Below are 243,793 nucleotides of genomic sequence, written 5' to 3' on the forward strand. Positions count from 1 at the left end.
ATATTACATAAACATCTCCTACAAATCAATAGGGAAAATGTAGTTAGGAAGTGGGTAAGGATCAAACAGGTAATTCATAGAAGAAAAAGGAAAAGAGGAATTCAACCAAGAGAATGAATTTAAAACAAGACATTAGTTCTCACATATTTGTTTCATTGTGGCCTCACGCTACCTGTGGTTTACAGCCTGTTTTTTTTTCTTTGACCTAACATAAGTATACATTAATAAATACAGGTCAATAGCATGTTAATACCTTATTTCTCTGGATGTATAAGTTACTTTCTCCTTCCCTCTGTGACTTAAATTTTCTATTTCACTCTTTTTAGTTCTGATGCTATGAGCTTCCATACATCACATCCTCACACTAGACTCCCAGGGGGGAGATGGCTAAGCCAAGGAAAAACACATTTTGATGCAGAAGGACAAACCTGGCCCCAAAGGCCTGCATGATTGGAACCCTCACCCCCAACTCACCCACCTTCATTCTAGAACTCAAGAAGGTATGTTTGCCACTTCTTGGCCCAGCAGAGTCTTCTTCTTCATTTAAAACTATTTCTAGTTATCTGACAATATCATAATATGCAAATATCAAATAATTATGTGGTACACCTGAAGCTAATGTAATTTCTAATCTGTATGTACTGTTCCCATTTATCTAGTAGGGTGCAGCTCTTTGGGTTTTTTGTTTGTTTGTTTGTTTTTTGCTTATGTTTTACTGACTTTCAAAATTTCTTTTTATAGTTTATCATTTGCCATTTTATGCTGTTGAATCTATCAAACTTCTCCTGCTTAATGTTGCCTGTTGCCAGGCTTAGGAAATGCTTCTTCATTCGACCTGGAATGTTTTGGAAACACCCACCTAAACTGTATCTTTGTGTCTCGAAAGCCACAGTACTTTCCACTTTGGAGAAGGAATCACTAAATTCGTTCAAAACAGCCCTTCCTGCCCACCTCCCCAGGTAGGTCCTGGAAGGGGCACTGGAGCTGCTGGAAGGGCTCTATGTCTCTTTCATGTAACACTTAAATTTAAAGATAGTTTTACATTTTAATGTAGCCATTTGAGGGAACTGCTTCAACATTATTATATAAAATTGGCCTTGTCTAAACACCCTGTTCACACAATTCTCCATCCTGTACTAGTACAATTTTTTTTTTTTAACCAAGAAGAGAACTTTCCTTCTATCCTTCTCCAATTTCATCTTGTCAGAAGCCATTGACTTCAGAGAGGATGAGAGAGTGCTGTGTTTGTAACATTCTTTCCACAACCCAAAAACTCTTGTCCACAGCTAAGTTTCAAGGGTTCTAGGTAACCAGAGAGAGGTATTTCTTCTGGGCCCTGGCCAAGCTTTCCCACAGGAAAGGAGCAATATCTTCAGGCACTTCAGTGGCTCTTCTATTAGGAACACAAAGTGATTTTGCAAGATTGCTTACTGTTGACAAAATAAATGTGTGTTGAAACAAGACCAGGCCATAGTTTCTTAAAATGAGGGCAAAAAATATGAAACATGCAAAAGATTTGTGTAAATCATCCTTGGAAGCTGCAAACATTGAACTGACACTGCCAAAGAGAGTGTCAGTTAAAAGGAAGAGATGTTTGAGAAACATCCAGAACAAAGTAGACAGAGACATTAAAGGTGAGGGGGAAGGAGAGGCGCCCACACAGAATGAACAACCAAGGCTAGAACAGAAGGAACTTTTCCAGCATCAAACCGACCTGAAATAGGAATTTAAGATAAGAAGTATTATTTTAGATCGTCAAATATTGTCAAGACACAGGCTGGTAACAAGTGAACTGCACATGCAGGATCCTGCATGTTACTCAACTATAGTAGAAATAATACCTACAGGAGGGAAGGAAGCCTGCGCCAGAGACTGTCTCTGCAAGCTGTATCTCTTGACTCCAGATGCTCCATGGAGCCCTATGTCCATCTCCTGTCTCATGGGTTGCAGCTGTTTCCCAGGGCAATGTTTGCACCTAGAACTTCTGGGATGCAGTCCCCTAGTCTGGCAGAACATCAGCTGCTCTCTGCAGGAGAGTTAGGAATGAACAGGGGCCTAGAGCTCTGACTCTTGGCAGTACCAAGAAATGAAATTTCAAAGCCTGAAGCCAGTTGGCCAGCTGAGTGTCTGAAGTTGCCCCCTCCTTACTCCTTCTGAGGCTTGATGTTTTTTTCGGTCTGTGAGTCTCCCACTAGGCACTCAGCAAACCCCCTTCCCTCAGCTTTCTGGGGGAGAAAACTAAGTCTTCCCTAATTGACTCCCTCCACACTGTGGAAATGACCAGGAAAGTATAAACTAGGAGAAGCATCCAGTCCTGTCCCTGGGAAGGCCCCTGCCCTCTGCCCACTGGCTCTTTTGCACCAGCTGTTTAGTCAGCTCCCCCTTCCTTAGATTTCCTAGGACCATGGCCAAGCCAGGTCCAAAGTTAATTAATGGTTCACCATGCCCAGCTCCTGGGAATGCTGGGCTGGGGTCTCTGCTCCCACACTGAGCCATTCCTTAGTAGGTGGGAAGAGTTCTGCAGCTGCTGAGGGGTTATGGGCTCCTAAGTCACCCCATGTAAGGTGCATGAGGTTCTCCCCTGTAGATCAAAGACAAGGTCAGTGCATTCCTACTAAATATCACTCCAGAAAACCTCTGGGGATTGCCTGCCCTGACAGACTCCTGCTCCTCTCCACAGAAGGGCTATAATTAAGGAAAAGAAGCAGCTAATTGCCTAGTTAATTTAGTAGGTGTGTATTGAGCACCTGTTGTGTGTAAAGCCCATTCTAGACTCAGGAGATGAGCACATGGAGCCCAAGTTCTGGAAAAGCAAGCTCAGTAAACATAGGGAGCAAGAGTAGACAGTGGTGCCTTTGACCTGGCAATGGGGGAGGGCACATCTGACAGATGCTACTGCAGTTCATCCCTAAGTGATGAAGAGACAAACCAGGGAGACAAAGCAGGTACAGCTAGTGCAGAGGGCCCAGGGCTCAGCCGAGGGGTATGAAGATACCCAGGGACAGGTTTGCAGATGGTGGGGAGGAGTACAGGGGTTGAGTTTGGCAGGACCCTGTGGACCCTGGGGAGGAGGAGTGGGACACACAGATGCTGGAGGGCTGTAAGTGAGGAATAGGCTAATCTGCTGCATAGGGTAATAGGTTCAATCCAGTGCTGGGTGGAGAGTGGGCAGCGTGGGGGGACAGATGTAGAAAAGTGGGGAGAGGTTGAAAAGTGATGCACTGAGGATAGATGCTGGAGGCAGAGCCAACAGGGGAAAGTAAAGCAAACAGGGATCCAAAACCAGCTTTTCAGCTGGGGCCACTTTCTGAAATGGGAAGAGCAGGAGAGGAACAGGCATGGGGGTAGGGGAGAGAATCAGAGATCTGTTTTGGACTGTGATGAACTGACCCCCCAAAGTTCACATGTTGAAACCTTAAGACCCAGTGAGAGGGTATTTAGGGACGGGGTCTTTGGGAGGTAACCAGGGTTAGACGAGGTCATGAGTGTGGGGCCTCATGATGGGATTGTTGTCTTTATAAGAAGGGACTAGGGTGCTCTCCGTCCTCCCTATGAGGACACATTGAGAAGATGGCCATCTGCAAGCATGATAAGCGGCCTCACCAGGAGCCACATCTCTTAGCACCTGCATGTCAGACTTTCAGCCTCCAGCACTGTGAGGAATCAATGTCTGCTGAGACCCCCAGCAGACTAAGCAGCCCGGGCAGACTAGGGCAGCTGCTCACACTCCAGATGCCTCCTCAGCCTAGGTGTGTCGGTATGGGTAAGGCATTACCATTCCTTGTGTGAGCCCCACACCTGGCCACTACAGAGCCTGGACATCCCGGGAGAGGCCAGATATTAAATCAGCACCATTGGCTGTCAGACTTTAAATGTCACCCTTGATTCAGAGCTGTGGTGACCTACGGGGCCCATGAAGACCCTTCCATGCCCCCCAGAAGATCACACAGAGAGTGTACCTCATGACCACATGGTGCACTGACCTCCATGCTGATCTCTGCAACACAAAGGCCCGGCACAGTCTGTATGGGCCCCAGAGGGGGACCCAAGCAAAGACCACTGAGCACATTTGGTAACTCACACCCACATCCACTGGCTGTTGCACTTTGAAATAATGCTAGATTTATAGAAGAGTCTCAAAACCAGTGTGGATAGTTCCCATATACCCTTCACCCAGCCTCCCCTCATATGACCATGTCCCACAGTCACAACATGTTTACCTAAGTCCTAGGGAGTGGGCTGTGGACTTTATCTGGATTTGACCACCACCCCCATGGGGTCCCTCTCCTGTTCCGGGATCCTGTCTGGATCCCAGGTTGCATTTGGTTGTCACAACTCCTTAGTCTCCTGCAGTCTGTATCAGTTCCTCAACCTTCCTTGCCTTTCCTGATGCATTTGAAGAAGGCTGGTCCTTGACTCTGGAATGTCCCTGTGTGTGAGTCTGTCCCACTCTGCCATGATGGGACTGACGTAATGTATTTTCAGCAATTCGGTGTCAAGAGCACAGAAGCGAGATGTCCTTCAGGTGTATCCTCTTGGAGAGTGTTTCATGTCACTGTGTCTTCCAACTGTGATGTTAACCTTGCTCGTGTGACTATTGGTGCTGGTCCAGATTCTCCACTGTAAGCTTACTACTGTCCTCTTCATACTCACTAAATATTTTAGGGGCAAAACCCTGAGTCTGTGTCAGCTTTCACCCACTAATTTTAATATCCACCAACAGGTCCTGCCTGCAGCAAGTATTGCTGAGGTATTCTAGTGGTATCTTCATTTCCTCTTGGTTCATCTACATTTATTAATGGGATTTTTTCTGTAAGGAAGAAGTTAATGCACTGTAGACATCAATAATTAAGCCAGACTTCTGGCAACAGAGCCAGAAACTGGAGGAAGAGCAGAGCTTGCAAGGACAAAGGGTAGCCCGAGTCACTTTTTAACTGAGCGCTTCTCTCTGCTCATGGTCTGACCTTTCGCTGCTTTCTCCCACCCTCATCCCCCTTCCTGGCTGTGCCAGGTCTCTGTTGCTGAGTTATCAGCAGCCCCTGCATCGACCTTGCCTGTGCTTCAGCGGGGCCTCTCCACGGGGCAGGACCTGCTTCCTTCTTTCATCCTCTCAGAGCCTTTTTCTCTTACAGCCAAGAATTTTGTCAGCGACCTATGCACACACACACACACACACAACACACATGGGTATACATATGCACACACATGGATATGCACACACATGCAGTACAATGTGCATGTGATACACACGCACACATGCATGATGTATGCACACACGTGCGCACGCACGTGTACACATGCATGCATATCCACACATAAACATGCCCACACATGCAATGCACACACATACATACCTGTATGTTTTGATTACACATCTCAGATCATTGTTTTTTAAAAATCAAGCAATAAAACATAATAATAATAGGTTAGGCGTTTGGATACCCCAGTTAGCCCTTACTTGCATCCGACTTGAAGGGCCACTACTCTTAGTATTCACCCCTTTAAAGGTTGTAGGGCTGCAATACCCAGGGTCAGGCACCCATTGAGTGACCACAGTAGGTGCCCAGTCAGGGCCCATGGACTCAAAGCCTGTCTACTCAACCCATCCCTGTGTGCTGATTAACCTTGGACTTGTCCACCTCTGTGTCTCCAGTGCCCACACCAAGTCAGTGCCTGCCTCCTTCCCCCCGACCCTCTCCCTCCATCCAGAAAGGGGGTCCACTTCATGCCTTGACCCATGATAACTGAGGATGCCAGTTTGCACAGCATCCCCAAGTGGCATTCATGTCTCATGTTTGTCGGCTTGATGGGACTTTAAAAATTGCAGTGTTGTTTTAATGTGTGTTAAACTTGTATAAATTTGCACTTGATTTTCATTGAATATCAAAGTCTTATATTTCTCAGCAATTGAGGCAGCTGCCCTTTTTTAAAGATTTATTTATTCATTTTAGATAGAGTATGCATGCAAGCAGGGAGAGGGGTAGAGGGAAAGCAGACTGCCCACTAAGCATGGAGCCCAATGCAGGGCTCCATCCCAGGACCCTGAGATCATGGCTTGAGCAGAAATCAACAGTCAGACACTCAACCAACTGAGCCCCTCAGGTGCCCCAAGAGAGACAGTCACTCTTGCCTTTGCATGAAGGCCTTGCCGACAGATGGCTGATACCCTGGTTCCACCAGTCCTCAGGGTGACCTAGGGGGGCTGGCTCCACACCCCATTCCTTATCTCCACATATAGAAAACACAGTACCTACATCAAAAGCTCACTCTGTAGGCACAAACTAATCCATTGGGGAGGCTAGCATCTTCAAATAGTGAAAGCTGGCTACTATTACTGCCCTTTATGTTCATCTTTTACTGCTTGTAAAAACTCTTCACATTCTTAAGGCATTTATCTTTGTGATACAAACATTTAATTCTGGTGTTTGTTTTTATTTGCTTTCTTTGTGGTGTTTAATCCTGAACTTCATTTCTAAAATTTGATTAGTCAAATGTAGTGATGTTTTCTTTTATAGTTTCTGACTATAGTGTTATGCTTACAAAGGCCTGCCCTGTTTTATCTTTGTTAAACATTGCCTAACCTTTTCTCCTAGTACAGTATTTTAATAGCCTTATTTCTTTTTACATTTAAATAATGAACCTGGAATTCACTTTGATGTAAGGTATCCAACTTTAATTCTCTTGCAAACAATAAGTCTGATGACCTAACAGCACTTTCTAATTAATTTATTCTCACCTCACCATTTTAAAAGATTACTTTCCATCACATGATAAATTTCCCAGACATTATAATCCTTTCAAGGGTTTGCAATCCATTTGCTCATCTACTAAAGATGTAGGGTGGCTTTATATTATGATTTCTGGCTGGGCAAGTCTTGCCTCATTACTGTGGGACCATCCATGGGTTGGTGAGGTGGCAGGTGTGCACTCGCACCCAGAGTCCGGTCAAGGAGCAGTGCTGGGAGAGCTACCTCTGTGCAGCCGATACCTGTGATCTCTGCGGACCCAGCAAACATTCCACACCATTTCCTGATATGCAAGGTGGGTGAGAACTCCCACTTTCATTTCCTGGGACATTGTTGAGAGGATCAAGCGGGATGAGCCAATACCAGTCAGTGCCCAAAAGGGTTGTAGGGACTGCGTTTGGAGTGGATTACAGACTGAATTGTATCCCTCAGAAGTCACATGTTGAAGCACTAACCCCCACCACCTCAGAATGTGACTGTGTTTGGAGATATGGTCTCTCTAGGGATGATTACGTTAAAATAGGGCCACAGGGATGCCCTGTATGGTGTCCTTAGAAGAAGAGGACACAGACACACACAAAGCGACAACCATTGAGGGCACAAGGAGAAGATGGCCATCCGCAAGCCAAGGACAGGGACCCCAGAAGGAACCAGCCCTGCCAACACCTTGGTCATGGGCTTCCAGCCTCTAGAACTGTGAGACAATAAATCTGGGTTGCCTAAACAGCCCAGTGTGTAGAACTTTGTTGTGATACTTGATCAGACAAATAGAGGGGGCATGATTTGGGGGGCCCCTGGTTCTGATGACCCACTGGTGTAGCACGGGGTCTCAGAAGCCAGCTGTCCTGCCGGGAGGCACCAAGGGCCTGATGAAGAGCTAGACATCTTGACGTGTATCAGACAGAAGACCTCTGGGGACCCAAGGACCTAGCCACAGTGAGGTGGGATGCTCTCTCCTCCAACTAGGGAGAGATTAGAGCAGGATGGCCCCACTTTCAGGAGCAATAAGCTGTGGTAGACAGAAAAAAATGAGTCCATTTGGCACCCAGGCCCGTCCCTTTCCTGGACTCTGCCCTTCGCTTGCTTGCAGTTCTCTAATAGCTGGACCTGACCACAGCAAAGCTCTGGCCAGTCCCTCAGCAGGACTGGCCTCTGCCCTCACACTTCACCATCTCACAGTAGGGATGGGCCTGTCCCCTTGGCTGGTGACCTCCTAGGTGCCCCAGGGCATTCCCAGAGCTTTCAATATTTCCCACCAGTCACACGGCAGGCTTGGATAGTTGTCCTCAACATTGCTCCACTGCACAAAACTCATTAGTAAGAAACCAAACATCTCTAAAAAAAAAAATGAACAAATATTTGAACAGACATTTCACCAAAGAAGATAAAAGATGGCAAATGAATACATGAAAATGCTTGAAATGAGGTGGCTATGGTTCTCAGAGTTGCTGTTGTTGTTTTTTTTTTTTCCTCAGAGTTGTTTTGAGGAAAATGTTCTTCTGCATTTCTCCATGAACGTTAGGACCACGATGTCAAGTTCTACAAAAAACCCACTGGGAATTTGATTGAGGTTGCATCAGATCTAGAAATCAGTTTGGGGACAATTGATATCACGGCAATGTTTCATCTTCCAATCAATCAACAAAGAACATCTCTCTATTTATTTAGGTCCCCTTTGATTTTTTCCAGAAATGTTCTGTGGTGTTCAGCCTACAGGTTTCATAGATCTATCCCTAGGTTGTGGATTTTTGTTCTACTATAAATGATGTTGATTTTTTAAATTTCAATTATGACTGTTTCTAGGATAGAGAAATTGATTTCTGCATAAGATCTTATATCCTGCAATTTTGCTAAACTCATTTATTTACTAGTAGATTCCATCAGATTTTCCACATAGGCAATCATGTCATCTGCGAGTAAACATGGTTCACTTATTTTCCAGTATCAATACATTTTGTTTCTTATTCTCCCTTCATTGAGCTAGAAAGAATCTGTAGTATAATGTGGAATGGATGTAATGAGAGTGGGCATGCTGGCGCATTGCTGTTCTTAAGGAGAAAGCATTCAGTCTTTTACCATTACGTGAATGTTAGCTCTAGGCTTTTTCACATACATACTTTGTCAGGTTGAGGAACTTCCCTCTTTCCTGGTTTTCTAAGACTTTTTTTCAATGGATGTTGGGAAAAAAAAAAAAAGAATGGATGTTGGAGTTTTTTTCCAAATGGTTTTTCTGTTTCTATTAAGACGGTAGTTTTTTTTTTTAATTTATTAATGTAGTGCATTGCACTGATTGATGTTTCTCAAGTGTTAAACTAACCTCACATTCCTGAGATAAAAACCACTTGCTTGGCTTTCGATATGCCAACTTGGCTAGGCTAAACTATATTCCCTAGAATTCCTTTCCTAGTATGTTTTCAGTTCGGGTAGGCTGTAAGAGATATTCTCTGGCAAGGACAGATACAGTGGTCATTTTATAGCATACACATACCTCTTGACTATCCAGCCAAACACCCATCTCAGTGAGGGTGTAAATGATTTTTCAGAAATGAGGTTATATTTATATATATATATATAAATAAATATGTATTTATTTATATTATGTTCTGTTAGGTTCACTGATGTCTTTGTATCCTATAAATATTCTTGAACTTTGTTCTGGTACTTAGTCAAGTTACTGGAAACAGTGTGATCATATCAGGTATTGCCTTTCAGATTTGTTAAGTGGAACCAGAACAGCATTCAACCTAGTGAAGCAAGACCATTCTGAGCATGGCATCTAACACTCCATGAACTAGTAGGTTTTCTGGTCTGGCTAGTGAGAGCAGCTACGAATCCCAGACCTTTATGAATACCCAGGCACTGTTCCTCTAATTTTTTCTAATTGATGAAGGATAATTGAAAAGCAGGCAGGCAGGGACAAGGGACTCCCGCCCTAAGAGGAAAACCACTCTTAAAAGGATTTTACACCCCCTTGGAAGCAGCCCTCAACTGTTTCTCATATGACAAAAACCTGATTGGATGACAGGTGTGGTTAAAAGATTAAAATAGCTGGCTAACAAGCCCATACAAACCCCTAGACTTAGAAACTCAGGTGGCAACCCTCCCAGGTCCCCTCCCTCCTTGGGAGCCTTGTACTATCCCTTTGCTATGGTTCAGTAAACCCTGCTTTGCTGCCCACCACTCTGTGGGATCCACCTCTCCATTCTTCAGAGCGGCGTGACCAAGAACAGTGGGCACCAATGGAGAAAAAAATCGTGTAACATAATGGTCTTCCCTCAGCCTTAGTTGTTTCCTCAGATGCACGCACTGACCAGTCTACTGCTGAGTACCCTGGAGACCTCTTCTGTGCGCAAATCCTCTTCCATTTGAGTTCCCCTCCTAGCACCTGTGCAGGAGAACGTTCTCAAGGCAGTAAGCTGAGCTTGAAAACGTTTGTTTTCTCATCTTTCAGAGATCATTGTCCTTCACAACTTAACTATCATTGTTTCTTATCTCTAGTCTAGGTTTGCAATTGTTTCATGCAGGAGGATAAATTAGGTCCCTGTTATTCCATCTTGGTTGGAAATGGAAGTCTGAGAAATGCTTCTGGAGTTGCTGCCTTTCCACTCATTGAGCGTGAGCTTGGAATACTGTTGACTGCAAGTAACTGAAAACATGATTCTGCCTAAACTGTTTACCCATGTAGTAACCTCTGCTAGTCTTTCCCCAATATCCTGTTCTCCCCCTCTCCTCCATATAGAATTCTCAAATGTTAGTCGGGCACATGGTCCCCTCACGTAGAATTTACATTTCTCAGTCCCCCGGGCCCTGGGCGTGGTCATGTGGTAAAGTTCTTACAAATTTACTGTAAATGAAAGTAGCACTTGCAGCTTCCAGAAGTGTTGTTGCAGAGAGACTTGCTCATCTCCTCTCCTTTTCTCTGCTGCCTGGAGCCAGGTGTGATGGCTGGAGGTGGAACGGCCAGCTTAGGCCACCAGATGGAAGCCACAGGTTGAACCTGGTCCCTGAAATTTGTGGAGCAATGTATTCTTACTTTGATAAATACATATTTTTTTTATTTTAATAAAAATAAAATTGAATTATATTTAACATGATTGATTTCAGCTTCCTGTCATTCACCTCTGAACCTAATTCTAAAAAATAGCAAAGCCAAGAGTTTATAGAGACAGATGAATCTCAGAGTTAGTCGATGATACAGAGGTGCTATCAAGAACCCAGCACTTCCCATAATTACACTCTGCCTTCTTTAGCATATTGGCTTTTTCTTCTCATACTTGGAGCCTCAAGGTTGCAAGATGGCTGCCAGAGATCCAGCATCATATTTGTGTATAAGCAAAAAGAAAGGGAAAGAACAGCTCCCACCATTCACCATTCTCATCTAGCATCTGTCTCTTTTATCAAGAAAGAAAAAAAGCCTCCCCAAAAGTTCCTTCCACACTTCATTACTCAAGACTTGACTACGTGGCCACTCCTATTGCTTGGGAGACAGGAAAGTTACTGTCTGCTTTTATTTTCTTTCTTTTTTTTAAGATTTTATTTATTTATTCATGACAGAGAGAGACAGACAGAGGAAGAAGCAGACTCCCCATGGAGCAGGAAGCCCAGTGCAGGACACAATCCCAGGACCCAAGGTCATGACCTGAGCCAAAGGCAGACATTTAACCAACTGAGCCACCCAGGTTCCCTACTGTCTGCTTTTCTAGCCTCTGTTTTGGGGGGCAAGCAGGGGGAAAAGTGTTTGGGCGTAGCTATTGGGTTGAGTAACCCAACATTGTCTGCCCCACATAATAGAGATTACAGATATTCTAAAAGCAAAAAGTTTTGAAAGCCCAGACATCTGAACATAGACATATTTTTGTGAGGAGGAGAGAAGAGAGGAGAAAATAAGGAGAATGTCTTTCATAAACTATCTTTGGGATTCTCAAACTTTAGTGTACATGGGATTTATTGACCAGAAGTATGTGGCAAAATCAAGGCATATTTTATGTATTTTATTTCATGAGTGGCTAAAGAGATTTTAACAGAAAATCTAACTCTATATACTTTAATTTTTACAATCACCAACTTGGATGCTAACCACCACGTAAGATGCAGCTCTATTTGTCCTTCTTCATTAAACTGTCAAGCCCGGGATCCCTGGGTGGCGCAGCGGTTTGGCGCCTGCCTTTGGCCCAGGGCACGATCCTGGAGACCCGGGATTGAATCTCACATCGGGCTTCCGGTGCATGGAGCCTGCTTCTGCCTCTGCCTGTGTCTCTGCCTCTCTCTCTCTCTCTCTGTGTGACTATCGTAGATTTAAAAAAAAAAACAACAAAAAAAAAAACCTGTCAAGCCCATGGCATCTGAGGGATTCATCTCTAGAAGCTTTCTTCTCAGGTTTGTATTTTGGAAGTCAAGAGGCCTGGAATGCTGATTATTTTGGGCATCAAAGCCTCAGAGGTGTTCTCTCTGCCTTCCCTACTCAGGGATAGCCACAGTTCTGGAATCCTTACCTTCTTGGAAGCCTCTTGGATTTACAGGTAGAAGTCCTGGAGAATGTTACTTTGAAGTCACATTAAGGGAAAAAAAAACACATCATGGCAGCTCTCTGCCCGCCCCCAAAATATTTACTCTATGAAAGTAAGTGTGTAACCCAGATGTTGACTGGTTGAACCTTACTTACTCCACACCCTGTTGGAGTCCAAAGACCTGTGTGAGCTCCTCTGGATCTGTGGTCTCTTGGCAACCTTGGGCTCTGACTTTGGAGTGGAGAAGATGCTTAGATGTGTGGGGGCAGAAATCAGAGAAGCCAAGGTAACAGGGTAGATATTGCCATTGACTCACCTAACAGACTATGCATGAGTAAATAGTGACACCAGAAATTCATGAAGTAAGCAATAACTTGTAAAAAAGAATATGTATGAAAGACCCTCCCTAAAGGGCCTAGGGGAAATGGTGCTGGCTCAAGTAAGTCTGGAAATGAGTAGAGTCTCTAAGAACAGTGTCAAGAGAGCCCATAAGCACCCAGTCCACCTGGCAAAGTTGTTTCCTATGGGTTAGTGATTCTAAAGCCTCCCTACATGTATCCTGGAATTGTACAATTGATGAAGGAACTGGACGGCAGATGGCAGAGCCAGGTTTCTCACTGTTGGAGTGGGACATTACAGGCAAACCAGGGCAAAAGGCTGGGATGATCCATGCCTAATGAACTGGAGTTGGAGACATGAATATGAGCCCAGCTGGAGTTGGAGACATGAATATGAACTGAATTAGCTTAATTCAGTTACTGATGGCCACATGTGGAAATATTTATGGACATGGATATGTGCACACACAGATAATCTCTTTGCTCTGCTGGATGGGCCTAGAAGAAATGGTACTCCCCAAGGACAACCCATACCGAGATGTTGGTATCTGATATCACTCTCCAGAAGAAGGAACAGGGCTCCCTGGGGTGATGGCTGATTCCAGGTTTGGGGCAGGGAATACACAGGTTGACCCTGGATCATCTTGCAGTGAGGAAAGGAAGGATGTGCTCAAAAAACAAAACCACAACACTGAGGGCTTCAAGGGCCCACTGAAGGAGCACCCACTGGCCAAAGCTAGAACAACTGGAGCAGAAGAACATGTAATGTATTATATTATAACCCAAAATATAAAATATGCACACATGAGTCCTGGGGACTCGTGTTCCAGATAACTCTGTTGCCCCATGCCTGACCTGCAGGCTGTACCCTGTTCACACTGGCTCCTGAACAAGTGTAACACAACATAGGCTAGCTTGGGAGGCCCCGTGCATGCAGTGCCAGTACTACAGCCCTTCCTGAGAGCTCCTGCTGAGCTCCAGGCGTCCTCAAGGGAGGTGTAGTAGCTCAGGTGCCCTACAAAGTCCCATAGATGGGGTGGCTTAGACCACAGGTAGTTACTCTCTCACAGTTCTCGAGGCTGGAATTCAAAGATAAAGGTGTTGGTGGGGTTGGTTTCTCCTGGGGCCCCTGTCCTTGGCATGTAGATGGCCATCTATTCCCGTGCCCTCACATAGTCACCCCTCTGTGAATGTCTATGCTCTAATTTACTCTTCTGTAAGAACACTAGTTATATTGGATCACCCCTCACCCAATGACTTCATTTTAAATCAATTACCAAAAATAAATAAATAAATAAATAAATAAATAAATAAATAAATAACCTCTCTAAAGACCTTGTCTCTAAATACAGTTACATCTGAGGTGTGGGGTATTAGGACTGCCACATAGGAATTGAGGAAAAGGCAGAGGCTGGGGGCTTCCACACACCCAGCAGCCCCTCGGGGGGTGAGGGCTGCTCTGATGCACCTCCTCGGGATCTCCCTGCCCACTGCCACCTTTGCCCACTGCAGGAGGCCTGTTTTTGCCAGTGCATCCACATCAGGGCACCAGGGGAGTGCTGGGTCTGAGGCTGAGGCAGAGGATGGTCTCCCCCAGTCTCCATGCCACCCCATGTCACAGGGTCCCCCTGCAGCTTGCCGCCCACATCTGCAATCCTTCTGCTATGCATGTCCATCCCTTCTAATCGTCACAGCTACTCCAGAGTCTCACCCTCCCAACCAGAAGTGGGCCTTTCCCTCAGACTCCAGAAGTTTGAGCTCAGTCCAAAGAACCTTTGGGGGAAGAGAATTCCTGGTGTGTTTCTTCCTCTTCCACTCTCTTCCCAAGTCAAGCTCCCAGTCTTCCCCTAGTAGATAGGTAAGCAGATTCACATTAGACCCTAGGAAGGGGCTGATGATGTTTACATCAGGGTCCTGGGCTCAGCCAGTCCAATGTTCCCACGTGTGTCCTCCACCTTGTAGAATCTGGACATCCCTCCTGAGGCCTCTATCCTGTCTCCTTAGCACAATTCAGAGGTCAGGAAAGAGCCTTGGCCTTGAGCTGGCACAGGGAAGCCCTCTCCTGCCCTAAGTCATGCATCTGGACAATGCGCGCTTCTCAGCCTTCCTCTGGAACCACAACTCGTTCATCGGCTCCCCTGTAGAGCGAAAGAACCCTCTATACCCTGGTGCCTCTCTCCCTCAGGGCTCCAACCTTTATTTTCTCGACCTTCATGAACCTCTGGAAAGGTCAGCCAGGTCCAAGGGCAGTGGGCTCAGGCTCAGAAATCACAAGTCAGTCCCATGGCAGCCGTATTCAGGGAGTGGGGAAAGGATTCCATGATGGGAGACTCTGCAGTCACTCACCAAGGCCACATACCAAGGGTGAAAGGAACCGCCACTATCATTAATCACAAAAATCACACAGATGTCTTCCCCTGAACACCCCAGCTCAGTTACGTCCAGCCCAGGGTCCTTCACAGAGCTTTCCTGCCTGGGTGGAGGGAGTGGAATATCATACAGCATGACCTTCATTTCAGCCAGTGTGGCATTCTTAGAGCTCAACGCCTCCAGACTTGTCCCTTACTTCCTCTCATTCAATAGGTGCTCCTGCCTCCCTGCACCTCTGAGCCCCAGGCTCCTGCTACTAGCCACCTGAGAGCTGAAGTGTACATTTCCCAAAGTGACACTAACAGGGCCCAAAGCCATTTATTTCACCTATGGGTCCAACACAACTCAGCTTGAGCATCCTCCCATGTCCTCTATGCCCCCCACACCCACGATACCCCTCACTCTACAGAAGAGAGAGAGAGATTTTGAAATTCTAGAACAGGGATTGGCAAACTGTCCTTGAGGGCCAAATCTGGCTGATACCTGTGTTTGTGCAGGCTAAAAATGATTTTTGTATTTTTAAAGTATTAAACAATCCTTTTAGATTGTTAGATTAAACAATTCTTTTTAAAGAAAAAGAATTTCAGCAAAGACCATGTGTGGCTGTGGCTCACAAAGTCTAAAATATTTGTTATCTTCCTCTTTACAGGAAAAATCAGATTCCAGCACAGTATACTCTTGTCCTCAAATTAGGCCTTGAGAGGGGAACAGGAGGTCTTGTGTGACCCGGAGGCCACCTGCAGACCGGCCCCGGCCTGCCAGCGGCTCCCTGCACCTCCCGGCCCGGGGGCGGTCAGAGGCCACGCAGCACACGTTGTCAGGCGGGCAGGACCAGCAGAGGTGCCACTGGTTGAACGCCTCCTCAGTGACTCCCACCATCAAAGGAGGGGAGCTAGAGTTAACCCACCCTACACTTCCCACCCCTACCAATGTTCTCCAGATCTATTACTGACTAAATGACTTCTACCCAGATCCTTGTCTTCTGGCCAGCTTTGGAGGAAACCCGGGCTAAAGAATACGTGTAAGGCATTCTGAATAGATAAAACAGAATAAAATCACGAATGTGGGAATGGCCATGTGCATGTGGGCATGAGGAAAGAGGAGCGAGCCAGCCGGGCTGGACCAGATCACAGGCTGTTGAGTGGCAAGGGTGTCATTGGGAAGGGCCCTATCATACAATGCCCAAGAGCTGAGGCTTTATTCTGAGGTAGAAAGGGGAATCAGGTCACAGCAGGTGAAGGACACAGTTCCCTACTGCCACTGCTTGTGAACAATAGCCTGTGCCCTCCTTCTTGCTCTGTTCTCTGGGACTAAGGCAGGTCCCACTGTTGGCAAATAAATCCTCCTGGTGTCCTTCACCCTCCTTCATGGAAATATTGGCACGTAGATTAGTTTCTTTCTCCTACATCTCTATCTCCTCCCTTTGGATTTCTTCCCAGCCAGTGAAATTACCTGTTGTCACCCAAATGTGTAGGAGGTTTCTCTGGGCTCAGAGCTGAAGGGGGATTCAGGTCAGGGAGACCAGATGGAGGGGTGAAAGGTATTGGGAGCTTCAGAGAGCCAAGGCTGTCTAAAAATAGGTCCGTGGGCAGAGGGGGGATAGAAGAGGGGGCATGTAGAAATGCTCCTGGGGGTGGTGGTGGAGGCGAACAGTCAAAACTGAACAGTCCCCTTCATGGCTAGCTGGCCCACCCCCATACAGACCAAGCCTCTCACATGCTGGCTCTCACTGCCGAGGAAGGAGTAGGACCTGGGGGGAGCCCAGAGGGACCAACAAGCTACCTGAAGGACACACTGGCAAATAGACTACATTGCTCAGGATTCCTTTTTGGAAACGATAAACTGACTTTAACTTAAATAAGTAGAAAAGGGACTTGATAGAAAACCCCAGAGTAGCTCACCACATCTATCAGAGAATGAAGGTCAGATCAATGGGCAAGAACCATGGGCAGAACTGCCTTCAAGATCATACCACAGGGAGGCACTCGTTGGTCTTGGCTGGCACTGCTGCGCGCTGGACACCAACCTGGCACTGCTGTGAGCTCTGCCCCAGGCATCACATGCCAAGTCATTAAAGCCACCATGGTGAATCATGAGATGCCCTCTCTTCTTTTTGTCACTGGCTCCAAATCCAAGACTCAAGGCAGAAGCATCTGCCTGGCCAAGCATTAGTCATAGGCCTGTAACCTGCCCAGGATCAAGGTAAGCAAGTATCATACAGAATCTGAGTCCTCCACCTGTGTAAGGAAGGACAATGCTGGGCAGCCAAGACAGGTTGCCCAGCACAGTCCACCCCTTTGACTGACCAACACACTTGATTGGTGACCTCAGTTCCAAACCCAAACTCCTGAGTGATGACCATGTCTCCTCTGCTCGTTATGGTCCCATCTCAACATACAGAACTTATAATGAAATTGTAAAGCTTACGAGTTAGCATCTCAAAAGCTCATGAATCATCCCAATCACATCAATTGGAGAAAGTAAGAGGAAAGAAAAGTTAGGGCCCCTGAGTGGCTCAGTGGTTGAGTGTCTGCCTTTGGCTCAGATCGTGATCCCAGGGTCCTGGGATCGAGCCTGCTTCTCCCCCGGTCTGTGTCTCTGCCTCTGTGTGTGTGTCTCTCATGAGTAAATAAACAAAATCTTTTTTAAAAGACAAAAGTAAAGAAGAATAAATCTATATAAATATTTATGTGACCTAACCAAGGAAAGACATGCAAATACAACCTTATCCTCATTCCAGCAACTGACCATGAAGCCATAGCTGCTGCCTGTGATTCCCACCTTCCCTTCCCTGCCGCAGTCCCTGCACTCTCAGCCAGCTTGGAGGAAGGTTCTTGACCTCACCCCTGGGTAACCCAAGTCCCTAGGGTCTTCCACTAAATTTCACCATAGGATGTGGAAGTACTAGGAGGTCCTCTAGGTTCCATCCATTCTCCTGACCACCTTCACTGTGTGGTCACCATTGAGTCAAACACCAAAATCAATACGTACCATAAGCCATGAATATCACGGTGAGTAGACCAGATGTCATCTGGGGCTGCCCTGTGCTCTGAGATCTAATTAACATTGGCTCCACATCCCTGATTCTATGTCTTGTAGGCATTCAAATCCCTCCCAAAGATGTCTGCAAATGCCCCAGGGAAAAACATCTTTATGATCATCCTGTTCTCTGAGCCCCTGATTCAGGGCTAGCTGGCTAGCTTTGTTCTACACAGCACCAACTTGGATGTGTGAAAAAAACAGCTCATTTCGCCAAATCTGCCACTCTTCTTTCTTTCTGCCTTCGCCCTCCTCTCTCTATCCTTCCATCTGGTCCTTCCCCAGCCCCAAATTCCTCTATTTTATCATGCCAAGTGACTTGACTACAACCTCATTCTGAGGACTCACCTCACACATGCATTTAACTTATAGGAACTTAGCTACAGCAGTTACCGAAAGTGAGGGGGAGAAAATACACATTAATTTAGACCATGCTGTGGGGGATGCTTGGGTGGCTCAGTGGTTGAGCATCTATCTGCCTTTGGCTCAGGTCATGATCCTGGGGTCCTGGGATGGAGCCCCTGGGATGGAGCCTGAATTCAGGCTTCCCAATGGAGCCTGCTTCTCCCTCTCCTGCCACTCCCACTGCTCATGCTCTCTCTCTCTCACCTTCTCTGCCAAATAAATAAATAAAATCTTAAAATTTTTTCGATCATGTGGGATAATCCATGTCCATGTACTAGAAGGTACTGGTACTGGTATCCAATCCTGACTTCATTTATCATAGTGTGAGTTTCAGCCATTTATGGTGATCCTAGAATTGAAAGACATGTATTTATTATACAAAATAATTGCCTCTAAATGCAGGCCAATCACTGATTCCTCCCAACCAGAGGGCAAGTACATCTGTGATGGGTGTACAGAGAGACGGATGTCAGCATCCAAGGAGGCCAGGATACATAACATACTGTGCCCTATGGATGATTTAAGAAAACTTCCAAAAGTAATTTTGGCTAATTAGGACTTCACATTCTGAGCTGGTTTTATATTGGAGTTCAATTTGCCAACATATAGCATAACACCTAGTGCTCATCCCAAGTGCCCCCCTCAGTGCCCATTACCCAGTCACCCCCAACCCTCCACCCACCTCCCCTTCCACTATCCCTTGTTCATTTCCCAGAGTTAGGTGTCTCTCATGACAAACCTTATTTTTTATACCAATTTTAGGTTCATAGCAAACTCTTTAGTGTGAAGTACAGATTTCTCCTATATCCCCCATCCTCCCACACGAGCTCAGCCTCCCCTATTATCAGCAGTCTGCACCAGAGTGGTGCGTTTGCTACAGTCGATGAACCTTCACTGACAAACCATTATCACCCAAGTTCCATAGTCTATACAAGGGGTCTCTCTTGGCACTGTACATTCTGTGGGGTGGCACAAATGAATAATGACACGTACCCATCATATAATATCACACAGAGTATTTTCACTGCCCTAAAAATCCTCTGTGCTCTAATCATCCCTCCCCCCAGACCCCAGCAACCATGAGTCTTTTTGCCATCTCCATAGTTTTGCTTTTCCCAGAATGTCAGATGGTTGGGATCATACAATTTGAAGCCTTTCAGACTGGCTTCTTTCACTTACTAATATGCACTTGAGGTTCCTCTGCCTTCTCATGGGTTGATAGTTCATTTCTTTTTAGTGCTGAATAACATACCATTGTATGACTGTACTACAGTGTATTCACTCACCTGCTGAAAAATATCTCAGTTGCTTCCAAGTTTTGGCAATGATGAATTGAGCTACCATAGACATCCACGTTCAGGTTTCTGTGTGGACCTAAGTTCTCAATTCATAAGGGAGGAGGGGCAAGATGGCGGAAGAGTAGGGTCCCCAAGTCACCTGTCCCCACCAAATTACCTAGATAACCTTCACATCATCCTGAAAATCTACGAATTCGGCCTGAGATTTAAAGAGAGAACAGCTGGAATGCTACAGTGAGAAGAGTTCGCGCTTCTATCAGGTAGGAAGACGGGGAAAAAGAAATAAAGAAACAAAAGGCCTCCAAGGGGGAGGGGCCCCGCGAGGAGCTGGGCTGAGGCCGGGGCGAGTGTCCCCAGGACAGGAGAGCCCCGTCCCGGAGAAGCAGGAGCTGCACCAACCTTCCCGGGCAGAAAGGGGCTGCAGGGAGGTGGAGCAGGACCCAGGAGGGCGGATGCCCTCGGGCTCCGGGGACACTAACAGACACCTGCGCCCCGGGGGAGCGCCCCGAGCTCCCTAAGGGCTGCAGCGCGCACGGGGGGACCCGGAGCAGCTCGGGGGGCTCGGGGGCGGCTCCGCGGAGGGGGCTGCGGGGCGGGAGCAGCTGGTGGGGCTCGGGGGCGGCTCCGCAGAGGGGGCTGCGGGGCGGGAGCAGCTGGGGGGGCTCGGGGGCGGCTCCGCAGAGGGGGCTGCGGGGCGGGAGCCCGAATCCACCAGCGCAGGCCCCGGAGCACAGGGCTGGTTCCTGCGGGAGCTGACTCCAGGGCTCCAGAGCTGGCCCTGCCACTGAGGTTGTTCCTCCTGGGGCCTCACAGGGTAAGCAACCCCCCCTGAGCCCTGCACCAGGCAGGGGCCGAGCAGCTCCCCCAAGTGCTAACACCTGAAAATCAGCACAACAGGCCCCTCCCCCAGAAGACCAGCTAGAGGGACAAGTTCCAGGGGAAGTCAAGAGACTTAAAGTAGACAGAATCAGGTCTACTCCCCGTGGTTTTTTGTTGTTGTTGTTTTGTTGCTGTTGTTTTGCTTTTTGATTTCTGTTTGCTTCCCCCACCCTTTTTTTTTTCCTTTAATTCTTTTTCTTTCTCTTTTTCTTCTCTTTTTTTTTCTTTTTTTTCTTCCTTTTTTCTTTTTTCTCCTCTCTTTTCTTTCCTTCTTTCTCTCCTCTCTTTTTCTCCTTTTCCCAATACAACTTGTTTTGGGCCACTCTGCACTGAGCAAAATGACTAGAAGGAAAACCTCACCTCAAAAGAAAGAATCAGAAACAGTCCTCTCTCCCACAGAGTTACAAAATTCGGATTACAATTCAATGTCAGAAAGCCAATTCAGAAGCACAATTACAAAGCTACTGGTGGCTCTAGGAAAAAAGCATAAAGGACTCAAGAGACTTCATGACTGCAGAATTTAGATCTAATCAGGCAGAAATTAAAAATCAATTGAATGAGATGCAATCCAAACTAGAAGTCCTAACGACAAGGGTTAACGAAGTGGAAGAACGAGTGAGTGACATAGAAGACAAGTTGCTGGCAAAGAGGGAAACTGAGGAAAAAAGAGACAAACAATTAAAAGACCATGAAGACAGATTAAGGGAAATAAACGACAGCCTGAGGAAGAAAAACCTACGTGTAATTGGGGTTCCCAGGGTGCCGAAAGGGACAGAGGGCCAGAAAATGTATTTGAACAAATCATAACTGAAAACTTTCCTAATGTGGGAAGGGAAACAGGCATTCAGATCCAGGAAATAGAGAGACCCCCCCCCCAAAAAAAATCAATAAAAACCTTTCAACACCTTGACATTTGATAGTGAAGCTTGCAAATTCCAAAGATAAAGAGAAGATCCTTAACGTAGCAAGAGACAAGAAATCCTTGACTTTTATGGGGAGGAGAATTAGGGTAACAGCAGACATCTCCACAGAGACCTGGCAGGTCAGAAAGGGCTGGCAGGATATATTCAGGGTCCTAAATGAGAAGAACATGCAACCAAGAACACTTTATCCAGTAAGGCTCTCATTCAAAATGGAAGGAGAGATAAAGAGCTTCCAAGACAGGCAGGAACTGAAAGAATATGTGACCTCCAAACCAGCTCTGCAAGAAATTTTAAGGGGGACTCTTAAAATTCCCCTTTAAGAAGAAGTTCAGTGGAACAATCCATAAAAACAAGGACTGAATAGATATCATGATGATATTAAACTCATATCTGTCAATAGTAACTCTGAACGTGAACGGGCTTAATGACCCCATCAAAAGGTGCAGGGTTTCAGACTGGATAAAAAAGCAGGACCCATCTATTTGCTGTCTACAAGAGACTCATTTTAGACAGAAGGACACCTACAACCTGAAAATAAAAGGTTGGAGAACAATTTACCATTCAAATGGTCCTCAAAAGAAAGCAGGGGTAGCCATCCTTATATCAGATAAACTAAAATTTACCCCGAAGACTGTACTGAGAGACGAAGAGGGACACTATATCATACTTAAAGGATCTAGCCAACAGGAGGACTTAACAATCATCAATATATATGCCCCAAATGTGGGAGCTGCCAAATATATAAATCAATTAATAACCAAAGTGAAGAAATACTTAGATAATAATACACTTATACTTGGTGACTTCAATCTAGCGCTTTCTATACTCGATAGGTCTTCTAAGCACAACATCTCCAAAGAAACGAGAGCTTTAAATGATACACTGGACCAGATGGATTTCACAGATATCTACAGAACCTTACATCCAAACTCAACTGAATACACATTCTTCTCAAGTGCACATGGAACTTTCTCCAGAATAGACCACATACTGGGTCATAAATCGGGTCTGAACCAATACCAAAAGATTGGGATCGTCCCCTGCATATTCGCAGACCATAATGCCTTGAAATTAGAACTAAATCACAACAAGAAGTTTGGAAGGACCTCAAACACGTGGAGGTTAAGGACCATCCTGCTAAAAGAGTAATGAGTCAACCAGGAAATTAATGAAGAATTAAAAAGATTCATGGAAACTAGTGAGAATGAAGATACAACTGTTCAAAATCTTTGGGATGCAGCAAAAGCAGTCCTAAGGGGGAAATACATCGCAATACAAACATCCATTCAAAAACTGGAAAGAACTCAAATATAAAAGCTAACCTTACACATAAAGGAGCTAGAGAAAAAACAGCAAATAGATCCTACACCCAGCAGAAGAAGAGAGTTAATAAAGATTCGAGCAGAACTCAACGAAATCAAGACCAGAAGAACTGTGGAACAGACCAACAGAACCAGGAGTTGGTTCTTTGAAAGAATTAAGAAGATAGATAAACCATTAGCCAGCCTTATTAAAAAGAAGAGAGAGAAGACTCAAATTAATAAAATCATGAATGAGAAAGGAGAGATCACTACCAACACCAAGGAAATACAATGATTTTAAAAACATATTATGAACAGCTATACGCCAATAAATTAAGCAATCTAGAAGAAATGGACGCATTCCTGGAAAGCCACAAACTACCAAAACCGGAACAGGAAGAAATAGAAAACCTGAACAGGCCAATAACCAGGGAGGAAATTGAAGCAGTCATCCAAAACCTCCCAAGACACAAGAGTCCAGGGCCAGATGGCTTCCCAGGGGAATTCTATCAAACGTTTAAAGAAGAAACCATACCTATTCTCCTAAAGCTGTTTAGAAAGATAGAAAGAGATGGAGTACTTCCAAATTCATTCTATGAGGCCAGCATCACCTTAATTCCAAAACCAGACAAAGACCCCACCAAAAAGGAGAATTACAGACCAATATCCTTGATGAACATGGATGCAAAAATTCTCAACAAGATACTAGCCAATAAGACCCAACAATACATTAAGAAAATTACTCACCATGACCAAGTAGGATTGATCCCCGGGACACAAGGCTGGCTCAACACTCGTAAAACAATCAATGTGATTCATCATATCAACAAGAGAAAAACCAAGAACCATATGATCCTCTCATTAGATGCAGAGAAAGCATTTGACAAAATACAGCATCCATTCATGATCAAAACTCTTCAGAGTGTCGGGATAGAGGGAACATTCCACAACATCTTAAAAGCCATCTACAAAAAGCCCACAGCAAATATCATTCTCAATGGGGAAGCACTGGGAGCCTTTCCCCTAAGATCAGGAACAAGACAGGGATGTCCACTCTCACCACTGCTATTCAACGTAGTACTGGAAGTCCTAGCCTCAGCAATCAGACAACAAAAAGACATTAAAGGCATTCAAATTGGCAAAGAAGAAGTCAAACTCTCCCTCTTCGCCGATGACATGATACTCTACATAGAAAACCCAAAAGCCTCCACCCCAAGATTGCTAGAACTCATACAACAATTTGGTAGCGTGGCAGGATACAAATCAATGCCCAGAAGTCAGTGGCATTTCTATACACTAACAATGAGACTGAAGAAAGAGAAATTAAGGAGTCAATCCTATTTACAATTGCACCCAAAAGCATAAGATACCTAGGAATAAACCTAACCAAAGAGGTGAAGGATCTATACCCTGAAAACTACAGAACACTTCTGAAAGAAATTGAGAAAGACACAAAGAGATGGAAAAATATTCCATGCTCATGGATTGGCAGAATTAATATTGTGAAAATGTCAATGTTACCCAGGGCAATGTACACGTTTAATGCAATCCCTATCAAAATACCATGGACTTTCTTCAGAGAGTGAGAACAAATTTTTTTAAGATTTGTGTGGAATCAGAAAAGACCCCGAATAGCCAGGGGAATTTTTAAAAAGAAAACCATATCTGGGGGCATCACAATGCCAGATTTCAGGTTGTACTACAAAGCTGTGGTCATCAAGACAGTGTGGTACTGGCACAAAAACAGACACATAGATCAATGGAACAGAATAGAGAACCCAGAAGTGGACCCTGAACTTTATGGTCAACTAATATTCAACAAAGGAGGACAGACTATCCATTGGAAGAAAGACAGTCTCTTCAATAAATGGTGCTGGGAAAATTGGACATCCACACGCAGAAGAATGAAACTAGACCACTCTCTTTCACCATACACAAAGATAAACTCAAAATGGATGAAAGATCTAAATGTGAGACAAGATTCCATCAAAATCCTAGAGGAGAACACAGGCAACACCCTTTTTGAACTCGGCCACAGTAACTTCTTGCAAGATTCATCCACGAAGGCAAAAGAAACAAAAGCAAAAATGAACTGTTGGGACTTCATCAAGTTAAGAAACTTTTGCACAGCAAAGGATACAGTCAACAAAACTAAAAGACAACCTACAGAATGGGAGAGGATATTTGCAAATGACGTATCAGATAAAGGGCTAGTTTCCAAGATCTATGAAGAACTTATTAAACTCAACACCAAAGAAACAAACAATCCAATCATGAAATGGGCACAGACATGAACAGAAATCTCACAGAGGAAGACATAGACATGGCCAACACGCACATGAGAAAATGCTCTGCATCACTTGCCATCAGGGAAATACAAGTCAAAACCACAATGAGATACCACCTCACACCAGTGAGAATGGGGAACATTAGCAAGGCAGGAAACCACAAATGTTGGAGAGGATGCGGAGAAAAGGGAACCCTCTTGCACTGTTGGTGGGAATGTGATCCGGTGCAGCCACTCTGGAAACTGTGTGGAGGTTCCTCAAAGAGTTAAAAATAGACCTGCCCTATGACCCAGCAATTGCACTGTTGGGGATTTACCCCAAAGATGCAGATGCAATGAAACGCCGGGACACCTGCACCCCGATGTTTCTAGCAGCAATGTCCACAATAGCCAAACTGTGGAAGGAGCCTCGGTGTCCATCGAAAGATGAATGGATAAAGAAGATGTGGTCTATGTATACAATGGAATATTCCTCAGACATTAGAAATGACAAATACCCACCATTTGCTTCAACGTGGATGGAACTGGAGGGTATTATGCTGAGTGAAATAAGTCAATCGGAGAAGGACAAACATTATATGTTCTCATTCATTTGGGGAATATAAATAATAGTGAAAGGGAATAGAAAGGAAGGAAGAAGAAATGTGTGGGAAATATCAGAAAGGGAGAGAGAACATAAAGACTCCTAACTCTGGGAAACGAGCTAGTGGTGGTGGAAGGGGAGGAGGGCAGGGGTGGGGATTAATGAGTGACGGGCACTGAGGGGGGCACTTGACGGGATGAGCACTGGGTGTTATTCTGTATGTTGGTAAATTGAACACCAATAAAAATTAAATTTAAAAAAAAGTTCTTGGGATCCCTGGGTGGCGTAGCGGTTTAGCGCCTGCCTTTGGCCCAGGGCGCGATCCTGGAGACCCAGGATCGAATCCCACATCGGGCTTCCAGTGCATGGATCCTGCTTCTCCCTCTGCCTGTGTCTCTGCCTCTCTCTGTGTGTGACTATCATGAATAAATAAAAACATTTTTAAAAAGTTCTCAGTTCATTTGGGTAATTACCAAGAACCGTGATTGCTGGATCTCATGGTAACAATATGTTTAACTTTATAAGAAACTGCCAAAGTGTCTTCTGAAGTAGCTGCATGGTACTGCAATCCCACCAGCTATGCATGATAGTTCCTTTTGCTCCACATCCTCTCTAGCACTTGGTTTGTGTGTTCTGGATTTTGGCCATTTTAATAGGTGCATAGTGGTGTCTCACTGTGGTTTTAGGTTGCATGTCCCTGATAACAGATGATGGAGAACATCTTCTCATATGCCTACCTGTCATGTGTGTATCTTCTTCCATGAGACGTCTCTTCAGGTTTTTGACCCATGTTTTTCAACAAGGCTGTTCATTTTTAGTTGAGTTTAGTTCTTTTTTTTTTTTTTTAATGATTTGGCTCCTAATCGTGATTATACCTCTCCTTTTATACCATGGGCTTATCAACAGTTTTCCCAAACAAAGATATTTCTCTCCCTTGGAGGGTTTCTAGTCCCGGCTCATAAGATGACCTTTTCCTGTACACCTGCCAGCAGCACAATCAGCAGTGAAGCACAGCAAGTCAGGGAGAAGAGAAGGGGTGACTGATGGCCAGGGGAGATCTGAGACTTCTCAGAGGAGGGGAACATCTGAAGTGCAGCTGAAGAAAGAGTAAAACTAGTTGGGACACAGGGTGAGGAGGACATAGCAGACTAGGAAGACAGCATCAGGAGAAGCATGGGGAGGGACAGAATGACCGCATGGACATAGTGGCTGAAAGTGAATGAGGGCAGGAATGGGGATGCTGCTCAGGCTGAAACTTGCTATTCAATTGTTGGGACTTTATCAAAGAATCTCAAACTTGTATTGAAGCCAAAAAGGTAATATAGATGGGTAGGCAGGTAATGTGGGAGACAGGAGGCAGCGGTGAGGACTCTGACAAACTAGAGGTTACATGACCCCTCCAGGGGGCAGGGCAGGGCGGAGCCTATGGGCTCTAGTTGGCAGATGCCCTTCAGGAACACAGCCCAGTACAGCCTCATCAGTTTTCAAAAGAAGCTGAACATGTAGCTTTTTATGTGAAGTCTTATTTCTTAAATGCTAGCTCTGAGTTTTTGAATCATGAGAACCAAAGAAAATATAGGCATAAGCTGAAACGGGCAGCCCTGCATGCGCTCTCCACGCACAGAGACACATTGGTGACTGCACGTGCGCCCGCACGAGAGCCTAGGCACGCTCACATGTATTTGCACCTATGCACATTCAGTGCAATCCTGAGTGCACACACACAGATGAGCATGGACGCCTGTACACACCGGCCTGAACTTCCCTGGCTGCGCATGCCTGCACACACACACACACACACACCCCTATGTACACAAGTATTGCACACACTTGCACACATGTATGCACAGGTATGCAGCCTTGTACTGGAACATTCCGGCACAGGCCTAGAGAACAGAGGTGCCCTTGGACCTGTATACAGCTGATAGTCCACAGTGTATGTGGGGGGGAAGGGGTGTCATGGGCCAAGTCCCTGCCTCACTGTAGGCATAAGTGCACCTGGCCTAAGCTTTCTGCCTTCCTGGTTGGATTCCCTTCCTTCTGGCCAATGCTTCTGTGAGCTGTCAGAGGCCCATGTGCAACATCCTCTCTGTAGGCTGTCCCAGTCAGCCTGCACCTTACTGTAGCCACTGGGTTCCTATGGTCACGCTGCTGGGATCACATCATGCACTTCTCCAGAAGACCAATGCAAGAGTAGGTTTTAAAAGTGCGTTCTTATGGTGGTCAGATACACTCACAATAATCAATCCACGAGCACCAAAGAGCAAAGTGGGCAAGTAACAACCTAGCCACCTTCCCCCGATCCCCTTCCAGGGGTAGCCTCTTTTTTTACATTTATTTTTAAAATTAGTTTCAGAAGTAGAATTTAGAGATTCATCCACTGCATATAACACTCAGTGTTCATTCCATCATGTGCCCTCCTTAATGCCCATGACCCAGTTACCCCATCCCCCCACCAACCTCCCCTCCAGCAACCCTGTTTGTTTCCTAAAGTTCAGAATCTCTTATGGTTTACTTCCCTCTCAGTTTTCATCTCATTTTATTTTTCCTTCCCTTTCCCTATGTTCATCTGTTTTGTTTCTTAAATTCCACATCTGAATGAAATAATATATTTTTCTTTCTCTGACTCTTACTCTGCTTAGTATAATACCCTCTAGTTCCATCCACTAGATGTTGCCAATGGTAAGATTTCATTTTCTTTGATGGCTGAATAATATTCCATTGTATGTATGTACCACATCTTCTTTATCCCTTCATCTGTTGATGAACTTCTGGGCTCTTTCCATAGTTTGGCCACTGTGGACACAGCTGCTATGAACATTGGGGTGCAGGTACAAGGGTAGCCTCTTCTAACTGTCTGGTTTTCATCCTTCTAGAGACTGCATCCAAGTGTAGTAGAAATATGAAATAACCCACATCTGGAGTTGCTGACCCTGGACTCTGTTGGTTCCCTTAGGAAAGACGTGGTATCAGCAACCTTACCTTCCCCCTCTCTCCTTCCCATCTCCTCAACAGTTCATGTTTGAGACTCACATTTTTATTCTGCTTCTTCTACTGGTACCTGGGGTTAATTTCCTGCTGCTGCTGTAACAAATTACAATGAACTCAGTGCCTGAAAACACCACCAATTCGTTCTCACACAGTTCCAGAGGTCACAAGTCCTAGAATGAAGATGTCAGTAGGACAGCATTCCTTCTGGAGGCTTCAGGGGAGAATAGGTTTCTTTGCTTTTCCAGCTTCCAGAGGCACCCACAGTCCTTCCTCCATCTTCAAAGCCAGCAGCATCTTCCAATCTCTCCTCCTGGCCTCTGCCTCCACTGTCCCACCTCCTTCTGACCCTCTTATATGGACCCTTGTGGGCACATCAGGCACACCAGATAATCCAGGGTCACCTCTTCAGGTGGAGATCTTTATTTTTTTTTTTTTTATTTAAAATTAATAAATTTTTATTTAAGATATTTGACAAAGTTAATAAAATTTTTATTTAAGATATTTGACATGTGATTCCTTCTGCCGCCAATCACCATAGTTCCACCAAAGCCAGAGTGATTATCTTCAAAATAGCACTTTTAAAACAAACTTTTGTTCAATCCACAGCTGTCACTGTCCAGAGGTCTTCTCGGATCTCCACTTGAATATGGACATACTTCAAAAACTCCCCACTGTAATCTTTGAGGTCCAATTTCTTTAGAGCCCCATTTAGGGTCTAAATAGATAAATGATCTTCCTGGTTCTCAAACATCCTCTAAACATGAATGAGTTCAAATCGTATTCACCCCTAAACTATCACACCCTAGAACTGTACAGATTGTTGGGATACGCCAATACCTTTAAGTCCAGACACTGTTTTCAAGTGAAAAGCCTTAATATTCATATTCCTATCTCTTCCTTTTCAGACCATTCTATCCTCTGTCCCATGTTTTTGGATTTTGATGCTCTCTTTTTAGACGAAGCAGCTTCTTCAGTATATTCCTCTTGTCCTAAATACAGATTCATTTTCTTTGGTATTTCAGAACTTACTATGAATTCATTATTGTCCACCAATTTGATATCACATCCATCATCATGTTCAAGAGTTGTTGCAGCCTCTTCCACTGTTTCTGACTCTTCAATAGGAGAGAGAGATCCATCATCATCCAAGTATTTGTATCTACGACTGTCAAAATCTTCCCTTTCTAAATCTTCACCAACATTCATTTGTTTCAAGGATTCCTTGAGATAGTATTCATACTTCAATTTTTCAAGGTAGTTGAAAAATCCTCTTGCCACCGCTTGCTCAAAGCTTAAAATCTTTCTCCATGGTAATGGCTTTTTTACATTCTCAGATTCTAAAAATGGGAACCCAGATCCTTTGTCTTTAACTTGTTTCTTATTTATTTGGGAGCGTCTAGTGGTTTTTCTTCCTTCTGGTCTTCCCCTTGGTCTTTCTTTTGGCTTATATTTCCTCTTTTTACGTTTCTTTTTTTTGAATCTTTCAAAAATAGCTTTTAAAGTCAGTGGTCTTGGTTCAAAAGAGGAGTCACTAGATGAATCCCTTGCTTCAACACCTCCAGATGAACGAACAAACTTTCTAATAGGGTTTCTTTGCCCCTGTTTTGGTGAGTAAGGGACACACTGGGTCTTAAATAAGCTGCTACCAGAAGAATTATCACTTTCATTGTCAATTTCTACAGCTGAATTAGATGCCATTATAGGTTGAGAAAATTCGTTACTTATTCTCCCAAGTCCTCTCCAAATTGTATTCACCACTTGTTTGCTTCAGAGTTCTCAACAACCACGCGGAAGGACCAGGTGGAGATCTTTAAAGTAATCACACATGCAGAGTCCCTTTCGCTGTGAGGGAATGTACTCCCAGTTCTGCAGATTAGGACATGGACATCTTTGGGGAACCAAAGACGGTGCCTACCCCACCATCTTTATAACTTTAAATAATATATTTAAACCTCTGTATCTTATCTCAACAATTTTAGCAATAGCTCTTTCTACTACCCACTTTGTTTTCTCAACAAATACTTGTTCTGGAAGCTGGGTTTATAGCACAAACAAAACAGGCAAACCCCTGATTCCCAAGGAGCGTATGTTCTAGTGAGGAACAGATAAATAGGTAAATCGTGTTTCTAGTGTAATTGTTTTTTGAATGATGATTTGGCAAAAGTTAACCAAAATTTAAAATGTGCCTACCCTTTGGCCCAGCATTAAAAATCTGTGTATGGGAGCACCTGCGTGGCTCAGTAGTTGAGCATCTACCTTTGGCTCAGGTCATGATCCTGGGGTCCTGGAATTGAGTCCCACATCAGGCTCCCCAGAGGGAGGCTGCTTCTCTCTCTGCCTGTGTCTCTGCCTCTCTCTCTGTGTGTGTCTTTAATGAATAAATAAATAAAATCTTTTTTAAAAATCTGTGTATGAAACTATGTGTGCAAGATGTTCTATTTTACAGCTGTATTTTTGACGGCAAACATTTGGGAACTAACCAAACATGTATTAATGGTAGATAACTTACCATTAAATATGTAGTGCCCAAATACAGAACAAATATGATATTTGTTCCAGGATATGAGTTTATGGCAAACCCTGTAGTAATGGAGCAGTGTAGCAGGGAGTGAACACAGAAGTAAATCATGATGTGGAAGGTGGTAAGTGCTGTGGAGAAAGATCAAGAGCACAGAGGGATAAGGAGTGCTGGTGGGCGTAACTATTGTTTGGTTTTATTCTGAAATATTTTAGATTTACAAGAGTTGCAAAGATAGTTACAGAGGGTTCCTGAATGCCCTAAGTTGCCCTTTGAACACATTGCACAACCAGGTTTATGGTTTATCAAGACTAAGACATGAAGGTAGACACAAACTGGAGTCCTTTCCCAATGCAATAACATCTCAGCACAGACTTAAGGAGAGGAGGAAGAAACTGTGCGACAGCTGAGGGAAGAGCGCCTCAGGCAGAGGAACAGTCAATGCAAAGCCCACAAGGCGAGAGCTATTTTCCCAGAACAGCAGAGTAGGTGGAGTGGATGAAGAAGAGTGTAGGTGGTGAGGTCCATGTGGCGCAAGGCAGACAGCCCTTGTAGGGCTTTACGAGGTCTTCCTTTTCCTCTGAGTGAAACAGGGGAACCCCTGGAAGGTTCTGAGCAGAAGAGGGACACGATCAGATAGATTTTATCTGGATCCTTCTGGCTGCTGTGCTGTGGGTATGAGGCCACAGTAGGAAAGTCACCGGGACCTACTGCAACAGTCTGTGCAAGAGGACATGGGTGGCTTGGGCCCCAGTGGGTGGGAGGAGTGGTCATATTCCAGGTATATTTTGCTGATAGAGGAGATGCTCCTTCATGGATTGGACTCACTCCGTGGTTCTTAGGGCCTGCGTCCTCCCCCAAGTGTGTCTCTCCATATTCTTGCTGTTCCTCTGTCAGTTGCAGTCATGTCATGGGTGTTTATACCTTAATTAGGTCCTACCACCCTTACCAAGCCTTCCAGCCATTCTGCACAGGGTGATTCTAAAAATTAAAACTTTATGCATAATTTTTATACATGTAACTTATAACTAATTGTGACCATCTCGCTGCCAACCAATTAAAAGAGCTAGTTTCTGGGCACCATACTTTACCCAATTCTCCACTAGTAAGTTTTTAGATTGTTCCCCACCATCTGCAGTCCTAAATAACGTTAAAAAGAACAAACTTGTACATATATCTTTGTATGTGGATTTTTAAAATATCTTCCTTAAGTGTTCTTTTCCACTCCAGTGTTGGGATATAAGTGATACCTAGCACTGTGTAAGTTTTAGATGTACAGCACAATGGCTTGATTTATTGCGACACGCTTACCACAATGTAAGTTTAGTTCACATTTACCACCTTATATACATACAGAAAGACACAAATGTTTTATTCCTTGTGATGAGAACTCTTAGGATTTACTTTTTTCACAACTTTCAAGTATACCATATGGCAGTGTTCACTGTGATCACTATGATCATAATGCCCTCCATACGCAGATTTTTAATTGGGGTTGTGTTTGCTGGGTAAAAGGATAAGCATATTTTACATTTTGATAAATTCTTCCAAATTGTCTTCCAAAAAACCACTGTGCTGCAGTCAACAGTGAGAATTTCCCCACTCTGGATATATTGTTAGTCTTCTACATTTGTTCAATCTAGTCAGCATAAATAGGATAGATTGCTATTTTTATCTTTCCCTGTGTATTTCCAAAGTCAAACATCTTCTATATCTATTTGGCACTTGGCATTTTTTTCTATTGCACACTTTTCTGTTGGAATTCTTACTTTTACTCACTAATTTATAGGCATTTCAGATATATTTGGATCATTTAGCTCACACATTTCTCTCTACATCTAATTCTTGTCCTTCTAACCTTATCCATAGTTGTCTATTCTTTAAAAAAAACAAAACAGATTTTATCCATTTCTTCACGAGAGACACAGAGAGAGAGAGGCAGAGACGCAAGCAGAGGAAGAAGCAGGCTCCATACAGGGAGCCCAACGCGGGACTCGATCCCGGAACTCCAGGATCATGCCACGGGCGGAAGGCAGGCACCAAACCGCTGAGCCACCCAGGGATCCCCCATAATCGTCTATTCTTAAATCAAGATCTTAAATGTTGCTGTCAAAACTATCATTTCCATTTTGGCTTCTGTTTTATTATTTCTTGTACTTTAATAACTGGCTCTTTAATCTGGAATGAATTTTGCGCATATCATGTGAAGTAAAGTTTTACCTTTCCTCATGCCTTATGAATAACTAGTTCCACTACCATGTATTAAATGTATCTTACATTGAATCCTGTATATATTCATGTCTTTTTCTAGAATATTTATCCTGCTTTGTGACTTATTTGCCTTTGTCAATTCTAATGCCACCTATTAAAACTCTTACTTCTATAGGATGTTTCCATACTTCCTAAGGCAGGCTACTCACCCCAGCACCACCACCAGCACCACCATGATGCAAAATTGTATTGTACTATTGTACATTTACATTTCTAGATAAACATTAAAACCAAGTAAAGTTCCATTAAAAGCAGTCCTCTTAGGATTTGTACTGGAATTGCGTTGAAGGATGGATTAACATGACAAAAAAATGGGCATCTTTACAATTCTGAGTCTCTGATAAAGGAAAAATGGTAGGCAATTCTATTCAGTCACTTATTTAGTCTTTTTATGTTTTCCATTAAAGTTTTATTATATATTCTTAGACATTTTTGATCAGTTTACTGCCACGTTGTTTGTGATTTTTCCTGCTGTGTTAAAGTGATGAATACTACTCCTTATTATAGCTTTAGTTGGTTTTGAGCGTATGGTTGGCACCAGTGATGATCGCTCTATTTATCCATGCCCTTTGCTGTATGACTTCACACTGCTCTCACTTGGGGCAGTCAACCTTGCCACCCACTGACACTAGGCCACATGACCTACATTAGTCAATGGGATGTAATGGAGAGGACACGAGCAGAAATTTGAAATGGGCTTGTACATTGGAGCTTGCTCTCTTGCCTTCACCAGGTTTAGGGGCCACCACTATTAGCGGTTATCATGTGGGATCCCAGCTCTGCTTCCACTATGAAAACATGCCCCACCTGGCCCGCTGGACCCAGCTAAACTGCCCCAGCCTAGCTCGAGTTAGAGCAGAACTCCTCGCCGAACCATAGACACATGAGTGAGTCTAGCCTAGATCAGTGGACCCCTGGCCAGCCCACAGATACATCAGCTATAATGTTAAAACACTGCTGTTTTAGAGCACCAACTTTTGAGATTGGCCATTATGCAGCAATTGATACCTGACATAATGACATGTAAGTAATCTAATTCCACATGTTTATCTTGCATCTGGTCACTAAGTGAGCATTCACGAATCCTGGTGGATCTTCAGTTGATTGCTCTCTGACTATCTGGATAATTTCATTATGTACAGATCACCCTGTTTCTTCTATTGTCTTTCTTTGTTGTTGTTGTCATGGGCAAGGTCTTCACAAATAATATCAAGGTCATCTTTATGTTTGTGTGTGTGCCGGGAGTGTGCTGTTCTTTGTGAATACAGGTGTTATTATGGGACCCCTACATAATATATACTATATTATATATATATATATTATATTATATATATATATATACTATTAGCAGTATATATACACTGCTATACACAGCAGTATATATACACTGCTATAGACCCTATAGACCCAGTGTCTCTAGCAGCCTGAGAACTTTTCCCTAGACACAGTAAATTTGTCTAGCATCCTCTTGTAGGAAGAGCAGGAGAGGTGGAAGGCAGATGTGAACTGATATGAATGGATTTCAGGAGATAGCATGCCCCTACCCACTGGAGGCCAGTGTCAACATGGCAACAGGGGGTGGAGGGAGAGAAAAAGAGGCCCTTAAGATCCTCCCTCACCCTCAACTTCATGAACACAAACTTGAGAGTCATCAGCCTCCACCAGAGGGTGCCCAGAATATCCACCTGTCATTTTTAAGTGAGACTTAACTGCTCAGTTATCCAAGAGTATAAGCACCCCTGGGAACAGGCCACTACCCTCAAGTCTCAGGCCTCACAAGACCAGGGCATATATTAGGGGATCCTTCTCATGGTTGCAAGGCCTGCCTCTCTGTGGGGGTGGAAAGAGTGAAGGCATAAAAGAATCCGGGCCCAGGTAGTATTCCCAGGTGTCTGGCATTGAATGTATAGCTTCCTGTTAAGGAAAACGCAAATAAAACCTGTGAGATGTACATGACCTTTTAAAGCCACTACAATTTCTGATTGGGTTTATCTTGTTTGTTGCTTGATACTTAAACAGCAGTGGCTTGAACACATTGGCTTATAGTTCTTCCTAGTGTTAAGTATTCAATGGTCTGTGAATGAACTCTGAGAAGACACCGATTACAAAGAGCCCCATGATCCTTTTGCGGAGGGAATGAGCTTGTCCTCTGCTAGACCCATCTGTGCACTAGATACCAAGACGTCGGTGCTGGAGAACGTCTGATCTGACAAATGTCTGTTGGAAGAATACTGTGTTCATTTAACAGAAATGTCTTATTATGTTTCTCAGCGTGAAGCAGATGGGGACACTGAGGGAGTACTCGAGTAACAATGAGTAGTAATAAACATAACACCAGCAATAACAGCTTCTGCTCCCTGCCAGATGCTCCTCTAAGTACATCTAACGTTTTAATTCATTTTGTCTGCACAATGACCTGTGTATGAGAGGGGGACCCTTCTCATTCCACACAGGTGAAGAAATGGAGGCAAGGAGAGTTATAGGAACCCAGAGTCTGGCTCTAAATTCTTCTGTTCATTTAAAGAGGTGGGGAATTTAATGTCCTGGGAGGAAGAGAAAGGTGGCAAAGGGACAGATTCAAGAAGCAAACCCTGGGTGCCTCACAGAGAAGGTGGCAGGTAAGTACAGTTTAGTCTCTGGTTGTATTTTATACCATATAGTTCTATCATCTAAATTATAAATAACACTATATAATACAGTTGTGTTCTCTAAACTCTATCTGCATGCATATAGTTATTATGTAATTGTTACTATAGTATCATATTATAGTTATATCAGTATATGTTATATACAGCATATTGTATATGCTATATACAGTATATTATATGTTATATATTAAAATATGTTATAACTATATTGCTTATATATTATAAATTATATTATTATAATACTACTTAGTATATAATTTATTTTACACTATTTCAACAGAAGCATCAAATAGGTATTTTCCAAGGGAAACCATCGGGGCTAAGGTGCCCCACAGACCTCCAGGGAAGGTCACACAGATGGCACTGGCCAGAAGGGCTGGACTCTTAGAACCCTTGGAGGGGTCAAGTGTGACAAACTGGTGCTGTGGTAGAAAGAGTCACTGGGGGGCATCAACACTACTTGCAAAACAAGTCAGCTAGAGTGAGAGGAAGGCACAGGTGTCCCAGAATGCATCTCACTCTGTATGGAGCAACACGGGTCTGGAACATCCTCTGAGGGGGCATTCACTTGTCCTGCAGCAGCCCCAAGCCAGCAGGAGTGTCTACCTTGTTGTCCGGGGGCTTTGTGGGACCTTTGTGCCATCCACTTTGCTGTGGGACCAGAGAGGTGGCCCTCATTCTTCTTTCGAGCTGAGTTGAGCCCTCTGGGGACAATCATTCAATTAGTTACCAATTTACCCAATAGAAATTGCACCTGGCTTCACGTATTCGATGTGTGCACCAGACAAAGACTTTTCAGGGAACAGGGTGATATAAAATAGGATATCAAGAAATGTGACTGATTTGAATTGCTCTTCTAAGAGGCCAAGACTTCTTGGGGACAGAGGCATCTCATGACTGGCGTTCCTCAAGCATTCACACAGCTTCGAGTCTGTTTGTACAGCCTGGGCCTTTAGAGCCAGATTACTGACTGGTATTACATTATTACTTCTTCCTTGCAAACTGTCCTTCTTTGTCTGTTACAGTATTTGACATCTGTCTTTTGACTTTAAAACCCATTTGCAAGTATCTAGACTCGGCTCTACATAAATGTATTTTCATTCTTAGATATGTCCCGCTATGACCTCCCTGCTCTTATGCTAGCTCTTCCTTCTGCTCATCTCCCAGTTGGTTATGTCTCTGATGTCATCTTTTGATGAGAGCTATGGTGATCCCATTCCTCACCTGTGCCAGCAGCACAGAGTTGAGCCCAGTTCCCAGAACTAACGTTGGGAACAAGCGGGCAATGAACAGCCCTGGGGAGCATCCCTGGGTCTCTATCAGAGGCACATGCTGGCCTGTCCTCGTGCCTGGAAGGCTCTGAGAGTCCCCCCACAGGTGAGCTGAGACAGGGAAGAACCAATGGTAGTTGGAGAGTTTCTTGGTCTCAGGGTCCAGATCTCTTAAAATAGGCTCGTTCTTCAAGGCTCCCGGGGGGGCCCTTCCCACGCAGGACCGACAGGGCTGCAGCGTGCAGCAGGACCTTATGAGATATGGCTGCTCTGAGCTCCTGCATCCTTATCTCAGATGCTCTCCTCCACTGGGAGGCTCCTCTTCAGTTGTTGCATTTTTCTCCTTTCCACCTTATCACTCATTGTCCCCTCTTGTCCACCATGCAATGGGTCTGTTGTTTTAAACATAATTAACTCCATCTTCACAGAACCCACGGGTCAGAGTTATCACACTCACTTCACAGATAAGGATTCTGAAGTTCAGAGGGGCCCTCTGAGCTTACACGGCCTCATTCCAACTAAATGCCTCTAGGAGCCACCACTACGTTCTCCTGTCCTCCAAGAGTGAGATGATTTCCCAGTCCTCCACTTATATGTGTATATGGTCAGAATTATATACTATATTATATCAGTGTATATGTCATATATTAGTATATATGTTCATATATTACATATTACTATATATCATATATTAGTGTATTATGTGTTATATATTATTATATTATATACATTATATATCAGTGTATTGTTAGTATATTATGCATCTTACATATTAGTGTGTTATATGTTATATAATAGTATATTATATATTAGTAGAGTACATGTGCTATATATTAGTACATATGTTATTTTTCTGGAGTCTGATCCAGACTTCCTGGTATCCAGCTATTGGTGCTGTGTTTTCTGCCCTCCATACCTATGTATCTCATTTCCACCCTTCCTTCTCCACTAGTTCTGAATAGTATCTGGACTTCGCTTGTCCTGCTTGCTGTACCAAAGCAAGCTTTAACTCTGTTGCCATCTTTGTTTCATTGCGATTTCCCTCATCCTTTCTTTAAGATTTTATTTATTTATTCATGAGAGACACACAGAGAGAGAGGCAGAGACATAGGCAGAGGGAGAAACAGGCTCCCTGCTGGGGGCCCAATATGGGACTTGATCCCAGGACCCCAGGATCAGGACCTGAGCCAAAGGCAGACGGTCAACCGCTGAGCCACCCAGGTTCCCCTCTTTCTGCACCGTCCTGTTGCTCTTCCGTTCCAACCTGAGCATGCTCTGTGACCTCCCAGCAGATGGACAGTAATAGGAAACCTCCAGCGATGCCTTTCCTGCCTTGGATGGCTGAGGTACGTGCTCTCCTTGACCCTTCCAAATGCTGCCCCCTTCCACCTGTGGTCTTCTTTTCTTTTCTTTTTTTATGTATACATTTTTTATCGGAGTTTGATTTTCCAACATGTAGTATAACACCCACTGCTCATCCTGTCAAGTGCCCCCCTCAGTGCCCGTCACCCAGTCACCTGTGGTCTTTTTCCATTTAGACTTGGTGTTTGTCACACAGAAGGTAGACTTTGTCCTCACTCTTGGTCCCCTTATGTGACATTCAAAGACCTAGCCACACCAACTGCTGTCCAGGCTAACATACCCATTCCTCCCAGCATCTCCCCTGTACCCACTGCCCAGGGCCTGGGATACTCTGAACATGCGGGGCACAAGAAAAACTACGATTCCCTAGAAGCCTTTCTGCCTCTGTTCCTCAGCCCCCATGGCCCGTGTAAAGACTCCGGGCTCTATCCAGCAGTAGACAATGATGACCTGATGAGGTTTCGTTTTGTTTACTTTTATCCATGAGTCAGGACTCTGCCATTTGCAGCCTTGGCTTGTCAGCAAAAGCATCTTAGCTCCTCCTTCCCATGGTTTCCCTCTGAGACCCCTGCTGTCCCTGGAAGCCCAGCTGTTGGTCTCATGCCTGTCAGTGACACCCACTCTGAGAATGTGGAAAAAGCCACAGGTCAGCAGACCCACCGGGCCCCCCATGACTCTCGCACGCTGCACAGATGCCACTCTGCCAGGTTTCAGGAGGACAACAGGGTCCCTTGTACGCCCGGCGCTAGGGTGGCGCATGCACGCACAGTGGAAAGGCAGCTCCTATGCTCCGCTTCACTCTCCTGTAGTGGAACCCCTGCATTTTAGCTGTGCACACAATCTCTCAGATCAAGACCACATTTTCCAGCTTCCCTTGTGGTGGATGAGGCCATGTGACTAGGTTCTGGCCAAACAGACATGAGGAGACTGACTTGTGAAGGGAATGGAACACACTGCCTCTCAGCTGCTTTCTGGGGGCTCGTCTGATACCCTGGCCAGTCATCTTGCACCAAGACCAGAGTGTGGCGGGTGACAGGAGGGAAGAAGCCTGGCTATCCCATGCCAGAGCCACCTATCAGCTGAGGCTGCTTACTTCCAGATTGTTCTAACAGGGAAAAATAAATTTCTATCTTGTGGCAGCCACACTGTTTGGGGGTCTCTTTGTTATAGCACCCTAACCCATACTTTGCCTGGTACTGTGCTCAATAAATGGTACTTCCTCCACCCTCTGTGTGCCTTGGGGAAGGAGTATTGTGCAGGGCAGGGTGCCCAGGGTTGTTAAGGCTGGGGTTTCTGCTCTGCAACCAACCAGACTCCTAATACGAACAGTTAGGGGCACAATGACCGATGTCTCCATCTGCTTTCTTGGCTCGCAGGCCAAGAGAAACACTACTTTTCCCATCACAGAAATCACAAAGGGTAACAACGGTGGTGGCAGGGGGGGGTCTCTCAGAGGCAAGAAACAAGTCAGATGCCTCAGCAGAGCTCTCAAAATTCTCATGGGTCTCACCACAGTGGCACTTGTGCAGGCCCAGGCCACAGCAGAGAATGGAGGCCCTGCCTCGCCAGCCTCTTCATCTGGTTGAGAGGACACTCACACCCTAGAACGGGTCTTTGCTGTTGTTCAAAGTCACACTCTCCCACTTACTGTTCACCAACCATGCTATGATGTGAGGACTATCATGTCCATTCTGCAGGGTGAAGAAATTGAAATCAGAAAGGTTTAATAAACTTGCCCAAAGTGGAGTGAGAGGCAGTTGTCTTCATGCCCACATCTCTTTACTCATGCCACACTCCTTCTGCCTTGCTGTCCCTGCCAGCACTCTCTCAGCCAACCCTTCCGGGAAGCAGAGACCTGGACCATGCTGCCCACCCAAGGCAGAGGCCAACACACAAATTAGGTGGGGAGTCGGGAGCCCAACCTGAGGATGATGGCTTCGACCACCCTGCACATGTGGCCAGCCTCGCCTTGGCTAGGGGACTGCTCACACTGAGATGAGGGGAGTAGCATCCTGGGTCAGTGACTGCATCATAGGGACATGTGCTCACTGATGTATTCTTCCTCCAGTATGACTATCGTGACCTCCACTCTTTCTCTTATCCAGGCTGCATTGCTTGTTTGTGGATAAAGAAAGGCTACGTTAAGGCACCTGGGAATCAATGCCTCACTTTCCTGGAACGTGTTTGACTACAGAGGGTACGTCTGGTCAGGGGCAAAGGGCAAGGGTCACAAGGCCGAGTCCTTTCGCCAAGAACAGAGCTGGTCAGGATGGGGTGTCCATCCTCCAATCACCATGCTGTATGGTGGGTGCACCTGAAAGCTTCATGTCTGCCAGCATCCACCAGACAGGAAAGACGACAGTAGCGGATGGTTCCTGTCAGCAGGAACAATGGCTTCCACCTTCTGAGGTACATGATTTCACACACATGCAAGCATGCATGCACACATCTTGCTTAGACATCTCTGCTGGAAATCCATGGGTGCATCACCACCTTCCACCATCTCCAAAGGTGTCACTAAGAAACACTTGCTGCATTTGCACTGGGCTCCTGGGGAAAGAACCACTCTAGAAGGTCCTCACCTCTCTATCCATGTGGACGGGGCAACTGGGGCAGCCACTGAGCCCAGCCTGCCCTGCCCAACATCAGCCACCCATTGGAACCCCCTCCTAGCTTACAGACTCTCTTTGTTCTCTGGCTCCCACTGTCTCCACCTTCCAACCTACCCAGGGCAGGTGGATGCATTCAGATCTCAACTGTGTGAGCACATGGTGGAGATCCCAAAAATTGAGGGGAGTTCGAGAGGACTTGTCTCCCCAGAACTCAGAGTACCTCGAATGGGTGGAGGTGGCGGTCTCATTGCATATACTGGCCTCTCCAAGCCTCTTCTCTACTAGTCAACACTGAATCCATTCACAATGTCCCAGACAGGTGGAAAGAACATGCCATTTCCTAAAAGGAGTCTCCTCGGCACACCATGCATACAGTGGGTGCACAGTAGAGGCTAGGAGGACTACACAGAGAGCACTGAGTGAGCATCTCCAACAGTAAATCAGAGTAGAGGTGATCACTGAGGGCCTGGCCTAGCAGTTGACACGGGGATTGGGGCTGGATTTGGGTTTGTGGAGAGATGGAGCCCTCCAGGAAACTACTGTGAGCAGAAACCCCACAGCCAGAACAGAGGTGAGGCTATTTTGGGAAGCCTGCACTGCTGTACCAGGGGCTGAACCCCGAAGGGGTCTTCATGTTTCTCTGGGTACAAATTAAGGTCCTCTAAATGGTGCGAACAGAGACACAGAGACTCAGCCTTCAGAATCACCCCCATTTCCTGGCAAAGCAGTGGAAAACAGCCCATGAAAGCCATAAAGTTATTGAGTTCGTTTTTCTTTTTATTGGCAAAGTAAATATATTTTTATGAAGGACCAAAGAAAATATACATAATTGTAACATATGTACACCAGCTTTATAGATTTTTTAATTTCAAATTTACACAAATGTTGACATGTTATTAAAAGACATTTTATGTAGATGTACCTATGTACAGCTTATTTACATACATTCATAGGATGTGAAATAAACCTGTCAAAACAAGCTAGTTCATTTGATATTAATTTCTAGACAAAATAAGGAATGCATTTCTAAATCAGGATTCGGAGGCTCTATCTAGTTCTCCTACACACAATGCAGTCTGCTCCCCTCTTCTCCAAGGTGACCCTGGAGGCTGGTGCCTGGATTTGTCTGGAACAGGATGAGGGGATGAGCCATGCTGCGTACAGATGCTCCGGGGCTGGCCCGCATCCTCCGCCCTGCCCTTTAGCCCAAGCACATGCGTGGCCAGACGCCCTGCCTAATGCCCCATCTGCCGGGGCCCGGATCTGCACCCTGACTGCCCTGTTCGTACCCCTCTGCTGGTCAGGCTGAGGGGCAGATCCTGGAGCAAAGCACCCCCGCGCCCGGGGCGCCCTGGACTTCTGGCCTACTTCCTCCTTCCCCGCACGGCTCCCTCTGGGACCGGACACTTCAAAACCGCACATTTCTTCCTCTGAGCGAAAGGTGCCAGCCGTGGCCCAGGCAGGGAGCCGTGGGGGGAGGTCCAGGCTGCCAGCCCGCGGAAGGCACGGAGGCGGCGGCGGGAGGCGGGAGGCGGCGGGGCCGGGCGGGGCCGGGCGGGGCCGGGCGGGGCGGGGCGGGGCCGCTGCTGGGGGCGCAGCCCCGGGGGCCCAGGGCTCCAGGTCTTCCCCGAGGGGCGGCGGCCCGGGGCTCCGGGCTCCCGCCTCCCGGGGACGCCGCCCTCTTCCTGCACCTCCCGGGCTTCAGAAGGTGGGTTGGCAGCATCGTCACGTCCTTCTTAAGACGCAAATAAATTATTGCTACAAAAGAACGGGGAGGGCGCGGGGCGGCGGGCGCTCAGTTCACCGCGCGCACCGAGCGGCTGCTCCGGGGAAAGCGGTGCACCTTGATGTGCTTGGACAGGTGGTCGCTCCGCGCGAACTTCTTCTCACACACGGGGCACTGGTAGGGCTTCACGCCCGAGTGCGAGCGCCGGTGCCGCGACAGCTCGTCGGAGCGGGAGAACCTGCGGGACACGCGCGCTCCCGTGAGCCAGGCCGCCCCGCCGCCGGCGCCCCGGGCCCGCGCGGCCGGCAGGTGCAGGAGCCCGCGCTTCTCCGGAGTCCCGGGGCAAGGTCACCGCCCCCAGCCCGTCCGCCTCCAGGACGTCGGCTCCTGGACGAGTGCTGGGACCCGCTGTCAAGGCCACGGAGCCCGGGTCTAGTCCACCGCACCATTTTCCCCGCGGGGGCCGCGGGATCACCCCGCCCCGCCTGCGGCTAAGCCTCAGGCTGCCCACCGGGCAGAAATGCGGGGTTCCGCGAGGGTCTGCGGGAGGAAGCCCCCCAGAGGGGAACTGAGGCCGGGGCGCACTCAGGGAGCTCCCGGCTCCGCCCTCCGGTCTCCTCCCTCCGCTCTCCAGCCGACAGGGGTAGGGTCTCCACCCGGCAGCTCCCCCCACTCCTGGGCACCGCCTTCCTGAGGCCCCACCGCCAGAGCTGTCGCAGAACCAAACCACACCCCTGCAAGGCACTTCTGAGACTTTGGATGGTTCCCCTGGCACCTCCGTCTCTGGGCCTCAGCCTGCCTGGGAGCAAGGGCTCCCACAGCCCAGAGGCCACTGAGAATGAGCAGCTGCTGATGGGAGAGGTAAGGGTCCCAGCCAGCCACATGCTCAGACTGCTACCACTGACTTCAGGGATTTGAAGCTCTCCCCACCCCAGGAGCCTCATCCTGGCAGTGAGATCCCACTCCCCACACATACACACTGTCTTCCTCTGCTCTACCTACATTGGTCCATCCTGGGACCCCCTTGCCACAGGACATTTGCACATTCGGTTCCCTCCATCTGAAATGTTTCCCCTCCCCCTCTTCTTGCTCCCTCCCACTCATCTCTTAGAGCTCAGCTCAAATGTCAGTTCCTCAAGAAAGCCCTCCAGGACTACATCCCACCTAGGCTCCCCTGGCACAATATGCACCTCACTTTCCTGGCCCCACCTCTGTGTAATTTTAAATTAGTTTTCAACTTTGTGATGACTGTCAGCCTGTGCCATTAGACCATCAGCTCCATGAAGAAAGACGTGCATGTCTCATTCCCCATGGCCCATCCCGCAAGCAGCCTGGTGCATGGCAGGTGTCCAGTAAGTGCGTTTACATGAAAGAGTGAACACAGCAAGCACGTAGGGGAGGATGGAGGGTTGTTACAGGGAAGTCCTCTCAAGTCCCATTGTATGCACACAGACACGCTCACGTGCACACCACACAATGCACATGTACACACCAATATACACATGCCATACATGTGCATGTCACAAACACGGATGTGATGCACACACGTCCATGTAGCAATCACATGTGTGGGTGCACATGCACACACATAGAACACATGTGCACACACATGCACACATGCACGGGTACCAGGCCCAGCAGCCCCTCCCTGAACCTGTGGCCACACAGCCAGAGGTAGGTTAGCTGGAACAGCTGTCCCCAAACCAGCTGATGGGTAGCCTACCTCTGGCCTGCCCCTGTGATTGGAAGCCTTAATGCCACAGCCTGCCAAGGACTAGAAGGACCCAACAGAACATGCCCTGGGGAAGGCTTAGTTGAGAAGTAGGAAGGCCTAAGCATCAAACAGGGAGCCTGACCCAGAAGTACAGAGGACAGGCAGCTCAGACTGGCTAAGTTGCCTCTGGGGCCCAGGGCCTTGTCCCAAGAGAACTGCCAGGCTTCTGCACTGGGAGGCTGGCAATTCCACTTCCTATCCCAGAGCCCCAGTTGGGGCTGGCACAGAGCAATGCTCTCAGCATATGTTTGGAATGATGGAAGCCTGACTGGCCCATTTGCCAGATGAGGAAATTGAGGCTCAGAATGATAAGGGCCTGATCCAGCATCCCCAACGTGACAGAGCAAACAAGGCCAGGGCAAAGGTCCTGGCATAGCACCCTGCTGTGCCTGCCCATCCTGGTGACTGCAGAGTGCTGGCCTCCTCCACATTGCTTGCCTGGGTAGTGTAGGCACTGGAGCCCTGAGCCAGTGAGCAAGTGACCTTGATGTACCCTGGAGGTCAGAGCCTGGACCGTGCTCCCAGGCCAGGGCCACCTGCCCCCAGTAGGACTTGAACACACAGCTTCTGAACAGGTGTGTCTACCCAGGGCAGGAGCAAGCAGAAAGCCACAGAAACAATGCCACCAGCAATAACTGAGCCTTTTCAAACACCAGGCACCTTTCTGGTCAGGGAGGCAGCAAGATCAGTCCCAGAGAACTGGCAGTAACACAGCAAAAGCATGCAAAAAGGACAAGGGGCTTGCCAGGGTCACACAGTCAGTGGAATGGCTGGATCCTTCTAGGCCCCCACCCCACTGAGAGCCTTGTGTGGTCCTGAGTGAGCTCCAGGAGCAGCCTGGGTCTGTTTCCTCACTCATCCAGTGAAGACCTTGGGATTCTGGCCCACCTTCTGGGATTTGTCCTGGAGGCCAAGGAGTTGACACAAGGAGTGGCCTCTCATCATGGGGACACCGAGGGAGAGCCAGGCCTGAGAACCAGCTGTCCACCTATAAGCCTCTTCCCTGCTGCCTCAGGGTCCTATGACCTGGGGTCCATCCCCGGGAAGTGAGCCCTCAGAAGATCCCTACCTCACACCCTCACACACATTCTTCTGGAGAGCAGCCACTGGAGGAGCCTGGGGGCCACACAGTGGGAGGGGTGCAGGTGGCTGAGATGCAGACCCTGCAGGCAGTGAGCTCTGCCACCTACCGATCAGATGACCTGGTCAAGTCACCAAGCTCTCTGAGGCTTAGTTTCCCCACCTGGAGATGCAGAAATGACGGATCTGCCTCAGAGGACTGAGCACGTGGCAATCATTCAAGGACTGTGAGCTCTGATTACCTGCAAGGAGCTCAGCATGGTGCCTGGTCCCTGCTGATGCCCAGGAGCACATGGGTCAGTACCATGACTCGTGCTGCTGAGGTGCCAGAGAAAGAAGCAGCCAAGAACATCAGCACCACAATGGGCACACACGGCATCTTTGTGCAAAGTGCCCCTTCCATCAGCCAGAAAGCCATTACTGTAAATCGTCAGGTCTTGAGGACTACAATGGGAATGGTGCTCCCTGGAGTTGTACAGTGCACAACCTGCCCAACGACACTGGGAGCTCTACCAAATGGAGGGAAGAGGTTAGAGAATGCGTCGTTGAATAGGAGCAGGCCAGTTGTGGGCCACTGGGTCTGAATCCTGTCGCTGCCACATCCTGGCTCTGGGTCCTCAATTCTGCAAGTACCCCTTTCTGGGCCTCCCACGTCCACTGAGGATGACCATAGTACCTGCCACATAGGGCTGCTAGGAGTTATTAATATTTATATTAGCTGTGGAAGGAGGGTATTCTTTCTGGATGGGACGCTTGGCCATTCCGGAACAGGACGTTCTGCTGCTGTGAACAAAGGGGGCCTGTGTCTGAGCATAGCAAGGAAACTTCTAGGAAGGCAGGCAAACAGCCACTTCCCAGACAGTTAGATCGGGATAGGGAAAGTCTGGTTTGGGCCCCATTAAGGGTGCCAGAACCACGTCCCGGCGGGGAGGGGACAAGAAATACTGGGTTCAGGACCAAAAGCAGAAGGAAGTGGGGGCTGGTTACATGGCAAATGACGACCTGGGTTGGGGGGAGCACCATTCATTTTACAAAGGGGTACAGGACACAGTGCCAAGGCCAGAACCAGCCCAACAGGATAAAAAGCAAACTGTGTACCAGGGCCACTGGGAAGAGAGGCAGCCGTGGGTGTGGTAAGCTCCCCATAGGAGAAGACAGGCAAATATGCAGAAGTGCTCCCTAAAGATCAGCTGCAGGTGGAGATCCTCCCTCCCACCGCTTGAGCAGGCCACCTCCCACTGCAGGTCTGCCTGAGGGGGTGGGGGTGCAAGAGAGAGACCTGAGTCTGGGTGAAGGAGATCAGGCGGCAAACAGCCTGGGTTGAACTCCCGACTCTGCTACTCACTAGCTGTATGACCAAGGAGAACTGTCCTGTACTTCAAATTCCTCCTCTATAAAGGGGACAATGACTGATGCCTACCTTGTGGACTTGCTCGGAGCATTAAATGAGTTACTTTGGAATGTTCAGAGCTCGTGTTAGGAGCTACTGTTACTGCTGTTGTTGGTGATGGCTCTCTTCTCCTAGCCCAGAAGCATAACACCTGAGAGAGCTGGTGGCCTCGTGGGGGAGAAAGGACACTGAGCCAGTGTACCAGGTGTACAGGGAGAGAGGAGGAGAGAAAGGCCAGCCACGCAGCTGCAGGCATCAAGTTCCTGGTGGGAAAGGCATGTCCACCCAAAGCGGGTGGAGTGGTGGTCAAGTAGGGCTGAGGGCACCGCCAGAGCCATGCTCACTAGCTCCATCCCCATGGGCTCTCTGGAAATGCAGACTGGCGCCTCCATGTTACAGGGCTATTGTGAGGACTCAACGAGCTTATCTACGTGATACGTGACACGGGCAGAACAAAGCAGGGAGCATCGCCAAGACCAACGACCACTGCCATTACAGGAAAGTGCTAGAGACAGAGGACACACAGGGCGCAGAGAGGATGGTGGCCCGGGGTAGTGTGCATTGTGGAAGGGAGGTTGGCAAGCAGATTGTGCCAGAATGAGAAGTTTGGATAGGAATCTAAGTGACCAAAGCACACAAAAGGGCCAGAAGAGCCTCATAAGGTAATGAGTTCCTCATGGCAGGAAGTATACAAGCAAGTGTGGGCATTTGTGGAAGATATTCCCACTCTGAGCACCTTAGAGCACTGCCCAACACATAGGAAGTGGTCAGAAAACATGGCACATACTCCTGCCGTCCTGTCCAGACCAAGCTGCCCCAAAACTGGTCTGTCTTCCTACTCAGCTACTGCAAGGGCTCCCCCCATGTAGGAGGGACACGTAATCTTGTGTACATTTCCAGGGCCTCAGGATTCCTGAAGGCCAACCAGGGACTCTTGCATTCTCAGAGAAACAGCTGTCCCAAAAGGCAGGCACCCTCAGCTCCCTATGCCTCCATCACCTGTAACCCAACAAAAGCCAGACCCCATTTCAGGGGAAACTTGGGAGAAGCTGGGGAGGCCCTCTGAAGACCTAGGAGTGGCTGGAGGCAGGGAGGGCTCCGGGTCAGCTCCACAGGGACGGCACTATGCAGGCACACCCCATGCCTTCCCCTGCCCAGAGGATCCTGGACAAGAAGACTAGTGCAAAGGCCCACGCAGTGGAAAAGCTGAATCCAGCTCTTGCTTGCACACCTCCTCCCATGGGAACTCACCAGCTCCAGAAGCTACTGTGTTGGGGCTGAGACCTGCCTCCCGAAGCTGTCCTCTGGGCTGAGGACTCCACAGAAGGCAGGTCCTGTCTTCCCTTGGAATGGGAAAAGTGGGCAGCCTTCGCCAAGGACCACACTGCTTGTCCCCTGGCCCTACCCAGCCCCATTCCGACTGGAAGGGCCACCACCAAGAGTCAGGAGTGGCTGGGGACAGGGCCCAGGAAGATGAGACCAGTGCTCTGTATGGCCAGATGCCCAACCCCTCCACAGCCCACCACCCCACCACCAAGAGCAAAGTGCATCCAAGAGGAGCCCCTATGAGGCTGGCACCCTTCTCAGACCTGCCCTTGTATGATAACAGTACCACCCACAAGAAGGGGGTGCTGCTGGGCATCCCTGCGCCCCTGACCCTGGTAGGGAGCAGGCCCTCCCCTTCAAAGATGAGGAAGCGGAGGCCTGGTCTGGAGGGACCTCCCCAAGGGCACACAGCAAGCCGGAGGCCTAGGCGGAAGCTCCCAGCTTTGGCTGCCGGCTACCCCCAGGCCAACTGTCACAATGCCCCGGCCTTCTTCAGTTGAGCACCTGCCTCTACAGCCCGTGTCTCGGCTTCTCCCCCCACCCAAAGCTCTGACCACCAACACTGCATACCTCCTACTGCGTCGGGCCTTACAGGCCACCCCACAGGGGCCCTTGGCACCCCAGGGCCCACCCCAGACTGTGGCAGGAGGTTCAGAGAGGCATGCGACGGCAGCCACTGACACCCTGGAGCCAACGCCATAGAGCTGGAGCACAGGCTGTGGGGGAACCCACGTGGGCCTGTGAGATGGGCGCCTTTGGGGCAGTGGCTGGGGGGACCCTTCCCCAGGATGCTATCTGGCCAAAGTCCCTTCCCTGGCCCATTCGGCACTCTGTGGATGAAGGCCGCTTCGTCACTTCAGAGACTCGGTCCCAGATCCGGCCACAGCCTCGGCCAGCCGGGACTCCAGGGCCGGCATCTCCCAGGAGCGGCCAACCCTTCCGCGCTCCCAGAGGAGTCTGGTCAGGGAAACAGAAGCTGCCACTGCTCTGCGTAGGTCACACCCACGCAAATGCCCACGCACGGACGAGGGCCACAGACACGCAGTCACGTAACACACCACGACAGGCATGGAGAAAGCAGGACACGCAGCTGCACTCCCACGGTGAGGTCAGCACACAGCTGAGCACACCCTGTGGCCCTGTCTCACGCACGCACATACTCACAAAGCAGCAGCCGCGGCAAAGCCTGGGAACATACGGAAGCACATGCCACCCTCCCGGATAGGCTGCATTCCCCCAGGGTAGGTGTCCTAAAAACTGGGGAGAGCCCAGCTTTGGTAGCCCTGGGCATGGGAGCTCCTGGCCACCTGCTCTTCGGGGAAAGGTGCACAAGCCCACCTGAAGAGGGCGGGCCATACCCAGGAACCCATCCAGCTCCATCACCCACTGGCTGGGCAGCCCGGGCCAGACCGCCGCCCTTGGAGAGCTGGTGTCCCCTGCTGTCCCACACAGGGTAGAGTCTGGAAGGATGATTCCACCTTTCCTGCAGCACCCCCCCCACCTGATCCTCCCTCTCGGTTGTCCTTCGCAGTTTCCCAAATATAGCTTTAAGTACCTCCAGGGGAGTAAGGACCAGGCACATACCATGTGTCCAAGAACGTCTACAAGTAAAGTTGGTTGGAAAAGCGTTTTCTGGATGTGACTTCTCTGATAAGACTCTCGGGGCTGGAATCCCGTTTACTAAGTGGTGTGGCCCTGGGCAGGTTACCTGCTCAGCTGTAAGGTGGCAGTGAGGGCAGTACTTACCCTTACGGGCACTGGGAGGCCTAGAGGGAGCGATGCCCACGTGGCACGGCCCCGTGGGAGGCACAGCCCTTCCTCTTAGCTGACCCTATAGGTACCAAAAGAGCCCTTCTGCCCAGGCCTGGCTCCTCACCCTCAGCCGGAGCCCCAGCGAGCCTTACCTGGCCATTATGAAACCGGAGACCAGTTGGTTTCAGGCTTTGGTGCTCAGCAGGGACCAGGAGCCCTATGAGCAGCCGTGCCCGCTCTGGCCCCGCTCCCTGCCTGCCCCCCCCCCCCACCTCCTTCCTAATCAGCTCTATCTAATGGTGAACTGGGCCTTGACCGCACACCCAGGGGATCAGAGGCGAGCCAGTGTGCTCGCTGCCCAGCCTGTCACCTATCATACTGACCTCCAGCCGCAGCCCGGCCAGGTGCAGGCAAAGGGCTTCTCGCCTGTGTGCCGGCGCAAGTGCGCCTTGAGGTGGCTGCTCTTGGTGTACATCTTGCTGCAGCCGGGGAAAGTACATTTGTGCATTTTGATGAGTTCTGCTGCGGGGTTCTTGGGGAACTTCTGGCCCATGAGGAGGCCAGTGGAGCCGGGCCCCAGGGGTCCCGACCCAATGGGCTTGGCAGCGATGGGCACAGGGGCGATCCGCACGAACTTGGAAGGCAGGTTCACGTTGGAGGATGGCACCACCTGGGGCACAAGTGCAAAGGTCTGACCCTGGATGTTGACCAGAAGCTGGGCAACCCTGACACCTTCTGGGGCCTGCCCAGGGGAGGCCGGCTCCATGCCTGATTCCTGCTTCACCTGCACAGGCTGGATCTGTAGCAGCACGGGGATGGGGCCATCTGACGCGGGCCCCCCAGCCGGGCTCTGGCTGCCATCTGCACCAGCACCGCCCAGGAGGGGAGTGCAGCGCTCTCTGCCACCGGACCCGGGGTGGAGGTGGCTCCTGTGTGGCCCGCCTGAGAGCTGGCTGCAGGCCTCCGCGTTCTTACTGTTGCTCTCTGGGGCCTCCTTGGCCCCCAGCTCCATGTTCTCCTCCAGAAACTCTTCAATCTCCTCCAGGGTGGGCTGGAAGGGCCTTGGGACATCATCAGGGTCACCCACAGGAAATTCGGGGAAGCAGAAATGCTCCCCCTTGACAGGTGCTGGTGTCCTGCGCCAGGCCCCCCAGGCCATGGGACCACTGCCAGCCCCGATGCCACTGCCACCACCACTGCCCAGGGTGGCCTGGGACAGCAGGAAGTCCAAGATGCTGTCCTGGCCCTCAGCACCCGGGCCACTGCTGTAGCAGGAGCAGACGGCTTGTGAGTCCGGGCTGGCGCAGGAGCAGAGGCTGGAGGCGTCGCTGTCATCCTCCGAGAGGGGTGAGGGCAGCATGTGGTATGCCCGTCCACTGGCTAACCTGTCACCCAGGTAACCAACTGGGCATTTCGGTGACGAGAAGGTCTCGTCCACTGGAAGCAAGTGGTCCACCATGCTGGCCTGGCCGTGCCGTTGGCGGCTAGAGAGAGGAACAAAGGAGGCCTGGTCAGGAGGACGGCATGCTCACCTGCCACCTCGAGGGCCTGTGCCCCCCCACTCTGCTGCCTGCCCATAGTCTCTCATTACCAAATGCCTGGATCCTGTCTCCATCCCATCCCGTGGGAGAACTTTGTCTGCAAGAGTGTTTTCCAAAATTGCACCACCTGTTTGCAAAAGAGTGCTCTCCAAGCCCATTGCACAATCCGGGTTACTTTTGGTTTCAAACAGGTTTTCCAGAACAATTTGGGAAAGAACACACATGTACCTGTCTGTGAACGACTGTGAGTACATGTGAGTGACAAAGGACGCAAGGAGGCTCTCCGGACCCTCAAACCGTCAAGGTTGGGGAGCCCCGTCCAGCCAATGCATTGGAGTGGCTGCATTTCCGAGGACACCTGACCTCAGCTCCATTCTTGTTGAGTCACTGGAAGGGGGGTAGAAGAGTGGCCACTTGCCCTCTGACCCCTGTGTTGTTGAGGCTTGCATAGGGTTGCCAGGTTGAGCAAATAAAACCACAGGCCACCCAATTAAATGTTAATTTCAGGTTTGAAAAAACAAGCAACTTTTAACATAAGTATATCCCAAACGTTAAACAGGCCATGCTCATATTAAGAAATTATTTTATCTGATACTGAACCTTAACTTGGCAGTCTATATTTTGATTAGGCAAGTCTAATTTGTGGCAAAAAAAAAAAAAAAAAAAAGATTAAAGACCCATCTGTGGGTCTCCATCTTCACAGGCTCTGCTCCCCCACCTGAAGGAGGGCAGCTCATCCACCCTCTCGTTCTCACACCCCTCCAGCCTCAGCTGCCTCCTCGGTGAAATGGGAATGGCAGGCACAGAACAAAATGCCCTCAACTGCACCAGGACATTTTACTGAGGCTCTACCACTGGGTGGACAAGACCCTGCCCCATGGTGATAACTCATGATACAAAAGTGGTCCCGGTCCCAGGGCACTCCCACAGCCACTACCCCATTTGACTTCGCAGGAGATGAGATAGGATGCCCTTGGCCTGTACCCCACGGAGCACTCACCACCTCAGGAAGGCCCAGATAACTCCCGTCTCCCCCCTAGACCATGAACTGCATGAGGGCAGGCTGGGCTGCTGGGTCTCCACTGTGTTCCCAGCTTCCGGCGTGGCAGCTGGTGCCCAGGAGGGGCTCAGAGAATACCAACAGAGAAGAGAGGGGACATCTGCGTCCTCTGAAGGCCATGCTAGGTCCGGTGTCCAAGGAGAGTCAACAGCATAACCGCTGTAATGGGGCCACCTCCATGGACCTTTGTCCCCGCCCAGTGACCAGTGAGGTTCAAGGAAGAGGGAAGGGCTACATCTGAAACCAGAGATTCTCTGCTGCCTGTCACCACTCTGCACCCAGCCCTGTGCTCTGTCTCAAGGCCTACTCCTGGACCTGGCACACGGTACTACTCACCGGTCAGCAAGTCAACAAGCCTGGCCAGCAACAGACTTCTCAAGGCCAGCCAGGATCATCGTCAGCTGTGTGCTCCCCAAATTTCGGTTTCCCCACCTGTTCCAGGCCCCAGTGACCTCAGTTCCCCACTAATCCAGGAAGCTTCACAGAGCTCCAGGAAACTAAAGCAAGGTACATGCCTTCGGCAAGTCTGCACCCCAGGGCCGCTTTGCCAAGAGGATATTCAACTCTTCGATTTTAAATACTCATCTGAGGATTCAAAACTGGCAGTTTTAAAATACATGTTATTCACCAAATCAGGTGCTGAGAAGGAATGCAAGTGCCAGATGATGTGAAGGGCAACAAGCGCTCTCTGGGCCCTAAGCCCCACTACCACCCCTTTCCCTCACCCTCTGAGCAGGAAGCTTTGCTCCTGCCTCTGCAACTTGGCTGGGCAAGCTCAGGCGGGTGGCACAACCTCTCTGGGTCTGTGTGTGGGTCTGCTGGGTGGGGATGCTGCCAGTGGGACCTAGTTCCCAGGCTGCTGAAACAGTTCAGTGAGTGGACACAGGTTGAACACTTGTTACAGGGGCTGGCACACACAGGCCCCGGTCAGTACCAGCCACTAGGATTAACCTTCAAATAGGTGAACACACGATCCTTCTGCCCCTCTGCTGTGGTCCTAAGGAATCAGGAGGGCTCCAGCCTTCCTAGACCTAGAATAGGCCATAACCGGAGGTGAGGGGCGGATCAGGTCATGCTCCTGCCCACTTAAAACTCTCCCCTGAAATGTGACCATCAACTGACTATTTATTACATGACAGCAAGGAGTTACTGTGAATATTTTAGAGTGTGATGATGGTATCAGAGTTGATGACTGAGACATTCACAGATGAAATGGTATGAAAAGAAGCACCAGGGAAAAGAAATTAAGCACAGTATGGTCGGGTAGGAGAAGAGCTCCAATAACTTCCCCAGGAAATGTGACCCCGTCTTCTCCCAGCAGCCCAGCACCTGGGCCTTGCCCATCTCTCCCAGGCCTCACCTCCACCTGCTCTAATCCACGCTGGCTGTGCCCTTGCTGTGGGTCCCTGTGGGTCCCTCTTCTCCCCCGCCTCCCCGAGCACCAGGTGGGGGTGCCTTAATTGGACCCCAGCTCTGAAGTCACTGCCTGGGGGGCCTCCCCAGACCACCCTCTGTGAAATCATCCAGCAGCTGCCCCCCCCCCAAACTATCTTGGTTATGTGTTTGTGTACCGTATTTTCTGTCTACCTCCCCACCAAAATATAAGCTGTTCTGACTAACCCATCCACCACTATCCCACAATCTAAAACAAGAGCCCGCACAATTTGCTGGTTGAGTGAGTGAGAGATGCTCGGGGCTGACAGGCAAGAGGGAGGGGTGTGGAGATTCCTCCAGCAGTGGCAGGGCCAGGGTCAGGCACAAGAGTTTTCCTGCGGGGCTGAGCCGCTGCGGCCGCACACTCAGGCACTGAGAGCAGAGAAAGGGCTCTGGGGCCACCGCAGGCGCCAGCGACAGAAGAACGGGCGGCCAGGGCTGCAGGGAGCCGGCTGGGGCGCTAACACACAGCAGCACATGGCGCGGCCGCAAGCGCTGGCTGCGTGCAGGGGGAGGGGACACGCCGTTCCGGGCACCGGCCCGGGCCTACAGCCGGACTCCGCCCCCTCCCCCGGCCGGGCCAGGCCTGCTGTTTATCCTCCCGGGGACACAGCGGCTGCAGGAACAACATGTAATTGATAACAAGCCCAGCGCCGGCCAAGGGCTTGCCATTGGGTCAGCGTGCAAATCACGGGGGTGGCGGGTGGGGGCCGCCCTTCAAAATAAGAGTCTCGGCTCCCTGCGCCATCCGCAGGCCCCAAAGTCGCAGAGCCCAGGCGTCCTCCCACCTGTAGGACGGCAGGGGCTCCCAGGAGCCACCTGGTCCTTGGGAGAAAGGTGATTTGAGGGACTAAAGCTTTTTTTTTTTTTTTTTTTTTTTGTCAGCTGCCCAGGGACGGGGTGAGAGAACATCCCCTCTAAGTCACGGGAGGGGGGGTCCTTTGGGGATACCACAGTGGGGAGGAAACAGGGACCCCGGCAGAGCGACGCCGCGGGGGGGAGTGGCCCGTCCTCTGCCCCCGACCCCGCCACCCCTTGGTCTCCCTGGTGCTCATGTTCCGCGGACAGAACCAGGGGACTCCACGCAGGCGGTAGGAGTACGAGAGTGGCCGGCGCGGGTGTGCGCGCAGCGCTGGGAGTTCCTGTCGTGCGCCCGCGCGGGTGCGGGGCGTGGTGCGCGGCGGCGTGGCTGTGCCGGGGTGTCCCTGGCACACTCGCGCGTGGAGCCGCCGTGGGCGCCCGCGTGTGCGGGAAGCTGCGTGGGAAAGGAGGCGGCCCCGGAGCGCTGCCCGCGGGGCACCGTGCCCGGGCCCGCGCCCCCCCCAGGCCACGGCTCGGTGGTCGGCGTGACCCCCGCACCACGGCCCCGCCACCCCCGGCCCGGCCCGGCCGCGCCCCGGCCCCCAGCCCCGCCGGCCGCCCGCTCCTCCCGCCAGGCCCGGCCAGGGGCCCGCCATATGGGAGCGCGGCCCGCACGCGCGGGGGCAGTGCCCGCGGCCCGCAGCCACCGTCCCCGGGGCTCGTCCGGCCCCCGCCCCGCGGGCTCGCTCGGCTCCTCCGACCCTTCCCCGGGCGCTGGCGCGGAGCTGGACGGGGCGCGGGCTCCCGCCGCACGGCCAGAGGCCAGTCCGCGCCCCCGGCCCCCCGGCCCCCGGGTCCCGACCACCCCCGGCGCCCCGAGCGGCGTCCACGCGGCCGTCCGGCCTCCCCGAGCCTCTCCCACCTGGACTGGCGCACGCCGGGCAGCGGCCAGGCCCCCGCGGTCCTGGGGCTCCGGGGCGGCGGGCCGGGCGCGGGTCCGGCTCGGTGCGCTCGCCCGCTGCCCGCGGGTCCCTGCGGCGGAGCCCGACCGCCTGCCGCTCGCTCGGCCTCGCTCCCCGCGGCTCACGTGACGCCGCGGGCGCCGGGAAGGCTCGCAGGAGGCTCGGCCCCGGGCGCGCGCCCCATTGGCCCGCGCCGCGCGTCCCCGCCCCGCCCCGGAGCCCCCGCCCCCGAGCCCCCGCCCCCGAGCCCCCGCCCCCGAGCCCCCGCCCCCGAGCCCCTCCCGCCCTAGCTGGCGCCCGCCCGGTCGGCCCAGGCGCTTTGGGAGCTCGGTCCCCAGGCGAGAACCGGAGACGGGCCTCGGGCCCCGCGGACAGTGTCCCGAGGCGGGGTCCGGGCGGGCGCGGGGCGGCCCTCCACCCGCCGCCTACCCCGAGCGGGGTCCCCGCCGCTGTCCCGCCCGAGACCCGGGGCGAGCCGGAGACCTGCCTCGGGGACGTGTGGTTGGAGCGTCTCGGCGCGGCACAGCCGTGCTGCGGCCGAGCCATCCCGGCGCCCCGGCCGCTGCCCCGCGCCACCCGCGCCACCCGCGCCACCCGCGCCACCCGCGCCCGGGTCCGGGCCACCCCTGAAACACACCGCGGCGCCCCACGCTCCTCCAGGCCCGCAGCCCGCCCGGACCCCCGCCGAGGCGGGGCGAGAGGCTCCGACGGCCCAACAAGTACCCCGCTGCGCCCGGTCGCGGGAGGAGGCCGACCGCGAGGGGCCACGGGCCTCCCCGGGCCAGCCCGGAGGAGGCGGCGACGCAGAGCCTGCCCGCCTGCCCGCCCGCCCCAGGGAGGGCAGCTTCCAGGCAAGCGAGGGACACGCGGGCAGAGCTCCTTCTAGGGAGTCCGCGGCCTTTCCCTTCCCGGCCTGCGGTGCAGAGCCTTTTCCCCGCTCCCCCCAGGACACCGCCAGGGTTGGAACTCACGGCCAGACCTGCGCTGGGCTGCGCTGGGCTGGGCTGGGCTGGGCTGCCCAGGGTGCTGTGGGTCTGGGCTCCTGAGTCCCTGCCGGGGCTCCCCTGGGTCGTGGGGTCCTCCCTGTGCACCCCGTCGGGCCCAGGGATGCAGTGCCTGCCGCCACCGGGAGCCAAACCGAGGCTGGTGTTGAGGATGAAATGTGTCTGCAGCAGCTTCAGCACATAGAGGATGAGAAACTGAGGAGCACAGAACAATTAATACTGTGTGACTTCACTTCTGTGTGGCGTCTTAGAAACTAAAAACAACAGGGGCACCTGAGTGGCTCAGAGCCACCAGAGCACCTATCTTGGGCTCAGGGCGCAATCCCGGGGTCCTGGGATCGAGTCCCGCATCCCTCTCCCACAGGGAGCCTGCCTCTCCCTCTGCCTGTGTCTCTACCTCTCTGTGTCTCTCATGAATAAATAAATAAAATCTTAAACACATACACACACACACACACACACACAACTAAAAACAACAGATTCATAGAAAAAGAGATCAGACTTGTGGTCCCCAGAGGCGGAGGGTGGGGGGAGAGGGGATTGCAGAAGGTGATGGAAGGTACAAACCTCCAGGCATAAGATAAATAAGCTCGGGGCCGTCAATGCAACCTGACATGCAGCACTGCTGTGTGATATACAGGAAAGTCACTAAGAGAGTAGATCCCCAGAGTTCTCACCAGAAGGAAGTCTTTTTTTTTCTTTTTTCACTTTTCCTTTTTATTGTATCTATGGGAGATGATGGCTACTAGCTAAACTTACTCTGGTAATTATTTCACCATAAATGTGAGTCAGACCATTATGTGTACATGCTAAACTCCTCCAGTGCTGCAAGTATAGCTCAGTAAATTATATCTCAGTAAAACTGGGAAGAGGGCAGCCTGGGTGGCTCTACGGTGTGGTGCTGCCCAGGGCCTGATCCTGGAGACCTGGAATCTAGTCCCACATTGGGCTCTCTGCATGGAGCCTGCTTCTTCCTCTGCCTGTGTCTCTACCTCTCTCTCTCTTTCTGTGTGTGTGTGTGTGTCTCCCATAAATAAATAAATAAATAAATAAATAAATAAATCTTAAAAAAGACAAAAAACTGGGGAGAAAACTGAAGGACTGCCAAGATGCTCCTGTTACAACCTGAGTAAGATCATGTCTCTCCTTAACTCAGAACGTTCCAGTGCCCTACAGGATCTGGACCCTCATCCCCACTACATACCTGACCTTACTCTACTCCTTTCCCCTTGCTTCCATCACTCTAGCCACATTGGCCTCCTTGCAGTTCCTCAGACATACCAGGGACAGTTCTACCCCAGGGCCCTTGAACATGCTGTTCCCACTGCCTGTACAAGCTTCTTTCCCCACAAATTATGGGGTTCTCTTGGTCTCCTTCAGGGTTTTATTCTAATGTTATCTTCTCAGGGACCTCTGCCTAACCACCCGATCTAACACTCTCCCTAATATTTCCTATTCCCCTATCTTGTTTCCCCTTTTTATTGGCATTTATTCCTTGCTAATGTATTACACATTTTACATTTTATTTTGTGTTTGATCTCCTCTAATAGAATGCAAGCTCCACCTAAGCAGTGATTTCTGTCCATTTGTTCCCTTCATCGTATCTTTAGCATCAAGCACACAGTAAGTGCTCAATTGTTGAATTAATGAATTTCTGAAAGACTTAAAGCAAACACGGTCAACCTGAGAGGAATGAGGCAGGGCTGAGGAACCTACCCCAAATGAGTTAAGAAACTGGTCACTGGAGAAATGAGAAGAACAGTTTTCCCCAAAAGAGACCCAGAACACCCCAGGCTAGTCTCAGAGGACTGCCTTTCTACAGAGCGCCTCCTGTCTGGTTCATTCTCCTCCTCTCCCCAGCACACATGTTGGCCTGGTTAACTCCACTCATCCTTCAGATATCAGCTCAGACTTCTCTTTGTAGGGGCGCTGGGCAATGCTGTGAAATGGGAGCCTGGGCACCCCGCCCCCGGGGAAGCAGGATGGTGGTGCTGCAGGAGGTAAAGGAGCTCCAACAGGGCAGCATGGAGCTTGGTGTGGTGAATAGGGAGTGACGTTCCTGGGAGGGGCGGCATTCCAGGGCGTGCTCAGCCAGAAAATGCAAGAAAGCCTACAAACAGAACAGTAGCCGCCTTGTTGACGGAACCAGGGGTGTGGAGGCTCCAACCCCTTACAGGTGCAAGCCCAGGCTCCTTGGACTGACATCCAGGCCACTCACTCATTTGAGTGGTTCTTTTAAAAACAACACCTGCGTGTTCCGGCACCACAGAAAGGCGTAGAACAGAAAGAAGAATCCCACTTGGCCTCAGTCCCACTCAACATTTCTGTTTGGGTTTTCCTATGACCTAATTGTAAATAACACGCTTGTCTCTCTTGTGTCTATACTGGCAGCGAACGATGCCCCCTCCCTGTGCTAGACATTCTGTGCGGGCCCCTTCGGGTCGCTCTCTCTGCCCTTCTGCCCCCGCTCTGTGCCCTCAGAGGCTTTTCACAGGCCATGAACAGGGACCCCTTGGTTTCCCAGAGGGTTTGGCAGCTGGGAGACACTGGTAGCAGGCGAGGGTGTGAGACACGTGAAGCTGGGTTTGTGCCCTGCGGAATGCGGCAGGTGACTGTGTCCTTCCAACCGGTGCGGCTCCTCTCAGGGAACCTGGCAGGGCGTCTCAAAGCCCCTCCTCTCCTCACCTGTGCCCAGGACGCCTCTGCCCACCCCCCCCCCCCCGCGGCCCCCATCCTTGCCCCAAATCTCTCCTCCTCAGGCCGGTTTGGGGGCAATCCTCCTCGCTGGATGTCTCCAGTACCCATGTTGCACTTCACAGATGCTCACTTTATCTTCACAACACCTCAGAGGTCAGTATTTTGACAAAGAAATGCCGCTCAGGGATCCCTGGGTGGCGCAGCGGTTTGGCGCCTGCCTTTGGCCCAGGGCGCGATCCTGAAGATTCAGGATCGAATCCCACGTCGGGCTCCCGGTGCATGGAGCCTGCTTCTCCCTCTGCCTGTGTCTCTGCCTCTCTCTCTCACTGTGTGCCTATCATAAGTAAATAAAAAGAAAAAAAAAAAAATAAAAAAAAAAAAAAAAAAAAAAAAAGAAATGCCGCTCAGAGAGCAAGTGTGTCACCCAGGGAAGCGTATGCAGAGTCCAGGACAGGGTGGAGGTGGAGCTCACATACACTTGCCTCCTCCACTTGTCCAGCATTGTCCTGGCGGACTCCTGAGGCCTGGCTGAGGAGCCTTGGTCACAGGGCTGAGCCCACGGCAGGGCCCAGGACACCCAGCACCCAGATGGCTCAGACAAGACAACATAACATGACCCTGCAGGCCTGTCCTGAGCGCGCTTGCCGGCCTCACCAGCTCCACCAGTCTGCTCCACCAGCAGGGCCCCAGTTGGTGTGACATAAGCACATCCCTGAGGCACGGAACATCTGCAGCCCTAGCCTCCCCTCAAACCCCAGCTCCAGATCTTCCCCTCACACCTCCTCCTGAGGACCTCGCAGGCATCACAGAGCAAAAGCCTTGTGCTGCCATGGTCTCCACTCCACCCCCTTTGCTGCCCCGTGCTAGATACAGGGGGCCAGCCAGGGCAGGGTCCTGTCTGAGAGCCCGCACTGGCTCCCCATGGTGCAGTAAAAGGCCCATGCCCTAACTTATCCTGGCATTCAAGGCTCTGAGCGACATGACTCTTGCCAAGCATCTACTTGCTCCCGCTTGTCCCACCCAAGGACAACACATTCTCTTGGACAGCCCCACCTCGGTCAAAGTAAGGATTCTGGACTGATCAGTCTGGGTTCAAGCCCTGCTTCTGCCGCCCCTGTGCTCTGCAAGTTTGTGAGAGTTGTTTCCCCTTCCTTGCCACCACATCCATAATATGGGACAACAGCATGAAGGTGTCCCACTCGAGCCCTGTCATTAAAGGACAGCCTCAGGGAGCATTGCCGACCAGCAGCCCCTTGCAGCCCTACCCCTGGGCCTGGTGCAGCGTCACCCAGAAGCCAGGATGTTAGCTGCTGGAGCCAGTCCCTCCTACCCGACCCCCAGCCTCCCCATGGACAGTCTGAGCGCTGGGGCAGTCCACCCGGCGTGGTCTAGCTCTCTCTATGCTGCCCTGCCATCTGAGGCTCTCCCTCCCTGTCCTCCCTTCTGCCCCCTCTCCTTTCATGGTACCAGCCCCAGGCCCTGGCCTAGGGCTCTCCTCACTGGATCCTGCTCCTACCTCCTCTTCCTCATCCTCCACAGGCACCTCCCCACAAGCCGCTTGTACATCTCACCCCTTCTTGGCATCTGCTCTCTGAAGATGAGAGCTGGCATGGGTAGCTATCTCACAGCTATCTCATAGGTTGTTCAAGGATGAAATGAATTAATGTACACAGAAACTTTAGAAAAGTGCCCGGACACTTGATGGGATGAGCACTGGGTATTATGCTATACGTTGGCAAATTGAACTCCAATTAAAAAAATAAATAAATAAAAATAAAAATAAATAAATAAATAAATAAAAGTGCCTGGAGCAGAGTAGATATCTCTGACTCCCAGCCCATGTAGTTCCCTTATAAGGGCCATCCTCAGGGACTTCCTTCACTCTTCAAATCACCCTATAGAAAATTTCTGTGAGTTCTTTTGTAGACCAGGCCTTCTTAAGTTTCCTGAGTGTGCCATACTTCCTCTGACCACAGGGCCTTTGCACCCACTGCTGCCTTTGTTGTGAACACACTTACCCTTCTTTCCTGTAAGCTCAGATGTTGCTTCTTCAGGGAAACCTTCCTGACCTCCTTCACATATTTTCCCTACACTGTGTACCTCTCCTTCAAAGCATTTTTTGAGATTTATCCACCTACATGTGTATTCATTTATTTCACATTTGTCTCTCTGGGACAAAGATTGCCAGCCCTCAGATAGTCATCCATCCCTTCCCAGAAGTCCCAGTTTTCAGCAGAGCACAGAACTGCCCCCAAAGAAGTTTGCATTCCCCAGGCTCCCTTGCAGCCGGTCAGTGGGATGTGCGCAGAAGTGATGGCTGTGTGTTCTGAGTTCCCCTGCAAAGGGAAGGGGCGTGCCTCCCCTCCTCCCAGCTGGCTGGAATGCTGGCCGGCAGACAAAAGCGAAGCTGTCTGGAGGAGGGACACACATGGACGGACAGACAGACCCAAGCAGCTCCACAGAGCGCACTGCCCCACCAGCGTGGGCCTTTAGACCAAAAGTCGTCCAGTTTGTTTAAGCTGATGTTACTTTGGTCTCTGTGCCGGCAGATGTTCTTCTATCTACCTGCACAACGGGCAGCTGTGTAAAGGCAGGGGACGGTCCGTCTGTTATCACAACACCCTCCTGGCACCCAGAAGGCTCTCGGTGAAGGTGTGATGAGCAAGTGAAAGAGTTCTTCAGGGGACGGATCCTTTCTTAGTCTTCTCGGTGGCCCTTGCGAGCACCCAGCTTGTGGAGTGAAGGTGGATAGACTCTAGAGCAGCACTATGCACTAAAACTTTCAGTGATGGAGGAACTGCTCTGTACCACACACGGCCAGTGGCCACCACATCAGGCAGGGCACAGCCAAGCTGGAAGGAGTGCAGAGAGGATGCAGGATAATGCAGCCCCCACCCCACCCGCATCCCAAAGGAGGAGCTGGGGGTCCCCGGAAATCAGGTGGACATTTGTCCCAGCCCTAACACACGAGCCAGGCCACCAGGCAAAAGAGGCCTTTGAGACCCTGCTCCTGAGGGTCACATCAGGGAATCGGGTCACGACGGCACAGGACCAATCGCAGTGGCCAGCCTCCCTGGTCATCCAATTCCTGCTGACATCCATGACACCCTCACTACATGTGGGGGTTGGATGTGGGTGTCTGACCTGCCTCAAAGCAAGGAGTCCCAAGCATTCTGACCAGTCCCTGGCTGCTAACAAGGTGGGCAGAGACAGAGCTTGAACCAAGCAGGTGCCAGGCCCTCACCGGACACTTCCCAGCTATGCACGCTGAAACAGATGCAAGAGGGTGGGTCTGCTGCATGCCACGTGCAGTCTGTGACACAGAGCACAGCATGCCCATCTCCACTCTTCCAGTTTTACAGAAAAGAAAGTTGAGGCCAGAGAGGTGTAGCGATTCACCCAAGGTCACAAGCAAACGTGGTGGCAAAGACAAAAGTAGAACTCGGACCTGCCTCTCACCCTCTTTCTGTATCCCCAGCTGCTGAGCCTGGCTCCAGGACACGGGATGCATTTCTGCTTTATCCTGCTGCTGCTCCCTGTCAACCTGTACCCCTACCGCTCAGAGACGATCTCCCTATAAAGACTCAGGATGGAGCCTGGCACAGCTGGATGCAGCAGACCTGGAGCCCCATCCCGGACCTCACAGCAGCCTGTGGCCCCTGTGGCCAGCAGCGCTAACCAGGCCACCGAAGCTCTTGCTGCTGCACGCGCACCAGAAAGGGGAAGTAGCATCACCCAGCTGGCTGCTGGCCCACGAGGCAGCAGAAAAGGAAGGCTTCTTCTTGGGGCCACTCTGCTGCTGTGTGTGGGACACAGCTTAACGGGCCCATTCGTTGGAAAGAGCAGGAACCCCTGGGGTGAAAGTCAGGTGGACAAGGAGAGGCCAGGGACGTGTGCCCAGCACTGTGCTCATCTCTTTAAACAGATGATTCTATTTAATCCCCTAACTCCCCTCCTACTGGGTCCATTTTACAGACTGAGAAAGAGAGGCATGGAGAGGTGGCTTACTAGGGATCCCAGCAGGAGGTGATCCGCAGCCTCCAATCCAGAAGATACTGAGGTAGTGGGAATGGGGGAGGTTTCTGCTGCTTCCTGAAGAGGCTTTGAGATTCTGGGAAGGGGAGGTAGGAGAAGGGTCTGGAGAGAGGGCCCCCTCACGAGATGTGAGATGGGAGCCTGTTGGGGGCCGGTGGGGGCACAGATGCGATTCCTGAGGCAGGAAATGGCTGGAGCGCTCCCCTGGCAGTGATTGCTGGCATGGACCCTTTCAGTGTCCTCTGTCTCGCAGTCCTTCCTGCCCTCCCACCTGCACCTCTGGAAGATCCCGCTGCACGCAGGCCTAGGGGAGCAAGGAACAAATGTCATGGCTCTGGAGGTCCAAGTCATGACCAGCAGCCAAGTGGGCACAGCCCTGGGGTGGAGCCAAGCATCCCAGCCCACTGCGGGTGGGGGTAAGGGGGTCAGGACAAAGATGTGACGCTGATTCAGAGACTCAAAATGTCAGGGGTGTAAGTAAGAGAGGAAACCATCTCGTGCTCACCCACCAGTCCAAGCTGCTGAGCCAGGGTGGCACAGCAGGCACCTCAACACCAGGGTCCCAGTGCTGGTCACTCCTCTCTCCCCGTGATGGCTCATGGCCACAGCCAGGCTCCAGCTCGTGGGAAGAGGAATGAAGAAGGGGTGCCTACCCTTTAAGGCCACCACCAGAAGGAACGAGATTGTGCATGAGTTGTGAGATTGGGGCAGGGTTGTATCTCTCTGCCAGTGGGGGGAAAACAGACATCTGGAGTCCCGTCCCGTCCCGTCCCTAAGTGGCTGCACAGACCAGAGCAGGCCCCTGCACTCTGTGAGTCTGTTTTCTCCTCTGCACCAAAAGTTTGATCAAAATAGCCTATGCAGAGCAGCCCAGGTGGCTCAGCAGTTTAGCGCCACCTTCGGTCCAGAGCATGATCCTGGAAACCCGGGATCGAGTCCCACATCCGGCTCCCTGCATGGAGCCTGCTTCTCCCTCTGCCTGTCTCTCTCTCTCTCTCTCTCTCTGTGTCTCTCATGAATAAATAAATAAATTAAAATCTTTTTTAAAAAATAGCCTATGCGGGGTCCTGAGTGAAGGACTCTGAACCCATACTCTTCTGAAGCAGTTGAGGCACAGCCATGGGGAAAGGAAAGGTGAAATCAGGCTGTGGGTAGTTCCCTCAACTGTGCTGTGAAGCAGGAGGGGGGGCAAGCAAGTGCCCTGGGCCATTGACAGAGCCCTGGAGCTTCCAAGCTCTCTTGGAAATAGACCGGTGCCAATACATTAGGTAACTTTTCAAGATTTTATTTATTTATTCCTGAGAGGCACACAGAGAGAAGCAGAGACACAGGCAGAGGGAGAAGCAGGCTCCCTGTGGGGAGACCGATTTGGGACCCGATCCCAGGACCTCGGGATCACGACCTGAGCCGGAGGCAGACGCTCAACCACTGAGCCGCCCAGGCACCCCGTATTAGGTAACTTCTGTTAAGTGCCTGTGGTGTACCAAGCACGGAGCTAAAGGCTGGCATTTATGAGTGTTCTCTGTATGCCAGGCACTTATAGCTTCTTCTTCACTTAAGCCATTCCACTTCTCAGTGATGCAAGCACTGTTGTTATCACCATGAGAATAGTGAACCTGTAAAATACGAACCAACCACTGTGAAAAAGGAGCACTCAGAGAACAAGAAAGAACGTTTGAAAATGTAATACTTAATAGCGTTCACGAAAACTCAACCAAGATTGAATAGCAGAACAGACACACCTGAGAACCAAACTGAAGTGACAAATGGAAATTCTAAGAGCAAAGTCCCACAGCCAAGGCTTCAGTGGAAGGAACTGAATTCACATTCAGAAATGAAGACCAGTCAAGATCACCTTCCTAGTGAAATCCAGCCCCTCCTCCCTCCAGCAGGCAGACGTTGATGGGTAACAGGGAGTTACTGAGTCACTCCTGCCTGGGTAAAGTCCTCAAGGTTTATTGTGTTTTTCAGACCAACCTCAAGCCTGAAGTCCCCATTGCCTTTCCCCAGGGTGCCAGTCCTATGGGACCGGGGGTCACTAGCTCTCACGGTTCCGAGCAAACTGCAAGGAACCAGCAGTGGGGGCTGGGAAGTGACAGCTGCTCAGCACCCACAGGGTGGGCTTCACAGGTAGGCAGGGTGGGAGGAGGCGTCTTTGTGCAAGAGTCCTGGACTTACGTGAAGACCCCGAGAGCAATGGACTGACACTAGCCACCTGCCAGATTCAGGGAGGGACTCCCCATTGTCTCAAAACACAGTAAGGAAAACAGTGACCCAGGTGGGGACAAGACATAAACAGAGCATGCAAATGCACACATAGAGCAACTTCTAACCCCACCCCTGATAAAAAAAAAAAAAAAACACATATTAAACCAAGGTATCCTTTTCATCCAACTGACAAGGATATTTTAAGTTATTAAAACTGGTGGAAAGAGGCACATTTGCAGAAAGCACCTTGGAATATACATATCACTTTTCAGTCTGTAAGTCTACGTGTACAAGCTGATCACAACGAAATGATTAGATCTGTAGGCAGATTAATTTTTTTTTAGATTTATTTATTTATGATAGAGAGAGAGAGAGAGAGGCAGAGACAAAGGAGGAGGGAAAAGCAGGCTCCATGCCAGGAGCCTGATGCAGGACTCGATCCCGGGACTCCAGGATCGCACCCTGGGCTAAAGGCAGGCGCCAAACCGCTGAGCCACCCAGGGATCCCCCCCCGTAGGCAGATTTATAATCAAGACTGCTCTTCCCAACGTTGCTTACAACTGAGAAAAATTAGAAACCACTGAATCTCCGACCACAGGAAAGTGATAATAAACTATACCCTATCTGTGCAGTGGAATATCACTTATCAATTTAAATCAGGTTTTTGGGGCAGCCCAGGTGGCTCAGCGGTTTAGCGCCGCCTTCAGCCCAGGGTGTGATCCTGGAGACCGGGGATCAAGTCCTGCATCGGGCTCCCCACATGGAGCCTGCTTCTCTCTCTGTCTCTCTCTCTTTCATGAATAAATAAATAAAAATCTTTAAAAAAAATAAATAAATCGGGTTTTCAGAAGACTATTGATAAAAGTTAAAGTGAAGAAAAGCAGGATGCAAAATTTATATAGCAATTATTCTATATATGATCATATAAAGAAAAATATGCTTATAGAAAACACTAGAAATACATAGAGAAATATTTACTTCCATGATTTTTAAAAGTATTTGCATTGAGTAATGGGATTACAAGCGATCTCTTTTTAGGGGCTCCTGGGTGGCTCAGACGGGTAAGCTTTCCGCTCAGGTCATGACCTCAGCATCATGATCCCGGTTGTGCGATCAAGCCCCACATCAGGCTCCGGGCTCCGTGATCTTTTTTCAGCATTCTATTTTTTACTTTTCCAGATTTTCTCCAATGAATTTATATTACCTTTATAACCAGAAAAAAATATGGTCTGATTCTGCAGCTTCATATGTTATTTCTGCGTAGTTTTTGTATTAGTATAATAGTAAATGTTCTCCTTACCCACAGATCAGAAAATACAGACAGGTATACAAAAGAAAGAAAGTTGTTCATAATCCCATCATTGTTAAAATTTTCTTGCTACATTACAAAAATGAAACCACATCATACATACTATTTTACAGACTTTTGAAAAATTGTGGCTACAAACATGTAACATAAAATCTTTTCTTTTAACCTCTTAAGTGTATAGTTTGATAGCCTTAAGTAAATCCACATGCTGTGTAGCTATCTCCATTGCCTATTTCTGAAATTTTCCATCTCCCCAAACTGAAACTCCATCCCCATTAAACACAAACTCCCTGCCCCCTCCCCGAGCCCCTGGCGCCCACCACCCCAGTTTCTGTCTCTGAATCTAACCACTCTAGGGACTTCATGTAAGTGGATCGTGCAGTATTTGTCCTCTTGTGACCAGCTTCTTTCAGGAACAGTAATGTCCTCAAGGTTCATCCATGTTGTAGCTCGTGACAGACTTTCCTTCCTTTTAAACACTGAACCATATTCCATCACATTTTGCTTATCCATTCATCCATTGATGGACACTTGGGTTGATTCTGGAGACTTTTTCAAACAGAACAATATATTGTGTCTTTCTTTCTGTACCAATAAGGATGGATTAATAGCAGTTACTTTTATAAATTGCCTAGTGTTCTTTATTTACTCAGCAAATCTTTTTTTTTTTTTTACAAAGAATGTATCTTTCTTTATTGAAGTATAGCTGACATACAATATATCAGTTTCAGATGCACAACACAGCAATCCTCTTTGGATTTTTCATTATCACATACAGAGCTGCAGTACATGTCTTTGTGTACTTATCCTACTATTTTTTAAAGATAAGTTTGAAAAGTGAGATTTTTGAATGAAAGGGTATTTTTAGATTTGATGTTTTTTGACCAACTTGTCTTCCAAAATTTATATTAATCTAGATCCCAGCCATCAATGAATCCCAATCCCCATACCCCGTCTCCTGGTCAGTACTGAGTATTAGCACTTTATGCAAAGTGGCAGTTTTTGCCAGTGTGGCAGGTTTTTTAAAAAGTGCCATTGTTTGAATTTGTATCTCTTGGGTTACTGGGGAAGTTGAATTTTTTCCTGTGTTTATATTTTACTGGTGGATTGTGTGTCTTTGTAGCGCACCCAGTCTATCCTCTCCTTCATATAGTGATACTGATCTTTCTCTTATATGGAAGGATACTTGAATTCTGTGCACCATGGATGTAGCCAACCGCTATTTTGGAGTTGCAGGATTCGTTTAGATTTATGTAGCCAAATGCAGTTACGGACTCTGCCTTTGGTGTCATGTTTAACAAATTCCTGTCAGGATTCCATATGGATTAGTCACATTTTCATCCTGTTGCACAGTGACACTTCACCTTCTCCTACTGCCACGGTTCGGTGTTCTCATTAGATTCTTTGGTCCATTTGGAACTCATTCGGATGGGTGTGTGCTGAGTTTAGGGCCTCCCCTATGTCTAAAAGCCAAGGCCAGCCATTCCCCACCCCATGCCTGTCCATCCTCGCCTGCTCACCCTGCATTAGCACTTTCTCCTGTCCCGTGTTGACTTTTTACACAATCTCCACCTTCAAGAAGAGAGAAACTCTCTTCTGTGAGGCCAAGCCACATTGCTCAGCCTTCCCAGAGGCAATTGCTTGCACAGAATAAGATTCGGGAGAAGCTATCAGGCAAGGGGGCCCAGACGGTGGTGTTTCAGGAACCACCACTGACACGTCATGGGTGAGCTAGCATGGGACAGGGAGCTTCTTCTCCAACTGGCCAAACCAGCAGCACCCACTCTGCCCACGATCTGGAATGATATGTCATCGGTGTCAAACTGCATGCCATCTTCCAGCGGACTGACTGCAGAACGCATTGCCTCCCTCAGGCCTCACAGTAGGTATTACTTACCATCCTGATTTCTCAGCTGAGGGGAACGTGTCTGGTGACACAGCCTGCAAGTGGCAGAGGCAGGACAGAGGTCCTCCTGGTGCATATCCAGGAGCTCTCTGCCTCCTGAAGGACCTGTCTCCTGGAGCAGGGACTTGTAGGGTGCTCCAGTTGTCAGGCCAGGGGGGTGTGAGACCTTACAAGCCATCAGCACTGCCATGAGCAGCGCCCAGGACAGGCAAGGGGACGAAGGCTCGTGGGCCCTCAGCTCTGCTTACCTGCACCCCCTGCCCTGAGTCCCAGCGCCCACCCAGGGGTGTCAAACATGCAAGGCATCCTGGGATACACTTCCTGGACACCTCCCTGTTCTCAGCTGCAGAAACAGTTCATCCACTCATTTACTTGGCAGGCATTTACTGAGCACTTATTGTGTGCCATGCACTGGTCTGGGGATGCAACAGTTAGTAGGAGGCAGGGGCTTAACTTCTGGGAGCTTCTATTCTAGTGGGGAGAAGCAAAGAGACAAGTGAATGGACCTCATAACTACTCATGAGAATAAGTGCTAGAAACAGTTAATAATATTCACTCAATAGCTTGTTCTGTCCTCATGGAGATTCTAATGCACCAATGTCCCATGATGGCAACAGAGGGAAGCTGCTCCAGGTGGGCCAACCAGCGAGGGCCACTTGGAGAAGGTGACATTGGCATGAGATGGAATTCTCAGGAAGAGAAGAGGGGAGGGCAATCCAGGCCAAGAGAACAGCAAATGCCAAGGCCCAGGCAGGAAAGAGCCTGTGGGTTTAAGGCACTGAGAAGAAGCTGAAGCTGGGAGCAGGCGGGGGCGGGGGGGGGGGGCGGTGGTTTGTGCAGTACGGACATGGCGATGAGGTGGAAGCAGTGGAGAGGAGCTGTCTGTGGGAGGGAATGGCCGGGGATTCCAGCATTTGGCAGCACAGCCCACAGTGAGACATCACCGTCTGGCTCAACCAGTTTTGCACTTTACCAAAACTAAAGTCTCACCCAATCACCTAGCCCAGGCTCCGTCTTCTACTCCGTCTCCTCTGCTCTAATGTCATTAAAGGGAGCAAGGAAAAAGAAAGGAAAGAAATGCCACCCATGCAATTAACCTCCTGACCCGCTAAGGGACTGCAACTGGCAATTTAACGCTATTGTAGACGGTAATAAAGATTTGCGTTTCTGTTCTCGGGACAATGGGAGTCCACTCAAGTGTTCAGGGTGGGGAGAGACTGAACCAGATTTAGGTTTTAAAAAGACTGTTCCACTGTTGTATGCAAAAGGCAATGTCTGGGGCGCATGGGTCAGCCAGCTGCTGCTCCCCAAGGAGCAAACGATGCAAACGGTGAAGTGATGACAAGGTTCTTGACAGCAGTGGGGCAGGTGAGGGGCAGCTCAGCAACCAGTCACTGTGCTGAGGCCAGAGGCATTGGAGGACTGCAGTGGGAAAGTGGGGGCCAAGAGTGGGTAGGAACCTGGTCAGGGGACGCCTTACCCCTCCCAGCTGCTGCCTCCCATTACCCGCAGTGCCCCCTCCTGGCCCAACCACACCGATGGGGGTGGACGGCAGGGTGAGGTGCCAGGACAGCTCAGAGGGCAGAGAATGGGATGGAGAGTGGCTGCAGAGGAGCCAGGAGAGGGCTGGCGCTGCCTCGGACCAGGTAGTGGCAGAGGCCTTGGGAGTACGGCACTGGAACCTCAGGACTAGCCAGGGACCGGATTGAACTCTGTTTTCTCTTTGGAGGCCCTTGGAAAAACACAAGATGCACACCTGTGGTGGAGGGAGCAGGGTGGGGTGGAGTGGGGAGAGCAAGTGTGCGGCACACAGGCCTGGAGCCAAGCCCTGCTCAGCACAGGTGTGGGCGGGCAGGGAGGAGACTCAGTACCTACCCATTGGGAGGGCACAGGCCTCCACTGGCCGGAATGCCGCAGCACAGCAGGCTGAGTGAGATGCCCCCCTTACTGGGTCACAGCAGCCGGGGACAGAGGAGTGGCTGGGAGCAGGATACCTGTGGGGGTCGGGCAGGTCTGCTCACCCATGGTTGAATATTCTCCCTCTTGGTCCATCCATTGCAGGGCATCCTGCATGTGTCACCACCCAGGTGTGTCATTTGGGTTAAAGGGGATTATGCTGGAACATTCTGCAGAACCCAGTAGTGGATCATAGAGTCCCTTTAGTAAAGTAATCAGCATAGTTAAGAATAAAAACCAAAGAAAAGGATGGAATCAACAGGGAAAGAAAACACCAGAGTTCATGGAAGGGCGACAAGATAAGCAGTGTCCCCTGAAACCTTCCTTTCCAGCTTGGGCCAGAGGGTGGATTTCTTAAGGTTGGGGCAGGCTGGGTGGTCCCCACATTTGTAGGCAAGGTGCTCACATCCCTTCTCCATGTGCACAGCTCACTCCAGGTGGCCAGCTCCTCATGCTGTCCCGTCCCTGCCCGCCCCCTCCGGGGACCTGTGCAAGTTCTCCACTTGCTGGCTTTTCACCCCCCTTGGCTCAGCACATCATCCTCTTGACTGTTTTGTTGCCGTCCTTCTGATAAGGACACTGAATCCAGGGAGGGAGAATGTCCTGGCCAGGACCCCACAGCTCCCTGCACTGACCGTGCACACAGGCACTGTCCCCCGTGAGGCTGGGGGTGACCAGGAGAGGAGGGCCACACAGGGGAGGTGGACGGTGGGCAGTGAGAGGATCCCTGCCCACCCCGCACTGACTCCTGTGGGCTCTGGGGATGAGGAATGGGTGGAGGGATGAGAAGGGATGTCGTGGAGGAGACAGGTGTGTGTGCCAGCTCCCAGGAAGGGGCTGTGTGCGGGTGCTGAGGAGCAGATAGCAGACGACAGCAACATCACCCACGCTCCGGGCACTTACACAAATACCTGTCAGGAAGGGAGCTTAACCGTCATGTGGATGAAGAATATCAGCCATAGACTGAGGCTGAAAAAAAAGGGGAGCAAGAGGCATAGCTATGCTGCAACGTCTACACAGGCTTCTCCCAGGGCATTGGCATGGAAGGGCCCAGCCAGGCTGCGTCACAGGAGCACATTCCCGGCCAAGAGCATGGCACGTGCTAAGGCACTGAGGTGAGAGGGACTGACGGGGGCCAGTGCGTCCCTAGCACGGTGAGCTCAGGTAGTGGAGCAGAGGTAAGCAGGCCAGGTGGAAAGGCTTGCTTCCAGCACGTTGTGCAGTTCGCTATCCCGTCATCAGTCCCAGATCCAAGGTCCTGGGCTCAGCACGGACTGCCACATTCTCAGTCGAGATCCCCGTGACCCGTAGGCGGGCTCTCCCTCGTTCAAAACAGGACACACCAGGAGCCCATCCTGAGCTGAGGCCCGAGCAGGGACTAAGGGAATGGAAGTCTGCGTGTCGTGGCTGAGAGGTGCTGGGCGCACCTGCTGCTGGGACAGTAGCCACATATTTTTTTTTCAGTGTAGCAGACTTTCTATGTAACCCGTGAACACAGCAAATAAGCCAAAAGGTAGAAGAGGATGTCCAGTGAAGAGCCAGTGTCCCTCCTACCTCCACCCCCTCCCACAGCACCCCTTCCCAGAGCTCCCCCTACCCCCGCAGCCACTTCCATGGATATGCTAAGCAGGAAAGGATGTCCATCCTTAATACACAGAGTGGATTTTTTAAAGATTTTATTTATTTATTTGAGAGAGAAAGAGAGACAGCAAGCAGGAAGAGTGCAAGAGCAAGGGGAGGGAGAAGCAGACCTCCGCTGAGCAGGGACCCTGACTGGGGACTTGATCCCAGGACCCTGAGATCATGACCTGAGTTGAAGGCAGATGCTTAACCGACTGAGCCACCCGGGTGTCCACCCAGGCATTCTCTCTCTCTCTCTCTCTCTCTCGCGTGCGCACACACACGTGCTCCTTGACAATCTCCCTGAGGTGGTTCCATATGGACACAGGGGACATTCCCTGACATCTCAGGCAGTTCCACTGTGTACTTGACTCACCATTCACAGCCAGCCCCTCTAGTAGCATAATGGGCTGGGCAGGGTAAGAGGAGTAGGAGGGCCAGGTCAAAGGTATTCACACTTTTTAAGAGGATTTATTTATTTACTTATTTTCAAGAGAAAAACAGCTTGGGGTAGGGAGGAGCAGAAGGAGAGAATCCTCAAGCAGACTCCCTGCTGAGTGAGGAGCCCGATGCAGGGCTCAATCCCAAAACCCTGAGATCATGACCTGAGGGAGTCAGATGCTCAACCAACCGAGCCATCCAGGTACCCCAAGGGTATTTGCAATTTAAAAATTGGATTAATATCTGCAAGTATCTCACTGATTCTTCATAAGAGAGTAAAAGAGGCAGGGGCACCTATGTGGCTCAGTCAGTTAAGCCTCTCATTCTTGATCTTGGCTCAGGTCTTCATCTCAGGATCGTGAGTTCAAGCCCAATGTGGAGCCCACTTAATTTTTTTAAAAAAATAATAAAAATTGGGCAGCCCCAATTTTTTTTGAAGCACTGCCTTCAAGGGATCAAGTCCCACATCAGGCTCCCCACATGGAGCCTGCTTCTCCCTCTGCCTGTGTCTCTGCCTCTCTCTCTCTCTCTCTCTTTCTCATGAGTAAATAAATAAAATCTTAAAAAAATAAACATAAAGAGGCATAGTTGAGTTAACTGGCTACTAACCCCTTTGCCTGGGTAGTGTGAGGCTCACCAGCAGCTCTGCCCAGCTCCCATTCCTCTTGTAGGCTGGGGAGGGGGTGTCACTGGCCAGGGAAGGGGATCACTGTCTCACCCCACAGGGTCCAGCCACTATGCTTGGGGTGACTGGAGGTCTCCACCGGGGCACCCAGTTTAAGAATCTTCCTGCATCTTCTTCTCCTACCTAACCCCACCCAGCCTCAGGCCATCCTTCATCTCTACCTACCTTTGGGATCTCTCTCCTGAATTTCGATCCTTCGAATCCAGTCACCATCTGCACCTCCACATAAGTGTCTCTGATACACCACCAGCCCTCAGTATGACTCCCCCAAGCCCCGCGGGCTCCCCTGATGTTTGTGGAACCCGGGGTGACAAGGAAGTGGATGCACCATCCACCTGCTTCTCCTTCCTTCCTGGCTGCATCCAGAGTCTCGGGCACCGTGGGGCACACGCTCTGGCCACACATACTCCTGCCTCCACAAACAGCGCCTCTGCCTCTTGCAGGCCTAATGGGCACATGCTTGTGAGATAGCGTCCCTTTGCCAGGGTCAGGCCTGGTGGTGGGCTCCGGGTCATCTGGCAGGAAACTCTGGGGTCCAGATCCTGGAAAGTCACCCCCACCACCCTCTTCCTGCCCCCCACATCACTTATTTTCTGCCTCCCCCCCCAGCCCGCCCCAGTCCCTGGGGCTCTGTCCACGCCGTCTCTCTCTCATCCAGAAGGCAGAACAGCGGCCGTTCCCACATCTACTCTTGCCTGCTCCAAATCATCCCAATTTTGAAAGATGTTAATAAGATTAAGTCCCTATGATCAAGCCAAGCGGTTTCCCCTTGCACAGCACAGACTGCCCCTACAGCCACACCACACCCCTCCTCGCTCCAGAGTCCAGCCCACTGACCGTGGCAGGTAAGATGTCATCCCTGCAGGTCTTCCCATCAGACACAGAGCTGCTACTTCATCCCTTGAGTCTGGGCTGCCTTTTTTTTTTTTTTTAAGACTTTATTTATTCATGAGAGACAAAGAGAGAGAGAGAGAGAGAGGCAGAGACACAGGCAGAGGGAGAAGCAGGCTCCATGCAGGGAGCCCGACGTGGGACTCGATCCCGGGTCTCTGGGATCACGCCCTGGGCTGAAGGTGACACTAAACCGCTGAGCCACCCAGGCTGCCCCCAGTCTGGGCTGGACTGTGACTCACCCTGTTCCACAAAAGTGGCAACGGTGAGGTTGTGTCGCCCTGAGCCTGGGGCTCCTAGGCCCTACCGCTTGCACTCACACCCCCGCCTGTCACCTCCTGGGACAGGCCCAGGCTCGCTACTGGGAGCAGTGGGGAGCCCTCTCAGCCAGGGCCTCCAGGCATGTGAGTGTGCGCAGCCCAGGAAGAGGACCACGCAGCACAGTGCAGGGCAAGCTGCCCAACCACAGGATCACTAGCAAAATCGTGGCTGTTGTTTTAAGCGCTACATTTTAGGGTGGTTTGTTACAGGGCGAAAGCTGACTGCCCCTTCAGGGTAGTTCCTGGAGCTCGCCAGGGCCTCGGGGAGCTCTGGCCTCTCACACGTGCTACTGCCCTTTGGGTCCCGCTTCACCCTGACCTGCCAGCCTGGCTCCTTCTCGGCCTTTAGACCTGGGGGTAAACAGCTGCTCTGACGGGCCTGCCCTCCGTGCAAGCTCCAGGTTGCCCCTGTCCCTGCTGCTCCGCTCCTCCTCGTCTGTCATCCCTGGCACACCTCTACCCTCCTCCCTGCCTCACCCTCTCCCGCGCCTGGCCTGCCTCCTGGTGGGCGGAGGGGCCTCCCCGGGTGCTTCTCCTGGCCCACGAGCTCCTTGGCTCACTCCTGTGCCTGTCTTCATCTGATCCACATCTCCGCCCCCAAGCGGCTGTGAGCTCCAGGGACAGAGGCCACCGCAGACCTTAGCTCCTAGGGATGGGGGAACAGGGCCCACTGAGGACAAGGCATGGGCCCAGGGCGGCACACTGACAAGCCCTGGGAACAGGCAGAGAGACCTTCCTCTATGGACTCAACTGCCTCGATGTGAATACTTTGCTCAGGGCAGAAGGCAATCTCAGCCCAACCCCCAGGTGCCTGTAAGTCTACTTTAACATATAAAACCTTTAGAAATTTCCTTTATCTTGGGACACCTGCGTGGCTCGGTGGTTGAGCATCTGCCTTTGGCTCAGGTCGTGATCCCAGGGTTCCAGGATCAAGTCCCACATCGGATTCCTTGCAGGGAGCCTGCTTCTCTCTCTGCCTGTGTCTTTGCTTCTCTCTCTGTGTGTATCTCTCATGAATAAAAGAAAGAAAGGAAGGAAGAAAGAAAGATTTCCTTTATCTCTAAACCCCCAAGACATGTGTTGGGAATCATCCCCCAAGCACATGGCCCACCGATACACACCTGAAGGGTCACATGATTCAGGTTTTATTAGAGAGTAGCAAGTGGCCTTTTCCCAACAATAGCTGGCCCTCCCAAGGTCCTGGAAACCTCGCTCCCAAAATTCCTTAGAAAGCATGCTATCCCAAACCCCTCCCAACTCCCAGGTATATAGTTAGCCACCCCTCACAGGCCGGGGGCAGCAGCTTTTCCTGCGCATGGGTCTTGTCCCTGGGCTTTAAGAAAACCAAAGATGTCTCAAGATTTCTTTCTTGGTCGTTGGCTCTGGACCTCACCGATATTCCAAAACTTCATCACTAGCATGTGTCTGGCACATAGCGGGAGCTCAGTAAATGTTTGCCAAGTGAATAAATGACTGAACTAATGATTGACGTCTGAGTCCTCTTTCTCTCCAGCACCACTGACAGCAGCAGTCCGTGTTAGTCAGGGTGGGAGTGCCCTGGTGAGCTACAGTCCCTCCAGCACCCAGCAAGCCCAGGCAAGGAGCAGAGGGACAGTGAGAACTCCATCCCCCACAGCTCACTCACCATGTGCTCTGGCTCCTCCCTGGCGCCCAGGACAAAATCATCTCGGGTCCTCACTGGCTTCTCTGTCTCATGAGCAGCCCCCAGCAACATGCTTACAATGTAACCAGGACGCTACCCCTCTGTGTCTTCCCAAGGCAGCAGCCACAGGGAGCCTCCTAAAGCATGTGCCAGGTCACATCTTCCTCTGTCCGGAGCCTACCAACAGCTTTCCACGTCACTCAGAGCAGTGAAAGCCCAGGCAGTGTGACCCACAAGGCCCTGTCACCCACCCTCCCCCTCACTTGCTCTGCACCCTATGCACCCACCATCCTCCCTGCACCCCTCCCACTCCCCTTCAGGGTTCACCCACACTGGCCCCCTCCCAGACTCTGCGTCTCCTAGGAAGAGGTTGACTCAGGCCATCGCCTTTTTCAGGTCCCTGTGCCAAGGTCCCCTTTCCCAGAAAGCCCCCGCTGACCACTCTGTACAAAATAACAACTGCCCATCCCCACCCCTGCGAGACCTCTCACCAGGCCTTGGCGTTCTCGCCATCCATCACCTCTTCTCCATCTGGCCCACTGCCTGTCAGGCTCTTTATGCCTTGTCTCCCTTTCTCCATGAGAAGGTAGCTCTTTGAGGGAAGGGATTTTTGCTTCTTTTGTTCTTTGCTGCATTCCCATCGTGCCTGGCTGGTGATGAATGCTCAATGAGTCTTTCTTTTTTTTTTTTTTTTAATAATAAATTTATTTTTTATTGGTGTTCAATTTGCCAACATACAGAATAACACCCAGTGCTCATCCCGTCAAGTGACCCCTCAGTGCCCGTCACCCATTCACCCCCACTCCCCGCCCTCCTCCCCTTCCTCACCCCTAGTTCGTTTCCCAGAGTTAGGAGTCTTCATGTTCTGTCTCCCTTTCTGATATTTCCCACACATTTTCTCCCTTCCCTTCTATTCCCTTTCACTATTATTTATATTCCCCAAAAGAATGAGACCATATAATGTTTGTCCTTCTGCGATTGACTCACTTCACTCAGCATAATGCCCTCCAGTTCCATCCACTTCGAAGCAAATGGTGGGTATTTGTCGTTTCTAATGGCTGAGGAATATTCCATTGTATACATAAACCACATCTTCTTTATCCATTCATCTTTCGATGGACACCGAGGCTCCTTCCATAGTTTGGCTATTGTGGACATTGCTGCTATAAAATTGGACATCCACATGCAGAAGAATGAAACTAGACCACTCTCTTTCACCATACACAAAGATAAACTCAAAATGTATGAAAGATCTAAATGTGAGACAAGAGTCCATCAAAATCCTAGAGGAGGGGGATCCCTGGATGGCTCAGAGGTTTGGTGCCTGCCTTTGGCCCAGGGCGTGGTCCTGGAGTCCTGGGATCGGGTCCCACATCGGGCTCCCTGCATGGAGCCTGCTTCTCCCTCTGCCTGTGTCTCTGCCTCTCTCTGTGTCTCTCATGAATAAATAAATAAAATCTTTTAAAAAAAATCCTAGAGGAGAACACAGGCAACACCCTTTTTGAACTCGGCCACAGTAACTTCTTGCAAGATACATCCACGAAGGCAAAAGAAACAAAAGCAAAAATGAACTATTGGGACTTCATCAAGATAAGAAGCTTTTGCACAGCAAAGGATACAGTCAACAAAACTCAAAGACAACCTACAGAATGGGAGAGGATATTTGCAAATGACGTATCAGATAAAGGGCTAGTTTCCAAGATCTATAAAGAACTTATTAAACTCAACACCAAAGAAACAAACAATCCAATCATGAAATGGGCAAAAGACATGAAGAGAAATCCCACAGAGGAAGACATAGACATGGCCAACAAGCACATGAGAAAATGCTCTGCATCACTGGCCATCAGGGAAATACAAATCCAAACCACAATGAGATCCCACCTCACACCAGTGAGAATGGGGCAAATTAACAAGACAGGAAACCACAAATGTTGGAGAGGATGCGGAGAAAAGGGAACCCTCTTGCACTGTTGGTGGGAATGTGAACTGGTGCAGCCACTCTGGAAAACTGTGTGGAGGTTCCTCAAAGAGTTAAAAATAGACCTGCCCTACGACCCAGCAATTGCACTGCTGGGGATTTACCCCAAAGATTCAGATGCAATGAAACGCAGGGACATCAATGAGTCTTTCTTGAATGATTGAAGGAATAATCTCACACTGCTCAGCCTGGGGCCACCCCCAGGGGTCATTCTAAAGCCTCTCTCAAACCTCAGCCCAACCACCAGCACCTGCCTGGCTCTGACCCTCCTCCACCTACAACCCAGGCAGCTTATGCCTTGCCTGCTCCCCTACCGGGGGTTTCCCACACACACACCCCCAACCCCACTCTGGGCTCACTAGGGCTCCCTTCACAGCAGCCACACTCTTCTCTAAGGTGACCTCTCCCTGCTTCATCTAGGTCAGGAGTGTCTGCTGGGCACCAACTGCCCTCCGGACTGTGACTAAGCTGCACCATATGCCACACCCCAACATCTCTGCCCACCCCCCAGGTTGGAACCCTGCCTCCTGGAGTCTTAGGAGCACGACTCTCTAGCCCAGTTCAATAAACCTTTCCCAAATTCCTGCTCCAGTCCACACTTGGGAGGGAAGAGCTGTGCTGGCTCATAGTCCTCCTGGTGCCAGAGTTGGAGTGGGCAGAGGACAGGTGGGCACAAGACCACTGCACTGCCAAAGGGGCCGGTGCTGGCCAAAGCGTTGCAGCACATCACTCTCCAACTTCTTGTCACCTCCTTGTGACTAGCAAAATCTGGCCAAACTTTCCAGAGAAGCAGACCTACCACTGTGCCTTCTACTCCTGGGTAAGGCAACACACGGCTGAGTCTGAGTACAGTGCTGTAAACAGGGACAAATGTTAAGGCACGGATTTGAAATTTGAAAATTTTAAAACTGAATTGAATATCTTATGATCTCTTTAGGGACCAGGGAACAGCCTGCTTAGCCAGTTGCTGGCGTAAATAAGGAAATTCTGGTTGCACCGGCCTACATAACAAATACCCTAAAACTTAGTGACTTAAAACAATGACAACATTTATTTTGCTTACAAATCTTCAATTTGACTAGGCCTCAGTGGGGATAGGACACTTCTGCTCTGCTTGGCATCAGCTAGAGTGATTCAAAATCTGGGAGCTGAAATGATCCAAAAGATTGCTCATCATATTTCTGGGAATTGATGCAAATTCTCAGGTGGAGTCTTAGCTGGGGTTACCAGCCAGGACACCCACACCTGGCGTCTCCATGTGGCGAGGACTTCTCACCACACAGACACTGTTTCCAGGGCTAAGAGTCCTGAGAGGGCCAGGAAGAAACTCTTTCATCTTTTTTGATGGAACCTGGAAAGTCCTACAATCTTGCTTCTGCCACATTGTACTTGTCAAAGCAGTTGGAAAGATCCCTGGGGGCTCGAGGGGATAAGAAATAGTCTCTGTATCCTGATAGACAGTTGCCAGTGGGACTAGAAATATTGCTCTATTTGGGAGAAATACTGTCACAAGGGGCTACAAAATGCCTTTGACATCCCAGAAGAAAAAAATCATCCCTACCTAGAATTCTGTACCCAGCAAAACCATCAATCAGGTGAATGTCTGGAAATGCCGTTCTCAAAAGTTTACATCCTGTGACTTTCTCTCAGAGAGCTACTAGGGAAAGCTCCACCAAAACAGGAAAGTAGAGCAAAGAAGCAGAAGCTGCCGCTTGCATGGATTCAGTACAAGGAGGAGGAGAAGGGAATTCTAAGACAACAACTGTACAGAAGCCTGGTGAAAGCAAGAGAGTGGATAGTTCCAGGAGGGATGTCTCTGGGAAACCATACACGTTTATGGCACTGATGGAGTATCCTTGTGTTTGTCCGTTAGAAAATGATCTTTCGAGTGGTTGTAAGGATTTGTGATCATGACATATAGAATGGAACAGATGACAGAAAGATCAATTGAATAAAATAGAGCCTGGAAACAGGCTTGTGTGTAAACAGATACTGTTACAGCCATGCTAACTGTGCAGATCAGATCGGCAAAACTTTAAAAACCTGATAATACAGAGTGTTGGCAAGGAAACAGATCAAAGGGAACTTCAATTCCCTGTTCATGGGGTATAAATTGGTGCAATCACTTTGGAAAACAATTTGGCATTACCCAGGAAAACAGAATAAATGCACAGCTTCTGACCCAGTAATTCTACTCCCCAGTGTGTACCCAAGAAAAACTCTGATATCTGTGCATCAGGAGACATGTACAAAATTGGTTTTAGGAGCATTGTTTGTAAAAGAAAAACACTGGACACAGCCCAATGTCAACAACAATAAAATAGATTAATTGCATTATATTCTTACAATGAAATGCTCCATATGACCATGAAAATGAACGGGCCACATGCACATGAGCTGAGGTAGATCAATCTCCCAATGCTGAGCAAAAAAGAACTCCTCAAAGAAGAAGGGTAAGTGTATCATTTCTTTTCTTTTTTTTTTTTTTTAGATCTTTATTTATTTATTTATTCATGAGAGACACAGAGAGAGAGAGGCAGAGACACAGGCAGAGGAAGAAGCAGGCTCCCTGCAGGAAGCCCCACGTGGGACTCAATCCCAGGACTCCTGGATCACACGTGGGCCAAAGGCAGGCACTTAACCGCTGAGCCACCCAGGCGTCTCTGTATCCATTTCTATGTTCACCACCAGGTGAGATTAAACACGCTATTGTCTAAGGACTCACATGTGGATGACAAAACGAAACAAACCAGGTGAAGCATATTGCAGAAGTCAGGATGAGGACCCCCAGGGATTTCTAAGAGGCTGGAAAAGTTCTAGTTCTTAGCCTGGATATTTGTTCTTTTAAAAAATAAAATAAAATTATTCTTGGGACACCTGGTGGCTCAGTCTGTTAGGCATCTCTGACTCTTGGTTTCTGCTCAGGTCATGATCTTGCGGTCTTGGAATCAGCCCACATCAGGCTCTTCACTCAGCAGGAAGTCTGCTTGAGATCCCCCCCTGCCCCTCCACTGCTCCCACCCCTGCTTTCTCTCTCAAAATATATACATCTTAAAAAATAAATAAAATTATTCTTGAACTTTACATTTTATACATTCTTCTGTATGATTTCTATATTTCATAATTTAAAAAATGGATAAAACTAAGAAGGTGGAAAACAGAGTGCTTAATTTCAGAGAGAATAGCAAACATTGTACAGGGAAGGGTCAAAAGGGAGCAACACCAATGTAGTCATAATAGGACAAGGAAACATGGGTTCTCGGGCAGCCCGGGTGGCTCAGCGGTTTAGCGCCGCCTTCAGCCCAGGGCGTGATCCTGGAGACCCAGGATGGAGTCCCACATGGGGCTCCCTGCATGGAGCCTGCTTCTCCCTCTGCCTGTGTCTCTGCCTCTCTCTCTGTGTGTGTATGTCTTTCATGAATAAATAAATAAAATCTTTTTTAAAAAGCACAAACATTAAAAAAAAAATGAAACATGGTTCTCAATCCCTGAGTCAACCACACTGGGAAGCTGATGCACAGAACCCAGGGTTGCATAGGGTGTTCAATCTTCACCTCCCATTCAATCAGACTGAGGTTTAAACATTATTTACAAACATGGAGAAATATATCAGAAGAAACAGCCAGAAGAGTTGAGAAGAGGGGAGGGGTGCCATGGGGCAGAGAAGTGCTGGCTTTTATCATACGGCTTGAATAAATGTCCATTAATATTTAATAAGTAGTTGCTGGGGAAGGTTGCAGTTAAGTCCTTGAGAAACGCAAATTGAAATGATACTTGAGATTTTTCTCCCCAACAAATTGGCAAAAGGAGAAAGAGTGATAATCTTGGCACTGGTAAATGTGAAGTAGCTAGGACTTTCCTACAGCACCACGTGAGTGGAAGTGCATTGGCACCCACGGTGTACTGTGCATTTGTCTATTTTTTCAGTGTTTTGAAGCACCTATGATCCATGGTTGGTTTTGGAGGTGATTCATACTAAGTTTTATTACTATTGGTTTCAGGGGTGCTCTGATGAGTCAGAAGACAGGAGTTTGGGATTAGGAATAGGGTTTGCCCTAAAGGGCCCCAGCAGAGTTGGTGTGAAGACTCCTTGGGTTAGTGTTGGGTGGGTGGGCGGGGCTCAGTTTCAAAATGTGAGCCTGAAACTGGATCTGAAATAAATCAAGGTTCTGATGGAGCTAAGGCTCGGATGAATGGCACTGGGTTGGGGTTTGCTAGGATACAGGTTTCCCACTAGGTCTGAAATCAGGTAGCTTAGGATGTAAGTGTGCTTGCACGTGGGCAAGAGGAACTGCTAGGCTTCGAGACACCCTGCCCCACACCCCGGCCAGCTTCCGCCCCCCTGCCAGCATCCCCACCCCCAGCACACACCCCCTTTCTGCAGCAATTCCAGGCTGGAGTCTTTGGATTCCCGCTGCAGCCCAGAAGGGGTGGCTGCATCTGCAAGCAGGACTCCCAGCCCAGCCCCACTGCACCGGGGACAGCTGGACACGGGCCTCAGGCGGGCGAGCCAAGGTCGTGGTGGCACTGTTTGCGCGGTCCCGCTTGACGTGAGCCCTCAGGGCAGCGTCTCCTCAGCTTGTTTACAAGCCTGCGTCACCCGGGAACCTTTCACCACTACCTAGGACAAAAGGTTCCTCTTTTGTAAGTCCCCTTTGGGCAGGAAGGGCATTCACCAAGTCTCGGGATGCAAAGTGGTACAGGGCGCCATCCTGTGGTAGAGGCGGACAGCGTGCACCACCCATCTGCCCGTCTCTACCTGCCTACAATCTACCCACCATACCCATCATCTATCCATCCACCTATCCATCCTCCCATTTGTCCACCTCTCTACTTGTCCACCCACCCATTGCATCTCCACCCATCAATTCACCACCCACCCACCCACCCAACTACATATGTATAACATATGCTCAGGAGCCATGCACACACTCTCTCCATCCACCCACCCACCCACTCATTCATCTCCAAGAATTTTCATTCATTCATGTAAATATTTATTTTTCCATTCATATCCATTCACCATCCACTACCCATTGACATTTGACAAAATGTTCATGGAATACCTTCTGTGTGCTAAGTACTATGCAAAGTACTGGGGCCAAGGGGTCACAGGACACTGTTCTTGTCCCCGTGGACCTCCAGGACAGCAGAAGAGATACACTCACAGAGGCCCTTGTGAAAATAGCCATTGGAGTACAGGGCACTGTGAGAATGTATCAGCCCAGACTTTGGGGGCCCAAATGTCTGGGATGAACAAATGACCCCTAGGCTGAGGTTTATAGAATAGCCAGGGATAAGCCAGATGAAGAGGACTCAGAAGCCAGAGGCTAGTGCCTATGGCACAGGATTCCATGGAAGCCGAGGCCTAGAGGCCAAGTGGGCTCTGAACAGAGGGGGTGGAAGATACCTTGGCATATGTGCAACATGTGGAGATCTCCCCATGCATTCACTATGCTCCTCAGTACCAGATGGTTGGGGTATCAACACATCGTCCATTCAAATCCCCCCATCTCCTTGCTGACACAACTGATGGGGCCCAGGCATGTGCCCTCTTCCTCTTCTGCCCCAGGACTGGAGTCTCCCACAGAGTTCCCACTTTCCATGCTAGGACTGGTTTAGGGATGTGTGAAAAGTCCTTTTTGCTCAGGAGATATGACAAGTGTTTTGAGGGGCTTCTCATTGTGTGGGATGATATCGCCTTCTTATTTAAGTCATTTTCTCATGGAGCTTTCTGTTTCTTGAAGCAAAATGCAACCTAAATGATGTCAGGAACTATTATTGAGAATCTCCTTATCCTTGGCTCCTGAAGCTAAATGACGCTCTCCTGTGGGGCACAGTCCAGGAAGTAACTAACACTCTGCTGCCTCAAATCTCCTGATCCCAAAAGAAAGAATGTCCTCCCCAACCTTAGCAGCACCCCCCTCACTCCTACCCCACCTCCTCAGCACCATGGTCCCTCCATCTTGTCCTCTTTCTCCTCTCCCTCCCTCTCTCTCAATCTTGCTTCCTCTGTGACCTCAAGCCTAGTCTGGTCTCAGCTCCTCTTCCTGGGTGACCACAATCCCCAAGACTGCCTGGGACCCGCACCTCACCCCACCCCACTCCAAACCTGTGATGACCAGGCAGTGGAGCACAACCTTTGATCCAGAATGATACCGTTGCAGCTTTCCCAGCCAATGCACAGAATCTCCCTAGCTTTGGGGGAGCCTAGGTGGTTCAGGTTGTTAAGCATCTCCCTTCGGCTCAGGTCATGATCCCAGGGTCCTGGGATAGAGCCCCACACTGGGGCCCCTGCTCAGCCGGGAGTCTGCTTACCCCTCTCCGTCTACTACTCTCTCTCTCCCTCTCTGTCAAATAAATAAATAAAAATTTTTAAAAAAGAATCTCCCTAGCTTTAGCCATCTGACTCTGAGCTGTGGCACTGGGTCTGCCTCTGATGATCTAGGCTCCAGCAGAGCAGCAGGGAAGAACCTGGTCAGATCCCCTAGTTCCACTGTGGGTCAATGCCAGCCCTGCCCTCAAAAGGTAAGACAGGGCCTCAGCCAAGACCCTTGTGTCTCCTCCCTCCTTACCCATCAGATCATGCCCAGCACTTCCTGAAACTACTCTCACCCAGACCACTGAGAGTCTCCTATTTGATAAATCCAATGAGAACTTTTCAATCTCTTAGCCACTTGAGAGCATTTCTTTTTCTTCTTTTTAACATGTTTCTAGAGATATTCACATACCAAAGAATTCACCCACTTAAAATGCATTTAGTATATTGACAGAGTTGTGCAACTACCACCATAATATAATTGTAGACATTTTCATCTCCCACAAGAAAAAAACCTGTTCCCATTAGCAGTCACTGCCAGCTTCCCCCAACACCGTTCCTCCCCGAGCAACCCCCATGGACTTTCCATCTCTGTGGTTTGCCTATTCAAGACATTGCAAATGGAATAAAACAGTATGTGGCTGTTTGGGATTGTCTCTCTGCACTTAGCATAATGTTTTCAAGGCTGGATGTTATAGGATTTATCAGTACTGTGTTTCTTTGTATTGCCAAATAATATTCCATATGAGTGTACCATATTTTGTTGATCCATTCATCAGTTGATGAAAATCCAGGTTGTTTTTCTTGGCCGTTATGAAGAATACTGCTACGAATATTCACGTATGAGTTTTCGTATGGACATGTTTTCATTTTGCTTGGGTCTATCCCTAGGAGTGGAATTGCTAGGTCATGTAGTAAGTCTAATGTAATTCTTTGAGGAGTTGCCAGGCTGTGATCTAAAGCAGCTGCACCATTTATATTCTCACCAGCAATGCATGAGGGCTCCAATTTCTCCACATCCTCACCAACACTTGTCATTATCCATCTTTTTGAGTAGAGCTATCGTAGTGGGTGTGAAATAATATCTTACCTTGGGTTTGATCTGCATTTTCCTGATGACTAGGTGTGCTGAACATCTTTTCATGTGCTTATTGGGTATCTGCTATCTTCTTTGGAGAACTATCTATCGAGATCTTTTGCCCATTTTTAAATGGGATTACTTGAGATACTTATGTATCTGAGATACTTATGTATCTCATTACATATTTGTGATACAAGTCTTTTATCAGATATATGCTTTGCAAACGTTCTCTCCCATTCCTTCCATTTTCTTGATGGTACCATTTACAGCACAAAAGTTTTTAACTTCGATGAAGTCCAATCTATCTCTTTTTTTCTTCTGTCACTTGTGCTTTTGGTGTCAGAGCTAAGGAAGAGCCCCCTAACTCAAGGTCACAAAGATTTACTCCCGTGTTTTTTCCTAAGAATTTTAGTACTTACATTTAGGTCTCTGGTTCCATTTAAGTTAATTTTGGTATGGGATGAGGTGGAGCCCAACCTCACTCTTTTGCATGTGGAAATCCAATTGTTCTAGCACCACTTGTTGAAAGGCCATCCCCCGACCCCTGCCCCTGCCTCATCATCGAATTGTCCTGGGACCCACTCTTTAAACTCTCTGTTCCTTTGACTTTCTGAAGAACACTTGCCTGGTTTTCTTCCCACTTTGGGTCCCCGCTTTCCCTTTCTCCTGCAGGGGGACTCTTCTTCCCCCTGGCTGTAGTGTCTTTGCGCTGACAGAGAGCCCCTCTCCTTGGCTCTCCACACCTACTCCAGGGATGTCCTGCAGGCACCCCGCAGCCATCTGCAACTCACCCTGTTCTCCCCATTGCCCCTACTCTGCATGTCAGTGCAGATCCTCTGGGAAGGAAATGCCCAGACAGAAATAGAGGTATAAGAGATCTTGGGAGAGAGGCCTGCTTGGATAAAGGGCAAGGGGAGCAGAGTCAGTGGAGAGAGCCTCATGCCCTGAGTCATGTCTGAGTCTGGGAAGAGAGCAAAGAAAGGAAGGGAAGTGGGGTCGGCAGAGCCCAGGCTGCAGCTCTGAGAAAGTCTTGTCCAGGCTGACAGGAAGCTCTGGTGCAAAGCTCACCCATTGGAGGAATCCTGCACGAGGCCAAAATGGCCTCTAAGGCTCCCACAGTGCTCGGGCAGGCACTGGCTGGGGGACCAGGGGGTGGTGGCCTGGGGAAAGCATGGGCCTCAGTATAAGCTGTGCTTCATCCCAGATGTGGAGCAGCTGGAACCTGTCAGTCAGCTAAATTCCTAGAAACTTTTCTCTGGAAAGGAGACCTGAGCACACACCCCTCCATCCCCATTTTCATCTCAGCCAACTTGTTCAGGCTGCCTGAGTCCAGTTACCTCTCCCACCCCCACAGCCAGCCTCTGACCTTGCATCCCACATGTAGCCTGATTCAGCCACTCTCTCCAGCCTAACTGCCTCCACCTTTATATAAGTCAACATCATCTCATGCTTGGAAACAACTTCCTAGGACCTCTTCCCAAACTATCTTCTCCATGAAGCTAAAGATGGAACAAAATAGCAAACCTGATGGTGGCTTTTCTTCTTCTTGCTCCCTGAGCAGGGATGGGAGATCCCCATCACCTCTGTGACCTGGCAGACACCTGCCTACCTTTTTCTGGCACCTCTCTCTGCCCCTCCCCACTGCCTTTGTCAACACACATCTGACACCTCAGCCTCACAAGGCTGCTTGTGCTCCCTGAACTCAAACTCGGTCTCCCTTGCTCCTCAAGTTCCCTCACTCGTGGCCCTATCTGCCTGTTTAGATGCTATGCATCCTTTAATCTGGTCCCAATGATGTCACATTCCTAAGGTGCCTTCCCTGAATGCTCAAGCCAACTGGATCTTACCTTGGGCTTCAAGACCTTCCTTATCATCCCACTTAGCACTGTAGTCAAATGTGGATACCAAAAGTCACTCTTGTTTTCTCTCCAGAAGCCCATGAAATCATCTGTCCATCTGAGCTGATGGGAAAGCAGTCTGATGACCGTGACATAAAAACCATGCCAGGCCAGGGCAGTAGGGTAGAAGGGGTCCCCAAAAGGGAAGTGGCATGGTGCTTCAGACTCCCTGCCAGGACTTGGCAGCTTCCCCTGATACCCAGCAGATGGAGATACTGCGGACCACAGCCTGAACTGGGGCTACAGCCATGGGCAGTGGGCAAAGTGGAAGCAGCACCGTGGTCAGTAATGCCCGTGGGAAGCTCTGACACATTGTGAGGTAGGGAAGACATGGCTTGGTCTCCTTCCACATCTTGCAACATCAGAGGCTGAAGGAAGAAACAAAAGGAAATCCAGATGCAAGGTACCCAGGCTAGTAAGGTATCTTACCAGTAAGGTGTCTACTCAGTCCTGGTTGGGAAGTCACTGAAATCCTGCCATGTCTCCACCTGCTGCAGGTTTATTCCCTTCTGCTCCACAGGAAGCCTCCAGACATCCAAGAGGTATCAGTGGCTGTGCTGCATGCTGTCCAGAGCCGTTGGCTGTGGTGGGTGGCACCACACCTGGGAAAGAGGCTCTAAAGTCAACTTGAGGTCTTTGGTCCCAGGCATCAAGCCCCCCAAGGTAGACAAGCGCAGGTGGGGCTTGGACAGGACGCTGCCCGGCTAAGCAACCAGCAGAGTATGGCCCCAGCCCCCACCCCCATGACCTGGCCCTCCTCAGCCAGCCAAGGAGCACCGCCTCTTTCCAGACCAGTGGGAGGAGCACACGGTGACCTCTCACAGCCTGGACCAGGGAGTCAGACTGCCTGGGTTTGAGTCCAGTTCTGCACTTATGGGCTGTGTAGTCTCGGGCAAATGGCTTCACATGTCCCACCTTCAGCTTCCTCACAGAGACCACAGCCACCTGGCGGGGATGCCCTGTGTGCAGACAGGACCAGGACTGCAGATGCACCTTCTTAGCCAGACATAGCCCTCAGATCCTACTGTAATATTGGGATATAGGCCAACCAGGTGCCAGGTTCTGTGCTAACCACACAACATCCTCCCACGTCATTAGTTTCATTCCTACTTTTTGGATAGGGAAACTGAGGCCCAGAGCACTAAGTAACTTGCCCAAAGCCACTGAGCCAGTGAGCAACTGAGCCAGGATCTGGAGCCCACCAGGACTGATGTCATAGCCCATCGTCTTGGCCACCGTGCTCTCCTGCCTCTGTCTAATGGCTTCAGTCCAGAAAATGAAAGCCGTTGAAGGCTTTCAGGGAGAGGGAATTTAATGCAGGGAATTGGTTACATACACGATGGAAGCAAATAGATGCCAAAATGGGAATAGAGAGGCCACTAGAAATGAGCAAGAGCAGGCCCCAGGCTCAGGAGGGAGGTGGTGTTTTGGGACCTGGGACCTGGGACCTGGGACCCAGGGCTCCTGACCGATGCTAAAACCACAACAGGCCTGCCCAAGGCAGCCGCAGCCTGAGGAACCACAGAGAGCAGAGGGAGGGGACAAATGCCCTGGCTCCCCCACATCTTCTGCCCTCCACTCTCCTACCCACCAGACCTGCCCAGCCCCCATGGACACAAAATGTCTGGGGATGGATCTAGAGGAGGCAGGCTGTGTCCTCACAAAGAGATGCTTCCCAGGAAGACAACCCCTGACCTGATCTTGAGAAATGAGTAGGAATTTGCTGGCAGAATAAAGGACAACTCCCCAGAAAGGGAAAAGGTAGGGGGGGAAGCATAGAGTTGGTGATGCTGGGACAAGCTGAGACTTGGTGCCATGGAGAACAGACACAGCTGCTTGTCCTGCTGGTAGGCCACCTGCACCTATAAACACCTCTTGGGTTGGGAGACCCCCCTTTTAGGAGCCCCCACCTCCCACCATAGAAGCTTTCTCTCCCGGTCTCCCTTTCAGCCAGGGTGGAGGCAGGGACTCTTGGGTTCTGCCTATGAGACAGAAGGTGCTGGCAGGTGACCCAGGTTCTGACAGACACCCACAACCACACCCTGAATCAAAGCCATTGTATCTCCACCAGGACACACCTGCAGCCTGCTCTGGCCTCTGCCCCTGGCCATAGCATCTCCTGGCCTGGTTTCCTGTCCCCCCACAGGATCCAGGAGCCACCCATCCCCTGCCTTCCCTTTTCTCCTTCAACCCGTTTTTGTTTTTGTTTTTTTTTTAAGATTCTATTTATTTATTCTTGAGAGACAAAGAGAGAGAGGCAGAGACACAGGCAGAGGGAGAGGCAGGCTCCCTATGGGGAGCCCGATGTGGGACTCGATCCCAGGACCCTGGGATCATGACCTGAGCCAAAGGCAGATCTGGGACAGGGGGATCAAGACCGATGCTCAACCACTGAGCCACCCAGGCGTCCCTCCTTTAACCTGTTCTAACCGATGTCTGTTGGCTGTTACCAAGAACCCTGACTGGTACACTCCTTTGAGGAAGGGAAGTATGAAATCAGGAATACAGTTTCTCCCTTAAGAGGATCCTCAGCTTTTCCCCTAAATACTTTATTACAGAAATTTTCAAACTTGAATATACAGAAATACGGAGAGTTTTGTAATGAACACTCATGTACCCACCACCTGGATTCTTTTATTTTTAAAGATTTATTTACTTATTCATGACAGAGAGAGAGAGAGAGAGAGAGAGAGGCAGAGACACAGGCAGAGGGAGAAGCAGGCTCCATGCAGGGAGCCCGATGTGGGATTCGATCCCGGGTCTCCAGGATCATGCCCTGGGCCAAAGGCAGGCGCTAAACCGCTGCGCCACCCAGGGATCCCCCACCACCTGGATTCTATAACTAACACACATCTATCCGTCTTCATCGCCCATCCATCCATCTATGTGTGTCTCCATCAATCCATCACATTTTTTAGATCAGCTTTTAATCTACAAATTGTGTCAATAGTTAGGGTTTATTTTTAAGAATTTATTTATTTATTTATTTGTTTATTTATTTATTTATTTGAAAGAGAGAGCACAAGTTGAGGGAGAGAGAGAAGCAGACTCGCTGCCGAGCAGAGAGCCTGACGTGGGGCTCGATCCCAGGACCCAAAGATCATGGCCAGAGCCAAAGGCAGACACCCAACTGACTGAGCCACCGAGACACCCTATAGTTAGATTTTTAGGCTAAAATTATAAGTTTAAAAAGACCACATTTTCTAGACAGTTCTCTAATCTTCTAAATAACCAAGCCAAAGCAAAAACAGGAGCACACACATTAAGTAGAGAATGTGTCTTTACTGTGAAGTACACCTTTGAGCAGAGTCGCACCCCCGAAGCGTGCAGGACCTATATTATGAAGCACACCTTTGGAGTTCTTGGGCTTTTTCAAGGTGTATGCACCATTTCTTTATATAATTCTATAGAATTATAAAACAATTCCTGGTGAGAGTCAGCATGTGTCTGGTTAAGAACAAAGATAAAACTCCACTGCCTGTGAACCCTGTCTCTGGGACTCCCTAGTTCTGCTGGGCAGGTTTCCTAACCTCCGGGTGATGCGATCTCCCTGCTGACAGCAGGTGTAACAACAGGACCTACTTCACCGCGGTCTGCATTAAATGGGCACAGAGAACAGGGCCAGGCCCTCAGAAACCTTCTGCAAAGGTTCACAGATGACTCATGATAGTTCATAGCCGTTCCTGTTATCACAATGAATTGATCGTATGCTCAGTAGCTTTTCCCTCTTTGGGTCACCTATTCCCAAGAGTCCTAAGTCTCATCAGAACACCTATTTGAGATAAACCATTTGGAAACTGCTGTCCTACCTCAGTCACTAATTAATAAAGTGCCTCGGGCGCTTGCTGAGAGCTGACTCCAGCAGGGCAGGGGCTAAATCATTTAGGACTTTTTTAAAATTATTTTTTTTTATTGGAGTTTGATTTGCCAACATATAGCAATAACACCCAGTACTTTAAATGACAGTGTAAGGAGCCTCTGTCCTGGAGCGGCTAAAGGGAAACCACTTATCTGTTCAGGTACAGTAGCCGCTGTAACAAGTAGTCCCCTCCACATGCATGTGGGCGCACACACACACTCACACACAAATCACCTATATGGCTTAACCTAGTAAAATCTCCTTCCTGCTTGTGCAAAGCCCGCTGTAGATACTGTCCACCATCATTGTCCTCCAGTGGTGATTCAGGGACCCCCACCACTCCTTCCATGGAAGGGAGCCCTTCCACATTCCGCGGCCCGGGTCTCCTTGCCCACTACACCTGCCTTGGGCAGAGCTGGGGGCTGCTGGGGGCCTTATCTGCACCTTACAGGCTTGCAGGCTGCTCCAGAGCAGAGTAGGGCTAGAGAGACAGGCCCTGACTGTGCCCCCAGCTCCGAGCTGCCTTTGTCAACCTGCAAATTCCCTAGACGTGTGGGACCATGCGGAGACCACCGTGAGCACTCAAGGAGGGGCTCTCCCGTCCTGGAGGACGGGGGACCTGAGCTGAGGGGGCAGAGGGCACACCCTAGAGCCCGTGGCCACCTCAGCTGATGGGTGATCCGGCCCTTTATCGCCCCGTCGTCCTCCCCGTCTGCTGCTAGGCCCCGCCATTCCGTGTCTTACCCTAAGAGTCATTCACCCTCTGAGTAGTGATCCTCAAGCCTTGGCCAGCATCGTCTTCCCCGAGGCCGGCACCGCGCACCCCGCACCCCCCACCCCATCGGCTTTCGGCTCCAGGGGGTGCAGAACAGCGGCCCTCCTAGCGTCGGCGTTGTCGGCTGCTGCTGGCCCCAGGAGCAGCCCCTCGGGCAGGGGAGGGGTTTGTGTGTGCCCCCCCACCCCGGCAGAAAGGACAGTCGGTGCCTGCAGCACCTGCATCCCCAGGTGCACGCGGAAGAAACGAAGCGGGGAACGGAAGGAAGAGAGCAGGGAGTGCGGAGGAAGGAGGGCGGAGGAGAAGCCTCCCGCCCCAGGCCGCCCCGGGCGCGTCCCGCAGACCCTGGCGCTCTGACCGCGGGGCCCGGGCTCTCAGCGCCGGGACCGCCCGCCCGCCCCCCTCCGCTCCCCCGGGCGGCCGGGACCCCGGGGCTTTGTGACGTCAGCGCCCGGGCGGCCGGGGAGATTGGTTGCCTTGGCGACGTAAACCGAAGGCCGGGCGCCGAGAGCCGGGAGCTGCGGCGGCGCGGAGGCTTCGGAGCTGGCCCGGGCGCGCGGGGCCGGTGAGTGCGTGGGACTGGGGGCGCGGGACGGGGGCGTGCGGGGCGGGGGCGCGCGGAGGAGGGGCGGGGGGCTCGCGGAGGAGGGGCGGGGGCGCGCGGAGGAGGGGCGGGGGCGCGCGGAGGAGGAGCGAGGGACGCGCGGAGGAGGGGCGGGGCGCGCGGAGGAGGGGCGGGGGCGCGCGGAGGAGGGGCGGGGGCGCGCGGAGGAGGGGCGGGGGGCTCGCGGAGGAGGGGCGGGGCTCGCGGAGGACGGGCGGGGGCGCGCGGAGGGGCGGGGGCGCGCGGAGGACGGGCGGGGGCGCGCGGAGGAGGGGCGGGGCTCGCGGAGGAGGGGCGGGGGCTCGCGGAGGAGGGGCGGGGGCGCGCGGAGGACGGGCGGGGGCGCGCGGAGGAGGGGCGGGGGCGCGCGGAGGAGGAGCGAGGGACGCGCGGAGGAGGGGCGGGGCGCGCGGAGGAGGGGCGGGGGCGCGCGGAGGAGGGGCGGGGCTCGCGGAGGAGGGGCGGGGGCTCGCGGAGGAGGGGCGGGGGCGCGCGGAGGACGGGCGGGGGCGCGCGGAGGAGGGGCGGGGGCGCGCGGAGGAGGAGCGAGGGACGCGCGGAGGAGGGGCGGGGCGCGCGGAGGAGGGGCGGGGGCGCGCGGAGGAGGGGCGGGGGCGCGCGGAGGAGGGGCGGGGGGCTCGCGGAGGAGGGGCGGGGCTCGCGGAGGACGGGCGGGGGCGCGCGGAGGGGCGGGGGCGCGCGGAGGACGGGCGGGGGCGCGCGGAGGAGGGGCGGGGCTCGCGGAGGAGGGGCGGGGGCTCGCGGAGGAGGGGCGGGGGCGCGCGGAGGACGGGCGGGGGCGCGCGGAGGAGGGGCGGGGGCGCGCGGAGGACGGGCGGGGGCGCGCGGAGGAGGGGCGGGCCCCGGGCACCCCGCAGGGCCTCTCTGCAGGCTTCCTCCCTCGGTGCTAGACGAGCGTCAGCACAGACGTAGCTCCCAGCCGCCCGCTCCAACCTGCCCTCCGCAGACCCGGCGCCCGCCGCGCAGCCCCGCCGACGCGGCCCGATTGCGCTCGGCCGCCCGAGTGCTAGCGGAATGGTGCTGGAAGGGCTCAGGCTTTGGAGCCAAGGAATTTCGGGCTGGAATCCCGGCTATGGCCCTTGCTTGCTGTGTAACTTTGGACACCTCGCCGCACCTCCGCTTTACTTCCCCCTCTGCACAATGAAAGATTCATTCAGTGAATAGTTAAGAAGCCGCAAGGCCACGCCAGGCGCTTGGATGAGTGCGTTGGCTACCAATGAGAAAAGACCCCTGTTCTCTTGGAGCTTACATTCGAGGGGTCGTACGCAATGCACCGATTTTTTTAAGTGATGAATCAGATACTGGTAATTGCAGAGAAGAAAGTAAAGAGGTCATATGGAGGGGTGGGGAGAAGGAAACCAGTTTGGATGGAGTGGCAAGAGAGGGTGTCTCTGAAGTGGTGACATGAGCTCAGAACTGAAGGGAAAGGACCTTCCTCCACAGCGGGTGTGGGTGAACAATTTTTGGCTTAGGAGATGTTATATGCAAAGGCCCTGAGGCAGACCAAGGCTGGCATGTTCTAGAAACAGAAAGATTAGTCAGGGCAGCTAGATCTACGTCAAGGAGGGGAGAGAGGATAGGCAGGGAGCTATAGGTGTTGGTCACCTGGTGAACCCTCAGTAAAAGACAACTGTTCTCAGCCACCCAGGGGAAAGGGGAGCTTAGGGCCTGGGGATCATCTGGCTCAAGCATTGTGTCACTCCTCAGGTTGGAATCGCCTTTAGCCAAAACCAAGTTTTGCAACAAGCCTTTATTCCTCTGCCCAGATGTCCAAGATAGTACCTACCATGGTCTCCAAGGACATGATTTACAACAGTAAGTATGGGGCTGGCATGGACTCAGAGGCAAAGACGGGCTCGGGAGCCTGGGACAATGACATCCAGACTTAATTGAGAGCTAAGGTGATTCAAAACCAGGCCATGAGGCGGAAATCATAGATGTGCCAGTTCTCTGGAAACTCCATGTTCTATTTCCTAGGGCTGCTGTAACAAAGTGCCACCACTTTGTTGACTTTAACAACAGAGATTTGTGGTCTCACAGTTTTGGGAGCTGAAGTCCAAGACATGGGTGTCGTTGGCATTGACGTTGATTCCTCCTGAGGGCTAGAGGAAGTGTCTGTTCTAAGCTCTCTCCTAGGAAATTTCTGGTGGTTTGCTAGCCATCCTTGGTGCTCCTTGGATTAGAGACGTGTCCTCCCTAGCTCTGCCTTCATCATCACATGGCATTCTGCCTGTGTGCATGCCTGTTGCCCATTTCCCCTTTCTTTAAGGCCGGGAGTCATATACGATGAAGTGCCCACGCTATACTCCAACATGACTTCATCTAAGTTATGTCTGCAGTGACCCTATTTCTTAACAGGGTCACCTTGTGAGGTGCTGGAAGTTAGGCTTTCAAGTATTCAAAAACGATAATTGAGTGGGTAGGGAATGCAGTTCACCCCAAAGCAGGCTCTGTGGAAGTGGGTCGCTTTCATCCTCTCTGCAGCTGTGGTCACTGGGCCGAGCCCAGAGGTAGTACCAGCTGGCCCCAGGCCCTTATGGGAGATGCCCTGCCTCCTCTGAACTCACACATCTGCTGCCAAGTGCTCCTGCTGGGAGGCATGGAGGGAAGCTACGGGCGGGGGAGGGGGGCGGAGGGGGGGGAACCTCTGGGGGCCCCTGGGGCTGAGGTGGGCAGAATGGGCAATGCTTCCTGCTGTCACCTGGCTCTTAACTGCTTTCGTCTTTTTTTTTTTTTCTTTTTTTTTTTTTAGAATTCAGAGACCAACCTCTAAGGGCCAGTGGGTTCTCTCTATTTATTTATTTAGTTAGTTAGTTAGTTAGTTAGTTAGTTATTCATGAGACACACAGAGAGAGGCAGAGACACAGGCAGAGGGAAAAGCAGGCTCCCTGCCAGGAGCCCCATGCATTACTCGATTCCCAGGACCCCGGGGTCACGCCCTGAGCACAAGGCACGTGCTGAACCACTGAGTCCCCAGGGCTCCCCCTGTCTTCAGCTTTTAATTCAATTTAACTTTGAATTAGGTAAAGGATTCCCATGGTTCAAAATTCAAACGTCTTCAAAGCCCCTTCTTTTGTGTGTGTTTTTTTTAAAGATTTATTTATTTATTTATGATAGAGATAGACACAGAGAGAGAGAGAGAGGCAGAGACACAGGAGGAGGGAGAAGCAGGCTCCGTGCTGGGAGCCCGATGTGGGAATCGATCCAGGGACTCCAGGCTCACGCCCTGGGCCAAAGGCAAGCGCTAAACCACTGAGCCACCCAGGGATCCCCAAAGCCCCTTCTTTTGAAAGGCGCCACCTGTCCCCAGATAGCCAGCACCCCCTCCTTGGAGATGGCCAGTGGCACTTGTCTCTCATCTCCTTCTACACCTGCTCCACGCACATGCTCTGTGCACACAGGCAAATACCTACAGATTCGTTAGGTACAGTTTGTTCTTTTCTCACACAAACAGTCATAAGAAACAGGCTTCCTGTGCCTTGTTTCTTGCACTAACCCCATAACATTGTGGAGACTCTTCCTTATCAATACACCAAGAGTTCCCTTAGACTTCTGGTGTTGCGAGCAGAACAGTGATCCCATAATGTGAGTGTACCTTGATTTATTTAACCAATCCATATTAATGGGCATTTAGCTCATTTCAAAATGTGTTGTTTGTCATCGCCTTTGCAGTTGTGTGCTCAGTCACTCTGCTCCAGAGCAAATTGAAAAATGAAGGAAGGCTGAAATGGAATTACCAAAAAAAAAAAAAAAAAAAGATAGCTTTGAAATGTTTGCAGATAACAAGTTTATTTTTTTTATTTTTTATTTATTTATTTTTTTTAGATAACAAGTTTAGACACACACATATACACACACAGCAATGCAACATAATTTCACTGTCTCAAGACTGCTGAAGGCCTTCTAGACTCTATTGCTTCATCCTGCAGTACCAAGAGGGTAGTTACATGGGGTGTACCCTGTAGCCCTGGAGAATGGGTATATCACTTCCCTTGGCAGTGACATGCAAACAGAGGGTATTCCCTGCCACGCCGAAGCTAAGTGCCAGGGTGTGGGTTGAGGGTCTCTGCACTTGGGAGGAAACCAGGCCAGGCAGGCACGGCCAAGTGGACAGACCCACAGCAAGCGCAGGCCAGGCCAGCCAGGGGCACCTCGTCAGGCAGGCAGGTGAAGTCACCCTGGATGAGGGTGTATCAGCCAGGAGCTCAGACTGGGAGCTTTGTTGAGCCTGACATCCTGGGTTCAGTTGCAGAAGCTGGGTACTACGGTAGGGGCCAGAAAGACTCTGAGCCCTTTGAGAGAAAGAGGGGCTTAGGGACTCTGGGCCCTGAGCCCAGGCCAGGTACAGAGAGGGTTTCTGGACCCCATCCAAGAACACCCCCACTGAGGTTTGGAGCACTGGAGTCTGACATACTCATTGGAGCACAGCACTTCTGTGAGTCTCAGCTGCCTCATCTGTGAAATGGGAGCAATCCTCAGGCTCTGTGAGCTGTAAGGAGAGACACAGGTTGAGGGCTCAGTTCCGTGATACTGCTATCATTAGTGTCTCCACTCCCACTATTATGACACCCACCATCCCACCTCTACAGCCTCGGCTAGCCTCCCAGTATGTGAAGTCTGAGCCGGAAGGAGATGCTCAGAGTCCACATGGAGGGGTGGTTAAGGGGTCAGGATGAAAGACTTAGCTGCAATTGGACATCAGAGAAGTGAGCTCTGGGTTTGTTCTTCATTCACAAATCCTTATTAAGTGCCAGCTGGATGCAGGCATGTGTTCTAAGCACTGGGGATTCAGGGGCAAATAAAACCCTCCCCCTCGTGAGACTTACATCATGACGAGGGAGACAGACATTGCAAAGCAAACAGCCAGTCTCTACTTACAACAGCCAAGAAGCAGTAGAAAGGAAACCTACTGGAAGCTTTGGGCAGGGAGTATAGGGTATAGAAATGGGAGAGGTAGTCAGGGAAGGCCTCTCAGAGGAGGTGACATTTGAAACCTATCAGTAACAATCCCGAAGGATGGAAGAGGGGGAAGGGCATTCTAGGCAGGGGGGTGGGCCAGCAAAGGCTGAGGCTGGTATAAGCTTGCAGTGTTAGAGGAAGAGACAGAGGCCAGTCTGAACAACTTGGGTAGGGCCATACAGACCATGGGGAGGACTGTCCAGTTCTGTTAAGATGCTGAGAGGGGTTGCACAGTTTCTGGGTTTTATGACTTCGATCAGTAAGGATACCATGGTCTGTGACACAGGCAGAGGGGCTGGTTCACCATAGCCTCCCTAGGGACCCCAGGCAAGGCCTTACCCCCAGTGCATAGGGTAGAGGACACATGATAGAGACCTGGCCAGGCAGAGGAGCCAGTGAAAGCCCAGACTAGACCCAAGGCTCCCTAGTCAGGGCTTGTGGGGCAGCGTCTGCAGGACCATGCAGACAGTTGGAGAGAAAAGCAATAGACAGCTCCCTCTCCGAGCTGTCGATTCCTGCCACTCCTGCCACTCCACTGCCCATGTTCCCTGGCCCAGCCAGGTCACTACACTCCCCTCAGCGTCTTGGCCCTGCTGTCCCTCTGCCCAGAGTGCTCTCCCCCTAGGTCTCCCCATGGCTCCCTCCTCCACCTCCTTTAAGCATTTATTCACATGTCACCTTCTGCTTTATTGTTCTTGCTATCACCTTCCACCTCCCACCTGCATCCCCGTTCCTTGTTTCTCTCTCCCCAGTAGAATGTAAGGTCCACCCAGGCAGAGGTGTTTGTCCTGCGTGTTGCTGTCTCCCCAGAGCCTGGCACATAACAGGTCCCCAGTAAAATTCTGTTAGCTGAAAGCTTTCCCCTGAAGTTCAGGAATAAGCCAGGATGTCTGTTTTCACTGCTATTCAATACTGTGGGCTGGAAGTTCTAGCCAGAGCATTTATTTATTTTTAAAAGATTTTATTTTTAAGTAATCTCTGTGTCCAGCCAACATGGGGCTCAAACTTAGAACTCTTCTGACCAAGCCAGCCAGATGCCCCGTAGCCAGGGCATTTAGACAAGGAAAAGAAATAAAAGGCATCCTTAGGACGCCTGGGTGGCTCAGTGGTTGAGCGTCTCTGCCTTTGGCTCAGGTCGTGATCCCCCGGAGTCCTGGGACCGAGTCCTGGGATAGAGCCTGCTTCTCCCTCTGCCTGCGTCTCTGTCTCTCCCTCTGTGTCTCTTGTGAATAAATAAATAAAATCTTAAAAACAAAAGGTAGGAAGGAAGGAAGGAAGGAAGGAAGGAAGGAAGGAAGGAAGGAAGGAAGGAAGGAAGGAAAGGAGGAAGGAAGGAAAGGAGGAAGGAAAGGCATCCAAATGGAAAGGAGGAAGTGAAACTATCTCATTCACAGATGACAGGATCCGACATAGAAAAAAATCCCCAGGAGCCCACAAGAAAGCCTCTAGTGCTCATGAATGAGTTCTCCCAGGTTGCGGGGTGCAAGATCAAAGTGCCAATGTCAGCTGTGTTTCCACACCCCAACATGGAAATTAAGAAGCAATTCCATTTACAATGGCATCTGAAAGAACGGGAGACCCACGTATGAGGGGACGTCATGGGAGATACTCATTAGGGTAGGAGCGATCCGGGAATCAGCCTCTCCAGCAAAACAGCTGCTGAGCTGGCAGGAACTGTTGGAATCCAAAATGGGAACTCTGGAGCCTAGAACGCATGCAGTTTCCAGGCAGAACTTGGGGGGAGGCTGGGAGACTTAAGCCAGTTGTGGCATCTTGTGGAGCAGCCTCCAGCCTGGCAACAACAAGAGGGCAGCCCGCCTTCCTGGCGTGGCTTGCTGGTGCCACGGTGGATGATAAGGAGCTCTTCTGCCCAAACCCACTGTGTGTTTGGTGGCTGAGAAGCCAGGACTGAGGCTGGCCATTCTGTTCGTTCACCACCAGGAGCTCGAGTAACTTCCCTGCCAGTCTGTCCATAGGGACCTATCTCTAAAGAGACAGGACCTTCCCTCTCAGGCTTTCGGGACACAGACATTTAAAGAAATCTTTAACAAAAGATTAATATCCAGAATATATAGGGAATTCCTAAAACTCAACAACAACAGCCACAACCAAGAACCCCACTAAAAAATGGGCAAAGGAGTTGATAGACGTTTCTGTAAAGAAGATCTTCCAAAGAGCCAATGAGTCCATGACATGGTGCTCACTATCATCAGTCATTAGGAAAATGAGCTATCACCTCACACCAGTAGGAAAGCTATGAAAAAAGAAACCCAAAGTAAAGGGTTTCTTTCTTTCTGTCCCTACGTATTTCTTTCTTTCTTTCCCGACTTTCTCAGTTGGGAAACTGGAATCCCCATGCACTGCTGGGGGGAATGTAAATAGGTGCACAGCTGTGGAGAATGGTAAGGTGCTCCCTCAAAAAAGTACAGCTAGAATTACATGATCCAGCCATCCATGTCTGGGTACATTCGCAAAATTATTGGAACCCCAACACTGTCTTATTTGTGTTTGTCACAAGTCTCCAATGTAGGCTCTGCTGCAGCACAAGTAAACATTGGCCAGCAGACACCAATGTGATGATCTCCCTTGGTCCCCCCTGCCCCACCCCCACCAGCTCGCGGAAAGGCCTCAACACCAGCCCAGACACTGCTCTAAAGACTCCTCTGCCCCCCGCCCCCACACTTCCCCCGCAGAGACCCAGCTGCCATTTTGACATCACCAATCTGGTGCTGGGAGCTGGGGACGGACAGGCATGGTTCCTGAGGTTTGAAAATGTGGATTTCACTTTTTCCTAGATAATTCTCTTGAGGCAAGGGGGGAAAAAGCAAAAATAAACGGTTGGGACTACATCGAGATTAAAAGTTTCCGCACAGCCAAGGAAATAGTCAACAAAAGTAAAGGCAACCTATGGAATGGGAGAGCATATTTGCAAATGGCATATCTCATAAAGGGTTAGTATCCATAGTATATAAAGAACTGGTAAAACTTAACACCCCAAAACCAAATAATCCAATTTAAAAATGGGCAGAAGACATGAACAGATATTTCTCCAAAAAAGATATGCAGATGACCAACAGACGTGAAAAGATGCTCGGATGGCCCTTGGCCTTGGCCAGGGCTGAGCTCGCCCAGAGCAGGTGTTCCCTGAGAGGCAGGGCGAGCCCAGACGTCTTCTGTGACCTCACCTCCGAAGTAACGTGCTGTCACTTCACAGTTGGCCGCACCAACCAAGCAGGATCCAGGGCTGGGGGCAGTGCTGATGGCTGAGTTCCGGAGCCCAAGGACCCTGGGGCCATTTCCGGCAAGGGCGCCACTACCCTGTAAACACAGGTCGGGTTTGTGAATCGTGTTGGAAGATGTCCTGCCCCGGGGGCACCTGCGGGGCTCAGTCCAGTGGAGTCGACTCTTAATTTCGGCTCAGGGTTCGGGGCCACATCTCTCCTCGGCCTCCTCAGACAGGGTGTGCGCAGGGCTCCTGCTGTTAAGAGCACCAGTTGGCCTCCTTGCTTCCCCTCGGATCAGTCCTCCTGTGGACCCTCTGTGTCCTGCGGGTCCCAGGGTGGCCCCTCCTGAGCACCGTGCACCTTCGTCCCCAGGCAGCCCGTGAGGGCGGCCCGGGCCAGGCTGCGCTGCCAGCGGCTTCCTCGGGCTGCCCTGGCCACCCTCCGTCTCCATCCACAGGGCCCGTTCCATCTGCTGGCTGGGGACACATTTCCGTCCTCACTCTGCCAATTCCCAGGCCTTCATCCGCAGTGGCCTCTTCAGAGGCCCCGTTTGGCGTGTCCCACGGGCCCCTGAACCCAGGCCTCTTGCTCCATCCAAGCCCCTGCCTCCCTTCTCTGGCACCTCAGCAGACGGCACTGGTACCCAGGTGTTCGTACCTAACAGGTGGGGTTCTCCCCATGCTCCCTTCTCCCAGAGCTCACATCCCATCAGGCACCTAGCCCCTGGGCTCTCCGGAAAAGCACTGCATCCACCCTTCCTCCAGCCCCCGCTCCCACCCTTGTCTAAGCACCAGCCCTCTCCTGTGGGCAGCGGGGAGGACAGGCTTGCCAGGGTGTAGGGGAGGTGCCCGTAAGTCCCAGAGTGAAGGCTGAGATGGTGGAGACCGGGGGCCCACGGTGGGGCCCATCCCTCTCTCACGCAGGTGGAGAGCAGAGAAGTGGCTCCCCTGGCTGCTGCAGTGGGAGCAGGTCAGCAGGTGGCTTCCCTGGAGCTGCAGGAAGCAGCGGGCAGGAGGATCTTTGTGTGCCCTGAGCCTACACCTCTGCTCCCATGGCTGGGGGGATGGGGTGCTAAAATTTTACCACTTTTTATGAGGACACTGCACCCAGCTCGCCTCCCCCTGTTTCTCCCAGAGAATTTTTCTACAAGGAGGCTTACATTTTTAAGACTTTTTAATTTAAAATTTGCAAGAAAGAAACAGGAAATTTTTTTTTTTAAGAAACAGGAATTTTTAAAATGTATTTAACCTTCATACGCAGAATTCCTTTCTAAGCAAGACACAACTCCAAAGCATTTCACTAAAGCAAAGATGAGGATGTCCTGTAAGGAAAATACATGACAGACAATCCGAAGGGAGCTGTCATCTGAGCTGGAGCAAATATATCTTCGCAGCTCTGACAAAAGAGCTAGCGTCCTCTAATAAAGGTTCTCCAGATCATTTAAGAACTAGGACATGCCAGGCAGAGAAAAATGCTCCCGGGATACTGACAGATTGAAGTGAGGGGATAATTAACATCTGCAAAGCCATAATAGTTTCCGTAATGAAGACAAATTATGAAGTGCAAATTAAAACTGAGATGCATTTATCACCTATCAGACTGACAAAATTCCAGGTGTGTGGGAAACAGTGCAACTCAACGCAGTGATAGACAGTAACCATCGACCAGTTTGGAAATCGCATTGGGCTGGAAATAGCCTCAGGACCCACCAGGGGAACCTGGCTAAGGAGCAGCGACACTTGTATATAGGCATATAGGTCTTTTTTTTTTTTTTTTTTTTAAAAACTTTTAAAAAAATTGTGGTCACCTATATGTACATAACAAAATGTACTCTTTTGAGCATCTTCAAATATACAGCTCAGTGGTGTGGGAAGTACATTCACCTTGGTGTGCAACTGTCCCCACCGTCCATCTCCAGAACTTTTTCACCTCATAAAAGTGAAACTCTGTCTCCATTAAATACTCCCCATCCCCTTCCCCAGTGCCTGGTGCCCACCATCCTACGTTCTGTGGGTAGGAATTTACGGACTCCAGGGCCTCATAGAAGTTGTCCTTTTGTAAAGAAGATGTGGTTTATATATACAATGGAATATTCATTCCTCAGCCATGAGAAACGACAAATACCCACCATTTGCTTCAACGTGGATGGAACTGGAGGGTATTATGCTGAGTGAAATAAGTCAAGCGGAGAAGGACAAACATTATATGGTCTCATTCATTTGGGGAATATAAAAAATAGTGAAAGGGAATAGAAGGGAAGGGAGAAGAAATGTGCGGGAAATATCAGAAAGGGAGACAGAACATGAAGACTCCGAACTCTGGGAAACAAACTAGGGGTGGTGGAAGGGGAGGAGGGCGGGGGATGGGGGTGAATGGGTGACGGGCACTGAGGGAGCCACTTGATGGGATGAGCACTGGGTGTTGTTCTATATGTTGGCAAATGGAACACCAATAAAAACTAAATTTATAAAAATAAAAAAAAATTTTTTTAAATTTTTAAAAAGAACTTGTCCTTTTGTGACTGGCTGATTTCCCTGAGCACCATGTCCTGGATGTTTGTCCATATTGTAGCGTGAAAGCAGATGTGTTTTTCAGTGAAAAGCAAAGGGGCATCTGAGAATGTGCATGCATAATCCCTCCAGGCAGGTGAATAAAGATCCATTTGGTAGTGAAGGCTTCAGGTGAGGACTGCTCATCCTATCAACATGTCATATCAGTGTTCATCATAACACATTAAACAACATCGTTAAAAATCTCTGCTGTATATGTGCTTTGCTTTTTCAATTAAGAAAAAAGCTGGGGACGCCTGGGAGGCTCAGTGGTTGGGCGTCTGCCTTCGGCTCAGGGCGTGATCTTGGAGTCCTGGGATGGAGTCCTGCATCGGGCGCCCTGCATGGAGCCTTCTTCTCCCTCTGCCTGTGTCTCTGCCTCTCTCTCTCTCTGTGTCTCTCATGAATAAATACAATCTTTTTTTTTTTTTAAGGCTGAATTTTATTAGAATTTGGGTTTGGTTTGGGTTTGGGTCTATTTAAATATCTATGGTATCTTCTGATCTTTATGATGTGATTAGTTAAATGTTGCTACCTGGAAATTGAACCACAGAGTCACTAAAATGGAAAGTACTGACTGAGCAAGCAGCCTGTGCTCCTGAATGCTCTGCAGGTCTCCCTTCTCCCTACCACCTCCCCTCTCCTTCCATTACATATGCAGCTTGATCTGCAGGCACCTGAGTTTCCAGCCTAGGCCCTTGACCTTCCCTGCCCGCCACGGGACAGCTCCCCTCCTCACTCTCCCCACACCTGGTCACCCAGCTGCTCAGGGGCCACCCCTAAGCATCCTACCCCCCACCTTTCAAGCCCTGCCTAGCCTTCATCACCCCAGGCCTCCTCCTCCAAGCTGGTCCAAATGGACCGGCTTCTTGAACTCCCCACCAGAGCACATCCCAGGCTCTCCAGCAGCCCCCACCCTCCACAGCTGCATAGACTGTAATTTCCAAGTTACAATAATTTCTGGGTTAGGGTAGGAGGAAGTATCAGGCCAAATGCTTCCTTCTGTGTGGGTATCAGTTGAAGGACAAGGAAATGGGTGTTTCTCTGGATCTTCTGTTGCAGTCTTGAGGGAAGCCCTGGGAGGCTCACAGCAAAAGTATGGGCAGCGCCACAAGACAGAGGGCTTGGGTCTGTGACCTTCCTATAAGACAGACTTGCGTTCTTTTTTTTTTTTTTCTTAAGATTTTATTTACCTATTTGAGAGAGAGCAGAGCAAGAGAGAGCACAAGCTGGGAGGAGGGGCAGAGAGAGAGGGAGAAGCAGGCTCCCTGAGCAGGGAGCCTGATGTGGGGTCCCATCCCAGGACCCCAAGATTATGACCTGAGCTGAAGGTAGACGCTTAACCCACTGAGCCACCCAGGTGCCCTTCCTGCACTCTTCTTAAGGAGCAAATGGAAGGATGCAAAAGGGAAGGCACAAAATATGTCCCGTGTGCCAGGCACATGTACAGGTGGGCCCTTTTCTTGCACGGTTATCACAACTTGCCCAGCAAAGTCAGCATGATGGTCTTAGATTTGTAAACAAGCTCAGAGAAGCTGAGTGACTTGCCAGGGCCACTCAACAGGCAGGCAAGGATGCTGGAGCCAGGGCCTCTCCCCAGCCTCATGCTATGCTCACAGCTTCACTTTTCTCTCTCCTCAGATAACAGCCTAGAGTCCACAGAAAACAGTTCTTCTTCAATCACTGAAGAAGAAAAAAAGGAGAAACATGGGAAAAAAGGTAAACATAGCCCTCAAGCTGGGAGCTGAAGTCTAAGTTGGTGGGAGTCAAACATCTCCCCTGGTCAACATAGTCTCCAGGGCCAGTGGCAAAAGGAAATGCTTCCATTTGCATTAAGAATTGGGTTACTGAAAAAAAAAAAAAAAAAGAGTTGGGTTACTGAGACCTGAAATAATAGTACATAAACAAAGTAGGATTCATTTTTCCTCTAGTAATGGTAAATACAGGAGGCAGTCCAGAGCTCCATGAGGCTCTACGAAAAGCAGTTCTAAGAAATCAGATGACCAGGTCCCAAGTCTTTCTGCTCCGCCAATTTTAGCTTTAGGGTTCTCAACTGCAAAGTGATCATGTGATCACAAAATGGCTGCTGCGGCTCCAGCCATCACATCTGATTTCAGACAGGGAGAAGGGGTGAAGGGAAGAGCAAAACTGCCCACCCCTCAGCCAACTCAGCCATCCCTGGAAAAAGAGTCTTCCCAGAGGCCCTGCCTGACAATTTCTGCCTACATTCCATTGTCTAGAAATTTGTCGTGTGGCCATCAGTATCTGTAAGAGAGGCTGAGAAGTATAGCTTTTCAACAAGGCACAGGGCTGCCACCTGTTAAGAGGAAGAAGGGTGGGCAGCTAGCTGCTTGTATTGCTTCCTCTGTGCCCCTGCACTGCTGTTCCACCTCTTGGCTCTCCCCCCTGCCCCCAGGCTTGCAGGCCAGTCTAATCCTCCTACAGAGGGGTGCAGATGTGAGTGTGTTCCTGACCTGCATCTCCCAGGCTGAGCTCCCACCCCTCAAGCCCCCACCCCCTTTTCCTCTTTCGGTTAACGTTGACAGTCCAAACCTGCCCAGAAACAGAGACTAAGACAAAGTGAACTCAGATGCCCATCACTAGACTGGACAGTAGAGAGGATTTGCCCACATTTGTTGCATGTATCCTTTTGCTTTTTTTCTTTTCTTGTCTTGCCATAATTTTTATTTTAATTTTTAAAATTAAAATTTTTTATTCTAGTATAGTTAACATCCAGTGTTATGTAAGTCTCAGGTGTACAATACAGAGATGCAACACTTCCCACATCACCGGGTGCTCATCCTGATAGGTGTCTTCCTTAATCCCCACCACCTGTTACACTCGTCTCCCCCCCTCCACCTCCGCTCATAATCATCAGTTTGTTCTTCATAATGAAGAGCCTGTTTCTTGGTTTGCCTCTTTTTTCCCCTTTGTTCATCTGTTTAGTTTCTTAAATTCCACTTGTGAGTGAGATCATATGGCATTTATCTTTCTCTACTGACTGATTTTGTTTAGCATAATACCCGCTAGGTGTCCTTATTCTTATCCATTTATCTATCAACGCACAGTTGGGTTGCTTCCATATTTTGCCAGAATATTTTAAAGTAAAATTCAGGGGTGTCATTTCATTGTTTTATCCCTCAATATGCATTTTTAAAAAATAGGGATGTCTCCCCGCAGGGCCACAAGGAAATTTCCCAAGTATCTCAGAAACGTCTTCCTATAGAAGGTTCATTCTAATCAGAAATCAAATGAAATCAGATGGCCTTCACTATCTTTAAATCTAGCAGAGCCCCTCCCCAACATCCTTTCATTTTCTGACTTACTGAGGAATAGTGTTACCTTCTGGACATTCTGTAGAATGTCCCCTGTTCTGATGTGTCTGTTTGCTTCCTGGTTATTGTCATTTATTGAAACTGTTTCTTGGGTCCTCATATTTCCTTTAATTGGACATCACCCTACATGCTTGACATTCTATTTTGTCTGCAAGAATCCTTCCCACCATATAAAAAATAGTGAAAGGGAATAAAACGGAAAGGAGAAAAAATGAGTGGGAAATATCAGAAAGGGAGACAGAACATGAAAGACTCCTAACTCTGGGAAACGAACTAGGGGTGGTAAAAAGGGAGGTGGGCGGGGGGTGGGGGTGACTGGGTGACAGGCACTGAGGGGGGCACTTGACGGGATGAGCACTGGGTGTTATTCTATGTGTTGGCAAATTGAACACCAATAAAAAATAAATTTATAAAAAAATAAAATAATAAAATAAAATAAAATAAAATTGGAGGGTGGAGTAGGATATCTAAAGCCCTTACACTTCTAAACTCTAAAAAAAAAAAAAGAAGAATCCTTCCCACCACCTTTCACAAGCAGCCCATACATCCAGCTGCCTTGATGTGGCCATGTCATGCTCAGTGGGTTCAGATTCCCACCAGCCTTTCACCTAACAGCTTCCTCTACCCATGGATGCCTGTGTCTGAACTGACCCCTACATTAGGGGTTGAGGGATCTGGATTTTGGTTTGGTTTCTTCACTAAGGTATAATTCACATAAGGTGATTTCACACGTCTTAGGTGTACAGTTTGATAAGTCTCAATAAATTTATACAACTTTTAGCTTCCACCCCATTCACCGTCTAGAACACGTCTATCTGCCCAAAAATTCCCTTACCCCCAGAGACAGCACTGTCCTGCTATCACCAAAAAATCACTTCAAAAAATTTTTTAAAAATTTTATTTGTTTATTTGTGAGAGAATGAACGAGAGAGAGAGAGAGAGAGAGCACGAGCAGGGGGGAGGGGCAGAAGGAGAAGCAGACTCCCCTCTGGGAAGGGAGCTCACCATGGGGCTCGATCCCAGGACCCCGGGATCATGACCTGAGCTGAAGGCAGACGCTTCACCCACTGAGCCACCCAGGCGTCCCACCAAAAAATCACTTCATGATTTTTCTTTTGTTCTCAAACCTCTCATATAAATAGGGTCACATTCTGTGCTCTTGGGGTCCTGGCTGCTTTCACTCAACATCGCATCTGTAAATACCAGGCACAGGAGTCCCTTCTTTGTTGTTTGTGTGTTCTATTGTGTGCATATGTAGACAGTGTATTATTCTTTCTGGAATTGAATATTTGGGTTGTTTCTGGTTTTTCGATATTACAAATATCCTCCAATGAACATTCTTGTGCATGCCATTTAGGGAAAGGAGCACTCCTTTCTCCTGGGTATATGTGAAAGAGTGGAATTGCCGATAGTGTGTCTACCCTGAGTAGATACCGCTGAGCAGTTTTCCAGAACAGTTGTACCAGCTGACAGGCCCACCAACAGCTATGAGTGCTCCAGATGCCTTATGTCCTCCCCAGCAGTTGGCACACTGTTGATGCTTTTACTAACCTGGCCCTTTGGATATGTATTAGCATCTCATATTCCCTGTGACCAATGAGGGTGATTACCTTTCCATATATAGTTCACTGGTGACTTTGTTATAAAGTGCCTGTCCCTGCCTCTGCTCACTATTCTATTGGGTTGTCCTTTTATTTTAATGACTTCTAGAAGCTCTTTACATATTCTGGAAACAAATCATTCACCAGTTCTAAGTGTGCAAATAGCTTCCCTCACTTGGGAGATTGCTTTTTCCTTTCTTGGGGGTGCCATTTAATACACAAGAGTTCCTAATTTTAGTGGAGTTCACTTTATCAATCATTTTCTTATGGTTGGAACTTTTTATGTCCTGTTTTAAAGTTCCTTGCTGACCCAAGTCATGAAGATACTGTATCTCATACAAGTTTTGTGTTTGGGATGCCTGAGTGGCTCAGTGGTTGAGCATCTGCCTTCAGCCCAGGGTATGATTCTGGGATCCCGGGATCGAGTCCCACATCAGGCTCCCTGCATGGAGCCTGCTTCTCCCTCTGCCTGTGTCTCTGCCTCTCTCTCTCTCTCTCTCTCTCTGTCTCTCATGAATAAATAAAAGTATAAAAAAATTTGTGTTCACTTTCTAATCAGACCTACAAATCATTTGTAGTCTAATCGTAACCATAATTTGTTTGTAGATTCTTTGGATTTTCTCATCTACAGTCACATCACCTTGAAAGGACATTATTTGCCTTTCCTATACTTTTAATTTCTTTTTCTTGCCTACATACAACATTAAATAGAAGTACAAAGCCAAGTGTCCATGCCTTGTTCCTGACCTTGGGAAGAGGGGTGGGGGACCATGCAATATTTCCCCTCGAGGTTTCTCTATATAGATGCCTATATTCCTTTCCTGTGGCTGCTGTGCCACAGGCTCAGTGGCTTAAAGCAACACAAATATGCTATCCTACGATTGTGGAGGTCAGAAGTCTGACGTGAATCTTACAGCACTAGAAGCAAGGTATCCACAGCAAGGTGTCCACAAGCTGTGTTCCCTCCAGGAGCTCCAGGGGAGACTATGCTCCCTTGCCTTTCCCAGCTCATAGGCACCGCACACTCCACTCCTGGTCCCTTCCTTGTCTCCAAAGCCAGGAACACAGCATGCTCCAGTTTTCCATGCTGTCACTCCCACCTCTGCTTCTGTTGTCATGCCTACTCTTCTGCACACTTAGGCCCTCCTACCTCCATCTTAGAAGGACTCCTATCATTCCATCAGGCCCCTCTGTCTAGTCCAGGACTGTCTCCCATCTCGAGGTCCTTAACTTCATCCCATCTACCAAGTCCCCTTTACCATATAAAGGAAACTAGTCTTTTAGGGTTTGGGGTTTAGGGTGTGGACATCACTCAGCTCATCATACTTCCCCCTATCAGATTGGGGAGTCTCCTTCTTTTCCTAGGTTGCTAAGACTAGTTATTAAAATCAGGTTTGAATTGTATCAAATACTTTCACTACATCCCTTAAAAAGATCATATTATTTTCTCCCTCATCCTGGGACGCCTGAGTAGCTCAGTGGTTGAGCGTCTGCCTTTGGCTTAGGGTGTGATGCTAGGGTCCTGGGATCCAGTCCCACGTCGGGCTCCCCGCAGGGAGTCTGCTTCTCCCTCTGCCTGTGTCTCTGCCTCGCTCTCCGTGTCTCTCATGAATGACTAAGTAAAATTAAAAAAAATTTTCTCCCCATTCTGTTAATGGGGTATATTGCATCGATTGGTTTCTAAATGTTAAACCAGCTTTGCATCTCTGGAATGATCTGCTTCGATTGCTGCCACCTTCATTAACATGTTCCCATTCGGAAACATTGCCTACTCACCAGACTGCAAATGCAGTTTGCTTTCGGAAGCCAGTCTCCACATAGCTACTACAGTGTGGGCTGCTTACTTATGTCTTTCTGCCTCTCTTACTCGTCACCAGGAGTAACAGTAATTCCCACCTCGGGGTTGTTAGGAAGATTAAGTCAGGTGAAGTCCTTGGTCCAGCCACAATAGATGCTCAGTGCTTGCTAAGGATCATAATTAATCTTTTCGATGGGGACGTGGGACGGGCAGCCCATCATCTACAGGCCATGTGGGGCCATCAGGACTCTGACTCGTCCCTGCCTCTCTCACTCAAGCTCAGTGCTCATTATTCTGAATTTCAGGCAATGCCCCTGCCCAGAGTGGCCAGGCATGCACAGAGGGTGCAGGGAAGTGAGCTGAGGACGTGAGGGGGCAGCTCACTGTGGCAGTTCTGTGGGGGCCCCCACGCCCCCGTTTCTGCAACCAAAGCTGTCACTTCCTGCATACCTTCCTCCGGCAGGGCAGCCTGGCCTGGCCGGGCCACCCTCCCTCGTCCAGCACTCCCCAACAGCTCCCGCCTTGCCAGTCACCCCCTCTTGTCCAGAGCTGGGTGCAGTTTCTAAATTTATGTTACATCATTTCTGGGGGATGAGGTTGGCCTAGTTGGCAAGGCAAGCCTTGAGCCCATTGCACCATCTTCACCTGCCTCTCCAGCCTCCTGAGCAGACAGAGGCCCTTTGGCAGTATCTTCTGGAACCTCTGTGTCAGAATCAAAGTCAGTGTAAAAGAAAGTCATAATTAGGCATAGGATGAGAGTCCACGCTGCAAACCAAAGCCACACAAGCCCCATCCCATCTCTGTCCCTCCTACCCGGCAGTCCCTGATGGCCCTGGGGGCCAGCACCACCCCTGTGACCTCTCTCTGTCTCGGACACCTCCTCCCACATGCTACCCTCTCCAGAAGCCAGGCTTCCCACATGCTTCCCACATGCTTCCTCTCCAGAGAGCCGACTGGAGGCCCTGCTGGCTTCCTCCTCTCTGCTGAGCCCAGGAGTAGATAATATTTCTTTATTCTTCTCACTCAAATACTAAAAATGTCTACTTTTTAAAATTATTTTATTGTTTTAAAGATTTATTTATTAATTTGAGACACAGAAAGAGAGAGAGGGAGAGAGCACAAGTAGGGGCAGAGGGAGAGGGAGAACCAGGCTCCCAGCTGAGCAGGGGCCCCGGAATCATGACCTGAGCCAAAGACAGATGCGTAACCGATGGAGCCACCCAGGCACCCCTAGAAGTGTCTATTTTGACAGGATTTAATTCTTAGAGAGAAGCTGAAAGACTAGCACGCAGAAGTTGTAGACTTGGAGCTTTCCCAACCCCTCCACACAGCGGGGGCAGGAGAAGCATCACGGGCAGGCACTGCCAGAGAGCACTGGCAGGAGCAGGCCCAGCCCTCTGGCCTCCGCCCTGGTTCCCTCTGATGGCCTGAGCAGAACGCAGTGGGCAAGCCAGCTGCTCTACTCTTGGTCATCAATCAGGATGATCTTGTGCAGAGGTATTTTGAGACTCTCAGAGTGTAACTTCAATCCTCTTCACAGCTCCCCTTTTCACGGGGGATGGTGTCAAACGGGGCAGACCTCCAGAAATGCAGGCCGGATAGGACTCTGAAGCTTGGAAATGCTCACAGCCGCTGCCCTCTGGCCTCCCTTCAGGAAATCAATTGCCAGGAGCCAGCCGGCAATGGCACCCGGGTATCCGGGGCAGTGCTGGGGCTGCTGTGGGTGTCCCTATCCAGGCCCGATTGGGTCATGCCTTCCTACAGCCTTTGATCACTGCGTACAGGGCTTGCAAAGAATTCGTAATTTTGCAGGCATTTACTGATGATGGTCTTTCTTAAAGATGTGAAATTATTAAAAATAGGTGTTGGAAAGCACTAGCAGAAAATACCCCTAGAATGTTACCAGCAGTTGTTTCAAAGTGGAGAAGTTATTTGGTTATCATACTCTTTTACTTCCAAGAATGGTTTGTTTTGTTTTGTTTTACAATGAACTCTGTTTCTTCTAAATCGAGGATGGGGGAGAAAGCATCCATATTTTAGCCCTTAGTCTGGTGGCTTCTGGGTCCTGTCCCTGCAGAGCTGAGATAGTACATCTTACCCACAGGGGTAGGGAGAGCAGCAGAATTGGAGTCCGTGGCACCGCCCCCCCATCTTCCAGATGCCTGCCCTGCCCCCCACCTGGGCCTCAGGTGCTGTGCCATCACTTCCCACAAATTCAGCCTCCCCCTGGGAGGCTCTTAGGGAACCCTGCAGACAAGGCCTGTTCACCCCGAGTGCTCACTGCCCACTGCCCTCTGCCCTCTGCAGGCAGGTGCCCCGGCCCCGGAGTTGGCCAGCCTCCTGCCAGCTGGCTCCATCACTCCCCCCATCCTGCTTCTCTCCTCTATGCAACAGGGGTTCCTGAGACTTTAAACAAGAGGGGACAGGGGGCCAGATGCCCGAGACATAGGTGAGGCTGTGTTCACCAGGTCTCTTTCAGATGCCAGGGACAGAAGCCCAAGTCCAACTAGGTTATACCAGACAGGTGAGTTCATGGAGCTGGAAGGTTGGACTTCAGGCACAGCTGGATCCAAGAGAATGTGCACCGCTTGCTCGTGCCTTCAAGGAAGCTCCTCGTGCTGTACTGGGAGGGCACCGGGGCTCCTGAGGCACGGGCCACCACTTGGAGGAGCTGGCTCATCTCTCCAATGACGTATCTCTCTCCCCAGTGTCCATGATTGTTCCTGACCGTTCAGCGAATCCTTTCCACATATCTGGAGATGTGGATTTCTTCTTGCTCAGAGATCAGGAGCGGAATAAGTCTCGCACAGTGAGTACCTAGGACTGAAGTCTGCCCGCAACTCTCCCCTCCCTCACACACGTGGAGCCAGACTGCCCTTCTCAGAAGAGTATTTCTTCAGGGTACTCTCTCACTCTAGAATAGTCAATAACTCACTATTTTTTTGTTAAGCATTTTATTTATTTAGAGTTCAAGCGGGCTGAGGGCAGAGGGAGAGAGAGAGAAAGAATCTCAAGCAGACCCCAAGTTGAGCACAGAGCCTGATGGGGGCTCGACCGCATGACCCCAAGATCATGACCTGAGCTAAAATCAAGAGCAGAACCCTTAACCGACTAAGCCACCCAAGTGCCCAATGGCTCACCATTTTTAAAAAATCAATTCAAAAGCCTGACTAGCTTTCCAGTCTCTGGCCTGTTGCACTGTCTTACAGGGTTCCTCGGTCTTGTTAGAGTGAGCTGTTTGAAGCCGCGGTACCTAGCTCTGTCACCAGGCTTTGCTTTTGCTGTCCCTTGTATGAGATGCCATCTGCTCCAGAGACTTTCCCTGTCCTTCAAGGCCCATCTCAGACCTCAGGGACCTTCCTACCTCCCCCAAGAGACCACCCCCAACTGCTCCAGCCTTGCATGATCCCCCTTGTTGGAGTTCTTGGAGGCCAAATACATACACAAACATGCACACATGCGCACACACGCACGGAGACACGCGTGCCCTTCAGCAGTACCTGGGAGTCCCACAGCCAGCCCCAACCCCCAGCCCATGCCTTGTCTGCACTCCAGCATAGTCTCCCTTCCCTCCCCATCCAAGGTCCCATTTGCCCATTCCCACTGCCTGTAGCATGGCTGGAGCAAGCAAGCATCACCACAGCCAGGCTTGGGAGGACACACCCGTGGGCATCTTCCCTGAGAAGCAGTCAGCATGGGCCATGTTTCCGGGACACGCTCTCCGGGGCACCGGCTTGGCAGTGTTTCAGGCTCCCTCCAGGGCTGACTCTGTCTGCCCTGACCCAGGGCTCAGTTTGGTGAGGTGGCTTCCACTGACACCCCAACAATGACCAAAGACACATAAGGACATGCATGTTCTCCAGCCACACCCCAGACCTCCTCATAGAAGCTCTGGGCGGCCACCAACAATGTGCTCCCTGCCCTCCAGCCACACTGTGTGCCCACTAGGGCACTCACGCAAAGCCATCCCTGGCAGTACACACTTCTCGGAGGCCTCCAAGTGGGGAACACAGCGGGCACATGCACAACTTTCCCTGACGTTGACTTAGAAACCTTTCTCTTTCTCCGGTGCACAACTGGATTTTCTTCTCCCAGCCTGGCCCTGCTTCCAGGTCGCCTCTACCTTCATAAATCCTCCAGTCTCGACACCCCTCCCCCTGCCCCAGCTGAGCCCCCAATCTCACATGGACCCCAAGCAGCTGCCCAGTTTCTTCTAAGCGCAGAGGTCTGCCATTGGGATTCTTTTTTTTTTTCTTTTTAATTTTTTATTGGTGTTCAATTTACTAACATACAGAATAACCCCCAGTGCCCGTCACCCATTCACTCCCACCCCCCGCCCTCCTCCCCTTCTACCACCCCTAGTTCCTTTCCCAGAGTTAGGAGTCTTTACGTTCTGTCTCCCTTTCTGATATTTCCCACACATTTCTTCTCCCTTCCCTTATATTCCCTTTCACTATTATTTATATTCCCAAATGAATGAGAACATATAATGTTTGTCCTTCTCCGATTGACTTACTTCACTCAGCATAATACCCTCCAGTTCCATCCACGTCGAAGCAAATGGTGGGTATTTGTCATTTCTAATGGCTGCCATTGGGATTCTAACAGGTGACATGTCACCACTTTGTTATTCTGCATGGACAGGCAAGCTAGTGGCCTCAGGCTGAATCCCTTCACAGATGAGGTTTCCCTGAACAGCCACCTTTAGGGGCTGAATGGGCTGTTCCACCTTGCAGGGCCCGCAGGGAATAGAAATGCCCTGGGGGGCGGGGGGACAAAGGAAGAGGACTTGTGAAGGCCTGCCTGACCCTGCAGGCTAGGATGCTGAGCCAGTGAGCCCTGCAAGGACTCCCAGGGCTTGGGCAGCAGGAGGGGCCGGGCACCCTGCAGCCAAAGACCTGGGGGAAGGAGAGCCCCCCCCCCCCCCCCATCCCAGGATCCTCCAAGTGAAGGCCTGGGAAGGGAAGCAGCCCTGAGACAGGCGGGAGGCAGGCAGGGTGGACAGGAGCTGCAGAGGGGCATAGCCCCCGCGCCCCGGAGCCCCCTTACCCCGGTGCACACTCACGGCTGAGCTTGCAGATCAAACTGCGGATTTCGGGTTTTCTTTTGGAAACTCAGAGAACCTGGACCCCGGAGTGTCAGGTCTAGCAAATCACAGCGTGAGACACCAAGTGTGAATTTCAGATATGGGAGGAATCATCCTAGTGACTTTGTCACTGCACTCACTTCCAAATGGGCACCTTGTCCTTCACCTGGCGACCCCTGCCTTCACCCCGCTCCCTGGAGGCGCTTTCTGCCCACCTCTCCCTCAGCCCGGGAGCTGTGCTCTGCTGCGGGCGCTCCCCTAGACACACAGCTCGCAGCCGCCTCCGAGCTCAGTGGGTGTGCATGGCCTGGTGCCCCCGCACCCCGACCAGGTGCGCACCTCCGCCCCCCCCTTCCCCGCATGTGCGCATCCCCGCCGACCCGAGGGGCGCAGGCGGGGCGCAGGCTGGGGCGGAGGGCGCAGAAACCGACATCGGCCCACGGCCACCAGGACCGCGAGCAGAAGACTGTCCAGCGGGTGCACCAAAAGATGACCTACTCCTCCAAGGTGTCGGCCAAGCACACCAGCCTGCGTCGCGAGCTGCAGCTGGAGGACCAGATGCAGGACAAGGAGGCGCGCGCCGAGGCGGAGCGGCTGCGTGCCTTCCAGGACAACACGGCGTGGAAGCTCTCCATGACCAAAGGTGCCCCCGCCATCGGGCCTTGCCTTCCGTGCGTGGGCAGTGCTTACAAATTGCTTGGAGAGGCAGGGCTACGATGCAGTGGGGACGAGGGGTGGGGTGGTCTTTCTGTGTAGGACACTCCCCCACCCCACCCCCCGCCCCCGCCTGCACACAGCTCTATTCCAGACTGCAGATCTGAAAGCCTTTGAATCCCAATACGCGTGCATTCGGAATGTTACCGTGCACGTGAATGCAGATTGCACACGAGTAAGATAGAGCTGCTTCCCTTGGTGGTAGTGTCGGTCTGGAACTGGGCCCTGCAGTTCAGATGGCAGCTTCAGCATCGAATGACCCCGCCGTCCTGGGCCAGCTCTGCACAGCAGGTTCCTCTCCTGGCCTAGGACAGTGCCAACCTGTGGGTTGTGGGATTCAACGTCTTTAGATGCTGCACATAGTGAGAAGGAAGTTGTGTGTGTGAGCTGTTGTTAATTTTATGACCCAGGAGGACATCTTAAGTACTGAATATTCTACGAGCCCAGATGATAAAGTCCCAGAACCCAACTGGACTGCCTGTGTACTGAATGTGAATGTTAAAGAGACCCCCAGCCTCCACCCCTGACCCAATGACTTGCTTTTTTGGGTGGGGAGCCCTAAGCTCACCCCCCTAAGCTCAAACCCCTAAGCTTTGTGTGCCCAGCTCTGCAGGAGGGAGAACAGCACTGCACATTGCTGCATTCTGTCTCCTAAGACCTGGGAGAGGCAGGTAGTGTCTGGATGGGGAAGACTGGACCCAAGGGGTTCAGGCACAATACATGTCCTTGTTCCAGATTTGATTTGCAGTGAGGAGCTGGGTCTCCTTGAGGGAAGGGCCTGCCCACAGGTGGCCCAGGGAGGCTGCAGCCAAGCTGGGTCTCTGCCAGGCTTCTAGACTTAAGACTCCCATGTCACATCAGGGTCTTTGGGAAAGGAGAGGGATTGAGAGACAACACAGAGAGCCACTTTCCTCAGCCCTTTCCTCGGTTCCCTGCCTCTCCAATGTCTGGGTGCATCTAGGCCTTCTTCCCCAGAAAGATGAGGGAGAAAGGCTCCCCTGGCCTTCAGCCCCAAATGTGTTGGCTCTCTGCTGGCTCTCCAGATGCCTGCCTTAATTTCCTCCCACCTGGCTTAAACCCTGGTGTCTAGACTTAGCTACTAACTAAATTGGATCCTGGGGGCTTAGAGCACCCCAAATAGAGATCATGCTGCCCCATGTTTGTCTCAACACCCTGATGCAGGTCCTGGCCTAATTAGGTCCAGCTGGGTGAAACGTTCAGCGCAGGGGTGTCCAGAGTCTCACTCCAGATGAGAAGAGTACTACAGCAAGAGAGGCTTGAGTTAGGCATAGGAAAGGACTTCCCACCTGGCCCAGTCTCCCACCATGCAGAGTGCAACACATAAACAGAGTCCCTGGGATGACTTGGGCCTCTCAGCAGAGCACCTGCCAGGAGCGGCATCCTAGCCCAGCTGAGGTCTCCCTCGCACTACCCCCGCCGCCCCCCACCTAGAGGCATCCTTCCCCTCTTTGCAGAAAAGAAGATGGAATCTGAGAACATGAGCAACTACATCAACCAGAAGCGACAGATGTTCCTCATCCAGGTAAGCCCAGCTGCAGGGCAGGGGATGGGGCCGTCCCTGCAAGGAGTCCGTCTCCCACGCTGCTGGCCCTCAGTACGCCCTGGACATGAAGCGGAATGAGATCCAGCGGCTGGAGATGCTGGCAACCAAGGAGGAGGCGGAGCTGGAGCGGGCCGAGAAGTCCCTGGAGAAGGACGCTGCCCTGTTCGACGAATTTCTCCGGGAGAACGACCGCAGCTCCGTGCAGGCCCTGAGAGCGTGAGCCAGTGCAGAGGGGCGGCCCGCGCCCCCGGCGCCCCCTGCACCCCCGGCCCCCGGTGCCCCCTCCCCGGGGCTGTGCACCTACGCTCCACCTGCCTGCACCTCGCAGCCCGCCCCACCCTTTACCCTGCCCACTGGCCCCTAGCAGCTCCTTGGCCCCCACCCCCCAGGGCGGTGTGCACGCCCTCCTTAACAGTCTGCGATTGGCTCCCGCCCCTACCCCCACCCCACCCTCAGGGCTGAGAAGGAGACCAAAGCAAAGATGGAGAAGATCCTTGAGATCCACGACCTGACCACCCAGATCATGAACATCAAAAGGCGAGCTCAGAGGGGAGCCTGGGGAGCTGGCTCTGCCACCATTTCCCTGCACACCTCTCCTATAGGCAAAAAAGGGCCCCTGCACTGCACAAACCTCACAGCCTCACCTCTCAAACCTAAATAGCTCAGGGACTCAGCTGCCCATTTTACAAATGAGGTGACAGAGGTCAAGAAAAGATTCAGTGACTTTCCCAGGCCACACCAGCGGGAGGCAGGGCTCACTTGGCAGAGTCCCCAGGGTAGCCGCCACTCCAAGGTCACAGAGGGCTGTAACTGGACATCTGGCCCCCACTGGTCCTCGGCAGGGTGGTGTCCTCTCCCCGGCACAACAGTGCTGCTGCCAGGCTTGACCAGGCTTCAGAGGTGGTCCCCTGTGGAGGGGGTCCCAGCAGGCAGAAGCTGACCTCACCACCCCCTCCCCGGGTCTAGTGAAATCTCCAAATTTGAAGACACTTTGCAGCGTTACAAGATCTACAAGGACTTCCTCTACAAGCTGTCGCCCAAAGAGTGGTTGGAAGAAAAGGAGAAGAAGCACCTAGCTCTCAAAAAGGCCAAGGAGGCCACCGAGCCCCCCAAAGAGAACCTCTTATTCTCCTCAGTTGGAGACAAAGGTAGCGGAAAAGAGAGAGAGGGTCCCTGGGTCCATCTAGACCCTGTGACCTGCTGGCGGTGGCCTTGGAGGTGTCCAGGCCCCAGGCCGGGGCCCCTTGGGGACCTCGCAAAGCCCCACCAGAGGCAGCAGCTGCCCCTTAAGGCCTTGTGGCTCTGCCCACACATTCACTCAAGCAAGATAGGGCCTGTGCTAACTCAGACCAAGGGGCTTCCCTCCTTCCCTCCCATGCTTGCTTTCTGAAGCTCAGGGAAAGAGGGTTGGGGGCATCTTGGGGAAGCCTCTGCCCTCAGGCAGTGTTGCTGAAGGCCTGACTCCGGTGGGAGCCATCTGGAATCCTCCTCTGCTTCCTGTAGGACCAGGGATCAAGAGCAAAGCAAGCTCCAGAGGTACGTGGCTGCCCCAAGCTGGAGGTGTCCCGCCCTGGGCTGGGGTGCATGGAAACCATTCCTCTGCTTCCTCCAGATGGGCAGGGCCCAAAGAAGCCCTGGAAGTTCCTGCAGGTGGCCCGGCTGGGGCGGATCCTGTCCAGTGCCATGAGCCTCCAGCATAGCCGCCAGCCCAGCGTGAGTAGCGGGCTGGACCCTAAAGGGTGAGTGGGCCTAGTGTAGGGTAAGAAAGTGGCTGGGCCCGGGGGGGGGGGGGGGGGCGGTGCTCCCTAGGGGCTCCAGGCCAGGGGTGCCCAGGATGAGTCCAGCCTATCCGGGAAGAGTGTGACCATGAGGAGGGGCTGTTCCCAACATGCAGAGTGTCTAGTCTGACTTAAGCACCAAATCAAGATGTTTTCTGAACAGTTTTATTTCTGTCCAATTTGATAAACTTATGCCTAGGGTGACCCACTTGGATGCTAATGGGACAGTCAAGTATATACAGGTGTGAGCAGAAGGGTACAGGCTCTGCCAGCCTTCGGTGCCCAAGGAGTGCTGGCCAATGAGGCCAGAGCTCCAGAGCTTTTCAAGAGAAGCCAGAGTCTGGATTTTTAATTTTTTTTTTAAGATTTTATTTATTTATTCATGAGAGACAGAGAGAGAGGCAAAGACACAGGCAGAGGGAGAAGCAGGTTCCCTGTGGGGAGCTTGATGCGGGACTCGATCCCAGGATCACAGGGTCATGCCCTGAGCCGAAGGCAGACGCTCAATCACTGAGCCACCCAGGCATCCCCAGATCTGGATTTTTATTTATTTATTTATTTTTTTTTATTTTTTCAGATCTGGATTTTTTAAAAAAATTACCCAGATTTAGTGTGACTGACTTTCAAATCTTTTTTAAAAACATGAGAGGGACAAATAGAAACCCCAAACAGATCCGTGAGCCAATGAAAACCTGTCCCCATATAAAACTGCTCTTGCCTACAAGGCCAGAGCCAAACCCTCCACCTCCCCCTGCTGCTGGGTCACCCCCAGTTACTCCTCCTCCCTCACTGAAAATGTGTTTAGTTTTAGGGGTTTTCTAAGTAATACATTCAGAAAAATCACAGCTATATAGAAAGATACAAGCTGAGAAGGCTCACCCTGTGCCTCCGCCCCCCAGCACCCGTGCACCTCCTTCCAGCCCCCTTCCACCCAGACTGTTGGGCCAGGAAGCCACAGGTGGCACTGCAGTGGGAATTGTTATCTACTGCATATCCTTCCAGCCCTTTTTTTTTTTTAAGATTTATTTACTTGATAGAGTGAGCACACGCGAGTAGGCGCAGGGGCAGAGGGAGAGGGAGAGAGAGACTCCTAAGCAGATTCCCTGCTAAGCCTGCGATCGTGACCGGAGAGGAAGTGACAAGGCCTGGGCGCCCCTTGGCGGCCATTTTTATGTTAACGGTTCCTTGAACCGTATGACGTTGCTTGCTGTTGGGCAGCTCAATAGAACGCTGGCATTTCCGCCCATTCAACCTAAGTACGAGCAAAGGTGCTTTTCTTACCCCATCCTCCCTTTCACTAGGGAGCTGGCCCTGTGCTGCTCGTTGTCTGTGCACAGCATAGGTGGGGGCACGTGTGGAGGCCGACTGTAGCCTCCCCCGGCCATCTAGCCCCTGGTCTCCCGTACAGTTGGGGCCTTATTCATGATGTGTGACTGTGGGGTGGGGGGGCTCGCATGGCTGTGAGGCGCTTGCCTTCATAGTGCCAGGGCCACTGCCAGGGTGCTTACCTGTCGCATGCAATCTGGAGCGCCCTTGGGCCAGAGTGGCAAAACTGGAGAGCCAAGGCAGGTGGCTGGCAGACTGGAGACCCAGGGAGGAAGAGTTGCTGCAACGTGAGTCTGAAGGCAGTGAGCTGGGACAATTCCCTGTTCTTTCTGGGAGGTCAGTCTTTTTCTCTTGGGGCCTTCAACTGATTGGACAAGGCCCACCATGAAGCGTCATCTGCTTTACTCAAAGTCCACTGATTTGCTCATCTCATCTGATAAGTATCTTCACCGAAACTTGTAGGATAATGTTGGACCTAGCCAAGTGAACAAAATCTACTGTCCCAGGGGGCACTGGGGCAGGGGTGGGTCTGCTGGTCTTGCAGAGTCGTTTCAATGTCTAACAGCTGTCAGTGATCCTGGATGCTCCAGCTGAAGGCCAGCCCTCCTCCTGGACAGGTCCCAACTCCAGTGACTCTTGCCTCTTAACCCCTACAGCACCCACTATGGGAACACCAGATGCCTCTTAAACACCTCCCAGATATCTCCCTGCCAGTCCCCAACACCCCCACACACAGCCACCAGTGTTCTCCAGCTGCAGCAAGTGACCACAAGACAGACTTCCTCCTGCCTCTTCCCCAGCCAGCCACCCCAAGCCCCAGTGCCACCTGGAGGGTGGTGAGAAAACCGAGGTACCAGCACCCAGGGGGAGCTGGCACCTCAGGTCAGAGCCTCCAGAGGCTGGGAAGTGTCTGACATGGTCAGTCTTCCTTTACTTTTTCCCTCTTATATTGATGCTATTGCCAGATAACAAAACGAACAAATCTTAAGGGAATCCTTGAATTTTCACACATGTAGGCACCTGTGTAATCACACCCAGACCCGGCCATAGAACATTCCCGGTGCCCAGAACTCCCTCAGGCCCTCCTTGGTCAGACCTCACCCAGGAAGTTGGCACTGTTTGGATCTGTTGCCCTGGGGCTCTTCCCTGTGCTGACGCTCGGTGCCGTGAGAAGGGCCCCAGCATGCTCTTGGCCGGCTTCTCCCGCTGCATGTCTGCGCGGTTGTGCGCAAAAGCTGGCTGGTGCTGCTTTCACACGCCGGCTCCCAAGAGGCCCCAGTCTGGGTCCTGTCTCCACGTGGCGAGTGGGGCCTTTGGAGCTGTTCCCCAGAGCTGCGTATTTTGGTTAAAGCTGCGGCATGCCCCCTGGACTTTTATGTGTGAGCACGAGCCCTCTGTGTGTTGGAAATGAGAGTGGGATTGCTGGGTGGAGGTGAGCAGCGGTTGTGCCCAGGCCTCCAAACAGACTCGTGCTCCGGCCAGCAGGCAGGAGAGCTCCAGTGGCCCCACGTCTCGCCTGGCAAGCTCAGACCCTGGGGTTGGGCTGTTGTAGGTCCCCTCAGTCTCTATTCTGGCGGCGGCGTTTGCAAATCGAGTGTCTTGGTAGAAAATGTGACGTTCAGTGAGACCAACACATCAGGAGATGATGTCATTGAAAAGATGGCCTTCACTCAGTTCCCATGAGGAGGGGGGCATTGGGGAGGCAAGAGGCTGGGTCTGGGGGCACAGGGAGCTGGGGAACAGGGGACAGAAGCCCCCTCTTGCAGTTTCTGCAGGAAAGAATGAGTGAGGCAGAGGACGTGGATTTAGGATTGGCGGGCTTGAAGGATTTCGGGGCTCTGGGACAGACGGGTGTCCTCAGGTATCTGGCAAATAGGGCAGGGGGCTAGTGGTTCTGGCTGTGAGAGCTTGGGATCTGAGCTCTGGACTGGTGGGTCTGCACTTGGAGGGTATGTCCTTTACTTTGTCTGGAATTGGCCAGCCCTGGCAGGGACGGTCTATCCAGTCCAGGGTCAGCTCAGCCCCATGGGTGAAAATGGAATATTCATAACAGAATATGGAAAAGAGAAGACAGGATTAATACTGGGTAGAGTGGTATCTCATTATGGTCTTCATGACATTTTCATGATGACAAATATGATGGCCACTCAGATCCTCCTTTGTAAAGTGTTCAATTTTTGTACATTTAAAAATATATAGATATTTCATTCAGGGTTTCTTTTTTTAAGATTTTATTTATTTATTCATGAGATATACAGAGAGAGAGAGAGAGAGAGAGAGAGGCAGAGACACAGGCAGAGGGAGAAGCAGGCTCCATTCAGGGAGCCTGACGTGGGACTCGATCCTGGGTCTCTAGGATCATGCCCTGGGCCGAAGGCGGTGCTAGATCACTGAGCCACCCGGGCTGCCCCAATTTTTGTACATTTTTATTGGACTATTGGTCTTTTTCTTCTGGGTTTCTATTAGTTCTTTATCTATCTGGATGCCACCTCTCCATGTAAGAGTATAGTATGAATAACTTTGCCCAGCCTGTGACTTGTCTTATTACTCTCTCATTGTGATCATTTTGAATCCAATTAGCCAATCTTTGCTTTGATGGTTGGTGCATTTTGTGCCCTCTTTAAGAAATCTTTTCCAATCCCAAAGTCACTGAAATAGTCTCCTGTGCTCTCTTCTGGAAGCTTTCTAGTCTGTCGGCTTAGATAAGGGTCGCAGTACCTGGGCTGCAAGAACAGTTGGTCCAGGCGCTCAGGAGCCTCCCCGCCACCCTCCTTCGCGGGTCTGTATCTTCTGCTCACCCCTTACGTGCACCATCCCCTGTCCTTCCTTCTCTCCAACGGCCTCTCCCGTGGTCTGTCACCCACCTGCTCCTGAGCTCCACGCCTCTGTGAGTGCATCCCCCCCCCCCCTTGATGTTCTCATTCCACCGTGTCCCGAACTGATGCATCTTGGGCTGGGAGGGGACCTGAGTGCTACCAGTTTCCAGGCTCACTTTCATCCTTGTGCATCATGTGGTGCCTTTTGGAGACCAGCCACCCCTGGGGGGCCGGGCACATGCCTTCGGTTAACCTTGATCCCTGCAAGCCTGGCCAGTGGGAACTGTTTCTTCCACTTCAGTGTTGAACAGAGGCTCCAAGAGGGTAGCTATGCATGCTTCCTCTGCCTGGATTGCCCTCAGCCTGGAGCTCCCGCCATCAAAGCCCCATGTTGGGCCCATCCCTTGGAAGAGAGGTCTATGGATCACACTATCCAGGTCTCTCCATCTGTTAGCCATGCAACCAGGGCCACTGAGTACAGTCGAGCAGGTGGCGGGCTGCACAAGGCATTCAGTTGAGAGGACAAGTGGGAGCTAAAGTCCAGCCTGCCCCCCAGACTACGTTCATCCAGAGGGCAGATTCTCAGGTGCCAATTAGGCCAGCAGTACCCTGCTGGTGACCTTGGGTGGGTGGCCAGTTCTCTAAGCTGCATGCTCATTTGCCAAATGGACATCAAGTGTTCAGTATGAGGCACCGGCCTGGTGAGTGCTTTGGTTGTTACTGTGACCCTTCCTCTGGGAAATCCTCCAGGGCTCCCCCTCTGGGCTCCCACAGAGCCCTGCACTTAGCACCTCTCCTGTGTCAGGTCAGGGCTGGAGTCAGGCAGTTCTCAGCCAGGTTCCTGGGGGCAGAGCCCAAATGCCTCTGGCTATGAGCCTGCCCCACCTGCTTCTCAGCTAGCAGAAGCTGCACATCCAGGGCCAGGGCCTGGGCTGAAGGAGGCCAGGAGGGGCGATGGAAGCAGGTTTGGAAGTCAGTGGCAGCCAGGTCCCATCCAGCGGGGGCTTCCAGGACCCCATACTGAGTGCAACCCTGAGGCCAGTGCAGGATGGTCCCTGCCCATGTAGGGTGCTCAGGATCAGTCGAGGTGGTTGCGGTATCAAAGGAGAGCTCTGAGTAGTCTGTCAAGGACAAGTGCCAAGGGCAAACCTAGATAGGGGAGGTGGGCAGGAAAGAAATGGTAGAAATAGAATGACAAATGGAGCCAGCAACTCTAGCAGTGGCAGCTGTGGATGCAAAGGTCCTGTGGTAGGGTCAGCCCCCAGAGAAACCTCAAGAGAGCTGGTAGGGCAGGAGCAGAGCAACTTCGAGGGTAGCAGAGGGAGGTGAGGGCACAGTAGGGGCCCTACAGGCTCCCGGGGAGGCTGAGTTTTATTCTAACTGAAATGCTATCAACTAATCGAATTTTGAAACTGTCCCCTGACTGCTGTACGACAGCTATGGGGAGGAAAGGGGAACTGGTGCCCTTGCCTGCTCAGCTGCTGGGACGGAGAGGAGGAGGGCACAAGGGGCAGGAAGGTACCCTGGTGATGCCAGGAGGCTTCAGCACCGGGGATGGGGTAAGACAACCAGCAGACCTCTGGCTCCCCTGCCTCCCCAGGCAGGGTAGCAGTGCCCTGACCCCACATCTCTCTGCAGGTCAAACTCCATCTCCACAGTGTACGAGGATCCAGACAGTGAAGGGGAGGTCAGTGGCCCCACTCTGGGTGGGGCTGCAGAAGCTCGTCCCCCCGCATTGCCCAGCCGGCCTGCACACATGGCTCTGGTTGCAGGAGCTGGAGCTGTACTTCACAGAGCCCCAGCAGCTCCTGGACGTCTTCATGAATCTAGAGGAGCAGAACCTCTCCCTCATCCAGAACACACAGGAGATGGAGGAGGCCCTGGATGATCTGAGCTTAACCCTGAAAAACACCCAGATCCGCATGTAGGTCTCCTGACAGGGCTGGCTGGGTGCGGGGAGGAGAGGGTTCCATCACTGGCTGTCATCCTGGGACCCCCGTAGCCACTGGGAACTGAGCTATGCAGCCACCCATCCTCCCATCCAAAGTTCTGCCCCTGCTCTAGCTTCAGCTTTCTGGAAAGCTCCACTGGAAGCCTGACTCTGGGGAGAAGGCATGTCATTTTGGGCAGGAGAGCTGGGGAGGAGGTGGGAAGAGGTCAGGTAGGTGGATCCACATGGGGCTAGTCCTCTCCCCACCCCAGAGCAGCCTGCAACCTGGGAGGTATCAAGGGGCTCCCACCCAGGTGCATTCTGCTGGGCCGTGTCAGACTGGGGCAATAGGTGAGGCTCATCAGGAGCAAGGAATCATCCCTTCACACCCAAAGAGTGAACTCCTATTCTGGGGCAAGCCCAGGGCTAGGCTCTCTAAGGACAAGCAAGGCCCTGCCTCGTGCAGCTGATTTTTGTTGGAGGCAGACAGGGGTGACTTGTAGGTACTGACATGTGCCAAAAGAAGAGAGACAGTGATAGGGAAGGCCATAGCGGAGGGCCAGGGCAGGCTTCTAGGGGAAAGCATCATTTGAACCAGGCACTTCCTGAGCAATGGGAAGCCACATATATCTGGTGGAAGAGGGTTCCAGGCAGAGAGAAAGCAAGTGCAAAGATGTAAGGTGGAAGCCATCCCAGGGCTTTGAGGCTCCATAGGGAGTCATATTCTTGAGTCTTGTTGGCCTGTGTCCTGCCATGGAGAATCTCCTGCCCAGAGTCTCTTTTGGGTGATATGAAACCACTAGCTCTCAGGCAAGATTGTGTCTCCTAGAAAGCTGAGAGTAGCAGAGACAGAGAAAGGGAGATGAGCTGGGGAAATGCAGGCAGCCTCCCAGATTCCAGAAACCTGGCCAGAGGACACACACGTACACACTTGCATTAGCAGAATCCTGGAGATGCACTCCAGTCACTGGTCTTTAGCCAGCTGAGCCATCCTTGAGCACCAACACTTTATTTCCAGGAGAGTCATGGCCTGTATGCATTAACTTCCGTGAACTCAACCACCCTATCTCAGCAAGAGATACACATATACTTTTAAAAATATATGCAGCAAGTAACCTGAATAGGTCTGTATTTATTAAGGAAATTGATTCAATAATTAATAACTTTCAAAAGAGAAAGCACCCGACCCAGATGGGGTTAGTAGCAAATTCTACTAAATATTTAAGGAAGAAATTTTACCAATCTCTACAGTGTCTTCCAGAAGATAGAGAGGGAATACTTTCTAACTCATTCTGTAAGACCAACACTAACCTAATTCCAAAACCAGGGAAAGACATTACAAGAAAAGTAAACTACAGGCCAGTATTTCTCATGAACATACATGTAAAAAATCTTCAACAAAATATTAGCAAATTGAATCGAACAATGTATAAAAGAATTGTACACTGTGTTCAGGTGGGATTTTTCCCAGATATGCAAGGCTGTTTCAGTGTTTGAAAACCAATTAAAGCACATCACTATATCAATAGATACAGAAAAAAAGCATTTGATAAAATCTAACACCGATTCATAATAAAAGCTCTCCGTTAACTAGGAATAGAGAACTTCCTGAACTTGGTAAAAGCTATCTACAAAAACCCTACCACTAACATCATGCTTAAAGCTTTCCCACTAGGATCAGGAACAAAGCAAGGATGTCTTCTCTCACCTCTCCTTTTCAGCATCTTACTGGGAGTCCTCACTAAGCCAATAAGACAAGAGAAGGAAATAAACATACAGGTTTCCTCAATATCAAAGTAGAACATTCCTATAAAACCTTTTGTAAACCAAAATGGTATAAAGCAAAGGAGCAAGTAGCATAAATTGATAAGGAAAATTTTCTCAGTGTTCCCAGACTCAAAAAATAACCTCTCTTAGGCTTTTCTGAAACCTTCGGACTCATCTTGCTAACATGCATAAAGAAGAGATAGAGCATTGATGTGCAAAGACACAGTGCAGAGCTCTAGAGCCTTGGTACTGAGATGCTGGGTGTAGTTCTTGGGGCAGGAGCTTGGCGGTGCCAGTCTTGTTGCTGGAGGCAGGTAAGTGAGGCCTCCATAATGGCTTACTGCACAGCAGACACTGAACACTATTTTCACCTTTTGCCTTTTTTCATAAACGTGAAAATCCTCTTCAGTTTTCTTTCAGTTAGTGAAAACATACCAATGTAGATCTTTCATAAAAGGAAAGTGGCCTAATAGGGAATTTAGAAAAGCAGGAATACCTGTATACAGATGGGGAAGAAAGAAATAACTTTTTTGTTGGCAGATGACAAGATCATCTTACAGAAAATCTCAGAGAATCAACAAAAAACTCCTGGATTAGTAAACCATTATAGCAAGGTTACAGAATACAGGGTTACAGTACAAAACTTCATTTCCTATGTGCCAGCAATGAACAAGTGGAATTTGGAATTGAAAACACAATACTATTTTCATTAGAACTCTCAAAAAAGAAATACTTACATATAAAACTAACAATGGGCACCTGGGTGGCTCAGCTGGTTGAGCATCCAAGTCTTGATTTCAGCCGAGGTCATGATCTCAGTGTCATGAGATCAAGCCCCGAGTTGGGCTCCACATTGAGCATGGAGCCTGCTTAAGATTCTCTCTCCCTCTCCTCCTGCCCCTCCCCCCACCTCATGCACACTCTCTCTCCCTCTAAAAAATAAAAAATAAAACTAACAATATATGTACAAGATTTATATGAGGAAAAATATAAAATTCTGATGATGGACCAAAGAGTTAGAGCTAGTTCATGTATATAGGTGAGAAGATTCAATATTGTCAGGATATCAGTTCCTCCCAACTTGATCTATAGATTTAATGCAATCCCAATCAGCATCCCAGAAAGTTATCTTGTGGATACCAACGAACTGATTCTAAAGTTTATACAGAGAGGCAAAAGACCCAGAAGAGCCAACATGTTGTTAAAGAACAACAAAGTTGGAGGATTTACACTATCCAACTTCAAGACTTATGATGAAGCCACAGTAATCAAGTGATGTGTTACTGGCAAATAAATCAGTGGAACAGAATAGAGAGCTCAGGAACAGACTCACACAAATACAGTCAACTGATCTCTGACAGAGGAGCAAAGTCTATGCAATAGAGCAAAGAGAGACTTTTCAACAAATGGTGCTGGGAGAACTGGACATCCACATGCAAAAAATGAATTTAGACACAGACTTTACACCTTTCATAAAAAACTAACTCAAAAGGGATCATAGACCGAAGTACAAAATGCAAAACCATAAAACTCCTGGAAGATAACGTAGGATGCCCTTGGGTCTGGTGAATTTTAGATGCAATCCCAAAGTGACAATCCATGAAGAAAGAATTGGTAAACTAGACTCCATGAACATTAATGATTCTGCTTTATGAAAGGTAAGAGAATGACAAGACAAGTCACAGGCTGGAAGAAAATATTTGTGAAACACGTATCTGATAAAGAACCATTATCCAAAATATACAAAGAACTCTTAAATTTTAACCATAAAGGATGCCTGGGTGGCTCAGCGGTTGAGCATCTGTCTTCAGCTCAGGGTGTGACTCCAGGGTCCTGGGATCAAGTCCCACCTCGGGCTCCCTGCAGGGAGCCTGCTTCTCCTTCTGCCTGTGTCTCTGCCTCTCTTTCTGTGTGTCTGTCATGAATAAATAAATAAAATCTTCAAAAAAAAGTGAACAATCTGACTTAAAAGTGGGCCAAAGACCTGAACAGGGCCAAAGACACATCATCAAATAATATATACAGATGGCAAATAAACATATGAAAAGATGTTCAACATCAGATGTCATTAAGGAATTGCAGCTCAAAACTATACTACTATATACACCTATTAGAATGGCCCAAATCCAAAAGATTGGATTGCCAGGGTTTGGGGGGAGGCAAGGTAAGTAGGTGGAGCGCAGAGGATATTTAGGGCAGTGAAATGACTCTGCATGATACCCCTAATGATGGAAACCTGTCATACAGGTCATACATTTGTCCAAACCTATGGAAGGAACAGCACTAAGTGTGGACCCCCATGGAAACTATGGACTTTGGGTGATAATTATGTGCTGCTGTAGGTTCACTGATTGTAACAAATATATGTTGATGGTGGAGGAGGGAGGTGGGAGGAGTGGATATGGGAATTCTCTGTACCTTCTCGATTTTGCTGTGAACCTAAAACTGCTGTTAAAGATGAAATCTCTATCCAAAAACCTATACAACAGCAAATGAGAAATCTATTCCAACACTGGAAGAAAGAGTGGCTGTATTGGAGACCACACAGACATACACACACACAAAGCCCAGAATTCTTCACAGCAAAGTTATTCATAATAGGGCAAGAACTAGAAACAGCCCACATGCTGGGGGCACCTGGATGGCTCAGTTGGTTAAGTGTCTGATTCTTGATTTAGGCTCAGGTCATGTTCTCAGGGCTTTGAGGTTGAGCCCACATCAGGCTCTGTGCTCCTTGCAGAGTCTGCCTAAAATTTTCTTTCTCCCCCCCCCCCCCGCCCCTCCCTGTGCTCATCTTGTTTGCTCAGTCACTCTCTCTCTCTCTAAAACAAATAAAATCCCTAAAAAACAGCAACAAGGGGATCCCTGGGTGGCTCAGCGGTTTAGCGCCTGCCTTTGGCCCAGGGTGCGATCCTGGAGTCCCGGGATCGAGTCCCACGTCAGGCTCCCAGCATGGAGCCTGCTTCTCCCTCCTCCTGTGTAGGAGTTGAGCTCTCTCTATGTCTATCATAAATAAATAAATAAATCTTTAAAAAAAATAAACAGCAACAAAAAAAGAAAAATCCCATATGTCCACAGCAAGGGAGTGGACAAGCTGTGTGCATTAAATGTCTGTTGCTGCTATAACAAATGACTGCAGAGTGCCTTATTTTTTTTTAAAGATTATTTATTTATTTATTTATTTATTCATAGAGACACACAGAGAGAGAGAGAGAGAGAGGCAGAGACACAGGCAGAGGGAGAAGCAGGCACCATGCAGGGAGCCTGACATGGGACTCAATCCAGGGTCTCCAGGATCACACCCTAGGCTGCAGCACCACCGGGGCTGCCCTGCAGAGTGCTGTAGAACAAATTTATTCCCTTATAGGTCTGGAGCCCAGAATTCCAAAATAGGTATCACTGGGCTGAAATCAAGGCATCAGCAGGGGGTCTTTCTGGAGAGATCTTTTTGTTACCTTGTCCAGCTTCCAGAGGCCACCATGGCCCCTCTATTTTCAAACCAGCAATGCCAGCTGAGTCTTTCTCACACCCTGTCACCCTTGACTCTCTTTCTTGCCTCCCTCTTCCATTTATAAGGACCCTTGTGATGACACTGGGCCCACCAGGCAATCCAGGATCATCTCCCCATCTCCAGGTCAGCTGGTTTGCAACCTTAAGTGCAGCTACCACCTTGGTCTCCCTTGCAAAGTAATATACTGTATCCACAGAGTCTTGAGATTAGGGTGTGGACTTGTAAGGAAGCCATTAAACACCATAGAAATCTACTCAGCAATAAAAAAAAAAAAAAGGAGAAAACTATTAACACAGGCAACAATGTGGCTGAACCCCACACACATTATGCTGAGGGAAAGAAGCCAGGCACCAAAGATGACCTACTATGTCATTCATTTGCAGTGCTAGAACCAGCCATATTGGTTATCAGTTGCGTAACAAATCATCCCAAAGCTTGGTGGCTTAATATAACACGTATTTATTATTTCACCCTTTCTGCGGATCAGGGATCTGGGCCCAGCTGGGCTGGCTCCTCTGCAGTGGGACCTTTCATGGATTGCTGTCCAGGTGGCAGGTGGGCTGTGGTCATCCCAAAACTGCACTTGAGGAAGGAGCCACTTCCAAGCTCATTCATGTGGCTGATTTGATTCCTTGCTGGCTGTAAGCCAGAGGCCACCCTCAGTCTCTTGCCACATGAGCTCTGATAATAGCAGCTTGTTCCTTCAAAGCATGCAAGCCAAAAAGCCAAGAGAATGAGTCTGCTAGCAAGACGGAGGTCATGGTCTCATGTACCCTAAGCGCAGAGGTGACACCCCATCCCACATTCCACTGGCTAGAAGCAAGCTGCTGGGCTCAGCCCACATTCCAGTAACACCTTTGAGGAAGCAGGTGTCTCCAGAGGCCACCTTAGAGGTTTGCTCATAAGGGAAAATGAATGGAGACATCAGCCCATTGGGTACCTGTGGCTGTGACAGGAGAGGGAGTTGATACAAAGGGGCATGAGGAAACTTTTGGGGTGATGAAAATGTTCTGTCCTGATAATGCTGGTCCTTACACAGGTGTGTAAATCTGTCAAATCTCATCAAATGTCACACAAAATGGATGTATTTTATTATAGGTAAATTAAATCTCAATATTTCCTGGCAAGTTGAGGACTTTTGAAGGCTGACTTTGTCACTTACTTCTCTACATTGACTGGGTGCATAAGGGTTGTAGGATGAGTCATGTCCTGCCTCCTTGGATGAGAGAACAGCATCATTCATTCTTGGCCAGGGAGGACTGGGGTGAGGTGCGTGAGGTAGCCAGGGCACAACGTTTAGAGAGGTGCACGTGTGACCCCAAGGGTGAGCACTTCCTTGGATTTTGTGTGCTGCGTCCTAGCCTCATTCTCTGCCCACCTTGCTGTGATTTGAGATGCTCACTGCACAGTCCCTCCAGTGAGGGCCAAGGAAGCCCAGCCCAGGAAGATGGATCCCTGGATACAGAAGGGAGCACAAGGACCCCAGAACAGCCCAAGGGAAGCTGCAGAGCCCAAACACCAGCATTGGCTCAATACTTCCAGCAGCCAGAGGTGATGGGAGCCAGAAGAAAGAGCAGAGCTGCTCAAGTGAGATAAAGCCCAACCCAATCCCTCCCAGATTCTGACACATTGGCTAAAAGAACAGAAAAGAGAAATTAAGCCTAAGTCCGTTCCTGGAAACCATCCAAACCTTCCTCCAGGAAAACCCAGCCCAGCCAGTAAGTCGGAAAATGCACAGGAAGGAACACAGACACCCCCTCACCGCAATGAGCCAGAGGTGGAGATGAAGATCAGTCTTGCAGCAGCAGGGGCCCCCAGGGCAAAGCCCACCACATGCCAGCTGCAGAAGGCACATGCCAGTGCTGACCTCTGGCTGAGGTGAGATCTTGTGTGGGCTGAGTCTTGGCAGTCGTGTGATGCACCTGCAACTATGGCTGCCACTCAGACCTGAGTCCCCAAGGCTCAGGGGAAACCAGCCTGCACATCTGCCTCCAGCCCAGGCTCCATCTGGACACACCATCAAAATGGCACAACTCCTCTCAAATCCCTGGTATTAGACTTGCACTGACTTGAAGCACAAAGGACAAGTAAGCAGGAAAATGTCACCGGAAACATGAGAAAATACATTCATTAAGGGAGGAGTGTGAGAAATCCAAGTAAAAGTGGATCCTGAAGAATCAGGACAAACCTCTTAAATTCTCCCAGTAAGCTGCAGCCCTGCTGCCACAGAGCAGACTGGGTGCAGACCACCCATGGGCATCAAGGCCACAAGGAGGACTGGACACAGCCGGCAGTCGAGTAGGCAAGGGAGACAATGTTAAGCTGGGAACAGCTCCCAGAACTCTGAGGGAGAGGACAAGGAGATGAAGCGATAGGATCCCAGGGAGACCGTGGACAGGGGGAACATGGGAGGAATTCCAGGAGGTGGCCACACACGGAGGAGCAAAAGCCAGTGTAGTGATGGATGAACACTTCCCTGTGCTGAAACAAAGGCCAGGCCTGCGGGCAGGGAGCCCGTCCTGTGGGGCTTAAGAGTCAGCCAAAAAAGCCACGATCCCGAGGCAGATGAGGAAAACAAGCAAAAAGACAGGTACCCACAGGGCACCTGGGTGGCTCAGCCAGTTAAGCATCCAGCTCTTGATTTTGGCTCAGGTCATGGTATCAGTGTTGTGAGATCCAGCCCTGACTCTGGGCATGGAGCTTGCTTAAGATTCTCTCTCCCAATCTCTCTCCCCCTCTGCCCCTCCTCACTTAAAAAAAAAAAAAAAAAAAAAGCCAGGTACCCATAAAGGAACCAGAACTAAGCATGTGTCACCTGTTTCCTCCAGGAACCTAAATGCCAGCTGGGGTCTAGCAGAGCATCACTCTTGTATTTGAGGGTGAAAGGGGTCTCTATTTCATTTTCTTTCCTTTTTTGGTGTGATAAAAGGCACATAACATGAAATTTACCATCTTAACCACTTGTGTTGGTTCAGTGGTACTAAGTACGTTGATGTTGCTCGCCCCCATCCTCACTGTACAACGCCCCAGCTCTTCCTGTCTCGTAAAACTGAAGCTCTACCCTTGTTAACTAGGAGGTCTCCGTCCTCCTGCCCCTCGGTCCCTGCAAAGCCACTGTGCTTTCTGTCATAAAGGTTTTGACTACTCCAAATACCTCACTGAAGTGGGATCATACAATATTTGACTTTTAGTAGCTGGCTTCTTTCACTCAATGCCTTCAAGGTTCGTTCATGTGTGGTGGCATGTGTCAGAGTTTCCCTCCTTTCTACAGTTAGGTATATTCCATTTATGTCTTGACCACATCTTGTTCATCCATTCGTCCACCATGCACACTTGGGTTGCTTCCACACTGTAGCCCCTGTGAATACTGCTGCTGCAATCATGAGTACACAAATGCTTCTTCAAGACTCTGCTTTCAATTCCTCTGGGTATTATTTCCAAAAGTGTAATTGCTGGAGCACACGGTATTTCTGTTTTTAACTTTAGGATGCTATTGCAAGTGGAGTTGTTTGGATGCTATTGTAAATGGGACTGTTTTCATTTTTCCTTCCAGAGTGCTCATTATTAGTGTATAGAACGATAGCTGATTTTGCTGACTTTGTATCCTGCTACTTCGCTAAATTTATTTAATTCCAACAGCTTTGTGGTAGAGTCTTTAGGGTTTTCTACATAGAAGATTATATCATTTGCAAACAGATGATTTTACTTCTTCTTTCCCAACTTGGATTTCTTTTCTTTCTTTTCCTTACTTAATCACTCTGGTAGAACTTCCAGTACTATGTTGAATAGAAGTGGTGAATGCAAGCATCCTTACCATCCGATCTTAGAGGAAAATCTTTCTGTCTTTGGCCACTGAGTATGATGTTGCTGTGGGCTTTTCGTATATGGCTTTTATAATATGGAGGTAGTTTCCTCCCATCCCTATTTTGCTATTTTGTGTTTGTCAAATCCCTTTTCTGTATCAATTGAGATGATCACATGGTATTTCTCCTTTATTCGGTTAATGTGGTGTATTACCTTGATTGATAATACATCCTTGCATTCCAGAATAAGTCCCACTTGCTTCTAATCCTTCTAATATAAGTACAGTATAATCATTCTAATATTTGGCTGAATTCTGTGTGTTCACAGGTCTGTCACCTGTTTCCTCCAGAATCCTAAATGCCAGCCAGGATCTAGCAGAGCATGTGTTGACTTTTTTGCATGAATGTTCATCAGAGACGTTGGTCTGTAGTTTTTTTTTTTTTTTTATTGTAAGTGTCTTTTGACTGGCTTTGGTATCATGGTTATGCTCTTCTCATAGAATGAATTAGGAGGTGTTCCCTCCTCTTTAATTTTTTTGGAAAAGTTTAAAAAGGATTGGTATTAGATTTTTGATTACTGATTCAATCTCCTTACTAGGTATAGATAGGACTATTCAGATTTTCTATTTCTACTTGGTGGCTTTTGTGTTTCTAGGAATTTGTCAATTGTCCAGTTTGGAGGCACACAGTTGTTGAAAGTACTCTCTCCTAATCCTTCTCATTTCTGTAGGATCAGTAGTGATGTTCCCACTTTCATTCTTATTTTAGTAACTTCAGTCTTCCTTTCCTTAGTCTATCAAGCTAAGGGTTTGTCAATTATATCGATCTTACTGAAAAACTGATTCTCTATTCTCTACTTTGTTTTTCTCCTCCAATTTTTGTAAAAATCCCTTCCTTTCATTAGCTAGTTTCAGGTTGAATTTCTTCTTTTTCTAGAAGTTCCTTAAGTTGTAAAGTCAGGTTGTTGGTTTGAGATCTTTCTCTTTCTTTATAGTCGTAAATTCTCCCCTAGCACTGTAAGTTTTGCTATGTGCCCTGTAAGTATTGCTCTGTTGTATTCTTCATCTATGTTTTTTTTAAAGATTTTATTTATTTATTCATGAGAAACACAGAAAGAGAGGCAGAGACACAGGCAGAGGGAGAAGCAGGCTCCATGCAGGGAGCCTGATGTGGGACTTGATCCTGGGTCTCCAGGATCACACCCTAGGCCGAAGGCAGGTGCTAAACTGCTGAGCTACCCAGGGATCCCTGTTTGTTGGTTTCTTTCTAATTTCCCTTATGATTTCTTCTTTGGTCCATTGGTTGCTGAAAAATATGTTCTTTAGTTTCTACAACTTTGTGAAATCTTCCAGTTTTGCTTTTGTTAACAATTCCTAACTTTGTCCAGTTGTTGGCAGAGAAGATACTTTGTATAATGCCTATCTTTTTAAAATCTATTGAAACTTAGTTCGAGGCCCTAATGTTTGGGACATCCTAAAAATGCCCCATCCACACTTGAGAGTGTATACCTCTGTTGTCGGGTAGAGTTTTCTGTGTATGCCTGTTACATCCAGATGGTGTATTTGATGCTTCAGTCCTGTTTCCTTATCTCATCTGCTTGTTCTTCTACTATTGCAAGGGGGATATTGAGGCCTCTGTCATTGTAGAATTAATTCTCTCTTCCATCTGTCAGTTTTTGCTTCGTATATTTTGGTATTCTGTTATTAGGTACATAAATGCTTATAATTATTATACTTTCTTATTGTATTGGATATTAATATATAATGTTCTTCTTTGTCTCCTGTAAATTTTTCTGTCTAATCCTAATATTGCTACCCTTGCTCTCTCTTCTGGTTTGCTATTTGCATGAATATCTTTCCCCATCCTTTCACTCTTGACCTGTTTGTGTCTTTGGATCTCAAGTGAGTCTCTTGTAGACAGCATACAGTTGAATCATGTGTTATCCATTCTGCCAGTCTCAGTCTTTTGATTGGAGAGTTTAGCCCTTCATAAAAAAAGAGAGAGAGAGAGAGAGAGTGAGAGAGAGAGCGCACTTAGCCCATTTATAGTAAAGTAATTAATAATATGGTGGGACTTCTGTCATTGTAATTTTGTTTACTATATGCCTTATAGTTTTTGTTCCTCATGCCCTGCAATACTGTTTTCTTTGTGGTTAGTTGATTGTAGTGAAATGTTTGAATTCCTTTCTCTTTTCCTTTTGTGGATATTCTATAGCTATTTTCTTTGTGGTTACCACACTCAAATTTGAATCTATACCACCTTAACTTCAATAACATACAAAAACTCTGCTCCCTTACAGTTCCATCTTCATCCTTTTGTTGCTGATGTCACAAGCTCGTATTTCCATACATTGTGTGCTCTAAAACATTAAAAATTCTTTTAAGTGTATTAGTCTCTTAAATCATGTAGAAAACAGAGAGTACAGTTACAAAACCTACAGAGTTACACTTTTACTAGCTTTTAAAATTGCCCACATTATACCTTTATTGAGATTTTTAATGTCATATGGCTTTACTGTCTGATTTCCTTTCACTTCACTGCAGGACTCCCCTGAGTATTTCTCGGAGGGCAGGTCTAGTGGCAATGAACTCCTTTACATTTGTTCATTGGGGAGAGTCTTAGCTTCTCCCTTTTATTTTTTTTTTAAGATTTTATTTATTTACTCATGAGAGACACACAGAGAGAGGCAGGCAGAGACACAGGCAGAGGGAGAAGCAGGCTCCATGCACGGAGCCTGACGTGGGACTTGATCCGGGGTCTCCAGGATCATGCCCTGGGCTGAAGGCAGACGCCCAACCACTAAGCCACCCAGGCGTCCCAGTCCCTCACATTTAAAGGACAGTTATGCCAGATATAGAATGCTTAGTTAAGTTTTTTCTCTGAGCACTTTGACTATGTCAGTCCACTATCTTCTGACCTCCAAAGTTTCTTTTAAAAAAATTTTAAGACCTTATTTATTTATTTATTTATTTATTTATGAGAGAGACAGACAGACAGACAGAGGGAAGTAGAGACACAGGCAGAGGGAGAAGCAGGCTCCACACAGGGAGCCTGACATGGGACTCAATCCCAGGTCTCCAGGATTGCGCCCTGGGCTGAAGGCAGTGCTAAATCTCTGAGCCACCAGGGCTGCCCCTGACCTCCAAAGTTTCTAAGGAAAAATCTGCTGATGATCTTCTTGAAGATCTTCTGTATACAATGATTTGCTCCTCTCTTGCAACTTTCAAACTTCTCAGCTTTGGCTTTTCATTATCCTGTGATAGTTTGATTATAATAATGTCTCAGTGTGGGGCTCTTTGGTTTCCTCTTACTTGGGAGTTTCTTGAGCTTCTTGGATGTTTATATTCATGTCTTTCATCAAATTTTCGAATTTTCATCCATTAGTCTTCAAATCTTTCTGCCCCCTTTTCTCTTCTTCTGGGACTCCCATGATACATGTATTTGTGCTCTTGATGATGTCCCACTAATTCCTTACGGTCTGTTTGCTTCCTTTTTTCAACGTTTTTCTTCCTGTTTCTCAGCCTTGATAGTTTCCAGTGTCCTATCTTCAAGATCACTGATTCTGTCTTCTCCCTACTCAGATAAGCCTTTGAATCCTAGAGAATTTTTCATTTTCCTACTCCATGTGTATTGTTTCCCTTTGAAACCTGTGGGCTGTCTCTGTCTTGAGAACCATCCTGTGGTATACACTTAGGTCTTTCTGAGACTTTCCCTGGGCATGCATGGTCACTTTCTAATTTTTCCCATATATGCTGTTGATTTGTATGTCTTTGGTCTTTAAAGTCTGGCTCTCCAAAGGGAAAAAAGCCAAAATGAAGGGAGGAAAAAGGACACTAGCCTTTTAAATCCCCTGGAAGTCAAGTGGGGCTAGGGGTGGCTTGAAACAATGAAGGGAAATGAAACAACAGCTGCCGGCCTATTTGTCTGTACCTCTGTGGTCGAAAGCACCAATCAGGGATCAGAGCAGAGATCCCCAACATTTGGACAAGGTCCTTTTTTGCCCACCCTAGCTCCAGTAGGCTGTGTCCTAGCTGCTCCAGAAAACCTGAACAGCTTGCCTGCCACATGGCTGGGAGTAGTGGCTAGGTAAGTGTTACTATGCTTAGGGCTGAAATGGCTCTAACCACCATTACTGTCCAAGACTTCCCATGAAGTTACAAGCTTTCAATAGGCTCTAGAGTTCCAAAATGGCTATATCAGATTCTGCAAGTGCAATCATTGTCTAGTGGGGAGACAGATTCATGGTGCTCCTACTCTGCTTTCTCCATTTCAAATTTGTTTGTTTGTTTTTGGGTTTTTTTGTTTGTTTGTTTTGTTTTGCTTTTTGTTTTTGTTTTTGTTTTTGGTTTTTTTTTTTTTGCTGCTATTTCTGCACGAATGTGGTAACTCTTTTCTTTGCTTGGTCTTTATTCATATTTGGTGGTGTCTGCTTTTTTTGTTTTTCTTTTTTTAATACAAGTATACTAAGCTTTCTGACTATATATTCTTAGGTATTTATGAAGAGATCATCTTTCTTGTTAGCTTTCAAAAACTTGTTATAACTTCTGTAATTCATCCCAACAGCTCTAAGAAAATTTCATACATACAAATGTACAAAAGTAGAGAGAATAGTATCATGAATCCCCAGGATCCCATCACCAGCTTCAGTAGTGATCAACTCAAAGCCCATCTCCCTTTACCTAGACCCACCAACTTCTTCATCTCCCATAGTATTTCTTAGCAAATTCCAGGCATGTATCATTTCATCTGTAAATATTCCAGTAGATACCTCTAAAAAGATATGGACTCTATTATATAATCACAATACCATCATCACATTAAAAAAAACAGTAATCCTTAATATTAAATATCTATAATCCATAAATGGAGTTTCTAGACTTAGTCTGAATTAGAATCCAAATATATCATGCTCTGCAATTAGTTGCGTTGTTAAATTCCTTTCAATCTATAGGTTTCCTCTCTATCTTGTCCTCCTGCAGTCTGGCTGTTGAAGAAGCCAGGTCACTTCTCCAGTAATGAAGTGCTCCTTAGACTCCGTGTGCACTGGAATCCCTCCTAGAATCTGCATTTCTGACAAACATGCAGGTGATATGCATGGTAGTCTGAGGATCAATGCTGAGCAGTATGTCCCTTAGGTCTTTGCATTCCTGTAAATTGGTGAGATCTAGTTGAGGAGAAAAGATTGTGACCCAACAATTTTTATATCTAAAGAGAACTAGTAGGGAAAAGGTATCTTTTTATCCCAGTTACCCTGATAAGAAATAGAACGATGATGAAAACCCCTCCACCACCACTACCACATCCATATAGCAAAGGAGGGCAAAAGCAAAGTAGCACCGCGCCAGCTGTAGGATCACTTACCAGTTAAGGCACTGAAAGTGAAGGATTTAAAAAAAAAAAAAAAAAAAAAGGTTAAAACTGAATGCATCATGTATCCTTGGGGAGGACTACCACTCCTACAAGGGGCACTTTGGTTGGAGGAAAGTTGGTCCTGACACCCAGGACATGCTCTCTGCTGTTGTCCCAGGTGCATGAGGACCTGCATGAGCCCCCCAGCACCTGGGTGGGTGGGCTGTGTGTGTGCTGCTTGTGGGCTCTCTGGCCATCCACCTCTGGGCATGAGCCCAGGAGAGCTGGCCAGACCAGTTCACAAGTTTCTGGTCTCAGCCCTCAACCCCACAGCCAGGGGAGTGTGGCCTGGAGAGTTCCTGTGGTGGGGGTGCCCTGCACCCCTGTGCTGATGCACGTGATAGGCCATGGGACCCACAGTGGGCAAAGGAGCAGCTTAGGGTTGGGAAAATGGCAGTGGGTTCTATCAACAAATGGGGGAAGAGCCACAGAATCACCATGGGGGTGGCAGGGTCCCTCTGGGCCTCCCAGGCACTACTGGTGGACTGGCCAGATGCAGCTGCCCACACTGGGTGGTCCCACATCAGCCCTATGAGCAGAGATTCCTGCTTGGGAGACCCCAACATACATGGTCAGTGTCTGCCATGATTGTGGCAGATTTTTATTTAGTATTATTCTTTAAGTTTATTATTTCACTTAAAAATTGATTGTTGGAATTTTATTTCTAAATATATGCCCAATGGTACTGGGTGGCTCGGTTGTTTAAGCATCTGCCTTCGGTTCAGGTCATGATCCCAGGGTCCTGGGATAGAGTCCTGCATCAGGCTTTCTGCTTAGTGGGGAGTCTGCTTCTTCCTCTCCCTTTGCCCCTCTCCATACTCATGCTCTCTGTCCCTCAAATAAAGTCTTAAAAAATTATATATATATATATACACACACACACACACACACACACACGAGAACTGAAAACATGTCCTCACAGAAATCTGTCTATGAATGTTCATAGTAGAACATTCACAAGAGTCAAAAGGTAGGACCATTCAAATGTCCGTTTCGACAAAATGTGGTCCATCCACACAGGGGACTGTCACACAGTCCTAAAAAAGAATGGTTCTGACACATGTCATAGCATGGATGGACCCTGAACACATTCAGCTGAATGAAGGAGCCAGACACAAAGGCCACACTACTCATGGGGACTGGGTTCCTCTGGGTGAGGAAAATATTCTAAAATGAGATGATGGCAATGTTTGTGCAATTGTATAAATATCCTGACCACTATTGAATTGTACATTTTTAAAAAGAATTTATTTTAGAAGAGTGCATGAGCAGGGGGAGGGGAGAGGCAGAGGGAGAGAATCTACAAGCAGACCCCTTGCTGCGTGTGGAGCCCAACATGGGGCTCAATCTCACAACCCTGAGATCATGACCTGAGCTGAAATCAAGAGTCCAGTGCTTAACAGACTGAGCCTCCCAGGCCCCCCTGAATTGTACATTTTAAGAGAATTTTATAGGTATGTGAATTAGACCTTAATAAAGCTGTTACTTACTTTTTTGTAGTGTTGATTGTTAAAGATCTTAAACTTTAGCTCCGTATGTCAGCAGCATCTCTGGCCCTGGGCACGCAGACGCCTGGTGGTCACGACCCCTCAAGCCCTCAGGACAGGGGCAGGGTAGTCAGGCTCAGACAGGTGAAGTGCCCAAAGCTGCGCTGAGTGGGCAGGGCCCTGCCGTTCCCCCATCCAGGGACAGGGAGGTCAGCCAGTTGAAGCACTGGGTCACCACGCTGATGATGTCCATCAACAAGGAGGAGGAGATGGCCGCCGAGCTGGAGCTCAAAGCCCGCGTCTTCCACTTCGGCGAGTACAAGGGTGCACAGGAGGTAGGCCCCCGGTCAGCAGCCAGCAGGCAGTGGGTGTGGAGGGTGTGCGGGTGACCACAGCCCAGGGCCCCATCCATTCAGGAGCACCTCTGGGGCAGTCCCGCCTCGCCACCTTCCAGGCTCTTAGACCTGGCCTTACACACTGGCTGGAAGAGGTCCTTGGTCCCCCAACCAGAGCCACTCTTGTGTATTTATGCCCCTGGGCTGTTCAGCTGACCAGCACATCTCCCTCCATTCCTGCCTTCTTTCATTCAACACAAGTGTCCAGAAGGTGACCCTGTCAGGAAGAAGGAGGCATGTCCCCAAGCCTGAAAGAGAATGCTGAGGGTTCAGAGGGCCAGGAATGTTCCAGGGAGTGGCACTTCCCTCCTGACAATGCACCCGGGCTGGCACCATTGGCACAGTCCCAGCTTCCTAATTCACATTACTGTTGACTTTACCTACCTTGTGCCAGAACCAGGCACACAGGATGTCACAGCCAGCAGGCCGGGGCCTCCCACCTTCTGCCAGACAGACTCACTCCTGGTGGAGGGAGGCCGAGGAACAGGGGCAAGCCTCAGCGGCGGCTGGAACCCTGCTGCATCCAGCTGACAGTGGGGGACAAGGGCCGCTCTGGCCAGGAAAACTCCAAGCAACCAAGTTGTTTCTCCCACATTTCCTGAGTGTGCTGGGCAGGGCTCAGGCAACGCCGCCATGTCACGGCGAGGGCCCTGGGTGCAGCAGGCTGCAGAGTGGGGAGGACAGGGGTGCATGCAGCCCCTCTGCAGGCCCCCCTGCCTTGCAGGACAAGCTGCTGGAGAGTCTGAACCGCAAAGTGCTAGACGTGTACCACCACTGCATCGGTACCCAGCAGGAGTCCAACCTGGGCACCGTGCAGATGCTGACCATCATCGAGCAGCACCTGGATGAGCTCCTCGAAAACCTGGAGCGTGTACCGCAGATCAAGATTGAGCAGGCTGAGAAGGCCAAGGAGAAGGAGCGGCGCATGAGGTGAGAGCCCAGGCCCCGCCCCACCTGGTGTGGTCTACAGGGGTGCCTCTCATGGCAGAGAGGGCCCTGAGCAGGGAGATGCCCTCTACACCCCTGCTCCTGCTCCAGGCTGGCACTGAGGACAGAGGCCAGGTACAGACCTGTCTTCAAAGAGCTCCCAAACCAGGGGAGACAGCACCCTGGTGCTCCAGGCTGAGGCAAGGCCAGGGGGTCCTCCAGAGAGGGCACCAAACTTAGCCCCAGTTAGGGAAGCTCCTGTTCTGAAGTGGGAGATGATGGGGATCCAGGGAGCCCAGGAGCCAAAGTGAGGGTGTGGACAGCATGGCCTCACCCCAAGGCCAAGGGACAGCAATGGCCATTTTCCCTGCTGGATTGGAGAGGGACAGATTGGCATCGCCAGAGCCCAGGGGAGCAAAGCTGCAGATGCAAGCCAAAGCTGAGAAAGCCCAGTTTAGTGGCAGTGTCAGGCGGACACAGGCAGCATGGGGCCATCCTCCAAGGGAGGCCCAGGGAGTTCCTCACAGACCCACCAGCTCCTCTGACTGGGGGTGCGGGGGGGGGGGGGTGTGCCCGTGAGGGGGTGCCCTCAACCACGCTCACCCACTCCTGCAGGGCCCTAACACATCTGCAAAAGGCCACTCGTCTCTCCCACAAGCACAGGGGCTCTTCCTCGGTGTCCCTCGTCCTGTACCCTGGTGGGAGCAGGCACTGGGCAAAGGTCTGATGACCAGATGCACACACAGGCTGACCAGTGACCAGGGGAGGGGACCAGGGAACGTGGGCCTCCAGGGCATATGAGCTGATGCTCCGGAGCCAGGAACCCGAAGAAACAGGAGCAGAAGCCAACCTGGCCTGGCAGGGAAAGGGGGGAAGTGGGGGCACTTTTCTCCAGAGGCAGGGCCATGGCCTGACTGCGGGCTGCACACAAGGAGCCAGGAAGGGGTCTGGGAGCCTCCCCAGGTGCCTCCAGTCCTCAATCCGTCTCGTGCTGTCATGGACACCCAGACTCCGGGAAGAGAAGGTCATGATGCAGAAGCAGCTGCAGGAGGAGCGGCTGCAGCGGGCCCAGGCCCGGGCCCAGGCTGAGATCAAGAGGAAGGTGGGCAGGGTGGCCCCAGGGAGTCGCTGCTGGGGAAGGGCCCTGCGACCAGGCACAGTGGGGCTAGGAGGGGCCGGGGGCCTGCGGCCAAGCCTGGCTCACCCCTTCTGCAGGCGCTACTGCTGAGGTGCTGGGGGCAAGGCAGGGCCCCCAGAGTAAGGCCAGGCTAGAGTGGGGTCTCTGGCTCCCCGGCCCCCACCAGCCCCTGTCCCATAGGGCTGCCCTCCACATCTCGGGCCCTGCCTCCCCTGCACGTCCTCCAGTGGGGCTACCTGCCCTATCCTGGTCAGCCACTGTACTGGCTGGCGCCCTCACGGCCCTACCCTGGTGCAGCCCTCGGCTCAGGAGCTGGCAGGAACAGCTCAGCCCCTCAGGGGCCCACCATACCACCAACGCTTGGGCCAGACCCCGCCCCTCCAGCTCATCACCCATACCCAGGGGGTCCCCAACCTGACTGCCCTGCCAGGAACTTCCTTTTGGCCCTGGAAGCAGGAGGCGCACTCCCCAGTGCAGGCCCAAGCCTGGATACAGCCCCCGGCCCCCAGCAGACACGAGGCCGAGGGGCTGCTCTCTGCATACAGCAGCACCCCACATGCCATCACGTGGGGACAACACACACTGTGGGGTCTCCCTGCAAGTCCCCCAAAGGAAGCGGGTTCCCTCTGTTTAGCCGGATACTTCCCCGTGTGCTTCCTGGTGTGCCCCTGCAACACTCACCCATCTCGGGGCCGGCAGCCCAGGAACAGGCTCTGGGGGTACTCAGGCCTGAGTAGTTTGAGGGCAGCTCCAGCCCTGAGCCTGCGGGCAGACTGCAGACGCCGGGACATCCCAGGCCCCACCGCCTGGGCCCACCAGCCTCCAGGCACGCTCAGGACACCAGCACCTGACGCCTCAGGGCCTAGGTGGCGCCTGCTGGGGGTTGTGGGGCCTGGGGCCGTGGGGTACCTGCTCACGGAGTCGGCTTGCCCTGCAGAGAGGCAGGAGACTGGTGTGTCGCTCCCGGCCCCCTGCTCTCAAAGCAAAGGAGGAGCCCGAGCACGTGCTGATGGACCAGAACAAGGAGGAACAGCTGCTGTTCTTCACCTAGCCACCAGCTGGCCCGCAGCAGCTGTCCCCGCGTCCACATGCCCCCCACCTGGCCTCCCTCGGTACGCTTCCTCATGTGTGTGAAATAAACTCCCCATCGTGGTAGTCTGATGCCCTGTTTAAGGAGGCAGGTTGGTTCCAACACCCGCACCCAGCCCTCTGATCCCTGGAGCCCAAGCCCCAGCTTGGGAGGAGGAGCTCAGCCTGGCCCGCACGTCTGAGACACACGGGCCAAGCCCACGCTGAGGTCTGATGTGCAAAGACCAGAAAAGTAGGCAGTAAGCTGGGTGGACGAGAGGGTTACACTATCGACAGAAGACAAAACACCATGTCAACACTACACACACACTCCAGTGAAGTAAGCCAAGCGACACCACTAGTACGTGACTATACAAAAACTTTTATTCGTTTGTACTAGAAGTTGGGCCCTTGGCCACCAAGGAACCCAGAGCCCAGAAAACTGCCAGTCAGCACCAATCACTCCATAGGGGGAGATGTCCCGGGGGAAGGTCTAGTGACACACTCCGAAGCGAGTGTTCCCATGGCCTGGCCCCACTCCCACCAGGACAATGGTGGCCACCAGCCCCCAAGGCCACCCTGGCAGGCAGGCTGGCTCTCAAGCAGGGAGAGGGCTGCTGGGTGACTGGGAGGCTGAGGGGCCAAGCGGACACAAAACCTTAGTCTGTGACATGGCACAGGGCTCTGCGGGTAAAGACTGTTTATAAATGGGGCCCGAGTTCCTGTGGGTAGAAAAGCACCCAAACAGACAGCACCTCAGAGCAGGATACAGGGAGGACTCACACCTGAGTGCTGGGGTCATTGTCAAAGGCTGACAACTCCAGACACGAAGAAACACAAAACAGGCAGAGTCTGGACAATTCCACGTCCAAGAACCAAACAGCTTCTCAAAAGACATGTGCCTTGATAGGCACAAGGTGGAAAACAGCACTTCTGAGTGACCCGCGGCCAGTCCTGCTAGCAAACAAATAAATATGTGCAAGGTTATCAGATCATCTCCTTTGCAAGACAGATTGTACTCTGGAAACAACGGGGATGCAGTCTATGCACACATGCACCATGACAAGCACACAGGCCACTGTCACCATCCTACATGTCAGCAGTAATCAGGCCACGACTTTAGAAACTGGACAAATTACTAAACATGAACACCCAAAAACAGAATTTAGAAGAATTTAGTGTTAACGCTACCATCCATCCCCGAATTATAAGGTCTAAGTCTGGTCTGTGAGGAGGCCTTGCTAACAGGGCCTCAGTGCACCCCACGTCACCCCACACGCCAGCTGTCCGCGGGCTCTGCCGACATGGGGATTCCAAGGTGGCTTCATGGTGACAACATGCCCGCTTCTGCCCTAGAGGGAGACAGAATCAGCCCAACTGCAAACACCACCCAGGGGGCTGGGAAACAGCTCTCAGAAAGGGAAAACTGTTTCCAGATCTCCCTCAGGCCAAACACTAAAACACAAGAAGCTGAAAGATCCCACTGGCTTTTACTACAAATACCTGGTACTTGACTAGGGACTCTGTACTCTACCCCAATCCTGCGTAAGTCTGTTTTTCTAACGCAGCAGGTGCTCCATGGTGCAGATGGAATGGGACAGGAGATATCCCTGCATGGCCGAGTATGGGAAAGCCATGTGCTCTGCCCTGAAGGCAGTCCCTTGCCTCAGCGAAGCACTTTGCTCGTATAAGGCAATTTCAACAAATACAGCCCCCAAATGGTTCCTGATAAAACATAAGAAAAACATTTTTGAGAAATGTGCCCATAGGTTTCCAAGGAGCTCGGCTAGCCTTCTGAGCAGGAACCCTATGGGGACTGCACGACCACGTAATGGAGTCTCATGGGACATAGACCAGAGGTGTCACCCCCGGGGCAGAGGGCTGCCGTCACTGCAGGTCTCGCAGATTGATGGTGCTCCCTGCACACTGCACATCCTCGGGCCTGGCAGCCCCTCCAGCTGCAGGAAGCACCTCCTGAAAAACCAAGCAGAGTAGTGAGGGGCAGAGTAGGGGCTGGGGCGGCGCACAGCCACCTGCAGAAGGTGGCCCGGCAACCCCACACAACCAGCAGCATAACCTGCAAAGCCAGCCAGTAAGGCACCCCTTACTTTATCAAAAAGAACTTGCTTTCCCCTCATTTTAGCACATATTTCTTGAAGAAAGAAATTTTAGTGTAAACAGGCACTAAAGAAGACAAAGTGAACTTAATACTACTATGTTGCAGGTGTTCTGGGCAACGTGACTGTCCCAGGTTACTTTATGAGCCTTTATGGCACCTCTCCCAGCTCCTAGCTGCCCGTGGGCAGCAATAGCGGCTGCACCACCACCCACCTACCCACCCCCTCCTCCTGCTACAACTCTCCCACTGCATTAGATCCAAGGCAAGGGTAAATATCTTTCGGCCAATTATTAGTACACTACCAGATTTAAGAATGATCTCATGAGTGGGAATACCACACAGAATGGAGTCAACACATGTGAGGTCTTCTGAATACACATTCCCCAACTGCATTTGAAGGGACCACACTCCAGCGGTCTGGGAGCCCCACCAGCCCCCTCTGTGTACCAGCACTTCACTCAATATCTGTTTTAGACGTTAAAGAAAATGCTGAATAACTGCTGGGGATTTACCCCAAAGATACAGATGCAGTGAAACGCCAGGACACCTGCACCCCGATGTTTCTAGCAGCAATGTCCACAATAGCCAAACTGTGGAAGGAGCCTCGGTGTTCATCAAAAGATGATGGATAAAGAAGATGTGGTTTATGTATACAATGGAATATTCCTCAGCCATTAGAAATGACAAATACCATTTGCTTCAACGTGGATGGAACTGGAGGATATTATGCTGAGTAAAATAAATCAATCGGAGAAGGACAAACATTATATGGTCTCATTCATTTGGGGAATATAAAAATAGTGAAAGGGAACAAAGGGGAAAGGAGAAAAAATGAATGGGAAATATCCGAAAGGGAGACAGAACATGAGAGACTCCTAACTCTGGGAAACAAACAAGGGGTGGTAGAAAGGGAGGAGGGTGGGGGGATGGGGTGACTGGGTGATGGGCACTGAGGGGGGCACTTGATGGGCTGAGCACTGGGTGTTATGTTGGCAAATTGAACACCAATAAAAAATAAATTAAAAAAAAAAAAAGAAAAATGCTGAATAGCCCAATTTGAATACAAGAAAAAATTACCACATGTATGGATTTTAGAAATAAGTAATCTAAGGCTGAATTATTAGAAATTTGATAAGCTACTTATTTTATTTTATTTATTTTATTTTATCTTATCTATTTTATTTATTTATTTTATACTTATTTATTTTATTTTATTTATATCTTATTTATTTATTGCCAAATCTACATTACCCACTGCCGCCTACACTTGGTTCATCCACTTACTTAAGCAAACCTTCCTGGGTCTGTTTTCCCATAGGTTAAACTGTGGCTGATCTGGGAGCACCTGGCTGGCCAGTCGGTTAAGCATCCAACTCTTGGTTTGGGCTCAGGGTCGTGAGACTGAGCCCCATGTCAGGCTCCAAGCTCAGAACAGAGCCTTCTTGGGTTTCTCTGCCTTTTCCTCTGCCCCGTCCCCTCAAATAAATAAATCCCTTTTTAAAAAAAAAAAACCCCAAACTGGACAGCCTTTCTCCTAGGAGAAACTTGACTAGAATTTCTAAATATGAAATATTTAAAGAATATATTAAACTTGACCTTATTTACAAGTAGGGGCTACAATGGTGAGCAAACCTGAGCCTCAGTTTTATTGAGGCTTTATTCTCAGTCTTTCATTTCTTGGTCACTTACCTACGTCTTCTAGAAACCAGCAAGACATCCTGGCAACCAACCCAGTGAGTTTCCACTAGAGCCCTACCTCAGTGACAAGTCTCAGAAAGCCAGACGCTTCATGACAATCTTACTAACAAACCCAAAGAGTTGTTAACAAACCCAAAGAGTTGTAAGGCGTCCAAACCTGGAGGACGTAGATGGGCAAATCCACAGCATACAGGGGGTGGAAGGCAGAAGGCTGTGGGCTGAGGACCAACGGCGAGGCTGCTTCACTGGAGGGGTCATCCTAGGGAGGCAATGGCATGTCTCATTTACCAAGCACAGCACCATTCCTCACCTTGGCCTGAGGATTCCCGTTGCTCAGATACATATCCACCGGATCCCAGGAGAGGCCACAGCAGGCGCCAGCTGAGGCCTGAGGACCCAATAACTGAAATAGGGGGCTGGGGGCTGCTTGCCCCTCCTCCTGGTGCTCAGTCTCTCCCCTGTTTCCAGCCTGCAGCCCATCCCTCCTGCCATGTGGCTACTCCGCACTCCCAGGCCTTTCTCTGGAACTCCCCGATGCCCAGAACCTCCCGCCAGCCTAGGCCCTGATTTCCCTCCTGTGGGCTGTTCCTGAACACTGGCAGAGATTCCCATTGCCCTCCCTGCACGCCCCCCGGCTCACCAGCGGCTGCCCCACACTGCAAGAGAAGGCCCATCTCTGCCCCGATCCATAGTCAAGCTGGTCTCCCGAGAGGGGAGGCTCCTAGGCCCCTAATCAGGCAAGCAGGAAAAGGTACACCATCTAACATTTCAGTGTTCACGTGCAGGCCCAGCCCATGGTGGCCCACCGCCCAGCCACTCAAGCTGGTGCCACTGCCACCATCAGCATCGCCCAACCTTCTCCCAGCCTCACGAACCTCCTGTGCTGAGCATGACCACTCGTACTTCACAGACAATAAAACTGAGGCTCAGAGAACTTAGGTAACTTGCCCCAGACAATACTGGCTGGAAAGGGAAAGGTAGAGGATTAAAAGTGAGATTTCTCTGCCTCAAGGCTCACATCTTCAACTGGGTGTCTCAAACAGCGCTTCTCCCTTTCCAATGAGTGCCTTTGCTGCAATGGCACCAGCTTCCTTGAAGTCGCAGAGTCAGAGCCTCCAGTCTTGCCTTCCCCAGGTCTCACCTGCCAGCCGTGACCACGTTCAGAAGGGCTCTGCTGGTTCTCCCCCCGCCCCACAGCCCCCATCTGGGGAGAGCCCTGACCGGTCTACTGCTCTAATGCCCTGGCCCCACAGCAGGCAAGAAGAGACCTGTTTTCCTGCTCACCCTAAGCCTAAGCTTCCTAGGTCCCACTGCCACCACGTTAGCTTCTTGTTTTCTGTAAGAGCAAGGCTGTTCCCTGGCCCCGTCTCCCAAGCCCTCCCCGCCCCTCTTAGACTCTTCACAAGCGGCACAGTCCTATCTCCTCGACAAGCCTCTCCCAGAACTAGAGACCCCATGGATCTGGCCTTCTCCCCATTCGGAGCCAGCTCAGCCCTCAGAAGTCTCGGATACCTCTGTGCCTCCTCTAGCTGCCCCAGGGTGCAGAGAACACAGGCACTGCTCAGGGAAGAGGTGGCACGTGATCAGGGCAGGGCTCTTCTCTCCCCTAAACAGCCCCAATTTATTGTTCCTCTTCCAGTTCCTCCAAAATGAGACTGGAAACCAAGGTGTACCCATTGTGTCCAGTGGGTGTTCAGGGAGTGAGTGGCTGTCAGCTGCAGGTGCCCGTGGGGCCCCCGGCACAGTCCAAGAGGTGGCTGGCCTGCCTGTGAGGGGCTCATTTTGTAGGGAAGACAGGCGGGGAGCGGGGGAAAGCTGGTATCTTGAACACATAAAGGCTCCATCCTCGGCTGCACTGCGAGCCCTCCCCAGAGGGCAGCTACGAGGAGGCCTGAGGCCGGAGCAGGGCTGCACCTCCACTTCACAGCCCCAGCGGAGAGGTGTGGCACACAGACTTCACGGGCCGCAGACACGGGAGGTGTGGGGACAGTGAGGCGTCAGTTCTGGTGACCATGAGAGCTCAAACACCGCGGGACAGGATGGGAGGGAGGGAGCTGGGGTGACAGTCATCACCCAGGACTAGGGATGCTTTGAAGCAGGGTGGGGGCAGCTCCTGAGAGGGAGGAGCTCCAGAGGGGTAGAAACTCAGGAAACCGACCCGAAGACAGGCTTCCCCCAGTCCCACCCGGCCGGCAGCTTGGCAGCTTCCCGGCGACTGGCACCCCTTGGGCTCACTGGCTCTTACCTGCAGCAACTGGACCTGAACGCACTGCACACCGGCTGCTGGAGCTGGTCCTGGCACACCTCCACTGGGCACCACTAAGTTCCCGTACAACCAACCAGTTGGGCTTGTGTGGCAGTGAGCAGGACTGGCCATGCCACCTTTCATTTTCCTCTGAGCGGGACCTGAGGCTCCTACAATGAAACAAACCAACACATGCAGTGTGGGTGGCTGCTCAAGCCCTGCCCTAGCCAAGGCCACACTCTGGGGGCACAGCCTCCCCGTCATCACTGTGCACAGCCCTGCATACTCCAAACCAGCTCATAGAGAGTCATGGTGAAAAAAACCAAGATTTTGATTAGAAAACGTAGCAAACTCACACCCATGTCTTCTGGACACTCGGCAATCAGACCCGCGGTGTTCATTCCACGGGGGCAGAGGCCCCTCCTTACCCTGCAACCCCAAGAACAAGAGCTCCCCCAGACCATGGCGTGCAACTACCACACAGAGCCGCAGAGCCGCAGGTGCTCAATAAGCTGCCAAATCCTTCAGGCGTTTTCTGCCCAAGGTCCCTTTCAAGAGTCATCACTTCATTGAATGAATAAGAACATGCTTTTCAAAATAATTAAGTACAAAGAAGAAAGGAACAATCCGAGCACCCAGAAACGGTCAGCGCATGGTTTGTGAGCAGCAGGAAAGCCCAGACCAGTGGCCACTGACTCCACAGTCTGACCTGGGACAACAGCCTAAGCTCTGGCCTCCTTGTGAAATGGGAACAACACTCCTTACCTCAAAGTTCTGGGAGGATTAAGGAAATATGTGATACAAGTTCAGAACAGTGCCTGGGTCCTAGTAAGTGCCACGGAGTTTCAGGTGCGGTGACGGCTGTGTGCAGGCAGCCCAGGACAGGCGAACACGAATGACTTCATACAGTTTTACAGTGACCCTCACACAGGCTGATAATAATAAAAGCATTTAGTTTTTGTTGGATTTAATAAAATGAAAAGGAACAGGTGAAACTGAAGAATGTCCTGAACTTCCAGAAAACACATCTTCGTGAAAATTTCTCATGATTTTTCAGGACATTAACAGGGAAAAGAGGAAAAACATGAGAGGCTGTGTTCTTTGTGTAGGTCTCTGTACTCCAAGTTTCCATTTTATTATTCTTTTTTTATTTATTTATTTTTTCAAGTTTCCATTTTAAACAGGAACGGTCGACTCTGGCACACAGGATGCACCGCCTCCATTACGGCAAGTTCTCCTGTAGTCTCAGGGCCAGCACCGGCCTACAGGTCCGAGCTCTGCAGCTGCGCCATGTGCTACGGGGGCGCCCCACGCTGATGCCCGCCTGCTCCTGCCCATTGCCCCAGCAGGGTTTCCCACAAGCTCGGGACTGCTCCCACCCAGGGCTGTCTGCGGCCTCCGCACCCACGGGACAACCTGGCTGCCAGGAAACTCTGGGATCACTCTCCCTAAGCCTTGCACTTGACAGACACAGCTCTTGGCGTGGGGGCCTGTTATTTCCTTCCTGGATGCTGAGGGATTCTTCACCTTGGTGGCAAGTCTCGGTTCTCAGGGAGCATGTGTGGCGCCCCCTTCACTGCAGGGAAACGCAGACCCAGCACAGCTGAGCACCTGCTTCCCCTTCCATCCGTCAGCGCCTGGGCCTCAGGGAATCCAGTCCCCTTGTGAGCACAGCTCTGGCCTCCTCCGTGCTCCTAACTGCCCTGTGGGCGGCCCAACCGCAGACCAGCACTGGCACCTGGGTGAGCCAGCAAGGTGCGGTGCTGGGGCCCGGGATCCGCTTGCTCTTCTCTAACAGCGAGAAACTCTACATCACTTCCTATTCTCCCTGAACCACGTGTTACTCCTCTCAACTTCCGGAACGTGCCGTTAGGCTCTGAGGTCCTGCACCACCCGAGCGCGCATCACATGCACACACGCACATAGAGTTCGTTTGAAGACTTACTTATACTTTCTAAAGCTGAAATCTTCATCTGAAAAACCCAGTTACCACTGCAATTATTAGAGATGCAAACGCAACCAAAATAACAAAACCTATTAGAAACTCTGATAATGATGAAATATCAAAAGCAACATTGTACTATAAAAGCACTGAGAACTGTGACTTTTTCCAGGAGGCTCAGGCGGCTGCGTCTAAGTACTTCTCTCTAAGTACTTCTCGTTGCTAGCCTCAGACTTGGTCAGCACAACTTCTGCCAATTAAGAAACATTTTAAATAAAATACTCCTGTGCTTTAGATGTAATTTCATCACAATGACAGCACTCCGGTGCAGCTCGCGGGGATCTGTGCACATCTGTGCACGCAGCGCTGGCAGCAGCAGTCTGGACCATCAGGACACTGCTCCTGCCTCACAAAAGGTCCGATTTCACTTTTCAGTTCAAATAAACACCAAAGCATGGTTTAAGGGGTATTATGAAAACCACTGTGAAATCGCTTAAGGAAAGCATCAAGTAATGTAGCTCTTTTAAAATTTAAACTCAATTAATTAACATACAATGTATTATTGGTCAGAGGTCAGTGGTTTATCAGTCTCATACAACACCCAGTGCTCATCCCATCACCCAGTTACCCCATCCCCTACCCACTTCCCATCCAGTAGCCCTCAGTTTGTTTCCTATGATTAAGAGTCTCTTACAGTTTGTCTCCCTCTGATTTTGTCTTGATTTTTCCTATCTTTCCCTATGATCCTGTTTAGTTTCTTAAATTTCACATATGAGATCATAAGTTTCTCTGATTGACGTTATTTCGCTTAGCATAATATCCTCTAGTTCCATCCATGTTGTTGCAAATGGTAAGATTTCATTTTTTTAATGGGCTGAGTAGTATTCCAGTGTGTGTGTGTGTGTGTATGTGTGTGTGCGTGTGTGTGTGTGTGTATCCTCTATCCATTCATCTGTTCAGGGACATTCTGGCTCTTCCCATAGTTTGTCTACACTGGACATTGCTGGTATAAACACTGGGATGCAGGTATCCCATCATTACACTACATTTGTATCCTTTGCATAAATACCTAGTAGTAGTGTAATTGCTGGGTCACACAGTAGCTCTATTTTCAACTTTTTAAGGAACTTCCATACTGTCTTCCAGAGTGGCTGCACCAGTTCACATTCCCACCAACAGTGTAAGAGGGTTTCCCTTTCTCCACATCCTCTCCAACATTTGTGGTTTCCTGCCCTGTTAATTTTCCCCATTCTCACTGGTATAAGGTGGTATCTCACTGTGGTTTTGATTTGTATTTCCCTGATGCCAAGTAATGTGGAGCACTATGTGCCTGTAGGCCATTTTTACGTTCGTTAGAGAGATATCCATTCATGTCTTCTGCCCATTTCTTGATTGGATGATTTGTTCACAGGGTGTTGACTTTGAGAAGTTCTTTAGATTTTAGATACTAGCCCTTTATCTGATACGTCATTTGCAAATCTTGTCCCATTCTGTAGGTTGTCTTTTCATTGTGTCAACTGTTTCCTTTGCTGTACATAAGTTTTTTATCCTGATGGAGTCCCAATAGTTCATTTTTGCTTTCATTTCCCTTGCCTTTGGAGACGTGCCTAGTAAGAAGTTGCTGTGGCCAAGATCACAAAGGATGTTTCCTGAATTTTCCTCTAGGATTTTGGTGGATTCCTTTCTCACATTTAGGTCTTTCATCCATTTTGAGTCTATTTTTGTGCATGGTGTGAAAAAATGGTCCAGTTTTCCCAATACCATTTGTTGAGGAGACTGTCCTTTTTTTCCCCATTGGATAGTCTTCCCTGCTTCGTTGAAGATGAACTGACCATAGAGTTGAGGGCCCATTTCTGGGTTCTCTCTTCTATTCCATTGATCTATGTGTCTGTGTTTGTGCCAGTACCATATTGTCTCAAGGATCACATGTAATACAGCTTGAAGTCAGGCATTATGATGCCCCCGGCTCTGGTTTTCTTTTTCAACATTTCTTTGGCTATTCGGGGGTCTTTTCTAATTCTATACAAATTTTAGGATTATTTTTCCAGCTCTGTGAAATAAGTTGATGGTATTTTGATAGGGATTGTACTGAATATATAGATTGCTCTAGGTAGTATAGACATTTTAACAATGTTTGTTCTTCCAATCCATGAGCATGGAACATTTTTCCATTTCTTCATGTTTTCCTCAATTTCTTTCTTGAGTGTTCTATAGTTTTCTGAGTATAGATCCTCTGCCTCTTTGGTTAAGTTTACTCTTAGGTATCTTATGGTCTGGGTACAACTGTAAATGGGATTGACTCCTTAATCCTTTCTTCAGTCTCATTGTTAGTGTATAGAAATGCCACTGATTTCTGTGCACTGATTTTATATCCTGCCATGTTGCTGAATTCCTGTATGTGTTCTAGCAATTTTGGGTTGGAGTCTTGGGTTTTCCATATAGAGTATCATGTCATCTGCAAAAAGTGAGAGTTTGACTTCTTTGCCAATTTGGATGCCTTTTTCTTTCTTTTTGTTGTCTGACTGCTGAGGCTAGGACTTCCAGTACTATGTTGAACAGCAGTGGTGACAGTGGACATGCCTGCCATGTTCCTGACCTTAGGGGAAAAGTTCTTAGTTTTTCCCCACTGAGAATGTTATTTCCTGGGGGCTTTTCGAAGATTGCTTTTATGATATTGAGGAATGTTCCCTGTATCCCTACACTGGAGAGTTCTAATCAAGAAAGTATGCTGTATTTTGTCAAATGCTTCTCCTGCATCTCTTGAGAGGATCATATGGTTCTTGTCCTTTCTTTAATGTGGTGTAACCACACTGATTTGCAGATGCTGAACCACTCTTGCTTCCCAGGAATAAAACCCACTTGGTTGTGATGAATAATCCTTTTAATGACTGTTGGATCCTATTTTGGTGAGAATTTTGGCATCTATGTTCATCAGGGATATAGGTCTGTAATTCTCCTTTTTGGTGGGGTCTTTTCTGGTTTAGGGATCAAGGTAATGCTGGCCTCATAGAAAAAGTCTAGAAGTTTTACTTCCATTTCTGTTTTTGGGAACACCTTCAGAAGAATATATATTAATTCTTCTTTAAATGTTTGGTAGAATTCCTCTGGGAAGCCATTTGGTCCTAGACTCTTCTTGTTTCTTGGGAAATTTTTGATGACTGCTTCAATTTTCTTCTTGGTTATGGGTCTATTCAGGTTTTCTATTTCTTCCTGTTTCAATTTTGGCAGTTTATACATCTCTAGGAATGCCTCCATTCCTTCCAGATTGCTAATCTGCTGGCATATAGTTGCTCATATGTTCTTAAAATTGTATTTCTTCGGTGTTGGTTGTGATCACTCCTCTTTCATCATGATTATATTTATTTGGGTCCTTTCTCTTTTCTTTTTGATAAGTCTGGCCACGAGTTTTATCAATTTAATTCTTTCAAAGAACCAGCTCTTAGTTTCGTTGCTGTGTTCTACTGTTCTTTTGGTTTCTACTTCATTGATTTCTGCTCTAATGTTTATTATTTCTCTTCTCCTGCTAGGCTTAGGCTTTATTTGCTGTTCTTTCTCCAGCTCTTTCAGGTATAGGGTAGGTTGCATATTTGCGACCTTTCTTGTTTCTTGGGAAAAGCTTGTATTGTTATACACTTCCCTCCTGAGCACCTCTGCTGCATTCTGTTCCATGGTTTCGAACAGTTGTGTTTTCATTTTCATTTGTTTCCATTAATTTTATTCTTCTTTAATTTCTTGGGTTGACCCATTCATTCTTTAGTATGATGCTTTTTAGTCCCCATGTATTTGAGTTCTTTCCAAATTTCCTCTTGTGATTGAATTCCAGTTTCAAAGCAGTTTCGAAGTCTGAAAATATGCAGGGAATGAGCCAATCTTTTGGTACCAGTTGAGACCTGATTTGTGACCCTATATGTAATCTATTCTGGAGAATGTTCAATGTGCACTCGAGAAGAATATGTATTCTGCTGTTTTAGGATGGAATGTTCTGAATAGATCTGTTAAGTCCATCTGGCCCAGTGTGTCATTCAAAGCTCTTGATTCTTTGTTGATCTTCTGCTTAGATTATTGTCCATTGCAGTGAATGGGGTATTAAAGTCTTCTACTATTACTGTGTTATTATTGATGTGTTTCTTTACTTTTGTTATTAATTGGCTTATATAATTGGCTGCTCCCATGTAAGGGACATAAATATTTAAATTTTTAGATCTTCTTGTTGGATAGACCCTTTAATGATGATATAGTGACCCTCCTTATCTCTTATTACACTCTTTGGTTTAAAAATCTAATTCATCTGATGTAAAGACTGCCACCTCAGCTTTCTTTTCATGTCCATTAGTAGGATAAATGCTTTCTACCCCCTCGCTTTATTATTTTTTAAAGATTTTATTTATTTGAAAGAGAGAGCAAGCACAGAAGCAGGGGGAGCAGTAGGCAGAGGGAGAGAAAGAAGCAGGCTCCCCACTGAGCAAAGAGCCCAATGCGGGGCTCGAGCCCAGGACCCTGGGATCATGACCAGACCTGAAGACAGATGCTTAACACACTGAGCCACCCAAGTGCTCCCACCCCCTCACTTTAAATCTAGAGGTATCTTTGGGTCTAAAGTCTCTTACAAAAAAAATTAAATAAATAAAGTCACTTACAGACAGCATTTACATACTGGGTCTTTTTTTAATCCAATCTGATACCCTGTGTTTTTTTCATTGGGGCATTTAGCCCATTTATATTCAGAGTAACTATTGAAAGATATGAATTTAGTGCCATCATATTACCTATAAGGTCACTGTTTCTGTATATCGTCTCTGTTCCTTTCTGGTCTATATTATTTTTGGGCTTTCTCTTCACTTAAAGGATCCCTTTCAATATTTCTTGTAGGGCTGGTTTGGCGATCACAAATACCTTTTGTTTCTGTTTGTCCTGGAAGCTTTTTCTCTCTCCTTCTATTCTGAATGAGAGCCTTGCTGGATAAAGTATTCTTGGCTGCATGTTCTTCTCATTTAGGACCTCGAATAATACCCTGCCAGTCCTGTCTGCCCTGCCAGGTCTCTGTGGAGAGATCTGCTGCCAATCTAATGTTTCTTTCCTTGTAGGCTATGGACCTCTTGCCCAGAGCTGCTTTCAGGATTTTCTCCTTGTCTCTGAGATTTGCAAGTTTCACTATTATATGTCAGGTGTTAACCTCTTTTTATTGACTTTGAGGGGGGTTTTCTGTGCCTCCTGGACTTGGATGCCTGTTTCCTTCCCCAGATTAGGGAAGTTCTCCACTATAATTTGCTCCAATATACCTTCTGCCTCCCTCTCTCTCTTTCCTCTTCTTCTGGGATTCCAATTATTCTAATATTGTTTTGCTTTATGGTATCAATTATCTCTCAGATTCTCCTCCTGTGATTCTAGTTACCTTTTTCTCAGCTTCTTTGTTCTCTATCATTTTGTCTTCTATACCACTAATTCTCTATTCTACCTCATTTATCCTAGCAGTTAGGGCTTCCATTTTTTATTGCATCTCATTAAATAGCTTTTTTTTTTGACTTGTTATAGTTCTTTTATTTCTCCAAAAACAGATCTAGTGTCTTCTATGCCTTTTTCAAGCCCAGCTAGTATCTTTATGATTGTTACTCTGAACTCCAGTTCCAACATCTTACTTAAGTCCATATTGATTAGGTCCCTGGTAGTCAGTAACTGCCTCTTGTTCTCTTTTTTGAGGCGAGTTTTTCCATTTTGTCATTCTTGGCAGAAAGTAGTCACTTGTCTATTTGTAGAGTTGCAGCTATTCTTTTCTTAGATCTCTGGCTGAGTTCGCAGGTGTTCAGAATGATTTAACAGCCATCTAGCAGAATTCCTGGGGCCAGACAAAACTAAGGTCTCCTACTCCACCATCTTGGACTCCACTTTTTTTTTTTTTTTAAGATTTTATTTATTTATTCATAGAGACAGAGAGAGAGAGAGGCAGAGACACAGGCAGAGGGAGAAGCAGGCATCATACAGAGAGCCTGATGTGGGACTCGATCCAGGGTCTCCAGGATCATGCCCTGGGCTGCAGGCGGCGCTAAACCGCTGCGCCACCGGGGCTGCCCGGACTCCACTTTTTAAGCTACTTTTAAAAGCAAGCAATATTTAAATATGTATATCCACTATTTATTATCTAGCTTTATAAGACAAAAACAAGATCACGTTGAGCCATTTCTCATGTATCTTGTAATGATTCAATGAAAGCTGTGTAGATCATATTCTATATGTTACCTATGAAGCAAGAAGTATGATCAAAGCCTTGTGTCCCTTCACCAGACGTGTACTACCATGTATGCTATGCAAACAATGGGAAATTTAAGTAAAAATCATGTGGTCAAAATTGGAAATGGATGCCATTTAATTTTGCCAGACATCAGCATTACAAGTTTCCATAAAAATCAGTATACACTGCTGGAAAAACTAGTCAGCAATCAAAATTTGGTTGTATTTTTATTAAAACGACGCAAGAGGCATTAATTTTATAACAGAAAATAAGGTGGACTAAAACTAGAATACCTGGTGACACATTATAAGCTAAACTGGTTTTAACGGCCGTATTAGCATACACCATCACATTCTCTTTTCAATCTATTCCTTCAATCCAGTACCTGACAATCTGGTAGTCCTACCAACACCACAGTGGCACTGAGAAGAATCGCTGCCTCTAACTGGAAGTGCTCTAGCACCTTCTCTGGTTAATGACTTGTTCTAGGGATGAAATGTCAATAGTTAAAAAAACTGCTCAGGTTTATATACACGAACACTGCTGCTTTTGTGGGATTCTCCTTAAAAGCAGTTCCTGCTAGGACAAGAGCAGAAGGGTGAGAAAGTTGAGAGCTCACACACCCAGGGCCCGAGGCAGTATACTGTATACTGTATATCAGTTCAGAACATCTCAACATACCCTCCTAAAACCTGTGCATGAGGAAGGCCCAGCTGGCCACAGTGGCCCGAGGCAGTCTTGATGCCTGTATGAGTGAATCCATACAAGATGCCTCCCTGAAGCCAGCACTCTGAAGTGTCCTGGATCTGGGGCTCTGGAAGACTGTTTCTATACACACCCTGGAGTGCTTCACCATAGGGAGCTTGGTGGTGGGGTAGGACTCAAAGGCGAACAAGAGAGCCTGCAGAAGTCCTGGACCCAAACGCAGTCTCAAAGATTACTAATGGAAGATGACAATGTGAAAGCAGATCCCCTTCAAACTAGCCATGCTCCCCTCCCCTTCAAAGTCTTCTCATCCACCCCAGGTCCTAGAAGACAGGCTGAACACTTCCCATAGGCACCCTGAGAAAGCTGCAAGGGAAGAAGGCAGGACTAGGAGAGGGGAACCTGGGCTGGCACGCTGAACGCCCCACACCCAGCCTCTTGACTCCCTGCTCAGAAGAAAAAATGCCTTCACCAGCTGGATTCATGGGAGCAGGGTGCTGGGTTACATGACTCCAGACAATCTACTCTGCCATCTGGTAGTGTGCTGTCAACATGTAAATCAGCTGAAACCTACACCCTTCCTGAGTCAGGATGCTGGAGGCTTAAAGCCAACAAATAGTCTCTACATAGAACCCCACAATGGCCATGCAGCCATCCTCACAAGTAAAAGATGCCATGGCATTAAATGTAATGTGACTAACTTAACTCATAAACTGATGTCAAGAAACAAAAAATTCCTCATAGTGGAAATCTAGAAAACTTCAGGGGGCAAGTCATCTTCATAATGAACTGAATTTTGCTTCAATAATCTCAACATTTATCTGAAACACTGGATTGTGCAGATAACCTGAAAGAGCAGACAGAAGAGAAAGATAAAGCTAGTCAGCAAGTTGACATCTAGGTAGAGAGACCTAAAAGACAACCCTATTTGGGGATGAAATAGTCAAGTGATCAAGAGTACACCGATGCATAGTCCTGAGTCCCTACTGACTCATCCGTGACCCACACTGCAGCATGATCCCCTCAGAGAGTCACTATCAGAATAGGTGAGGCCTGTAGCATACAGCCTGGCTCTGGCAAAGCACTCTGCCCACACACCTCCTGACGATGCCCCTATACTGACAGCTACACAACGCAGTGCCAACTCAAGCTCGTGGCATCCTCAGCCTGGGAGGGATCTGCACTGAAGATGGTCAGCTCTCCATCCTGCATACCACTGGCTCCGATGTCTTGCTTCCCCCCACCAGGGGTGTGTGTGGAGGGATAGGACTTTGGTCTCGTGCAAGCTTTCTCTGCTGGAGATCCTCACTGAACCACAGAACACAGTGAAGTATGTGAGTACCTATTCCCCAATTCTCCTGAGGATGGGAGGCTGGACTCATTACATATCCTGGATGGTGCCGGGGCTTAATGCTCTTATAGTTTCGGATGTGTTCAGTCCTACACGGCTATTAAAGGATATACCACAAAACAGATTTATTCACAAGAAAAAATATTCATGTTCAACAGCAAAGAACAGATAAAAGTATACGTGTATCATTGAAATAAGTAACAAGCATAGTTTATACACTAAACATTTAACATCAAAAGGCTGAAGTGGTTGGTGGTGGGACTGCAGGGGAAAGTGCCTAAGAAATCCACCATTCTTCTTCCCAAAGACTGAACCAACATTACCAAACCAGTGAAGGAATGTGAATCTTAAGCTTATGCCAGCCTGCATGCCCAAGCTCCGGCCGCCCCACCTGTCTCTGTCACAGCACCGGCCGAGTCTCAGCACCAACACTCCTCCACAGGCCTGGGTCCCCAGCACAGTGGTCTCCCTGCCCCATTATTACTCTTTTTCGAATCTTGCATGGAGATTTTAACTAAGTTATTCTTCCAGATGAACTTAAAACTGGCAGGTGTTTTTTTTTTCTTTTAGAAAGTTCCTTTGGGATTTTTAAGGAACTGAATAAAAGATGTAAACTTTGAATTGAATGTTCCATCCCAAGTACATAGTAAGCTGTAAACAGGACCTTATCCAGGCTCAGGCATATGCATCACTGGGAATCCTAGATATTTTATTACTTTTATTGCCATTATGAGTGAGATTTATTATTGTTTTTCATTATTGTTTTTCTGATTATTCTAATAGAAAAGCTCTTCATGGGATATATCTTAACGTGTTTTGTGCAATTATCTTTGTTTGTAATTATTTGAGTCTATTCCCTTGGGTCTTCTAAGCCTAATAATCATCATCAATAGGTAGTCACATCTTCCTATTTGATTATCTATTTTTCTCTAAAGCTTCCATAAAAATGTCCAATGTTATTGCAGTGTTGGCTTGGTTGGTTCTTCCGATTATAATAGGAACACATCTCCTCATTGAAAACAACGTTGACTGCTATTCTAACTTGCTCTCTATTATTAGGGAAATCTTTTTAATTCCTAGTTAAGGTTTATGATTTTTAAAAATCAGCAACGATGAGTTTTTTCAACTGCCTTGTTTGGCATTAGTGAAGATAACGTGGTTTTCCTTTGGTTTTCTAATGTGGCAAGTTATACAGACAGCTGCCTAACCCTGGACAAGCCCAGATCATCCAGAACTCAGGTGCTAGTATTCTACTCAGGAGTTCCACGTCCACCTCACTCATCAAGGGTGAGCCATGCGGCTCTTGTGTGCTGTAGAGCTGGCAGGCTGACTGAAGGTTCTGGAGCCAGTCAGCCTGGGATTCCACCCCTAGGGCAGTCACCCATCACCTGTGCAGCCCCCACCAACCTCATCTCTGTGCCTCAGGCTCCTTACCCAGAAAATGGGACTGTATAGAGCTGCACGGCATAGGGCTGCTCTGAGAACTACCTCAGAACAACGCTGGGCATACAATCAGCTTGAATTAACTGTTCTACCTCTGTCCAGTGTAGTGTTGGAGTATGCTAACTGGATGGCTCTTACTTGAAAGGTGTCCAGTGATTAGCTATCAATTCGTGCCTTATCATTCTTTAAACAAATATTGACTGTATCTTTACTCCATTGGGTACTGGGCCATAGTGGTGATCCTTACCATGAAGTTTATGATGGCTGCCCGTGTTCTAAGTACAGATGTTTCTCAGGGACATACAGATGGACCTACATTCAAAATGCAGTGATGAAACAGTACAGGGCACCGTAGAAACACTGAGGGGGCCAGTAGTGCCAAGAGGCCTTGGGAAAGGTTTGGGATAACCTGGCAGCCATAATGTAGTCACAGTCCTGGGGAAACTGTTTACAGGGCATTAGGGTCCCATCAGGGCCCCAGGAACACTCTAGGTATTGCACCAGAGGGATTCCATGCCGCCAGTGAGTATACCAGTGATGGCGCACTAAGGAGCAAACACCCCAGTCAGCACAGAATCCAGAACAACGTCTGGGTCCAGGGCTGCCCATCAAGAACTGGGACCATGGGGGAAACAGCCATTGTCATAAAACTACCAAAGTGAAATGAGAACAAGGTCCTGGTTCCTCCTTCCTCCCTCCACCTAATCTCCTGCCAATACTTCCATTGGCCAACCCTGCCTGGGAGCCTAGGAAGGACAGTTCCTGAGGCTGTGAACGTCAAATCTGCATGCTGGGCAGGGTGACTTATAGTTCACATAAAAAGGCTATGCAGGGGATCCCTGGGTGGCGCAGCGGTTTAGCGCCTGCCTTTGGCCCAAGGCGCGATCCTGGAGACCCGGGATCGAATCCCACGTCAGATTCCCAGTGCATGGAGCCTGCTTCTCCCTCTGCCTGTGTCTCTGTCTCTCTCTCTCTCTCTCTCTCTCTCTCTCTCTCTGTGACTATCATAAATAAGTAAATAAATAAACAAATAAATAAAAAGAAACATTAAAAAAAAAAAGGCTATGCAGTAGCTCCCAGGGTAACAGAGAAATGGGGGCTGGCTATGGGACAGAGTGCATCCCAGCACCATCCATAGTTCACCCATGCCAGAGCACATACTTTTGGCCAAGGATGGCAGGCTTAGGCTCCCACGGCATGGTCCCACCTCTGTCAGCTGAGCTCTAAGAGCCAGGGGTCTGAAACCACGTATACACAAAGCCCTGCCACTGTTTTCCTTATTGTGCCCCAGCAAAACTACCTAGAAGGACAGGTCCTATCTCCCATAACAGAGAGGATGCTGGAGCCAGAGAGTTTAGGCACTTGCCCACAGCCACCACAAGCAGAGGAGCAGGCCTCAACAATGTTCCTGACTACTGAGCTGGTGCTCTGACCCTCAGACTCTGACACTGTCACCATGAATCACGTCATGTGGCAGCATGGATAGCACAACTCCAGAAACGTGAGGCACAGCCATCACAACTTTTATGTTCAATAAAGGCCTCCTCCTCACAAGGGTTAGACACCTGCCAGAGTCAGACTTCCATGCTCACCTGACAGCAAGGTGGGAGGACCTGCAGGGGAACAGGTGACTACCAAGGAGATAGAAAGGAAGCAAGACATGCACTCCAGCAGGAACAGCACAGGGCAGGCATAAAGCTAACAGAAACAAAGTAAGTGACAGCTGCTGGTCAATAAAGGGCAGGCCTCCATGGTCAGGACCGACAAAATCCTTATCGCCTGCTCACTGTCCAGGTGCAAGACACTTCAACTCACAGCCCATTCAGGGACAGGAGGCTTACATTTCTCCACCACCCACCACAACAGGAAATGTGTGGCCACCAAGCCCCTTTACCCTGCTTCAGATATCTGGCTATGCCAGCCCTCAACACCACAGCTCTGGTCCAGGAACCAAATGGAACCTCGGCCCCAAGGGAGCAATGAGCAGAGATGGGCCACAAGCGTACTGGCAGGAGGCTCACTCTCTGGAGAGCTGCTCAAGGCAAACATGCTGTGCTTACCCCAACCTGCAGGCCCTAACCCTGGTATGTGAAGGTCCGCAGTGCAGAGGGAACTACCATGGACAGCTAGAGCAAAATCATCCAGACCCTAAAAGCAAAGACAAGACCAGACAGCCTCCCCACAGCCTACCATCCACTTTGCTCCATCACAGGCCCCATCTGCCATCCAGAGTGCCTAAATGGAGCCTACAGGGCACGGGGGGGGAGAGGGGGCAAGGGGTGAAAAAGCCCGGAGTGCTTCTGACACACGTTTTCCCACAGCACCAGGGAGGGTTTTCTCCAGCTGCAATCCAGACTATCCCCATCCACCTCACTGGGAAGCTTCATGACACTCAAGTTCACAATCCACTCTTTCAGGCCCAGTGCCTGTGTGAATGTTCCCAGATTTCTCTTGTAAAAAAAGTTACAACTGCTGCAGCGTTCCAGTTAACAGACAGCCTGCACTGGGACCTTCCTCCTGTCCTCCCTCCCTCAGTGTGGCTCTTCTGCTCTCAGCATGGCAGCAAGAGGAAGAAATGGGAGGAGCCTAGTGATAAATGCCCAAAGATTTTTTTTTTTGCTTCAATGTGAGGAAAAAAATTTTAAAAATTTTAATATGTGTACACATACTATAAAAAATTGATCACTGACTTAATTTCGTGGCTCAATCCAACCCTGTTATTCAAACATTCCAGTGGCACCACGTACGTACATTACCTGGCCCTCCATCTGCATGCCCATCGCTAGACAAGCTGGTGATGCTAAAGGAGCCACAGGGGCTGCCCGTGCTGCCTGACCCCTGTCTGTGTTCCCTGCGGCTCTCTCATCACCCCCTTCTGGGAAGGAAACCAATTCCAGACTACATGTCTCAGTTTCCAGGTGAAGCAGCTGAAGAGCCCACCCAAGAGCCCCAGGTATGCTCCATCCTGGGAAGGGAGGGGGATGACAGCTGTTTTGGCTCCACTTCTTAAATGGGGGGTTAATATTTATTAATTACAAGGTTAATGTATTTTCAAATACAGAAAATAAAAATGATGAAAAATGATTTAAAAATTCATAATCTTAACATTCAGAAAAAAACACTAACTACACAAGGGTATGTGTTCTATCATTTTCGTTTCTATACAAATACATAACACAAATGTGTCTACCAACAACATGTCAGCTTTTCTTACAAGCAGGGACTTACCAAAAATATGCAGGAAGTGTGCAGCTTTACTGGCAGACATGAGCTATAAATATTTAGTAACACACAGTTCCACACCTGGCAGCAGCTAGCACATGTACCTTTATGTAGATGCCAGGATATTTTTTCAAGAGAAGTTACAAGTAGTCATTTCATGATTGAACATTACCCATATCTTCTAGCTCTTGAAAACAGCATCAAGTGGCCATCCAGAAATGTCACACTGTATCCCCGTGTTCCATGCACACCCTGACTCTGAGCACCAAGCACACCCCTCTGCCCACAGAGGAGATGCTTCTTTCTTGGTCAACAGCCTTCTGCACAGCGCCTACTCATGCCTCATCTCCATTTTTCCCCCCCATGGGGGGATTCACCTCTCTTAGCATTTCATGCTATGTTAACAAAAACCTTTCAGTGTCCACTGATCTCCAAGGCCTGTGCCTCTGCTCTGCTCTGGGCATCCACACCCTCTGAGCAGTGAGTGCATAAGGGAAAGTGGCTTTGGTGACCCAGCTGTAGAGCATGCTGGTAGTAAGTCTCTACCTTAGGGAGCTACTATGAAGACAAAACACGAGCTAAATCATGTAAAGCACACAGATGAGGACAAAGCAAGAGCTGGCTATCCACACAGCTTTCCATGCCTTTAAAAAAGCCCTAAACTTCTCACCTTCATTCTTTATCCTATATGGAATTTTAGTAGCTTTTCTCCCAAAAGGCCATCACTCATTTGCCAACAATGAGAAGAGCCACCTTGACGCATAAAACAGTGTAGGTCTCAGGCCTGTGTATCAATGTATGTCCCTTTGTCTTGGCTTAAGGGGCACAGGACCACCACAGGTTCAACGGTTGTCACTTGTGAGATGTCCCTGCAAATGCAGGGCAACCAGGCTAGTTTCCTGTGGGTCCTCAGGAATCCCTGCCTGTAGTTTCCTACACCAAGTACTCTGAAATCTCCTCGGAATTTCAAATGGAATTGCTTCAAATACTGTGGGAAGAGTTAGCATGTCTGCAATAATGACTTCTTTCTCTTCCGAACTCCACAGCTGTCAGCAAATCTTGTCGTCTCCATCTTTTAAGACAGATCCAGGATTTACCCACCTCTTCCTACTGGCAGCCCATGTGCCTGCAGCCACAGTCATTTCCTACTGGGGCCTGCAAAGAACCCCAATCTGCTCTCTTTGCCCCTTATGGTTTATTTTCAGAACAGCTGGAATGATCCTTTAAAAAGATCATGTCACTTTTCTAATTATGTCTCTATGTCTTCTGATCTGACTCCAAGTGAGAGCCAAAGTTCCAACAATGACCTAAGGCTCTAAACAGCCTGGGCTCTCACCAGCTCTCAGATTATTTCCGAAAAGGTCCCCCCTTCTCCCCCCTCCATGGGCCTCCTCCCTCTGACAACAAAGGCCTTTCTTTGAGAACACCCTCCAGCCTCAGGCTCACAGGGACTTTGCTTAGATCTGTCCACATGGCATCCTTCCTCACTTCCCTCCATCAAGGATCTCCTCCTCTGTTGAGGACTCTCTCTACCCTATTAAAAACTGCAAATCATCACAGACCCATTTCCTTGTTTTATTCACATTTATCATTTACTGTTTTTGTTTATCTGATGTCCTCCCCACCCCCATCCCCACTCCCCCCGCCGCAGCTCAGTTCCCTCCGCCCAGCTCCCCCCGGAGAACATGAACAATGGTGTCCCCGCATGGCACTTAGCAGGCACAGGTACCAAAAGGAAGGAGGCATGACATCTGGAACTCTCTTTTCTTAGTGAAGTTTTGTCTCCTCTTCCTCCTTTATGTCCTCCCACTTATGAAGTTTCCTCCTTATTCTGGGATTTGTGTTGCTGCTGTGAATGAGGTATTTTCTCCACTGCATTTCCTAACTAGCCATTGCTGCACACAGTACACTCCTGATGGCTATACATTTATGTTACAAGCAGTCACTTAAACGTCTCTTAAGTGCTAACCATTTTCAACTGATTCTTTAGGGCTCTCCAGTAAGTGGTCAAATCATCTCTTAAGTTACTATCTCCTCCCTACAAGTTCTTATTTTTCTTGATTTCAATGACAAGAACCTCCAGAGCGACATTAACACCAATGGTAACAAAAGCAATTCTTGCGTGCATATAGAAGAATGCCTTTGGTAACTCACCGGTCAGTGTGATGTTGGCTCTTAGTTTGGGCTACGAAATCTTTATTACATTCTTATTTCTACCAATAATGGATACCAATTTTTTCAATAAATACAAAATCCATTGGGAAAAATAATATAACCCAACTACCAGACTTCCTAACATTCATCATTCTCAAGCTGTAGGATTAAAACTCACTTGGTCAGAATATTAAAATATTTTGCCAAACTGTACAGATATTTTATTTAGAACATTCGCCATGTATTTTTCCAAGTCATTAATCAATAGCTCTCCTTTTGAGAGGTATCCTTGTCAGGCTTTGGGTTCCAGATCATAAGGAGTTTCCCCTTTTCCACAGAGCCCTGAATACCGTTTAATGTAGGTATTCCACGGAAGAGTAGAAATGATCTGTATAACTATCAGGTAAGCATGAGCCTCTGAAATACCTCAGCCAGCAGTTGTTGAACTGTTTATACTCTTATTTTTGAAAAATGGTGATTTGTTTTTCTGCAAAATTATGCATTCTCCTGCAAGTACTCCAATTTATCACCATATACTTTACATGATTATTTACTCTCCACTGAATATGTGCAATTCACTTATGCTTTATTTTTTCTCTTGATAAAACCACTCAGATGGAGGTAGAAACTAACAGGTTAGTTAACATCCACTGCAGGATGTTTTGTTCAGCCCACACAGAACAATTTTAACTACGAATAGGCTGCACACTCAGGCATCCAAATCTGGATCTGACTCTCCTTAGGCTTGTTCTTTTTCCATCTTGAAATAATAGCTATTCCACTTAGATTCCTCTGCACATGTAACAAGCAGGCAATCTGGGCATAAACCTGAATCTGGCTCTGGCCACACCTCCTGCTTGCACACACAACAGCAACAAGAAGCTGACCCTGAGTGCTTTTCAGCACCTCACCTGTATTACTTCATTTAATCCCCACAAGAATCCTAAGTAGGTGCTGTTATTACCATTTTACAAGGGAGAAAATAAGCAGAGAAGATGCTGGCTCGATTCACACTCATAAGTGGATGGCAATCCAGTTTTTCTGTAACTATTCTTAATCAGCTTTTATTTCTTCTTTTACCAGAATTTAGTAAGTTCTTGTTTTCCAAGTAATTTTTACTTTCTATTTTACCACAGTATAGTTAAAAACATGTAAAGACAAGTTGGGTTTTATACCCCCTAAAGCCTTTGTTATGGTTTTCCTAAGGGCCTAATTTGTTTGGTTTAATTTTGATTAATAATCCCATGGTTATGGAGTAGGATCTATTAAATCAACTTTATTAATCCCATTGTAAACATCTTTCCTGTGTTTTTTTGTGCTTGATCTGCAAATGACTTCAATTACCCACTTCCAATATTGGTAGGTTTTCATTTATTCAATTCTCCTAGATTTCCACCAGTTTTTACTTCATCTTGTTTGATATTATAAGTTTTCATATAAATACATGCATGGTTACAAATCTTAGTCTTGCAGTTGATTACATGTGAACAGCAACCAAAAATAGGAAAAATCTTCTCTGCCCCAACTGTTTCGACTTCCACACTGACATTAGTAGTCTAACATTAGTATTAACCCCTTGTGATTTTTGTTTTATCTGGTCTTAATTTAAAATATTTCCATTCAGGGTGTGCCTGTGTCTCTTCTAGATCACGCAGAATTGGAATTTCGCTATTTGACTCAGTCAAGAAAAAAGGCAGTCACACATTTACACTTTCACTGTCACACAGACACACAGTTTTGCTGTTTACTGCATCTTCGCCTAAGTCCTTTGTTCTTTCCTTTGCCCAGCTCTTAAGAGACCAGAAAGGTATACGTCTATTCACAGTCCTGCAGTTGATGAAAAAATTTTTAAAAGTTTCACTATCAGCTTCAAGAATGAAAGTTTCTCTTTACTTTTTATGTTGACAAAATATTCTTGGTTTATTTTGAGGAGGGGAGCCACAGTACTAAAGGTAGAGAAACTGGCACAATTTTATTTTCTATATGCAAAAGCAACCCAAAGGGAATAGCCTTGAATTTCAGACCCAATACCTTATTTTTCAAATCATTCAGATTGCACATTTTCTAAGAATCAATATGTGCACTCTGCATTTAACCATATTTAACAATGAAATCTCAACTGTGCTTAAATGACTTAATTCCACAAAGTCCTGTTTCCCTGCAACTTCTCTGTTCTTAGACTTCTAACACAACAATCCTTTAATCCCCAAATCCAAAAACCTCCCAAACCTACATTTCCCTCCCTAAATTTGGTACCAAAGATAATTACGAGGCAACATCTGACCTGAACTCGTATTAAATGAATATATTTAACTGAAAAGTGCTGATGTAGGAACTAGGCGTGTTAAGAAACATAGAATGTATGGCCTTATCACTATTCTAAAATATAAAATATTCTAAATTCAAAACAAGGCCAGCATGGGTTAATGTACATGAAGATACTGCCTGCTGGGAGGGCCTAGACACAATGACAGGTAGTGAAGAGCAACAACCACATGGAGGGCCCAGACCTTGGTTTGTTTTTGTTTTTTTAATTTAAATTCAATTTGCCAACATATAGTATAACATCCAGTCCTCATCCCGCCAAGTGCGCTCACCCAGTTACCCCGTCCCCCCGCCCACCTCCCCTTCCACTACCTCTTGTTTGTTTCCCAGAGTTAGGAGTCTCTCATGGTTTGCCTCCCTCTCTAATTTTTCCCACTCAATTCCCCTCCTTTCCCTTATAATCCCTTTCACTATTTCTTATGTTCCACATATGAGCGAAACTATATGATGATTGTCCTTCTCCGATGGACTTATTTCACTCATCATACCTTGGTTTCTAATAAATTTTTCTAATAAAAAGAACAGTACTCCTTAGGGAAATGGCTGGATCCTGTTCTGGGGTAATGAGAACACAAGATGGTGCCAGAAGGTAGGGAATGCCCCCTCAGAAAAAACCAGGGCACATTGAAAGGGGCACAAGAGTCCAACCGAAAGAGCTCCCAGTGGCCAAAGCTGGAACAGTCTAAGCAGTAAAATAAATACTGAAATACTGATTATAGTCCAATATTTCTCATAATAGCCTAAAGTAGTTGTGACAATGAAATGCAACCTGGGATCCAGACAGGATCCTGGAACAGGAGAGGGACCCCAGGGGGTGGCAAATTCAGATAAAGCCTGCAGCCCACTCCCTAGGACTCAGGTAAACACACCAGGACTATGGGACATGGTCCTATGAGGGGAGGCTGGGAGAAGGGTTCTACAGCTGGAAAACACAAGTGAATGACAATATTCACAGAGTATGGCCAACTAGGGAATCATATTTTCTGCAAGCCCGAAATTCTAGCAAAATAGAACAGGCGGGGAAACAGAGCTGGCCCCAAGATTTTGTAAAAGGGATCATTCCTCTATTTCCTGGCTGATTACAAGACTTCATGAGGGCTTTTCAAGGAAGACACATGAGGAGCAAAGGTGTAAGCCTTCACAAATACAAGAAGATTCTTGTACCATGTACATATTTGAAGGCTAGATATGTGGCAGGCTCCAGATTTCTATTTCCCCTTAACAGTCTATAAAATGTTTAAATCAATGACTGTATAAAAAATACTCCGACCACCACTGGAGGATGCAAAGAAAACAGTTCATCATTTTGAAAACTGATGAAAAAAGAGATTCAGACATTTATCCTGACATTACATTAGGACTGTACTTCAAGGTAAAGAATGGATGAGAAGGTACTCTTTACAGAAATATTCCAGCTAGTAACAAGAAAGGAATGAGAAATACCTTTTGCAAACCCTCATGAATTATTAAATCCAGTCACTGGTCATCAGTGGCTGCCAACCTGTGCCGCAGGACAAACCGACCACCAGATGTCAGGGACCTCTGGAAGAGCACCCCACCACTTGCAAAGGAGTTGTGTCAACTCCCAACAGCTGACCCACCAGATCAAAGTTCAATCAGGTGTGTAACTACTGACATATAGGGAACAGAGAAGACACAGGAACCTGTCAAACTACCGCAATCAGCCTAATCTAGACTCACCAACTTGAAAGACCAACCATCCAGTTTCTTCTACAAATACACAGGAGAGAAATGAAGGGAGAAACCTACAGATGTTAAAGAAACTTAAGAAACATATCCACCAATAGTAATATGAGACTTACTTGGCTTCTGATTTAAGCAAATAGTTATAATAAAAACCATTTACAGCATCCAAGAAAACTGAAAAGGTGAACACTTGCTAGATAGATGTTAATGAAATACTCTTATTTTTAAAGTGATAATAGCATGCAACTATGTTTTTTGTGTCCTTCTGATTAAATGCTGAAATATTTATAAAAACAATTAAAAATAAATAAAACCATCTCTGCAGATGTCATCCCAAAAGCAAAGCACTGAAATCAGTGTAACATGTACCAGATACCTGAATGCCCAGTGTTCTTTTTCCTTCAAACGGAGATCTATCAAGTTAAAGGCAACTGACTCCTTTTGCTTAGTCCATGCTGAATTCTTTCACTCTACAGACCTCTTCCCCGCACCGCCCCCCGCCACACACCTTCTTTATTATCTGTACAAGTGCCATCTGGACACTTCAGCCTTCTCAAGTCACAGCGAATACAGACATGAACAACATCCATTATAGGGCTGTATCTGCTTTTATGAAAACTGATTAACACAAATCAGGGAGTTAAAGAAGCCATGACATTAAGAACAGAATATAAACCTGTATTGCTAATACTACATACCTTTTGATATTGTTTTTAAAGATTTATTTCAGAGAGAGTATGTGCACATGCATGTGGGAGGAGGGGCAGAGGGAGAGAATCTCCAGCAGACTCCCCTCTGAGCACAGAGCCCAACACAAGGCTTGATCCCACAACCCATGAGATCAGGACCCGAGCACAAACCAAGAGCTGGATGCTTAACTGAGTCACCCAGGCGCCCCTACCCTTTAGTATTCTAAAAAACAAATTCTAGATAAAGAGACATAGAAAATCTGCAGATAATGTTATTACAAGAAATCAGTTACCTTTACAAAAGGATTTACCAGTTTAAGAACTGCATCCCACTATTCCACTTTCTGGATGGACGGACAGATGGATGGATAGATGCATGAGGTCACAGAAACTAGCAGGTCTGGTTTGGTCCAGAGTGTTTTTTAAAAATTCAAAAATATCACTGACATTTTAAAAAATGACAAGATTTCAACGTATGTCTGAACTGGGTATCCATCACACTACGTGCCACCCAAGGGCTGGCTCCATGGAACCCTTCGCTCCTGGGACAGCAGCAGCCCTGTCCCCAGGCTCTCCCCAGGGCTAACCAAGGTCAGGGGCCAATGACCAGTTAGCATCGGGTTCGCACCTCTGCTCTTCTGACACCTGGCCTGTTCTTTACCTCAGCACCCTGCTAGGCAGCAGACACTGGCATCTGCGACCACTAACTGCACAGCTTCTTTGAGATAAATTAAACATGTCCATACTGAGGCTGGAACTTCTGCTGGTAATTTTTTCTTAAAGTTCACATAAAACTAAAGAGTTGATAAAGGACATTGTGAACATAAAGGTAACACAATGAACCAGAAACACCTATTCTGTGTGTTTCTCCTGTCTTTAATGAAGGCCTTGGGTGATCCAGACCCCTCAGTCCCCCAGCACACACAGCCTCACCTGCATTGCTCCCAGTTCCTCTCTGCTTTTTTTTCTTGGCTAGTTGAATGGCTCGGGAATCAGTTCTTGCTGAGCCCCCACTTTCCTGAGACCAAAGAAAAGGGTGTCAGTCACTCATGCCACATGGTAAAGGAGGGGTAGCAAGGGAACTACGGAAATGCACTAAGTCTGCCTCCAGAACAGAGTAGAGTCCAATAATCTCTGAGGATCTCCAGCAGGTTCACGGAGAATCAAATGCTACATCCAATTATAGTAACAACTGAACAGAATGAGAGTTGGAACAATATACATAATTTTATTATCCAGAGAAGCAAAGTTTATTCCTCCAAAATCTAAACATATTAAAATACTTTACACAGAAACTGTTATAAAAGGAGTTACACACTTCTCTGCTGTCTGAAACAACCAGCCTTCCCTTGGTGGTTCAGGGCTAATTAACTGTAGCACTTCTCAACATTTTCCAGAACATGCCACACAACACTTGTACGGGAGGTACTACTTCAAATCCCACTATAGAGGCCGCTCTGGTGGCAGGTGCTGGACTCAAAAAATTTTATATACACCAAAACAATAACTACATTACTGAATTCAGGACAGTTACTGAGGGAGCCAAACAGTATTCAAATGGAACTTCACGTCTGTAAATTTGTGAATGTTTGGTAAGAAAAGCAGTTTAACCCTCATCACTACAAAAAGAAAAAGAATAGCCCTCAACAGCTTGTGGCATACCTGTAACCCATTCACCACACACCATCTGTGCTCAGAGAATCGAGGCAGCCCAACGTCACACAGCTAGCGAGAAAATGAACAAGGGGTCAGGATCAAGGTCATGGTGGCTCCTCCTGCCTCCACCCACAGTTACGGCTCTGGAGATGCAGTGGCACCAAGAACCACGGTCTCCCGAGGTACCAAGGCCCTCCACACAGGCCCTTCCTCCCCACTGACCTCGGAGCCTCGGTCATCTCCCATCCTGGCCCAGTCTCCTGGGTGGCTTAGCAACTGCTCTGGCCACCTAAGCAAAGGCTGGTGAGGACAGCTCTGCCACAAACAAGGGAGAGCCGTCAGAAAAGGTGCTTCTCTCAGACTGAAAGGCTCATGGTAGATGGGTTACCACATCCCTCACAATTGATTCTAATTCAAAGAATTTAACTTTTTTAAAAAAACTGTGGTAAGATTTAACATTTTAAACAATATAAATATCACCATCAAATTTAACCTATGCCACAAAGAAAAAACTTATTTGATCATTCCCATCTGAGACTGAGAAAATAGACTCTCCCCAAAAAATCTTTAATTAAATTACTTTAAATTAAATTATATTAAATGTATTAATTGACATAAATATAAAGTATTTAACTGTAGAGCCTCAAAATTGGAGTACTCTTATAGCCCTCCAGAAAAAAAAGCTCACAACCACTCCCTTTTTTTATTCTAATTTTTTTAAAGAACTTTTTGCATGGTTTTAAAGTTTCTATTAAACCTGATGTCATGAATCCTCTTCCTCTGGCCATTAGTAAGTCTAAGGACCTGTTATTCCGGAAAAAGCACAAAGGCAGAACATTTCAACATAATGAAATACCCCCCTTTCTTTTTCCAAGGGAAAAAAAAAAAAAAAAAAAAACCATCATCACAGAATCATAGAAGGACCTTAGAAATCATCTAGCCCAAACCCCTCATTTTAGAAATAAATGAGAATTTTAGGCTCAGACAGGGTAAGTGATTTCCTCAAGGTCGTAAAACCTAGTCAGTTCCAGACTCAAGATCAGAATTCCAGACTTGGATTTCCAGACTTGTAGTCCAGGGCTCCGTCTTTTCGCAAACCATTAAGAAATGTCTGCACATGAACGATTAATCCAGAACATCCTCAAAACTGAGTGTGAGAGAAGCGAGTTATGCGGTGGTGACTGAATAGAGCACTTCATACCAAATAGATGTTGCCGGTCCCCGCACTGAGCCCCGTGTCTTTCTGAGGACTGTGCTTTTCTGCAGGGCTGCAGAACACCGACCGGGGTGTCCCTCGGCTCCGTTCTTGCTGCCTGACAGTGTCGGGGCCAGGAGGCGAGTCCAATTCCACTTTGATTGGAGTCAGCAGTTCCGGGCTGTTGGTCTTTCCAGGCGGAGGGCTTGGAGAGGTCAGTGCGCTGGTGCTGTCTGCTAAATGACCACCTGAGGTCAAAGCCTGTGGGTCCGGACTCAGGTTCTTCACAGGCAGAGCCACCAGGCAGCCTAATGCCCCTGCACTTACAGTCTGCACGTCATCCATACTGAAGCTGCTCTGCTGAAGAACCGTAGCTGCCGTCCCCAGAACGAGAGGGCTATCCAGGCTTGGAGGAATATCACTGTGCGCCACCAACACCAGAGGGTCCATGGGCCCCAAGGAACTACTGTTAGCAGGAAGGTTCCCTCCAAGCGAGGTGCTCACAGACGTAACATCAATAGTCAAGATGCCAGAGTTCAGCGCCTCGTCGGAGGCCCCGGCCGCAACACCACCATCACCTGGTGCATCGGAGAAGAGCGCTGCCAGGTCTATGTTGTTGAGCTCACTTTGGCCTGGGCTGCCAAGATCGCTGCTGTGCTTGAGAGAGCTCGGAACTCCAAGCTGAGGGAAGAGATCTGAAAGAGAAATGAACACTAGGTGTTTTATGTCCTTCAGCAGACCTGGAAGTTTCATTTGTGCTTGAGATGTTATGCTAGCAAGCAACCCATCAAGGTAACATCTACCCCTCCCATACCTGCTGCATCCAAAATGGCCACATGCTGAAGAAAAGCACTGCCTTATAACCTATCTGGCATTTTATATACATTGTCTCAAATCCCTGAGCTGACAGGGATTTCTCCAGACAGGAAATGACCTAAGAGTCTAAATAACATTTCCTAAAGTCACATCAACTGTAACAGGAAGAGCAAGACTTGAATCCATGTCTTTCTGGCTCCAAAGCCTATGCTCTTTCTGCTACATGACAAGAACAGCCCTCGGAAGCCTGTAAAACCTGCCACAGAACACAAATCTTCAGAAGCCAGACATAAGCTAAACTCTGACTCTGGGATATTTTTGGAATCAGCTTGATCAGCTCACATCTCATCAAAAATCTGTGCTTCACTCCACAACTATCATTCCAAAACAAATTTGAGTCATCTGGGGGTGACCAGTGGCGAAAAAAAACTGTCCTGCTGTTGCGCTCTGGGATCAAGGCCCTACCTCAAGGTCCCAACCCTAGGGATTACAGAGAACTAAGACATCAGCCCCCCAGGCACTCTGGAGCTATGTCCTCTCCATGGAACTTCTTCTGAGGGGCTCCCCTTCACCCCCTACCACTGTATTTCCAACCTCTAACACTCCTTCCTCCCCCTAGGCCACAATCATCCTGAGGATAGGGAGTCTATCTGATCCATACTGTCCCTTTAGCACCAGGCACTGGCAACTGGTCTCTAAGCAGTATTTAATGATTACAGCAAAAAAATAATTCTAGTAAATACCTCTTTAGTCTTATTTGTTCATTCAGCTTCAGTTGTTGATCAATTCACTCTACAAGTATTTGTTATTCAATTAAGTAACTTAAACAGTCAGACTACCCTTAGAGAAATAATGAGCATTGGCATACTTTCGCAAAATTTAATTGAGGGGCGCCAGGCTGGCTCAGTCGGTGGAGCCTGTGACTCTTGATTTCGGTCAGGGTTGTGAGTTCAAGCCCACGTTGGGTGTAGAAACTACTTAAAAATAAAATCTAAAAACTTCCAGTGAATATTCAAATCAGGGATTTATACACCAGTACACCCAATCAATCATCCCATATCCTAGGACTCTTGAAGCACCAAGCAAAGAGGAAAATGGGAGGACAAAGTATTTGGGTAAAGGAACCAAACAGGGCCCTGAAGTTAACCCTTCCCAAGAAATTTCTACCTGAAGCTTCTAGAACATGCCAGTGCCTGGCCAGAGGGAAAAGGTTCTCTCAGTGCTCCAGCTGTATTCCTCCTACACCAACTGTTAGCTGATCCCAAACTCCTACTTGCCAGCTGTGGACACCAGCTCAGAGTGCCTATTAGAGTTCTAATGCAAACCTATGAAAGAAATACAGACCCTCCCAAAATAAATTAATAACCAAATCCCAAATATACCTTCTTAACTTGTCATACTACTTCAAAGTTTAAGAATAGTACTGATAAATGTATATTGCTTCTTTACTAAGTATCTCAGTACCAATAAAGCTTTAAAACAATGGCAGACATTCTTTAGAGAATTAAAAATGGAAAACTCTTTTTCAAAACTTTCCAAAAATTCCCATCTTCAGAATTTCATAAGGACGAAAAAATAATCATCTCAGTGTAAAGAGACACTAATTTGTTCAAAAATTTCCTATTTAGCACTGAAATCCAGATATTTACTAGACATCTGCTATCACAAGGCCCCAATATTTAGAAATTAGTAAACGTTAATTCTTACAGATCATCTAGACCAAGGTTACAATGGTCCAGACTCGCTCCAGCACTTCTCAGTCTATGTGACCCCAGACAAGTCCCTCTCCTTTCCAGCTCATCAGGGACAGAGCAGTGAAGATGCCCCTGCCCTGGGACTGCCATGAAGGGGGACTGCAGCAGCCCATCCAGCGCTTGGCAAAGCCCCTGGCAGCATCCACAACAGCGGGTGTTCCCAAGCACACGCTTCTCACCAGGCTGGCCCCGGGACACCAGCTCGTTATCTCCCCTGACCATGGCAAGGAAGAACGACACACAAGTCAGTCGATGGCACATTATGAATTCACAGCCTGGGCAACACAGGCACTACAGAGCCCCTAAGAGGTTCTCATGTGGACACAGAGCCTAAGGAAGCTCATGTGGGATAAGTCATGCTGTCGCTGACTGCACAAGTCCAGGAGCAGAGAGACCGGGTATCCCATAGTGCCAGCTCAGAGCCAGCAGCGACAACCCGACCGCTGAGGGCCTCTCAACGCCAACCTTAGGCTCTTGAGGATTCTGTGAGTGAGGTGACAGCCTCTGACAGGAGTCCTCCCAACACCTAGAGTTTAGAAGGGCAGCTTCTTTAAATCCCAAGCAGAATGGCAATTACTATTAAAGCCAAAGGAATGAAGTGACCACATCTAAACAGGATGGGAAGAAGCCAGAGGAAGGACATTTCCTTTGGAGAACTAGGCAAATTCTCTTCTGTTTTATAGACGAGGGGACTGAGGCTTGAGGGCCTGTGCCCTGGCTTGGATCACACGGCTAGGAAGTGGCTATGCCCTAAGGCTGGTGCTGCCTGTCACACAGGTGGCAGGGAGGCAGCAGGCTCAAGTAACTGTAAGGCCAGCCAGCACCTTCCCTGCCAGGAACAGCAACCCTACTGCGCCCCAGGGGGCAAGATAGTTGGAGCTCCGGGGCAGAGGCAGCGCACAGCTGCCCAGACCCCTCAGAGTCCTGCTCAAGGGGTTGTGTGTGCAGTCTCAAGAGGCAGACTGTCAGTCCCACTCAGCATGTGGCCAGATGACTAGGCCTTCAGGGGCGCCCAGAATCCCCTGACTACTGCTGTGGTTCCCTCTCTGCCCTCTCCTCCCCAGGCGCTCAAGCTCGGCCCCCTGCTCACAAGGTGCACCACCACTCTGTCTGGCCTTCCAGAATTTTTCCTCACCATGGTGGAGAGGAGACGGAAGTGTTCAGAGAGCATAGTAGGACAGGGAGAAAGGAGTGAAGAGAAACAGGAGGGGAAGGCTCAGAATTCAGGCTCAAAACTCACAGAGGGAGACAGTTTTAGAAGACATGCTAGGAAAAACAAACCAAGTAAAACACTGAAAATAAAAATACATATACATAAATATTTCCCCCATAAATAAATAGATAGATAGATAGATAGATAGATACACACCCACAAGTAGAAGACTGAATGCTCCTCAAGGGAAGCACTTCAGAAACAAGGGAGGGATTAAGGGTCAGCGGCAAGTGGCAGGAGAGACCCCAAAAGATGCCAATGCCACTAGGCTTCACAGCCATGGTCCATGGACTAGTTCAGATTTCACTGTGCTCAATTACTTTAACCTCCAACCACGCAACTTCTGGAAGGGGCGAAGGATGGAAGGACAAGCTTTGGCTCCACTGACATATGTCAAACATACACATCTTTGCAGAGCCCAAAGGGGGAAGTAAACCGAGCAGACCTGGGCGCTGGCTATGCTGTCGGACAACGTGTGCCTTCATGCTGTGCTTGGAGGTGAAGAGTCTGTTACAGCTGGAGACTGGGCAACGGCTTTTTGGAGCACCCACGTCCTGCAGGTGTTTCTTAGAGTGAATGTAGAGGCTGCTACGGGCAGAGAACCTGGCACAGCACCCTGGAACAAAAAGAACGATGAGTGGTAAAAGTGAAGATTCCTAAGGAACTGGTGTTGACATTTCCTCCCAACACAGTCCTAAGACAATGGTATGTCCAAGCTCTGGCCACTGGCCAGGGAAAGACACACAATACCCCTTGGGGCAGCATCACGAACATAAGGGCCAAGGCAGGCTGCCCCAAGCTGGGCCTCCCTGGCATGCAGATTATGCCAGCTGGGAACAATCAAGGCCCAAAAGACTCAGAAATACATTTTGACATCTCTCTGCCTACTGCCTAAAAGCATTTAGATGGAGAACTTGCTCCAGCTACCACCACAGAGAACTACATTATGACACCAACTAGGTGGACAGGGAGGACCCAACAAGGCCCATTTGATAAAGGCTTCTCTGCGTCCCACTGTTTCTGTGGGCCCAGCAAGCACTTGTTCACCAAAAATTTACTAGTTTTCATTTTCCTGTGAAATGCTTACCTTCCCTTTTAAAGTCCCAGATCCCTACCCACCCTTCTCTTTAGCTCAGGATGACATATATACTTCATTTTGCCTGTCTTTGGAATCTCATGTCTGTGTGGGTTTTCCATACACATGAAATTAAATTTTATTTTCTGTTAATCGGCTCATATTGGTTTAATTTACTCCACCTAGAACAACTTTGAATAGCAGAAGAAAATTCTTCCTCCCTGACACAAGGAATTAAATTTGAAAGCAAACTGTATTTAAAAGGAAATAGGAGTCCCCCATCAGTTGTGTAGAAGACACATAACCTTGACAAGCCAACTCTAGACCTGTTTCTTCACCCATGACGTAGGCTGCTGGGGAAAGTCAGTCAAATTACATGTCAAACAACCACTTAAACGTTCAACTGCTAAAAATTTGTATCAATCATCTGTATTTAACTACTACTGTAAAAACTGGAACCCTATTTAGAGCTGGAAACCATCTCACAACAGATCACCAAAGCCACTTCCTCTTATTTTACCACTGAAAAACTGATGCCCAAAGGGATGAAGCAAATGACCCTAAATCAGGAGCACAAGTGGAGCCTGGAGGGGGAACTGCCTTGCTGACTACTCAACAGCTTAGCCAGAGTCAGGAAGACCACAGACCGGCGCCTGTGTCAGAAGGAAAACAAGACAAATTAAAAACAACACCTTCCCCTTACCCTTACCTCCCACTGCTGGAGCTCTGTACGAGTACACACAGAGTTGGGAAGCACAGTTCTTGGTAGCTACAAGCCTGTGGCCTGGAATGGACATATAAACACCCAGCTGTCCTAACAAAAGGCAAAATAAAACCAGTGCTCGTGCCATAAAGTGTTCTAGCATCAGAAGAAACAGCATACCTCTTGAGAGAAAAAAAGGTTTGAAGAAGTAGGCAGCATTTGAGGTGACTGGATCTTGACAAATGTAAGGGGACACACAGCAGAGCAGGAGGGTGTGTGGGCCAAGGGAGCTGCTATCTGAGGTGTGGAGGCCACAAAGTAGGGTGGGTAGAGCTTGGATTCTGGAGCCCAACTCTAGCTCGGTCCCTACTGGCCATGTGGCCTTATTTACTCTTCCTGGATCTTTTTGTTTTCTGTAAAGCAGGAATGGCACTTGCCTCACAAGGGCTATAAAGACTACATGTAAACAATGCCAACCTACGGAGTGCTCGCACAGTGTCCAAGAAAATGGAACAAGCATCACAGCACTTGTAGCACCTTCCTGGGATGGCGAGGTGGAGCTGCTGGAGTCTAGGGCCTGGAAGAGGCTTATTTTAGGAAAAGAAGCTATGAAGATAGAATACAGCCAGATGACTAAAGATTTTGGCTGCCTCTGAAAGGAGTTTTGAACTTACTTCATTTTCAAAGGCAACCTCCAGCTTGTTTCCAGGTCAGGCTCATGAGAGAACATTTGGAAAACACACGAGAGAGCAGACGCCTCCAGTCTCACCCTGAGGTAGAGTCGGCAATGTGTACTTTGCTCCACACAGTCCCCAGGAATACTCTGTACAGTGTCCCTCGCCCCCCTTGTCCAGCTGGGACTCCTCAACACGGGCTTAAGGAGGCACATCACAGAGCAAGGGCACCAAAAACACTCGCTACCAATCTACTTTGCCAAGGACAGGGATCAACCACAACAAGGAGGTGTGCCTGTCGTTTCCATTTTTAAAAATATTTGCTAACTCAATAGGAAACAAAATATACTTCATTTTCACTTGTATATCCTTTGGTGGCCAGGAATGTGACCATTTCTCCCTGTGTGTTAATGGCTGTCTTTTCCTAACTGCAACATTATCTACCAAGATTTTTATCTATTCTTAATAAATCAAAGCTATTAATACCCAGTACCCCACACTTACACCAAGTTATCCCCACCCCAAGGAGGGGCAGAAATGGCCCATCAATGACAAATGCCATGGGAATCTCCTCAACTCACACCTCCCAACCTTGACTCTATACGCAGCACCACACATACTAGAGAGGCCGCTGCCACCGCCCCCACGCACGCTTGCGCCATCCTCAGTCAACCATCCTGCCTTCCCTCATCATACACACTCCCTGCTGTGTAACCCTACCCTCTGTCTCCTATGTTACTATGAAAAATGGGTGGTGGTGGTTTTTTGACTTTTTATTGTTCTTAAACTTCTATTATGAAACATTTCAAACATTTCAAAAACAGAAAGAATAGTCTAGTCATCCAGGTTCAAGAACTCTCAGCCGATCCAAGAAAGGGTTCTAGGATCCTTTCCCAGGACTCCTGTCCTCACCTTGAGGAGAGCACTCTTCAATCAAGCACCACTGGTCACCCCCTCTGCACCTGCCTCCACCTGCTCAAAGCTCTCCAGGACACAGCTACTGAAAGGCAGAAGCCACCCCTTCTTCTGTAGCCAGCTAGCACCCTTCCTCTTTCCCTCCGTCACAGACTACCTCCTGCTTTACCCTACTCCACCGCTCAGGGCACTGGAGCAGGGTTCTGTGTAAGCTTCTCCACTGAACCTTGAACCTCAACCCTCACCCTGCAAGACCCCACGGACTCTGCCAAAGGAGCCCAGGGTCCTCACCAAGCTGTCGCACCTCAGCACTCAGGACTGACTCCTCCCCTTTCCCAAACATCCTCCTCTCTTGGCTTCAATGCTGCTAATGCTACCACTCTTCCCATTTGTTCTTAGGCCCCTCCCATGGTTCCCTTCTTCTTTTCCACCTGAATTTATGGCGGTCCCCAGAGTTTTTGTCCTAGGCCTTTTTTATTGAATAGCAGTGGTAACAATGACAATAGGTGACATTTGCTGTTTTCTATATGCCTTGATTAAACCTGTGACCTAGCAGGGCCCTCTCACGACACCCTGTGTGGTTTTGTGATCACTTCAAAGATGAAGAAAAGAGGCAGAGAGCGCTAGAGCTGCTTGTCAGAGGTCACAGAACACCCTAAGTAGCAGGCCTGGTATTGGAGTCCGGGAAGCCTCAGACCCTCAATCACCACACCACACTGCCTCTCTTCAGCCTACAGCGATCCTTGAGCACTGCATCCACTTCTGTGGCTTAAATCATCACTACGTGCTGCCTGCCGCACTCCCAGCCCACCTCCTCACCAAGTTCAGCAAGCAGTGTATCCCTGCCTCCTGAGTATGTGAAGCTGAAAAGCCTGTGGGCACCTAAAATGCATGCAGCACATTGTGCTCCTCCAACCATGGGCCCTGTGTGTCCACCTCCAGTGAGATGCTGGCCCCAACTACTGCCTCACCCTCAAGTCCTCCTCCCAAATCCATTACCAGGTACTACTGGTACACTGCCTAACTCCCGTCTCTCCCGCCTGTGCCTGCTCTACCTTCCCACTGCCAAGCTCCATGGCGGGCACCGGCCATCTCCTCAGGAAACCAGATGGAGCCTGAGCTCAAACATGGTCCCATCACACCCCTGCCCCGAGCACCCAGCCTGCTGCTCTCACCACTCTGGGAGACACCCTACACTGGTCTCTCCTGCCTCCTCTATCCCTAGCTAGCTCTGCCTCCTTTTGCAGCTGACTGGGAGACCATTCCCATGCCCCCACACTAGGAACCTTTGTGGCCCCACAGCACCCTATAACTACTGGCCTACCTGGTGTGCCTCAACTGGAGCTCCGATACAAGGGAAACTGTGTCATTATTAAACTACCTGTATTATCTTCATGATATTCTAGGAACTGGTCTTAGCTTCAAATTGGTCTTTTCCAGATAAGGAAAATAGAAGCTAGCCTGGTATCATCAACTTAGGGCAGGAGGAGCCAGGAATCAGATTCACAACCATACACTGACCTGCTCTGCCCCTCTAGCACATCTGCAGCACTTACACTAGGGCCAGCACAGACAAGCCAAGCCACAGAGCTGACTTCTGGCCAATGAATCGTGCCTTCCATGTTTCAGAGAAAAAAAAAAAGAAATCCTAATGCTTTTCTTAAAAGCTAGACTAACATGACTGCCGTCCAATCACATAGCTAACACTTACTGAATCTGTGATAGGTGCCAGATGCCAAAACAGCCATTTTTCACATGTTATTTCACCTAATCCTCACAACCACCAAGTTAAACAGGTAATAAACTAGAGCCACAGATCTAGTGAGAGCACCTCAGAACCAAGAGTCAAACCAGACTGGATTCTAAAGTCTGTTCTTTTCAACACACGGTTCCCAAGAGAGAGCAATTAAATAAAAACTGGTCACTTAAATCGAATGCTGCAACTTATACTCACCTTGTCTAAAACTTACCTTTAAACAACTTAAACTTACAAAAACAAGGACATGTACTAGTTTATAGCTCAAACTAATATATTAAAATGTACCTTCCACGGGACACTCAAATGGCTTTGTACCCAGGTGGGTGATGCTATGGCCTTTCAGGTGCTCTGCTCTGGTGAAAGACTTCCCACAGCCTTCAACGGGGCAGGTAAACCTCCGGTCATCATCATGTTTCCTGCCAGAAAAGAAAAACAGGGAATGGTGATTACAACACAACGTGGAAACACCAGACCTCAGAGGTGATTCTTTGTTTAAAATTCTGCAAATTAAAAATTCTTAGCATTTAAAGAAAATGATCCATACATTTCAGAAAATCTTAATTCTATATAGCCCATGTGGGAAGCTTTGCAATTTAGCTAATCCTGTAATCAGAAATTTGACTTTAATGACAAGGCTGATGGGAAAGTCAAACACAACAATTAGTGCTGCTCCATCTAGGAGCAGCTGGGTCCCAAATGTATTGCTGAGCTACTTCTAATGTTTAGAAATTCTGATAACAAACGTGGTTTCCAAGCTACAGAGGGCAAAGAGAAGGATGCACAGAAAACAACTGCAATGTTAAAAGGACCCCCTCAAGTCCATGCATAAACACTGTCCTTTCCTAAGTAATCTTGTTGTGCTTAAACCCCTCAAATCCGCCACAGCTGTGCAAGCACAGACAACCCAATCTCTGTCCCAAAGCAAACCAGGGAGAATAAGAACATCGAAGGTAGAGTTTTTGTGAAGGTTAAAGGAAACACATCTGTAAAGTGCTGAACATCACCTGCAAGCAGGGAAAGCCCCCCAAGAGCATCGTTACCAGCACAGAAAGTTTGTAATGACATCAGAAAAGTTTCTTCCACAATGTTAACTTGTTTTAAACATCGAATGAGATATAAAGCACACAAACTACATTTAAAAAGCAGCATATGTAGAAAAACTGACATTTAGGTGATCAGATTCTGAGCGGTTCTCTTTTCATAGCTTTCTGAACTTTCTAAACTATCTACAATGGGCTCCATTTCTTATAACTTAAAAGAAAAAAAAAAAGACAGACATTTAATCCATAGGCTTCTACTACTAACAACTTATTTGTTGTTACTACTGGTACTTAAACCAAAACATAAAGATTACCTTTTGTGCCGCAGGAGTTTAGACATGCTGGTGAAGGTCCAGCCACAACTGTCAGAATCACAAATAAAAGGTCTTTCACCTTAGAAAAGAAAAAGTTACACCACATAAGCATAAATGCAAGCTACCACAAAGACAAATCTTAGGTGCAAATAATGTATTCTCTAGCTCATTACCTGTATGACTTCTCAGGTGAATTTTCAGGCGACAGGCTTTGTCATATTGTTTGCTGCACCCAGGAAAAGAACAAGAAAAGAGTTCTTGTTCCCTGAAGTGGGCTCGGTTATGGGAAAACAGAGCACTCACTGTGATGAATGTCTTCTCACAGCCTAAACGAAGAAAACACAAACCCTGCTCACTGGTGTGACAAAAATCACATAACACAGCTAAACCAGTTACCGCTCCAGGACACAATTCACACTGAAGCAGATGAGAGAAAACGAGTCAGAAGCACTTCCAGAAAGTTACAATCACTGTTACAACCACTGACATCTGGCTTTGTAATAGTGACTAAGGGTAGCCAATAAGCACACGCAGGCCACCTGTTGTGATGTGACTTGGATATGAAGCAAGCGATCAAAGTAAAGTCCTCCAATCACAGCCACGTGCTCCCATTTCCATAGCATGGATCTTTCTCACATTTTGTGAACTCAAATGTCAACGCTGTCTGTGTGAGGCCAAAGAAAAGCCAAGGAGAGAAATTAGATACTAAGGAACAAGGAAACTATCTGGGAGGGTTAAACCATTGTTCTGAGACTCGTCTGCCTCCACAGGTGAGCCTGTGTCCTCTACAATTACAAATGTGCTCCCTGACATCCTGTGTACACGACAGCAGCTCCTGCTGTCACCTGGCTTCTCCTTTTGCCTATTTCACCAGGATTCCCTGACATCAAAGGAGGCTACCAGGGTCTTCTTCATTCATAATGACCTTTTCTTTCACTCCCTTCTGCAACCCCAGCTGAGCCACCAGAAAGGAGCCTACCTCAGCAATCCCCAGACTTCCCCCATCAATTGGCTCTCCTTTGACAAAAAGGTTCAGTGCTTAAATAGAGTAGAAAATACCAAGTTGCAAGATGCTGACCAGGTAGCTTTGTGGCAGCTCTTTCCAGAGCCTTTAACATGCTACCACTGTGCCAAGCAGATATATGCTGCACATCACTGCCTCAAAGCACTAGTCCCAGGAACCCTACTTTCCCTGCCAACATTTCACTGGGAAATGCTTAACTTCCTAAATGCCCTAAAATCCTCCTCTTCCTCAGCATAAATCTGCCCTCCCTCCCTACTCTATTTGGGCTTTGGTGTACTCACATTCTCCCAAGAAGTAAATTTCTCTGCCTTAGCAAGAACCGCCCTCCCTGCAATCAACAGTCAAGTACTTTGATCCTGCCCCTGCAATCCTTCCTACATGGAACCCCCCCCTCCCCACCATTCCCACTGCCTCAGTGAACTCTGGTCTAGAACACTGAATGGGGCTTCACTGGTCCCTCCCCTGAACCCACCCATGTTGAACACCATTGATCATCCAATCCAAAACTCTCAGGGGGACTTCTCACCCTAAAGCAAGCTAGATCCCTAATCTTCCTAGCATTATACTAGGAATGATGCTCTTTGTGCATTTTATTAGGGAGCACAGTATAAGCCATTGACATTCAGCGTATAAATGAGAAAGGCTCCGAAACAGTGCTCCAAATCTATATTCTCCATGAAGAGGCATGAACAAGACCAACCAAAAGTATGTGAGAAAAAAAATATTAGGACCCATTGATACGTGTTTTTCATTTCTTTTCAAAATCCTTATATTTAAATGTATTTTATAACGTACGCATTACTGTAAGAGCACTGTACATATTTAATACATCAATACACACGCAGGGTGCATGCTAGACACATAGGTGAGGTTTTGTTTTAATGAAGCGGATGTGGAAGGTCCCTCCCACACCCTTCCAACTTTAATCCCCACCTCACACCACTATGGTGGCCCACATTCCCTGCCTTGGCTTTGCAGTGTCACCCACCAGCACTGCCTTCCACCCCAGGGGCCACAAGACAACTCCTTCCCAGGCAGGAATCTTCTCTTCCTCCTGGGGAGGCACACTCTCCCTCTTAGACCAGCTGAACCTCTCTATCTTGGTGGAGTTCATGCTTTCCGAGCCTGCAGATGTAGACAAGGACAGAGAGGAAAGCACCCTCCACTGGATTTTATCCACATTGTGGGGCCTCACACTGCTCATTTATAAAACGAGGATAATTTTTTTTAATTTTTTATTTATTTATGATAGTCACAGAGAGAGAGAGAGAGGTAGAGACACAGGCAGAGGGAGAAGCAGGCTCCATGCACCGGGAGCCCGATGTGGGGACTTGATCCCGGGTCTCCAGGATCGCGCCCTGGGCCAAAGGCAGGCGCCAAACCGTTGCACCACCCAGGGATCCCAAAACCAGGATAATTTTTAAAACTTCCCAAGACCGTGAAGTCCAAAGGAAATAAAAGCATAAAGTGCCAGAAAACTGCACTGCACCACACACCTTGACTATTCCCTTAGGGCCTTAGGGTGTTGCATCTGGCCAGAGTCATCTGTGTTCCTCCCACACTGGAGCGTGTGCCACGTTACTACCTGCTAACTGAACTCCACTGGTGAAAGATCCCAGAACACAGACACCTGACTCATAAGGCAAATCTCTAGGAAGATGCTTTATCGCCCTCATTAACCTGAAGCACCTTAGGAGGGGCCTGCTGCCTCCACTGAGGGGAAGGCAGGCTGTAATTACTGGCGCTCCCTCGCTCCTGAATCCCCATGGTAATGCGGGGTGGAAGCGTCAAACCGAAATCACCTGGAGAGAACTGGGACACAAACACCACAGGGCTCCGCTCCCGCCCCTCACTCTGGGCCCACGGAAGGTAAATCCTGCCCCACCGAGCAGCCGGAGGCGGGCGGACGCCGCACCCGCACCCGCCCTGCGCGGCCGCGTCTGCAGCTGGGGCCCTGGGAGCCCCCCGAAGCCCGCGGCGCGCAGTTACCGGGAAAGTCACACTTGTAGGGCCTCTCAGGTTCGAAGTGGCTGCGCTGATGGGAGCTGAGTTTGGCGTGCGTGGGAAAGCGCTCGGAGCACACCTCGCACTTGAACAAGTTCTCCTGCTCGTGCCCTTTCATGTGCGCCTTGAGGTTGTACACGGTGGTGAACTTCTTGCCGCAGCCGCCCACCGGGCAGCCGAAGGGCCGCAGCTTGTCGTGCGACTGCAGGTGCCGCTTGAGCTTGTAGGAGGTAGTGAAGGCCCAGCCGCAGCCGTCCAGGGGGCACTTGAAGGGCCGCCGGCCCTGGCTGCTGCCGTGCGTCAGCAGGTGCACCTTGAGCTGGTGCTTCTTGGCGAAGGAGAGCGCGCACTGCGGCTCGGGGCAGCGGTATCCCGGGGCGCCGAGGCCGGGTCCCTGGGGGCCGCGGCGGCCCTCGGCCGGGCTCGCGGCCTCCTCTCCCGGCGGCGCCGACGGGCCCCGGGGCGGCGGGCCGGGCTGCGGCGGCGCGGCGGCCAGCGTGAACACGCCGTGATCCAAGCGCACCAGCAGGTCCTGGCTGTTGATGGTGACGGTGCCCGCGAGGCCCGCGCCGGACCCGGGGGCGGCGGCCGCGCCGCCGGGGCCCTGCTGAGGGCAGCCGGGGGGACTCGCGCCAGCGCCGGGCCCGACCGCCCGCCCCCCGGGGGCCTCGGCCGCCGCCCCGCGCGCCACCTCCAGCAGCACCACGAAGGAGTCGCCGCCGTCCTCGAGGGCCGGGGGGCTCGGCCCCGGGCCCGCCGCCGCCGCCGCCGCCGCCGCCCCCGCCTCCCCGCGCAGCGGCCCCGGCCCGCCATCTTCCGGGCCCCGCAGCAGGAGCAGGCGGCGGCGCGCGGGGCCCGCGCCGGGCGGGGGCCCCGGGCCGCGGCGGAGTCTACCGGGGCCGCCGCCGCCGCCATGTTGGGCCCCGCGCGCGGCCGGCGCGGCGAGCAGCTTCGGGAGGTCCATCTTGGGCCCAGCCGCGGCGCCCAGCCGCCGCCTCGGAGGAAGCGCGGTCCGCCCCGCCCCGCCCCACCGCGCGCGACGCCGCGACGGGGCGACGCCAAAGCCGGGTGCGGAGCACGGCGGGAGTCGGGGCCCGAGCTGCGCGTGCGCGTAAGGCGCGGGGCGCCGCGCGAGGCCTGCCGGGCTGGGAAGGGTCTGCGCCGCGCAGGCGCGTCCGCGGCTCCTGCCGGGCGGGGGCGGGGACGCGGGCGCTTCTGCCAACCCGGGTCCCGCGGGCTGCGCTCTGGCTCCCTCCGCGGGGCGGGGCGGGGCGGGGCGGGGCGGGCCGCGACGCTCGCTCGCCCGCCGCCACCAGCGTGTCTGCCACCTGGTAATGGGTTAGTCCTAGCAGCCGACTGCCTTCACTCTCACGGGTGCGGGGAAACTGAGGCGCAGGCAGCTGGAGTCTCGTGCCCGAGGTCACACAGCCAGGAGCCGGGGAGTCCGCCTCGGCCACCAGGCCCGGCGCCGCTGGCCGCGGCTCACAGAGCTCACAGAGCCCCGCCCCCGCCCGCGCTCCTGCCCCGCATCCCCCGCTGCAGCCCGCACCACCCCAGCCTCATTCACCGTTGCCTGAACCCCCCGCCCCCCCAGCCCGGGCTCCGTCCGCAGCCCCTCAGAGCCAAGCCCGTCTCGCGGCTCTCCTGGGGGGACACCGCCGCGGTCCCCCGCCCGCGTCACCCTTCGGCCCAACCTAGCCTCTTTGGTGATGCTCCATAAGCGTAGGTCCGTTGTGCCCCCCTGTGTGCGCGCCACGGCCCTCCCCGCCCGGCTGGCCGCCCCCACGTCCCCCCGCCTCGCCCTGCCCTCAAGGCCGCCCCATCGTTTTCCATCTCCTCCGACAAGCCAAGCTTCTCTGATTCCTCCGGATCAGGGACGGCCTCCGCCAGCGCCCTCTTCCCCACCTCCCCTCTGATGGGTTACCTCTTCTAGCTCTGGGACTATCGTTTTCTTTGCCCCTTTCCTGGAGAATTCATTGTCCGTGTCCCCCTCCAGAGTGTAGACTCGTTTAGGACAGGAACTGTGCCCATCTCATTCACAGCTGTACACCCAGAAGCTAGCAGCAAAGACTCTCAGTAAATACTTATTGATGAATGCTTTACTATTACAAGTGCTTTAAATACAAGATAGATGTATGAATCTATGTCCCAAAATATACACCACTCAATAATAATTCGTCCATTCAATATCGGATGGTCCTAGGACAAGTGGATATCCGCAGGTGAAAGAATGAGTTTGGACCCCTACCTTCCACCAGACACAAAAAGTAACTCAAAATGGATCAAGGACCTAAATGTAAGAGAGAAAACTAGAAACTATTAGAAGAAAACAGTATGTGTGACCTAGGATTACGGGATGATAGCCTAGATATGAAACTAAAAGCACACGCAATGAAGGAAATAAAGTGGGCTTTGTCAATACTGAAAACTCCTTTAATTCAAAGAACAGCAGAAAGAAAATGAAAAGCAACCCACAGAATAGGAGAAAACCGCAAATCATATATCTGATAAGCAACTACTGCATAGAGTATATTTTTAAAAACCCATGATTCAACAGCAAAAAGACCACCCAATTTAAAAACAAAGGATTTGAATAGACATCTCTCAAATGTCTATTCAAATAGACATGTACAAAGGGCCAATAAGTACATGAGAAGATGCTCAACAGCATTACTCATTAGGGAAATGCATATCAAAACCACAAGGAGATGACATTCCTTATCCTGTAAGAACAATTTTTTTTTTTAATGAAAGAGGAGTGTGAAAATGAAAAGTTGGAACTCTCATACATTTCTGCTGGAAGTTTAAAACATGAAGCCAGTGTGCAAGGAAGCTTGGCAGTTCCTCAAAAAGTTAAATATAGAATTTTCATGTGACCCAGCAATTCCACTCCTAGGCATATACCCAAGAGGAATGAAAAGACATTCACACAACAACTTGTTTGTGAATGGTCATAGTGGCATTATTCGTAATGCTGCATAATAGAAAGTGGAAACAACCAAGTGTCCATCAACAGACAAATGGGTAGACGGAATGCACACAATGGAATATTATTCAGCCATAAATAGGAATGAAGTACTGATACAGGCTACAACAGGAGTGAACCTTTAAAACATGCAAAGGGGAAAAAGCCAGACACAAAACACTATGTACTATAGGCTTCCATTGGTATGCCCAGAAAACGTAAATCCATAGAGCCAGAAAGTAGATTAGTAGTTTCCAGGGGACAGAAAGGGAGGGGAAACTGGAAATCATGGCAATGCACTATAGTGTTTCTTTTTGGCATGATGGAAATGCCCTGGAATCAGACAATGGTGATGGGTATGTAAGACAGTTGAATATACTAAAAACCACTGACTTGTACACTTTAAAATAGTTCTGATTATGTTCTGATTGACTCTGCTAAAAATGTATTGTTGGGAAAAATCATTGTCAAACATTGTTTAGAAGGATCCCATTTGTATAAGGAGAGAAAACTATACCTATGTTCACATGCTTGCATATCCATAGAAAGTTTCTACAAATATACACAAGGCACTGCTAGTACTTGTGACTACTTCTAAAGTGAGGTGGGGAAAAGCACCTTCACTTAATACTTCTTTTCTGTTGGCACTATTTGCTTTTTTTTTTTAAGATTTTTGTTTATTCACAAGAGACACACAGAGAGAGGCAGAGGAAGAAAAGCAGGCTGCATGCAGGGAGCCCAATGTGGGACTCGATGCTGGAACTCCAGGACCACACCCTGAGCTGAAGGCAGACGCTCAACCACTGAGCCACCCAGGCATCCCCTATTTGCTTTTGTTTTATTTTTTTAATTTTTATTTATTTATTCATGATAGTCACAGAGAGAGAGAGAGGCAGAGACACAGGCAGAGGGAGAAGCAGGCTCCATGCACCGGGAGCCCAATGTGGGACTCGATCCCGGGTCTCCAGGATCGCGCCCTGGGCCAAAGGCAGGCGCTAAACCGCTGTGCCACCCAGGGATCCCTGCTTTTGTTTTAGATCATGAGTGGGATTTGTTTTTGTTTTTGTTGCTTTATTTTAATTCCAGTGTAATTAACATACAGTATTATATTAGTTTCCAGTGCACAATATAGTGAGTGATTCAACAATTCTAAACATTACTCAGTGCTCATCAAAATAAGTGTACTCTTAATTGCTTTCACCTATTTCACCCATCCCTTCCCTCTCATAACCACTAATTTGTTCTCTGTATTTAAGAGTCCAGTCTCTTGTTCATCTCTTTTTTCTGTTTCTTAAATTCCACATGAGTGAAATCATATGGTATTTATCTTTCTCTGGCTTACTTAGTATAATACCCTCTAATTCCACCCATGTCATTGCAAATGGCAAGATGTCATTTTTTTTTTATGGCCAAGTAATATTTCGTTTTGTGTGTGTGTGTGTGTGTGTGTGTGTGTGTGTGGTATCTTCTTTATCCATTCGACTGTCGATGAATATTTGGGCTGCTTCCTTAACTTGATTATTGTAAATAATGCTGCTATAAACATAGGAATGCATATATCCCCTTAGATTAGTGTTTTTGTATTATTTGGGTAAATACTCAGTAGTCCGATTACTGGATCATAGGGTAGTTCTATTTTTAACTTTTTGAGGAACCTCCATACTGTTTTCCACAGTGGCTATACTGGTTTGGATTCCCACCAACAGGGTGAGAGGGTTCCCCTTTCTCCACATCCTCGCCAACACTTGCTGTTTCTTGTGTTGCTGATTTTAGCCATTCTGACAGTTGTGAGGTGATATTTTATTGTAGTTTTGATTTGCATTTCCATGACAAAGATTGGTGGTGAGCATCTTTTCATGTGTCTGTTAACCATCTGTATGTCTTCTTTGGAGAAATGTCTGTTCACATCTTCTGCCCATTTTTAAATTGGATTATTTGGGGTTTTTTGGGCGTTGAGCTATATAAGTTCTTTATATACTGTGGATATGAACCCTTTATTAGATATGTCATTTGCAAATACTTTCTCCCATTCCATAGATTGCCATTTAGTTTTGTTGATTGATTCCTTGGCTGTGCAGAAGCTTTTTATTTTGATGTAGTCCCAATAGTTTAATTTTGCTTTTGTTCCCCTTGTCTCAGGAGACATATCTAGAAAAATGTTGCTATGGTCGGTGTCAGAGAAATTACTGTCTATATTCTCTTCTAGGATTTTTATGGTTTCAGGTCTAATATTTAAGTCTTTCATCCATTTTGAATTTATTTTTGTGTATGGTGAAGAAAGTGGTCCAGCTTCATTCTTTTGCTTGTAGTTGTTCAGTTTTCCCAACACCATTTGTTGAAGAGACTGTCCTTTTCCCATTGGATATTCTTGCCTCCTTTGTCAAAGTTAATTGACCATATAATCATGGGTGTCTTTCCGGGTTCTCTAGTCTGTTCCATTGAGCTACGTATCTATTTTAGTGCTAGTATCATACTGTTTGATGACTACAGCTTTGTAGTGTATCTTGAAATTTGGGATTGTGATACCTCCAGTTTTGTTCTTTTTCAATTTTGCTTTGGCTATTTGGGATTTTTTTTTTTTTTTGTGGTTCTATACAAATTTTAGGATCATTTGTTCTAGTTCTGTGAAAAATGCTGTTCATAATTTTGATAGCGATTGCATTAAATCTGTAGATTGCTCTGGGTAATATAGATATTTAAAAAATATTTATCCTCCCAATCCATGAGCATGGAATTCTTTCCATTTCTTTGTACCATCTTCAGTTTGTTTCATCAATATTTATAGTTTTCAGAATACAGGTCTTTCTCTTCCTTGGTTAAACTTATTTCTAGGTATTTCATTATTTTTGGTGCAATTGTAAATGGGATTGTTGTCTTAATTTCTCTTTCTGCTACTTAGTCATTAGTGTATAGAAATGCAATGGATTTCTGTATACTGACTTTGTATCCTGCAACTTTACTGAATCCATTTATCAGTTCTAATAGCTTTTCTAGAAATCCTTCAGGTTTTCTACATATAGTATCCTTTCATCTATAAATAGTGACAGTTTTACTTCTTCCTTACTAATTTGGATACCTTTTATTTCTCAATGCTGTGGCTAGAACTTCCAGGACTATGTTGAATAAAAGTGGTGAGAGTAGACATCCTGGTCTTGTTCCAGACCTTAGGGGAAAAGCTCTTTGTTTTTCCCCATTGACTATGATGTTTTTCATATGTTGAGGTATGTTCCCTCTAGAGGGAAAGGTTAAAGGTTTTCATCATAAGTAGACATTGTACTTTATCAAGTGAATTCTCTGCATTTATTGAAATGATCACATGGTTTTTATCCTTTCTTTTATTCATGTGTTGTATCATGTTGATTGATTTGCAAATCCTGAACTACCCTTGCATCTCAGGAATACATCCCACTTGATTCTGGTGAATGATTCTTTTAATGTATTGTTGGATTCAGTTTGCTAATATTTTGTTGAGACTTTTTCTTTGTTCATGAGAGATATTTGGTAACTATAGAATTCTTAAGATCATGAGTGTTTTTAAAGTAATTTTTATAATTAAATAATTTTTTTCCACTATGGGAAACAGTATGTGGTTCTTCAAAAACTCAACATAGAATTACCATGTGATCCAGCAATTCCATTCCTGGGTAAATACTGAAAAGAACTGAAAGCAGAGACTCAGGTATTCATACAGCCATGTACATAGCAATATTATTCATAGTAGCCAAAAGGTAGAATCAATCCAAGTCTGCATTGATGGATAAATAGCTAAACAGAACATGGTGGTTTATGGTTACAATGTACTATTATTTAGTCCTCAAAAGGAAGGAAATCCTGACACGTGTGATAACATAGATGAAGCTTGAGGACATTGTGCTATATGAAATAAACCAATCATAAAAAGGATAAACCCTGTATGATTCCATTTATGTGAGGTCCCTAGAGTTATCAAATTCATAGAGACAGACAGTAGGATGGTGCTTACAGGGGTTGGGATGGACGGAGGGTGAGTTAGGGCTTAATAGATATGGAGTTTTTCCATTTGGGAAGGTGAAAAAGTCCTGAACATGTATTGTGGAGATGGGTGCACAATCTGAGTGTACTTAACGCCACTGAACTGCACTCTTAGAAGTGGTTAAAATGGTAAATTTTATCACAATAAAAGAAATTTTGGTGGGACTATGGATGAGTTGCATCTTTTCAATTTTTCAGCTTTTAAAAGATACTTCTAGGGGTGCTGGGGTGTGGCTCGGTGGGTTAAGCACCTGCCTTCTGCTTAGGTCATGACCTCAGGGTCCTGGGATAGAGCCCAGGGTCAGGCTCCCTGCTCATCAGGGAGTCTGCTTCTCCTCCCTCTGCCCCTTCTCCCACCCACTCTTGCTCACTCTCTCACTCTCTCTCTCAAATAAATCTTTTTTTTTTTTTTAAAGATACTTCTGATATTTTTCACAACTTTTTTAAATGGGTGAAATCAGCCTAAGCATTTGGCAAGGACTCATTTCACCCTTCCTACTGCCAGAGGTACTCCATCACTGCAAATAATAGGGCTTATAGTGAGGAGGAGATGTGCGAACTCATATGCTGGGCTGTTCGGTAGTGTCTCCATCAGAGAGAGGAACCCTGCAAGCATTTGTGTATAGGAAGTGGTTTGGGGCAGCTAGAGACAGACTCTGGTTTGGGGCAGACCAGCTGACATACAGGTGCTTGTCACATTTGTTTGCATTTGGGGAAAAATCTCACCGGCCCAGATGTTCCTGGGTGCCCCACACTTTAGTGGGGCACAAGGTTACAAGAATACCTAGTTCCAGGGGTCCCAAAACAGACCAAGTTCGGCCACTCAAGCTGTCAAAACCCAAAGACAGAGAAATGAGCAGTGGCGAAACAAGAAAGGAATTAGTTTAGCAAGGCCACCATCGGGAAGACAGCAGACTAGTGTCCCAAAGACTGTCTCCAAAGTGCCGAAAATAGTTCCTGGTTTATAGCAGGAAAATGTGGATAGGTGTGTGCAGGTGGGCAGTGAAGGTTTTATCCTGGGCAGGGTCTTGCTGGCTCAGGGTGGTCCTTACTGCTTCAGGGGGCAGTTTCATTCCCACTAGGGGATGCTTTCCCACAAGGGTCTTTTGCTTGAATTAAGAGACAAACTGAAAAGAAGAATTTAATGAATTACAAAGTACAGATTGAGGTCAAAACCAAGGATGCTGAAGTCCACTTTGAGCACTCTGATGGCATCCCTGTGGCCTTTGAATTGCCAATGTCCATGTGCAGGGCATCACAAGTTCGGGCAGGAGTAGGGATGGACTGCAGTTGGGAGTTCCAAAGTGTATGTTTTTTCCAACACCACTGAGACAGGGAAACTAAAGGGACCCAGTAAAAACTGTTTGGTTTTTTTTTGTTTTTTGTTTTTGGACTCTTTTCCTGCTTCCATTCTTGCTAGGACCTGTTCCTCAGGCTTACACATGCCTCATGGAACAGATATGTGTGTCCTCCTTGTAAAGGTCAAGGAATTAATGGTTTCTTTGGAGGCTTCCAGCACAATAAGGCAGTATCTAAGGAGTGGCCGGTGGTGTCATAAATACTTTCCAAGACCACTGACTCACCAAGACCCCTGGCTCCAGGGCGTAAGTGACTTATGGAGGACACCTAAACATTTGTCTGTATTCCTGGATGCCCAAGAAGACATCAGCACTGAACCACAATCCTCAGTAAAAACCACAGACTCTAAGCAAAGTTGAGATTCAGTCATTTTCCTTTCCAAGTCTCCCAGATGTTCTGTCTATATGTGCTCTCTCTCTGTCTGCAATAAACTCTGCTCTCACTTCCTCTCAGTGCATTTGATTTCTATACTGCACAAAGCCAAGGATCTTCTTGGCTGTCCTGTGGGTCCTCAGACCTGGCCAGCCTGCGTCAACACCAACCAATTAGCCCAATTCTGACTATCTACCTGCAGATAGCACCAGATTGCCTAGGTTATGAGCTCAATCCTCCAAGACTATACCCGCCTGCCGCCCACACACACACCAGTTGCAAGTCCAGGTTGCTTCTGATTGACCAGCGATAGATTGGAGGTTCCCATGACCCCTTCCTTGGCTTTGATTCCTATGCTAGAGCGGCTTGCAGAGATCAGAGAGACGTTTTACCCAGCTTACCAGTTTATTATAAAAGGACAGAACTCGGGAACACTAGGGAGAAGAGATGCATAGGGCAAGGTACGGGGAAGGGGCTCAGAGCTTCCATGCCCTCTCAGCATGTCATTCTCCCCAATTTTCCAGGTGTTCCCCAACCCAGAAGCTCTCCTAGCCCTGTCCTTTTTGGGTTCTTATGAAGACTTCAGTACTCAGGCATGATTGATCAAACCATTGACCATTGATGATTGGTTCAACCTCTAGCTCCTCTTCCCTCTCCAGAGGTCAAGATATAGGACTGGAAGTTCCAACCCTCCCATCACTCCTTGGTTCTGCTGGCAACCAGTCCTCATCCTTAGGTATTATCCAAAAGTCATCTCATTAACAATAAACTCAGATGTACTTGAAAGAAGTTTGTTATGAATATCAAAACACCTTGATCACTCTTGCCAGTTAAGTTAGGAAATTCCAAGGGTTTTTGGAGCTCTGTGCCAGAAATGGGGATGAAGACCAAATATATACTTTTTATTATAAATCAAAATACCTCCATTGGGGATTTCCGTGATGGTTAACTTTACCCATCAATTTCAGTGGGCCATTTTAAACATTGTTTCTGGGTGTGTTTCTGAGGGTGATTCCAGACAGGATTCCCATTTAAATGGATGGCTCTTCTGCAAGTAGGTGGGCATCTGCAATCTCTTGAGATCTCAATCTGTTGAGGTCTAAAAAGACCAAAGGCAGAGGAATAGGAGTTCCCTGTTTCATAGCTCACTGAGCTGGGACACCTCATTTTATCTTTTCCTGCTCTGGAATGGGGATTTACACCACTGTGAGCCTGGTTCTCAGGTCTTCAGACTTGAACTGAATTATGCCTCTGGCTTTTCCAGGCCTCTAACTTAGGGATCCATGAGCCTGCCATAATATATACAGCAACAACATCTATATGTAGACATCTATAGCATTCTCTCTCTCTCTCTCTCTCTCTCTCTCTCTCTCTCTATATATATATATATATATATATATACACACACACACACATATATGTACAGATACATCTTCTATTGGTTCTGTTCATTGAGAATGATAAAACACAGAGACTGACATCCCAGCAGAGACCCTGCTGGTGACGCACAGTGGGAAGCAGTGTAAGAAACCAGCATCTCAAGCCCAAGAAGGAACAACAAGCACACTTGGCTTCACCATTGGCGGGCAGAAAGGACTGGTAGGGGCTGTGGCAAACTGGAAAAAACAAGCCCAGCCCCAAGGAGCCTCCAGCTGATTGCTGACACAGAGGTGGTGAGGGCACAGTCACCTGATCTCTTGGTTTCTTTAAGGAAACTGAAAATCTTGATATTTAAATGAAATCTTCCAACTTGTAAAATTTGGTGACAAAGCCAAACATATTTAAAGAGGGCAACTCAAATCTGCACCCCCCACCCCACATGCTCCTTGGAGGAAGCTACTGGAAAGCCTGGGGCAAGAGAGCTCATCATTCAGCTGAGCACTCCTGAACTGGCTTGTGCTAGCCAGGAAGGAAGTCATCTGATTCCCAGGGAGTTCCCAGGGACTACCCAGGGAGAGGCCGTGACTACATTCACAATCTTGAATTTTTAGGGCAACTGAAGCCTGTGCCCATCATGGCCAACTGGTTTCTATTTTAATCATTTTGATGAAAACATCTCACTGTAGACTACACATCTCTGCTTTCTTAAAAAAAAAAAAAAAAAAAAAAAAAAGACTGAACTGGACACAGAAGCCCTTTAAAACATCCAGTTCCTGTGTCTGCCTGAGACATGACCAAAAGGGCCATACTGCTCCATTCATTCCACAGACACCAAGGCTGCCCAACTCCCTGCTGAGCCCCGTGATGGCCCCATTCTGGATGTCAGTTGTCCCTTCTGGCAGGTGGCAGCAGGCTGTGACCCAGGGCAGCTGCCTACTTGCTGGCATGGCTTGGAATGGAACCAAGAGGGGGTCTGAGGCCCATGCACATGGCTGGCCGCCACCTGAGCCATGGCCTGAAGCTGGCCATTGAGCCCTGCCTGGCTGTCCTTAAGGGAAGGTGCTGGATGGGAAAAGAAAGATTGTCCTGGTCTTAACGTTGAACATATCCTCTTTGTTTCTCCATAGGAACAGGGAATGTTCACACAGATACATGTCCCAGGGTGCTTTCATGGAGACTTGTTGACAGTCAATGTAGAGATTTAGTACTGAGCTTGCTGCATATGACAGAAGCCCTCCTGGGATGGCTTTAACAGGTGAGGATGACAGAGTCTGGAGTGGAGCCAGCGAGGCTGGTACAGCAGCTCCATACGCTGCCCAGAGGCAGGGCAGCTCTGCCTTCCCATGGGCATCCTCCATGTGCTTCTGTGGCCCTTGTGGTCACAGCAAGCTTGCTTTGCTTCCAGGCAGCACACCCAAGGTTCTGGCAGAGGGAAGGACCTAGGGCAAAAAGCAATCCAGCCTCACCTGCCCACTTTTGTTAAAGAATATCCGCTTTCTCAGAAGTCCTGAGACTTCCAGCCTCATCTCATGACCAGGACAGGGCCAGTGGTCACTCCTAATCACAAAGCAGCTTTGAAAATCAACTATGTTTTAATGCATATACTACTGCCCAGACAAAATCGGGACACAAGAAAGTGGCCACTAGGGAGGACATAAACAGTGCGGAGTGGTTGAAGACACAGACCCCAGCTAGATTGGTCTCCTCTTTGCAGGTGTGGGGGGGGGGGGGGCATGGCTCCTTAGACACCCATCCCCCAATCTCTTTCTCAATTCTCTGTTAAGGTGGTCATTTGTCAGTGAGCTCCAGGGGCTGAGTTAATGCCCGTAATTAATGAAAGGGAGATGTGTAGTCAAAGGTGCCCTGCTTTGCACAGTGAGGTCATGGGGCGGGGGTGGGGGGGTTGTCTCCTGGCCTGGACAGCCCGCACATGTGGTAGGGCCACTCAATCTGACTCCCTGCTTGGCTCTGGATGTTTACAGGGGAGGGAGCAGGCCTCAACATCAGTAGGTGGGGTGGGAAGGGAGGAGAAGAGGGGCAGGAGATTCATCCCTTCACTTGGCTGCTTTTTATAACCTGGGTAAGAATAAAGCAGAACCACAGTCCTTTGCTGAGATGCAAGTGTTACACTCTGTTATATAGCATAGAAAACTGAGGTTTGGGGGCACCTGGGTGGCTCAGCGGTTAAGTGTCGCCTTTGGCTCAGGTCGTGATCAGGTCCTGGGATCGAGTCCCGCATCAGGCTTCCCAGAGCGAGCCTGCTTCTCCCTCTGCCTGTGTCTCTGCCTCTCTCTGTGACTCTCTTGAATGAATAAATAACATCTTTTAAAAAAAAGAAAACTGAGGTTCAGAGAGGCCATGATCTCCAAGGTCCTGGCAGGCAGGATTAGGAAAAAGCTAAGGATTGCCAGGCCCCCACATCCACCTACTAGTTTAGGAGAAATTTTTATTTTTATTTTTTTTAAATAATAAATTTATTTTTTATTGGTGTTCAATTTGCCAACATACATACAGAATAACACCCAGTGCTCATCCCGTCAAGTGCCCCCCTCAGTGCCAGTCACCCATTCACCCCCACCCCCCTCCCTCCTCCCCTTCCATCACCCTTAGTTCGTTTCCCAGATTCAGGAGTCTTTATGTTCTGTCTCCCTTTCTGATATTTCCCACACATTTCTTCTCCCTTCCCTTATATTCCCTTTACTATTATTTATATTCCCCAAATGAATGAGAACATACACTGTTTGTCCTTCTCCGATTGACTTATTTCACTCAGCATAATACCCTCCAGTTCCATCCACGTTGAAGCAAATGGTGGGTATTTGTCAGAGAAATTCTTATTTTATAAAAGAAACACACCCACACACTGGACTCCAGAAAGCAACATTTGGCCCGTATAATCCTTTTCCATTAAATAAATTAACATAAACTAATAAATCAAAGTTTTGAGTCTTGGCTTTTTATTTCTAAAGCCTAATTAATTACAAAGGAAAGGGGAAGTCTTGTCCAATCACTGTGTTGTATGCCTGAAACTAATGTAAGATTGTGTGTCAACGATACCTCGATTTAAAAAAAGGAAAGGGGATGTCTCACTGGTTGCTAAGGACAGGGAAGCAGTCCCCCAGCCCCTGCCCCCTCCTAACCCCATCTCCCAGGCCTGGTCCCTTAAGATCGCAGGGTGATGCCATGGTTGCCTGGATTGGAGGGAGGAGCTAAAAGTCCCCTCCCCAAAGGGGCTTGTTCTGATTGGCCTGGGTCCCACTGTGTGAGCTCACTCCAGGGTACGCTCCTCTGGCATCAGAGGGTAGCGCTCTCTTTGGGGATCTTTCTCCCCACTCTCTCACACCCCCACCCACTGCTACCTTGTATCCTTCTCCTGCCTTGGTCTCAGCTCAAGGGGCTAGGTGGTCACAGGGGGGAAGCCTCTCACACCCAAAGCCTGCAGCACCCCAGAGGATTAGGACATTAGGCAACCAGAAGTCAAGCCCTAAAAGTAGGGGAATCCTTAAAAAGGGAAGGGTGTCTACCAAAAGGAAGGTCTGGAAAAGCATGACCACATAATTCCCTTAGCTTGGGGGCTTTGCATCTGAGACTGGGCTATGGATCCAGCCAGTACCAGAGTCAGGGATCTGAGGGAGGGGTGCGAGAACGCAGCCTCAGGCCCAGTAGGACTCCTGCAGGACACCTGGTCCCAAGCAGAGTCCGGAAGGCACTCCCTCTGAAGGGACTGAGCTGCATTTTCTTGAGCTTCTTGCTGTGCCAGCCATGGGGGTGCCCCTCCTCTCTCCTCCCCCCACCCCGCCCCCACAAAGTACCATGGAGTCTATAGTGCAGAGCCCCACCCCCATCCATGGCCACCCTGCCCATGAACCTTCCATGGCTTCTTTCCTTTCTTTCCTAATCCTTTATTTCCTAATCCCTGTCTTCCTCCCTGGGCACTCTGAGCCCAGGGCTTAGCCATGTTCCTTGGGTTCACAGCTGGAGGCACCAAGGTCCAGAAAGAACGTGACAGCTAGACAGGCCAGCAGACCGAAAAGCAACTGTATGTGTGGTTGGAAGGCAGACAGGAGGCAGAGTGGTTGATAAAAACCAGGCCAAAGGAAACCCTGCTCCCCTGGTGGGAGAAGGAATGGCAGGGGCTTTGAAGGGACTTGATTGATGCCCAGTATTTGGGGCATGCACCCCCCCGCCCCAGAAGATCCTGGAGTCAACTCTGTGGTGGGCTGGAGGATTTGGGCCTGGATAAGACTTTCGCTGCCCCTCCAGGGTTCCCAGAGGTCACAGACAAACGGTCCCATCTCTTCTGGTCTCTGCTGGCTCGTTTGTAAAATAAAATGCCCATGGTAGCGGCACACCCTCCAGGGTGTTGTGAGGCCAGATGAGGGCTCATGTGTGAAACCATGAAGCCAGGAGACCAGGGTGTATAGTGACAGGTGCGGTGTGGCTGTGAGGTGGGGATAGGGATGAAGGGGGGACAAGGGATCCAAGGATCTCAGGGCCGCAGGGCCTGTGAGAGCACACGCTCATCTGCCACCTCATGCGGGAGGGTCACCACCAGGCCCTCATCATCCTGCATCGTCTGGCGGATGATCTCGTAGGCCTTCTGGTTCCCAGCCCAACAGCGCCGAGCCACCTGTGGCAGGGTGGGGAGAGGGCCGGCAGGGGTCAGTCTGAACACCCTGCTGCTGGGCTGCAAGTCCCTGCCCTCATTGGCTTCAGGGACCCTCCTTGTGCTGCGTGGGGCCCTGGCATCTCCCCGCCCCCCAGCTCAGACCCCCCTCTCCTGGCTGGACCGCTTATGTAGCCGCCTCTCCCATCTGAGACCGGCCATCCCTTGACCCAGCCTACTCCATGTCCAAGAAAGACCTGGCCTCCTTGCCAGGGCCCCAGGCCAGGTGTCTGGGAACCATCCTTAGGGAATCCGCCTCCATCTCAGCTCCGCCTTAGAATCTCTCTCCAGTCCTCCCCTTCTCTCCACCTCCTTCCTCAGGGCTTCCCCGGCCTCCCTGCTGCCATGCTTGCCTCTCCCTCCTTCCCCTCACTGGTTTGCAGCCCTTGGGGTGAAGACTACCCCCTTGCTGGGCGCCCCTGTGGAGTTAGCCCCTCCAGGGACCTCTTACCCTCTCTCTTATGCTCACCCCCTGACCGAACATCCAGCTGTGTGGGCTCCTGCATGCAGAACCCCTCTCCTTACCCTCCCATCTGCCAGCACACATCCCCCCATTACCACTGCCCCCCACCCCTTCTCGTGGCCTGTGAAGTGGTCATAGGCAGGAGTGGGCCCCCACGGGGACACACGCACATGTGCACTCCAGAGAGGGTGACAGCTGCCTGGCCTTGCAGAGCTGCCCACTCTGACCTGACTGACTTCAGAGAGGCTAGAAAGAAAGCACTTTAAAAGGAGGAGCTCAGCATCAGCATCAGCATCTTCTCACTGGGAAAGAAGCCCCCCTCCCCATGCAGACAGAAGCTGCCCTGGAGGAGTAGGGTCAGAGGCAGGAAGACACAAAAGAGAGCCAGCAACAGCCCCCAAAAATGCAGGGAGAGATCCAGCAGCAGCTGGAGAGGAGACAACAGTAAGCAGGAGCAGTGGGACTGTTTTCTGGGCAAGAAGGAAGCAGAGTCTCTCTCAGGTCTGCAGCGAAGGCCAGTGGAAAGGCCTGGGTGTGACTTACTCCATTGGAGACATCCCAGCTGAGCATCATTTTGGCCTTCTGCTCAGCCTCCTGGGTCCCGTCCAACACAAGGCCAAATCCTCCATTGATCACCTCCCCCCTGCAAGAGGCAGAGACATTTCCAGGTCACTCTCCAGGCTTGCCCCCTGCCTGGAGCACACAGCAGTGCACACACATTTTGGAAACCCATTGGAAGCATTGGCTCAGGAGGGCGGTGTGGCTGGCCCCTCCAGCCCAGGAAGCCGTTGGCCCTCTCCCAGCCTGGGGATGCAGGACTCACTGGGCTCTGCACTCCCCACTTGCCCCTCCATGCTTTACCCCATCCACTCCACACTCACCATCAGGACCCTCTACCATGTCCCCTCCCATAGGTGACCTTCTCTGCGGTTCTGAGTGCATCCCATAAAGATACGCTTCCTCGGTGCGGGGGGGGGGGGGGGGCTCTTGTGCAGCTCAATTCAACTGTCATCCTCCCAGATTTCTCTTTACTCTCTTTATTTTCTTTACCTCTTCTTTCAGCTTGCTTTAGGTGTATTTTGGGGTCCTGATAACTTGATTTGAAGGCTGAGTTCCTTTATTTTCAGTATTTGTTTTCTAACGAACAGATTTCCCTTAGTACCATTTGGATCACCCCACCTCACAGACATGATATGACCACATGTTCATTCATTTCTTCAAAAGGTGTTGTGTGATCTTAGTTAAGCGTGCTAATGCCATCCAACTTCTCACATTTGCCCTGCAGTTCCAGCCATCAGCTGAGAGTGCCCTCTCCTTCCTGGCACTCCTGGCTCCTCATCCTCACCCCTGGTGTCACAATCAAGGCCTACACTGGGCCTGGCTGCCGTTCCTGCTCAGTTAGCATCACTACACCTCTCATAGCCCCTTGTGTTACATACTTAGGAAATGCTCTCCCCACTGGTCGGCACTTGCCAGGACTTTACTGCCCAATGCGAACTCCTGAGAACATAGCATCTGGCCTTTCAGTCCCAACTCCCAGCAAATTTGCTCTTTCTCCTTCCTCCACCCAAAAGGTGCACCTAGCTTCCTCAGCCCTAATCCTTCAGGCCTATGGGCTTCTCTGCCCGGTTTGGGCTCTACTGACAATTTCAGCCAGTTCCCACCAAGAAGGTGGGGAGCCCTCTGCCGCAGGAGCCAGCTGTACACCCCACTCCAGGTGTGGAAGCTGAGCCCTTCCCTGCCCTCAGCGTGTGTGCCCACAGCTGGGCAGCCCTGTGCCAACCAGCAGGCTCCTGTCACATCATCCACCAGCCTCCGAGTGGATCCAAGGTCATCATTGGTCACCTGTCAGGGGCTGATGTTGGATGACAGAGAGGAAAGCAGATGCCAGCCAGTGTCACCAAGCAAGGACTTCAGTGTGTCCTTCAACAAGAGAGGACTTTTGGAGATTAGAACTTCATCTTCTGTTTTGGGGGCCTGAAGCCCAGACTGCTAGAGAGCAAAGCCGCTCAGCTCCATGTGACCTCAGCCATCCCTACCCATGGAGGCACCTCGGCACACTGAGCCCAAGAAGACAGACGATAAAGGCAGCATCACCATCAGCAGAGCACATGGGGCTGCTCACAAATGGAGTTGGGACAACAAGCTGTCCCCTTGAGAAAACCAGAAAAGTAGAGCCCTATGTCACATAAAGAAAAATTCATGCCAAATGTACTAAAGGAAGAAAAAGTCAAAAGCATATGATAAATAAAGTTTAGAAGCATGTTTTTATGTTTTTTCTTAACTTGGGAAGGAGAAGGTATGTCTTCTAAAGCAACATTTAAGGGGGCACCTGGGTGGCTCAGCAGTTGAGCGTCTGCCTTTGGCGCAGGGTGTGATCACGGGGTCCTGGGATTGAGTCCCCCATCGGGGTCCCTGCCTGGAGCCTGCTTCTCCCTCTCTCTCTCTCTCTCTCTCTCTCTCTGTCTTTCATGAATGAATAAATAAAATCTTAAAAAAAAAAAAAAGGATAACATTTATCGGAGGCATGCCACTGCCAGGCACTGCTCGGGGTCCTCTAGAGGTAGCTCTTGGCAGGTTAGCACATGCATTTAGCCCAGTCCTCCTGCAAAAGTAGCTTGTTCTGAAACCTAGATAGCATCTATTTCTTACAGGGGACTGTTGTGGCTGTCAGATGAGTTAGCATGTAACTCTAGAAGCATGTAACGTTGTATACGTTAGCCATTCACTGTTTAATCTTCACCACCAGCCTATAAAGCAGTTGCGTTATTATGACCATTTTGTCAATAAAAAACGAAGCTCAACAAATTTGTGCAGAAAAATTGACTTCAGAATCCATGCTCTCAATTTTGCCACAAAACTACACACCCCTGCTGCACTGGGGAGTGGGGGAGGGTCAAGGAGATTTATGTGCACAGACAGTGCAGTGAGCAACACAAGCCCTGAATACTTAGAGTGATCCTTGGGCCAGCAGAAGCAGCATCACCAGGAGCCAGATTCGCTAAATCTATGCCCCACTCCAGACCTACCAGTCACACTCTGCATTTTAATAAGCTCTCCAAGGGGTTCCCATGCACATGCAAGTTTGAGATGCTCTCTGACATCGCTTAGTGAGGACAAAATGTTGGTATCAGGATAAGGATGGCAGACCAAATATATGTATTTATTCCTCAAAGATGTGGACTCCCTAGGCTGTATCTTGCTGTGAGGTCACAAGGAACATCTGAGGGTAACAGAGGGACCATGAAAACATGGACTGAGAAGTCTCAACACCCAACAGTGAAGCCCTGTCCCTTCCAATAGCTCACAGAATTGGCCACACCCTCTCTACAAGGACAGGAGGCGGGAACTGCATTTACTGAGCAGACCAGCCAGCCTAAAACCAGAGACTGACCACTGACCTCTCCTGCTCTGCAGCCCATGGCCCAAAGGTGCATGCACACACTGTGTGTGGGCGCCCTCTCTAAATACAAGCAGACAGCAAGGACCACTGGACAGACAGCATGAGGACAGACTTCAAGCAAGCAACCAATGAGTGAAAATATCAGTGAGGGTGACAAAACATGAGTGACACCTAACTCTGGGAAATGAACAAGGGATAGTGGAAGGGGAGGTGGGCGGGGGGTTGGGGTGACTGGGTGATGGGCACTGAGTGGGACACTTGGTGGGATGAGCACTGGGTGTTATGCTAAATGTTGGCAAATTGAACTCCAATTAAAAAAAAAAAAAGCAGGGATCCCTGGGTGGCGCAGCTGTTTGGCGCCTGCCTTTGGCCCAGGGCGCGATCCTGGAGACCCAGGATCGAATCCCACATCGGGCTCCCGGTGCATGGAGCCTGCTTCTCCCTCTGCCTGTGTCTCTGCCTCTCTCTCTCTCTCTCTGTGACTATCATAAATAAATAAAAATTAAAAAAAAAAAAAAAAGCAAGCAACCAGAAAGAGGGGCTCCAAGAAGATAGAGGAAGAGGAAGATAGCACACACCCGATGCGGACTGTCTTGGAAACGTAAGCGCTCTAAAACAGGGAGACAATAGATGTAAAAACTGAGAGCAAGGGCACCTGGGTAGTTCAGTCTGGTAAGCAACTGCCTTCAGCTCAGGTCATGATCTCAGGGTCCTGGGATCAAGTCCTGTATCTGGCTCCCTGCTCAGCAAGGAGTGTGTCTCTCTTTCCCCTGCTCCTGCTCTCTCTCAATAAATACAAACCAAGAAATAGCAGACAGAGCTCATAACTTAGAAATGGATTTGTATAGAACAAAGAAAAAAAATTAGCTGACAAGTTGAAAGATATTTCCTCCTGGAGCCAGAACGGTTGAGGCTGAAATTTTTTCCCCTGCTGATTTCGCAGTCAGACTTGCAGGAGTATCGGACAGATTAAATTATGTGGGTGTGTGAGCATGATGGAGTCCAAGGTGAATTTGAGGCACTTTCTGAAAGAGCCCCCGGGGACAGCCAGAATCCAGGTGTTGGCACCAGCATGTGGCCCTCCCGCAGTCCTGTCTGCAGACCCTGGGGAGAGCCAGGGGGTGGGAGCAACTTGGGAATTGGTGGGGAACATTCCATCTCTTGGGAGCACCTTATTCAGGGGGTCCTGCCCCAAGGCCCTCATGTCACTGATGCTTTCTGAGGCCAGCTCTGCTCTCACCCCTCCAGCCCTCTGTGGCTCTGGGCAATGACAGGTGACTCCTGGGGGATGACAGATCTGGGTTCAGATCCTGGCTCTGCCACCAGCTGTGGCCTTGGGCATGTGACCCAACCTCATCCTCTTCACCTCCAGCACCAATTCAGCAAATCCAGTGACAAAATGTCAGGTGCCCCACAACCAGGCACTCTCCGTCCTGTTTTCTCCAGCCCACATATTGGAAAGAACATGCACTGCCGTCACACTTTCCATTCATTAGAGCCGCCTGACTGGGCTACAGCTCGGAATTCCGGCCTCGAAGCCTGCCCATCACAATGCTCTGGGAAGCTCCAGTGCTGGGGACTTGGCCCTGGAGGGCAAGGCCGGCTCCGCTCGCCAGAACGGGCTCAGAGGTCAGTTCCGAGCCTGCCAGGAGCTGCCCTCCTCCCCAGAGCCACAGCACCCCCTGCTGCCCCCACGGCTAGCAGTCCACCTTGGCTAGAGCCCAGACCTGACAGCTTCCCAAGGTCTGAGGAGAGGCCAGGCCTCGGTCGGTCGGCTGCAGCTCATTAACCTCCTGGTGCCTCAGTTTCCTCATCTGTAAAATGTATTTTCTTCTAAGATTAGGTGAGAGAGTAGATTCAAAAATTTTAGCGAATGCTTGCCACATCGCCTGTATATGATAAATATTAGTCATTTATTATTTGTGGACGTGATAATTGTGATTTAGAATAAGAAATATTTGGTCTTCGTCCCATTTCTGGCACAGAGCTCCTAAAGCACTTGGAATTTTGTCAGCATTGAGAGCGGTTAAAGTGTCCTTCGTAAAAATAAATAAATAAATAAATAAAATAAAGCATCCTTTGTTATGTTAACGAGGTGACTCTCGGAGGGCCTCTGAGGAGTGGGGGGTGGGTACTAGTTTCCAGCAGAGCCAACCTTATCATTACAGGATTGGCATGCTCAGTCCCACTCCCAGGCCTCCAGGGAGGGAGAGGGGCTGGAGGTTGATTCCAGGGGTCAATAATCTAGTCAGTCATGCCTAAATAATGAAGCCTCCATGAATACCTAAAAGGACAGGTTTGGAGAAGGTCTAGGTTGGGGAACCAGTTCCACGTGCCACTGTGCCAGGCCCCAAACTCTGCAAGGACGGAGGATGCTTTGTTTGGGGTCTCTCCCTATGTATCTCTTCATGAGGCTGTTGGCTTGTACCCTTTGCTATCCTTTGTAATAAAGTGGTAATCTAGTGAGGGTAGTGGTTTCCTGAGTTCTGTGAGCTGCTTGAGCAAATTAATGGATCCCAGGGAAGCTATTGATTTGTAGCCAGTCGGTCAGATGCACAGGTGACAACCTAGACTTGCAACTGGCACCTGAAATGGTGTCATCCTTGTGGGACCAGGCCCTTACCCTGTGGCATCTGGTGCCATCTCTGAGCAGATAGTATAAGAATAGAGTTGACTGTGTCAGAGAATTGCCTGGTGGTGTGGGAAGGCCCCCACGTGTTAGAATTAGGGGTGCAGAATTATAGCAGATAGTTGCCTTCACATTGGAATGGCAACTATCAGCCTCCCACAAACCCCAATTTCTTCATGGCACAGACTAGAAACAGGCCTGCCAGGGCAGACCCGTAAGCCAGGGCCCCAGGAGAGCCCAGAATCCAGGTCTCCCGCCTCCCAGCCCAGCTGCCCTGGCCCAAGATGGCACTGAGAATTCCTGGGAAAACATCTGTGAAAGCAAAGGGAAAACTGAGATGATAAGCATAGGTACGGTTCTTACAGCCTTTGTGTCCCACGTGACAGGTGAGGCCCTGAAAGGTAGAGTGGCTGGGCCATGTCCTGTGATTTCCAGTTCACACGAGGAACATCACAGCAAAGCCATTAGCAGAAGGAGCTCAGGGGAGGCAGGGCCCAGGATCACGAGGGAATTCCCAAGACCTCTACACCAGCCCACACCCACAGCACCCAGTTCTCCAAAAACCTTACCAGCCGACACCCCCGCCATTATGAAGAGCGACCCAGGTGGCACCTCGAAAGGCATCTCCCACGAAGTTCTGCACAGCCATGTCTGTGGAAACAGAGGCCACCACCCATCACTCCCTGAATGAGGCGGGCTGGGGGCCTGAAGGTGAGATAGGGAACAAAGGACAGACTCTCGAAACAGCAATAGCTTATGTTTGCAGAGCTAAGCAAAGCCAGAGGAGTGACAAGTACCTGAGTCCTTCCGTATAGTTACACTCTGGCACTGAATGCCAAAGTGCTCCTGAAGCAGAAAGCATGGAAGAATTAAAGGGGTGGTGGTACCGATTTTAGCTCATGGATACAGAGAGCCAAAGAGAGGCACTTTGACCTTTAAAACAAAGCAAAACCAATAAGGGTGGAGGACAAACTACAAATTAATGACTGTCCTTGACCCAATCAGAGAACTGAGGCTCCACAGCAACTAAGTAATTCCGATCTGGGGAGATACAGGCCCTTGCACAGGGAAACAGAACCCAAGGTCGTCACCTTACATGTGTGTCTAACAAATTGCTAAAGGACAAGCATAAGCTTGCCTGAAACCTTGAGGCCCCTGGGACATAGATAAAAGGGGGTGTGTGTGTCCTAGCAAGCTCTTCCTCCAAAAACCCAAGCAGGTACTCCCAGAGAAGATCAGAGACAATCCTACGACCACTCTCCTCCTTATGCTGGGCAGCGAAATGGGAGAAATGCATCTCTAGAACCTGATAAAGACCAGGAAACATTCTCCCCTCGGGCCTCCTGAGATGTCACGCCCGACCATGTCTTGGCTTTACCTCACTGAATCTGATTTTAGGCTTCTGACCTTCAGAGCTGTGAGAGAATACATTTGTGTTGTTTTAAGCCATTGAGTTTGCAGTACCTTGTTAAAGTGGCCATAGATATGAATATAAACTATATTAATATCAGGGAGTTGGAGCAAGGAATATAACTAGGGACAGAGAGGAACATTACATAATGATAAAGATGTCAGTTCTCCAAGAAGATATCAGAAACCAAAATGAGCATGCACCTAACTGCAGGGATTGATTGATTGGTTTTTAAAGATTTTATTTATTTATTCATGAGAGAGACACACACACAGAGGCAGAGACACAGGCAGAGGGGAAAGCAGGCTCCCTGTGGGGAGTCCAATGCAGGACTCAATCCCAGGACCCTGGGATCATGACCTGAGCCAAAGGCAGATGCTTAACTTCTGAGGCACCCAGGCGCCCCTAACAGCAGAGGTTTAAAATACTTGGAGCAAAGATAGGTAACTCCTGAAAGGAGAGACAGACAAATCAGCAAACACAGGAGATTTCACCACTCTCTCTAATTTGCAGAATAATTAAGCAGAAAATCAGTAAGGATCCAGATGACCAGAACAGCATTATCAACCAACCTGACCTAACTGATATCTGTAGAACCCACCAAATAACAGCAGAACATATGTTCTTCTCAAATGCACCAAGATAGACCATATTCTGGGCACAAAACAACCCTGAACGAATTTAAAAGAAGAGACAAATATAAAGTAAGTTCTCAGACCATAATGGAATTAAACCTGAAGTCAGTAAGAAAGTATTTGAAAAATCTCCTGAAACATAGAAATTTAAAAAGATACTTCTAGGGGTGGCTGGGTGGCTCAGTTAAATGTCCTACTCTTGATTTCAGCTTAGGTCATGATCTCAGGTTAATGAGATTGAGCCCTGTTTTGAGCTCCATGATGAGAGTGAAGCCTGCTTAAGATTCTCTCTCTCTCTCTCTCTTTCTCTCTCTACCCCTCTGCCCCTCCCCACACACACACACCTCTTTTTCTAAAAAAAAAAAGTTTAAATTAATTGATTAAAAAAGATACCTCCAAGTAACCAATGAATCCAAGAGGAAGTCTTATGGGAAATTAACAAATATTTTGAACTGAAAGAAAATGAAAATATATAAAAATTTGCAGGATGCAGCTAAAGCAGCTAAAAAATTCAGAGCATTAAATACTTATGTCAAAAAAAAAAAAGATTTCAAATCAGTAACCTCAGCTTCTGTTTTATGAAGCCAGAGAAAGAAGAGCAAGTTAAACCCAAAGCCAGTAGAAGGAAGATTAGAGCAGAAATCAATGAATTTGGAATCAGAATAGCAATAGAAAAAAATGAATGAGACTAGAAACTTCTTTCTGGGGGAAGATCAATACAGTTGATAAATTTCTAGCCAGACTCATCAAGAGGAAAGAAGACACAAATGACCAATATCAGGAATGACAGAGGAGACATCACAACTGACCCCATAGACATTAAAAAGATAAAGGTATACAACTTTATACCTATAAATTTGATAACTTATATGAAATATATCAACTCCTTGAAAAAATGATACAAATGGGGTTCCTGATGGTCCCCCTCTTTTCCTTGGGATCCCATCCATGATGGAAGGAGCCCCCAAGTGCTGGGAATGAGCAAGCTATGCCAGGACTAGAATCCAGCAGCCTCTGTGATGGTTATAACTGTAGTGGGCTTAGAAGCAGAAGAGTAACAGCAGCCATAGCAGATAATCTTCATTGAGTGCTGCCTGCAGGATATTAATTGATTTCATTCTTCATCTCTGAAGTAGGTGCTATTATTTCCATTTTACATATGAGTAAATTGAGGCTCAGACTTTAAATGCCTTGCTGAAGACCGCCCAGCAAGTGACAGGATCAGGTGCACACCCAAGTCTAGGGCATCCAACTGTCCCATTTTGCCTGGCACTAGCCCAATTTAAAACCAGAAATCCCAGTTCCCAGAAACACCTGTGTGCTGGGCTGGTCACCCAATGCCAAGTCTCTCAGATGCCAGAACATTTTTTTTTTTTTTTTGGAGCCTTATGACTGAATAAATGAATCTATTGATTTTTAAACAAAATCAAATCCAACATTAACAAAATTTTGTTAGACTTTTTTGTCTTCCTCACCTGCACAGAAGGCAGAGCCATCATAAATGTTGGAGGTCTCCCTAAAGGGGCTGTCTGTGCCACTCACGTCATGGTGGTCTCGGCTCAGGACCACTGGTGCCTGCAGCAGGGAAGGTTATGAGATGTCAGCAATGGTGTCCACCATAGCTTCCCGGCACACACCGGGAGCCCTTTGGGTCCCTCTTCCTGGAAACAGACCTTCTTCAACAAGAGGAAGCATAGGTGTTTCTGATGGCTTCCTATCCCTACTAACAGATCTCACAGGGTGGGTCCTTTCTCTGTGAAGGCCACCCGTGCCCTATGCCTGCGTTGGTGCCCTGGGCAGTCTCGACAACTCTATCCAGAGAGGTATGCCTATTTCATGGACAGGAAAGTGAGGTCCAGTGAGGAGAAGAAACTTGCCCAATGCCCTAGAGCTGGAGAGTGGACAGGCTGGGACTGATCCGCATGCGGTATGCTAGAGGCTGGGCTTTCCCCTGCGTCTGCGCTCTAAGAAAAGGGGCAGACAGACAGCCCTGGTGAAGGCTGAGTGGGGCCGTGGCTAAGGACAGGTCCACAGGGCTCCTTGTGCAGGAAGAGGTGCCTTGCTGGAAGGGAAACTCCCCTTGCTTTGAATGGGAGGCTCTCTTCTCCTTTCCTTGAACAAACAGGCCAAGCTTGCTCTTCACATGTGCTCTGAACTGCCAACCCCCAGGCATTCTAGCATCTTCCAGGTATTCAGTCTCAGTTCTTCACCAGCAACTCAGAAGGTCTGTTCTGACCACCTCATCTAAGGTCACCACTCAACCCTACCCCATCTAAAGTCACCACTCATTCCCACCCCTTCACCCCCACCCTATTCACCCCTACCCATCCAAAGTCACCACTTGCCCCCACCATGTCACCCTTCCTTGACATCTCTAAGCCAGCACCCCACCCCATCACCCACATTCAGTTTCTTGTTATGTTCATCACCATCTCATTTCCCTCTGAATTTATGCCTTTGTCCTGCATCATCAGTTTCCCTTCCCTAGTGAGTAGATGAGGCCAGATCCTGTCTATTTTGCTCTCTGCCACTGGTCCCCAGTACCTCAGGACAAACCTGGCATGGAGGAGGTGCTCAATCAAGCAGGTAGAATGAATGGCTTTCTGTGCCAACCAGGCCTAACACCTGGATATGAGGGTGCCTGGAGAGATGTCCTGGCAGGCTGCCCATCCTCCGGAGCGCATGGAGCAGGGTGCTCTGGAAGCGCTCCCTGAGATGGGCTGGGGGCTGCTGTCCTTGCTGCCACCAGAACCAGCCACCAGGACAGGCTTCACGTTCTTTCAACCTGATTTCCCTTTCATATCTGATCATTAACACTGCCACTCCCAAACATGGGGATACCAGCAAGAACTCTGTGCATGGGCCTACAGAACAGAAGCAAGAGTGCCCTCCAAACCAGTGTGCCCAGAGTTCTGTGTCCTCCACGTGGGCCGGCTGACTGCGGGGAATGTGGGAGAAAGCCAGGGAAGTTTGTCATGGTTTATAAAAATATAATTTTTAAAAAAAGATAATTCAAGAACTGATGACTCGCTTGATCCTCATACCTAGGCTTTGAGGTTAATATTATTCTCTTGTCACAGAAGATGGCTCAGAGAGGGCATCTGACTCGCCCAAGATCACACAGCAGGGAACATACCAGAGGCTGGGTTTGAGAACAGGCCTTATCACTCCTGGTCCCCAGTTACCTGCCCCTCCTCTGACACTAACACAGAGCACGGGGCCTTAGGGAAAGATGAGAAGGAGCCTACAAGGAGGCCTCCTGCCTGCAGCACAGGACTGGTCACCTTGATCTTCCCACGAGCGATGGCTTGGTTGAAGGCCACAGCGATGGCCACACGGCCTTTTTGGTCTGAGTACAATATCCTTGCCTGGGACCCCACCACCTGCAGAGAAAAGGTAGAGAAGAAGCACCTCAATGGCCTAGGGACATGCCATGGGTGACTTGGGTAACAGGTCCACCAGCAGCCAGATGGGCCCCTCTAGGGAGGTCCTGGAGGACCCCAAGGTGTATGGTAGCTCTATGGTCTGCGGGCCTGAGGTGGGCCCTCATGTCCAGTCCACTAGGCTGCCACGCCAACTCCCTGCATGTCCACATGCAGTCTGGGCCCCCAGACATCCCTCTGAGATGCAGCGCCTCCAGGGTTAACCCCAGGAGGAGGCTCCAAGATCCTGACTCTAGGGATGTTACCTCATATCCCTGCTTGAGTCCTTCCAATAAAAATAATATTATTTTTATAATTAATGCAAATTTGGATTGTGCCTGGCACAACTACAAGTACTCTGCACCTTCACCCATTAGTGAATGTGTAAGGAAGGTGCTAATAATCCTCATCCTGGGTTCCACTTTATGGATGAGAAAACTGGGGCACAGAGGCTGAGTGACCTGCACACGACCACATGGGTGGTAGGTGGCACAGCCGAGCACCTGTGGACACACTCACCAGGATGCAGCCCCTCAGGATGGTAAGACAGGTCGCTCCCAGGAATCCTTGTGTGGTACAGTGGTCTCAACCAGGATGACATGTGGCAACAACTGGAGACACGTTTGAGTGCTGCCAGCATGGGGGTGGTACTGCCAAACATCCCACAACATTCCCCCGTGATAAGGTCATATTCAGCCCCCAGGCCCTGGCACAGGTATTGCACCCCCAGGTTCACAGCAGCATTACTCACAATAGCTAAAATGTGGAAGCACCCCAGGCGTCCATTGACGGATGAACAGATAAGCAAAAGAGATACGTTCTATGCAGACAGTGGAATATTACTCAGCCTTGCAAAGGAAGGGAGGGCAGCCCCTGTGGCTCAGTAGCTTAGCGCCGCCTACAGCCCAGGGCGTGATCCTGGAGACCCCGGATGGAGTCCCACTTCGGGCTCCCTGCATGGAGCCTGCTTCTCCCTCTGCCTGTGTCTCTGCCTCTCTCTCTCTCTCTCTCTCTCTCTCTCTCTGTGTATTCTCATGAATAAACAAATAAAATCTTTGAAAAAAAAGAAAAGGAAGGGAATTCTGACACAGGCTACAGAGTGGATGAACCTTGAGGACATCATGCTCAGTGAAAGAAGCCGGTCACAGAAGGACAAGTCCTGCATGATCCCCCTGCATGAGGTCCCTAGAGGAGTGGTGGCTGCCAGGAGCTGGGGAGGGGGCGGGGAGGGAGGTCATGTTTCATGGGGACAGAGTTTCAGCTTGGGGAAGTGAAAACGTCTGGAGACAGATGGTGGTGACGGGTGCATGCAATGTAAGTGTACTTAAAGCCACTGAGCTGTACCTTAAAAATGGGTAAAATGCAAAACGTTATGGTAATGTACGTTTTGCCACAATTGAAAAAAGAAATGATTTGGCCCCAAACGTCAGGAGCACCAAGGCTGAGAAACCCTGGATTCTCCAAAGAGGATGTAGGGGTTTCCCTGAGCTGCCTGGCCACTCATCCCGGAATAGGGTGTAAGGTTCAGGAGCCGGTGGTGGAGCCAGCACACCCCGACCATGGGCCTGAAAATCGAGCCCAGCCGGGGCCCTGGCGCCGGCCAACGTGGCCACCTGAGCTGCTTCCTCCGCCCTCACGCTTGCTAACTACTGGCCTTGCTCCCACACCAGTGGCCACAAGCCCTGTGGGAAGGATGACAGTATAAATCAGCACCGCAGAGACTCGCAGACGTCTTGGATCCAGACAAAAGAAACTTGAGGAGGAACTGGCACAGGCTGGCCAGCTCAGCCGAGTACACCCTACAAGGCGCCCAGTTAGAATGTCAATAACGGGCAGCCCTCGGCCATCACCATCGCTCCTGAGGCAAAGGGCAGTGTGAGGTAAGTGGGGAGAATACAACCTCCACAGGACGTCAGCTAAACTCAGGAAAGACGGCCCAGGTATCCTTGGAGCGGCGTCCAGAGGGCTCCCCACACCCCGTCCTCCCCGCCTCCCGCCAGTCCCTTCCTGCTCTGAGGGTGCCCTTCCCTCAGGGCTGGGTTCTTCTCCCCTCCAGGCTGCCTCTGGCTGGGCCCCACACGTTTCCACTCCAGCCCCATCCTCCCCATGGCCTAGATCCCCAAGTTCAAGGCAGGTGTCTCAGACCCTCTGTTGCATGGGGGCTTCGTGGCTGAAACACGGGTGCAAACCCCTGGCCAAGGAGGAGTTCGGTGGGGTGGGGCTGGGGGCAGAAGCCCAGGACCCGGGGCAGTGCTCAAGGGTGTCCCTCTCTGGCCCTAGGGACACGGTGGTAGTGTCTGGCCATCGAGGCCTGGCCTGTGAGCCATTTGCCCGTTTTCCGTTCGTCCTCAGCGCACCAAGCCGGCTGCCGCCTCGCGGCCTGCGCTTTGGCTGGTCCTCTGCCTCCCCTGACGGTCACGTGGCCGCTCCTCCCCGATGCCCCAGCATCTGGAGCTAGACTCACAACTCAGCTCCTCTGTGACACCTTCCTGACAGGTCTGTAGAAAGCAGTCCCCAGCCGGCACTGCCTCAATTCGTGTTTATGTGCTTGTGAGTGCACCCCCAGACATGAGGCAGCAGCGTGCCCTCTACTCGACCCTGACCCCAGCGATGCCCCGTGCACAGACTGTCCCAGAGGGCCTGTTCCAAGCATGCGCGCCCCCACAGCTCAGGTGTCCACCATCTCCAGTATCTCCACTGCACAGATGAGACGGGAGGCTCAGAGAGGCTGAGCCACTTGCCCCAGGTCACACAGCCAAGAAGCCAGGAGCCCTGACTTGAGAGAGCTATTTGTGGGGTAACTGGGTGAGCGACTCCCTAACTGACCCTGGTCAGTGCCCTAGGGCCCCAGGCCACCTTTAGAAAGGCTCTGGGCTTCTTCGTCTGGCGGCCTGCTGGGTGAGATGCTGCTGCCGCTTCCTGGGAGGCCAAGGAGGCTGCCACCGGAGCTGTCTCACAGGTGCACTGGCACCATCTCGGGGCTCCCATCTACCAGCCTGGGCACGGCAAGCGGCACCCCACCTCAGAGAGGGCAGCTGAGGGTCCGCCCCTGCTTCCCACCAGGCCAAGTCCTCACCAGCCGGTGCTTGGCGGCTTCCCGGATCCAGCGGATGTTGTCTGCATACTGCAGCTTCACGCCTGGGTTCACTGCAGGGAGAAAGGGGGGTGTCCAGGCATCGGGAGCTGCTATCCAGTGGGGCTCAGAACCAGGCCCTCCCTCTGGCAGCCGCTCAGCACAGACACCTGTTCTGCAATCCTCATGGAGCCCAGACACAGGGCCAGGAAGCCCCCAGCCCCAGCACTACCCCAGGCCGTCTGACTTCCAGAACCAGTGATGCAAACCATCACACGAATTAATGCACGGATGTGTGCAACCCCCTGCCTGATACCTCCATCCCTCAAACATCTATTAAGTCCTCACTGTATGTCAGCTGCTGTGCTGGGCACTGGAACAGAGACTTCAATGGGCCATGAAGGAATTCAAAGTGTAGTGAAGGAGTCACTAGGGTGGTAGGTCAGGGGGACCAAAGGCCTCCCTGCAGAGGTAATGATCAAGCTACATCCTAAATGCTAAGAAGGAAGTAGCTACACAAAGATCTGCGGGAACAGTGTTCAGAGCAAAAGCCCTGAGGCAGAAAGAAGCTTGGCCTATCCCAGTAAGACAGGCCAGTTGGCTGAAGTGTGGAGGGCGCGCAGAGTCAGGTGGTAGCTGTGTTGCTCTGGAGCTGCTCCCCCCAGCTCACCAGAGCAGCCCTGAATCTTCAGGAAGTGTGTGACATAGTCATTGACACACACATCATTAAAATTTCAGTTAAACAAACTCACACTTTTTAAATTTTTAAATTAAAAATGAAGGCGATGTTCATAAGTCATCACTGCGTCATTACTTTCCGATCTTTTACGAGGGTCTATGCTCTTGGGATTACCTGCCTGGGGGAAACTCTGCTGCTGCTCCTCGGAGCCTCGCTGGAAATCCGCAGCCCTGAGAGCATATGCCCCGCGGCTACCAGCAGGTGCACCCTGCCTGGCTCCTCCCACACAGGTACCGGCTCCCCTTCCCCTGGATTTCCAGCCCTCAATCCGGGGAACAGGACCCTCCAGGCCACCTAGCCTGGATGTGGGCAGATGGGGAACGGCCCGTGGGGACTGAAAACCAGCAGCCAAGGCCGAAGGACCTGCACAGCGATGTGGAGACAAAGTGCCCGGGACCCGGAAAAGCTTCGGAGAAGTGGGAGTCGGAGCTAGGACAGCGGTTCTTGCTGCCTCGGCTCCATGACAAAGGCAGAGATAACTGGCAGGTCATGTCCCCCAGGAAGGGCGGGAGGTGAACCACGGGGTGCAGGTCTCCTGTGGGAAGCAGAGCCCAGCTGCCTCAACGGAGAAGCCCCAGCCACTGCAGGAGCTCTGACCCAGGCCCTGAGACCGGCCCCCCTCTGTCCCGCGGCCTCACCTCCATCGGCGACCACCCCCTCCAGCACAGACGCGGCCAGCTGGTCTGTCACTGCCAGGTCCTGGGGGTCCCCTGATGTGCAGACCCAGCGGAAAGGCCCAAATCCCAGGGAGAATATGTCCCTGCAAGGACAAAGTGACGCATGCCTCGGGTCTCCTAGCCTGCCGCACCCACTGGCTGGGCCTGGGTCACCCCGAACTGAGGGGGGAGGCCTACAGATGCTCCAGAACCTGTAGGTCGTATGCTGCGGGGGGCGCGGGGGCGCGGGGGCACCTGGCCTGTGGGCACCAACAGTGAACAGAGTGTCGGATCCAGAGTCCCGGCTGTGGCCCCTGAGCCGCCACCTGGACAGCAGGTGCAGAGGCCACCACCCAGTTCTCACACCCCCCCCCCCCGGAAGCCCCTCCCTCCTCCTCCTCTCCCTCACAAGCCCCCACCTTCCCCTCTCCACCTCTGCCTCTTTCCTTCTCCTCTCCCCCACAGCCCCTCCCTCTCCTCCTCCTCTCCCTCCCCAGCACCCTCCCCTTCCTCCTCCTCTCCTCCCCCCAGCACCCTCTCCCTTCCTTCTCCTCTCCTCCCCCTCCTCCCCTCCCCCACAGCCCCCTCCCTCCCCTCAGTGTTTCCCCTTCCCTCTGGTCCTCGTCCTCCCTTTTAGATCTACACCCCCTCTTTCCGTGGGAACAGGGGGCAGGGACACAGGCACACTTTCTCTTTTAGTGCTGTCACACAGACAACCTGAAAGTCTGTGAACTAAAACAAAGTAGTTGGGAGAAACAGACAATGTGGGGACTTGGCCAGGTTTGCCTTGGGTGAAATGATGCTCCTGGGTGGCCTCAGGTCCTGCCTTCACCAGCCCCCGGTGCGGGGGGAGGGACCCCTTGCCCGGTAGCCCCCTGAGCCTCCACCTCCTCACCTGAGGTGAACCAAGGACACAGCTGACTTGCTCCTCCCCATGCCCCCTGCCTCTCTCCCTGGTCCCATCAGGTACACAGATGGGCTGGCAAACTTCCAGGAGCATTGTGAGGCCTCCCATCCCCTCACCCTGTGTTGCTTCAGCCCAAACTTCTTGGCTTGACCCTGAGGCCTCCACCCCAGCCTGGTCTCCCTGGTTCCCTCCCGTGGCTCCCTATCGAGGACTCCCCCAGCTCGAGTGCCCAGCACCACGTCACTTACCCCATGATGTGCTGCACGTAGGAGGGGTAGCGGAATCCTGTCTTGTTGGTGCCTTTCTTCTCCACGTCAGCTCCTGTGGTCAGAGCACCCGCAGCACAGAATCAGCCTGAGGGTCTGAGGGCTGGCAACCCCACCCGAGGCGGGGACTCATGCCCCTCTTGAGACGGCAGTTTCAACAGAGGCCAGGGAAAGACTATGGAAGTGCTCTGTTTTGATAGGGAAGCCTCACTAGGGCTGTTTGTTTTCACATAAAAGAAGGGATGAGCACTGGATGACATGCTATATGTTGGCAAATCAACTCCAATTAAAAAGAGAGAAGGGAGTCAGTGAGCACTGCCCTTGGTGTGGGGCCCTGTGGGGACGTATCCATATCCACATTACCCCCAGATGCCTGGCCCACCTGTGCTCCAACTGGCACACCAGAACCTTCCAACTCCAGGGGGGACCTGGTGCCAGGGTCGGGGCTGGGAGGGCGACTTCCCACTGTGTGTTTTGTACGTTTTGAACTTTACCCTCTAGCATGAGCTACCTGTTTCACAGAAAAGTTTCCTTCAGACATTAAGGAGGGCACTCGATGTAATGAACCCTGGCTTTACAGAAGACTGATGAATCACTGACCTCTACCTCTGAAACTAATAATACCCTATATGTTAATTAGTGGAATTTAGATTTAAAAAAAGAAAAGTTTCCTTCACAGAAAAGTTAAACTATATTTTTCTTTCCAGCTGAAGCTTCTATTCAGGCATCATACCAACTCTCTTTGTGGCACCTGATGTTCTGATGGCAAACGGCACAGCTGAGGCCCAGAGGCCAAGGACCTGGCAGGACCAGCTTTCAGTGGGCCTGGGCAGGGGCACAGTGGATCCTGCATGCTCTGGCTCCCATGTTCCCCTGGCACCTGCCAGGGCACTCTTGCTGGCAAGAAGGGAGCATGCCCAGTGCCAGGGTTTTGGCCCATCCCAGCCTGGGGAGGCCGGCACCCTGTTACCACACCTTTGTCGTGTCTCACCTGCTCTTTGGGCTTCCAAGAGGAAGGCATTGCCGTAGTCCCAAAAGAAGAAGTTCTCCTTGGCCAGTCTGTTGATGGCTGAGACTTGCCTCCTCAGGCTGCAAGAGGCCGGCAGTCAGTGATCAGCGCTGCCCACCCGTGAGGTTCTGAGAGCAGGCCCCCTGTGCTCACCACTGTCACCCCCCAACCACACCCCATGGAGCTCAGCCAGCTTTCCATCCCATCAGACAGGGGAGAGTAAGGCTACACAGTTGGGCCTGGAGAACCCGGCAGAGGTCAGAGCCGCCCAGTCCCTAAAGCTCCTGCCCGCTGTGTGCCCACCCCACCTCCTCACACCCAGAGTAGCCCTGGGACCTCATCACCTTTCCTGGACTAGGTGTTTGAATGCAGCAGGGTCGGAGGCCATGAGGCTCTGGGCCTCTGTGAAGCCCAGCTGCACAGGGTAGTAACCACCATTGAATGGGTTGTGGCAGGATGTCTGGTCTGATCCAAGGTCCACCAAGAGCTCCCCCGTGGTGGCCAATTCATGGACTAGGCGCTCCCTGGGAAAGATGAGGGGTGACTGATGCAGGGCGGCACTGGCCTGGAGAAGGGGTAGGGACCTGTAGGGCCTGAGTTCATGGACCAGCCAGCAGGGGATTGCCCTCCTCTCTCAAGAGAACATCTGCAGGAAGGCTGCTGTGAGCTCAGGCCAGGATCCGGGAGTGGAGCATTACGCACAGCACATTGGCAGCTTTGTGTCCAGGGAGCACATGGCCACCACGGGTAACTTGTCTGGAGGGGGAGGTTCACCCAATGTCCCCAAGGCTGCCAACTCCCATCCCACACTTACCAAAGATCCACCACATTGCCATGGTAACCAAGGCTGAGCACCTCCTTCCTTTTTCTTGCTTCTCTAGAAGGGCACAGAGCAGAGCAGATGGCCCGTCGCACCTGCCCACAGCTATCCACCCCCACCAACACCAAGCTGGCAAGAATGCAGGAGACCCTGGAGGTCACCGAAAGCTCTGTGGGTCAGCATTGGGCCTGATGTTTAGGGACCCCTGAGGCATGTCCTTTGAGGACCCAGAACTGTAAGGAGAACAGCAGAGCAGAATGCCCCAGAGGAGAAAACCGAGATGACAATAGTGACAAGCCTTCTCAGGGGGATGCACAGAGTCTGTGCTGTTGCTGTTAGTGCTCTGATTGGGATCCTTCTGGAACTCCTGCAAGGTGACCCTAAAGTTGTAGACATCGCCAAAGATGGTTACAGGGCACCTGGGGGTTCAGTCGGTTAAGGGGCCCGACTCTTGATTTTGGCTTGGGTCGTGATCTCAGGGTCATGAGATTGAGCCCTGGTGTGGGCTCTGTGCTCAGCGCGGAGTCTGCCTAGGATTTGGTCTCCCTCTGCGCCTCCTGACCCTGTCCCCTGTCGTGTGTGTGTGTGTGTGTGTGTGTGTGTGTGTGTGTCTGCACATGCCTGCACCCTCCCCTCTCTAAAACAAACAAACAAACAAACAAACAAACAAAGCAGCATTGGATCAGCAGCCCCCAGAGCAGTCCTGCCCCCATTCCCACTAAAATACCTCTGGAAGACATCAAACCAGAGGAAAATGTTGCCAGTCTCCACCCCCCGCACCGCGACAACCAGAGCGTGAATGGGGAGGAACATCAGCTTATCCCCAGCCCAGAGCCTCCCTGAGGAACAATTCCATCTTTCAAAGGTTCACCTCCCCCTCACCGACAGATTAGGTGAGCACCTACTATGTACCAGGCTCTGGGCTGAGGCCACAACAGTGAGAAATACAGGGCACCATCTTTGCAAAACTGTGGCTGAATAGCCAGAAAACCATTTAGCAGCAAGTGTGGGGACTCCGGGGCCTCCTGCACACCAGGGAACCAGGTGTGGGAACTCCGGGGCTTCCTGCACACCAGCGAGAAACCCTAACAGAATTAGAAGGGGCGCCTGGCTGGTTCGGTCAGTAGAGCCTGAAACTCTTGATCTTGGGGTTGTGGTTCAAGCCCCACTTTGGGTCCTGCGATGTTGGTACTGCACGTCCCTTGCGGGGTCACTCAGGGAGATACCACCTATGGCCAAGTGTCAGGCGGTTCACAGGCCCACATAAGTCAGCCCAGCCTCCAGGCCCCTGTTTGTGGTCTCCCCACTTTACCTGCGCCATACCTGAGTCTCTCAATGCAGTGGTCCAAGCTGTCCGTTACTTCCATCAGCCATCCTTGCTCGTGGCGTTTCATGAGGGCGGCTTTATCCACCTGGGACCATGAGACACGGGGCCGCCCTTACCGGGTGGGTCAGCCTCCACTAGGAAGAAGCCATCTCCCATGTAGTCACCCACTTTCATAACGCAGTGTCAGAGCAGACGCTGTGAGCTGCTTTCCAGTATCTGTTCCCCCTCCTGTCATCCTTACCCACAGAACGCGAATTTTGGGGGTGACATTGTGTGCAGCCCCAGTCCAAGCAAACCACAGCTACTCTTTCCACTGTCTCCAGCCTCCCTTTTGGACAACAACTTCCATTTTATCCAATACTGACCAATGGGGTAACAGAAGGGGTTTCTTATGTTGTTATTTTCCTGCTGAAAGAGAGTCAGTCATAGGTGGCACTTCCCTTCTCCCTTGTTCCTGCCTTAAATGGAGATGGGATGGCTGGGACACCATTTTGTTTCCGTGAGGGAAACCCAAGACAATCTACAGATGCTGGCCCTGACATCACTGAGCTGCTGAACCAATGCCAGCACTGCTTGTTGGCTGTGTGAGAAAAATAAAACCCGATTTGTGGAAGCTGCTGTAGTTTGAGTTTCCATTACATGCAGCCAAGGGGACTCCTTTTTTTAAAGATTTTATTGATTTATTCATGAGAGACACACAGAGAGGCAGAGACACAGGCAGAGGGAGACACATGCTTCCTGCAGGGAGCCCGACGTGGGACTCAATCCCAGGACCCTGGGATCCAGCCCTGGGCTGAAGGCAGACGCTCAACCACTGAGCCACCCAGGCATCCCTCCAAGTGGGCTCCTAAGCAGTACAAGAATGTGTGAAATAGGCTTAGTATCACCTAAGTGTAAATCACAAAGTGTGTATCACCAAGACTCCTCTCTCTCCTCTCTCTCTCTCTCTCTTTCTCTCTCTCGATTGCTTATTTACTATTTGGGAATTTTATTACAAATAGTTGCTGAGGGTTCTCTTTGTGGCAAACACTTTTTGAAGATACAGGGGAAAGTAGATAAGGATGAGGGTTGAGGATGGGGCAAGGGGAAGTCAAGGCTTTCTGAAAACGGGCTGTTTTCCTGCAGGTTCCAGAGGATGTGCTCCGTGAAAGCTCACATTAGTTGCTATAACTTATTTTCCATGTAGGGGCCAAGGGCAGACCCACCAAAATGTGCCACTATGGCATATTGATTATTTTAAATACAAATTACTTTAAGAGACACCTATGCAAGGACACTTGGGCCATCCCCTGTCCCCCTGAAAGCAGGTGATACACCTCCCATGAGAAGGTACCCTCCATCCCAACCCAGGCTTGTCTGAAAGCTCCTCGCCTCCTCTTCCTGCCTGCCTTCCTTTCCTTGGCATTCCCAAAGAAAGCCATGAGAACCATTGAGCAAAAGCCTCCTGCACACACTTCTACTGCTGTCTGCTTCCCCCATCTGACAGTGACCCGTCTGAGTTGGGGAAGTCCATGTTCATTTATCCATATTTATTATCCCCCAGCTGTACTCCATGGACTCGGTGGGATAAAGGGAAGCAGTGCCCACAGAAGGTCAGGTTCAGGGACACCTGGGTGGCTCAGTGGTTGAGCGTCTGCCTTTGGCTCAGGGTGTGATCCTGGAGACCCAGGATTGAGTCCTGCATCAGTCTTCCCTCAGGGACCCTGCTTCTCCCTCTACCCGTGTCTCTTCCTCTCTCTCTCTCTGTGTGTGTCTCTCATGAATAAATAAATAGAATATTTAAAAAACAAAAGAAGAAGAAGGTCAGGTTCATGGAGAGCATATGCAGATATTGACCATGGAAGGTGATGGCCACTTTGAAGACAGCGCACATGCACCACATTGGGAATCCATCTGGGAGGCTTTGGGATGGCGAGGGACGAGATGCCATGAGTGGGAGTGGCTCTAGATTGAGGGCGGAGGCATGTGGGCAGGGGTGGAGGGCCTGCTGGCTCACCTCTGCTATCACACCGATGCACCCCACGATGACCGCGGCTTTGGCCTGAGCACCACTCATTCCGCCCAGCCCAGAGGTGACGAAGACCTTCCCAGTGAGATCCTTGACACCCAGGTACCGTCTGCCGGCATTCAACAAGGTGAGCTGCCAGGAGAAGAAGCAGGTGTTTCCTTCCACTCCTGCACACCAGCCTCCCACGCCCCCAGCAGCCAGGCATGGCCCTGTTTCTCACCACTGTGCCATGGACGATTCCCTGGGGACCAATGTAGCAGTAGCTGCCTGCTGTCATCTGGCCGTACCTGACCACAGAGAAGGCAAGCCCAGGGGTGAGCCCAGCACCAGGCACAGCTTCCACTATACATGCTTTAAAATTCCTTTTTAATTACCCCAAAATGCATTAATACATTTTCCTTAAAAAAAAAAAAAAGTAAGCCTAGATAAAGCCACAGCCACCCCCCTCCCAAATCTGGTCCCCTCTGGCCTCCTGGATCTTTTATAAACAGGTTTTGTTTTATCAAAGCTGTAATGTAATTGGTACAATCAACTTTGGGGACTATTTGGCCATATCGAGAAAGGATGAGCGTGACCCAGCACTTCCACTTTCCATGCCTATGGCCACATAAAGACATGCACACCATCAGTCACCACAACTTTATTTGCAGGGGCCAAACCCTGAAACAGCCAGAATGCCCATCTTGGAGGACACAGAAACGAAGTGCAATGTATGAATATGAAGAAATGCTACATGGCAAAGAAAAAGACAAAGTCTTCCAGTGTGTCAAGTGACTCAGTGAGGAAGCCAGATGTGAAAGAGTACGTTCTGTGGGATTTCATTTGCACGACATTCAGTGGCCTTCCACTGGGCGGTCCACCTGCTGGAAGGTGGGCCCAGAGCTAGAGGTCACAGCGGTGGTGTCTTCAGAGAGTGGCTGGCACAGCACACACATGTATCAGAATCCAGTGAGCCGCACACGTCAGGTTGTGCGCTGTGCCACACTGAGGCCGACTTTGGTGCCCAGCATTGAGAGCACAGTTTGCACGCGAGGTTACTGTTATCGCCCGTATTAGTGTAATTTACATCAGCAGCCTCATCGTGATGGGCGGCGGGGCACACTGGCTGTGCGGGTCCTTTCCACAAAGCACATGCAGATCCTGCTCATTCCTAGTCATGCTCCACAGTACACGTCAGAAGCCACAGAATGTTCCCCTCCAATGGCACGACATGAACAACTCCACAGAGAGCTGCCCCCTATCCGTCTCCCCAGGCCCAGGGAAGAAACGAGGAAGGGATGGTGCTGGGTCATCTGATGCAAACATTGAAAATAGTAATAGATACTCTCAAATTCCAAAGTGACTGTCACCAGCAATGCATGAACATCCACTCACTTGATAATTATCAAACACTTTAATTTTTTGGCAATGTGATGGGGGAAGGGTCATTTTTCTGTTGCCTGAGTCTTACTCTTCCCTGATGACTCCCCATCTCTCTTCTCTCAGATTCCTGTCTCCCAGCAAGTCCCCCCAGGCCCTCCTCTCTCCTGGATCAACGGTGGATCCTGATTCTTGCAGATTTGTGTCAGAATGCCCAGTCCATCCCATGATTTGGAAAAGGTGCCAGATCACGTGGAAATTCTTCATCTTCTTCCAAAAAAGGGGGAGGCATTATCCTTACCTCGGAAGGCTGCACGACTATTCAACAACATAAAAAATCATGCTACTATAATAAATATCCACCCAGGGAGACGGGTGAAACCATCATAACCACCCCCAAGCTGCCTGGGCCCGCTAACCTCCACCCCAGTGGTGCTCACTAGTGGGAGCCTCCAGCAGTGCGCTCCAGGGCTCCCTTTGTGCCACATGGAAAAGGGTGTCCCCTCTTGTGTTTCCTGAATCCTCATGCCACTCTCTGAGGCAGGAGCTGTCAAATCTCCTCTTTACAGATAGGATCCAAGTTCCAAGGCCATACAGGGGTTCGCGGCAGAGCTGGGAACTGATTTTAAATCCTCTGATTTGGTCATTTGTGCTACAGTCATCCACTGCACACAGCTCCCAAAGTAACTCTGGGAGGTAAAATTGTGGGATCACGTTTACCGCACTTGGAATGTCAACCCCAGTACCTAGACGGAGGCCTCCTGGCCCCCCCGCCTTGCTGTACGGACCTGACCCACCCACAGTCTGTGCCTCTTTTCCCACATCCTCCCTGATACAGCTTTGCATCTGTCGGCCTGACAGTGGAAAGGCTTTGCTGTAGTTAGAGGGTCTCAGATTCCGTACACAGCAAACCTGTTCCCACTTCGGTGGCGACTTGCACCCACACATAGCCAATTGCCCACAGCACCTGGTCAGCCCTCAAGTGTGCCAGATGAGGTCTGACTCCGCAGTTCTAGTCTCTTTGAACTTCCATCCTGAACCCACAAAACAGAAGCACACCAACTTGCCCAGCGTCACCCTCAGGAGGCAGCGGATCCAGGACGTACATCCTGCCCCTCTGACCCCTTCGCTGCTCCCACTGGAACAGAGGAGGTCGTCGGGCTTCAAAGTAAATAATAGTAACACTAACTACTTATGACCAGCCAGAAAAATAATTGGGTTTCCGAGCCTCAGTTTCTCTCTCCACAAAATGGGCTTAGAAGGTGCCTGGTTCAGAGGCTTGTGCGGAATAGCAAATGTGAAGGTATCTATAAATTTCAGAACATGTGGCAGTGACTGTTATGACGAGTATACTAGCAACTGTTAGCCTGAGGGCTGGCTAATTGGCTCCCAGTACGACCTGATCCCACGGGGTCACTGGCGAGATCCTGTGGCCCCCTGAAGGCAGAACTGACTACTAAACTCAGGAAATGCCTAGAAGCTCCTGCCAATTCTGTCTTTTAGAAACTAAGGAAGGGGGCCCCTGGTGGCTCAGTGGTTGAGCGTCTGCCTTCAGCTCAGGTCATGATCTCAGGGTCGTGGGATGGAGCCCTGTGTTGTGCTCAGTGTGGGGTCTGCTTCTCCCTCTCCCTCTGCCCCTCCCCCTGTTCTCTGTCTCTCTCAAATAAATAAATAAAAAATTTTTTAAAGAAACGTTTGGAAAGACACAGACACTGAATTGGGGAGTATAGGGTGTGAGAGGGAGTTCCTTCCCGCTGTAGCTCTTTTTATAGTGTTTGAGGGAAAAGTTCACAGTTTAGAGCATGCATCAATTTTATGACAAATGAAATGGTTGTGCTCATACCTGGGGCTTTGGGTGGCAAGGTGCACACATTTGTCAGACTCCGAATGGTGCACTAGGACGTGTGCATTTTGTGTAAATTGCGCTTCAGAAGGAAAAAACCCCATAAACAAATATTGAATTCCAGGCCACCTTGTGTACAGCTTACTTTGAGATGCATCAAAAAATCAAGTTGGATAGATGGATGGATAGAGGGACAGATAGATAGACATGGGACAAAGAGTTTGGTAGTGTGTTAAACACAGCATCTCAGTGTGCACTGTTAATTCTTTCAATGTTTTGTCGACTTGAAATTGTTCATAACATAACAACACGTTGGCAAAAAGCAGGATCCAATTGTTCACTTGCTTACAAGTGTATACGAATCCCAATATGCACATCCCTAAGAACTCCTAGGGAATATGGAAACTTAAACTTGTGCTTTGGCGTTGCCACTGTGAATGTGTTTCAAATTGTTTTTAATATTGTTACATTGTTTTATAATATAGCACACAGGGTGGGAAAGAGTGATGTAAACCCAAATAGTGAAATAGGACTTACATTGTAACTCCCATGGCAAAGAGCTTCTCATACTCGGCTCTGGAGGAGTAGTTGGGAATCACCTGGAAAAGAAGGATGGGAGCCAAGGGCTGGGGGCTGCACAAAGGAAACAGTGTGGGGGCAGGTGTTGGGGGCACCTGGCTCTCCCACAGCCCCCGGGCAGGCACTATGCCTGGCTGTCCCCAGGACCCACCATCCCATTGGTGATGACCAGCCTGGGGGCCCCGGGGCTGCTCGGGAAGAGGCCCAGTGGGTGTCCACTATACATGACCAGGGTCTGCTCCTCTGTCATCTGCGACAAGTAGGACATCACAAGCCAGAACTGCAGGGAAGAGCAAAGAGTGGAGGGCTCTGTAAGGGGGCGCCCCACGCCGAGCCTCATCTCACCACCCAGGCCCAGAGAGCTCCCACAGTGCCAGCAGTCCTGCCAGTGCCCCATCCCTCCCGGCCTTTGTTACTCTCCAGTGGCTCCTAGTGCCTTCGATCATGCCACTCATGACCTTAGGACCTTCAGTATACACCATATCTCCAGTGTTGGCATCTCAGGCAGCAGGGAGGCTGAGACCTGAGTCCTGAGCCCTGGGCTGTAAGCTCCTCCCAGGCCAAAAGATGTGGTGGGGTCGGGGGTGGGGGGGGGGAGGCCATACAGGGTAGCGTACCTGAGCCCAGTTGCTGAACACCTGCCCATTTCCTCCATAGGTCACGAGCTCCTGCGGAAACTGGAGAAGACATGGTGTTATCTGAGATGGGTGCCTAGGAAGGGAGGGCCCCCACCTCTGTGCTGCGCTTAATAGGGCCAAGTGGCTGATGCCCTTGAAGGAGTGGTAAGGGCAGGGGGAGAAGGCAGAAAGGGCGAGGCAGGCCCACCTGTGACTGGGTAAGAGCTCAGTGTGATGTGAGGGTCAGAACTTGATCTGGGATCCCCCTGAGAACTCAGCCTGGGGTCAGTGTGAAGCATCTGTCTGTGACCAGTTTCTGAGGCCAAGCCCAGGGCTGAGGAAGCTCACACCTCGAGGTAGAATATTCAAATTCTAGGACCATATTGCCCTCAAGTTTAATAATTGGAGACTCACCCCTGCAAAGGCTATCCTTTCTCAACTATGGGTATCTGATGTACAGATCGGCTCCCAAGGACACCCTGTGCACATGTGGCCAGACTTGCGTCATCCATGTGTGGCCATTGAGCACTTGAACCATAGCTCATCTGACATGCTCTGAATGTAAAATACGCCCTGGCTTCAAAGACTTAGTAGGAAAAGAGGTTGTAAAAGATCCCAAGAATTTTTATATTACTTGTTCAAATGGTAATATTTCTGATACATTGGGATAAGCAAAATACAATAGTAAACCTGTTTAGTTTTTTACTTTTTCATGTAGCTTTTAAAAAATTTAGAATGGCACGTGTGTCCATTATATCAGTGGTGATACCCTGGCATTGATGCTGTGCTGCAGTTACAGAAGATATAGCCACTGGGGGAAGCTGGGCGCAGGCTCTGTGTTCCCCTCTGCATTATATCTTTACAACCCTATGAATCTATCATTATTTCTAAAGAAAAAGCTTAAAAGCAGGGGTACCTGGATGGCTCAGTCTGTTAAACGTCTGCCTTCGGCTCAGGTCATGACCCCAGGGTCCAGGGATCAAGTCCCACATTGGGCTCCCTGCTCAGTGAGGCGTCTGCTTCTCCCCCTCCCTCTGCCACTGCCCCTGCTTATGCACTGTCTTCTCTGTCTCTCTCTCAAATAAATAAACAAATAAAAAAATAAAAAAAAAAGCTTAAAAGCATTACACACATGTCTTGAGTTACATTTCTATTGGGCAGGGCTGGCTCCCAGGCCTCAGGGTCCCCCAGGTGTTACCTGGGCCACGGCAGGATCCAGGTTGTTCATAATCATGTGCATGATGGCTGCAGCGGCTCTTGTCTGGCAGGGGTACTGCTCGATTGGGTAGGCCCTGCAAGGGGAGACCAGCCACCAGGTGTGACGACAGGAGGGCACCAAGCTCCCTGCCTGCTAATGTTCAGGCCACACCCAAGCAGGTGTGGACAGCAAGACCTGGCATCCTGCCGAAGTCACCTGGTGTTGCCAGCAGAAGGGGTTCCAAACCAGCGAGGCCAACCCACTCTGGTGCTCATGTTGTGCTTTGTACCCCTGCCCTTTCAGGGATGGGGAATTAGGTCCCTACCCACCTGGGCCACCCTTCCTCCCCACTTGGCAGGTCCAACTGGGAGAAAATGGACTTTGAAGCAAAGTGGGCATCTGCTTTCCAGAAGCCTCTACTCCAGGTGGAGTTTATTCATCCATCTCTCCTTTCATGCCACCAGCACTGCTGGTTGTCAATTCTAGAGCAGAGCCCAGGCCAACAGGCCCTGATAGGAACAAGGGGACACAGTTCCTACTTTATGGGGAGATGACCTTCTCTGGGGTGGTTCCAGACAGGTGTGGGCCTTGGGCACATTCAAGAACAACTGTGCTTGGGTGTGCCCCCTAGATGGGGGCAGCGGGGCCCAGGAGCTATGAGAAAGGCACACCCTCCTGCCTGCACCACCCAGGCTGCGGAATCCATGATGTGGGGTGAGGCCCAGCCATCCACGGTTTGACAGGGCCTCCAGCACCACATACTGTTCAGCCTGAGACCCCTGAGCGGGAACCTAAGCTGTTTGAAGGCCCTGATGGAGCTGTCCCGTCAGGCTCTCCTCATCTTCCCGCAGGGCAAGACAGGAAGCTCAGGAGGCGATTTTGTATATAATTTGGCCCTGGAATTGCTCAGAATCAGCTCCCCCGGACGGTAAGGCCAGACACCTGTCCGAACAGGATTCCCTCATCTTCCGGCCAGGCTGGGACCGCAGGCAGCTCTAGGTCACAGACCCCCTCGGGTGACATCACAGCCACCACCCCCTCTGCGTGAGGGCTGCCCACTCAGCAAGCCAGAGCCGTGGGCCTCCAGGTGTGGGCAGTCTGGGTGTCACTGACCTCCAGCGTGGCCCCTGCTGGGTGGGCCCCCCAAGCTGCACCCACCAGCACTGACCTCATTTTCACATCGGGGCAGAACCGGTACATGTAGATATGCCCGTATAGTCGCAGCTCCTGGGCAAACTCAGGGGCCAGTAGTTCATGGACATCCGGGGGGAAGTAGCGCAGGGCGTTCCTCAGTGCCAGCTGGGGGAGGAGGAGGATGAGGGGCCAAGGATCTCCAGGCCAAGCATTGTGAGGCTTCCCTAAGGGGCCTTCCTCATTCCCTCCTCAGATGCGCCTCTCTCCATTCAGAAACCTATGGCCCCACCCAGAGACGACCTAGTTCTCCCTCCAAGTCCATCTACAATGTCATCTCCTACAAGAAGCATTCCCTGTTTGCCCTCCCTCCTTCATGTGGGCAGACCTCTAGTCCATCCCTTTGTTTATCCCAGTCAAGGACCTGAGAGGGCCTGCCCTGAGGCTTGCAGCTCTAGGGGGAGATGCAGATGCAAGGGTGGGGAAAGCAGATCTGCTGGGAGCCCACAGTCACCTCGTGCAAGTGTAGAGAAGCAACCCTCCACCAGCACCCAGCTTGGCAACCAGCCTTAGACACTGCACAACTGCACACCTGAAGCTCTGGAAGTGAGATCCTGCTGGATCCAGGCAGGCTTGGGGCAGAGCCTGGAGCAGGGGCAGCAGGCCAAGAGAAAGAAGAAACCTTCTCAGGGCTTCTCAGTCAGCCCAATTCCTAGGCCATCTCATCACTCCTCCAGACATCCCTGAAGGTCCTAGTCCTGCCGCAGGGCCTGGGCACTTACCTTTCCCTCTGCCTAAATCCTCTCTGCCCCCCTGCATTTTCTTAGAGGGTCTCTTCCTTCACTCAGGTCTCAGTCCAGATGCCCCCTCCGCAGTGGCTTGCCTCCCTGTCTGTCTCCTTCCCAAAGTTTTCACTGTTGGATGCTCTACAGGTTGTTTGTTTTACTGCTTACAATCTGTCTCGCTAAGCTCAAGGAGGACCAGAGCCCTGGTGGACCCCTTCATAGCGCCCTGCCTGGACTAGAACCTGGAGGCAGGACCAAGGTGACAACCTGGTGTCCGGGTGGATGTTGAGGCCATTTATTCAACCACCTGACCCTGAGGAACAAATGGTTTTTGGAGTGGGTAAATAAGGAACTGGGAATGGTGACTTTATTCTCTTCATCATTTGGTGCAGATCTGCTGAGCAGAGAGGTGGTGCGATGATTGAGGGAAGCAGGTGGGCTTTGGACACTGGGAGGCAGAAGGTGATGGGAGAAGTGCCACAGCCCGGGACTGGGTGCTCCAGCATTCAGGCAGGGGCGGAAGTGCTCCCAGGGGGATGGTGCTGGGTGCCCGGCCAGGAGCATCGGTGCCTGGGGCAGAGGGCTAGGAGGAGGCGGTGTGCACCCTGAGGTCTAACACTGCGTGGATGAGTGACAAGGGTGTCCCTTGGGGATGTGGGGCAGATTCAGGAGGCAGCCGATGGTGAGAGAGGCCATAAAGAAAACCCCAGCTCAGGGCATTAGTTTTCATGTGAAACAAACATGCATCATCCCTTGTCCCTTGGAAAAAAAACTGATGAGAAATAGTTTCTCCCTCAAGAACAGAGGCCAGGAATATGCTGCAGCCGAAGGTTCTCCAACTCCAGCAGACACTGGAATCCCCCCGAGGGTCTGGTGCAGCCTCTGACCTGCATCCCTGACCGGTTCCCAGTGCTGCTGCTGCTACTGCTGCTGCCCTGGGGAACCCCGTTTTGGGAACTGCTACAGGACAGCAGTGAAGCTAAACCATCCACAGAGACATGCGGCTCCCTACCTGCTGTTGAGTGAAAGCAGCCCACATTCAAGGGACATACAGCATAACTCTGGATAGGCCAGCCAAGACCAGTGTGGCCAAGCCACGACTTAGGAGTCAGGACAGTGGTTCCCCTTCAAGGTTGGGGTTTGTCCCCCTCTCCCTGTGTGCCTGTGACATTCACATCTGTGCACACATGGTGTCGCGTCGGCTGCTTTCTATGCGTGTTAACCTCAACACAAAGATTGTTGTCTTCTTGCTGGTGTACGGTTTCTCAGAAGAGTATGCCCAGCAAAATGGAGCAGCGAAAGAAGTTTCAAAAGCAATATAACACACACAAACACACACAATCTACACAAGACTTGACCTTACTACACAGCTCCTAATATATTCTATCTTGCTCTAGCTTCTTTTATTTCATTTTCTAATAAATACTGATTGCAACTCCCTAAGCAGATTTCACAAACCGCTCAGAGGTGGCAATGAGCAGGGCCGGCTTCACTACTGGGGTTCAACTCAATCCTACTGAAGTCCTGGACTCTGTAAAATTGTCAAATTTTGACATTTGAATTTTGAAATGTGTCAGTTGATAGGGGCGCTTGGGTGGCTCAGTGGTTGAGCGTCTCAGTTCATGGTGTGACCTTGGGTCCTGAGATTGAGTTCCGCATCGGGCTCCCTGCGTGGAACCTGCTTCTCCCTCTGCCTGTGTCTCTGACTCTCTCTCTGTGTCTCATGAATAAATAAATGCAATCTTTTTAAAAAACGTGTCAGTTGATAGAAATGACTCGACCATTCTTCAAAATGGCCTAGGAAAATAACAGACAGTCTTTAAAGGCTATTCCCAATTCAGCCTGTTCTGCAGGAAGAATGCACATGTGCTACACATAAAGGGGATTCTGGTAAATTCCTGAGTCCTAAAGGCAGCACGAGACCTCTGGTGCCATATTTCCCCCTTGTATGAGATTTCCATTTTATGACCATGAATTTTTCTTTCTCCCTGATATCCACTTAGTCTATGCTATATCAAGTTTTCATTTTTTTCTTTCCAGGATAAACTATATCTTTTTATCTACAATTTCATGTTTTTACTTAGTTCAGCAACAGTATTCTATTATATTTTTGTTCAATAACTTTACCCACTAAACCTAGAGTTACCTAATAGACAAGCAGCAAATATTTCTTCAGTGAAACAAGTTACAAAGCAGCAGCTCTCTTTGCTGGCCTGGATTAAATATTCCAAGTCTCTGACTGGGAGCAGTTCTCAGCATCAAGATGAGACAGTGGTGCTCAGACAGGTTGTGTCTGTCCAGGGTCCTGCCACACACCTAAGACAGGCCTGTAGGGGGTTGGTTGGATAGGTGCCCCCACGGACCCTGGGAACCTCAGCAGAGGAGGTTCAGCAAGGAAAGGTTGGGTGGAGGGACAAGGTTGGCAGCCCCCCGAGAAACATGGACCAGCAGCCAGAGCTGAGCTGCCCCTGGCCCTGCCATCTACTATGTGAACTTGGGCTGGTCACCCTAACCTCAGTCTCTTCATCCCTTGGTGGCAGAGTACAACTGTGTAGTTGGATTAGGTGAGAACATGCACACTGACCAGCACACAGTGCCTCTAACTCACCTGTTCTTTTTAAAGACCCTGATGCAGAACCTAAGGGTTTCTTGCTTCCTCCCCAACCCTGGCTTTGTAGTAGCTTCCTTGTTTAGAGGTCTTTGGTTTATTTTTAAATGCCACAGCACCCACAGGGAGAGCCAGCAGGCACACTCCTTGGCATCCCCCTGGGTGGTCAGCTGGCATACCAATCTCAGGATGCAACCACAAGCACTTCAGCTCTCCAAATCTCAATCTACACCACAGGGTCTGCTATGCAGCATATAGAATGTCACAGGTGGGTTATCATTGGTGAAATTATGGCCCATTAATCATATAATGCATGTTATAAGTGGGTGCTTATTGGTGAAATCAGGTGTATTCAAGATCCTTAAATTGGAAAGAATATTCTAGACAAGCCCCACTCCCACCTGGCCTTAATTTTCCCACCTGAAAATCTAACAAGCTCAGTGGCCTGTATTAGGGCCAGAGGATTAATTCATAAAATGTCCCAGGTTCAGCCATCAGGTTGGAGAATTCCGGGTCCCTGATGGTGTGGTGGGGCCCCAAAGATGTCTGCATTCTATTCCCTGGTACTTGTGAATATGTTAAATGACAAGAGAAAAGAGATGTGATTTTTGCAGATGTGATTAAGTTAAGGATTTGGGGAAGGGAGATTATCCTGCATTACTCAGGTCAGCCTTATATATTCATCAGAGCCCTTGTAAGAGCGAAGCAGGAGGGTCTGAGTCAGAAAGAGAGATTTGAATTTGGCCATGCAGCTGGCTTTGAGGATGGAAGACAGGATGAGGCCTGCAGGCAGCCTCTAGAAGATAGAAGAGGCAAGGAAAGAGATCCACCCTTACCCCCAGAGCCTCCAGAAGGAGTGCAGCTCTGCTGCATATATTTTTTTAACTTGATATTTCAAAACATATTTAATACTACTGAAAATATATTATGAACTTTTGGGACACATACACATAAACCAGGACAATCTCATATATAATATTTGTGCTACGAAAAATAGGAATCATGAGACTCAATCGGAGAGCAAAAGAAGAAAAATGAATCCAGTATTCTTGCCTACACATTAATGTTTCTTGCTTGTGGCCCAAGGAAACCCATTCCAGATTTCCGACACTTGCAATTGTAAGAGAATACATTTGTGCTATTTTAAAGCCATTCTGTTTGTGGAGATTTATTACAGCAGTCCTAGGAAAATAACAGACAGCGATAGAACCCTGTCTCAGGAGCGGTGTTACTTCTGCCATAAGCAAATCTTGCCCACATGGTGGCTGAGCCCCTTAAGATGATGCCAGCTTATGACTTTGTTTAGCTCACAGAATAGGGTGTGTGTGTGAGAGGGGGGGTCGGGGAGGGAGAGGGGGAGAGAATTCAGATTAGGCCTTACTTCCACTCTAACCTGGCAGTGTGCTGGTGGGGCAAAATCAGCCACCTGAAAGTTTTTGACTATCACTCCTTTTTTTGTTTTTTGTTTTTGAAGATTTTATTAATTTATTCATGAGAGATACACAGAGAGAGAGAGAGAGAGGTAGAGACACAGGCAGAGGGAGAAGCAGGCTCCATGCAGGAAGCCCAACACGGGACTCGAGCCTGGACTCCAGGATCAGGCTCTGGGGCCAAGGTGGCACTAAACCGCTGAGCTACCCAGGCTGCCCGACTATCACTCTTTCTGTCAAAAATGATAGCTATGATCCACCTGGTGTGGCCTCGTTTGGATCACCTCAAGTGTCACACCCACTCTTGCTCAGGCTTCGTTAGGCCAGCTCTGACTCGACCTGGAGCCAGACCTCCTGGTTTCCAACTGTGGCTCAAGCTCTTCCTAGCTGGGGGCGTGGCGGCCTCCACAGAGGGGCCTCTACAGTGCTCCAGCTCTTCATGTCTCAGTCTATCCCAGAGGGGTGGCTATGTGGCATGTGCACGCTTCACCTGCCCCATCTTCAGTCTCCTCCTCTGGAACATGAGCACAATAGCAGCACACACGTCATAGGGCTGTCTTGGAGACTAACTGAATTGCCACATTCAGGACAGGGTCTGGCACATATATGTGTCCTGGGAGTGCCAGCCACCAAAATGATCATTCGCCACACTCATGGCCCTCCATGCTGCCAATTCTTTCATCTGATTGAGCCTCTTGCCCACCCTGCCCTTCTAGGAAATCTCTAGAAACCTTTATACTCTGTGGGGAGTATTGTTAAGCAGCCAGTCATGCCCCTGCTCAGAAACCCTCAGGGGCTCTCCATTACTCATCATATAAAGTCCACACTTCTCTTGGCTTTCAAAGTCCTCTGTAATTGGGCTGGGCCTGACTCTCCAAGCTTTACAGCCAGCTTGAACCTACATAGGGCCTCCTCCACCTCTATTTTGGACAGGCCCATCTCTCCGCGTTCACTGTCCCCTTTGTCTTCAAATGGACTTCCTTCTTGGATTTCTCAGTCTAAGAACCTTGCCTGTGTTGCCAAGACCATCTTCTCCAATGAGCTCTCCTAGATTTCTCCTGCCCATTAATCTTTTGTAGGATTTGGTTGGGACACTTAGCATATACTCTTGCCTATTCATTCAACAAACAAATACCGCTATCACTGAAAACCAAGGAATGAACCCAACAGAGCCCCTCTCTCAAGAAGCTCAAGATACGGATGCCTGGGTGGCTCAGCGGTTGAGCGTCTGTCTTTGGCTCAGGGTGTGATCCCCGAATTCAAAGATCGAGTTCCACACTGGACTCCCTATGGGAAGCCTGCTTCCCCCTCTGCCTGTGTCTCTGCCTCTTTCTCTGTCTCTAACAAATAGATTAATAAAATCGTTTAAAAAAAGAAGCTCAAGATAGTATGTTGTTAATGATGGGGACACGGACACAGCTGGGAGGTCTTCAGGTCTAGTATCTGATGTCCAGAACAGCCGCTGCGGGTGGCACAGGATATGGAGAAAAGGTCACTAAGAGTAATTGCATATGGCGCCAGGGGGTGCTGAAGACCTCTCTGGTAGAGCAACGGCTTCTGTTATAAGATGAAAATTTCCTTCTGCGCTATCGAAGTTGTCCTGTGTTTGTGCTGAGAATACACTGACTAAAATTATAGCCAGACCATACTCTATATTTAAACAGAGAAATCTACTTAAAGAAGAACACAGAGTGAAGCACAGCCAAATAATGAAACACTGCACACCAGTTAACACGAATGAGATAATTCTAAACTCACCAACAATGAACATCTAAAAAAGACCTGATGCTTATAGAATGTATCTATTTATATTCTTAAGAAGGACACACACACATTTTGTACATCCATAAAGTGTGTGCAGAAGGATATCCCCCCAAATGGCCATGGTGACATAGGAGAAGTGGGAACTTTTACTTGAATACTTGACTTCCTTATCTTCTAAAATCGCCTGGAAAGTTTACATCAAAAATCAAAGAGACACATTTAATTTTTTTTTTAATTTAAAAATGCTTCTGTGACTGGTTTGAGGGGTTTCACCATGTAACCAGTTCTCCACACCAGCTGGGTGGCCTGAGATTCAATTCAGTTCTGACACCATCCACCAGGAGTCCTCACACCCAGAGCTAACACACTGAGGTTAAGGGCTCAGTCCCAAAGACTACCCCTCCCACTTCGGACACCAGACACACATCCCAGGCTTCCACCTGTACTCTGACCAACCAGCCACATGTTGGGACTCCCATGATCTCCCTCTCTAGGTTCTGTAATTTGCTAGACTAGCTCGAAGAATGCAAAGAAACACGCCTACTGGTTTATTATATAATAAAGCATCTGAGAGAGGATACTGATGAATCACCAGATGAAGAAGTCCACAAGGTAAGATATAGGGAAAGGGCATGGAAGCTCCATGCCCTTAAGGGTACCACACCTGTCCCAGCACCTCAATGTGTTCGGCAACCCAGCTCTCTGAACTCTTAAGGGTAGTTAAGGGATTTTTTTAATGGAGGCTTCGACACATAGCATGATGGATTATTAACTCCATTTCCTGCTGCTCTCCCCTCTCTAGAGAATAGGGGGCGGGCCTAAAGGCCCAAGTTCCTAATCAAGGAATGGTCTTTTCAGTGACGGGGCCCCCATCTAGGAGCCTACCCACAGTGGCTTCCTTACAACAAAAGAGGCTCCTATCACCCAGGAAATTCCAAAGAATTTAGGAGCTTTGTGCCAGGAACTGAGGTCAAATGCCAAATATTAGCAGGAAGGGGGGCGTCAGGGCAGAGGTCAACATACATCTTTCTTACTGTTTCATAGGTGCCAGCTGAAGGCTGGCTGACCCTGGCATCCCAGCAGGTGTCCACAGCCCAAACTCCCAGACCTGAAATAGCCCCACTCCATGGCGACATACCCAGGGCCAAGCTGAGGGGGTCCAGCTCCTCTGCTCTCGGGTGCCCTCTGCCCAGCACACAGCCCTAGAAGAGTCACCTGAGATGGGCAGCTGTCAGAGCCCTCCAGGCCCTCACTGGTCAAAGGTCGAGGCCTTGGCGCCCAGCAGGGAGGTGACCCAGAGAAAGGAAGCTTTAATGACTACTCGTTTTGGCTTAGGGACCTGGGCCAGATGAGCGCACCCCCCAGGAGGGGGCGGAGCCAGGCCTTCAGAGCTCCGCCCCCAGCACCACCCAGCACTCCCCCCAGCGCCCTCCCCCACCGCTCCCTTGCCGGCTCTGTCCAGCCCCTTCCCGAGCCCCGCCCCCAGGAACATCCCTCACCTCCGCCCCCGCCCGGCCCTGCCCCCCAGCAACACCCCTCACGTGCCCCACCCCGCCCTCGCTTCCCTCCGCCCTGCGCCCCGCCCCGCCCTCCCTTCCCCCCGCCCTCGCCCCGCCCCCGCATCTCTTCCCCCGCCCCGCCCTCCCTTCCCCCCGCCCTCGCCCCGCCCCCGCATCTCTTCCCCCGTCCCGTCCTCCCTTCCCCCCGCCCTCGCCCCGCCCCCGCATCTCTTCCCCCGCCCCCTCTTCCCCATCTCTGCCCCAAGCCCGCCCCCGCCCCACCTCCTCCGCGGAGTTGAAGGGCCGCGGTCTGTATCTGGGGTTGTGCGGTTCCTTTTCTAAAGTTTGTGCTTAGATTTCTCCTCCCCCAACGCACTGTTCCTGAAATTCTCGACTATTTTGAGCGAAGATAAAGAGTCCTGTTGATGTCAACGTGCCCCCTACTTCACGTATCGGGCCCCCACCCAGCTGACGGGGAGACCAGGCCCCGACGGTCGCACCTGCCTGGGGCGCTGGCCCAAGCGTCCCCAGCCCCAGCCCCGGGCCGTCTCCGCGGGGCTCTGGGGGCCACCCGGCTGCCGCCGCCCCCTCACCGCCACCAGCGCCCCCGGGGGCTCCCTGCAAGGTCTGGGGGAGGGGCGCAGGCGGAGCAGGAGCTCACCTACTACGTTGCAGACCTTCAAGTCGCGGAGCGTCTGCGGCAGAAGGGGGCCCTGCGGGGCTGTGCCTGGGGGGGGCTGTTCACCCAGGCTTTACTCCTCTGACCTTGGGCCTCAGGTCCCCAGTGGTGGGTGGGTACCCTGATCTTATACCCAAGGATGGCAGTTGGGGGGCAATGAGGAAGTGGGTGGAAGGGGTGCGGAATACTTGGATCCCTCTGTCCCACCGACACCCCTCGGGGCTCCCGGCGGCAGGGGTGGGAGGCTGAGCTGAGAAGCTGCAGCTCCCTAGAGACCCAGGAACAGGAAATGCCCACCTGGACGCACCCAGAGAGCACCCAGAGGGCAAAAGGCCCAGCGGGCATGGGCTGATGGCTTACCTGCTCCTCGGCGGGGCTGAGGCTGGGGGTCCTGACGGGCGCATGGGGCACCCCAGCCCAGCGTCCCCGGTTCTCCGGAAGGGGCCGAAGCGGCAGGCCGGAGCACAGTGCCTGGAGGCTGGACATGCTGGCGCAGACTGAGGCGGAGGCCAGCTCTGCGAGGAGGCCAGGCAGAGACTGGGAGGTCACGGTCCAGCTGGGCAGGGGCCTCGGCTCGGAGCCACCTCCCCAGCCCCTCATTGGGCCCAGGTCCGCAGAAGGAGCCAGGGGAAGGCCGTTGGGTCATTGACCCCTCCTGGCAGCCTGCAGTGTTGACCTGAGCCACGGGCAGCCTTCTGAGAGGCCAGGCTCGTGTAGGGGACACGGCTACGCACTGGTCTGTCTGTCCTGTTCGCCGCGTGTTGGCCTTAAGGGGCTGTGTTTTCTAGGTCACAGCTTTGGGCCGCTGTGGGGCTCTGATGTTGGGCTTTGCTTTGGCAGTCTTAGAGCTGGCCCGTGATGTTGGGTTTTCATCCTGGTGGGGAGCTGTGGGACACTGAGGCTGGCACAGAACGTAGGATCTGTGCAGAAAGCAGGCAATGCTCCTTATCCCCTCCTCCTGCCACCGTTTGGGGGGCGTGGCAGCAGCCCACCTAGCAGCAGGTGTGCCTTCCTCGACTCCCAAAGAGGTCCATACTGCTTCATCACCTTCCCAAAGCTCTCCGTGAAGAGCCCACTTGGAAATGGCTCTCGTCCTCAATTTCATTAAGAGCTTTGCAAGAAAGTGCTCCTAATCAGTCCTGTGCTATGGACGGGGAAA

The 243,793-nt window shown here is 49.6% G+C and overlaps 4 protein-coding genes, 1 long non-coding RNA gene and 1 pseudogene across 13 annotated transcripts; 1 reads left to right on the plus strand and 5 right to left on the minus strand.

The window, feature by feature from the left end:
• Window positions 1–29,134: 29,134 nt before the first annotated feature.
• On the minus strand, window positions 29,135–30,457 carry LOC140609680 (TATA box-binding protein-associated factor RNA polymerase I subunit D pseudogene; annotated as a pseudogene).
• An 11,648-nt stretch (window positions 30,458–42,105) lies between these two features.
• KLF15 (KLF transcription factor 15) lies at window positions 42,106–56,297 on the minus strand. Of its 2 annotated transcripts, none has more exons than XM_072784843.1 (3): window positions 56,156–56,297; window positions 50,781–51,881; window positions 42,106–43,313 (listed from the first exon to the last, which is right to left on the minus strand). In XM_072784843.1, exons 2-3 carry the CDS (start codon window positions 51,854–51,856, stop codon window positions 43,145–43,147), a joined length of 1,245 nt encoding a protein of 414 aa, XP_072640944.1. In that variant the 5' UTR covers window positions 51,857–51,881; window positions 56,156–56,297; the 3' UTR covers window positions 42,106–43,144. The 2 variants fall into 2 exon arrangements, with proteins under 2 accessions (XP_072640944.1, XP_072640945.1); XM_072784844.1 differs by lacking the exon at window positions 56,156–56,297 and adding an exon at window positions 52,939–53,198.
• A 35,174-nt stretch (window positions 56,298–91,471) lies between these two features.
• On the minus strand, window positions 91,472–93,328 carry LOC140609685 (uncharacterized). Its single transcript, XR_012011419.1, has 2 exons — window positions 92,813–93,328; window positions 91,472–91,613 (listed from the first exon to the last, which is right to left on the minus strand). It is a non-coding gene; the product is annotated as an uncharacterized lncRNA (long non-coding RNA).
• On the plus strand, window positions 93,254–145,740 carry CFAP100 (cilia and flagella associated protein 100). Of its 6 annotated transcripts, none has more exons than XM_072784846.1 (17): window positions 93,254–93,408; window positions 95,176–95,283; window positions 105,842–105,919; window positions 113,643–113,743; window positions 116,471–116,663; window positions 118,210–118,277; window positions 118,351–118,514; window positions 118,755–118,835; window positions 119,265–119,446; window positions 119,802–119,834; window positions 119,911–120,037; window positions 125,857–125,905; window positions 125,991–126,142; window positions 142,325–142,460; window positions 143,245–143,450; window positions 144,456–144,549; window positions 145,523–145,740. In XM_072784846.1, exons 2-17 carry the CDS (start codon window positions 95,235–95,237, stop codon window positions 145,634–145,636), a joined length of 1,827 nt encoding a protein of 608 aa, XP_072640947.1. In that variant the 5' UTR covers window positions 93,254–93,408; window positions 95,176–95,234; the 3' UTR covers window positions 145,637–145,740. The 6 variants fall into 6 exon arrangements, with proteins under 6 accessions (XP_072640947.1, XP_072640949.1, XP_072640950.1 ...); XM_072784848.1 differs by having other exon boundaries at window positions 116,528–116,663; XM_072784847.1 differs by lacking the exon at window positions 93,254–93,408 and adding an exon at window positions 94,438–94,772.
• Window positions 145,741–146,015: 275 nt separating this feature from the next.
• On the minus strand, window positions 146,016–190,585 carry ZXDC (ZXD family zinc finger C). 2 transcript variants are annotated; one of them, XM_072784845.1, is made up of 10 exons: window positions 189,607–190,585; window positions 186,767–186,919; window positions 186,594–186,672; window positions 185,525–185,655; window positions 180,559–180,729; window positions 176,337–177,025; window positions 174,413–174,497; window positions 151,716–151,885; window positions 149,628–149,729; window positions 146,016–147,627 (listed from the first exon to the last, which is right to left on the minus strand). In XM_072784845.1, exons 1-10 carry the CDS (start codon window positions 190,583–190,585, stop codon window positions 147,541–147,543), a joined length of 2,646 nt encoding a protein of 881 aa, XP_072640946.1. In that variant the 3' UTR covers window positions 146,016–147,540. The 2 variants fall into 2 exon arrangements, 1 of the variants encoding a protein (XP_072640946.1); XR_012011418.1 differs by lacking the exons at window positions 146,016–147,627; window positions 149,628–149,729; window positions 151,716–151,885 and having other exon boundaries at window positions 175,142–177,025.
• Window positions 190,586–202,648: 12,063 nt separating this feature from the next.
• UROC1 (urocanate hydratase 1) lies at window positions 202,649–243,328 on the minus strand. Of its 2 annotated transcripts, XM_072784853.1 has the most exons (21): window positions 242,995–243,328; window positions 241,595–241,726; window positions 233,907–234,037; window positions 232,739–232,832; window positions 231,541–231,600; window positions 231,075–231,203; window positions 230,882–230,943; window positions 227,363–227,429; window positions 227,131–227,274; window positions 225,131–225,219; window positions 223,802–223,864; window positions 223,332–223,511; window positions 222,970–223,067; window positions 221,961–222,033; window positions 220,788–220,909; window positions 219,414–219,484; window positions 216,200–216,298; window positions 214,391–214,490; window positions 211,439–211,520; window positions 205,381–205,480; window positions 202,649–204,338 (listed from the first exon to the last, which is right to left on the minus strand). In XM_072784853.1, the coding sequence occupies exons 3-21, from the start codon at window positions 233,936–233,938 to the stop codon at window positions 204,198–204,200; spliced, it is 1,806 nt and encodes a 601-aa protein (XP_072640954.1). In that variant the 5' UTR covers window positions 233,939–234,037; window positions 241,595–241,726; window positions 242,995–243,328; the 3' UTR covers window positions 202,649–204,197. The 2 variants fall into 2 exon arrangements, with proteins under 2 accessions (XP_072640954.1, XP_072640953.1); XM_072784852.1 differs by lacking the exon at window positions 241,595–241,726.
• Window positions 243,329–243,793: the final 465 nt, after the last annotated feature.

This window comes from Canis lupus, chromosome 19 (assembly GCF_048164855.1).
Source record: "Canis lupus baileyi chromosome 19, mCanLup2.hap1, whole genome shotgun sequence".
Classification (NCBI taxonomy): Eukaryota; Metazoa; Chordata; class Mammalia; order Carnivora; family Canidae; genus Canis; species Canis lupus.

Bases quoted from the DNA above. Each gene is read 5' to 3' on its own strand.
- KLF15 (XM_072784843.1), bottom strand. From the start codon at position 51,856: ATGGTGGACCACTTGCTTCCAGTGGACGAGACCTTCTCGTCACCGAAA. The intron at 43,314-50,780 runs GTCAGTATGATA...CGTGTCCCGCAG, and splicing joins TGGCCGGGCTGCGGCTGGAG to GTTCTCCCGCTCCGACGAGC.
- CFAP100 (XM_072784846.1), top strand. From the start codon at position 95,235: ATGTCCAAGATAGTACCTACCATGGTCTCCAAGGACATGATTTACAAC. The intron at 116,664-118,209 runs GTGCCCCCGCCA...CCCTCTTTGCAG, and splicing joins GAAGCTCTCCATGACCAAAG to AAAAGAAGATGGAATCTGAG. The intron at 126,143-142,324 runs GTAGGTCTCCTG...TCCCCCATCCAG, and splicing joins AAAAACACCCAGATCCGCAT to GGACAGGGAGGTCAGCCAGT.
- ZXDC (XM_072784845.1), bottom strand. From the start codon at position 190,585: ATGGACCTCCCGAAGCTGCTCGCCGCGCCGGCCGCGCGCGGGGCCCAA. The intron at 177,026-180,558 runs GTCTGCTCGGTT...TTTCTCTTTCAG, and splicing joins ACAGCATAGCCAGCGCCCAG to ATCTCTTCCCTCAGCTTGGA. The intron at 147,628-149,627 runs GTTTGGACGCCT...TTGGTTTTTCAG, and splicing joins TGCCCATCTACGTCCTCCAG to GAGGTGCTTCCTGCAGCTGG.
- UROC1 (XM_072784852.1), bottom strand. From the start codon at position 243,234: ATGAGGGGCTGGGGAGGTGGCTCCGAGCCGAGGCCCCTGCCCAGCTGG. The intron at 232,833-233,906 runs GTCAGTGCTGGT...CTCCCCTTGCAG, and splicing joins TGCCCCGATGTGAAAATGAG to GGCCTACCCAATCGAGCAGT. The intron at 223,512-223,801 runs GTAAGTGTGGGA...CATCTTTCCCAG, and splicing joins GGCAATGTGGTGGATCTTTG to GGAGCGCCTAGTCCATGAAT.